Here is a 248,156-nt window from a genome sequence, read left to right on the forward strand (position 1 = left end):
GTCAATGGTCCACATCATAGCCCACACTCTCCCATGTACCATCCAGTGGGCCATGGGAGGACATACGATGTCTGGTAACTGTCCCTGCAGCATCACCCAGGACAACTTCAAGTCCCAAAAACGCCTCCACATCTCATCTCTTCCTCCCATTCTTCACACCCAGCAGCCACCATGGCCACTTTCTCCACACCAATGCCACATTTTCTTCGATTACTAATCACAATAGTTCATGAATAGAATATCACTATGTGTTAAGCGCTGTCTTATGTGCCCTAGCACACAGATATAAAGCTTCTTCCATCCCGGTGTCTATATTCCAAAGAGAGGAGAGCCATCAACACAGAAATAAACACAAATACACACATACACATATTCAGACATATAATTTTAAGATTCTGAAACATTTCTTGAAACAAACATGACTGGGATGGGTGGGAGGACTATTTTGGCCAGATGGTCAAAGGTTTCTCTGAGAAGTCCCATGAGAAGACCTGGGGGAGAGTTTCTGGAAGAGAGAGCAGCAGGTGCAAAGGTCCTGAGTCTGAACAGAGTTTGGCATGTTTGGGAGACTCAAATGGAAAGCCAGTGGTTATGCTGGATGAGGAGGAAAATGGGGAGAGATGAAGAGGCCCTTGGAGAGCTTAAGCAAGGAAATGGTGTAATTTGATTCATTTTCAAACATCATTGGGGGGAACACCTCGTAAAGGACTAAGAGGGAGAGCAGAGAGACATGTTAGGAGGCAATGGATCAGCACAGATGAAAGATGGTGGCCTTGGCTGGGTTTATCCATGCATGTGGAAAGGAATGGTCAGATTCTGTGTGTGTAATTGAGGCAGATGGGATTCGAAGGAAGGGGAAATCACAAATGAACACTAAGTCAAAGCAGCACCTCTGCCCTCTCTTATCCTTCCTATGATGGAAAAATTGGTGCAAGATCATGAAAATTCACTTTAGTAGCCAAATAAATGTCCCAAAACACAGAGTAAACCACGTTCAACCTCATGAATAATCAAATCATACTTGATCATTTATATAAGAAAACTGTCATTTTGGCCTATCAGGTTAGCAAAAAGTTTTAGATGACATCTATTGGTATTACCTGACCTATTTGAAGGCCACTCACATCTCAAGAGACTAATGTATGTGAATCCAGACGCTCTAGAGAGAGATCTGAAAATCTGTTTTCAAACTTTTCCACAACCAGTTCTACCTCTTGGACTACATCCTAAGGAAATGATCAAAAGTGGAGCTAGGTTTATATTCAGAGCATTCACTGAAATAATAATAAACTTTTAAACAGTATAAGCATCCACTAATAGAGAAATGGTTAAATATATTATGGTATAATGACTTATGCTACCATTACAATCATACCTTGGAATAATGCTATCAATGTAAAATGATCATGATGTAAATAACATTGAGTTCAAACAGTATAATAAAAACATTTTACATGCATAAACATGCTTATGTGTGCAAATAACAGGAAGCAGAAAGCTGAAAGACTGATGATTTTTTCAGAGAAGTCAGAAAAGAGAAAATTATTTTCAAAAGCTCAACAAAGAACATTTATTACTTTTATAATCAATAAAACTATACAAATTTTACAAACCCTAAGAAGTCCAGAGAACTTTCTGGGCTCCAGTGTGGCCCCTGTGGCAGGCCTGGAAATTCCCAAGGACCCCTGAGGATATGCTGTGGCCTGATTCCCACCGCCCTGAGCTCCGGGGTGCTGGCAGGGATCTCGCGGGAGTTCCTTATTCTCGCTCTTGGGGTGGGGTTTTCTGCTTTGCTGATACCGGCGCTGGCAAAACCATGCCTTGTTTTCATGCTCCTTTCGTGAGTTAAGAGGGTCCCTGTGAGAGGAGGAGTCAATGCACTAAAATGCTTTGTGCAATTTTCCAGTCACTTTCATTACCAAAGTCTCAACCAATGCTTAAGGCGCGCGCTCTCTCTCTGTCAAGTCTGTAATCTTACAGTATCTCATATTTCCTCTCTTCTAGTCTCTCACCTACTGATCTATTTAACACCTAAACTGTCACTTTTATTATATAAATTGTCCAACTGAAATTCTCATAACTATCTCCTCAATCAAACCTAAGTTCTTTAGACTGACAAGAAAGTAAACATTAATAGCAGTTAATTATTGACACGGTTCTAAATGTTTTACATGGAGTGAACTCATTAGTTCTCACAATAACCTAATGAGGTAGGTAAGCTTATTTACCCATTTGCCAGATGTGGAGAAGGAGGACGGACAATCTGAGTTGCCTCTACCAGCACTGGCCCGTACGGTGGGAATTTCAACCATGGACACAGGGGCAGAGGGGACTGCCTGAGCCTGGGCTAGAATTGAGGAGTGAAACCAAAGAAGGGTTGAGCCAGAGTAGCTGGAATCAGATGTTGTCCAAGTGGCTAGTTTGAGTGGTTGTTGGAAGGTAGCACATAATGCTAGAGAAATTATGGGGAATTTTAAACAGTGAGTTATGAGTTGAGGAGCTTAGAGTCAAAGAGAACAGGAGCAGATTGAGCACACAGTGCTTACTGATGTGAAAGCAGAACCAGACATTTAAGAAAAAAGGACAGGATCAATAGCCCTTCTTATTAGATGGTGCCAGGTCAAGTTGTCAGATTCAAAGCCTCAAAGAAAGGCAGAGAAGCAATGGTTCTCCGCCCTCCAAAAATATGTAAATGCTAACTCATCTTCAAGGTCCGCATCTCGCGTAAAATTTTCTCTGGGCAGTTTGACTAGATGTTGTCTAGTCATCTGAGCACCCAGATCATATGTGATCTGTAAATGATCTACTATATTTATGGTTTAATACTTGAACTTTTATTTATATATTTTTAGATATTCCTCCTAGTTCCAAAAAAGGATTTAAGGATACTTATTTCATATAACCATTCGTTATTCATGGACATGGACATGTCTTGTTATTCCTTGGTGACTGTGACTACTCGGAAGGACTTGGACTCTCCCCCAGCATGGAGGTGGCAGAGCCTTGCTCTCACCAGCCCAGTTTTGTTCAGGTACCCAGCCCTCCCTTCTCCTGACAGGAACCAGGTAGGTCCTGATGGATCTAAGCCAACTGCAGGGGGAAGGAGGCAGATGGGGGGATCTCCCTGGGCTCCAGAGGGGACCCCTGGCAGGACTCTGTGGGAGTTGCTGGAAACATCCACACTCTTGAGAAAGATGGATGCAGGGAGAAGACATTTTCTACCTCTGGACTCTGGCTAGTCTACAAGACATCCTGGAACCCCTAAAACCATTTAAAACTTTGAGGAAAACCAGCCTTTTGGTGAAGGTGATGCCAAGGATGGCAGAGCAGAGATGGAAGAAGACCGGGTCTCCGCTCTTCTGCTCTGGAATTCATCTTATGTGAAATAATAAATTTCCTTAAGACAATTGGACTCTGAGGTGTCTGTTTCTTACATGCAAAGTTGTTTTAACTGATGGCCTAATGTAGCCCTTGACACATGGTAGGTGCTCTGTTAATAATGGCTTATAAGTTAAATCAATAGTTCCATAAAGTATTTGCTATTATATTGGATTCAGATCATTCTGTGGTGAAATAGAAATTATCACATAACAGTGTTATGTGGAAACTATCTATTTTCAAGTATAATATTTTACCTATTTAACAAGAGAGTAATAACCACACCACAAAAGTTTTGTGGAAAGATATAGTACAGTGACATATCAGTATAGTTTTACCCTACAATTATGAACTTTAGTTACCATCAAAATTCAACATACATTAGCTATTCTTTTTGAAAACAACAATTACAACTGTGGATTATAGAAATAGGTTAATTTTAGTCATTAATTGCGACAATAGTACATTTCTACAGCACTTAAACTTCTTAAAACAATCTTACATATGCTAGTTCATTTTTTAATATATCATTGCCTTATGCCAGGAGCCATGCATTATAGAAACTGAGCACTCAATGTTTCATTTGTGAATGAATGAGAAAAGAGAATGAGAGTGTTGCTGTTGGGTTATTCTGTGATTTTAAATATCTCTGTATAATACCTCTGTTTTATCTATTTAAAATAGGCCATATATTTTCATGAATATCAGTGAAGACTGACCTTAGGTTTAGTGGATTTTAAAAAGAGCTGAGTCAATTTTTCCATTTTAGCTTCCTAACGTGATGGTAAAAAGATTCTCAGTTTAGAGACTGAGATAGCAATTGAAGAATTCACATTTCCTTTGGTTTTGGTAACCATCGTTCAAGCAAAGTGTGATAAACCCAGTTTAACCTGATTTAAGCATGCTAACATTGGTTGGCTCAGAAACCAGTCCTGTGTGCTGTGGAGAAATTAATGTCAGAGGTGTAACCAGATTTTGTCTAGATTCATGACTATGCCGCAGAAATGAATTTCAAGAGCATGTTGGGTTAGTTAGGCCAGTAATTTATCAAGCAGTGGTGAGAAGAGAAATGGAAGAAAATAACACACCATAGGTCCCAGGTAGGGAGAAAGAGGCTGAAGACTGATAAAAAGGGCTGATTTATAGAATACAATTTCCCATTATAGATTTTATTTTATTATTTATTTATTTATTTTTTGGTCTTCATTTTTTAAATATTACATTAAAAAAAATGAGGTCCCCATATACCCCCCACCCCCTTCACCCCACTCCTCCCCCCATAACAGCAATCTCCTCCATCATCATGAGACATTCATTGCACTTGTTGAATACATCTCTGAGCACCGCTGCACCTCATGGTCAATGGTCCACACCATAGCCCACACTTCCCACAGTCCACCCAGTGGGTCATGGGAGGACAAAAAATGTCTGGTAACTGTCCCTGCAGCACCACCCAGGACAACGCCAAGTCCCCAAAACGCCCCCCACATCTCATCTCTTCCTCCCATTATAGATTTTAAATACCCAGGTTTACTTGAGTATTGATCCAGGCAGGGATGAAGAAGGACAGAATAGAGGTCCAAAGGCAAGAGAGCAAGAGACCTTGGCGCTTGCTCTTTAAACAATTACTCCTCCCCTTTGCTAATGGCACAGGAGGAGTCACAGCTGTTTGCTGTTTGATTGATTACCCCACCCCACAATCCCCCAGGACGGCCCAATGATAAGGCCGCTGGAGATTATTCAGGGCTTCTCCTGCCTTCCCGAGGAAATCTCATTCCGGATGGCAGAATCTCATGAGGGTCTTCCAGCAGCCATCTTGGGGTATCGAATGACTTGTGGATTCTTGCCAGGTTCCAGATCCATCTATTGATGTCCTATCTAGCCTGCCTCGGAGAGATGGAGCAGTTGCAAGAAAAGGGACGTGGTCTCAATTTTCTGTAACAGAATGAGCTGTCTGCTGGCTGGGCCCCTCGCCAGCTGGAATCAATGCCTTACTTTCTTGGTCTTGGTCATGCTTGGACACATGAAAGGACCCACAAGGAGTTCTCCTGCTGAGACTGTTCTAAGAGTCAAGAGTAAGGAGAGGTCAAGGGCCTCAGCAATTTCATAGTCTCCCGTTACAGCTGAAAGCCCAAAACTGAGCATGGAAGGGCAGACTAGGAGAGCAAAGACTTTTCTCAGCTTTCCCAGATTTTGGCCTTGCCCGGAGGGTATAGGGTGACTCTATTTTTGAAATCACATGCAGGGAAATAAATAAGGATAAAATGGGACCCATTAAAGCACTTGATGACTCCCTTTCTTCCTTAGAACTGAAACATTTAACTTTTCAATGAGATGACATATGGAAACCACCTGGGTATCTAGAACATGTGCTTACTTAGCAAATGTTAATTATATTTTGAATGTGAAGTTGGAGATGCTGAAATTAGAGATGCTGAGTTGAAATAAAAATCTTACCATGATGGGCATCAACTCATGTTAAAATTTACTCAGCTGGTGGCACTAGAAACTTGACAAAGTGCCCATAAGAGTTGTCCAAATTGCCCCCAAATCATTTATCTCCCCATTCATAATCTCATGGGTTAAATAATTTAAAAATCATTGTATCATGTTTTCATTAGAATTCAGTCTTATTGTTTCTAAACATTTCCATTTTTTGTTATCTGATTTGTGAGTTTTAAAATTTCTAAGCACATGGTGCATTTTTCATTATCATTTTTTATGAGTATGGTACATTTATTACAATTGATGAACAAATATTGAAGCATTGCTACTAACCATGGTCAGTGGTTTACATTATGGATTACATTTTGCACCATACACTTCTATAGGTTTTGACAAAATGTTTGATGGCCTGTATCCATGCATTTTTCATTACCATTAGGTTATTACTGCCAAGCCTAATTGCACTGTGGTAAGACACTGTGCCCTGGATGAAAATTATTATTCTAAATGTGTTGAGACTTACCCAAGTTTTATAACTGCTCCCTAAATAGTTGAGAAGATGTCTATTCTCTAATCATTAGGTGCTAGTTTTATATTTGTCCCTTAAATCCAGCAGGTTAAGTGTATTGTCAAGTTTTCCAATTTTTGTGGGAAGTGTGTGTATGTGAGTGTGTGTGTGTCTGCTTAACCTACTATTACTGAGATACATCTTGAAATTTCTTAACACAATGATGGATTTGTCATATTTTCCCTTGCAGTTCATTTAATTTTTGCTTTATATATTTAATGCTATTTTAGGTGACTATGTTTCAAATTACTATCTCCCTCTGATGAAGTGAAACTTTTCTCATTATTTAGTAATTTCCTATATTTATTGATGTTTGAGTCTCAAAAACCATTTTATTTGATATTAATATAGAGATATCAGCTTCTTTGGGCTAGTATTTGCCTGGAGTATCTTTTCCTACCTTTTACTTTTGACATTTTGGTCATTTATGTGTCCTGTGCTTTATGCTAATTTCCTATAATAAGCATATAGCTAAATTAGGCTTCTTTTCAATAGCATAACAAAACTTGTGCCTTAATTCATACTGATCTATTTAGATGCTTTGCCTTTTTCTGTTATTAAATGTTTGGCTTTATTTATCTTAAATTATTTTGTGATATTTTAATACTTTTTTCTATCTTTTTCTCTTTTTTTCCCTTATTTTAGATTATGTTCACACCCTTTCCCCCTTACTCCATTATCTTTTATCTGCTATTGGGAACAGGTATACACTATTTTTATTCTTTTAGGAGTTCATGTCATTCTTGGTCCTGGAAAATTCCCAAGCTTTATCTCACTAAAGAAAAAAATAGAGATTATTAGAAACAAAGATTGAGCGCAGAGTGAAAAGTCATTCTGTCAAGTCATAAACTGGATCCAGCAGAACCCGAGAAGCCTCCCCTGGATGAGGCGTGGAGAGAAGTGGAGTAGGTCTTTTAAAGCCAAGAGACTGACCTGCCCTGTCCCATATTAATGACAGCAAAGTTGCTGAGGGTTGTTCGCTGGCTGGAGATGTTCAGCTTGTCATTAGATAAGTACTGACCCACTTGGAGAGGGTCTGCCATGTGCATGTAGTGCCCAGTCGAGAACTGTGGCATCAAGGGGTCTCTGTTTTGTGCATTTCTGGCCGCAGTCAGGATATGCCTCCTGAGCAGGTATGTGCTGGATCAGCAGGACGAGTGGCCAAGGCAGGATAGATTCATCTCTTTAATCTCTCCATTGAGACTGCAATTTGACCTAATTAGTTTAGACCTTCAAATTCCATCCTCCATGCCTTTTTATACCCTCTAATGGGGTCTAGTTCCTTGTCTCACTGAGCTTCCTTTGTGTAACATCTCCAAACCTTTCTTTACAATTTGCTAATTCTCTCTTCAGCTGTGTCCAAAGCACTATTACTGCATGCACTGAGCTTTTATTTCAAAAGCCATATTTTTCACTTCTGTTTGGTTCTTTTTCAAATCTTACTGGTAGTTTTGATACTCTACTTGCTCATTTTAAAATTTCTTCTTTCATTCCTTTAAATATTTTATACAGATTCATTTTATATTCTATAGCTCATCATTTCAATATCTGAAGTTCCCCAGAGTCTAAATACAGCATTCGTTGTTCCTACCAGTACTCAAACTCACAGTAGTTGGTATGGAAATTTTTTGTTCTGAGTTCATATTTGACCAAATTTATTCTCTGGGAATACTGAGGGCTGTGGGATGAGGTTCATTTCCTCCAGAGAGGATTTGCATTTGCTTCTGTTTGGTGCCAAGGGCACTACCAATTTGATACTATTTTAATTTTCTCACCTGGGGATTCTGTACACCATGATCCCAAAACTGTCATCATAGAAAAGCCCTAAAGAATTGACCAAAAAAGCCCTAGAACTGATGATTGTATTTCATAAGGTGTCAGGATACTAAGTATACATGCAAAAGGTTAACATATAAAACATGCAAGGAACAATTAGAAAATGAAATTAAATCACAGTACAATTTACAATAACATCAAAAACTGAGTAATGGACTTAGGGCTTAATTTAACAAAATATGTATAAGACTTGCACTGCAAATTACAAAAAAATAATTATGGGGAAATTAAGGAAACCTAAGTAAATGGAGAATGCACTATGCCCATGTCAGAAAACTCAATATTGTTAAGATATAAATTCTCACCAGTTTGATGGATAGATTCAATACAATAGCAATCAAAATCCTACTGGACTTGTTTGTATAAATTATCTAGTTGCTTCTAGGATCCATAAAGTAATCTAAGGGATAAGTCAAAGATAATTTTGAAAACAAGAACAAAGTTGGAGGATTTACATTATCTGATTTCAAGATTGACCATAAATCTACAATAATCTAAAGAGTATAGTTTTGACATAAGTACAGACAACTAGATCAATGGGACAGAATAGAGTCTAGAAATAGACATATATATAGTCAACTGAATGTTGATAGAAATGTTCAGGTAATTTAATAGGGAAAAAGGAATCTCCTCAACAAACAGTGCTGGAAAAACTGGAAAGTCATATGGGAAAAAGGCGAATCTTGATCTATACCTGACAACACATACAAAAAATAATTATAATAGAGCATAGATGTAAACATTAAAGTTAAAACTACTAAACTCTTAAAAGAAAGCAGAAGAAAATCTTCATGACCTTGGGTTTGAAAAGATTACTTAGAACACACAAAAATAACCATAAAAGCAGAAAATAAATTGGACTTCAACAAAATTTAATACTTTTGCTATTTGAAAGACACAATTAAGAAAATGAAAATGATGGCTGCAGACTAGAAGGAAATATTTGTAACATCTCTCTCTTGAAAAAGAGATACATTCACAAAATAAAGAAATTTTATACTCAAACATAAGAAAATAACCCAATTAAACATGGGCGGAACAATTTAAACAGATACTTTACCAAAACTTGGAAACAAATATCTAATAAGCATATGAAAATATGCTCATCATCATTAATCATCAAAAAAGTACAAAATGAAATCATGAGATACCATGTCACAGGCACTGGAATGGCTAAACTTCAAAAGACTGATAATAGTAAGTGTGGATCAGAACTTGAAGTAGCTAGAATACTCATATTGATGCTGACAATATAAGAGAATACACTTTGGGAAATAGCTTGCCATAAACTTAAACATATGATCACTCTGTGATACAATAATTTCACTCCTATGTATTTATCTAAGAGAGATGAAAATTTATGCCACAGAAAGTCTTGTATTTGAATGTTGACAGTTGCTTAATTCATAATAGCTCAAAACTAGAAATGGCCTGAATGTTCAATAAGTGAACGAATAAATTAATTTTAGTATATTGAACAATGAAATACTACTCAGCAATTGAAAGGGAAAAACTGCTGATGAACAAGGCAACATGGTCAAATCTCAGAACCATTATGCCATGCAAAAGAAGTCAGATGCAAATGTTTACTTCCTGTATAATAACAATTTTGTGAAATTCTAGAAATCCTATGGGGCTGGGTGGCAGAGGGTTTGACAGTGGCTGGGACTGTGGGGTTTGATGGCAATGGGGCACAAGATATCTCTTTGGGGGTGATGAATGTGTTTTTCAACCTGATTGGAGTGTCGTTTCCAAAGGTGTAGACAGTTGTCAAAACTTATGGCTTATACACGTAACAATGGGTGCATTTTATTGCATGTAAATCTTAATTCAAAAGTATTTAAAAATAAATATATTTATACTTTTTTACTAGAAGAAACACATAAAAATGAGAGAATACATGGAAAACACATCTGGGTAGGTGCAAGTTGGAGTAGCAAATAGAAACCCAAAAGTCATAAATAAATAAATACACAAATACACACATATAACAAGGCCCTGCATATACCTATGATGATAATTTGCCATGAAATAAAGAACATGATTAACCCAGTTCTTTGCATTTTAGATTACATGTTTATATATCCACACTGTTGAAGCCAATTTTAATGCATCCTATATTTGTTCTATGTGTATTTTGCTTGTTTTTCATTATTGTAAAAAATAATGAGTTTTAATTTTTTCCTTGACATGAGTCATTAAATAGCACTTTTTAATAACCAAAGAGATATTCTTCAATTTAAAGTTTATTGTTTATTTCCAATATCACTCAATGAGAATGTAAATTGGAGTTTGTTTCATAATGAATTTTATTAATTTTCCTGGTGTATTTGAAAGGATTGTGTTTGTTGTCAAGTCTGTTAATCAATCAGTAAATAAATAGTATTTGGACACCTATTATGCTCCAGGCACTATGCCCAAATCTATTGCTATTTTATTTCATTTTTAAATTGTAAAATATTTCACATATGCAGAAAAATACAGCAAATTACATAATTAATATATTCTAACACCACATCACATAATACCCAAATATTAACAGTTGATCTCATTTACCAACTTCTTTTCAGGAAGAGGGCACTATATCAAAAGAGGACAGTCTTCCCTCAATTATTGAAGAAAACTGCTTTATAAATCTTTTTCTGCCTCAACTCTTGTTTCCTTCCTGGTGTTTCGCCATTGTTTGGACTGCTCCAGTTCTTAAATTGTCAAATCACACATCCGAGTCTGTGAACACAACATCTTATCCTTCCAGCTTGCTTTTGTTGACGTGTTTTTCATCCTAATAGAGATTACCAATTTAACGACACATCCGTTTATGTTCTCTTAGTTCCTCATGCCTTCCCATGACCCCCTTTTCAAGCCAGGACTTACTGAGGAGCAATTCCACTACCCTTACAATGTCCTTATTTATCCAAAACCTCTGCTCTGCAGGAGCTCCAATATTTTCTTGGTCTTACATGTGGGCTGTTAAGACATTCACACCGTTGAGCAAATGGCGCCATCATGAACTCGTGGTCACCAATCGCCAACAGTGTCCTCAGTACTCTCTAAAAATATTACTGTATTTTCCTAGTAAAGCCTTTTCCACATTTTCCTCAATAACTAATTCAAATTTTCTCAGATGTAAACAACACACTTTCGGTCCCAGGCCTTCAAGCCTTCTAAGTCCTCACTCTTAGCAGATCTTATCACCTTATGCCCCACTGGCCCTACTGGAAAAGAGAGGTATCCTCAAATTCTCCCCACAACTACAGGCCCAACAGTGTCCCTGTACACCCATGCCTCCTTCACCAGCGAAGAATTGCTGATCTTGTTCAGGGTTAGTTCTTCTCCCTGTGTTCTGGAATCTTCCCCCTCATTAGGTGCCTCCCTTCATCTGCTATTTCCCTTTTCTTCTTTATTTTTGGACTTTCTCTTTCTATATGACCCATTGCATTAGCACTTAAATGGGCTCAAGTCTCTCCTTCCTTAAAAAAATATTGAGGCAGTGGACTTGGCCCAGTGGTTAGGGTGTCCATCTACCACATGGGAGGTCCACGGTTCAAACCCCTGGCCTCCTTGACCCTGTGTGCAGCTGGCCCATGCGCAGTGCTGATGCGTGCAAGGAGTGCCCTGCCATGCAGGGGTGTCCCTACGTAGGGGAGCCCCACGCGCAAGGAGTGCGCCCCATAAGGAGAGCTGCCCAGCGCGAAAGAAAGTGCAGCCTGCCCAGGAATGGTGCCGCACACACGGAGAGCTGACACAACAAGATGATGCAACAAAAAGAAACACAGATTTCCAGTGCCACTGACAACAACAGAAGTGGACAAAGAAGAAGACACAGCAAATAGAGAACAGACAACCAGGGTGGGGGGGAATGGGAGAGAAACAAATAAATAAATAAATCTTTTTTAAAAAATTGAAATTCCTTAAAAAAGAAAAACACCCTCCAAGGAACACTTCTTACTCTCTGTCAACACCACTTTTTTCCCACCTTTTCACAACTAAATTTAAATACATTATCTTTATTTTTCCCAACAGTTTCTTATTCCTCAACCCACTACTATCTGGCTTATGTTAATATCCCTAAACCCCTTTTATTTTTTAGCATCTGTTTGGTAAATCTTTTTCTATCTGTGTAAATTATGTTAGGTTTTTCTTTTGCAATCCACAAAAAGTTGGAAGTTATTTAATCCAATTACTGAGGGTCAATCTTATTGTAACTGGTTCATATTTTTAGGGTGACTCATTGGTTTGGATTTTTTCCATATCATCTTTTATGTGTTCTATTAACTGTGGTTTTGTGTTCCTTTTCCCCCCATTCTCTGAATTTGGCTTCCTTAATTTAGTTTTATATTTTTCTGTGTGTCTTCATCAATGATTTGAAAATTATACTTCATTTTTTCTATTCCTTTAGTGACTTCCCTTAAATTTCTAGCATACCTGTTTATATGTGTTTTCTACTGAAGCTTTCTAAACAAGAGAAGGGCTGTAGATCATCTTCACTCAGGAATTTTATCTCAAGATCATTATTTAAACTTCACTATAACCTTTAATGGTTTATTTGCTCATCACTTTTTCTTATATTCCACATAATTCTCTTTCTTTGAAAGGTTTATTTATTTTATTTGCCTGGAATGTATCACTGCCAGTCAGAAATGATCTGTGGGTGCAGAATTTTCTCAGCACTTACACATCTTAAAATGTCTATACTCAATCCTCTCAGATTGTCTTGATATGGTATTTAGGTTTAAAATAAATTTTTTTCTGAGAAACGGATGTGGCTCAACTGATAGAGCGTCCGTCTGCCATATGGAGGGGCCAGGGTTCAATACCCAGGGCCTCCTGACCATGTGGTGAACTGGTCCATGCACAGTGCTGCCACCCGCAAGGAGTGTCACGCCATGCAGGGGCGCCCCTGTGTAGGGGAACCCCATGTGCAAGGAGTGCACCCTGCAAGGAGAGCATCCCTGTGTGTAAAAAGCACAGCCCACCCAGGAGTGGTGCCACACACATGGAGAGCTGACACAGCAAGAGGATGCAACAAAAAGGAGACACAATTTCCCAGTGCTGCCTGACAATGTAAGTGGATGCAGAACTCACAGCAAATGAACACAGAGAGCAGACGATAGAGGGGGGAAGGGGAGAGAAATAAATAAAATAAATCTTTAAAATTAATAAATAATAAAATAATTTTTTCCTCATAAATTTTAACTATTTCCTTTCTTTGCCTCTTGGCATTCAGTGTTAGCTATAGTTTGATGCCAACTTTATTTTTGATCTCTTGTTCATGACCTGCTTATTCTTTCTGGAATCTTAAGATTTTTTCTTGATATTTTTAATTCTGAAATTTCACTATTACAAACTAAAAACAGATCTTTTAAAAGTCATTTCTGTTGTCTGACATTTGTGAAGAATTTTCAATCTGAAGATTTGTGTCAGTCTTCATAAATTACCCTTTATTATTTATTTGAATGATTCTTTTCTCCTTTCAATTCCCTCCTTCTGGAATTTCTATGAGACAGATGTTGAACTTATTAATCTACACTATGTATCTCTACTTTTATATTTTCCATTTATTTGTTTTGTGTTTCTCAGAGAAATTTCCAGATTGATTTTTCAAACGGAGTTCCACTCTTCAGAGGACTTACTGAGGTTTTCATTCCAACTTTAAATTTCCAAGATCTTGGGATATTTATTTATCATGGATGCATTATCTCCTGAATGTTTATGTTCAGAAAGAGCATGGTGAATTTTTCCACGCAATGTAAGAAAACTGTAATAACTTACGATGGTGTAGAGACAGTCATAGAAAGATATCCTTAATTAACACCATTCAAATGCTGAGCCATTTGAGAGGCATCAACTACTGTTCATATGGAAAGATGTGCAAGCAGTGTGACAAATCATCATCAGCATTTGTTGAGAGTTTTCTCTGTGCACAGCACTGTAATAAGAGCTCCTGTGGGAAAGGGAAGACACAAATCCTGACTTCAAATTGTTGTCATTTCTTGAGCTAAGATAGGCAAGATGAAATATTGCAAGGAAAGACCACAAGACTGTACAGTTGTCATGTGGATGTATGTTCTGTTCTCTCCTGGGAATTCAGCTTTATGCTTTGCAGCATTTCAGTCCCAGCTTCAACCAGGTGACTTGCATTATAAGGAACAGTTTGTTGTAGAAAATATAGGTGGCTTTCATTTGTTGTCAATTCTGTTGCATCAGTCTCTACTTTCATTTATAGTTACTTTACATCTCTGCACCTTGCCAACGTCTTGTCTTTGTGTCACCATCAAACAGGTCATGACAATAAAAACTGCCACTATGTCTCTGGAAAAAAAAATCTCCTGAAATCTTCCTGAGGGTATTAATAACACTAACTTTTAAAGCTTTTTATTTGTGTTACTAGTTACTTTTTAAATGCTAGCTCCTTTGCTTGCTATGTTTGATGCATTCATTACATTATATTGGTTTTCATAAAATGCCTGTAATATTCGCTGTCTGCATTTCTTTGGTTGAACAACCTCCCTTTGCCTTTGAATGCTTCTTTTGTTGGCCAGAGCCTGCCTCTGTCTGGCAATTGCGGTTGAGGGTTTGGGTTGCTGCTGGGAGGGACGAGGTCACGGCTTGTTTTCTGGGAGACGGGGGTGAACTAACAGTTCCCAACTACATCAGACATCACTGTGCCTCTCTTAGCCCAGCCCCTATACTCTAGGCATGACATCGTTTTCCTCACTTTTGTCATGAGCAGCCCAGTTGGTCTTGCTTCCAGTGTTGGTTGAGTCTGTGCTTGGAGTGCCCCTGGAATCTGCTCCCACTGCCATAGAAACTCTTTCCTGCGTATGTTCTGGGTAGTTTGCTCCTTGGGTGTTTGTTCCATTGATGTGATTCTGACCAATTTCTATCCCAAATCTTGTCTATCCTCAAAATTTCTGGTTCATTAGTAGTTTTTTCTTATCTTTTAACACTTTGTGAATTTATTAAAATAGCAAATAACTTCAGGGCCCTTAAACCACTAGGATAAAAGGGGTGGGGGAAATGGGGGCAGGTTAGGGGAGAGTGGGTGGAGCACACAAGCACTAGCTGAAGCCCATAGGAGAGATTGGAGGCCACGTCAGTTCTGGTTCCTTCTGACCTTGGTGGTATGGGGGTCCTGCAAAAGCTGGGGCCCTTGAACCCGGAGCAAAACACATCACCTGGCCCAGCAGCTGGAGAAGCTGAAGGGGGATCTAAGGAAAAGTGGAGCAGTTGCAGGACCAACCAGCTGCTGCTTCAAGCCAATGAGGTGAGTCAGCAGATCAGAAGCAGAGCTTGTGAGCTACAAAATGGCGGTGAAGTCCCTTCCACCCTGCACATTTCCCAGGAATCTTTCCTGTGGCTGCCCTAATGGCAAATATGCCAGAAAGGGAGTTCTGGGAAATGTAGTTCAGCCTAGCCATGCTGACACCATAGAGATCCGCAAATCGATCCAACATCTGCAAATTTCTTGGTAGCATTTTGAAGTATTCAACCCAGGGTGCCTTTATTTTTATAGGTAATACTGCTGTTTCTTCATATTTTCGCACACAGGCCCAAACAATTATTTTTGCCCCAGAGGATGCATGGCTTGTTTTTGTTTGTTTGTTTCTAAATGCTGGGCTTTCTGACACCCTATTAGTGAAGGGAAAATTGTCATAGTTTCCAAATGGTCCCATCCACATCTTCGCACTGCACTGCTTCTTCGTGGCAGGCACCAAGCCCAGTAGGACAGAGCTCATCTGGACATGTCTAAATACTTTTCCTTTCTTAGAACATACAAGAACCTATGGAATCACCCTGGGAAGCCCCACACTCACTGCAGATCAGCTGCACAGACCAAACCTAGAGTGACTGTGATTCATATACAAATGCAACAGGATGTCAGGGGATACTATCCGTTGTCTCCTAATTTCAGCTACAGTGAAAGCTGAGATCCACAGTTACAAAAATGGGAGAAATTACATCTCTCTCCCCTGCCAGGATCAGGCTGGAACAGCCCAAATTGGCAGGACAAAGAGAGAAGCAGTAGATGAGCAAACTAAGCTTCCACAATTGTGTAGGGCAAGAGTGCTTGAGACCCCATGGGCCAAGTGGGAAACCCGGAAATCATCAATTGATGGCGGTCCTGAAGACAGCCTGCCGAGGGACCTCACGGGAAGCAGCTGTGCTTGTGCTAAGGGCAGGGGTGGGGCAGGAGCAGGAGGACAGTTAGGATTTGCCAGCCAGGAAGCATGTGTCCTGTGCCAGGCAGGACTCAGGGTGGTGGTGGGAAGACCTGGATTGGAGCATTCGCCACTGAGAGAACAACAAAAAGCACCATTCCCTTCTGAAAGCACTTCACCCTCTGCCTCTTCCTGCCCAACTGCCCCAAACCTGGAAGAGCAAGAAACACAGAATCACTAGAGGAGAAAGAAGGGGAGGGGGAAGAAGCGGGAGAGGAGAGGAGGAGAAGGGAAAAGACAGGGGGAAGAAGCGGGAGAGGAGAGGAGGAGAAGGGAAAAGACAGGAGGAGGAGGGGGAAGAGGAGGAGGGAGAAAGGAGGAGGGGAAAAGAAGGTGGAGGAAGAGAAAGAGGAGGAGGGAAGCGGATTTGGCTCAACAGACAGAGTGTCCATCTACCACATGGGAGGTCCTAGGTTCAAACCCTGGGCCCCCTGACCTGTGTGGTGAGCTGGCCCATGTGCACTGCTGATACGTGCAGGGAGTGCCCTGCCACGCAGGGGTGTCCTCTGTGTAGGGGAGCCCCACGTGTGCGGAGTGCACCCCGTAAGGAGAACCGCCCAGCACAACAAAAGCACAGCCTGCCCAGGAATGGCGCTGCACACACGGAGAACTGATACAGCAAGATGACGCAACAAAAAGAGAGACAAATTCTTGGTGCCACTGACAAAAATACAAGTGGACACAGAAGAACACACAGCAAATGGACACAGAGAGCAAATGGGGGGAGGGGCAGGGATGGGGAGAGAAATAAATAAATAATAAATCTTAAAAAAAGAGGAGGAGGAGAAGGAATAGTGGGAGGAAGAGGAGGAGGGGGAGGAGGGGGAAGAGGAGGAAGAGGAGGAGAAAGGACAAGAAGGAAGAGGAAGGAGGAGGGGGAGTAAAGAAGAGGGGGAGGAGGACTAAAGGCGCCAAGGAATAGGGAAAGCGAAAAGACCCAGCTCGCCCTCCTTCTCCCCTGCACGCCCTGACGTTAGCAGCCAGGACCCAGAGTGAGTCAAATATATACAAAATATACACAAAAGTAGAGAGGTGAGCAAAGTGAATCCCCAAATACCAGCCACCCGCCTTCAGCAAGCATCAGCACTTTGCTGGTATTCTTTTGTCCTTCTTTTTCCTTTTCATTTTTTTCCGAATATTTTAAAGCAAATTTCAAATACTACATCATTTCACCAAAACGCACTTCACTGCCATCTCTAACCTTTTCTGAGGTGTCTCTTTATCATAATCAAAATGACTTTTGTTAGATTTAACAAAATATAAACTATTTAGAATGGACTTTTTTAATATCCTGCAGTGAGGCTGCTGTTGCTGTTGACAGTGAATGGAAAGGTGTAGAGTCTGCCTAAGAGACCAAGAAGTGGACGAAGGAAACTCAACCAAGTGGTCTGAAGATCGTGGTGGGAGAAAAATAAAGTTGTTTCCAGATTGTGCCAAGTTCAACATATCAATAAACTAGTTCTTCATGTTTGATCAAATGTAAACTACATGTATTCAGAATTGGTCTGGCCCAGACAAAAGGGGCCACAGACTTGCTATGTACAGTTTTGAATTTCAGAAATAGTATTACTTTCCCAATGCCTCCTTTTTCCACAATAATTTACGCAACCTAATGAAATATATTTATAGTGGGCAACTTGTCATAGATATTATTATTCAGTTATGTTGCCTAATCACTTTAAGCCTCAGTTTGTTTGTTTTTTCATCTGTAAAATGGGGATAAACATAGGATACACCAGATAGGGTTGTGTGAGATGAAATGAAAAATGTAAGTAAGAATATAGTATGGTTCCTGGAGCACAATAAGTGCTCAATTTATTCCCCCATTCATTCAACAAATATTTAATTGATTACTTCTGATGTCAGAAGCACTATGCTAGGAAACACAAGAGTGAACAGGAATAGGTGCAGCGGTCTTTGCCTTCAAGATGCTTCCATTCTAGTAAGACACACAAGAGACTAGACAGCACAGTTTACGCACTAATCACTTAATAATAATCGTGATAAGTTCCATGAAGGATATGCACATGGTGAGATGACAGAGGAACCTGAGCTAATCTGAAACTTCAGGAAGGCATTGTTGACGCTGTCCTTTCAGCCAAACTCTGAAGCTGGAGTAGAAAATAAAACAAGGTAAAGGCTCAGAGTGGAGAACAACCCAGGCAGACAAAAGAAGGGATAACAGATGCAAAGGTTTTTCAGAAGGAGCATTTGCCTGGGGCATTTGGGAAACTGACAAAGGGCCAATGAGGTTGGAAGTTTGAAAATGAGGGGAGTGTGGCAGAAGATGAGGCAAGGACATAGGCCAGATCATGCAGAGCCTCATGGGCAGGGAAAGGGATTTTCCATCTTCATCCTGATAGTAATGGGAAAGCATTGTGGGGGGAGATGGTCCTAAAAGGTCAATGGCATGAATTGACTTCCCTTGGAAAATAAGTAGCTGGCCACTGTGTAGAGAATGGATTGGAAGAGGTCAGGGGTAGAACTATAGTTAAGAGACAATTATAGTTCTGTCCAATCCCCCTCTACATCAAGAGGGGCTTAGCTTCCACATGGATGATGGATGCAATTCTCCTGCTTGCAGTTGTAGGCACTCTTGGTTCCCTGGTGTGGTTGTTGATCTTCTTCACCTCCCTGTTAGCTGGCCAGGGTAAGTTCAATAAACCAGAGGGTAGGAGTTGCAAGTTTGCTGAGGCTCAGGGCCAGGCTGTCACATGGACAATCCAGAGATTTAGGTCTCCTGATATACACCAACCCAAACACCAACCACAGGTCCGGTAAAAGTAACAGAAGAGGCATGTGTAGAAAGGTCACATCTGAGTCCAACTCCATCACACTCAGGAACACAAACTCCAAAGTAGGGCCAACTGACATGGCCCTGAACTCCAGAGTCATCTACTATGACCATAGAACCTGTGGGTCTCTGCAGCCCTCAGGAGAACCAGCACCTGGCTTTCAATCTACCTTGGCTGTCTCTGGTACCCTGCTGAGGTGTGCATAAGCATCATCCCTATGATGACCTCCCAACTCTTTTTTGGAGACTCACAGCCATATAAACTCACTTGTCCTTTCCATTTCCCCCTTTTATCCAAAGTCAAAAAGCAGTTTTTAACACCTGATATTACATGTAGGCTAAGATATTCTGCCAGTCTGAGTTGACCCTTTACTCAAGATCTTTTTTCAGTTACATCATCAGCTGGTGCTTGGTAGTAATCCCCCGGTGCCAGGGAGGCTCATCCCCAGGAGTCATGTCCCATGCTGGGGGGAAGTCAATGCATCTAACATGCTGAGTTTGGCTTAGAGAGTGGCCATATTTGAGCAACATGGAGGCTCTCAGGAGGTAACTCTGAGGCACTGGCAGCTCTAGGCCTAGTTCATATTTCAGGCACACAGGCTTATAATCAGAGCCATCAGTATCAAGGGCTCATCATTGGACCATTGGATTAGAGTGGACTTACTGGTGTTCTTCTGGGGAACTATTGTGATTAGTAAGGGAAGAAATTGTAGTAGTGATGTGGAGAGTGTGGCCACAGTGGCTGCTGATGGAAGGGAGAAAGAAGAAGAGATATGGTGCGGCTGGGGCGGCTTGCACCCCGATGCTGACGGGGGGGTTTGGAGGGGTCAGACTAGACCGCAGTGGCGTCTGATGCTATGGCAGACAGCATCAGAGGGGCTCTCAGGCGTGGAGGACGCACGGCGAGGGGAGGAAGAATGCCGCGGAGACCAGGTCTGTGCGCAAGTCCGGTTTATTGCGGAAGGGGACACAGCTTTATAGGGTTAGGGACTGCGTGGAGGGATTTGATAGGTGCGGGCGGGTACTGCTTCCTGATAGGTGATTGTAAGCGGTTGCTAGGCAGAGGGCTGGCTGAGAGGTTTGGAATAGGGGAGGGGAAAGGGGGAGTGAGAGCTGGCCGGATGTTGGGCTAGGCGGGAGATAGAAAGGGGGAGGGCAGCGCCGGCCAGCCGCTAGCAGCAAAGGCCTAGTCAGGCGTGGTCACCTTATCTAGGCCCAGTGGGCATAGGCGGTATCACTTCTTGCCGCACCGTTTGCTACTGTGGCAAGCCGGGCGCCCTTCCTCCCACAATATGGTGTGGGGGCATTTTCAGGATTTGGAGTTGTCCTGGGTGGTACTGCAGGGGCAGATGCTGGACATTGTGTGTCCTGCCGTGGCCCACTGGGTGGACTAGGGGAGAGTGTGGACTACAATGTAGACCACTGTCCATGTGGTGCAGCAGTGCTCCAGAATGTATTCACCAGGTGCAGTGGATGTGCCATGGTGATGGAAGAGGTTGTTGACGTGGAGGGGTGAGATGGGTGGGGTGGGGGGTATATGGGGATCTGATATTTTTTGAACATAACATTTAAAAGAAAATAAAGAAGAAAAAAAAGATAAAAAAAGAGGCAATTATAATCCCATGAATAATCCCCTTAAAACGACAATTGACGGAGAGTATAGAGAGAATCACATAGTGTCTACCACCTAAACTTGACTATACACATGTCTCTTCAAGCTCACAACAAGGAGCTGGGGCTCTGAGAGGTTAAGCAGGTAAGTGGGAAAACTGGAATTCAAGCCCAGGTGTCTCTGCCTCCAAGTTCAAGATCTTCCTCCACACCATTGGCTCTAGCCCCTAAGTAGTTGCAAGGTCATTAGCAAACACCTTCACCTCTCTGGATCTCGAATATGAAACAAGGGATGTGAGAAATGAATGCAGACAATATTCTCCTGAAAGTTCTAAGATTTAAACATTTCTTAATAAGTAATAAAAATCCCAACAAAGAAAGAGCATGCCTACTTAGTTAACAAATAAAACTTTTTGGAAGTTTTCCCACTTGGGTGAGTTCTTTAAAAATTAGTCCATTGTTCTCTTGCTGTCTCTCCGGGGTAGTTGATTAACTTTTATCTTCAGCCACATAGATGTGGTATCTGACTCATGACATTTACGACCACACAAGGTGTGCCGTTCTTACAAAAGAGAAATCAGGTTCAATTTTCAAAGCCATCAGGCAAAGACCATTTGTAGCTTCAAGTCCTCCTGGCATTTTGGGAGAGCATCTGTTGAGGTTCAGGAAACAAATTAACTATACAGAGTGGAACACGGTGGCAATTTTCTACAAAGAAAAATGTTCTGTTTCGGATGGGTTGTTCCTCCATCCGTGTTGTCTGTGTTCTTGGACATTAATTATGCTTTTGCTCATTAATGAGGCAAGGGCTTATCAAAGAGGGCAGTAGACACCTGGCCTCAGAGGCCAAGATGTAAGATCTATAACAGAAGATTAAGTAAGATCTATAAAGTTCCTAAAGGTACCTAGGGATTTACAGGGGATGGATCTTTTTTCCAGCTCATCTGGAAATCTGTTAAAGATAATGCAATTTGAAAAATATGAAGATATAAATATAGAAAAAGTCCAGTGTGCTTTTCCTCCTTCTGGACTGGTGAGTTGGTGGAAATTCTATGTGGTTGTTTGGCTCTAGATAAAATAGAATAAACCTGAGATTTAACCAATTTTATTTTGCTCTTTTTGAGCCAGGGTACTCTCACTCATAGAAAATGCACTTCCTATGTACACATCACAAGACCTCTGTGCCCAGGGTCATCACTACTGAAAAATTCTTCCACTCTTTTGTCACTGGAGAGAAGATATTCTTTTGGGTTTTCTATAATCTCCCCTTATTCTTTTTCTACAGCATAATTCAGTTTCATTGATACAATATTCTCTGGTAAAGGATTATAGACCAAATTTTATTTTTTAATCAAATCTGGTAATCATAAGAAACTAGAAAAGTGGGCCAGCCTATCAGTCATCATTCATTCACTTGATTCAATCCCTACTGAGTTCTTTACATGTCACATCCTCTTCTGAAGGCTAGAGATACAGTCAGGAATCAGCGTGCAAAAGTGCCTGCCTGCTTTGGCTCTGAATTCTAGGGAAGGCATGGAGACAATAATGAATGAACAAATGAGTACATAAATAGGTAAATAAATAAATGATGACTGGTAGGCTGAATGAATAAAGTGGCATGACTTTTTGCTGTGCTAAGTGCTAGATGGAAATAAGCAGGGACATGAGATAGAAAGTGACTGGAAATCATTTTCATAAGGGACAGTCAGGAAAGGGCTCTCCAGGGAGGTGACATTTGAGCAGAGATGTGAGTAGCTTGCAACCTGTGTCTCCATATTGCAGAATAAACCATGAATTACATGATTGCAGGTGTTGATGCCGAGGGGGACCGAGGCTCCCCCAGAGGCAGCATCCTCGGGGTGGGCTAGAAGTGTGTGTGTAGTGAGGGTGACACAGCAGCAGAGGGCGGATGCCTCCTCCATGGTTTCTTTTGACAGACTCTGTGTCTGCAAGACAAGCGAATATTTGACAAAGGACGGCAGGGTGGGTGGCGATGGCTGCTTAGAACTTTTCCTACTGATTCCGCGGCCACCTGGGCCATGCCATTTCATCCATCCATTCAGGTGGTAAAACGTGTGCAGGTCTACACAGACATGCAATGAAATTCACTTCGAATTCTGTAAATCATTGCCCAGACTCGGACAGTTACTTTGACGGCTACCTTCAGTTTTCGGCGTGGTCTTTTCTGTGAGAGCCCCAGTAGGACTTGCTGTCGTAGGAGAGAGTGAACCCCAAAGTCTATGGTTGCATAGATTCCTTCTCATCCTGCTTTTCTAGCAGATGTCTGCAAATTGGACTGCGTTGCAACAAGAGCTTTAACAAGTAAGGCCCTTAGGAACCCAGCTTTGAGCAGGTATTCAAATACGTGCAGGGGGGCCCCCCTTCCTGGAGGGCGCTCTCAGGGGGTGACTTAGTGGTGAACCGGGCGGTTCCCGCAGCCTGCCTGTCCCTCCTCAACAGCACAAGGGCTCCTTGGAACTGGAATTCGATTTTCCTCGGGTCTCTGGTGCCATCTGGAGGTTTGGTGCCTAATCCACATCCAGTAACTTAAATCTGCCCAGCGGCCTCAGAGATTGGCCAAAAAGGAGTGCGTGTACAATTCATCAATTAAGGCGCTAATCGTGCCTCCGTAAAGGCAAAGTGAAGAAGCAAGTGAGGAAACTATTTAGAAAATGTCGAGGATGGAGCATTCCGCATGTAAAATCAAAGGGCGTTGGGTATCCACGGTTTGAGGAGAGGGAAAGAAGGAGCACACGGGCGGGGGCCGCGCTGACAGGACGGTCGCCCACGGGCAGCGCTTCAGGGCACTTGCCCTGGGGAGGCTCGAGCGTGACCTGCAGAGGCCCAAGTGCCCTTGTGAGGAGGACGGCGGGGAACGCGCGGGGCGCGTCGATGGCGGCGCGGGCGTCCTGAGGAGAGTGCGTGGATTCACAGCCCAGCGCCCCCACAAGCCGTGGACCTCGAACAAGGCCCCCGGCTTCCGGCTCTTCCTGCTTCCCGTGCGGGGTTTAACAGTCTGGAGTCCACAGGCTCGATGTGAGACTCCAGGGGCCTAACGTGCACGAAGGGGCCCCCCCCGGGCAGGGGCGGCTCTCGGCAGCCACCACAGTTCCCGGGGGGCGCAGACCCCCAGGCCCCCGCCACACTTCCGGGGCCCGCTTCCGGCTGACTGGAGCATGCGCCCTGCCCGCGCTGGAAGGCCTGGCACGCAGCAGGCCAGGGCGCTTCTTCCTGTGGGGTCGTGAGTCACGCCTGCAGGCCCCACGTAGGCGGGGGAGCTCCGGCTCTGCTTCCAGGAGCAAACTGTGCTCGGACTGCGCCTCAAAATCACCCCAAAGCGACTCGAGGCGGCTCAGCCCGGGAGCCTCTGGGGCGCTGGATCCTGGGGTGAGGGAGATCTGAGCCCTCCCAAAGGGAATAATTTTCACGACTTCCGTCTAGTGGAGGACTTTAGGCAAGCGGAAGCCTAAGGCAGGTTTCTTGTGGAGAATCCCATCAGAGATGCGCGAATAAAAATGTCTAGACCCACCCGGGAGGGGGCCCAAATGTCCGATAATGGGGAGCATGGAAGAGAGGCCCTGGGCGCCCACGTGCCCCCGTTAAAGAGGTAGTGAGGTGGACTGGAGAGCACGCTGCACTGGACTTCCTTTTTTCTTAAGTTCACGTGGATACCAAGTTCACTGCTGATACGTGGAAATACTCTTGTTATATCAGTCATTGTTAGTCTTGTTTTATCAGTAATAACCCATGGTAAGTGCGTGCTGTTTTACAGTTTGCAAAGAATTTTCACACATCGAAACATCAGAGGGTTTTGTTTTTTATACATATTTATACAATGTATGGAAAGCACTTAGAACAGCACTTAGCTCATAGGCAGTGCTAAATAAATGGTTATTATACTGTCATTTTCATTATGGACGTCAAATGGTCTCTAGTCACATTTGGATCTAAAAGGAATTTCTTCATAATATTTGCAGCATTTAGAAGCAGTTCTAAAACATGTCCGGTATGAGAGATTTTTCTTCAATAAGAAATGTAAATTGGGAAAGTTTAGCTCTTGCTCATCAAGTTGTTTTCCTCCCAACTGAGTTTTGATAAACCCTGATATCACATTCTCAATATTCAGAAATTGTGATCTTTTGTCCTTAGATGATGAATGATGACTATTTTGCTGAAATACACTTCATAACAGGTCCAGCTGGAAATACTGACCAGCATAAACTACGTAAGGCAGACATGAAAGGCAAACATGTTCTTTCTGCAGTCTTTGCTTTCAGCCTTGATTAGTTGCATCCGTCTTTTCCATCCCTCAAAGACACTTTGGGCAGATCCCGTAGCTTCCTGGTCACTTTCGGGTAATGACGCAGTGTTTAAAGCCCCCTCTTGACTAGAGCATTTTAAAGTCCAGTCCCTCGCCACTCTCCTCTCTCCTCTCCCCTGCTCCCCAGAGCTAGCAGGTCTGCAGAGAGTGAGCCGGACAGTTTGCTCTCTCCTGCCTTTCTCTCCCTCTCCTTTTCATTGCCACTTTAGGGCGGGAGCAGACGGATTAGAGAAAAGAGGCAAAAGCGTCCTTTAGCAGGTGTCATCGCCACCCTCTCGCAGAACGCGCTGTGTGTAGGAGGTTGGCTATTTTGTGTTTTCTAAGGGACTCCAGGGGCAGCCTCCCCACACATGTTCTCTAGCGGGGAGAGTCTCTCCAGCTTAACCCCTCAGCAAGCTCCTTCCAGCTTAACCCCTCAGCAAGCTCCTTCCCCAGCTCCTGCCCCAAGAGGGGCACCCGTGTCCTCCCCTTCCTGGTCAGCCTACAGCAACTCCCGCCTGACCGACAGAACGTCTTTGGTGAAGCACTGTCAGGACGGCCGGAGCCTGGCCACCGTCCCTGGGCGCCCTTGAAGTGCAGGCAGTTTGCCCTCCTTTGCCACATCAGCTGTGGGCAGCATGGTCCTCGGCTGCAGCCCCCTCTACCCGCCCGGCCAGCCGCCTCCTCTGTGTCCCCTTGCTTGAGCAGGTGCAGAGGGCACGGATGAGCAGGTTCACGGCCCACACAGTGTCCCACCAGGGAAGGGGATGTCCACTGCCCTGCACTTCACAGACATCACTGCAAGTCTAGATCTCTGTGAGCACCTCTTAGCGCGTGTCTCATTTCGCCTGGAAGGAACCGTGTCCCCTCTCCTGGAGACAGAGCCTAAAGGGCTGTAGCCTCCACCACACCTCCAGGGGTCCCTTCCCTTTCTCTGTCTTGTTTTCATGTACTCACATAGCCACAGAGATGTAGTAGGCTGGTGGCATCCAGGCCAGTTCTCCCACCTCTTTTTTTCCCCTTATTTTTCAAGAAGTTTTAAATTACATAAATGTTACATAGAAAATCCAGGGGATTCCCATATACTCCACCTCTCCTCCTGTCACATTTTCCCCTAGTAATAGCATCTTTCATTAGTGGGGTACATTTGTTACAATTGATGAACATGTACTGAAGCACTGCTACTAAACATGGTCTATAGTTTACATTGTGGTTTACACTTTGCACTGCACAATTTTGTAGGTTTTGACAAAATATGTAATAGCCTGTATCCGTAGTTGCAATGTCATGTGGGACAATTCCAGTGTCCAAAAATGCCCCATGTTACACCTATTCTTCCCTCTCCCTCCCCTCAGAACCTTTGGTGGCTGCTGTTTTTATATCAAAGCTATAAGTTCTTCCATTACTAGAATAATAATGTCTACTTTAGTCCATAGTTGCATTCCCCCCTTACGTTTGTTTATTCCTCAATCTTGAGGATTTCGGGGTGGCGATGCCCACTCAAGTTGCAATTGAGAAAGGGCTTACATCCCATGGGGCAGATGGATGGAACTATCTTGCTTGCAGTTATAGATACTCTCTGTTTTGGGGGGATGGGTATTGTCCGTCATCCTCCTTTTGTTATTTATAGTTGTCCTGGGTGATTCCAATGTACTGGAGAGTAGGTGTTGGCTGCAAATCTGCTGAGATTCACGGCTCAACCGGCAAATGAACAGACCAAAGACTTAGGTCTCTGGGACATATATTTAACTGGCATGGTGCTAATTATAGGTTCAAAGAAAAAGGGCATAAGATCCATGTGTAGGATGAGTATAAATGAGTCTAACTCTGATACGTTGGGGGCATAGGTTATCATATATTCCAAGGTAAAGCTCACTGATGGGGTGCTGATTTCTTGCCTGTCCTGCCTATAGAGTCCAGATGTCTCTAGATCCTACAGGAGCCCTCTGGTTGACACACTGTCAGTGAGATCCTGCTGGGATGTGCATAAGTGTAACCTCTGGAATGACCTCCCTACTCATTTTGAAATCTCTTAGCTGTAAAAACTCAGTGTATTTACTATTTCCCCTTTTGGGCTAGGACTTTTTCCAAGTGTACCTTCTACCTCAGCTTCTGGACCTCAGCTTTTTCGGAAGGTGACACTACTGCACGTTTTGTGTTTTCAGTTCAGGGACATCATCCTAAAATTCTCAGAGGACAGAGAAGTTCCATGCACAGTTTGTCACACTGGTGTCATTGGTGACATAAAAACTTTGTTAAGCTCTTCCTTTGTTTCAAAAAGCCAAAGTGATTTAACAGAGGAAAGCAGAGTCTTGTCCTTGCTGCACATCTCTTGGTATACCTGCTAAAATTAAATATTCTCTGTAGTCATGGTTTTGCTTAAAATTTTCACCATTTTTGTGAACACAATGAAGGTCAGGTGCTTAGGTGCTATATTTCTGATCAACAATTACTCTGTGGAAAAAAACCTGTATGGATTGGCATTCAAGTGCGGGCTCTTGTATTTGAGTATCAGTAGCTATCTTTACCACATAGCTAGCTTTTTAAGTTTAAAACAGTTTTCAAAGTATACACTGCTTTGCTTATCAGAACAAAAAGTTACCAAGAATGTCTTTTCATATATGCACTGCATATATGGATATTCAAATATCTCACTCATATCAGTGATCTAATTGTAACACAAAACGCTGCAAAGTACATGTATATAATGTCAAAGCATAATTTTCAAAAAAAAAACAGTTAAAAACATGACTCTCATACAAATATGAAGGGAACATGTGTCAATGAGTATCGGACTGATTAATGAGGGAAGCAGCAGATGGGCAGCCTGATATAAAGAAAAATTAGAGGAATAAGGGTTATATAGTCTATTAGGAAAGGAAGACTGAGCTAAATGTCCTAAGTTAGAGACAAAACTAGTTCATGTTTTGCATCTCTATTTCACATGAACATACAAGTCAGCATGTAATTTCACAGAGTCTTGTCCTTAACCAAAAGAAGATGGTAAGTCAAACACAAGTTCATCCCTTGGAAACGTAAATGATCCTTGGGTGGGCCGTTAGACAATGCTGCAGTGTAGGACACTGAAGGAACATGCAGTCCCCCTTTTACTTAACTTCCACATTTTGGATAATTTTCTAAATAACACTATTTGTTTATATACATTGTATGCCATTGTTATTATGTGATGTTCAATAGTATAATCTGATTAAAATTGCAGTGATTCATTTGACACTTCTCCAGATAGAATATTTGTCATTGATTCTGTGGCTAGTGATGCTAGCTTCTAGGTGGCCTCTAGAGAGGGTAACTTTAAAAGGTGACTTGCTAATTCTTTTTTTAAATATAAACTCTTAATTTAAGAATAAATTTAGATTTACAGGAAAATTGCAAAGATAATATAGTTCCCAGACACTCAATTTCCCTTTATATTAACACCCAATTATTGATGCCCAATTTCTTCTATTATAACATCTTATGTTATTACAGTAACTTTGTCACAGTTAATGAGCCAATGTTGACATATTATTATTAACTAATGTCCATACTTTATTCAGATTTCCTTAGTTTTTGCCTAAAGTCCTTTTTCTGTTCCAGGATTTCACTTCATGTTGAGTTCTCATGTCTCTTTAGGTTCCTTCTGGATGTGACCTTTCTTGATGACTTTGACAGTTTTGAGGAGTACTGGTTGGGTATTTTGTAGAATGTTTCTCTATATGGAAATTTGTCTGGTGTGCTCCTCAAGATTAGACTGGAGTTAAGGATTTGGGGGAGGAAGACTGCAGAGTAAAGTGCCATTCTCGCCATGTCACATCGAGGGCATGTGCTGTCAACATGACTTGTCACTGTTGGTGTTTAACTTGATCACCTGAGATAGGGTTTGTCAAGGTTTTCATGAAAAAGTTACTCTTTTCCCCCTGTTGCACACTGTACTCTTTGGAGGGAAATTACCATGTACAGCCTACACTTGGGGGAAGGGGAATTATGTTCCACTTCTTTAAGGGCAAAGTATCTACATAAATTATGTGGAATTTTTCTGGATGGGAGATTTACCTCTTCTCCCCCATTTATCTATTTATTCACTCATTTATTTACATCCTTATGAACTCATGGATATTTATTTTATACTTCTAGTTTAATCTGGTTCTACTTTGCTCACTTTGTTATACAAATTGTTCCAGTTTTGGCCATTGGGAGCTCTTTAACATATGTCTCTTTGATATACTGCCATCAATGCAGGTGATTTTTGTTTTGTTTTTGTTTTTGTTTTTGTTTTTTGAGTACTTCCTGACTTTCTGACACTACAAAATGCTTCAGCCTCATCCTGTATATTTCTTGCCCTGGTTAAAGAACCAGCCATTTCTCCAGCCCTGTTTCCTCTTATTGCATAATGGTGTTAGACTCTAAGTTCTAGCTGCTAGATGTGCTCATTCTTACTGGAGTGTGGTTGCTTCTTGGTCCTCTCAGCTGACAGAGCACAGAGTACATATGTGTATACTACTCTGTGCAAATACACATGTCTAGATCTAGCTCTGTATTCACATCTTTATTTATTGTGTGTGCATCTTTCTCTATACATATGCAGATGTATCTGTTTCTACTTTAAGCTAAACATGAATTCATACTGATGTCTAACTTATCACCACACAGATCATCCTTCCTCTTCCCTTGTTTTATCTATAGCCTCCCACTCCATTAGTAAGAATACTGATTTCCACCATCCAGCATTCATGTACTGCCTCTTCATTTTTTTACCCCAAAATTATATGAATTTTATGCTGGAAAAAAATACTACACTTATTCTGGAAAAAAAAAATCATTTGACCGACCAAAGAAATACATTGCTTTACATTGAAAATTTCACAAACACTTGAAAGACTTCATGCCACCATTTGGGACATCCTCATAAAAGAGAATGTATGAAGTGAGAAAATTGGGAAATATAGTATTACAAAGGGTTTATTATTTACTTCTTGAGGAAATTTGTTCTTCATGAGGAGATAATTATCTCTCAGTCTTTTGCAAGAATCTCTTGCAGTCAGTCCCTCCCAATCTCTGATTTCTTTCACTATAAATTTAGTTTCATCACAGTAATTTAAGGATGCAAATGAATAGCAAAGCACAAAATACAAATGACATGGGAAATACTGGCTGACTGGGACACTGTTAGCTGATAGCTGAGACCAATTCATCAACACAATTCTTAGAGGACTCGTACAACTTTTAAAATATAACAATTAAGAATGCAACAGATTTAATAATTATAATTAATCTTCCACTTCAAATGTATAAAACATATCTGAGTAGAATTGTTTCATCACCTATTCTCTGAAACTGCCAAGTCCATGGACCACTTGATATACCATGAGCAATACAACTTTGAGAAATAAAAATTTACAAAGCTTGTGGCTTTAGAAAGTCAATGAAAAAAAAAAAGTCAATGGCATTACTTGATATAATTATATAGGTAGTGTGGGGGGTGCATATTTGTCCATGATATTCACTATCATGAAGCTATGATATTCACTAAATAAGATGTCAAGGTTTTGAGAACTGGATAGGGAAGTTAACTGAGGACTAGCACTCTCAAATTTCAATAGAGTTAAGAATCATCTCTTCTAGGAGTATGTCTGGGCTTTTCCCCTGGAAAGTCAGATTCAGAACATAGTAAGGCTCAGGGGTCTAAAACCTAAACAAATATCCCTGATGATTCAAATGCAAGTGATCTTTTAAACTCACAGTGAGAAATATGACCTTAGATCATTTGTAAGTCCTCCTTTAATCCTAAAAATCTGATTCCATGAATTTCAGTCATGGCTTAGCAGTAATTGGAAGTATTTTGCAAGATGCCAATGTCAAAGAATTTTCTGGCAGATCTTTCCTCACCAGACGAGACATTGAGGGCTCTGATCTTTAAAGCCCTTTTTCATTTTAAGAAATTCATTCCTTTTCTTGCAGCTTTAGAACATTCTTTATCGAGGACCACCGGTATGCCTGGGAAGAAAAGACTTGACACATGAGGACCCTGCACTCTTCCTAAGAACAACCTGTCATTCAGAGTGCCAGACTGAGAGGGACAAGAGAGCAGAACTGGAAGAGGGATTTGTGCTTCAGAATAACAATAGAACAAAGGATTCTCTTTCAGACATAGCCAGCTCCTAGTTCAAGGTTGAGGGAATGGGGGCAGTGGCAGATGACAAGCTGACTGCTGTTGCTTGGAAGCTGCTCCTGCAAAACTGTCCCCACCTTCTCACGAAGAGCCTGCGCTGAAGAGAGAGCTGTTCAATCCCACTTTAAGTGCCAGGAAATGGCCAGTGAAGAACTTTATGTTACAAACAATTATGGGGCTCTCTGATAAGAGTTACCCTCCAAAAAAAAGAAAGAGGCGGGAGAAAGAGAGAACTGGGAAATATAGTATTGTGAAGGGTTTACTGTTTACTTCTCAGAGAGCCTGAAATAGATCTAAGATGAGCTGTCCTCTGGAAAACATCCACAATGAGCAGAAAAGAATAAGCTATGTGACACTTTCCCACGCTGATGTCTTTAGAGTATTACACTTTAAAATTATATTTTTGGATTCAACATGCTTCTTGGATAATGCACATTGAAGCCGAATACAACTAATAAAACAAAGGATAAGCTGGACAAGAATAAACATTATTCTAAAATGGCATTACTTTTGTTTAGTTCTCTCTTTCAAATCAAGTTATCTTTCCACTTTACTTTTTAAAAAATATCTCCAATTAACTCATGCACATAATTTAAAATGTCAACTAGTACTCTAGAGCTCGAACACAAAAACCAAGGCTGCTGTCCCTTGGCCTTCTTTTCACCAATCCCCAGTATAGCTGACACCAAGCCCTGGGGCTGGAAGGGGCGGGACTCACTTTCCACAACCACAGGGGTGGGGTGGGGTGGGACTCCTGAGCTGGGCAGAGGGGCTGGAATCCCAGCAAGTGCCTGTTCCTGAGGAGATGGCTTGAGTCCAGGGTGGTAATGGTGATTGGTATAAGCCAGTCGGGGCCCACTCCCACTCAAACCTCATGGCTGCTACCCAGTGTGACAGTGGAGGAATAGATGTGGGCAGTCACCGAGTGTCCACTGTCCTCCTGGCAACACTTTTCCCAACCCTCTTTGACTTCTTCCCTGTGGTAGGTAAATAGTGGTCCCCAAAGATATCCAGGTCCTAACCATGGAACTGTGACTATTATCTTATACTATACGGCAAAAGGTACGTTGCAGATGGGATTGAATTAAGGGTCTTGCGATGTGACAACTGAAGTAAGATGCCACATCGCTGGCTTTGAAGAGGAAGGGACCACAAATTCAGGAATGCAAGGAATGCCGCTCTGGAAGCTGGAAAAAGCAAGGAAAAGGGTTTGCCCCTCGAGCCCCTGGAAGGAGTGTGGCCACATGACATCTTCATTTCTGCCCAGAGAACCTCATTTCGGACTTCTGATCTCCAGAACTGTAAGAGAATAAATGTGTGTGTGTGTGTTTATGACACCAAGTTTGTGGTTATTGTAGCAATCGTAGGGAACTAACGAGCACCCCCAATTTCCTGATCCTGTTTTGTTTTTTCCCCAAAGCATCTTGAAGTCTCTGCTCTGCTCCTAGCTCCCTGTCACCCCACTGTCTTCATTATGTAGGTTGCCCCCCACTTTCCTTAAATCATTCTCCCTACTCCTCTAGGCTCCAAGTCTAATCCGTTTTTCTATAATCTCTGATTCTATGCCATACAAAAATTCTAGGAACTGGTCAAAGAGAGAGAGACTCAGGAAGCTGGAGGAGGGTGAATGCAGGAAAGGAAAAGATTGGCTTTGCCAGCGAAGATTCTCCTTGTAGACTAAGGTGAGTCATGAAGGAGGAGGGAGACTGAGCATCCAAGCGTGGTTGGTTATATTCTGTCAAAAATAATTTACCAAGCAAAAATAAATAGAAAGACATATAGTCCAATAATGACAGGAAATGCAAAAGGAAGTAATATAATTGGCTGATGAACACATAAAGAATTATTTCACGTACTACTAATAAAACAAAGTGAAATTTAAATCACAATGTGATTCCATTTTCACCTAGCAAATTGTCCAAGATCAAAAAGGTTGCTAGCACTGAATTTCTGAGGGGTTGGGGGATGGGGCAAAAGGTTGGGAGTAAATGTTCACTTTCATAATAGAATGTTTACTAAGAGGTAAATTGATGCAGCCTTTCTAGAGAACAATTTGTGATTCAATGCCAAATTTCTTTAAAACATGCCTTCTCTTGAACCAACCATCTTACCTTTAGTAATTTACCCTTAGGGAATAATTACAATAATTATAAATGTTTGTAACATTTAACTTTAGCTATAAGAATGTCCTGTATATAGTTTTGGTTTTGGGTGTTTTTTTTTGTTTGTTTGTTTGTTTGTTTTTAAGAATTATTTGAGAATGACCTATAGGAGCTTGTTCACATGAAGGTCCTGGAGCAAGTCCGAAGAAAACAAAAACATAAAAGCAGACATCTAGTAAGATCCAATCTCCACATGCCTTTCCTGTGTGGCTCTGGCAAGTTAACATAAGAATCAGGAGACAACCCTGTCAGCACTTCTCATGGGTTTTCACTCAGTTTTACTTCGAGGGACTCACCAGTTAAAGCAGTAGAACTGAATCTCCTTACCAAAACTGAGGTCCTCTGAAAGTGGTGCCAGAGGAGTGATGAAACCCTACTTGACACGATAGAGTTTTTATAATAGCAAAAAGGAAGGAACAGAAGGAGGGAAGGAGGAAAAAGTTAAATTGTGACAATAATACATGGGTGAAATAATTTATGGCACATCCATACAGTGTATTATTCAAGCCTTTGCCAAATGATAACAGCATTTACCTGACTTTCTTTCTCATAGAACTTTTTATATTACTCTTAATATCTTAGTTCAACAACTTTAATCTTCTAGCCAGTAATCTAGCTACAGTTTTCAAAAATCCAAAACTTGCAAGCTTATATCATAGGAAAGGTTTAAAACCAACTGTCTTGGCCCTTTTTTTCCTGGGCCGGCCACATTTTCATCCCTTCCTTGCACCTCTTTTTCTTTTCTACCATCATCAGCATTGATGGTTTGCTTTCTTTTCAGGACCACATATCTCAAATAGCATGATTTTACCACTTCATGGGGCCTATTCCCCTCATCGATAAAGGAGATTAAAAGGCAGTCATCTTGAAAAGCAAATGTCAGAACTCTGCCAGGGACTCTCAGAGCTAGAGTCGGAAGACAGGTTTACAGGAGGTAGAAAGGAGTAGAGGGTTGTGAGCCAATGCCCACATGGGCAAAACCTATGATAAGGTGGAAGGTTTTAACTGTGCAGTGGTGAAGCAGCGGTGCTATTGGGTTCAGCGGTGCTGGTCTGGGACTGGGGTAGGGTGGGGAGTTGGGTTGAACTACCCATGGAGCTGAGGGGAGGGCCAGGGGAAGGAGCAGGTGAACTCTGGGGATTTGCAGGTCTGTGGTTAAAGCCTCAACATTGGGAATGTTCTTTTGGCAAATACGGCAGGGGAGGGTTATTGGTGTGGGGTGCTGGGTGTGGGGGGCATATACAACAGGGCACACCTTGGCAGACTTCTGTGGCATATGCAAGCGTTCATCTTGTCATAAAGTGTCCCATTATAATAAACAAGAAAATATTAAACTACCTTCCTGGGGAGTGCTGCTATGTTCTCAAATAGAGGGGCAAGGGTCTCTCGAGAACATAGGTAGTGCCTAATAAAAGAAAACAAGCCAATATGTCAAATCCTCAGTAGTATTGCAAGTAACTATGAATCTTATCCTTCAAAAACTGAAACTTAGTGGTTACCATAGGTTACCAAGGGGAGAGAGAGGGAAGAATAGAATAGATGGAAAATAGGCATTTTTAGGCTTTGGAATTGTTCTACATGATCTTGCAATAAGGGATACAGACCATTTGCAATTTCATCAAAATTTATGAAAGTGTAAGGTCCAAAATGTAAAATATAATATAAATCATTGACCATGGTTAGTAGCAGTGCTTCAATATTTGTACACCAATTGTAACAAATGTACCGTCCTTGTAAAATTTATTAATAGGGGAGAGTGGAAAAGGGGCAGGATGTTGGGTATATGGGAATCATCTCTATTCTACACATGGCTTTTCTGTAACCTAAAGCTTTTCTGAATATCAAGTGAAAAAAAAATAAAACACTGGGGAAATATTTGGAAGAAAATGTCACTGTACATACAAGACAACAGATCTTTCAGTAATGAAAGACATAATGTTAAAAATACTTTTTTCAAAAATTTTTTCAAGCTTTTTGTATTTTCTTTGTTATTTTTTAAACTATCACTATTATTTCATTTCTTATTAATTTTATTTGGTTATTTTGTTGGTTTCATATTTAAAGAAGTTTTGGATCATATAACCGTCACAACTGCAGCAGAGGAAGATCACTGGTGTGGGGTGTCAGTGATGGGGATACATGGGAGGAGGTTCATCTGAGGCATAACTCTAAGGCATATGAATGTGTTCAAGTGTTCACAGGGCATTGTCACGGTGGGTGGAGATTCACATAATAACTGAAAGAATATTGAATTCCCATCCTGGGGAGTTCTGCCACATTCTGTAATGCAACAGCAAGAATTCCCCAAATACAGGAGCACTGCCTAGTGAAGAATGGACCATTACAATGCTCCCTTGATATTGATAAACCTTTTCTTTTGAAATTGAAACTTAGCCTAATATTATAACTTGCCTAAGATAACTCCTGAGAGCCTCCTTGTTGCTCAAATGTAGTCTCTCTCTAAGCCAAACTCAACATATAAATGCATTACCTTCCCCCAGTATAGGTCATGACTTCCAGGGATAAGCCTCCCTGGCACCAAGGGATTATTACCAAGTGCCAACTAGCAATGTACCTGGAAAAAGACCTCGACCAAAAGGGAGAAAGTGTAAATACAAATGGGTTTTTATGGCTAGGAGATTTCAAAATGAGTTGGAAGGTCATTCCAGAGGTTACACTCATGCACTTCTCAGCAGGATCTCATTGACTGCCGCAGTAAATATTGCTTCAAATAGCAGAGTTCCTGAGGACTCTGGAGATATCCAGACACCACAGGCAGGGCAGACAGCTCAGGAGTTTGGCACCCTGCCAGTGGGCCCTACTTTGGAATTTATGCTCCCCAATGTAACAGAGTCGGACTCATTTGTGGTTTGCCTATACTTGGCTCTTCTGCCCCTTCTATTTGAACCTATAGTTAGTACAAGACTTGTTAGGTGTATGCCCAAGAGACTTAAATCTTTGGGCTGTCCATGGGCCAGTTGGGCCCTGAATCTCAATGGAGTTGCAAAACTTACTCTCCAGTTCTTTGGACTCACCCAGGACAACTAACAAGGAGATGATGATGGACAACCCCCATCCCAAGGAACAGAGAGAGTCTGCAACTGCAAGCAAGAGAGTTCCATTCATCTGTCCCATGGGACCCCAGCCCTCTCTCATTTAGAGGCAGAGTGGGCATCAACATCCCAGAATCCTCAGGATTAGGGAATAATGATGGCCTGCAGTATACTTATTTTTATTCTACTATAGATTTACTGTGATTCTAGCTATTGAAGAACTTTCATCATTGATGTGAAGGCAGTGGCCACTGGAGGTTCTGAGGGGAGGGAGAGGGAAAAACAGGTGTAATATGGGGGCATTTTTGGGACGTTGGAATTGCCCTGAATGACATTGCAATGATGGATACAGGCCATTATATATATTTTGTCATAACTCACAAAATTGTGCAGGCCAAAGTGTAAACTATAATGTAAATTATCATCCATGCTTAGTGGCAATGCTCCAATATGTGTTCACCAATTGTAACAAATGTACCATACTAATGAAGGATGTTGTTAATGTGGGAGAGTGTGGGAGAGGGAGGGAGTGGGGCATATGGGAATCCCCTATATATATATATTTTCATTTTAAAAATTTATTGAATTATATCACTCACCCATAAACATACATAAACAATAAGTGTATAGTAATAGTTGTGAACTTACAAAATAAACATACATGGCATCATACAGGTCTCTCATAACTCACCCTACCACCAATACCTTGCATTGTTGTTAAACATTTTAAACTAATCAATAAAGAGCACTGTAAAAATATTACTACTAACCAAAATATTTTCCCCCAACCCATCCTATTAATTTTATCTTTATATCATTTATATATGAACATACATAAACAATAAGTATATAGGAAAAGTTGTGGATTTACAAAGCAAACATGCATAACATTATACAAGGGTCCCATACATCAACCCTCCACCAACATCTTGTAGTGTCATGAGATACTTGTTACAGGTTGTGAAAGGATATTGTCAAAATCTTACTGCTAATTATAGTCCTTATCTTACATTTGGTATATTTTCCCCCCAACCCAATCTATTATTATTTTTTAAATATGTTTTTTATGTCAGAAGTTGTAAACTTATAAAATAATCATGCACATGTGCAGAATTCCCAAACAACATCCATCTATCAACACACCACAGTGTGGTGGAACATTTGTGACAGATAAAGTAATATCATTTGAATATTACCATGTCTATAGGATACATTTGGCACACATTCTCCATAGTGCCCCATTATCAACATATGGGGCATAGATGCAAGCATATTACATTATTACTGTTAACCACAACTCATAGGTCACTCCAGTTGTATTTTTCCCATGCTTCTCCACATTCCCACCACCCTGCAATAGTGATGTACATTTGTTCTAGCTCACAAAGGACACTTTTGCATCTGTACAATCAACCACAATTCTCATCCACCTCTTGGTTTACTGTGCTATTCAGTTCCTAGATTATTTGCTACCATTCTGTCAATTGGCATTTATATCCCTAGACTACCATTTTCAGCATAATCCCCATCCATAAACTTGCTGTTACTCACTATTTGTTACCATCCAATCTATACATTTCCACACTTTTACATTAAAGGTAATTAAAACTTCTACATGCATTAGGCATCAGTAGTCCATCTCAGTCCTCCTATCTCCTTTAAGAATCCACCACCTCCCACCAGGGCTTGAAGATATTTTCCTACAACTTCTTCTAAAAGCTTTATGGTTCTTGCTTTTATATTTAGGTTTTTGATCCATTTTGAGATAATTTTGGGATAAGGTGTGAGATAGGGGTCCTCTTTCCTTCTTTTGGCTATGGATATCAAGTTCTTTCAGCACCATTTATTGAATGGACTTTTCTGCCTGAGCTGTGTGGGTTTGACAGGCTAGTCAAAAACCACTTGACCATATATGTGAGGGTCTGTTTCTGAACCATCAGTTTGGTTCCATTGGTCTATGTGTCTGTCTTTATTCCAGTACTATGCTGTTTTTACCACTATTGCTAGTTAATATAATTTAAAGTCTGGAGATGAGAATTTGCTTTTCCTTTTTAAGATGTTTCTGGCTATTCAGGATCACTTACCCTTTCAAATAAATTTGATAATCGTGTTTTCAATTTTAAAAAATGCTGGTGGAATTTTTATTTGGATTGCATTGAATCTGTATACCAATTTGAGTATAACTGACATCTTTATGATGTTTAATTTTCCATTCCATGAGTATGGAATGTTCTTCCAGTTATTAAGGCCTTTTTTTTATTTCTTTTAACTTTGAATTGCAGTTTTCTGAATACAAGTGCTTTACATCATTGGTTAAGTTTATTCCTATTTGAGTTTTATCTGTCATATTTTATTTTCCCCCTCTCTTGACATTTTTGGTTACTTTTAATGATATAATATTCATTTCTAGACTCTCTACCAGGCCTTTCTCTTCAGTCTTTTCTTTTCAGGCTCTAGCACACCCTTTAACATTTCTTGAAAATCTGGTCTTTTGCTTAAAAATTTTCTCAGTTTGTTTATCTATGAATATTTTAACCTTGCCCTCATTTTTGAAAGACAATCTTGCCAGATATAAGATTCTTGGCTGGAAGTTTTTCTCTTGTAGTATCTTAAATATATCATACCACTATCTTCTTGCCTCCATGGTTTCTAGTGAGATATGAGCACTTAATCTTATTGGGTATCCTTTATATGTTATGCATTGCTTTTCTCTTGCTGTTCTCAGAATTCTCTCTTTGTCTTTGGCATTTGACATTCTGATGAGTATGTGCCTCAGAGTTGGTCTATTCAGACTTTTTTGGATGGGAATACATTGTGTTTCTTGGACATGGATATCTATGTCTTTCAATAGAGTTGGGAAATTTTCTACCATTATTTCTTAAAATATTCCTTCTGTCCCTTTTCCCTTCTCTTCTCCTTCTGGGACACCCATGACACATATGTTTGTATGTCTTTAAGTTCCTGAGACCTTGTTCAATTTTTTCCATTCTTTTCTTCATTTGTTCTCTTGTATGTTCACTTTCAGAGGTTATTTTTTCAAGCTCACCAATTCTTTCTTCTGCCTCCTCAAATCTGCTATTATATGATTCCAATGTTATTTTAATTTCATTTATTGTGACTTTCATTGCCATAAGATCTGCTGTTTTTCTACGTGTGTTTTCAAATTCTTCTTTGTGCTCATCCAATGTCTTCTTAATATCCTTAATCTCTTTAGCCATCTCCTTAAATTTCTTAAGGAGATTTGTTTGAACATCTATGATTAGATGTCTCAACTCCTTTATGTCACCTGGAGGCTTATCTTACTTCTTTAACTGGGCCATATCTTCCCAATTCTTGTTGTTGATTGTAATTTTTTGTTGGTATCTTGGCATCTGGCTTACTAGAGTATTTATTCTGGGTGCAGTTTTTCTCTTTAGGTTAGGGCTTCCTGCCCTTTCTCCCTTGCTGGTTGTGCACTAGGAGCCAAGGATGTAGTTATTGCTATAAGCTGTGGAGGCTCAAGCTCCCCTCATTGCCCCAGGAACTGATGAAGCTTTTCCCAACTTTCTCCTTTGCCAGGGGTAGTACAGAGTCACAGCTGTGTGGAATAATCCAAGTCATGCAGTTGCTCTGGTAGACTTTTGGTTATTCAGTCTGTGCCAGCCTAAGGTAACTGGTGCAGGCCTGCCAGCCTCCTCCCTGCCAGAGGTGGGACTGAAGCCTAGGCTAGGGCTGCAGGCTGATCTGGGTGAAAGAAACTGTTTCCTACCATCACTGTGATTTCCAGTCTTGACTTCCTTTCAGGTTGGGGGTGGAGTCAAAGTGGTGGCTGCCAGCTTCTTTCCATGATGGACAGATTCATACTCCAGATGTTCTTAGGGTTATTCCTTAGCCAGCCAAGTCTACTAATCAGTAGCCAAAATCAGCAGCCAACCATCTCCTCCTCCCCTATTTTTGGGAAATGAAGCTTCCAATTCCAGCCACAGAGTAGATCCTGGGGCTGCTTGTGCTGCCAAAGTAGGATGATCATGGGCCTCCACGGCTTGGCTGGTAATTTCCCAGAGAGGCTGGTGCAGGTCCCCGCAGCTTCCTCCCTGCTGGAGGTGGCACTAGGGCCTATACTAGAGCTGCAATCTGATCTGGATGGAAAGAAGCCAGTCCCCACCAGCACTGGGATTCTCAGTCTGCCCCGCTTCCCCTTGTGCCAGGTGCAGAGTGAAGATGGCAGCCACCAGTCTCTTTCTGGCTTGGACAGGCTCAGATTTTAGCTGTTCTCAGGATTATACTTTAGCTCACTGAATTTACTCCTCAGTAGCTGAAGCTGGTGCCCAACCATCTCTTCCTTCCCCGTTTTTGGGAAGAGGAGCTTTTAATTCCAGCCATGGAACAGCTCCCGAGGCAGCTTGTTCCTCCTGTGGAGGATGGGCACTGACCTCCAGGGCACAGAGCACTCTACTTACGAGTCTTCTCTGCAGATGGGCATTCTCCTTCCATTCCTTCAAGGATGTGACAAGATGCTCTTCTGGCTTCCTGGAGCCCCCAAACAGGTGCTTCAGCTAGCTCCAGGGAGCTCTGGGTGTTTACTAACTGCCCTGTAGCAGGAACTAACTCCAGCAGCTCCTTACTCTGCCGCCATCTTGCTGGTTCACTCCCCTATATTTTTTATGTAATGTTTATGTAATCTAAAGTGTTTTAAAAATTAAAAAATAGGTATTTTTAAAAAAAGCTCTGCTAGGTTCACCTCCTAGGTATGTGATGCAGCCTCCTTCATTAATTGTGCACACTTTAGGGTGGAATGTGCTCTTCTTGGTCCCATTTAATGTTTGATGGACCAAATATCACATTTTATTTGGTATTGTGACTGCAACTCCTGCCTTAATTTTGTTTATATCTGCCCTGTAGGGTTTGCCCATCTTTTCATTTTCAACCTTTCTCCATCACTTGAAGGCATGCTTCTTGTAAACATAAGTATTCTGTTTCACTTTGTGATCTAATATAAATATCTTTCTCTTTTAGACTAATTAAATCTAAAATCTGTTATTAATATGACAGATATTTTGGCTTAGTTCTGTTTTGTTATTTTAGGTTATGGTTTCCATTTTAATTCTGAAAACCTTTACTGTGACTGTGTGTGTGTGTGTGTGTGTGTGTGTGTGTGTGTGTGTGTGTGTGGTTTCCTGGTATTTATGAAAGTTTGTGCCTGAACACTAGTGGTTTTACCTATATAATCTTAACATTATTTAATACCATTATTTCTTGATTTCTTTAGGCAGTATCAGTATAAACAATGACAAATTAGCTAATTTCTTCTTATTGTCACCTCCTTTCATTCCTACAACTCTATTTTTTGTCTATAATATTATGTCTTTCCAGGTTTGCTTTTGAACTGTTAAATAGTTTAGTTAGTTGATTTGTATGGTTTAAATTAAATCCTTTGGCTCCCACCTATTACGGAAGAGGTGATGAGTATACTTATTTTATTTTCCTACCTTGAATTGAAATGAATTAACCACTCTTACCAATTTCTTTGCTTGCATCATCCCTGCATTGTCAGTACATATAGTGTTTATTTTATATTTTAATCCTTACTTCCACATTATTTTATTCTTAGTTTTACAATTAAATATGTTTCTTGCTCTCCACTAGCCCTTCTGCTATGGTATTCTCCGTCATTTCTTGTTTCACCAAAATTCATCCCTTGGTAGTTTGTTAAAAAGGTCTGAGTCTTTCCTTACTCAAACCATGTCTGTAGCCTTTCTTCTTGAAAAACATTCTGCTTGGAAATCAAATTCTTAGATTATCCCTTCCTTCATTGAACATCTGCAAGTGTTGCTACACTATCTTCTGCTTTAAATATTGCTATGGAGAAACCTGAGGTCAGTCTGAAATTTTTTTCACTTATTAAAAAAATCCATTTGATTTTTAGTTGGCTTCCTGGAAGAATCTTCCTTTATAAGTTCCAATAATTTAATTCAGGTATGGTTTCTTGTTACTGGTCCTTGATCATTTTTCCCTGGTCCGTGATGTGTCTTTATAATGCATAAATTCAATTCTTCCTTTATTTTAGGATGTTTTCTTGAACTACAACTTTAAATATCAATTCTGCTCTACTGATTAGGTTTCCCTAAACAAGAAAGGCTTTCCTATTTCCAATGATGTATTTGTTGGATTGTTTTTCCTTGTATTTTGTTATTTTTTCCACAGTTCTTTGATTTTCTCTTCTATTGTTCACAGTTTGCATTTCTATTGCCTATATCATTACTGTGTTTCCACAGTGCATATTTTTTTCTTGTGCTCCTTCCAATTTTATTCTCTTTTTTTTTTGTGATTTCTGCACCTCATGCTTCATCTCCTGTTTTCTTTCTTCCCTTCCCTGTGTTTCTGCATTTATACCGTTTGGTCTTTCATGAGCTCACTAAGGCATTAAAAACTGCCTGGCAAATTCTTTGGTCAAATTTTCATCTACTCTGAGTCAACATTGCTATGGTATGCACTCATTTCTTAGTAGTTTGCTTTTGTTTTCTTCACTATTTTTCTTACAAAATCTTTATATGGATGCTGTACCAATTTGTTGTTTCTTCAACATAAAATCATTTATTTTCTTAAGACCAGCTCTTTTATTTATTTATTAAAGGCTTACTATTTCTCTCACTTTTTTCTGCTACTTCAAAAAGTGATGGCGCCCTCTGCCTCCTCGATTCACTAAAAATGAAGACTATGAAATTCCCTTGATTTTGTGTGGATTATTTCCAGCAAGAAAGGGAAAAATGTTGATTTTAAAATATTTTTGGTTTGTCCAAAAGAGCATTTGCAATAGGGTAGGCATACTTTATTTCATCGTACTTTGTTTTATAATGCTTTTTGGACACTGTGTTTTTTACAAATTAAAGGTTTGTGGCAACCCTGCATCGAGCAAGTCTCTTGGTGCCATTTTTCCAACACCACGTGCTCACTTCATGTCTCTGTGTCACATTTGAATTATATATTGTTTTGTTAGACATAATGCTATTACACACTTAATAGACTGGGAAATTTTGGGAAAGCCAAAAATTCGTATTGCTAACTTTACTGCAGTATTTGCCTTATGCGGAGCCAAACCCACTTTATCTCCAAAGTATGTCTGAGTATTCTAGAGACCATTACTTTATAGGAAAACATGTTACTCAAAATAATTGGTCAAATAAGTTTGGGAAATATTGGATTGAACTACATGAAAAGCTTCTTTACTGTAAGACTGGCTCAGATGCTTTTGCATCTGATAATATTCAATGCAATGGAGGAATACAATATGGATTAGAGTGGACTTACTGGTATTCTACTATAGAAGTATTGTGACCCTAGCAATGGAAGAAATTGTATCATTGATGTGGAGGCAGTGGTCACAGGAGGTGCTGAGGGCAGGGAGAGGCAAGTAGAGATGTGATGTGGGAACATTTTTGGGATTTGGAGTTGTCCTGACTGATATTGCAGGGACAGGTGCAGGACATTATATATCCTGCCATAACCCACTGAATGGACTGGGGGAGAGTGTAAACTACAATGCAAACTGTAATTCATGCGGTGTTGCAGTGCTCCAAAATGTGTTCATCAAATGCAACGAATGTGCCACACTGATGAAAAAGGTTATTGATGTGGGAGGAGTGGGAGTGGGGGTGGGGAGTGGGGTTTTTGGGGACCTCATATTTTTTATTGTAACATGTTGTGTGATCTATGTATCTTTAAAAAAAAGACAGTAAAATAAGTAGCATGTAAATAAATAGAAATCAAGCAAGCTCTTAAAAATATTAAAAGCATTTGTCAATATTCTATACTTAAGTGTCATATTTCCCTCTGCCCTTCAGCTTTGTGTCGTTCCCCCCCTCCCCCCCCCCCCCCCCGCCAGTTCTAATAAACCATGGTATACCATTTGGGATGCCTGATCTAAAGTGTTTCTCTCAGATATCATTTGTCTTGTTTGCCTTTTGACATGGATGCTGGGGAGACTAGGTGAGGGAGGAGCCCCACAGTGTCTGAGAGGCACCTGACTCTATCCGGGCAAAGCTCCCTCTCAAGAGCATCTGTGAGGCTGCGAGGGACCCAGTCATGGGGCTGGGATCCAGGAGCAAGTCCCCTTTGAGGGAGCACAGCAGGACCCTGGGCAGGAGGAAATAGAGCCCTGGTAAGAAAGCCACGGCGCGGGAGGGCTGGATGGAGATGTGATGCTGCACATAGCTAGGCAGGGCTAGCTCATAGGAAAGGAAGCAGCAGCGCAGCTTCTGGAATCTGAGTCAAGGCCAAGAAGGACTGGGTTGATTTCATGAGCTAGCTAAGTGCCCTAGGCCCTCATATTTCTTCTCTCCAGGCACTGTTTCTGCAAGCGAGTAGTGGATCATGGCTATAAATAGAGGAAATTGGGCAATGGAGAGATGAAAGAAGAAAGAAGACCGTGTAATTCCAGAGGTCCCAGACTCCAGAGTCATACCAGCTTTTGATGTCATACATTTCCTCAATGGGGGTACAACTTTCATTTCACATTTGAATGAAAAAAATTCCAAGTAAAAGTCACAAGTGGCTTCTGGAGCCTGGATTTGTGCCTATCCTCAGGGGCAGTGAGGCTCTACTGTTTACTGTGACAGCCACTGGGAGCAGAGGCCCCCACCCTGTAGCCCCTCACCATCGCAGGAGTGAGAGTGCGAGCTGGACGCAGGGCTCACCAAGTTCCTGCCAGATGAACAAAAAGTATCTGCACAGCTCGCCACCAAAGACCTACATGGACCCCAGGGCCGGCAGAGTAGTGATGGAACCCTGCAGGAGCGGGCTGTTTTGGGAACCTACAAAGTAGGAGGTGTCTGGCCATCAATCTGGAGAGACTGCAACAAAATTAGTGCTTGCTCAAGGTGCTGCAGGCAACATTGCTTATTTGTTGTGCTTCCTCATCCTTAATTTCCTCTTTCCTGTGTGTGCTGATTTTGGCTAACAACACTATCCCCTTTCCTTTACGTCATTCTATCCTCCGTCATTTATTGTTTTTCTTACATTCCACCTCTCTTTGTTTAGCCCCCAATATTTCTGACTTTTTATTTCTAATACCTCTATTCTGATATTTATCTTTTATTCACTCTTTATATTATTGTCCTTTCTTTTCTCTTTCCCTCTCTCCTGACCGCACTGGCCTTTTAATTCATACTATATTCCTCCCCGTATTCAGTTTACTATCTCATTATAGGTACTCCACCTTTTTACTGTTATAACTCCACACAGCTTACATGAGTTCAATATCCATTCTGCTAGATTTCACATGGTTTTTCTGCTAACATTCACTATCAATACTATGATTATATTTCTCTTTTCTTACCCCTTTTGCTTTCTCTGGCCCTAATATTTTCCTTCAAGGGAACTTAATCAACAACCAGGAAATAGAATAAGAAGAACAAAGTGACAAAGAGAAGACTTAACATGCACACAAAACAACAACTAATTAAACTCCGAGACAAAGAAGCTATCAACTGCATAAACCCAACAAGATAAAATGATGACAAGACAGCAACAAAAAACTACAGACCATACCAATAATCGGGAAAACATGGCCCAATCCAATGAACAAACTAAAAACCAGGAAGAGGAGTGGAACATCTAACAACTAATTAAAGCTCTCAAAATGTGTATTATGGACCAATTTAATGAAGTGAAGGAAGAGATTAAGCATATGAAGAAAACACTTGGAGAGCATACAGAAGAAATTGTAATCATACCCAAAAAGATAATGGATATGACGGGGATCAACAGCACAATCCAAGAAATCAAAAACACACTTCAGCAAATAAAAGCAGGTTTGAAGAAGCAGAGGAAAGAATTAGTGATGTGGAAGACAGTACATCTGAAATCAAACAGATAGGAGAATTGATCAATAAAAAGACAGAAAAAATCCAGCAGGTACTTAGGGACCTGAGTGACAATGCAAAACACACACACATATGCATGATAGGCACCCCAGAAGGAGAAGAGAAGGGAAAGGGGACAGAAGAGGTGTTGGAGGAAATAATGGCTGAAAACTTCCTAAACCTATTGAGGGAGGTGCATGTACATGTCCAGGAAGCACAATGCACCCCAAATAGCATAAATCCCAACAGGCCTACCCCAAGACATATACTTGTCAAATTATCCAATGCACAAGACAAAGAGAAAATACTAAAAGCAGCAAGAGAGAAGAGAATCATCACATATAAAGGAGGCTCCATAAGATTAAGTGCTGATTTCTCATCTGAAACCATGGAGGCAAGAAGGCAGTGGTATGACATAGTCAAGGTACTAAAAGAAAATAATTTCCAACCAAGAATACTCTATCCAGCAAAGCTAGCATTCAATAATGAAGGAGAGTTCAAAATATTCACAGATAAACAGAAACTAAGAGAGTATGCCAACAAGAAACCTGCCCTTTGAGAAATACTAAGGGAGTTCTGCAGGAGGAAAGGAAAAAAAAAAACAAAAAACAGGAGAGACAGAGTTGGAGGAGAATGTAAGAACAATTAAAATTACAAAAAGAAAAAAAAAATCAAACAACACATGACAAACACAAATCCAAAGGCAATATGGCTAATATACATAATTCCTTGAAAGTAATAACACTGAACGTTAATGAATTAAACTCACCTGTTAAGAGACACAGATTGGAGGATTGGATATGGAAATATGACCCATCTATATGCTGTCTACAAGAAACACATCTTAGACCCAGATTCAAGGAGATTGAAAGTGAATGTCTGAAAAACAATCTTACAGGCAAACAATAACCAAAAAAGGCAGGAGTAGCTATATTAATATCAGACAAAAGAGACTTTAAATGCAAAACTATTGCAAGAGACAAAGATGGACACTACATTTTAATGAAAGGGATAATCTTTCAAGAAGAAAGAATAATTATAAACATTTATGCACCTAATAAGGGTGCCTCCAAATACATGAGGCAAACACTGGAGAAACTAAGTGAAGGAATAGATGCCTCTACAATTATAGAGGGGGACTTTAACAAACCATTTTCACCATTGAACAGAACATCTCAAAAGAGAATCAATAAAGAAACAAAGACTTTGAACAATATATTAGAGGGGTCTGGACCTAATAGGTATAAACAGAACATTACACTCAAATACAGCAGGATATACATTCTTCTAAAGGGCACATGGATCATTCTCCAAGATAGACCACCTGCTAGGCCACAGAAAAAGTCTCAATGAAGTCAGGAAGATTGAAATAATACAAAACAATGTCTCTGACCACAGTGGAATGAAGCTAGAAATCTGCAAGGTCCAGAGGCCCAGATTTGGCATCAAGATATGGAAATTAAACAACATATTCTTAGAAAAACAGTGGATCAAGGAGGAAATCTCAACAGAATTCAATAACTACCTTGAAGCTAATGAAAATGATAACAGACCATATCAAAACTTATGGGATGCAGCAAAAGCAGTACTGAGAGGGAAATTCATAGCCATAAATTGATACCCCAAAAAAGAAGAAAGACTAAAATTGAAGAACTATCTGCAGAATTGGAGGAATTAGTAAACAACAACAAACTAACTCCAAAGAAAGAAAGATCAAAATCAGAGCAGAACTAAATGAAATAGAAAATAAGAAAGCACTCGAAAAAATTAACAAAAACACACAGCTGGTTCTCTGAGAAGATCAATAAAATTGACAAACCCTTAGCTAGACTAACAAAGAAAAAGAGAGAGAAGATGCAAATACACAAAATTAGAAATGAGAAAGGGAATATCACCACTGACCTCACTGAAATAAAGACTATGATAAGAGGATACTTTGAAAAACTATATTCCAACAAGAAGGACACTTTAGAGGAAATGGACAAATTCCTAGAAACACATAAGCAGCCTGCATTGACAGAAGGAGAAATTGATCATCTCAACAAACCAATCACAAGTAAAGAGATAGAATGAGTCATTTAAAACCTCCCAACTAACAAGAACCCTGGGCTAGATGGCTTCACAGGTGAATTCTACCAAACATTCCGGAAAGAACTAATACTATCCTTGCTTAAATTCTTCCAAAATATTGAAATAGAAGGAACATTGCCTAACTCATTTCATGATGCCAACATTACCCTAATACTAAAGCCAAATAAAGACACCACAAGAAAGGAAAATTACAGACCAATCTCTCTAATGAACCCAGATGCGAAAATCCTCAACAAAATGCATACTAATCATATTCAACAACATAGTAAATGAATTATACACCACAACCAAGTGGATTTCATTCCTGGTATGCAAGCAAGTTTCAACATAAGAAAATCAATTAATGTAGTACACCACATAAACAGATTGAAGGAAAAAAATCACATGATCATATCTATAGATGCAGAAAAAGCATTTGACAAAATACAGCACCCTTTCTTGATAAAAACACTGCAAAAGATAGGAATAGAAGGAAATTTTCTGAACATGATAAAGGGTATATATGAAAAACCCACAGTTAACATCATTTACAATGATGAAATCCTAAAATCTTTCCCTCTAAGATCAGGACCAAGACAAGCATGCCCACTGTTGCCCCTTGTCTATTTAACATTGTGATAGAAGTACTTGCTCAAGCACTGAGGCAAGAACCAGACACAAAAGGGATCCAAATAGGAAAGGAAGAAGTCAAAATTTCACTATTTGCAGATGACATGATCCTATACACAGAAAGCCCTGAGAAGTCTACAACAAAGCTTCTAGAACTTATAAACGAGTTCAGTAAAGTCACAGGTTATAAGATCAATGTGCAAAAATCAGTAGCATTTCTGTACACCAATAATGAGCAATCTGAGGGGGAAATCGAGAAGCAAATACCATTTACTATAGTAAATTAAAAAGTCAAATACCTAGGAATAAATTTAACTAAAGATGTAAAAGACTTATACACAGAAAACTACACAGCACTGTTCAAGGAAATCAAAGACGACCTAAGTACATGGAAGAATATTCCCTGTTCATGGATAGGAAGACTAAATATTATTAAGATGTCTGTCCTACATAAACTGATCTACACATTCAAAGCAATCCCAATAAAAATCCACACAGCATTCTTTAATGAACTAGAGAAACTAACTATGAAATTTATTTGAAAAGGAAAGAGACACTGAATAGCCAAAGACACACTGAAAAAGAAAAATGAACTTGGAGAAATCACACTACCTGACTTCAAAACATACTACAGAGCTGCAGTAGTGAAAACAACATGGTATTAGCACAAGGATAGACGCAGTGACCAATGGAACCAAACTGAGAGTTCTGACACAGATTCTCATATATACACTCATCTGATATTCAACAAGGCCACCAAGCCTACTCAGCTGGGAAAAAATGGCCTCTTCAACAAATGGTTCCTAGAGAATTGGATATCCATATGCAAAAGAAGGAAAGAAGATTACCATCTCATACCTTATACAAAAATCAACTCAAGATGGATCAAGGACCTAAATGTAAGAGCCAAGACCATAAAGACCTTGGAAAACAATGTAGGAAAGCATCTACAGGACCTTGTAATAGGAAATGGCTCCTTGAACTTCGTACCCAAAGCATGAGCAGCAAAAGAACAAATAGATAAATGGGACTTCCTCAAATTTAAAGCCTTTAGCAACTCATAGGAATTTGTCAAGAAAGTGAAAAGAGAGCCTACCCAATGGGAGAAAATTTTGGTAACCATATGTCTGATAGGAGACTTATATCCTATATATATAAAGAACTCCTATATTTTGAAAATAAAAAGCAGAACAACCCATTCAAAAAATGGGGAAAAGATTTGAACAGATGCTTCTTCAAAGAAGAAATACAAATGGCTAAAAAGCACATGAAAAAATGTTCAAAATCACTAGCTTTTAGGGAAATGCATATCAAAACTACAATGAGATACCATCTTACTCCCATTAGACTGGCAGCTATTGAAAAAACAGAAGACTACAAGTGCTGGAGAGGATGTGAAGGAATGGAAACAGTCATCCACTGCTGGTGGAATGCAGAAGGATCAAACCATTCTGGAGGACAGTTTGGCAGTTTCTCAAAAAGTTAGCTATAGATTTGCCATATAACCAAGCAATTCCACTGCTGGGTATATACCAAGAAGAATTGAAAATAAGGACACAAACTGATATATGCACACCAATGTTCATAGCAGCATTATTCACTATTGCCAAATGTTGGAATCAACCCAATTTCCCATCAACAGATGAATGGATAAATGAAATGTAGTGTATACATACAATGAAATACTACTCAGCTATCAGAAGGAATAAAGTTCAAACACATGTGATAACATGGATGAATTTTGAGTATCTTATATTGAGTGAAACAAGCCAGACATTAAAAGACAAATACTACATGACCTCTCTGATAGGAAACAAGCAAACTAAGCTGTCTCAGGGAGCTAGAGACTGGAAGATAGGCTTAAAGAAAGGGGAGAAGAAGGTTGCGAGCTGACACCTACATGGGTGAAGTCTCTGCTAAGCTGGAGGTAAGTATTTGTACAGGGAAGGGTAAGATGGGGGCATAAGGATACACTTACGTAGCGCTTTCTAGGCTTGAGAGGGACTAGGGTTGGGAGAATGGGTCAGATGGCCAAGGAACTGGGAGGGAGGGATGGAGGGAACAGTTGAATATGGGAGATTGTCAGGTATATGGTTGAAACTATAATGTTGAGAAAACTCTTTAGAAAATATAATAAGAAAGGATTACATGTTTAAGGTGCTTAATGGGGGTACATCTGGTACAGGGGCAGGCTTCTAGGGAGTGTGTGAGTGCTCATTTTGTCATAGTGTGTTATATCATTGGGTGGAGACCCATGCAATGAGTATGAAGGTGTACTCACATCCTGGGGAGACATGATGCTCTCAAACAGAGGGAATTGTGTCTCTCAAGAGAATCGGGGGCTCCCAATCGGTTAGGACATGTCAAGCCCTCAGCATTTTTGCATGTATCTGTAAATCTGGTCCCTCAAGTAGTGAAGATTGATCGTCACTGTGGGGCCAGAGGGAAGGGGGAGAGAGGTATAGAATAGGTGGAGGCAGGGCAACTGGGGGCAATGGAAGTGCTCCACAAGATCAAATAATGATGGCTATAGGACACGTTAACTTACACCAAAATTGTATAAAAGTCTATAAGTTAAAATGTAAACCATAATGTAAAACAAGGAAACTAAAAATTTTAAAATGTGTACCGTCTAAAATATAGACCATAATGTAAACAGCAACAAAAAAAAGACACAAGTGGTTACAAAGGAGCTTTCTTTGTTCAAATTTGGAAAGAGAAATGGGTGGAAGAAAGCAGAGAACAGACCTGCAATAAGGAGAAAATTCACTCCTGAGAGTAGAGGTGCCAAGAAGAGTAGCACATGAATGGGGAGATGGGCTGCACAGCCTTGTTAACTTTTTCTATGATTCTGCTAAGTATTTATCCAGGAGTCCCCAAAAGAATTCCATCTGCCAACAAGCTAGCCCTTTTTCCCCAGGAGTAAAGTTGTAAATGTCATACAAGTCACCCATTTTTGATTGTGCATTGGCCTTGCACTCACCGTGAGGCTGTTGCTTTCTCCCAAGTAACTCTCTCTACTCTTCCCAGCTGCCATCTCAGGATCCTCCTTCCCCACTCTCCTTCTCTGAAGGACTTTTGTGGGAGGCAGGATTCTAAGATGGCGCCTAAGAGTCACTCCTCCTGGTGCTCACACCTTGTAGCGTTTCTCACCTTGAGTGTGGATAGAACTTGAGGATATGATAGGATTTCGCTCCCATGATTATGTTTTAGGCAAAGCTTTTGGATGGTAACCCCCGTGTGTATATTATGGTAGGACTACATTTTAGCACACAGGATGGACGGATTCTCCTGGGGACCTTGAAGAAACAGATGTGATGTGAACTTCCTGATTGCAGGTGGCCTCCAAGATTCAACCTCAAAAAATGAGTTATGCCAACCACCACATGAGCTTGAAAGAAGACCCCAAGCTCCAGGTACATCTGCAGCCCATCTGATGCTTGATTTCACTTCAGTGAGACCCTGAGCAGGGAATCCAGCTGAGCTGGGCCCAGGCTTCTGACATACAGAACATGTGAGACTTTTTTTTTAAGTGTTGTTTTAAGCCATTGTGTGTGTGGTTATTTTTTATACCACAATAGAAAACTAACATAACTTTGGTACCCAGCTTAGCAGCCCATCTCCTCAAGAACTGCCCATCCATCATCCTAGTCTCTCAATTCCTTGGACTGTCTCAATTTCTGTAACATCCCTTTTTCAAAAACCTTTATCCCACTTTAGCTATCACTATTAAGTCACCCCTAGGACCTTGTCATCTTCTACATTTAATCTGAGCACTTCTCTCCATTACTTCTGCAACTATCTGAGTCCACTCTTACGTTTTAATGCCCCAATCCATTTTCACACGGCTCCAGAGTGCTCTTTCTAAACACAGAACGCTTAAAATGCATCAGCGACCCTGGGGATAAAATCTAAGCTACTGGTAGTGATGACATTGCAGTCTAAGATTTTGCTTCTGTTTTTAATTCTCCTCAGTCCTACCTCATGGAACGATCAGTCACTTTCTCCTCTGCCCTCCATGCTCTTCCCTTCTCTCTTCCGCGGGTTAACTCCTACACCTCCTTCAACCTCAGCTCGGGAGGCTTTTCTTCCAGATGCCACCTCCATCCCTAGCTCTCCCATGCATTCCCGCAGCACATCGTACCTATGTAAGTATTTATCGCTTACCTGTCTACTTGTCTGCCCTACTAGACTGTGAATTCATGGGGGATAGGGACGGTGTCTTATTTATCAATATATCCTCACTTGCCAGCACATAACAAGCCCTCTCTTAAAAAAAAATTCATAGTTCATTATACAAGTTGAAAATCTCTTCCAAATGACTGCTAATGAAACCTGTACTAGTAGACTCTTATTACTTTGTTATGTTTCTTTTTCTCATGGAAGTCAGTGACCTCTATGCCGTTTCTCATTGACTTTTAGGTTGCTTGATGTCCATAGGAAGATGAAGCAGGACTGCAGAACTGAATTTAGCCACAAGATGGAGACTTTTTCCTACTCCTGGAAAAACATCCCTGTTCTTGGAGTTTATGTACATAAAATTTTGGAATGAAATACTTTCATTAATTTCTATTCAGTCTCCAGCCCTATCTATAAGATGATACACCTGAGTCCCAGATAGGCCACAGAATCTGTTTTCAAAGGGGTGGTGGTAGTTTGGAACTGTATGTACCCCAGAAAAACATTCCTGTGGATGTGAACTCATTGTGAGACCTTTTGATGAGGTTACTTCAGTTAAGGTGTAGTTCAGTATTGGTCTTAATCCTTTTCCTCCAGTCCTTACTAAGAGAGTAAAATTCAGACAAAGAGAGAGGAAGCCACAGGAAGCTAACAGCTGACCCTCAGCGGAACCTGGAAGAGAAGGGAGAGAGCAGGAAGCCACTACGTTGCACCGTCATGTGACAAGCCAAGGACGGAGGACTGCTGGCAGTCTTCAGGAAGATAGCATCACCCTGAGGACACCTGGATGTGGACTTTGTTTTAGCCTCAAAATCTTGAGCAACTAGATGCCCCCTGTTTAACTTGACTCATTTCTTGGTATTTGCTTGAGCAGCCTAGGAAGCTAGCACAGGAATCAAATCTAGAAGCCAGTTTCCTAATTCCCCATCTGGTTTTCTTCAGAAAGCATCACTTTTGCTTCCTCTAGTAAGATATGCATTTCTCTTGCATTCTGAGAATGACATTTCTTCATGCAGTGTGGTTTCTGTCTGTTTTGCTTTGCATCTCCTCCTATTGCTATACATCAGGCAGAGGATTTATTTAAAATAATCTCCTAGTGCCAGCTACATGGGTCTACACATTGCTGTCCTGAGGAGGGAGAAAACTCAATTCAAACCAACAAATATCCCCTGAATGCAGAGCTGGGTGTGTGGAGCGCTTGGATGAATCAGATATGGTCTCACTTCCGTCAATTCTTATGTAAGAGGAGGAGACAAAGAAGCAAATTGCTATAGAGAGATACGAAGGGTGCTTTCTATCAGCAGGGGACAGACTGGTATCAGGTCCAACTGGAGACCCGGTGATCCTTTGGGAAGAAGATGACGTTTGGAATAGACCTTGAAGGACAGATTGGAATATAGTAAATCAGAAACATAGTGGAAGGGCTAGGTAGCCAGAGAGAGAGCTTGAGAAAGTTACATAGTAGAACGGAAACAGGACCTGGGCAAGTGGGAATTCTGTTGTGGAGAAAACAGAGTCGCTGAGCCCAGAAGAACCCAGGAAGCCTGAACCCTGGCAGACGTCGGCAGCCATCTTGCTGCAACACGTGAAAATAGACTTTGGTGAGGGAAGTAGCATATGCTTTATGGCCTGGTACCTGTAAGCTCCTGCCCCAAATAAATACCCTTTATAAAAGCCAGCAGGCTTCTGGTATTTTGTATTAACACCCCTTTGGCTGACTCACACACAAAGAGAGAGAGATTTTGAGGCTTAATGTAGAAAGCTTTTCAAGTTTTATTGAAGGACAAATTATTTTCCACAATTCTGAGAAAATCAGAACTGGTATTTTATTATTATTTTACTATAGTAACAAATATATATAACTCAACGTTTCTGGTTTTAACCGCTTTCATGTATACAGTTCAGTGATTAATTACATTCACTTTTGGGTTACCATCACCACCATCCACTATCAAAACTTTTTTCATTATTCCAAGCAGAAACTCAGTACATATTCAGTAATATCTCTCCATTCCCAACACACACACACACACACACATACACACACGCACACACCTGGTACCCTGTAATTTACTTTTTTTTTTAAGATATATTTAATTTATTTCTTTCTCCCTACCCCCTTGCTATGCCTGCTTATTGTGTGATCTTTCTTTTTTTTTAGAATGTGAATGCAGGGCCTCCCATGTAGCTTGAGCCATGTCCACTCCCTACTTTGTTGTATCTTTCATTATGTTTTCCTCTCTGTGTCTCTTGTTGCACCAATCACTGCACCAGCCCATCGCACCAGCTCACTGTCTTGCTTGTCTTCTTTAGGAGGCATTGGAAGCTGAACCCAGGACCTCCATGTGATAGGCAGGAACTCAATTGCTTGAGCCACATCCACTTCCCTGTAATTTACTTTATAAGTGAGATCACACAATATTTATCTTTTTGCATCTGGCTTGTTTCACTCAACATAGTGTCCTCAAGGTTCATCCCTGTTGTCACATGTATCAGGATTGCATTCCTTTTTATAGCTGAATAACGTTCCATTTTATGTATATACCATATTTTGTTTATCCATTTAACTATTGATGGATGCTTGGGTTGTTTCCACTGTTTGACTATTGTAAATAACACTGCTCTAAACACACATATATACAAATATCTGTTCGAGTCCCTGTTTTCAACCTTTGGGGTTGAGAACTATATTTTAAGTATAATAGACTACCATGTATTTACCAAAGAGCCAAGCTTCCCCAAAACTAGAATATGAAAGCAAAACTTTTACCATTTCTGTGCATGTCGTTTTCTACTAATTCTGCAAAGTGGCTACTGATAAGAATGGCTTCCAAGGACCCCTCTTAACTCCAGGCCCCATCAGGGTCATCAGAGCAGGGAGTTGCCAATGTCAATATAAACAAGAGAAACAAATTCCTGGGTGGGGCAATAAAGGGGGGAGGGGGGATCACAGGTAGCTTCCAGTATTCCATGTTAAAGAAACTTCCAAAGAAGTTGTTTTCTCCTACTCTGGTAGATAAAAAGCACTCAGGGAGTCACCATGGCCCCAGGAAAGTCAGTCTTGAATTTCACGTTCACATGAGTCTCACTGAGCAGCTGAAAGGATTGGGGTAGATCCATGTAAGAGCCCTGGAGCCCAAAATCTGACCAACCCCTTGGAACGCTTGGAGTCTCCACTTATCACTTGTTTGCTCCTGAGATACCACAAAAAAGCAAAGTATAATCAGAGACTTTGCAAGAGCAAGTCCAGGTACAGACAGCTTGAGTGCCTTCTCATGAAGCAAGGTAAATCCATGTCCTATTTGTTGGCCACTTCCTCTTAGAAAGTTGTGTTCTTTTAAAAGTATTAGAGCTGAACTAAGAAAAAATTCTGGAGAACTCTTTTCAATTGTTTCAGAACATTTTTTTATATCATTGCTAATAGCAACAGGCTCTTGGGAAAATAGTAGTCTATGTAGATTCAGACCTAAGTATCTGGTGCTCTCAGGCTGATTGTGTTGGTGATAAGGTACAAGTTCAGACGTATTCTGGGTAGAGTGTTCAGATTATTATGAAGCAATGAGGATACCAGCAGGTGTCTGGGGAAGAAGCAGTTTTGTCAGGCAGTTTGGACTCCCTAATTAGAGCAGGGAGAACTGAAGAGTTTGAGTCAAAAGTAGGGCAAGATTTATTCAAGGTGTTTAGACTAGATTTGCAGGAATTCAAATGGAGGAGTTCCTTATGGAAAGAAAATGGCAGCTCCAGGCAGTTTCTTTAACAAGTTGGTTCAACACCTCTGAGATTTCCCGCTGGATGGGATAATGGTAAAGGTTTGCATATTGGGGCCAGGGTGCCGTAAAAAAGGGGGAAAGAGTCACTTTTCTTTCTGGTATTGAAGGTGACGTCTTTGGGATGGGATCCCCTAAAAGTTGTCATTATCATCTTCTCCAGGTATCGCTCCTACCCACCCACACACCCAGACCAGGACAAAGTCTGGGATTATTTGATTGTCACAGAAGTCCTTCCCCAGGTGGAGATTGTAAATGGGTAGGATACAGTTCTAGCGTCAGTTTTCAGAGGCAAATCTCCCCAAATCTCAGATGACAAGAGTTGTCTTTTAAGTGTGGCATTGCTCAAGTCACTTGCTATCACTGAGACTGAGTCTCGAAAGCAAAGTGGGGCTGTGCCCACCCTACATGCACACAGACAAACACACACACACACGCATGCCTACTCTGAGATTACGTAATTTCATCACCAGTATTTTGGAGTCTTTGTTATCTCCCTGCAGGCAATGAGACATGAGTCACCCACTGCAGACCCAGGAAATTAAGTCCCCAGATATTAAATTTAAAGATGAACCACTGTTCTAAGTGTAAGATAGGAAGAGTTGACTTTTCCTGCCTGTAGATTCCAAAACCTGGTGGAGACGAGGGTAATAAGGGGCACGGTAGATCAGAGAGAATAAGAACCAGAGATTCCAGGAGCACGCAGAGCAGTTTCTGGAGCATCACTAGAGCTCAGCTGTACTTCTCGTTGCCACCAATGGAAGATCAGAAATGAAGAGCAGCCACCACTGCCCATCGATTGTTCCGAGACAGTGACGTGCATCCATGCCTTGACCATTTGCTCAGGCCTCCATCCAGCCCATGCCATGGGGATATCCCCCACTCTGTAGTACAGGACACATTTCCCATGGGCCAAAAACACGGGAAGGGACCCATCTGTCTTACAGAGCAGTGGGTATTTGAGGAAAACCTTCTCATTTAATCAAAGTGGAATTTGGGGGAAAAAACCTTCTAGATGTCTTGCTAAGCATGTCCCCTGACACTGTGAATTTTTAAATCTGTAATAGGACAAGAAGGAACTATCATGCCCAACGCATAGGGTATTATGAGGTTCACGTTTCCTACGAGTGTCTGGATGTCTTACACTTGTGTTCATTTTCTGAACGCACATTTTCTCTGGGATCTAGGAATTGGTATGGACAGGAAAGTAGAGAAAGGGAGGGTAACAATCTCTCATGTCTTGTCTTCTTGCCTTGCCTTCCAACTTCAACTCATTTTCTCTCTCCCTCCCTTCTTCCATCTCTCCCTCCCTCCCTTCCTCTCTCTCTCTCTGTCATATGGTATGTGTTTATTTTTGTTATAAAATGCAGTCAGTTTTTCAGAATGGCTGCACCATGTTTGCATTCCCACATTGTATGAGAGTTCCAGTTGCTCTGTGTCTTCTCCAGGGCTTGCTACCATCTTTTTTTCTTTTCCTTTTCTTTTGCTATTCTAGTTAAATTTGTATTGTCGTCTCATGCTTTTAATTTGAATTTCCATAGTGATTAATGATGTTGTTCTTTTTTTTTTCATGTATTTATTTGGCATCTATTGATTTTCTTTAGTGAAGTATCTATTCACATCTTTTGCCCATTTTTTATTGGATTATTTGTTTTCTTATTATTGATCTGGAGAGGTCATCAGATATTCTTGATGTAAGTACTTTATCAGATATGTATTTTACAAATATTTTCTCCCAATCTGCAACTTACCTTTTCATTTTCTTATGCTGTCTTTCAAAAGACAGATGTTTTTAAGTCTTTTTGGAGTCTAATTTATCTTTTTTAAATTTTATTTTAATGTCATGTTTTTGGTGCTATATCTAAGAAATATTTGCATAACTGACCATCACAAAAATTTCCCCTATGTTTTCTTTTACCAGTTTTAAAGTTTTTGATTTTACATTTAGCTCTATAATCTATGCTGAGTAATTTTTTATATAGCGTGAAGTACAGTTCAGGATTCATCTTTTGTCATATGGGTAGCCAATTGTTCCTGCAACATATGTTGAAAGATATCCTTTCTCCATTGACTTGCCTTTGCACCTTTGTTAAAAATCAATTGACTCTATAGGTGACTACTTCTGTACTCTATTGAGTTGCATTGGCCTATGTGTCTATTCTTTCTCTAATACAAATTGTCTCAATTAGTGTAACTTCAGAGTAAAATTTTAGATCAGGTAGTATGAGTCCTCTAATATTATTTTTCATTTTCAAGGTTTTTTTTAGGTATTCTAATTCCTTTGCCTTACTATATTAATTAAAGGATCAGCTTGTCAATTTCTCCCCAGAAGCTCATGCTGGAATTTTTATTGATAGAGTATTGAATACAGGAACATGAGGGAGAATTGTCATTTGAACAATATTGACTCTTCAACCCATAAACACAGAGCATCCATTAATTTGAATCTTCCTTGATTTCTTTCATCAGTGTTTTGCAGTTTTTAGCCTAAGGTAAGGAAATAGATTTTCTATCACTTGCAATGAAGATTTCTATTAATATAGCATGATTTAATTATTTTAAACAGACGCCCAGCTACTTTAGTGTGGGAGGGATTTAGGCATACCTTCAGATTATTTCTGAGTAAGGGTTTTTCCAGCACAAGTTCCCAGAAAGGCAGGAAGGCTGGGCATCAAGAAAACTTGGAAAAGGTTCATTGAAGAGATTAGTCCCAGGGACCAGTTTGAGCAAGGAAGGCAGTGAGGAGTGCGACGGTCACAATGTGGCTAAGGAACAAGTGCCAAGAGATGGAGAGTAGGGGATAACCAGGATTGGCCCATCAGGGAGTGCAATCAGGGAGTGGGATGTTAGAATTTAAGATTGGTGTCATGGAAGGAACTGAGGCTCTGGGACATTGTGGAGTGGTTGTGGCATCAGTGGGTCCTATGCATGCCCAGTTAAAATGACAACAGAGGTGACAAGAACTGGATGTGAGCAGTGTCGATGTTCAGTGTCAGATCAGAGTTACAAGAATGAGTGTGAATTGGTAGCATGAGTATATGTGCCCAGGGGAGGGGAGCAGGGGGCTAAAGCATATAGGATCTAGAAGTATGAAATGTCAATGGGGAGACTCTGGCCCACTGGTTCAAGGGACTGGGATCCTGGAGTATTTAAAAAGCTGCCACCTTCCATGTTCTGTGTGGCCCCCTGCCACTTCAATCCCTGTAGTGGGTCCCCAGCTTCTCATGAAGCACCTCAGTGCCCAGGTGCTGAGCATGATATCCAAGGACACATTCAAACACTTCTTTGTGTCCACTGAGTCCTGATGGTAAAGTTCCTTTTCTGTTCACATTATCTTGGGGCTGTAGAGAGTGGGGGGACCCTTTCCATGCCTGGACTTTGCCCTGTGCAGAGTCAATGAAAGATATTGCTTTCATGTTCACATTGTCAAATACAAACCACAGGGACAAAGCAGTTAGTTCACTTGCTCTTTATTACAGCTTCTCCTTTGAGAACTGCCACCTGCAGAATAAAGGAGGGGCTTGAAGTCCCATTCTGAAGGGCCAGCACTCTGCTCCAAAATACCTAACCACTTAGTTTCTCATGTGAATAAATCCTCGACTGGCCCGTGCAACCAATACGCTTGGCCTTAACTGGGTTATTGGAAGAGACCCAGGCCAGGGATAGATGCCCTCCTGTGACACAGAAAAGAAAGAAGTTACAATGGAAGAGCCAATGGATTATTCACTGGGGAGTCAGAATTCAAATACAAATTTGCAAAATCTCTGTTCCAAAAGGAACTTGGTTTGTGTTGACTTCTGATGTTCATTTGAAATGGCTTTCTCATGATCATGCTCTCTGGTAGCTGATGGTAACCCTGGAGCAAGGCAGTGCTGTGACTGACAGCCTATTTCTTTCTGCTCTGAATAACAGACACCAAGGTGTGCCTTGAGAAGACACTTGGCTGGACTTCCACCTATTTATCTGCTTCAGGACCAGTGGACACTGTAATTACATTTTACTTCATTTCTTAGACAATTTGTGGGAAGATCATTAGTAGCAGAAAAGAATAAAGGTCAGATTATGTGAGCCTGAAACTAGGTGGTGTAGGCTGCCACTGGGATTTGAGACAGCTGGAGACATCGGCTTCGAGGACTTACAAATGTGTGAGACAAGGCCTAGTCTTCTCAGTGATTGCCATTTATTGGCGCCAGTGTTCTTTGGGATATTTTTGTTACAAAAATGAGACCATCACTCTTATCAACAAACGTTCTCTTGTGATCATTTTGTATTCTACATTAGGTACTGTATTAGTCAGCCAAAGGAGTGCTGATGCAAAATACTAGAAATTGGCTGGTTTTCATAAAGGGTATTTATTTGGAGTAGGAGCTTACAGATACCAGGCCATAAAGCATAAGTTACTTCCCTTATCAAAGTCTATTTTCAAATGTTGGAGCAACAGTTGGAGCTGCTGACGGCTGTGAGTGTTCAGGCTTCCTGGGCTCCTCTGGGCTCAGCTCCTCTTTTTTCTCCACAAGGTCAGCTGTAGACTCTGAGGCTCTCTAGGCTTTACCTCTCTCCACAAGGCCAGCTGTAAACTATCAGGCAAACGGCTCTGTCTCTCTCACTGGGGCTCCAGCTTAAGACTTCAGCATCAAACTCCAACATCAAAACTCCAACATTAGAAGCCCCCAACTCTGTCCTTTACCATGCCTTTTATCTGTGAGCCCCACCCACCAAGGGGTGGGGACTCAATGCCCTAATGACATCACCCAATCTAAGCCCTAATCATAACTTAATCATGCCCAGGTGCAGACCAGATTAGAAACATAATCCAATATCTGTTTTTAGAATTTATAACCATATCAAACTGCTACAGGCACTATGCCTTTGACCTGTAGCTTTAGCCCCGAATGGTTTATATGCAGCACAATCAAGAATTGCATCTGGCTCCCATCATGGACTGATTCAGTTTTGGTGATGCTCCAGGGAAGCTCTCCTCCACAGAGTGACTCGGAGATCCAGCTTATTTTCATTTTGTGGCTCTGCCATCTCATAGCCTCCATAGTCATTGCAAAAGGGCACAAGACCTGTGGATACAGCAGTTCTTAAATGTCATACACATGAAACATTTCACATGTCACTGCTTATTAGATCTATTCACAGGGTCCAACTGTAAAAGTTCTGGGAAGTGTAGTCTCCCAACGTGCTCAGGAAGAGGAAAACCAGTGTGGCTGAGCTCTGGTTGTCCCTTCCTTATTGTTTCATGACAGTTGTTATTATCAAGGTTATATTACATTATGTTATTGTAGTTGAGAAATATAAACAGCACACAGCAGGCATTCGTTTAACACTAACTGTTGTCATTGGTACTTATTATTCCATGTCATTAAAAGTAATGCAAACAGTAAAATCAAAAGTAACATCAAAAGGTGACATTTGGAAAGGCAATTTAAGGCCTTCTTTTTCTTTTGCTGAACTTAACACTGCTCTATTTTGTAAAAACTTTTTATTTTAGTATAGTTTTTGATTTGCAGAAAAATTGCAAAGATAGTATAGAAGAGTCCCACATATTCCACACCCATTTCCCCTATTATTAGCATATTTCCATGGCAAATTTGCAACATCTAATGAACCAATATTGATATAATATGATGAACCAAAGCCCATACTTTATTCCATAATTTTTGCCAAGTGTTCTTTGTCTTTCCCAGGATTCCACCCAGGACCCCGCATCACATTCAGTCATCATTGGCTCTTCAGGGTCCTCTTGGCTCTGATGGTGTCTCAGCCTTTCCTTGGTTTTGATGAACTTGACAGTTTCAAGGGGTTCTAATAAATTATCTTGTAGACTGCCCCTCAGCTGGGCTTTGTCTAATGTTTTTCTCATGATCAGACTAGGATTATGGGTTTTGGTGAGGAAGACCCCGAGGTAAAGTGCCATTTTCGCCACATCTTACCAAGGGTTCATGCCACCCATGAGACCGTGGATTTCACCTTAATCATCTGGCTGAGGCCGTGTTTGCCGGGTTCCTCGCTGAAAAGTTACTCCCCCACCCCTGCCCATGCATTGCTTTGGATGGAAGTCATGATGGGCAGCCCTACTTGAGGCAGGGAGTTATGTGCCATTTTGTTGAAGGTGAAGTAACTACATAAATTTTTTGGAATTCTGCATGACAGAGTTGTTTATTCTTCCCATTTTTTTTTTATTCCTTCACTTTTATCAGTATGGACGCATGGATATTTCTTTTATACTTTGGGTTATACTCCAATACTACTTCATTTTGCAATACAAACTGTTCCAGCTTTGGCTGAGAGCCCAATCAGTGGTTCCTGTATCCCTTTGACATACCCTTGTCGTTTTCATTTGCTAAAGTCTGCCAAAGCAATATACCAGCAATGCGCTGGCTTTTACAGTGGGGATTTATTAGGTTCAAGCGCCCAAATCAAGGCCTCTCCGGGAGATGCTTCTCCCCTGAGCTGCAGCTGTGGGCGCTTGGGCATATGGGTGTCTGCTCATCTCTCCCCTCCTTCCTCTCTGTGCTGCGTTGTTTTCAGCCTCTTGCTAAAGCGGCTCCTCTCGGCTTCTGTGTTCCTTTGATTTCAGCTTCTGGCTCCGAGGGCCTTCTCTCTCAGCTCCTGGGCCCTTCTCACTGAGCTTCTGTGTGTCTCTGCAGGTTTCTCCTGTTTAAAGAGCCTTGAGGAAGAAGGTTAAGCAGGTCCCTTAAATGGCTCAAATAAAAAGGCCCCATCTACAACAAGTTCACACCCACAGGAGTGGACGCGCTTAAGAGCATATTTTTCTGGGGTCCGCTAAAAACTCAAACTACCACACCCATCAACTTGACTCTTTTTTCCCAACACATCCTTACTCTCTGGAACTACAAGATGCTCTAGGCTCAACTGGTTTATTTCCTGCCCCCAGATACACAATCAGCCATTTTTTCCAAGGAGTCCAGGTTCCTTTTATTGAAGAATGCTATTAGAAACCAAGGTCTGGGTGCTAGATGTGCTTCCTGCTACTGGGGTTTGGTTGCTTTCTGACCCTCTCAGCCAACAGAGCAGAGACGTATATATGTTTATACTAACCTGTGTATATAGACACATACAAACCTATAAATATATGCATGTGTGTATAAGCTAAACATGAATTCATTCTGATGTTCCCAACTCTAGTGGATTTTCCCATTGTCACATGGATCATTCTAACCTTCTCCCCTTGCTTGTCTGTACCCTTCTGCTCCAACAGCGAGAAACCTGGCTCCTACCATCCATGGTTCAATTCCAGGATACATGTCCAGAGGTTTCAGATTTGTCAACCTAGACCCCAAGGGAACAACTTTAACTTCATCTTACAGAATCCACCCATTTCCAAATTTACTTGGGTAATTATGTCTTCCTCCATCCCCCTTCAGTAAGACTGTTCCAGATATTTGCAATACGGAGGGATTTTTTTTTTGGGGGTCACATTTTGTCTTTTATCCTGGGATCCCCTGTCCTTCTAAATGGTTTTTGGGTTTTCTCTTTGTGTTGTAAAGTTCTATGGATGTTGACAAATGCATACTGTCACACAACCATCATTGCAATATCACACAGAATAGTTCCATTGCCCTAAAAGCCTTCTGTGCTTCATGCGTTCAACCCCCGTCCCCTGCCCCCTCCCTGGCCTGCCTCCCCTACTCCAAACTCCCAAGCAACCACTGATCTTTTCATAGTCTCCATAGTTTTTCCTTTTCCAGAATGTCATATAGATCAGTGCACTGACTTTTACAATGTAAAAGATCAAATACAGTGTAGCCTCTTCTGATGGACTTCTTCGAGTTAGCGAAATAAATTAGTTTCATCCATGCCTTTAGTGGCTTGGTAACATATTCCTTTTATCTCTGCACTATTCCACTGTGTGGATGTAACAGCAGTTTGTTTATTCATTCACAAATTAAAGGAAATCTTGGTTGTATCCAGATTTGGCAATTATGGATAAAGCTGCTAAAATATCCTCATGCCAGTTTTTGTGTAAACATAAGTCTTCAAATCAGTTGGATAAATGCCTAGGAGAACAATTGCTGGATCATATGCTAAGGCTATGATAACTTTGTAAGAAACATTCAAACTCTCTTCCAAAGCAGCTGTACCATTTTTGCATTCCCAATAGCAATGAATGAGAGTTCCTGTTACTGCACATCTTCACCTCATTTCACTGAGGCCTTAAACATAGCCTCTGGAAGGACGGAAGACCTTATCCTTGCTCTTCTCTGCCCATCATTAAGGTCACAAATGGCAATGCCTCATCACGAATCCTCTGCATCTCTGGTGGTTTTCCTGTTTGCCAATCCAACAGGTAAAGCTGGAAAAGGGGCTGACCAGGAGGGTTGGGATTCTAAGACTGGATGACTGGAGCAAGACGAGTCACTTAGAGAAATTCGGGAGTCTGGGGGAGGAGCAACTTGGCCAGGGCAGGAGGGATAGAAAGATGATGGGCCCTGTTTTGGACATGCTGAGGTTGACGAGTCTGGAGAAGCCCAAAGAGGAAGCCATCTAGGAGCTGTAGATGGTGCCAGGGGAGCCCGCTGAGATAGGCAAACAGAGGAGCAGAGAGTACTGCGCTGCAGGTGGTGGGGAGAGGCAGCAGTGAAGAGGCCAAATCATTTAGAACGAAGGTCCACGCTGCATGAAGGGAGGAGACAGACGTGGAGACTCAAAGAGGTCAGATGGAGGAATTCCTCGAATGGAAGACTGAGAAGTAAAAGTACAGACTTCTTTGCAATGAGGGTGGGGAAAAGATCTAAAGTTTTCTCTGAAGAGGTGTAACAGAACAAAGCCACGTCAAGGCCACTGGTCAAGCAGAACCACGAGGCAGAAAAATAGATGTGGAGTTCTCAGAAGACCCTAATGCCAGGTGACCGGGATGGCGTCTGCTCTATCTTTGTGTCCCACGAGACTAGCTAAGGGCCTGGCACCCTGTGGATGTCAGGAGATACTGACGGATTACTGAATTACCAAAGGAACGAGACTGTACTTAACTGAAGAATGAAAGGACCTCACTTCATTTGGCTTTAATCCAGCAGTGTCTGTAGGTCTGAGGGCCCATTGAGACATCAGTTTCTCAGTGCCTAGCATCCCTGGATTGCTGTAAACCATACTTTGGATTCAAATTCCTTGGAGCTGTCTTCGCCACACCTAGATTCTTCATGTTCTTTCCCCTCAAGACTCTGGCCGTATCTTTGGCAACTCCCTCCCTGTGCCGTGCAGGTCAGGCTGGATAGGCTGCCAAGGCTGGGGCATGAGTGACCTGGGGAGGATGGCAGAGCCCACATGTCCCCAAAGGCAAGGGTTGCTGTATCAGAACAGACACTTATCTTTCAGGACTCAAATTAAGCGACCCTTCTTCCCTTTGATCTACCCTTCCACAGCACCAAGCATCCATCTAGCACCACAATTACCTCAGTGCCTTGTAATCCTTGCCTTGTCTGCCGTCCCACTAGCCCTGAGGTTGCTCGGGGGTGAGGACAGGGCATGTTCTTTGTTTCTTCCCTAAGAAAATGCTCAAGGTCAGGCACAAGCTAGATGGTCAGTAAATGTTCCATAAGCAAAGAAATGAATGAATGTGCCGATTAATTCCTTACCAGCTGGGCCACGGCATTCATCCCACGATAGGCCAAGCTTGAGAGTTCTACTTTGTCCTCAAAATTAGGTTGGGTTGGAAGAGACAAAACGGAAAGGCTATGGACAGTAGGGGAAAAAATAGGAACTTAAAACATTAGTGTGCAGAATGATTTCTGCAGGAAGCTAACAAAATACTGACGGGCTGAGCATAAGGGAAAAAGAAAACTCGCTTTCAGAATAAGCAAATCCTACATCTTAGCAAACAAACCCTTGTTCCCTTTCCTTTGCCGACTGCATCTATGTTGACTGCCGTCTACTTATGGCCACTGGGAGATAATTTGAAGTTCACCCCATAATTGTTTTCTTCCTGAGCTTCCCTTATGCAGAAAAATGATAATGCAGTTAGGATGCTTTCAAAAGTCCCAGGGGAAATTAGTTTGTTTACAGGGTCTTGTATCATAAGGTTAACCCAACAAAGAGAAACAGACAGCCCTCCTTCTCAGCCCAGCTTAGCCACGGGGGAGTGAGGGCACCACACTGGCAGTGTTTGCGGAATCGAAGTGAGCCCCAACGCGGGCATGCATCTTAACACGCGGTCGCCCAGACAAACCACGTTCTCGTGAGCGCCCCTCCCCAATGGTCCTCCCTGTGCTGCTTTCTCCATTATGACAGCCTGGCTCTCGGCACCAGGATTTTGTTCACTTTTGGGTGACTGGTTTGTGTGGCGCAGAGGGGCACCCCTTCTGCAATCCACCCTTCCTGCTTCCCACTGTGGGGTCTTCAGAAAAACAACAGCCCTCGTGAAAATTCTCTATTTGGCAACCACCAGTGTGCTTTTCTGGGATCTGAGTAATATTCCCGCACCCCAAGCTTTACATTGGAAGTGAACCAGCCACCGCGTGCACGTAGATGGCACCTGCGCGTGGGAAAGAGGCACGAGGAACTGAAACCAAATCAACTTTAATCACAGTGGCCTGGACCACCCGGCGGTGCACCACCATAGCACATTTCCAAGCCACAGTGTTTCATTGTCTGTCTTGGTTCTGTATCACATGTGCCACCTGGGTTACCACAGTTTCCAAATCAGTAGGTAGAAATTTAGCAAGACCCTACCCTCAGCAGTGGCAGTGTGCCTTCCTTTTTTTACCCACTTCACAAATGCCCTCCTTCCTGCAGTCGGGCTGGGGCCACCTACCCATTACAGTCTGCTTCCCGCTGAGCCTGGGAGCGAATCCCTGCTGTCTCTAGACTTCACCCAAGGCCGATGGCGGTAAATGCAGCCACCCTGAGTCTGATTCCGTACATGGAATCGGCTACTGTTCGGGCTTGTGTATTGGACTCATATGCTTCTTAGAAGAGAGGAAGGCCATTGTGGAGTTATATTTGCACTGGTAGCTGCAGTCAAGAGCACACGTGTTATGTCTATTGTGCAGTTGATAAACAGATTTGCAATATATCTTCTTTGCGAATTCTCTACATTAAGCAGGTCACTTCTCAAAAAATAACAATTTCAACCCATTCTAAACATGCTCTCATGCTGAAGTTAAAATAATATTAATAATAATCAGGACAGTGATGATAATGGCCAAAATAAGAGCTCTTATAAAATTATTCAACTCAAACCACTCTAGCCACCCTTTCCTGGTGGGGTTTAAATAATAATACATAATAACAGACAAAAAACACAACATAGTTGTCAGTCCTTAGGCACCCACTATGCTTCAGGCACATCTTATATAACTAATCCATACAAAAACCTTGTAAGATTGTTTCTATTTTTTCTGTAAGAAATTAGGCTGAGGAATAGCCAGCGGTATCTCCATTCCAGCTAGTAAACGAGAGACTGGTATTTCGTGATTAGACTTGTCAGTCCCAAAGTCTTTGTGTTTTCCACAGATTATTTTGGTTGTCGAGTTAGATTTTCAGAAGAAACAGAATAAGAGGTAAACTCAATTTTACCTTATCATGAGAACTAGAACAAATTCTTTTTTAAGGAAAAGTTTAATAGATAGTTTTTATTTTTAAAATTTCACTTTCAATTAACAATATAGTGCTGTATCACGTAGGTTACAAGGTGTAAATATGTATATATTTAACATCAGGTAATGTTAAGAGCTGTACAGAAAAATAAATGAGGGGTAGCGGGGAAGCAAATCTGGCCCAACAGATAGGGCGTCCACCTACCACATGGAAGGTCCAAGGTTCAAACCCAGGGCCTCCTGACCTGTGTGGTGAGCTGGCCCACGTGCAGTGCTGATGTGCACAAGGAGTGCCGTGCCACGCAGGGGTGTCCCCTGCGTAGGGGAGCCCCACGCGCAAGGAGTGCACCCCATAAGGAGAGCCGCCCAGGGCTAATAAAGTGCAGCCTGCCCAGGAGTGGGGTCACACACACAGAGCTGATGCAGCAAGATGACACAACAAAAAGAGACACAGATTCCCAGTGCCGCTGACAAGAATACAAGCAGACAAAGAAGAACACACAGTGAATGGTCACAGAGAGCAGACAACAGTGGGGGGGGGGGGAGGGAATAAATTAAAAATGAATAAAAAAAAAAATGAGGGGTAGCATTTGCTTTTGTAGACGGGGCAGGGGGGCCAAGGAGAGGCTCTAGTAAGGAAACCGTGGTACCTGAGGCTGCTGTGGTAATCCAGGAGAGGTGTGGCAGTGGCGCGGATAAGGATGCTAGTCGCAGAGGGGAATGGAGCAGGATCAGGCTCTGAAATGCTCTGAGAGTTGAGTTATTTTGGATGAAAGGTTACATCTTATTTATATCTTTGTTATTTAACTTTCTAATGTTGAAAAACTGATACGATCCAATGTTTTAAATGTCTTTAACAATCACAGTTAACGTCTGTGACACTTAACTATGTCGAGCCCTCTTCTGAGGTTTTATAGACGTTTGATTCTTTCATCCTCATAGAAAGTGGATACTGTTACTCTCCTGATTACAGAGCCAACGTGACTGTCTTAGTTTCCTGGGTTGCTATAACAATACTTGGCAGCTTAACACAACAGAACTTTCTTCTCTCACACTTCTGGAGCCCAAGTGCCAAAATCAGTATCTCTGGGCCAAAATCAAGGTAGAGATAGTCAATCCCCTGCCTCTTCTAGCCTGTGTGGTTGTCGACATCCTTGGTTTGTGGCCGCATCACTCCAATCTTCAAGACCACATGTCCAAATCTCTCAGTGCTCCGTCTAAACGTGACTCCTCCTCTGTGTGTAAGAGAAGTCCCCCCTGCCTCTCTTATAAGGATGCATGTGATAGCATTTACTATCCAAGATGATCTCCCTCTCAAGATCCTAAACTTAATCACATTTGCAAAGACCTACCCCCTTTTTGCCATGTAAGATAGCATTCACAGTTTCCATGGATCAGGAAGTGAACATCTTAAGGGAAATCTTTTTATTTTTTTGAGATGGTACCTCATACATGCTAAGCAGGTGCTTAACCACTAAGCGACACCTGCTCCCCAAGGGGGATCATTTTAGCACTCACTGCAGTGAATGAGAGTGTTCTCTGAGTTCTCTGCATTTAAACATTAGCATGATAATTTATCATGTGATTCCTTCGAGTAGATCTCATTTGGAGCAGAATCTACAGGTGAGACCTATTCTCTTTATTTATTTTTTATTAAAGTTTTTTTTTATTTCTCTCCCCTTCCCCCCCAACCCCCCATTGTCTGTTCTCTGTGTCCATTTGCTGTGTGTTCTTTTTTGTGCACTTCTGTTGTTGTCAGCAGCACGGGGATCTGTGTTTCTTTTTGTTGCATCATCTTGTTGTGTCAGCTCTCCGTGTGTGCAGTGCAATTCCTGGGCAGGCTGCACTTTCTCTCACTCTGGGTGGCTCTCCTTACGGGGTGCACTCCTTGCACGTGGGGCTCCCCTACACAGGGGACACCCCTGCATGGCATGGCACTCCTTGCGCGCATCAGCACTGCACATGGGTCAGCTCCACACGGGTCAAGGAGGCCCGGGGTTTGAACCGCGGACCTCCCATGTGGTAGGCGGACGCCCTAACCAGTGGGCCAAGTCGGCTTCCCATTCTCTTTAAATAATAAGTCTGAACAAAGGCTTCCTGGGTCCCAGGAAACCTGCCCAGAGTCTTCCTAAGCCTTGCAGTGCTTGCCTGGTGAAACGATTGTCATATATGATTGAATGCCCTAATTCCTAACAGCACAGGTGCTTGGCTAATGTCTGCTGAACAAATGAATGAAAGAATGAAGTGAGAGACCTGCACAAGAGCAGAGAGGGAAGGAGAAAGGAAAGGGTGTGAGCATGGGAGTCCACCCACGGGAAACGGAGAGCATTTTATGTGTTTGATTTTCGTGAAGGAGAGATGGGCAGAGCTCTAGAAAGCAGTGAGAGCCCCCTGCATCCTAACGGCTTCATGCAAGGCCCTGAGGAGGTGGTAAAAGAGAAGCATGAACAAGACACGGAGGTGACAATTCAGGACTCCCACCACAGGCAACGGGAGCTGCGTCTAACAAGAGGGCGCTGGAGGAGGTGGCGGCAGGGCCCCACGAACACCACTGTCACGGGCTAGACGTGAAGACAGGCCTGGAGGACATGGCCTCGTTCCCTGTTCTGCCCCTTCCCTCCCTGCAGCTGAAAGACACGTGGGATTAGACTGGAGGGAGAGGGGTGGCGAGGAGTGGTCCCGAGAGAGCAGGAGGGTGGCCCACAGAGCCACGGCAGGGACCCGGCGCAGAGGCCGCCCTGGACCACAGGGCGCCAGCTGCGGCACAGAAGGGAGCACGCGGGGGAAGAAAGCGGCTCTTCTTTTCAACTACTGGATTCCAAATTCCTCCTCGGAGAGCACCCAGCCTGGTCTCCCTCTCCTGTCTCATGATCAAATCAAAGATGATAAAAACGAGGGTCCATAGCCGCGAGGCCGGGCGGTACCTGCCGGCGTGCCCATGTCAGAGCACGTCCCCACCCTTCCTGAAGGCCCTCGAAGTCCCTCAGTAAAATGGCTTGGCCCTAAAAAAGAAAAAGAAAGGGGGGGGGGGGTTATTCTAAGCCACAAGGCCTATTAGGAAGGGACAGTGATAGACACACATTGCTGAGAGCCCGTTCAAGATGCAAGAGGGACCAGACCACTGCACGGTAGGTCAGCCGTGCTCCAATCGCAATCCCACTATCCCATTTGCACTTCCCGAGAAAGGAGTGGGGGAGAGAAGGAGGGAGAACAACTTGGCAGAAGCACACAGGCACCTCCTACTTGGGGAGATACAAGCCAGAGGCAAGAGAGGCCGGTGGGGCGCAGCAGCCAGGAGGGTTTACAATAGGGTGGAACCTGTGAGCCCCCAGGAGGGTTTACAGCAGGGTGGAACCCGCGAGCCCCCGGGAGCTGGGCATGAAGCCTTCTCAGAGGCACCGCTCTTTGGATCCAAGAGGAGGCTGAAGTCGCACAAGGTCAGCTGGACTGGGAGTTGAAGCAGAAGAGGTGTATTAGTCAGCCAAAGGGGTGCTGATGCAAAATACCAGAAATTGGTTGGTTTTTATAAAGGGTATTTATTTGGGGCAGGAGCTTACAGATACCAGGCCACAAAGCATAAGTTACTTCCCTCAGCAAAGTCTATTTGGAGCAAGATGGCTGCCGACGTCTGCCAGGGTTCAGGCTTCCTGGGTTCCTCTGGGCTCAGCTACTATTCTCGCCACAAGGTCAGATGTAGACTATCAGGTGAATGGCTCTGTGTCTTTCCCTGGGGCTCCAGCTTAAGACTTCAGCATCAAACTCCAACATCAAAACTCCAACATTAAGAACCTTCAACTCTGTCTTTTGCCATGCATTTAATCTGTGAGTCCCCACCCACCAAGGGGTGGAGACTCAATGCCCTAATCATAACTCAATCATGCCCAGATTACAGATCAGATTACAAACATAATCCAATACCTATTTTTGGAATTTATAACCATATCAAACTGCTACAAGAAGGCAAGGACAAAACGGGCTCCCAGATGCCCGGGACCCACAGGACAAACTAGAACCCACCTCCGGCTCTCACCATCTCCAACCCAAATGACGCACAGGCCCCGCAGGGGAAATCAGCACCTGTCGCTGGAGCTGCACCCACACCTGGCCGAGGACTCAGAGGTGCTGGAGAAAGTGGCGTGGCAGGAGGAGCTGGAGAAGCTGAGGGTGGGCGGGCCAGCAGCAGACCTCAGGGCCTCTACCCCACACTGACCTGCAGAGCCCGGACAACAAGGCGCCTTCTCCTCCACCGTCCACGTCTTACACCAATCTCTTCGTGACACAGCCCAAAGCCACCTCATGAGACATGAAAACCTGTATTTGGAACCCCTTCTCCCTCTAGGATCCACAGCATTCCCCTGTGGCTGCTCCGAGGGATTGATTCAAGGCCAAGTGTCACTACAAAATTCCAGGGCTTCTTGCTGACACTACAAGGCTCAACCCAACCAGGGGCCTCACCCAACGGGGAAACACTCAGTCCGCCCCTCCATCTTACAGGGGGTCTCTGGCAGCCCCAACACCCCACACTGGAAGCTGCCAGAGCTAAAGAGAGGTTGAAAACAAAAGGCCAGGCAGAACGTTGCTGAAAAAAAGGAAAAATCAGTAAGAAATTTTACTTTTTCCACCATTGCTTCAGTTCCAGCTGCCCCTTCTGCAGGCTGTTGGAGTTCTAAACAATTAATATAAACTTATAATATCATAAAACCCCAGTAAGGAAGAAAATCCTCACAGCATTCATGTGTACAATGTGATAAAAGATGAGAATAGAATTCCGGCATGAACACTGTTTCTGGACTTAGAGCAGGCCAAAACAGATGGCTTCTCACTCAAAAATTAACAAATGTGGGGGAGGGTTAGGAACTGACCTATGAATGCTCTAACCCCAAGGAGAGGAAAGAAAGTGGAAGGAAAAGAGGGAGGGAAGGAGGGAGGGAGGGAGGAGGGAGGGAAAGGTATTTGATTTTTCAAAAGTCTTCCTTCATGAAATTAAAGCAGTTTTGCACTTTAAAGAGGAAAATAAGGTATTTATAAAACAATAAATGAAAATGATGTGTCGAAAATAGGAGCTGAAAAGACCCACATTAGTAAAAATTGAAGGAAAAGATGAAGACAATTTTCCTGTGAAGAGAGGGTTTTAGAATATCATAAAGCAAGAACATGCTACGCTTTCCTGGTTCCTTTGTGGATCACCGTTTCATAGAGATGCTCTGTCTGGAATCCATGTCTTCTGAGCCCTTGGATGATCCCAGCAGCCCCATCTTCAGGACTTAGAGGAAATGGTGGGCGGAGGCCACCCCCCTCAGAGATAAGAGCTGCTGTGCCCAGAGATCAGGGTAATATAAACTTAATCTGAAAAGTCATTAAAGTAAAATCTCAGTCAACTACTAAACGGTTGCTTGACAAGGAATTCAACTGTTTTCCTTTCCTCCAGTGGTGGAGAAAATTCAAAATTTTCCTTTTCCTGGGGCAATTTATGTGTTTAGATAGTCATATATGAGAAAAAATTTCATTCCTTGGGAGAGCCCAGCAGCAGGACAGGGCAGGTATATGATTTGTATCCCAGTTGCAACCTCGGTGATTATTAGTTCCTTCTAGAAGATTCTGCCACGGTAGTGGCGATGTCTTTACTTACTGCAGGAGCCGACGGTGGCACCGGAGAACCCCACCCAGCCACAGCCTGGCTTAGGCATCTCCCTTCTTTCTAAATGAGCGTGCGTATCACATGACCCTAATGGAAAACTCAGAGTGCCTGGTCAGTTTCAAGCTCATTTGCTGTTGCTGATTTCTGGAGCAATTACGTATATTGAAAAATTGTTCTCATGTTTCAACAAATTCCGTTGTCATCCAGATAATTGGAAACAATCTATTCCTGATCATCTTCCCTGAATAACATTTTCCAGACCCAAAACATCTTTCTACATTTCAAACAAAAGATTTTAGAGGGGCTAGAGCAATATAAAAGGCATGCTAATATGTCTCAGGAATGGGAAAGGTTCTCTTGAAAAATCCGGGGCTAAAAACCTGATAACGAAGAAAAGGGGAGCTGGGCACTGCTGCTGGGGTCACACAGACACTTTCCAATATGCTCAGAGCAATATCCTTGGTAATGTTTTGGAATAGCACTCGCTTAGCAGGAAAAATCTTTTTTTTTTCTTTAACAGATGATCTAGGAACTGAAAGTTTTTGTTCTTATAAGCTAAGCTTTGTTCCTGTAAACCTAAGATGATTTCTGTTAGAACCTCCTGAGATTGACAATGAGATTTTATTATTTTTTAACTGGCAGGGATTCCTACATGATACAAATGGATCTTCTCTCCCTGTCTTTCACCACCTTCCGTGTCCCACCACCCAGATCCCCCAAGCAGTTGGTCCATGGAATAGCAGTTTTACCCTTGTGGGGTCCTTTCCAATGTTTGTTTGTTTTCGTGTACCAGTTGTAAGCCTTTTGGGAGCTTTTAGTCAGTTTGTCTATAGGCAACTTCTGGCTTAAATTAGAACAAACCAGCACAGCTAAACCTTCTGCCAGCGGAAATCAAATGCATGTCAAGTAATAATCGCCTCACATTCAGAGAGCACCACCCCAGCACTTCTTCGTCCTGCCTGGCACTTCAGAGCCCAGAGGAGCAGAGCGGGGGAGCAAACGGGGGAGCACGTCTAGTGGCACCTGCTGGGAAGGAATGAGCAGCCAGCACAGCCTCACCTCGAACTCGTCGCCAAAAAGGTTGCCAGGTGGACTGAAGACAGACTGAAAAAATCAAACCAAGGAAACCGTAGAGACCACAAACGAATTTGACCACATTATACTCTCATTTTACCAAAGATAATAAATAAAACACATCAAATCAATATAAAAATAAAGGAGAGAAACATTCATTTAACAACATATTGATTTTTTTAAAATATAATAATGTCATTTCCAGAAAACTAATTACAAAGAGATCATGCTAAAACCAGGATAGGAGAAGTGTTGGAGAAATGGGGCAGAGCTGAATGTTTTGTATTCTAGATGGACTATTCCACTCAATGACCTATTGATAAAGTGTGTTTACAAACAGCAAGGAATAACATGGAAATCATTTTAAATATGAAGTTAACGGGAGGGGTAAGAGAAATGCATGTATTCGATAAAATTGAAAATATGTAAATATAAAAAATGCATTTGGTAAAAAAATTAAATTGTTAATATCATTAAGTAAAAACCACCTAGGGTTTTCCCTATTTCTAACTTCTTACTCTTTCCACTTTTTATGACTATACATTACTTCCACAATAAAAATGTATAGAAATCTACATTTCTTTAAATTAGGTAAAAGGCAAACAAACTGGGGTACTTGATTTGTATCAAAAGTAGCAGTTATTTTCATTTAATTACCCCAATTCATTTATGGTTAAGATATTAAAAATGGAGTGCAATAAGGTAAGTATCTTCTGACGCTCCCATCATATCTTGCCTATAGTGTCAAATATGAAACATAAGCAATGGGTCTGCACTGTTTTAAAAATAAATCCCCAGAGTATCTCAAAATTTGCTACTAGTTCTCCCTAGCCATAAAAAGTATAACATCAAAAAAGAGGCAAAAATGTTCAAAATAGTTAACTGCATAAGAATAACCGAAAGCACTTCAATATTTTGAATAAGTATTTCGAAACAATGAGGAGGGGTTTTTTTTTTTAAAGTCGAATGAAAAAAAAATCTCAGAAATAGCCCTGCTATGTACACCGTTTTGTCCATTTTGTAATACGATGTGTGCGTAGTGTTCCCATAAAGGGCAACAGGCCAAATGACTTCAGGCAAACAGGAAGAAAAGTGATCTGGTTTCAGGTTCCCGAGTCCATCTCGTACGCCAGGCCAGCCCTGGCTTCCCGGTTTCTGCTTTGCTCCCATTTGCCTGATGACCCTCAACCCCAGGGCCCCGGGCTAGGACCTGCTCCTGCCTGCCTGCAGGGTGGGGCAGCCAGGAAGGGCTCTGGTTTTTTGCCAGTGAATGGATGGAGGGATGAATGAGAGGAGCCCGTCTCTTGAGTGCTACCCCCCGACACTGCCCCATCATCGAATGCCCACCTGTTCTTCTGCCCTGTTGAGCCCCTGCTGTGCATTACACAGGCTGTGCTGCAGAAGGTCTTTTTCAATCCCACTGTACGAACGTGCATGTACACGTTCTCCTTCCTGCAAACAACCCGGTTTCTTTTGTGAAATGGTGAACAGAGAGGTCTATATTGCGAAACTGTGGGGGAACCCTTGGGGATGAGGCCTGTGTCAGAGAATCGTCTTGAAAGGTTGTTGTGAAATGCTTTGTCAGCGGGACAGCTCGGGTGACGAGGGAATGGGGGTCCTGTCTGCGGGTAGGTGGGGGTCGGACTGGGGGGCAGTCCTGCCAACTTGACTCTTGCCCAAGCACTGGGATGGGCTAGATCCAAATCTGCAGGCTGCTTTATCTTCAGAGCATCTGAGTGCGAGAGTTCCTCTCCAGCCAGTTCTTACTTCCTCATCACCAAGCCCTCGAAGCCTCTTAATTTCCCTCATCCTCAGTCTCAGGGCGATCGTCCGTGTGGCTGCAGGTGGTAAACGGCAGACGCTGTGGCATGTGAATTCTGCTTCTCCCCGGTGTCCTGCTGAAGCCTTCGGGGGCGCCTCAGTCTTCCTGCTGCCGGCTTCCAAATGGTGCAGCGGAGAAGTCTATCGGGAGAGGCGGGCGCTCCAGCAGTTGGAGAAAGCTGGCAGTCCGGGCTAGGAGAGTGTTGAAGGGACTGGTCCACGGTGGGGCAGCTTTGACTTTTTGCATAAGTGAAACAACGTTGAGAAAAAAATAAATACAAATAAATGCAACGACCATGTGTCTCGCTGGCCTCTGCTGTGTGCACAGAGCCAGGGTCTTCCTCTGGCTAAGCCTCTTTCTGGAGAGAGAACAACAGGGAAAGCAAGCCCTGCCTCGCCTGCTCCCTAAGGGCTGTGCGCACCTCAGCGGTGATGGGAAGTGCCGTGCAAACCGCAGAGCCCCATCTGGGCTCAGAGCAGTGGCGGGTGGGATCGTCTGGCTGGCAAGAGGGATCCCCGGCCCCTGGCCGCCGCCCCCCACGGTTGGCTGTCCCGCAGCCTCCAGCCAATCGCTGCCACGCGGCCACCTACCATCACATATGCATGAGCGGCCCCCTGGCTGCCCCGGCTGCAGGAGCTGGAGGGAGCGCGGCCCTGTGGCTGCAGGAGCTGGAGGGAGCGCGGTCCTGTGGAAGAGCGGAGCAGCCGCTGCTGCAGCGGCCCCTGCCTGCGCCTCCCCAGCCCCCTGCCTGTCGCCCATGAAGCCCTCAAAGGCCCCTCAGAGCTATAGAACCATCCGGAGAAACGCCAGCCAGCGCTACCTCTACCAGGAGTCTCTGCTGCTCAGGTGAGCCTCCCCGCCCATCGGCAGGTGTGTGACGAAGGGAAGCCCGGGCCACCTGGGCTTGGCTTGGGTCTGACCAGGGGACAGAGAAAGGGCCCCGTCCTGCTCGGTTCTCTTCCAGAATGAACTCGGAAACTCATTTGCCCAAGGTTTTGGTACGGCTGGGGTGGCAGCCTGGGTAGTGCACAGAAAAAGAGCAACCACTGCACCTGCTGCTCCTCGACCAAGGAAGGGATTACACTCCAAAACCAGCCCCCGCCGACTGACCGCTGGGCACGCCCACGGCGGGCTTTCTCTGCTTCCTCTCTGAGCACTCAATCAGCAGCGTCAAGAGAGAGCATGAAATACATTCTTTAGGATAAATAAGGCGTCTGCTGGAAAATGCTCTAGGCTGATGAGAAGAGAATAAACGCTACCAGAATCTGTTAAATATTTGTAAAGGGATAATAAAACCTCGTTAATTTGGAGAGATGGGGGAAAATTCTCCTTTGAGTAATGAAAAGTAATCTGAATTAGAGAATAACAAAGGAAATATTTTCTCTTACTCTTGAGTTTATCATTGCCCTAATATCCAGAGCAAAGCACTCTTACTTTCTCCTGAAAAGTTGCCTAGGAATTAGCACATTAATTATTACTGGGAATAAGCATTGCTACATATTGGAAAACTATTCTAGCAAGTAAAGAGTTCCCTGAAATGTTTTCCTATGTATATTTGCTTAGCTAATTTCTTCTTTGTAGGTGGTATCAATAGAAACTGCTGCCTGGTTCTTCCTCAGCTACTGAAGTTTTCAGATGAATGAGGGAGTATGGGGAGGGGGTCTCTGGGTAAAAGAAGTTTGGTTTTTATTTATTTTACCTTCGGAGTTGGGGGACAAGGAGTAGTTGTGCCTCTAAAATTAGCTCATTTATTCAATGAGCCTGCAAAAGAAATTGTTTTGCCACTATCCAGGAATCGTAAATACGCACCCTCTTTTCTTCTTTATGACATCTCCTGATAATAGCTTTCATCCTGAGAAACCATTTCCTTACACTAGCCCTGTAACAACAAAAATCCAATAAGCGTGTTTCAATGGGCTACCGACACTGCAAGTTCTCTCCCCGACCCCCCGAATTTGCGCCCCTACCCCTCAAACACACACACTTCGTCCAGATGACCCCGGGGCCCTGGAGAAACCAGGGACTGATCTTGCCTGGGACAAGAAGCACCTCACGGAAGCGGAGGAATGGACTAATCAGATTTCCCCCTCCCTGTTCTGATCCATTCAGCACCTTGGACGACAGCTTTAATGCTGATGAAACAGGGGACAGTAATGATCCGGAACAAATCTTCCAAAATATACAGTTCCAGAAAGATCTCATGGCGAATATTCGGTGCAGACCCTGGCCCATGGGACAGAAGCTAAAGGCTCTGAGGTAAGAGACTCACCGGCTATAGTTGATAGTCTCCACTAGCCTTTCCCTCCCCATGTGGGACGGGTTGGCTGGTCACTCCTGACCTGACGTAGAGAAGTCTCAGAGATGCCGGGGGGAGCCAGCTGGGTGCCCAGACAGAGCCTCAAAGGCAGCCAGACTCTGCTGGTGTGTGTTGGTGTGCGTGTGCTTTGGCAGAGTTTTGGCTGTTCTATCTCAAACACTAGATTTTATTTACCATCGTCTCCAGAAGTGAATAGGCTAGTCAAATTCACAAGAGACATGGGTTTTTGCCAGAACGAAAAGAGGTGTTCATTTTCGCTGCTCAGGTATTACCTCCCATGGTGGGGAAAAAGTCCTATGGGGAGACAGATTTTATGATACCGAGAATCATACTAGACAGGCTGTCAAGTGAATAGTTAAGTGGAAAAGATTTGAAGGCAGGTTGCCTGAATTTAAATACTACCACATTCCTCCACCAGCCGGGTGAGACTGCCTACTTCTCTCCATCTCTACAAATACCAGGTCCTCTCTCTTAAAGTGATGGTGAGAAATAGCGCCTGGCTCCCGCAGCCCTGTTTCCAAAACTGTGGAGTGTTAAGCATTCAGAGGACATCGTGAGCTCAGAAGCCCCCGCTGCCCTCAGACCCACGGAAGCAGGCACTGGGGAGGCAGCCCATAGCTACACATTTCAAGCAAGCACCGGGTTTACTTGTTTGCATGCTAGAGTTTGAGATCCCCTGGAAAAGTTTGCTGAAGGGTGACATGAGAGACAGCATGTCCCTGGCTCTGTACCTGTTACACAGCAGTCACCCACTCCAGGTGAGTGCCGATGGATGGGGTTGGTGCCTGGAACTGCAGCGAGGGGAGCTCATGGGATTATTTCAAGGCCAAGGGCCATTGAGTTTCCATGACCTAGGGGTGGACTTTCTGCAAAGCAGACCCTGCACAGATCATCAGGGCACCCACTGAGTGGACAGCTCTAGAACCACTGTCATATCTCGCTCTTGGTTGCCTCCTTCTAGAGGCCAAGCAGTTCACCCTTTCTCATGCTGTCCACCACCTGTTCGGCTGGGCACTTCCCCTGGCCAGAACAGTCTTCCAGCCTGACCAGGGACACAGCCTGCCCCTCGGGTGACTTTGACAGAGAGCTAAATTCATCCATAATTTTCACTATCAGAAGTTTCCAATTAATTGTCCTTTATCTGCCTTCCATGTCCGTTATGCGCTCTCATCACTTCCATTGCTTTGAGTAAGGATGGCATAGCACCATTTTTCTGTTGAGAAAACTGATACTCAGAGATGTTAAGTGACTTATCCAAGGATGCACAGATTCAGAGTGCTGGAATTGAGCCTTAAACCTGAGCTTTCTGACTCCAAGTGTGCTATTCTTTGGAAACATAGGGACTTAACCAAAGGAATTGCTGGAGCAATTCAGCTGAGAAAGACGTGTATGTTCTATTAGAACCTTTAAAAACCATCAGGCAATGGCGAGTGGTTATCAGAACAGTGGAAGTTAAGCCCTTTTTAGCCCTGAGGGAGAAGCAGAACAAATGATGACTTCTCTGTCGAGGCACTTCAGTAAAAGAGAACAAGTCAGGCTGTGCGCCGTGTGCGGTGAGGTGACCGACACCACGCCGGGCCACAGGCCAGGCTCAGCCTCTCAGCACCTCCATTTGCCATCCCCTTGTCACACACATCTCCTCTCTGCCACCTTGAGAAGCTGCTGGAGCAACACCTCACTAATTGGACCTACTGAGGCTCATCCTGGTGCCTCGGAAAGCGCTGAGCCCTGACTGCTCTGGAATCAAGGAAGCGTTGCTGGGCACTGATAAATGAAGGAGCTGCAGCCCTGAGTCTGGAGCAAAAGTCTGCTGTCTGGGGGACACAGCATGCACTGGTTCTCCTGTAGGGAAGCAAGGGCCGGGACTGGCGGGATCAGCAGTGGTCCCTGACTACCCCCCAAGCTACCTCCACCCCCACTCACCTCCATGTCATAGCACTTACCACATCCCTGCTCCTACTGGTTGTTGTCTCTTTGAGATTCCTTCATCCCTATTGGGTAGTGAGCTCTTCCAGAGCAGAGACTTGGTTCTATGCACCTCTGTGTTTGACCCAAAATAGGTGCACAGAAAATGTATGCAGAAAAAAAGATATAAATCAATCAATAAAATGAGTTGTTATTTGACTTTGCCAGGCTCCTACCTCTTGGCCACATGCAGCCTGCAGCTCTACTAAAGATGGCCCACACGTGGTGGTCATGGACTGGCACGGACATTGTGACAGTTTGAAGCTTTTTGTGGGTCCCATAAAAGGTCATGTTCTTAAAGCTAATCCATTCTGGTGGGTTTGGGCCCCTCTGATTGGATTAGATTCAGTGGGGGACCTTTGATTGGATCACTTTAGGGACGCATGACCCAGGGTGGGTTTTGGTCCTCTTGCTGGAGTCCTTTATGAATGGAGGCCTGAAAGCAGAGACACACACAGAGAAAAAGCAGCAGAGACAGAGGAACTTTTAGGGACCAAGAGAGAGGTCTCAGAGGCCAGAGGCTGGAATCAGCAGAGCCCAAAGGCACAGAAAGAGGTCCCCGTGAGGCTGAGAAGAGGCCTCGAGGAGAGGGAGAGATGAGCCGTATGCCTGATTACTCATAGCTGAGCTCGTGGAGAAAGTGAGCCTGGAGCAGAAGGCGGGCGGCCGGAATGCCAGAGCTACCACTGTGTCTTGCCATGTGGCAGGAGTCCAGGATCACCAGCAGCCGACCTTCGGTGAGACAGCATCTCTGATAATGCCTTGATTTAGACATTTTCATGGCCTTGGAACTATACACTTTTAACCTAATACGTTCGTATGATAAAAGCCAACCCATTTCTGATATATGCTCCCAGCAGCTTTTACATAACCCTCACCCTTACCTGCCTTTCTGGTCAGACCAGAGTGAAGCAGTGTACCGGCTGGGCTATGGATGTGGGGCTGTGGATGTAGAGCTATTGCAATGGGGGCAGAGAGGTCCAAAACCCAGCTCTCAGGGCATGTTTTGGGGTGGCCACCCTTGTCTGAAGAGTGATCTGCTTTGGTCCTTGTTTCCCAAGGAAGGGCTCTAAATGAGTGAGTGTGGGTAGGAGGCTGCTTGGGAAGCACCGGCAAGAATTTCCTAACAAGCAAACTGGTCAAACTCACAGACTTGACTGGTTCAGAAGAACTAGGTTCTTCGACACTGAGTGTGATCAAGCAGAGGGCAGCCGACTGTTGGGTAGATACTATGGCTCTCCACACTGAGTGGGATGGAGTGAACAGGGCAGTCATCTCTCATGAGTCTTGGGAATCAGTCTGTCCTACGGGACTAACATTTGTTTTCCAATCCTGTTGTTCATTTAGGTGTGCATTTAAAATCATCTATCCCAACAAATTCAGGCCATTTTCAAGTATTCACCACTTAGGCAGAGATATCAGGTCAATGCAGCTGAGTGGTGGGTCACTGGGTCCCTAGCTTGTTTGGGCAGTTTAGACAGAACCTCCTTCTCACATTAATTGAAGCAGATTCTCTGAAGCTAGGCCTGACTTTTGCCTCCAAAGAACTGACTGCAGCGGGGAGGTTGTTAAGATAAGACCAGGAGGTGAGCCGCTAGCACTTCCTACCAGCAGTCCCAAAGCTGATGTTTCCAGAATCAGGGAAGGGCTTGTAGAAATTTAGATGTAACTCATTTTGGTATAGATTCATTATATGTTATTGATTCATCTCACTAAATGTTGAAGAAAATATTTTTAAGGGAGTTTCCTGGTTCCCAAAAGTCAGAAGATGAACTATCTGCAGAGCCGTCCCCTTCCGCAGCGTGTCGTCCTAGGCCACTTGGCTCCCTGCCCCAGCTGCATTTTCACCCATTTTGCCGGGATTGGAAGTACGATATATTTGCGTTCCCCATCCTTTATTTCTTCTGCCAGACGAGCAAAGGAGATCGTGCTGAAGTTTGAAGGGAGGCTGACCAGGACGCGGGGCTACCAGGCTGCAGGAGCAGAGGTAAAAAGCTCTCACAGGGCACCCACTCTCCTTCCTGCAACTCCCGGGGCAGGAACTTGTGCTTGCCATTGCACTCGTGCAGGTTGTGAGCAGCGGTCATTAAGAGCTGTAGAGCCACGGGGGTGGTAAGAGTCTGCATGTCCCAAAGCTTGGATTTTAGTCCCATGTACTGTCACTTACCAACTGTGTGCCCCTGGGCAAATGCAACAGAGCAGGGAAAGGATTTTTCTCCCTTCAGAGCATGAACTAGCATCTCTCCTGACTTAACCACCAAATGCATGTAGGTTCTATGCCCTGTATCCCTTGTCATGAGAAAGGAACAAGCATATTCCAGTGCTCACTTTTAATACAGTGAGAAGGTCTTTGTTATTTCTCTGCATTCTACATATTTTGCAATGGCTGAAATGGGCTATTTGAAAAAAGATTTCTCTATTGGGAACGTGTGAGTCATAGGAGAAGCGATTATTTTCCTTTATCTTCTAAACAAGTATCGACATTATAGCAACATGTTTATAAGCAGATAATTTCAACATGTCTAACTTCAAGTTACCGAACGGTGATCACCTCTGCTCCTGCAGCTTGGCCTGCACAAGTCCAAGGGCTTGCAGAGGCAGAAATACTGCCGCTGTCAGCAAGGGCCACAGCCAGCAGGTGCGTTCAGGTCACCTGGGGCCTTCTGCCATGAACTGCTTCCCTGCTCTGGGTAAATGACTTTGAAAGTGATGTGGTCCTGATGACTGTGTCCTAAGATTCCTTGGAACTCTACAATTCCATGTCCTTTGTCCTGAGATCCTCATGGCATGATTTGGCGAGAACTCTTCCTCTGTGTAGGAGCTAAAGCACCTGCCCATGATGGCATGTAGGCTGATGGCCTCCCGCCAGGCCCTCCTGCTTTGTCCCGTGTCCCCCTGGATTCCACTCTCCTGCACCCAGGAGCCAGGGGAATCTTCGAAACAGTAATAGTAGCCATGAACCATTTATGCCACCCCTTGATGTTTTGTTAAAGGCTTTCGTGACACTTAGAATTCAATCCAAACTCTTTCCCACAGCCCACCTGATCCAGCCACTGCCTAAGTATTGGATTTCATCTCACTTTTCTCACCTCCATCCTGTTCTGTAAAATATCCAGCTCAGGTCAACCTACAGACTCGTACTGACTGATATCTCCTCCTTGAAGTTCCTCTTCCAATTTATATATTTTGAAAGGATTGATTCCTTTTGATCAAGTCTCAGCTCACACATTACCCCCCCAGGTAGGCCATTCTTGGTCCCCATGTTTCCAAGAGCCAGATGGACCAGGTCCCAGCTGCATGTCCTCTCCTAGAAAGCAAGCTCCATGCCAGCTGGCATCTTGCATTTCTTGTCCACTGGTGGCATAGCCTTGGTGCTCAACACATCCAATGAATGAATACATTTTTCATAAACCATAACCTTTTTATTTTTAGACTTTGTTTTACATAAAATGTAATGCATGTTTTTAGAAGACATTTATTCATATAAGCCTTTCCAAAGAGGAAAGGATGACCTTATTTTTAGAAACCAAAATGAAATAACCCATGCCCACACTTAGTATCTATTTCTTTTAAGTTTGTTTCTTTTTGGTTTGCTTTGTTTTGTTTTTGCTCTTAAAATCTTGACTCATTTGAAGGTTTTGCCCTGGTGATTTGGTGGAAATCATCTGAGAAGCCTGGGTTTTTTCCCATGCCTTCTCCAGTCTTGGTCATTTAGGCAGCTCCTCTGGGCAAATCCAGCAGAATATGCATAGGGGTCAGCCAGCCCAGTGCTTTCCAAACTGAGTGCTGAGGCCCGGACTTCTCAAGCCCTGGAGGCCGTGAGGAAGATGCTTTCATCTCCTGCATATCACAGTTGCACTGCTTTGGTCTGCTGCATATGGGAACAGCCATACAATTTTAAATGTAAAGAGAACTCTGAATGACACTGATTGAATCCTACCTTCTCCTTGGACAGGTCAGGAAATCAAATCCCACAGAAATCAAATCTCTAGGGGTACATAGCAAGAATGACATGGAACTGGAGCTAGAACTCAGGTCTTCCACCCATTGCTTCTTACACTTAAGTACTTTGCAATGGGTCATTGATGCAAATACTTTCCAACTCCATTTGTCCCCAAAGGACACTTGAGCATCCCCACTCTGGACACTATAGACAATAAAAGATCAGGAGCTGTGGTCTTCCTCTCTCTTCAACAGGAGATAAACCAAGTGAACAAAATTTAGGTACCACAGGGCAAAATGATAAATATTACAAGAGAAATTAAAAAAAAAATTGCTGGAGGAGTTTACAGAAAGACTTTATTTCTGGCTACTGAGAACATGTGAAGTTTTCATGGGAGTGGCAAATTTGGATTGGATCTTTTTTTTTTTTTGAAGATTGCTTTTATTTATTCCTTTCCCCTTTCCTCCTGTTGTCTGCTCTCTGTGTCCATTCGTTGTGTGTTCTTCTGCATCCGCTTGCATTATCAGGCAGGACCGGGAAACTGCATCTCTTTTTTGTTGCATTATCTTGCTGCATCATCTCTCCGTGTGTGAGGCTTCACTGCTGGGAGGGCTGTGCTTTTTTCACGTGGGGCAGCTCTCCTTGTCGGGTGCATTCCTTGCATGTGGGGCACCCCTACGCAGAGGCACCCCTGCATGGCAGGGCACTCCTTGCATGCGGCAGCACTGCACATGGGCTAGTTCACCACATGGGTCAGGAGGCCCTGGGTTTGAGCCCTGGACCCTCCATATGGTAGGCAGATGCTCTATCAGTTGAGCCACGTCCGCTTCCCTGGGTTGACTCTTAAGTAAGGAGTGTATGTTGAACAATTTCAACTCCTGGCGAAATGCAAACATTTTCATTTACAAGCAGCTGTTCTGGCCTTAGCAGACAAATCCAGCATTCCATTAGCCTACATAACTGCCTCAGGCCATGAGCTGTCTAATAGCCCAGAAGGCTGTAATGGCATTTGCAACCCCTCTTTCCATATTAATATCATTTGTTCCCAACACAAACCTGGCTTGTTTGTGAGTCAAAATAAACAGCCCGCCAATTTAAGTGGAGAACAGGGTCTGTATCAAGACACAGTTTGCCTTATTTGCCTTTGAGAAGTGTCACATTTCCAAGATGCTAAAACGAAGACCATGCCATGGGTTGGTTTAACCACAGGAATTTATGGGCTCAGTCTCAGAGGCTAGAAGTCTCTAAATCTGAGTTTTGGGCTTTCAGCAATTGCATCTTACATGCCCAAGCCATATCTCCAGACCTCAACCCTGGTAGCTTCGGCCAGGAGAGAGGCTACAACTGACTCGCTATGCTGCCGGGTGTGGAGGCACAAGAAGGGATGGGGCCATGGTCTGGCAGGTGCTAGACCCCTCCCCTTAAACAGGGGTGTGAATTAGAAGCAGATGGGGAGTTTGCTAAGCAGGTTTCCTGGGCCCCACCCCCAAAGCCACCTTTGGTAATTCCTCAGGTAATTTCCAGTGCCTTTAGACCCCGCAGCTGGAGTGGAAGGAATGAGGCAAGCGGTGAGGCTGGAGAACGTGAGCCTTGACACTATACATCACCGCCAGTGCCCACCCCCCAGTCAGGAGCGCAGAGAAGATGGGCGAGGTCCTAGGGCTGCTTCCGGCCCTCCGAAGCCATAACTGGGGTCTTAGAGGGTGTATGGGGGCCCCCACCTCCTGCAGGATCCCTGGGACCACTCTTCCTTGCCGCTGTCAGAGCTGTGAAGTGGATTGACCGTGCTCCCTTCTTTCTAGCTCTGGCGGAAATTTGCTCGTCTTGCCTGTAACTTTGTGGTCATCTTCATCCCCTGGGAAATGAGGATAAAGAAAATTGAGAGTAAGTGCTGGAAAGGGGGTGCGGGATGCAGCATCAGCAGCCTACCCACAGTGAGCTCACGCGTGTGTGGTCAGGAGAGCACACGCGTGTGTTCGACATGGGGCAAAGCAGATGGAAGACGTGATGTCTGTCCCTCACCTCCCCCGGGGGAAGCGGCCCCAAATCTGCCTTCCCACACTCCGCTGCGACTCCGCTGCTCAGTTCATTCATTCAGCCCGACACAGTGCGAGCCTGGAAGAGCAGGGAGCAAGTGAAACTCTGCAGACCAGGGCGAGGGCAAGGCGCAGCTGCAAAGTGCAAAATAGAAAAAGCCTCGTGTTCATAATGAAGTTTAGAAAACATATCCTAAAAAATAAACACGTATAAATATCCTTTAAAATCACAGTCACATTTCAGGCTGCACATGCACATGTATACACACACACTATGAAGAAAAAACTTAATCATTAGTTACGAAGTAAAGAAAACTGAAAAATTGGACCATGGGATATAAAGTCTTGTGGAGAGACGTGGGAACGTTGATAGTTGGAAGAGGATGATTTTCCCAAAACCAGTTTACAAATGTAATGCAATTCCAATTAAAACCCCAATGTAACATCTTTTGTACTTGACAAAATGACCAGAAAACTCATATGGAAGAAAAACACCAAACAGACTAACTGAAATCTTTTTTTAATGCAAATGAGGTTACATAAGCAAAATATCAAAATACATTATAAAAGCTTCAACATTTGAAGCAGTTTAGCAATAGTGTAGGAACTGACTGACAAATCAAAGAGATAAGAAAAAAAAATGAAACAGATAATAGTATATATAGTTTTTTAGTATTTGATAATTATTTGGGCCAGGCTAAATTACTCTATAAATTGTGCTGAAACAACTGATTTAACCATATTAAAGAATAACTTTAGATTCATTGCTAAATACTTAAATAGAAAATAGAAAACCATGAAAGAATTGAAGAAAATATGGGTGATGTGATCTCAGACTGGAGAGAGGCTAATTTTTATTTTTTTAATTTTTTTATTTTTTTTGTTTTTATTTTATTTATTCATTTTTTAAAAAATATTACATTAAAAAAATATGAGGTCCCAATTCACCCCCACCGCCCCCACCCCACCACTCCCCCCACAGTAACACTCTCCCCCATCATCATGACACACCCACTGCATCTGGTGAGTACATCTCTGGGCATCGCTGCACCCCATGGCCTGTGGTCCACACCATGGCCCACACTCTCCCACGTTCCATCCAGCGGGCCATGGGAGGATCTACAATGTCCGGCAATTGTCCCTGCAGCACCACCCAGGACAACTCCAAGTCCCGATAATGGAGAGGCTAATTTTTAAATCGAAGGAGGGAATCAGTGAAGAAAGTACCACTATATTTAATTACACAAAAAAACGTTTTATATATATATATATATAAAGGAAGCTAAAAGATGACAAACTGAGAACAAATATTTTCAACACAAAGTGAATTTAAGCACTTTCGTACACAGCTCATCAGGATAAAAATTGGGACAGGGTTTCCAGAGGAGAGTTACTGAATGCTCTAAAAGTCTTCAGAATGTTTATATCCTTTGATACAGCCCTTCCATTTCTTAACAACCAGAAAAGACAACAACACAACAAAATTGATGACAAGGCTGCAGTGAGCACTGTTGGTCTCCCACCTAGCTCCCCTTTACCTGGCTGGTACACCTGCCCCTCTGCCCTGAGCTCCTTTCTCTAGAGACCTGCCCTGGCCAACCTTGCCTGAGATGGTAGGTCCTCACAGCCCTCCTCTCCGCCCCCCAGACACCCCTTAGATAGCTGAGAGCCAGGTGACCCCTGGCAGAGGGACTCTGTGGTACAATGTTCCAGAGTTCCCCTGGGATCGGGCGGAGCTGGTCTCCAGGTGAGAGCGGACTCTTCCTTAGTCCTTCTCCTGCGCTGCTACCCTCCTTCCCTCACCCCTTTTCCTCTATAAACCATGTGTAACTGAATCTCTTCCTCAAACTCTGTTTCTAGGAAACCTAACCTTAGACAGAAATGAATTGCAGGGTTATTTTATCCTAGTGAAAAGCTGGAAACTCCTGGATGTCAAGCAGTGGAGGACAGGTTAAATAAATTATGGGAAATCCATTCGATAGCACACTAAAATTCATATTATAGATTATTTGGGGCATGAGAAGACATTGCTAATATATTGATAACTGAAGATGAATATTGCAGAGTAATTCTAATTTTATGCAAAAAAATACATATAGAATTATAACGAAAGCTAAAAATTTACTAAGAGATAATTCTAGTAGTGATTTTAATTTAATGATATTGAACTAGCTGGTTTATTAATTTTTTTGGCTTTCTTTGCACTGTTAGTGTTTTCCTGTTTATTATGACAATTATTTTTTTTAAAGATTTATTTTATTTATTTCTCTCCCCTTTCCCCCCACACCCCAGTTGTCTGTTCTCTGTGTCCATTTGCTGTGTGTTCTTCTTGTCCGCTACTATTGTTGTCAGCGGCATGGGAATCTGTATTTCTTTTTGTTGTGTCATCTCGTTGTGTCAGCTCTCTGTGTGTGTGCGGCACCATTCCTGAGCAGGCTGCACTTGCTTTTGCACTGGGCGGCTCTCCTTACGGGGTGCATTCCTTGCGCTTGGGCTCCCCTACTCAGGGGACACCCCTGCGTGGCACGGCACTCCTTGCGCACATCAGCACTGCGCATGGGCCAGCTGCACACGGGTCAAGGAGGCCCGGGGTTTGAACCATGGACCTCCCATGTGGTAGGCAGACGCCCTAACCGCTGGGCCAAGTCCGCTTCCCTATGACAATTATTTTTAAAAATATGGCTCAAATCTCCTTGCTCTAGAAAGTCACCTGCATCCTTTTCTAACTTCTATGCTCTCTTCTTTTCTCATCTATATAGAAATTGGGGGTTTCTTATACAAGTTTTAATTTTGGAGTAATTTTGGAAACCTTATAAAGGAGCATGCCCACTCACCTTTCACACAGTTTCTCCTAATGTTAACATCAGAAATTTATTTTTTAGGTGAAGGGTACTTAAAAATCCTTGGAATATTCAAAACTATAAAAAATAGAAAATAAATATATCCAATTCTCAAAAGATGCTGATAATCTTAGCATACATGAAACATTGTAAATCTGATAAGAGCATTTTAGATGAATATGCTATTTAGAGAAATTATTATCCAGTCGTATTTTAGACAAACTAAGATTTTCTTCTTCATATTTAACTAGTATCCATTAATGGGCATCTTGAGCCATCTGAACTACTTTTTCTGTGACCACCCTGTTGGTACAATAATGGTGTATTCTTATCTATGTCCTGCCGATAGGAGATATTACGGTGTTGCGTTAAGGAGACCTTCTCGCACTGTGAGGACTTGATATCAATTGTTCTCGTTATCTTCCTTTAGGTCACTTTGGATCTGGCGTTGCTTCCTACTTCATATTCTTGAGATGGCTATTTGGAGTTAATATTGTGCTCACCATAATGACAGGTGCTTTTATTGTCATTCCCGAGGTAAGGACTGTTTGGGGAGGAGAAACAGTGCCATTCATTTAAAAGGGGGTACAAGAGCAGTGGCAGCCACCACTCTCCTTATGCTCGTGGGAAGGAAATTGCATGTGTGAAAACAGGGGTTAGGAAATTTTTTCCATAAAGGAACAAATAAAAAACATTTTAGGTCCTGTGAAACATATCTCCCCTGTTGCAGCTACCCCACTCTGCCACTGCTGCGCAAAAACGGCCATAAGCCATATTTAACAGATGAGCATGACCCTGTCCCAGTATAACTTTATTTATAGACCCTGAAGTTGCATATCATGTCATTTTTATGAGTTACAAATATTATTCTTTCCTTGATTATTTTCCCCAACCATTTAAAACATAAAAACCATTCTTCGTTCTTGGGTCCTGCAAAAAGAGGGATGGGATAGGTGTAGTCTACAAGCCATAGTTCGCTGACATTGTATTAAAATAAAACCTATTTCTCACCTAAACTTCATCCTCACAAAGTAAATGAGGCCATGCCCCCATGCCATCGTAGAAACCCAGTGACCACGATAATCCACTCAGAGAAGACAAGTCAGCCCAGACACACCCGGGCAGGCCTTGAGCAGGAAAGCCAGTGTGGACGGGTCCCCTCCTCGTGCCACTGCCGGCCTGGGCTGCCGGGACCCCCACCTGCCCTCTCTGCCATGCCGTGCACCCTGTCCCCCAGGACAGGACCACAGGAGGCGGATCACAGGCACCCGCCACTTCATCTCCCAGGCAGGACCATCCACAAAATATCGGAAGGAGATCAGGCAAGTGGGCTCAGACACAGTGTTCAACGAGCAATATCATTTTCGTAAGAGTAGCTGCTTCCATTCGCATTCTACAAACTAATCCAGCCTGGGACCACGGGAGCCCTTCTTCTGAGGAAGTGATGTCAGCACCACACCTGAAGAGCAGGATGGGAAGGATTAGAGGGCTGAGCATGCGGAAGTATCTGTGGCAGAGTGGGTGGGAAGGATTTCAGATAGGAACCGAAGAAAGAGGGGTCTGTAAGGAAAACACGGATAGTTCCCAATGACCACAGGATTGAGTTGGCGGAGAAATGAGGGGCCAGAGGGAGACAAGAGGGCAGGCAGGGAATAAGCCCAGGTAGGTGAGCTGGGCGCCCCTGGGAAGGGCCTCGTGAGCTGAAATGGTCGCCGTTACGGGTTTTACAAAAGGGACTGGCATGACCAGATCTTCCTTTAGGAAAATCATCTGGAGGGAGCATACACGGGAGGCGGCGCAAAACAGGAGACCAGAGCAATCAATAAACCAAGTAGATTATAATGGCGGCCTGACTGGGGAGGGGGAGTGGGGTGGAGAGAGGTGAACAGATGTGGGGGTACAATTTACAAGACCCAGAGACTGGCTGGATATGGGGAGAGGTAAAGGAAAGAAAGAGTCAAAGATAACACCCTGGATTCTGGCTTCAGCAACTACTGAGTGCCATTAGCCAAGGATGAGGATGTGGTTTCTTTGGCAGAGGGGACTAGAAGAAGATAATAGGTCTGATTTGGAAAGTGTTGCATTAGAGGTGCCTGTAGAACATCCTAGCTGAGGTGCCCGTAAGTAGTAGATTACGTATTCTGAAGCTCAAAAGGGGAATTGGCATTAGAATTGTTTGTTTGGTCCATTAGCACCTAAAGGCTGTGGATGCTGTCAGAGTGGATGAATCTGCAGAGAGATGTGCAGAGTGGAAAGGGAAGGCGCCTAAGGCAGAATGCTGAGAAGGGGTGACATTTAGGGAGAGCTCAAGAAAAAGACTTGGAAGGAGCATCCAGAGAGAGAAAGGCAAAACCAAGGTAGAAGAGCCCTAGGGAAACAAAGGTCAGTGAGGGCTAGAGAGGCAGCAGTCAACTGTGGCCAGCGCTGAAGAGTGCAGGAGCAAGGAAAGAACTGAAAAGGGGGTCTTGGATATAGAAACGGGAGGAAGTTGGTGATTATATAATGAACCCCACAGGTTAGAAGAGGGTCCCCGCATGTGAATCTTTGGATGTGGCTTTGATACCTTGCGTTCCACAGGAAACAGATATCACCCTCGTTTAACCCATCTCCCTAGAGAAGAGAACTGTGACTGGACCTCCTCTCTGAACCAGGAGAAACTGCTCATTCTGCCCAGGGTAAAAAATTACAGCCTAGTGACAATCCATCCCTAGAGTCTGTGTTTTACTCCCACAGGCCATTAGCAAGAAAAGAAATGGAAAATCAAATTATAAAGTTAGCATAGGGAGCACCCATGCAGATATGGAATGTCTTCCAAAAGTTCACGCTGACCACTGATGTTTCTCTCTATCAAGAAGAATCCAGCAGCAACCCACCCACTGGAGATCTCTCCCTGGGACATCTTCCCAGGCACGTGGAGACCAGCCGCCCCTTCTCTCCGGGTGCCCTCCCACGCGGAGGACCACAGGACATTCTTCTCCTTCTCACCAGCTGATTGCAGGCCAGCCCTTCGGAAGCACTGCCAGCAAGACCATCCCCAAGGAGCACGTCGCATCTGCCCAAGACTTGAACACCATCTGGTCCCTGGGGGTGAGGGAGGGCCACGCTCGGCCACGCTCTTCTCTTGAGGGAGGAGGCTAAGGGGCCGCACTTCTGGGATTTGGGAGTCATGCCTGACACCAAACCTTCTCTTTCCAGGGCTACCTGCAGTACTCAGTCCTCTTCTATGGCTACTACGGCAGAGAACGGAGGATCGGAAGAGCCGGCTACCGGCTGCCCTTGGCGTACTTCCTGGTGGGGATGGCAGTGTTTGCCTACAGCTTCATCATTCTCTTAAAAAAGTATGGCTGCACAACGTCTCAGAATAATGACCCGCATGCTCTAATTTAGTCTTGTCAATAACCCGGTGAAGTTAAGGCATAATCATACCCATTTTACAGATGAGGCATTTTAGGCTACAAGAGGTATATGTTCGTTTTAACCAACACCTATTGGACATTTCTTCATGCAAGTCAGGTTCTCTCTTGGGTCTCGAGAGAAAGGAATCATATTGGCTCACCAGTTAATGTACTTTTAGATAACATAGTAAATATTCTAATAAAGATCTGCGCAATATGATCTAGGTGAGCAGAGTTTGCAGAAAGCAAACCATCCCCCTTCAGACATGCGTTTACCCATGATCTAGCTACGACTTCTGAAAAGGTCAGGCTCACCTGTCTTGTGATGTAGTTTGCACAGCTCAACCACGGAGAGGGGGTGCAATGCAAAAGAAAACAGGCTGGTGGGGTTAGGAATTCTTCGCCACTGGGGGGCCACTGGGGGGCCTTCAGTAGCTCACTTCTCTCATCAGAAAATTGCCAGTTCCTTCCAGCTTTAGCCTTCTCTGCTTCTACGTAGGATCTAGATATATGCAGACTGACCCACAGGCTTGGACCTCAGGGGGAGGTTGGCCCCCAGCCCCTTGGCTCCCCCTTGGTATGGTCTGGTTTATGCTACCAGTTCATATCCGTCATCCTGCTGCTTGTGGCATCTTGATAAGTGCAGACAGACATGCTTAGGAAAATAAAAAACATTTAAGGAGATGCACAGCGACTTGGAGGATTTCTCTCCAGCTTCATTCCCCACTTGGGAACAAGCTCTTTGCTAGGTTTGCAATTTAAGTACTACATTGGCAAAGTGGAGCAAACTTGGGATCAAGAACTTTGGATGGCTAGGGAGCTGAAACCTTGTAAGAGGAGACTAGACTAGGGGCCAGGGGGCTTCCCCTGAGGAGGGGCTCAGACTCCTGCCTTAGTTAGCTCAAGGAATGCCCGTGCAAGCAGGGCCAGCCTGCTCTGTACCGAAGGGGAAGGTTCCCGTCCCTGAGCAGGAGCTCCAAAGAGACTGATTCAGCTGGAAGGAAAGAGCTGAATTCACAATCCCAGGCACACAAGGACAGAACAGGGCCGGCTCCCAGGGCGCACGCACCTCCTGTGACCTGCCAGTAGGTCTCCTTGTCAAAGGGGCTCAGTAATGGGTTTTGGCAGCTTTCCCCCTCTTTGAAGGAGTTGGCTGCGAAGAAGGTGGGGCTGGAATCCAACCTGTCCTCTGCTTGCCAAGCAGTGATCTGAGGGACCCCCTTTGGCAGATTCGCCCAGAGGCTCTGCACGGGCTAGCACCTGGCCCTGGGGCCCGGGCCTCTTCCTCAGGCTCCCTTCTAGATGACCTGTTCTGGGTCCTGTTTTTCAGAATGGCGAAGAACTCCCGCACGAGCCTGGCCAGCGCTTCCCATGAAAATTACACTTTCTGCTGGCGAGTGTTTTGTGCCTGGGATTACCTCATCGGGAACCCAGAGGCTGCGGAGAGCAAAGCAGCTGCCATCGTCAACGGCATCAGGGTGAGTGAGGAGCCTGCCCAGGCCTGGGGAGGGAGCCCACCCACTTTCTGTATTAAAACCAGCTCCATGGGTAACCTGAGGCTTACATCATTCCACGCATGTGGGATAAATTCCCAGGGAGAATTGCTGGTCAAAGAGTATATGTGTTTTCATTTGTAAGACATTCCTTATTAAGAAATTGGTTATTTTACTTACTGTTCTAATCTGGTGGTAAAAGGATTCTTAAGAATTTGCAAGTACCTTAGATTTTCAAAACGGAATGAGAGAGAACGTTGTATAATCATCCTGCTGTTCCTTTAGTGCAATATAATAAAACTCTAAAGTAAATTTTTAAAAAAGAGTATATGTATTTATATCTGAATAAGCATTTACATATGTATACATATACATACGTGTGTGTATATGTATGTACAGGACAGAAGTTGCTAAATTGTCCTCTGCTGAATTTTTACCAACCTACATTACCCCTAACATTGTCTGAGGGTACCTGTTCCCTCACAGCTTTGTCCGCACAATGTGTAGTACACCTTTGAATCTTATTACAGCTAAACTTCACCCTTGTGACGTGGAAACGGTCTTAGGGTATAAATGAAAGAGGGTGATAGTTTTCCAATAAATCCTTATTTAGAAAAACTTTGAATCTTTGCCCATCTGATAGACTAAAAATAATATCGTGGAATTTTTTTTAAGGAAGTACCAGGAATGGAACCTGGGACCTCATATATGATAAGTAGGTGCTCAACAACTGAGCTGCACCAGCTCCCCTTGGGATACTTCTAATTTGCATTTCTTGTTAAAGAGCCTTTAAAATTCTCCTTTCCGAGCACTTCCTGTTCGTTTTCTTTGTCCTTTTTTTCTAGTGGAATTTTTGTCTTTTTCCTTATTAACTTGTAGACTTCCTATACATATTCAGAAAAGTAGCTTTTTCTTGGTTCGATAAGTTGCCAATATTCCTAGTTTGTTGTTTATCTTTTGATTTGATTATGGTAGGTTTTGCTGGGTTGAATTTTTTCTATTTTTATATAATCCGGATTAACTAATCCACTCTGTTTTTTGCCATATTTAGAAAACCCTTCCTCCCCTTGCGATTATGATCAAATGCTTTAGCTCAGCTTTACCTCTCACTGGAAAAATAAAGGTCTGATTTGCCATCACACCATCTCCATTCACTCTTCCCAATCTCGTTTCTTTTTTTTTGCCTATTGATTATTAGCTAAGGCATTGATATCAATAGCATCTTACAGAATGATGTCAAAGACTGAAGATATGAATAAAATATTGAATAAATCATTTCTGATGATTTATGAGTAATGATCATGCTAAGCTTTAATGCTGTGTGTGTTTCCTTACAGGAGGCTATACTAGAAGAACAGGAAAAGAAGAAAAGCAAAAACCTGTATGTAGTAACACTCCCCATGCTGAATGCACTGATAAACTATGTTTCAATTTCGTACAAAAATGATCAGATTATCTCGATCTTATTTTCACACAATGTCAGGCAGTTCTGCTTTCTTCTTAATAGCCCACCTTCTAGGAAGGCTCTAGTTTTTCCAGAGCAATATTTCAGAGTAGTTCCTCCTTCCACGGGTTCTATGAAAAGGGTGAGAGGTCTGAATTTAACCAGTCTCCTGTCCGTTTCCTTAGATAATAAAGGAGCATCTTTTAGCACTAGTTTGCTAGATTAGACAAACACATAAGCTCTGTGGAGACCTATTTTATTTAAAAACAAAGCTCTGGAATCCCGAAACATTACTTATCCAATTCTTGTTTAGAAGCCGTCTTAGTTGAGGTTCGCCTCAAACCCTTGACACCCCTGGTGAGGGTGACGTCCTTCCACAAGAACTGATGACACCTGAGGACCACTCCCAGGTGTCCACAAATGACCCTGTCCTCACGGGGCAGACGAGTCTGCTCACTGGTTCTTTAGAGCACACAATTAGTTTCTATAATGTAGAAAGTGTCTTCAGAGGAATGTTCTAGAGAAGGTCATGGGGAGTTGGGAAACACACCCAACCATGGTGATACCAGGAAGAAGCTGGGTGTCTCTGTGGAAAGGGATGTCAGGTCCCGCTTCATCATGAGCCTCCATGGTCTGGGAAACCCTCTTGATGGCTCCATGTCTGCATTTCCTCACCTGTGAAATGAAAGGCTAGGACTCCTCCAATGCCTCTCAAGTGCAGTAGAGCCCACCCACACCAGAATCACCTGGAGTCACTGCTAAAGTGCCCAGATTCACTGAATTAGAATCTCTGTGCATGGGGAGCAACGATCCACCTTTTTAGCAAGACTCACAAAGTGATCTGTCTGTTCCTTCAAGTTTGAAAACTATAGCCATTCTAACACCACTCCATTCAAAGACTGCCAATTCAGTGATTCGTTGCTAACACAACGGACAACTAAGGAAAGGTCCTCATGCCCCTGTCATCCCCCCCAGGGCAGTGACCATCTGCCTGAGGATCGTTGCCAACATCCTGGTGCTTCTCTCGCTTGCCGGGAGCATCTATCTCATCTACTTTGTGGTGGACAGGTCCCAGAAGTTAGAACAGTCAAAGAAGGAGCTGTCCCTTTGGGAGAAGAACGAGGTACCCACCGCCTGTTACTGCATGCACCCCTCAGGGAGAAGGACAAAGTAGCTTCCCCTGTATCCATGGCGTCTCTTAAGTGGGTTAGCTAGAAATATCTCTAGGAAAAGCTTTTAGTCATCTTGTCCTAGAGCGCGGACTTTAAGGGCTTCACGCAAAAGTGGCAGCGCCAGGGGTTGACTGAATGATTTTACTCATCTCAATTGGGAAAGATTTTGATCCCAAAGCATCTCACCCCTTCCTACCATTCTTTGCCTTTGAACTTTGCTGACGGCGCTTTGCTTTTCTCACTTGCTATTTCTTCATAAACATCTTCCTAGAAACGGTCTTTACCTAAGACTTGTGGTTATTAATGGAGGCTTATATTCCATGGTATGTATCTAAGCCGACCGTTCTCCAAATGGCAAAGGCTTGGGTGGTTTCCATAGTTCTAGACTATAAAGAACGCTTCCAGAAGCAGCTGCACACAAATGGCCTGGTTTTTAAAAGATGTTTTAAATCCCATTTTGAATATTCCCATGGATATAAAATCACCAAGTGGAAGCTTCTGAATAATTTCAGAATTCTCAATATGTACCACAAGATTGATGTCCTGGAAGATTGGGCCAATTCACTTGGAAAGGTGTGAAAGGCAGAAATAGCACTTGTGTCCCTCTGTCTCCCGCCAGCTCTATGAAAATGATTATCATCCTTTGGGATTCGTAACATAAAGGGCCTAGGTGTTATGATGCTCATCAGTGGGTCCTTAATGTAGGATAATATTTCAAATCTGAGAGTACAATAGATACTCTAATCCCTTTCTATTTTATGCCTATTAAGTGGGTTATATAAATGTCTGTATGTTTATGGGTAGAATTTTTAAAAGATACACTTGGAATATATTTCTTATTTTAACTCAAAGTTCTTATCTTACCAGCTAAAACTCCTCCTTTGTTTGCCATAAGTACAGAGATTCAAAAGTCAGGCATAATTCTCTAGATAATTAATTTTCCCTATACATAAAGAATGTCAAATTACCTCTCAGTCTTCCCTTTTCTGTTCTTAATAGTTGCAGTTATTTCCATCTTCCATCCAAGGTCAGGGAAGTATAGATAGGATGAGATGGTAATTGGAAAATGTGGAAGAAATGCTAGTGAATCCTGAAGGACATGCCTGAGTGTCCTTAGATTAAGGAGAGTTCCCAAAAGGAAGGAACCCGTGAAAGTGGCTGTGGCCTTCGGAAAGAGGCTAATCGGCAGAGATTTGGGGAAATGCACATGTAGGAATGCACGGCCCTTGAATACCCTCTGACCTAATAGTAGGCGGAGACCAAGTGTGAGTGAGGCGGGGGGTGGGGTCCCCAGGGGCTTCTGGCACGTGCTCTCTCGGTAGGTGAGCGTGGTGGTGTCCCTCGTCACCATGCTGGCACCATCAGTCTTTGACCTCATCGCCGCCTTGGAGATGTACCACCCACGGACCACGCTGCGCTTCCAGCTGGGAAGGTACAGGAGCCTGTGGCTCGCCCATCTGCCTACCCGCGGTGGGGGTGGAAGTCTCTCAAGAGCCCGGGTTTGTGGCTTTTCCCCAAAGCTTACCACAGAACCTTACTGATAGAAGCAGCTCCAGAAAAATGGGATACAAAAGGAGAGAAAGGGGGGAAGGAGGAGGAAGGGGAGGTGGGGGAAGAGAGGGGGCAGGGAGGAGGAAGATAAGGGAGAGGAAATAAACTAAAAGGTAACAAAGAAAACAGACAGAAGAAGAGGAGGAGAGGAAGTGGAGAAAGGAGAAAAGGAAGACAGGGAAGGAAAAGAGGAGCAGGAGAAGAAGAGGAGAAAGAAGAGGGAGGAGAAAAAAGGGGTGAGCAAGAGAGAGCTACAAGGGAAGGGAGGAGGAAGAACAGGTGGGCAAAACAGATTCAGAGAACGGGACCAAGATGGTGGACAGTTAGTCCCGACTTCCTCATTGTTGTCTTCCCCATCAGGGTTGGACAGTGAGTCCTGACTTCCTCATTGTTGCATTCCGCATCAGGGTTGGACTCTGAGCAGTGAAAAGGACCCAAATTGTTTGTCCAGACATGAGGAGCAGTTAATGCTTTGCTAACAATGCCCGGAAGTATAAAGAGGCCCTTGTAGGTGTGCCTGAGAGGGTCTGGGGCCATGCCAGGATCGTAGACAATCAGGTGTCTATTGTCTGTTGTCTATTGTCATAGACAGCAGGTGATAAATGCAAAGGGGCAGGCAGTGTGTCTCCAGTGCTGCTTCCTCAGTGTCTTCCTACGTTACCTTGGAAAACCCCATTCCCCCTGGACTTTAGTCTCCTTGTCTGTAAATTAACTACTGGGTGTAGGTGAGCTAGTCTGAGTTGGAGCCCTGCTCTCCTGTTTCCTCCCCCTCCCAGTCCACGTCGGTTTCACCCTTTTTCTCTTGTAACACCAAATAGCCTTCGAGAGGACTAATTTCCACAGACCACACTGGGAAGAGTCACTGTCGTTTGAAGTGAGCAAACATCGTAGGTCAAGGGCCAGGTAGTTAATGAACGGGTATGCTGCGTTCCAACAAAATTTTATTTATGAAAACAGGCAAGGGCAAGATTTGGCGTGTAGGCCACCATTCGCCAACTCCTAAAATCCAACTGTCATTTCAAAGATAGAAAAACAAAAGGACCAGAAAGCACAAAGGGCTGGCGGAAGCCTCGCAGTGCAGGGCAGGGCTGGGCGGGGCTGCCGGTGCCCTCCTGCGAAGCCGGCGCTCTCGGGGAAGGGCCCGCCCGGCTCCTTCCTCGCTTGCGTGCACCGGGAGGATCGATTCCATGATTGCATTTGGTCCATCGGAAATCCTATTATACAGATCGGCCTCCTTAGTCATGGCCCAGACCAGAGAAACAGGGGCTTCAAGAGACTTGCTTCAGACGACTGAGGCTAATTCTGGTAATAAAAGCAAGACACATTATTTTAATTCTATTAACTCACTACTAGATCAGGTGATCTTTTTCCAAAACACAGCAAAAACCAGAGCAATGGGGCTCCCAAGACTAAATTCCTTCCAGCCTCCCCGCAGCCGACACTGACTGCGTCTACATGGGAGCCCTGCCCCGTGCTGGGTCCTGTCAATGCAGAGACTGAAAGGTCTTGGCATTCTGCGGGAAGGACTCCCTTCACGAGTCCACGGGGAGCTGCGGGGGACCTCCCCCTGATGACGGGCCGCCTCCCCGCACACGCGGGCTCAGCTCTGCTGAGGACAGGCCTGGAGGCCTGGGGCGTGCAGACACCTAGTTTCAATCTGGAGTCTTTCCCGTGTTCACAAACAACACTGGTTTCATGATTCTCAAAATGCTAATCATTGTCCCAGTGAGGTAGCTGGAAACCTCCCATCTTCCTTTCCCATCTCATTTCTCCAGAAAGGTTTCTGATAAGAGCCAAGGCTGCACCTGGGGAAACGCCACCCTGCGTTTCCAAAGCCTCCCAGCCCGGGGCAGCTGGCATCCAGTCTCTGCTCGCTGGCTCTGACGGAGGCGGCTGCCGGCAGGTTCTAGCCACTCACCTGCGCCCACACTGTAGAGGAGCCCACGGCCCCCGTCCACCAGGCCCTTCAGGCTTCCGTGTTCCAGACCCTGAAATTGCACCCTGCCTCTTTGTACTGCGTGGTTTTTGAGCAACTCACTTGGTCTTCCTCAGGTCTCTCTTTACGTGTAGGAATCAAAGGAGATAATGCATAGAAAGTCACTTTTAAAACCGGAAAGAATGACACAAAACACACGTAGCTTACCCTGTTTAGAGCCCCACTGCCCAAGCTCACACTCTTTCTGCCGCACCAGTGGTTCCAAAATGCTGATCCGTGGGTGGGCTGCAGGGCAATCACCACGGATGGCTAGAAAAGGTCTTCAGCCCCCACCCCAGCCCCCTGAGCAGGGTGGGTTCTGGACTTCCCTGTTGTTTTGAATGCCCTCAAGGCGGCTCTAAAGAACCCCAGGTCTGAGCATGCCCGTGGCAGTCACTGCCATCTAAAGTCCCAGAACCAGGGACTTTCAATGGGGGTCTCGTCTCTCAAGACGGCTTGTGGCTTCCAGGGTCCTTGTGCTGTATCTGGGAAACCTCTACAGCTTGATCATCGCGCTCCTGGACAAAGTCAACAGCATCAGCACTGCGGTGAGTGCCCCGGCCCGGTGTCTTGCTCTCCCTCCCAGCCACGCACGCTGTCCTTTTCACTGGTTACACTTGCACTCTGTATGTCATCCCCAAAACTTAGCACAACTGTGGCTTTCTTAAGATAAAAGATGAAAATAAAAAACAAGGTCCGGGTTCATGGTTAGTAGGTGACAGTGCTGGGACAAGAGCGGCCAGGTTTTTTGACTTTAGTCTCTTTCCCTCACCCCCACCCCACTCCTTGAATTCCATCAGGAAAGCTATCACCAGCTTTTTGCAAATGATCCCACGATTTGCTGCAGGCCATGGGACTCACCCAGAAAATCAGGAGAAAGACATGAACCCCAGGGGGTGCGGTTCAGATGGGCCTCACGGTTCCAGGCCAGCAGGGGACATCCACTCCCAGCCTAGGGTGGCTTTGGTGTCCATTTTAGTTCTGACACACCTGTAAGGATGTCCCAAAAGGTGGGGAAAGGAGAGGGAGAGAGGAAGGGGCTACTTATGGTTTTTGACCCAAGCCATACCATTCTAGCATCATGTTTCAAGGCTTAGAGGGCAGAGGAAGCCACAGGAAACAGCCGTTCTGAGTCAGGGCTTTGAGGTTGCACAGAACTGCATCCTCATCGGACACTTCCTAGGGGCATGACCTGGAGTTCTAGATTCAACTCTCTGAGCTTCATTCTTCTCACCTATCATGTGGGAGAAGATTCTTACCTGATCCATGTATGAGAATGAGGAGAAATTACATGTGTTAACCCAGAACAGTCTTTGACACTAGGGACCAATAAATGTCATCCATTACAACTCTGTGTTTCATTATTGGGGTCAAATCTAGTCAAGTGGCTATGGACCAAGCATGGATGGATGAATGAGTGAATGAGTATTATTCATGGGTAATGCGATGAGGCAATAACAGCCTTGGAGTCCTTGTGGTATTCTTATATGCAAATACGTAGTTAACCTTTTTTGCTTCCGTCCTTCTTCTTCCCTTCCCTTGCTACCTCTCTCCCTCCACAGGAAGCTGCTACCAAAAATAACACTAGTCGTGGGATAGAGTCTACCACCCTCTTTGCCACGAGGGCAGCTCCTGGAGAAGAGAAATTGTTCACGCCTTGGTCTGGAATGGGACTCAGGGAAAACAGCACTTGGGCTTTGGAAGAGGCTAGCATTCCAGCCTACACCACGCCTCTCATGGAGGCCAACAAAACCACTTCCTACACGCAGACTCCACAGGACCCGTGCTGGGAAACATATGTTGGGCAGGTGGTGCCCTCTAGACCTTACAAAGCCCTTTCACATCCACGTCATCACTTAACCCTAACGATTCTCTGATATACTATTGTCTCTATTTTGTAGAAAAAGAAAAGTTCAGTGAGACTTTATCAAAATTAGTAACAACAATCAGTATGAATAAGAGTTATCATGCAATATTAACTATGTGCCAGGCCCCATTTTAAGAGCTTAATCCTCATAACAATCCTATTATTATCATCCCAATAGGCACAGATGAGGAAACTGAGGCACAAGAGGTTAAGTAACATGCCCAAGGACCCAGAGAGTAAAGCGCAGAACAAAAACTCAAACCCAGGCATCTGCTCTGAAATCTGTGCTGTGAGCCAGTCTGCCTACACAGCACACAAAGAGAATCACATCCTCTGGATAATCATCCTGTAGAAATTAGTCACTGGCTTCAAACTGTCTCCTGGGACTCAGCCTCACAGAACTCAGATTCTTTCCTGGTTTTGTATAATGCCGACCTCATATCAAAGTTCAAAATCAAAGTAACAAATATTTACTGAGCACCTGTCGTGTGCCAGGGGCCCATCTCTCCACCCGTTGCACCGTATAAAGATGCACAGAGAAGTGCCAGTGAAGGGAGTCCAGCAGTCAAGCCTACTGGAATGAGTGGAGAGGACCCTGAAGGAAGTGGGGGGAAGGGAGAGGGGGCATGGGCAGCACCCAAGGACACCCTGTGTTTCAGGAGATGCTGAAGCTTTCTATCATCGATATGCTCTTCACAGTGGCGAGCATCCTGCTCATAGACTTCTTCCGAGGACTTTTCGTACGATACTTAAGTGACTACTGGTGTTGGGACATGGAAAGCAAGTTTGTAAGTAAAGTGCTGTGTCCACTTGGAAAGTTCGTATGACTGAATCCATCCTTTCCTGGGGTCTAGGAACATGGCTTAAGGCGATAAGTTGGGAGAAAATGCAGAGGGAAGAGGGAAAGGGTGTTGTCTTAGTTTCCCGGCTGCTGTGACAAACATCCCACAATGGACTGGTTTAATGGAAATTTACTGGCTAATGGTTTCAGAGGCTCGAAGGCTGGCTCCTCCCGGGGTGGGGAGTGGTCTGGCTGGCCAAAAACCCATGGGTTCCTTGGCTTTCCTGTTGCATGGAGATCTCCTCTCCTTTCTCTTCTGGGTTCCATTGACTTCTAGGTTCTTGCTCCTCTCCAGGGCTTTTTTCTTTAATGCCCCAGTACTATGAGCACCCTGATGCAGTTGCACACCTTAACTAAAAAGAGCATTTTCAAAAGGGCCTATTTACAATGAACTCACACCCTTGGGAGTGGATAAACATTAAGAACATGGCCCCTACCCACACTGGGGTACAGAATTCAACCTACCACAGGTGTACCCTTAAGTCTCCACCCAATCTTTTATAGTTACCATTGGTGAGAAAGCCACACATACCATGATAGAATCTCTTCTTAGAGAAAAGAAGTCTATGTACATGCATGTAATTGTATTATGAAATGAACTTCAGAATATTTTTATTCAGAAGTTAATTTTCTCTTGTAGCCCGAATATGGAGAATTCAAAATCGCTGAGAATGTGCTACATTTAATCTACAACCAAGGAATGATTTGGTAGGTGTCAAAGCTTCTTGACTTTGCTTACAACTCCCTCTGAACTATAATTGAACTCGGTTAGTCTGGGTGGGACAGAACCTTAAAGACAGTCATAAAAATTAAGAAATGTATAAATAGTGTCTGGTTGAAATATGTCACATGTATAGTAATTTTATTAATGGTTTTCTAGGCACTTTGCAGAAAGGAATGAAGAAGGAAGTATTCTATTAGTCATAGCCAAAACCATCTGAGGTGATAGAAGAAGCTGTGAAGGAGGTTGGGAGAGGCTGGGCGCAGTGGTCACTTCCACCCAGCAAGGGCTGCCCAGAGGGTCCATAGGTCCCACGTGAGGAACTCAGCCAGCCCTGCCCTCAGAGCCCCACTCACCTTCCCACAGGACATCAAATTTCTGCTTACACGCCAGGCGCATGAGTATAGCAGCCCCACATTGACGGACCAGGCCTGGTTGCGGTGGGGGGGTAGAAACTTGGAAGTCTCTTTAGCCAAGGTATCTCTCAGATCAAAGAAATCCTATCCCTGAGGAGCTGAAGGGAGCCATCCAATGCACACGTACGTGGGTGTCTGCGGGCAAGGTGGAGAACTGCTTACAGGATTCCTTCTGCCATCTTGGGTTTTATCTATTGGCTCACAAATAGTGCTTTATGATAAATAATGCAAACACATAACAAAAAGAACCTTGGATATTTATATACTCAGAAAATGCAACCTCTATTCATAATCATTCAGTAAAATGCATGCGGAATTAAGAGGTATAACTTAATATTCCCTTGTTCAAATTCAAATTCTGTGTGCTAATGGGTCACTGAACTTTGCAAAATATTTTCACGGATATTGCCTTAAAAATACATAACAACTATTTAATATTTGCTAAATAGGCACTTTTATACCTGTATTAACTGACTCGATCCTTATAAAACCCTATGAGGTACCTACTGTTATTTTCCTCATTTCCAAGATGAGGTAACTGTTGGAGAAAAATGGTACTTACTGGGACATGGAGACTGATATGACCACAGGCAGAGAAAGAATTTATTGAGAAGCTCTCCCAATGGAGGGGGTCTGAAGAACAAACTTCAGGCCCCCCACCAGCATGGTGGGGGTCTGGAGAGAGACTTCAGCCCACTCCTGGAAGGGGGGGACTTGAATTTATACAGACTTTCCTAGGCAGGGAAATGATAGTTGGTGCGAGGGGGTCAGGGGCCCGAGTGACGTGCAAGGGCAAATAGGGAGCCCTAGAGGTGAAAACTTTCCCTGGTAGTGACTTGGAGATAGTGGGTTAGGGAGTTATGGTTTCTTGGAATGCTGCAGGAGCAGATGTTTCTTTGATCTGTAGGGATTTTATCTCCCTCTGATATGCAGGTAAGGAAGGTTTCCATTTCCCTTTACTCCCATCTACGTGGTTTCTTTGTTTAACCTGTGGGGAAGTGCCGTGCCCTTGGACATGTGGGCTTATGGGGGATGGGGTCTGCCTTTCCCCAAAGCATATCAGGGGAAACTGAGCTACAGCTCATTAATTATTGCAAACCTCTAACAGTAACTAAGGCACAGAGAAGCTAAGTATCTAGCCTAACATCATACAGATAGTGACAATTCAGCTTGGTGTGAAAAACTGAAGCTTTCTTTTTAGTTAAAAGAGTTTTACTTATAAAGCATATCCTGTATCTATACTTAATTTCCTGCCACTAAAACCCAATTCCACAAATATATCAAATGCTCGACTAGTGAGTTAGAAAACCTGGGATTCGTACCATGTTTAACACTTAGTTGCAGGTGACTTGGAGGCAGTCCAGTTCATGCTGCTTGTCCCAGCTCTTTTACTCTCAAGAGTATCCCACTTGGGATGATGTAACGTCACCCTTGAGTTGCACCATGTTTTGAGCAAATCTCCTAACTTTCCCCATAGCCAACTTCCAGGCCAACAACTTCAGCTATTGTTTCAGTTTGCCTGATCTGCTATCACAATACCACACAATGGGCTGCTTAAACAATAAGGGTTTATTAGCTTAAGGTTTTGAGACTAGCAGACGTCCAAAATCAAGATATCAGCAGGGTTTGCTTTCTCCCGGAAATCTGTAGCACTCTGGTGCTGGCTGCCAGCAATCCCCCGGGTTCCTGGGCTGGCGTGCCTGCTGCTGTCACAGGGCAACGTCTTCTCCTTTCTGCTCTTCTGGTTTCTGTTGACTTCCTGGTCCTCTGTTTAAGGACTTCAGTTATCCGGGTTAAGCCCACACCTCAACTAAAAATAACATCTTCCAAAGGTCCTATTTACAATGCGTTCACGCCCACAGGGACACCAGAACAGGTGTTTGCTGAGCACGTAATTCAACCTACCACACATATTTACTCCTCCTTTCATGAGTGCAAAAGGTTAAATGAGCTAAAATGTGTGAAGCTGTTTAGCACAATGTCCAGCAAAAATAGGCACTCAGCAATTGTTGATCAAGTCTGAAAATCAGTAATTTATTAACACAGTCCTCACCATAGACAGGCAAAATTTGGGGCTTTAGCTATCCAATGTTCAGCTATCCAATGTTTACTCTTCAGCAGAGGAGATCTTCTCCTTTGCTAAGTGTGAAGAGAGACCCAGATGCTTAGTATTCCTTTGCAAAGAGGAGATCTTAGAATGGGATCTCTACCAATCTCTCGAAGTGACGTTCCGTCTTTCTAGAAGGTGGAGGGTTGGGGTGTCAGACCTTCAGGGGGCTTCTCCAGTTCTGTAAGTACAGGATGTAAATCCCAAGCTCTCAGCACCGTGTTCTGTGGGCCCGCTGGAGCACAGCACTGGAAATCACGCTGGAAGGGAGCCGAGGCTGACCTGCGCTCTCCCCGGGGCTCCAGGATGGGAGCTTTCTTCTCGCCCTGTCTTCCAGCAGTCAATGTCCTCAAGCTGATTGGGCTCATGTACCTGAGGAGCTGGGCCGTGCTCACCTGCAACGTGCCCCACCAGCAAGTGTTCCGCGCATCCAGGTGGGTGAGAGTGAGGTCTGCCTCACGCCCAGAGCGTTTAGACCAGGCACACGTGCCTTATCCAGGGGCGTCCTCCAGCAAGGGGGTCTCCCCAGCTCTGCCTGTCCAAATCCTCCTGCCTCTCCTCCACTTTCACTTCCTCCGTGAGGACGTTTCTAGTGTTACCCTCTGGGGATTTTTTTTTTAAGATTTATTTTATTTTTTAACTTATTTCTCCTCCCCTCCCCTCCCCCATTGTCTGCTTTCTGTGTCCATTTGCTGTGTGTTCTTACGTGTCTGCTTGCATTCTCGGTGGCACCGGGACTCTGTGTCTCTTTTTATTTTTTTTGTTGCATCATCTTGCTGTGTCAGCTCTCCGTGTATGCAGTGCCACTCCTGGGCAGGCTGCACTTTTTGCATGGGGTGGCTCTTCTTGCAGGGCGCACTCCTGGCATGTGGAACTCCCCTACGCGGGGGACACCCCTGTGTGGCATGGCACTCCTTGCGCACATCAGCACTGCGCATGGGCCAGCTCACCATACTTGTCAGGAGGTTCTGGATTTGAACCCTGGACCTCCCATGTGGTAGGCGGATGCTCTATCCGTTGAGCCACATCCACTCCCCCCCCCCGCAGGAATTAATCGTGTCTCCTCTGAACTTATGACCATGTTAAAAAATACTTTTTACTGAAGGTTAGAAATCGTTGACAACAGTGTAAAAGCCATACATGTCCAGCTTGAAAATTTTCACATCCTGAACACAAAATGCGTAACCAGCACCCAGGTCAAGAAAGAGAAGAAAAACCCCACCCCAGAAGCTCCCCTGTGCTCTCTTCCAGTCACTACCGACCTGTCACAGCAGAGACGAGGTTTTCACCTCGTAGGGACTCATGCAGAGTGTGTGCTCTTTTGTGTCTAGTTCCCTTCACTCAACATGGTATTTATGAAATCATCCCATTGGGGAAATATACCCCAATTCCTTTGTCCCTGCTGCAGTCGATGGGCATGTGGGTTGTTTCCAGCTGTTAGGTATAATGACTAATGCTGTGAGGGTCTTTGGCTGGCTATGTACCTGGAAGTACAATTGCTGGGACACAAGGAATATGTGTGTTCACCGTTAGTAGGCAGCACCAAAAAACTTTCCAATGTGGTGACACCAGTTTACACATCCCCCAGCATTATTTGAGAGTTCCAGTTGCTCCACATCCACACTTATTGTTTATGTTTTTCATTTTAGCCATTGTGAATTCATAACATATTTGAACACCTTGATTAGAGCTCAGCTATTTTATTTTCATATAATGGTTATTTATGTATGTCTTAATCAGTTGCTTTCAAACTTTTTGGCCATGACCCACATGACAATGTATTTATATTTTACACAGGGACATGGGTGTGTATATATATATATGTTTTATGTATGGGTGTGGGTTCCGTGAACTGAGATTCCTGGGTGATGGCCAGGAGTGTAGGGGTGGGTTCGAGGTGGGCAGGTGCTCAGGAAATACTAGCTGAACAGGCTGGGCCGGATGGTCCCTTCGAGCACTGATTCCTAGATTTCTTGACTGCATGTGACGTTATGATACCAACCCATCTCTAGATGACAAAGGGAGAGGGATTTTCTGTTTGAGGAAAGGTGGACTGCATTTTCTATGTAGATCCTTTGGACATTGCATCCTCAGCAGCTGACCATGGAGTGGACGTAACACCTGGCATTTGGTGTATTTGCAGATCCAACAACTTCTACTTGGCAATGCTCCTTTTTATGCTGTTCCTATGCATGCTGCCAACTGTATTTGCTATTGTCCGCTACAAGCCATCTCTGAATTGTGGGCCATTCAGGTAAGTGAGCGCGATCAGCTCTGCCTGGAGCTCCTGACAGTTCTAGTGGAAGGCTCTCTGCACTGAGTTGAATTGTCCTGCTGGCTTACAGAACAAGTAAAAAACAAAGCTCTCAAATCATGGGTTTTTTTTTCCCAATCCAAGCTAGGTGCTCTTTCCTTGGTAGCAGGCAGCCGTCAAGGATACTTATCTTTGGGCTCATCTTAAGAGGATACCACAGGGAGTGGCTGTGGCCCAAGCAGCTGAGCGCCTTCTTCCTACATGGGGGGCCCCAGATGAGGTTCCTGATGCCTCTTAAACACACACACAAAAACAAGCAGATAAACAAAAAAGCCGACTCAGGGGAGCTGATGTGGCTCAGTAGTTGAGTGCCTGCTTCCCACATATGAGGTCCCCAATTCGATCCCCAGCCCCAGTACCTAAAAAAAAAAAAAAAAAGATACAGTATTCTTAAAATTTAAAAAAAAAAGGAAACGTTCTTACTCCCATGCAGCCAAAAAATTCTACCGGGTAAATCTTTCCCTTCCAAAACTCAAAGTTTTTTATTAAAAGATAGCCGACCTCACTTTTTATTCTACATTATCTAGCAGTAGCCAGCAGAAAGGCTAGGTAGAGTTATTTCCACCTGGCCTTTACTCTAAGCCAGTTTTGATCAAGCATGTATGTAGCATTTAGGGTCTACCCTTATGTGCACTATTCACACACACACACACACACATACACACACACAACCAATGTAATCATTGATCCACCATCAAATTGAATGTATTCATTAGATGACTGCTTTGTATAAACTGTTTTGTATCCTTTACATTTGGGTCTTGGTTCTCGCTTTGTAACTGACTTTGAGGATAGTGCTCTGGGCCTCTAGCCATTGTTTTTTAAAGATTTATTTTATTTATTTCTCTCCCCTTTCCCCTCCCTCCACCCCCCATTTGCTCTCTGTGTCCACTCACTGTGTGTTCTTCTGTATCCACTTGCATTCTTGTCATGCGGCACTGGGAAACTGTGTCGCTTTTTTTTTGTTGCATCATCTTTCTGTGTCAGATCTCCGTGCGGAGCGTCTCCTTGGTGGGCGGCACTGTTTTCATGTGGGGTGCCTCTCCTTGTGGGGTGCACTCCTTGTGCGTGGGGCTCCCCTATGTGAGGACACCCTTGCGTGGCACGGCACTCCTTGCATGTGGCAGCACTGCGTGTGGGCCAGCTCACCACATGGGTCAGGAAGCCCTGGGGATCGAACCCTGGACCTCCTATATGGTAGGTAGATGCTCTATTGGTTGAGCCACAACCACGTCCCTCTAGCCATTTTTTGATGTCTTGCAGCATCCTTCTGCCAAAAGCAGTAAAATTTGGCATCACGTTTTTCTTTCCCACAGTGGACAAGAGAAAATTTATGACATAGTGTCAGAAACGATTGAGAACGACTTCCCGCTGTGGGTCGGCTCTGTGGTTGGGTACATCAGCAGTCCTGTGGTCATCCTACCAGCCGTGCTGCTGCTTTTGTGAGTACCCCAAAGACCCCCATGCCGGATTTGAGGACTGCGGCATGCTCGGCTCACAGAACCCCCCTGCTTTGCAACAGTTACAGAAAGTTCATTCATTCATTGAAAAATCCCCGATGTCCCCTGATGATCTAAACGGGGCCTCTGAGCCACACACCAGAGGCACAAGCCACAGGGTCACAGAGCTGTAGCCGCTAGGTCTCAGAGAGAGAGGGGGACATGAGGGCTCCTCCCCTATTCGGCATTTATTGATTCATCAACTGCTTTTGGTCAGTTATTGTGACTGCCATGGCAGAGCTGAACGTCATTATCCTCATTCTCTTCTTCTCCAGAAGTTTAAATTACATGGAAAAGGAATCTCAAACTTCAGCAGAATGACTTGGCTTGTTTTGACTTAAAGGACAAATAAAGCAGGTTCAGTACCCACAGCCCAACACATTGTGAAATACCTCTCCCCACCTTGGCCCCTTCCTCACTGTAATCACCAGGACAGCATTCCAGGTGCCAGGTGGTGGGGTTGCTATGAAAAGCAAGGATCAGGAAAGGAAAGCAGCCCCTTCCCCGTGCTTGCCAGCTTGTGAACACCTTGATACACTGTGTCCTTGGGGCGGATTCAGTGGGTAGCCCACAGGCGGCATGGGAACCTGCTGTTTTCAATGAACAGCTGGGCTGGGAACATGGCAAGAAAAGCTGAAAAGCCAGCTGAAGTATTTTATCCTGTCCTGTGTCCTAGCATGCTCATCTACTACCTTCAGAGTATCGCAAGGTCACTGAAGCTCAGCAACCAGCAACTCAAAATGCAGATCCAAAACGCAAGTATCATGTAATTTTTGTGATTGTGTGTGGCATCTGCATGCCTGAAATCCCAAACTGTTAGGATTCTTGGCTATCAGCCCCCTATGGTGCACCCCCCTACCGCCCCAGGACCTGCCATATTTATTCCTAAGAATACCCAGGAACAGTTCACATTTTCCTAGGAACAGCCTGCACATGATTTTCCCTGGTGGCCCCATCTCCAAAGGGCACTTCAGCCCTCCTCTGTGGCCACAGTGTGCCAGGGCGCCATGCTCTCCTGCGGGATGTGGTGAGTGGGGAGGAAAAGAGGAAGAGCTCCTTCTCAACCTGCGTCAGCTTGGACACCTGAGCCCATCAGCACTTTTTCTACTTAAAGACTCACCTCTTTCATAATCTCTGGATTGTGCGCAGCATTACCCTCTTTCCCACCTGGCTCCACACTCTATCCTGTCAGAGCAGGCAGAAGGAGGCAAACACACCCAAAAGCCTCCAATTCCTCTTCTGTACACCCCAGGGGCGTCTCCTAGGAGAAGGGGAGTGTAGCTCCCCGGGTATAACATTTAAGGAGGCACTGGCATGAAGAGTGGTGTTCAGCCACCCTGCCAGGACCCTGAGAGGACCTCCTTCAGTTCTGCCTCCTGAGCGCCGCTCCTCTTGCCCTCGACTTAGAACCCCAAGCACAAAATCCCTTCTGCCTTCAAAAAGAACAACTTACATGAATATCAATTCGTGCAAAGAAACACCAACCAGTTTTATCGATAGTCAAGTTGAGACTTCATGTGGAGTTGCAAAAGCTATTTTTGTGGAAGCGTATGTCTCCAGTATTGCTGATCCATATTTTCTTTTTTGCAACTCAGGCAAATAATTATTGGCCTTATATAAACATGGTCCATGGAAAAGCTGCTCCTGAAACTAAAACTAGCTAGGCAGAAACCTTCAGCTCTGAGGTGTCTGCATTTATTTACTCAAGTAACTGGCCTGAGCGCAGAGCACATGGTCCCCGGGTTGCAGCTGTGTGGTTAGGTAGGTCACGGCATGACTCCAGGGAGAGGAGCAATGACTGTCTTCCCCCCAAGAATAATACTTGTTACTGCTTCCTTCTAAATGCAAAGTGAACATATGATTATGATTTATATTGTAGGCAAGATCTGAAGATAAGAAAAAGGTTGCCCAACTGGTAGAAGGTAAGTATCAAAAACCACGCAGATGGGAGTGGATGCGGCTGAAGCAGTTGAGTGCCCACCTCGCACATGGGAGGTCCCGGCTTCCACTCCAAGTGCCTCCTGAAAAAGCAAAAACCAACACAAGCAAAACAGATGAGAAAACCAACTCAGGGGAGCCGATGTGGCGCAGTGGTTGAGTGCCAGTGTCCCACATACGAGGCCCCAGGTTCAATCAATCCCTGGCCCCGGACCTCAAAAACCAACCAACCAAACAAACAGAAAACATGCAGCAACCTGATATTTTGGTTGGGGGACATTTTTAAATCTAGCAGTTCAAGGCACACTACCAATATAAATCCCTGATCACCAATGGTCTTTATAATTTTCTAACCATAATAAAATCTAGGGAAATAAATATTGGTTTAAATCTACAATTTTGACATATACCAAGGCCTGTGAATAACTCGAAAATGTGTCCGAAACCAGGAAGAAGCTGTAAAGTAAGGCAGGAAAAAAAACAAAAATCTGGAGAAAATCCCTAAGTATGCCTGGGTCTAGCTCGCCTTGGTGTGCTTCCTTGCACACCTGGCCCACCTTTCCTTCCCACCCCGTCCCAGGAGTCACCTGGACCCACCTCCTCAGGCTCTGGTTCTCTGCCACGTCCCCGCAGGGCAAATGCAGATGGACAGACACAACCCCCCAAACTCAGGTTCCTGCTAAGAAACCTGTAGAAACAGGTCCTTCGAGCACGACTCTAGGAACCTCTTCCCCTGGCCTCCAGCTGCACTTGAACAAACTTTTCATATCTAGAGCTCATTGAGTGCAAAGGAAAGGAACCATCACCTCCCAGAAAGAAAGGCTGAGAAGCAGGCTCCTGGGGTGGTCCAAGGAGGAAAGGCAGACTGGCGCTGCTCGCACGCCTGCACGTGGCGGTGGACCCACTCAGAGGACCGTGGGAGCCAGAAGGCTCCTCGGGCACCGTCAAAAAGGAACAGACCATGGGGAGCAGGTGGATCAGTGCTTGAGCACCTGCTTCCCATGTACGAGGTCCTGGGTTCAATCCCCAGTACCTCCTTAAAAAATAAAGGCACAGTCATATTCTCCCTCAGAAAATGAATGAAAATGAAAATGGAACCCACAAAGACTGTATGGACCCACACTTTCAGCTGTTTTCATACCGAGCTAATTAGAAGGGATCTATTTCCCTCCAGAAAAGCACCCAAATCACGAGGGTCTGTGGGTCATACCTGTCCCATTCCAGCTTTTTAAAGAGACATCTATAAAGGACAATTACTCTGGAAGGAGACCACAACTCATGCTATAAAACATGACATTAATTGCCAAGTATTATTTACCAACTGAGCTTAATTACTTTCAGGTCAGGTTACCTTCAAAAACCAAAGTCTACATAGACTTTCTCAGGATATCAAGGACATTGTCCATTATTCTTCCTCTCAGTTCAAAGCCACATATTTTTTTCAGAATGCTGCATGAACTGTTTCCAAAAAAGCATAATTGCACATAAATTTTACTATACCCACTGTACAGATAAAGAACCAGTGCCCCAAAGCTCCAGTGCTTTGCCTCCTGGGGGCATCAGAGGGTGCCTCTTTGAAGCCTTGCGGTTCATTTCATTCTTCCTCCTAAACTCCCTTCCCACTCCAACCTTCTGTGATGAAATGATTTGAAGCACAGATCGCCCATTGCCCGTGGGTTGGGTATATTTGCAAGTGCACGCAATAGTTCATAGACCCAGCTGTTAGAAGTCAAAAAACTCTTCCCTCTGAACCAACTTGAATGTGTCCCACCCTGGGAGCCAGTCTTCTCACAAGTCCTCCCTCCACCTGCAGCTCGAATTCAGACCCAGGAAGACAGTGTGAAGAGGCTTCCAAAGGACAGCGACCCTGCCGGCCAGCTGGCCGTGGCCGAGTCCACCATGCCCCAAAACAATGGCAGTGTGGTCGGTTGCTGCTCACCCAGCAACAAGGGGGCGCGGATAGAGACGGTGGCCCAGTCCATGGGCTGGAGCCCCAGGCTCGGGCGCAGGAGCCCCAGCTCTCCACCTCTTGGCACCTCCAAATCCTGGCAGGAGCACAGTACAAACAGGTGAGGCTTACGTGCTCCACGGCTGGAAACCTGGTTTCTTGGAATGGGATGCCAATGTCGGCCAAGAGCCGGGGGGTACAGGCTAAAGAGTCTTCCCGAATTTGAAGGCCTCAACAGTTTCAGGAGGCCACGGCTTTTACATTCCAATTCTGCCAGGAAACTGTGGGTTCAAGAAACTGACTGGTGGGACTAAGAAATAGGGGTGCATGGAAAATAAGATGTGTCAAACAGGACAAATGCTTCCTTAGGCTCGCAAACCTGTATGCAAACCTCCCTGCCAACCTAGGATAAGTTCTACAGCCCAGGAAAAGAAAATGCCCCTTTTTAATTTTTATCTTTTGGGTTTCTTTTTTTTTTTTTTTTTTTTTTTTTACCTCCAGACTGACCATATCACCGGCAATAGTTTTTTAGACATTATTTTATCCGCCCCCCCCCACAGCTTTGCGTGCTGCCTGCTCTCTGTGTCCATTCGCTGTACGTACTTCTGTGTGTCTGTATTTATTTACTTATTTATTTTATTATTTCCACCCCACCCCTCCCTTGCGGCTTGCTTGCTGTATGCTCTCTGTGTCCATTCGCTGCGTGCTCTTCTGTGTTTTTACTTGTCTCCCTATTTGTTGCATCACCTTGCTGAGTCGGCACTCCACGGCATTTGCGGGCTGCCAGCTCTCCGCGGCATGCGGGCGAGCCTGCCTTCACAAGGAGGCCCCGGGACACCAACCCAGAGTCTCCCATATGGTAGACGGGAGCCCAACTGATTGAGCCACAGCCGCTTCCCACTGGCAATAGTTTTCATATTTTAGCTCCAACCTGGTCATGTCACTGATAGGGCACCTTACATGGTAGACAGGGGTCAATTGTTTCAGTCTTACTTGTGCCTAAGAAAGCAGGACACTCCTGCCTTCCTTTGTTAGGGAGGTAGGACACCTAGAAGGATGGAGATACTAGGTCTGCCCTGGCCCAAACAGAGGGAACCATATTTAGAACTGACTTTAACACACTGAAAGTGATATAAGTAAAATAAGACTGGGGGGGTGGGTGCTTTTGTTTTTGAGACCATGTCTAAGTGGACAAAGAACTAGCATTCTTGCTCTAGGAGGAGCTGGCTTCACGTCTGTGTGGGGCCTGATGAGGACGAAGACCTCAAGCTCTCCGGGGAGAGGGGGCTCTGGGGGTCCAACCGGGGCCACCATCCAGATTCAAGACGTTATGGGGAAGGACTTTCTCACGGGCATAACTCCAGCCAGCGGCTGGAGTTGGCCGAGAGGCTGGACAGCTGTTTAGCAGCCATGAGAAGGAGCAGGGGTCCTCCCGTGTCATCTACAAACTCAATCTCACCACATGCTCCTGGATGAAAAGCGCGCCCACCGACGAAACCTACCAGCCAACAGCCCCTGCCCAGCACCATCCCTGGATGTTCATGACGAGCATCATTCTAGTAAGGGCTCTGCGATTTTCAGAAGTAAAGAACCCCATTGAGCCCAGATCCCCAATGTGCCCGTGCACCCATTAACAGAACACCCGCCGGCACTGCAGAGCCAGGTTCGGGAACACACCGAGAGCACCCCTGTTTGAGCTCACGGCGCTGAAAGGTGGGGGGCTCTGAGACCACCGAGGCCACGGCTTCTTAATCACGTCTGTCTTGCAGGTTCCCACGAGGTGCATGTGCAAGCACAGGCGACCTTCACCGACACAGACCCCTCCCACCTGTCACCTTTAAGGCACACCTGGAAGACGTTTGCTCGGAACCGCTTTTCCGAAAAGACTTTCGGGGGATCAGCCCTCCTCTCCGTGGGCCTGGGGCCCCCGTCTGGGCAGCACACGGGCACAGGGCCCGCGCCCCCAGATGCCGCACGGCCAGCGAACGTGACTCTTACAAGAAAGGCCGCCCGACTTTCTGGCTGGGAGGACGTTTCGACTCAGGAGGCTCAGGTGACGTGGGGCAGTACTACCCTGGGGACGCGCAGCAGGTGTGGTCCCCACAGCTGAGTGAAGAAGAGGAGGAGATTCCGGGAAGAGTTCTCACCCGGAAGTCCCTCTACTCCTGCTCACTGAGAGACCTTCACCAGGAGCCTCCTTTTTATATTGGTGACAGGCCCGAAAGCCGGGCCCGCGCTCCCGGGGCCCCGCGAAGGATGCGCGACCCGTCCCAGAACGATGGCCTCGAAGAGCAACTCGAGAAGCCAACATATGTGCGCAAAAAGCCAGGCTCCCGAAAGTTCCAGTGCCCGCCGCGCCCGCTGAAGGCCAGGGCGCCGTCCACGCTCCAGCCATCCCCCGGGGCTACGGGCCAGATCAACGGCCAGAGGGCTGAGCCTGGGCCCGAGCCCCTGGTCTGTTCAAATGTCTAGTGCCCTCCTCTGGTGTCCCATCTCGGAGAGGAGGTCACCCTTGGGGGGGCTGGTGCTGGCCTCACATCCAGCCTATGTAGGTACTTCTTCCAAAAAGAAAGACAAGCGCGCCTGGTGTGTTCAACCCGAGGAGGCAGAGTCAGGCTCGGAGGTTGCTTGCCGCAGCCTTAACACCCACGGGGCCACGACCACCACCCAACAGGTCACTTCCCCGGGTGCCCTTGTGTCCAGGGCACAGCGGCTCCTCCAGCCCATCTGGGCGTCATTTCGAGAGCAGATCCCTTCTTTGCCTCCACCAGGGATGCCCACAAGTCTTGGCGGGCCAGGCACCGCGTCCAGATCGGGGGCCTCGCCTGAGCCGTCAGCATTTGTCCTCAGTCCTACGTGTGAACTGTATGCATTCTTAGGCTCCCTTTTAGCTCCCAGAACCCACAAGTCCATAAAAAGCACCTGGGAATTAGGTGGCTGCCCTAAAAGACTTCCCAGGGCTTTGTTCATGTGAATAATCAGTTTAGCAATGACAAAAGTACCTTACATTTATGCAGAGCTTACTGTACTCTGTTTACTGGCCTGTATCTCTGTATGAATTAGCCAGGATGCTCGCATTGGAAACCAAAAAACCCCTAAGGGAATTTATTGGCTCCTCTATGGGGAAGGATGGGAACCCAGCTGGCCTCAGGTTCAGTTGGGGCCAGAGTAACAAACATCTTCAGAAATCTCTGCTTTTTCACCTCGTGGGTCTAGCTTGAATTAGGTAGATAATGGTCCTTGGGCTTTATGTCTAGAGATAGTCATTTTAATCAGGAACAAACCATCGAGCGGTCCTGTTGAGTGACAGCCTGCCAAAGGGTAGAACATTTCTAAGCAAGGGATTGGCCTTGTGGGTTAATTAAGTAATATTATTAACATACGCTATTACTACATCTGCAAGGTGTGCTTTCTAGACAATCTAAAGACTACTGCCCATGAAAGCACATTCACTGCATCAGCACCATGAGATCTGAATCCTTAACTCAATGGATGGCACCACCATCCGCTGGTCATCAGAGCTTGACGTGCAGGCACGGGTCTGACTTCAATCAATGGCCAAAGTCTGTCTCCCAAGCATCTCTCAAATCCACTTCTGCTTCACCATCTCCACTGCCCTGCTTCTACTTTAGCTCAGGCCCTTGATTTTTCTTTCCATAATGGCATAGCAGTCTCCCAAGGAGTTTCCATGGCCCTTCCAGTCCAACTTACCCAGACACCAGGGGCATCCTTCTGTAACCCCGTTATTTCCGGCTTGCCATCTGCGATGGCTGTGCCTGCCTCAGGGCAGAACCCCCCTCTGGCCACGGCATTCTGAGTGGCTCCTTATGATGGCCACGCCTTCCCCTGCCTTTTGCTCAGCGTTCTCCACTACCACGTTCTCGAATGCACCCTGCGGTCCAGCCACCTGCAAAGGGCCCAGCCCCACCAAGCTGATATGCCCATCGCCCCAGAATGTGTTCCATCGGCCCACCTGCCATGGTTCCCGAGGAACGCGCCCCTACTCACGTTTCCACAGTAATTCCACTCTAATTAGAATTTTACTTTTCTGTTTCCTCCACCAAACTGTGAGTGCCCTTAGAGCAAGAACGGTGTTTTATTCATTTCTGCATTGCCAGTAACTGCCACGTAATAGATAACGTATTCATTTTTCTATTGCTGCATAAATGGGATGGCTTAGAACAACACAACTTTATCCTCTTGCAGTTTCCATGGGTCAGAAGTCTGGACACGGCTTAGCTGGTCCTCAGCTCAGGGTCCCGGTGAGCCGCAAGCCAGGTGTCGGCCAGGGCTGGCATGCCACCTGAGTTTCGGGGCTCTCTTCCAAGCGCGTGGTGGTGGCAGAATTCACTTCCTTGTGGTTCAGGTCGGAGGCCTCAGCCCCTGCAGCTGCCATACTAATGAATGAAGCACGAATAGCATGGAATACAATCGCATCCCAAGGTCTGCTGCTAATTCTAAACAGAAGGAAAAAGTCGGTACAAATAATACCAGATGCATGAACAGGGAGGTACAGATTTCCAAATTTCTTGCCACAACAGTTCCAGGAGTCTGCTCAAAATTAAATGTCCCACATTGCCCTGGGAATCACATCTCTGAAAAGCCTGGCTGGCCCTGCCCCCGGGCCCTGCTGGGAACACCTGTGGCTGCGTGGGGGTGTGGGGACACACCCCAGGGAGTAGGGGACAGTCAGTGTCTCACCTGGGCACACAGGATGGAACTAAGAGTCTCACCCGGGCATTTAGTACTCAGTGATGTCTTTAATTTAGAGAAAGTTTTAAAATACAGAATAGTCGAAAGAATAGTGTGTCAAGCACCTATATTCCCGCTGGGAGCTGAAATTTTAATTCCATCTAGCCATTTAGTTAGTAGTAGTAATAATTTTAAAAATTACAGATGTAATCGAAGTCTGTGTTTTGGTGACACTAAGTCTCATTCTCCTTACACTAACAAGAGTTTCGTATATTTCCATCCAGCTAGTTCTTTATAGTTATATGTGTGTGTAAATTATATGCATATCCATCTATAAACACTATGTCAGTTCATTTTACTTAAGTAAATGCTATCATACTATAGGATCATTGGACATATTTATATTTTGGGGGTTTGTTGGAGAAATATATATATCAAGCTAACAATACAACTGTGGCATAATATTTCATCTTATGAATAAACTACATGATACTTATCCATTTTCTTATTGATAGATATTGAAATTATTTCCACTTCTCTGCTACTAAAAATATTTCACGAAACATCTTTTATATGCCTTCCACTGCACACGTGCCACTATTTACTTAGAAGCAGGTACTAACATTCCTGAAAGAAATGGCTGGCCCATAGGGGATGAGCATATCATCATCAATTCTACTTGCTGCTCCTCTGTTAGTTTCACATGTCAGACCCATGCCCAATCCCCCTGCAGACACGAGAGGACCATTGTTCTTACAGTGTCACCAATACAGTACTCGATATCATCACATTATATAATCAGGTGAAAAAAATATATACCTCCTTATTTTAATTAGCTTGCACTTCTTTGATCACTAGCATATTTCCCTCTGTTGACCAGCCGTTTGCATTCTGTCTTATGTGAATCAGTCATCTAGTCTAGCCTTTGCTGATTTTTCTGTTAGCAGTAGCTGATTTTTCTGTTAGCAGTAGCTGATTTTTCTGTTAGCAGTAGCTGGCATCACCGTGAACAGTCTCCGTACAGGCTCCCAACAAAAGCACCACATGCAAATCAGACATTTCTGTCTGAACAGTAAGCGCCTAAACTACACTGCTCTGATGCCTTTGCATGATCGTGCTTCTACAATATTCCTTCGGTTTTTTAATAATGGTAAGAATAAGAAATGAGAAGGGAGGCAATCTCTGCCCTTTGGTCAAACTATTATTGAGGAGTTATTTAAAATCTCTCCTGTAAACACTTACATAACAAAATCTGCTCTGGTCACAGAGCTCAGGACAAGAGCACCCAGGAAATATAGCGAATTTCTCTTTTTTTTTTATTAATTCATTTTTTAAAAATATTACATTAAAAAAATATGAGGTCCCCATGCACCTCCCCCCCCCACCACTCCCCTACAGCAACACTCTCCCCCATCATCATGACACATCCATTGCATTTGGTGAATACATCTCTGAGCATCGCTGCACCTCATGGTCAATGGTCCACATCATAGCCCACACTTTCCCACGTTCCATCCAGTGGGCCATGGAAGGATCTACAATGTCCGGTAATTGTCCCTGCAGCACAACTCCAAGTCCTGAAAACACCTCCACATCTCATCTCTTCCTCCCATTCCTCGCACCCAGCAGCCACCTTGGCCACTTTTTCCACACCAATGCCACATTTTCTTCGATTACTAACCACAATAGTTCATGAATAGCATATCAGTAAGTCCACTCTAATCCTTACTCTATTCCTCCATCCTGTGGACCTTGGATTGGTTGTGTCCATTCCACATCTATGTCAAGAGGGGGCTTAGATTCCACATGGATGCTGGATGCAATCCTCCTGCATTCAGTTGTAGGCACTCTTGGCTCCCTGGTGTGGTGGTTGACATTCTTCAACTCCATGTTAGCTGAGTGGGGTAAGTCCAATAAACCAGAGTGTAGGAGCTGAAGTCTGTTGAGGCTCAGGGCCTGGCTATCATATGGTCAGTCCAGAGATTCAGATCCCCTAGATATATCTTAAACCCCAGCACCAACTACAATTCTGGTAAAGTAACAGGAAAGGCTTGTGAAAAGAGGTCACATCTGAGTCCAGCTCCATCACGCAGAAACACCAACTTCAAAGAAGGGCCAACTGACATGGCAGTGAACTCCATCTGTCATGACCATAGAACCTGTGGGTCTTTGTAGTCCTCAGCAGAACCAATACCTGGGGTTGTATCTACTTTATCTGTCTCTGAGACTCTGCTCAGGTGTGCATAAGGGCAACCCCTATGATAACCTCCAGACTCTTTTTTAGAGACTCATAGCCATAAAAACTCATTTGTCCTTTCCATTTACCCCTTGATTTAGGTCAAAAAGCATTTTTAACTCCTGTTATTATATGTAAACAGGGATATTCTGCTGGTCCGAGTTGAACCTTTTATTCAAGGTCATTTCTAGTTACATCATCAGCTGGTACTTGGTAGAGATCCCTCGGCGCCAGGGAGGCTCATCATGAGAGCCTGGCGACCATTAAGGATCCTTTCCTTGGTCACCCATGGTGGTCAGGATTTGCGAACGCCTGGCAGTAGAGAAAAGCTTTCTGCATCCCTGTAAACACTAACATCCCCTTATATGCTTATTTCTTATACGCTCATTCTCCACCCCCTCCATGTGTATATGCACATGTGTGTACACACATGTGTGTGCGTGAGTTTGGTCTTTCCTTCTTTTTAGGGTTTGTAGGTTGTTGTTTTGACTCTTTGCCCATTTCCTGGTAAACACTGCATCCCCTTATAGGAAGTGGGAGGCAGTAAAGCATTATGATTAAAAATGTGGTATAGCAGTTTGATATGGTTGTGAATTCCAAAAATAGATATTGGATTATGTTTGTAATCTGGTCTGTACCTGGGCGTGATTAAGTTATGATTAGGGCTTTGATTGGGCCACATCTTTAGGGCACTGGTGGGCATAGGGTGGGGACTCACAGATATAAGGCATGGCAAAGGACAGAGTTGGGGGGGTTGGTTGGAGTTTGATGCTGAGCCCCAGGAACTAAGTACAGAGAGGAAAGAGAAGCCAGCCCCAGTAAGAAAGGAAACTTGAACCCAGATAGAAGCAAGACCCTGGAAGGGAGGAACCCAGGAAGCCTGAACCCACGTAGACGTCGGCAGCCATCTTGCACCAACACGTGAAGATAGATTTTTGGTGTGGGAAGTTAACTCATGCTTTATAAGTTATCTGTAAGCTCCCACCCCAAATAAATACCCTTTATAAAAACCAACCAATTTCTGGTTATTTTGCATCAACAACTCTTTGGCTGACTAATACATGTGGGTTCTGGAAGAAGGAATTGAGTGTGTGGCACAGCTGCCCCTTACTGCGTATGTGGCCTTGGATACTTAACCTGTAAAACGGGGATAAAAGTCTCTACGTCTTCATGTAATGGTCTCATTGTTAAAGTTAAATGGCACAAAGCAGGTAAAGTGCTGTAGGCTAGCAAAATATAGTAAGTGCCGAGTTAAATTAGCTAGGGCAAGGCTGAATAACCAAATATGCAACACCTATAGACTAACATTGTCAGCACACCTGCCTTAGCAGGTATATATCTATGCATAGAATATGTATGCATGCAATTCTCCATATTTGAGCAGAAATCAACTACTCTGTTGGGGTGCTTTTAGAATTCCAGCACTGGACCCCTGGCCCCTCCCTGCAGAGGTCTGGAGGTGGCTTGAGTGAGAGGGCGAAGTTAAGCCGTTGAGTCTAAGGGTCCCCTATGCTATATGCACATATTTTTTCAACTAGAACTTCAGTGGGGTCTGCTCTGGACAACTGGGTGACCCCGCGGCTGGGGGACATCCAGGAGAGGCTCTGATCCTTGCAGTCTCCAGGGCTCAGCCACTCCTCCTTCCTCTTCAGCTCTGAACTGCAGCCTCAACAGATTGCAAACTAGATCGCCAGCCGCTCCCACCCCTGGGCACCAGCCAGGGCCCACCCCACCTTGTGTGGCCTCCAGAGGCTAGGCCGACCAGAGGCTGCGCAAGGGCTGCCCTCACCTCAGGCGCCTCCTGCTGCCAGTTTGCCATTGGTCTAGGGGATAAATAGTTTTCTTCTCCAAATAGGTCCTACAGCCAGGGCTTCCCACTTCCTGGGAGCAAAGACTACCGTCTCTTGTAACGCTAAATGTCAATGGGGTCGATCACATTCATTTGGACACTAAATTTCACATTTTTAAAGCCCACATTCCATGGCCCATTTTGCTAGGTTTAGAAGTCTCTTAAATGATCGATATCTAACAAGTCACTTTCTACAGCAAGGCTTGCTTCCACTCTGCTTGTTACATCCCCCAAATAAAATTTTAATAGGCCCCCAACTGAGAAGTTCTCAGAAATAGAGCTTCACAGAAGTATTGCTCCGATGAGTTTTTAAAATGAGATATTTATTATTTTTAAAGGTCCTATACATTAGTAATGAAAATAAATAGTACATATGATTTAAATCACAAGGAAACATCCCATGGTATTACTCTCCACTGTTACCCGTTTATTCTGTACCCCTCTAAAGCAAATATTCTAAGCACATATGTTTGTCTCTAGTTTGTGGCTTTCTTATCCACACTGTCACTCAATTTGCTCTTTTTCCCCCTTCCGTTTATGTATATCTATAATGGATCGCTTTCCCTATATGCGTGTGTATATGTATCTATAAAGCCTTTTGAGAGTAGACACGGACAAGAACTTAATATTTAATTAAGTTTTACATACATTTATTTCAGCTACTGAGAGGAAATTTCTCTGGTGAGATCAGTACCTATTTCCAGAGCTGCCAATGTGCTGGCTGTAACGAGCATTTCTTGTCTGCTCAGCTCCACCTCTTAGCAAACTTTCTTTCATCTGGGCCACTGTTGTTTCAAAGGATACATAATATCCCACTAAATGGATACTCTGTGTTTACCTAACTCCTAGTCACAGACAGGAGGCAAATGTACTCTCAGGTAAATTTGTTCCCTTTTCCCCCCAGTTAATATTCTGACTTTTAATGACCTTTTTGATGTGCTTAATTTCTTATATAAGTTATGCCTTTTAAAAAATGGCTTCTGGGAATATTGCTGTGCATTGTTCTCTTGCCCTTCACCATGGTGCTGGGAGACGTTCATTATGACTCCATTTCACTGTTGGACAGACAGCCTCAGAGAGGTTAAGGGACCCGCCCCAAGCCCCACAGCAAGCAGGGAGTGCACTGGGGTTCAGGACTTGGGCTCCCTAACCCCCCATCACAACCTGGCAGCCCAGCGCCTCCTCCAAAAGGGGGTTTCCTGTGTCACTTTGTTTACACCACTCTTCCAAACATCCCTTTCCAACTTTGAAACAAACAACGAGCGCATTCACACAAAGAAAGAAAACAAGGACAGCCGTCAGTCAGCGTTGCCCTTGGCAAGTATTTAACTGAGTGCGGCGCTGAAAGGGGAGGCAGCGGAGAACCGCTCGGGTCCCACCCAGGCGCACCCACTAAGACCCGCCAGGCATTCCAGCCACAGCCTGCCAGGGCCGAGCTCGGCTTCCCACGAGGCGCGCCCCGTGCAAGCTCAGCCTCGAGCAGCCGCGCAGGCCACAAAGGGGGTGGTGATTCTGCCGCTTCTTCTGCTCCCCACATACCCAGCCGCGGAGACCTCCACCCCCTCACCTCGGGCCCCCTTTCTCCCCGCGGCCGCGCGCCGCCGCCCCCCTCCCGGGCCCCGGCCCCCCACAGGTCCCGCAGCCTGCCGGCCCCTCCCGGGGCGGAGCCCCCCGGTAGCCCGTTTCTGGGGCGAGCGCCACCCGGCCCCGCCCGGCTGGGGCCAGCCCGCCCGCAGGGCCACGCCACCCTCCTGGAGCCGGACGCACGCGCGGCTCCCGCTCCGGGGCCCCTCCCAGCACCCCCGCGGGGGCGGGCGGTGACGCCACCCGCGGGCCGGCCCCGCCACCTCGGCCCCGCCAATCCCCGGCGGCCGGGGCCCGGGGCGGGGCGGCAGCGGCTTCCCTCGGCCCGCGGCCTGCGCGCAGCCGCCGGCGCGATGGACCCCGCGTGGGCCGCGCAGACCGGCGAGGCGGTGGCGCAGAAGGTCCTGCGGTACCGGCGGGACGCGGCGGGCTGGAGGGTCTGCCGCGAAAACGTGAGTGAGGGGCGGCGCGGGGTCCTTTGCAGCCCGGGGCCGCGGTCCTCCAAGCCCCCGGGCTCGTCCTCTCCCCACTGTCCTCGGCTCCGCCTCCCCCCGCAGCTGGGCTGCAGAGAGTATCCGATGGGGGTTCCTTCTCTGATGAACACTGCGCCTGGTGTGCGTAGGGACCCCCGGCGTTAAGTAGCTGAGCTTTTCCCTGGGGGTCTTGTCAAGATCACCTGGCTGGCGATTAGGACTGGAACCGGAAGCAGCAGGCTCCAAAGCCTCGGCTCCTTAGAGCTCGCCCCCGCTGGCGTTCCCAGAGGGGCGCATGGGAATACTTGTGCTTATATTTTATTTTTAATTAATAGCTTGGACTTTCTCGAGGAAACCAAATGCTTGGCACCTTTCAGGGCGGGTGAAGATCCCTTCTCCCCGCTCCACTGCGCAGGGCTGCGGAGGCCAGCCCGGGGCCGGTGGGCACGCGGTGCTGGGTGACTGTGGGGCTGCGGCTCGGGAGGCGTGGGCTCCTTTGGTCTGTAAAGCCCGGGTGGAGTCAGGCGATGTCCCAGGGCCCTGCCGGACCTAAAAATCCTCCGCTTCTGTGCCTCTTGACAGGACGGCGTGTCCGTGTCCTGGCGGCCGTCGGACGAGTTCCCGGGCAACCTGTAAGTGCTGCTGCTGGAAGGTGGCCAGGTGGCCAGCCGCGCCGCCCCCTCCGGCCGTCCTGAAGCGCTTGCTTCAAGGAAGAGCCCGGGCACCCAGGGCTCCAGTCCCTCCTCCAGAAAAGCATGGCCTCCTGTTCCGAGCTGAATCGTCTTCAGCAAACCGCGTTCTTGGGACAGCCTTCTGTCCCTTTGTGCAGCCCTGAGGGGTGGTGGCCAGGAAATGCCAGCCCTTTCTGGGCAAGGCTGCCCCAAGGAGGGATTCAGACCCCGCTCGGCCTTGTGCCTCCTCGCAGGAAAGCAGTCTGATTGACGCTGGGGGGTCGGCTTCCCTCTTGTGCTCCAGGTACAGGGGAGAAGGCGTCGTGTGGGGGACCCCGGAGGAGGTGTGGGACTGCGTGAAGCCGGTGGCTGGGGGCCTGCGGGAGAAGTGGGACGAGAACGTGGCCAGTTTCGAAATCGTCGAGAGCATCACCGACGTAAGTCTCTCCGAGCGTGTGGTCCCCAGCCTGGCCCCTGATCCGTTACCTGACCCGCCCCCGCGGAGAGGTCGGCACCCAGGCTGCCGGCACCCAGGCTGCACCCTGCTCGCGACAGGCCCACAGAGGCAGAGGGGCTCAACAGAGCTGAGAAAACGCGGCCGCAGCTGATAGTGGTGCACAGGGGGTGTCAAAGGCAGTTCCGGGGTTCCGCCCATCAGCTCTCGGTTGAAATTTTAGCCCTTTGAGGTAATGAACGCACAGAGCCCTGGCCCGGGGGTCGGGGTTCTCTGGAGCTGGGGGGCCCAGCCAAGTGTCGGTTTCCGGGTTAGGGTCTCTCCTTTGGTTAAATGTGTGCCATTTGGACCAGAGCTGCCCAGTAGGACTTTCTGCAGCGATGGATGAGTTCTGTAACTTCCCTGGCCAATATGGTAGTGACCTGCGCCCTGTGGTCACCGAGGAAATCAACTGTTCATTTTATTTCATTTGAATAAATTAACTTCCCTAGTGGCTACTGTTGTAGAATTTGAGAGAAGTTCAATTATTTGAGTATAGAGAGGCCAGGACTCAGGAATGATTTTGAGAAGGAAAAATGGTGTATTGATGGCCAGCTGGACTTGGGAGCTTTCAGTTTGAATCCCGAGCCCCGAACAAGATTTTCAAACGTCTTTTATACAGAGAGGAAAGGCCAAATGGTCCCTTTGTTTCAGTTCTCAATAGGCTTCAATTAGCATATATATCTTCCACATCTTAGGTAAGCTTTTAGCATGGACTCCAGATATTCTAGATAAGCTTTTAGCATATTTGGTTTTTGCATTTCCCCTAAATACTTAAAGTTTATAGCCCTTGCATTGTTAAACTGTTTCCTGGGACTGCAGCCGTTGCCATTGTCCCTAAGGGCAGGACTGCAGCCTCTTACGGTTCCACACTCAAGTCAAACAGCTTAGGTTATCTCTGAAGAGACAAAGAGCCTTCCACCCATAGCCCACATCACTACCATTCGAGACAGCCCAGCTCTGCATGGTCCTGCCTTGGAATCCTTCCAGCTGTAAGATCCTGTCTTATTTTGATTACAGAAGTTCAGAAAGGAAAAAAAAATCAGCGTAGCCAAGGCTAATAAGAAAGTTGTTTTGCAGAAACACTTCCAGCCGGTTCAGCTTGAACAGTGAGTTGATTTTTTATATCTGTGGACGTGGCACCCTGTGGGGTGTTTAGGCAGATGGCATGTGAAACTTCCAAGATTCATCTGGTCGTACCTGGGGTGCTTAGCCTTGACCTAGAAGTCACGTTTCATTCCCAGCTCCTGCCTGTGGTTCCGGAAGGGCGGCTTTTATCCCTGATGTACACAGGGTGGTTTTAAGTCTGTTGCCCTCAAAGTTGAATCCGTTTGTGAAGTTACTCTAGTTCAGTTCTCCTGTGATCTCTCTGATAACTTGGTGGGGAAAGTCTCAGCTAGGTGCGAACACACCGCTAACTCCTGCTTAGTGCCTGCTAATCTCCTCGAGAGCAAAACCAACAGCTGACCTCCAGCTCAGAATGAGAATTAGAATCTAACAAGTCCTTGTGGCTGTTTTGTAGTTCCCATCTACTGATGGCAAGCGATTCATTTTCTGCCCCCACTCTAGAAGTTAAATGGTTTCCCCATTTAAAATAAACTATTATTTTTTTGGAGACAACTACTAAGTGAATAATAGGTTAGGTGGTCCCAGAGATGGCAAAGAATTGTGAAGATAGTGTGCAAATAATTACACACAAATGATTGGCGTTTAGGAAACATGAGTTATAAAACCCTTAAAACATAATACTAATGAAATTAGCAGAATGACCATATATAGAATTCTCTGGAGTAGTGAAATAATGTTTGAAATATTTGTGATGATGAATGCACAGCATTGTGATTAAAATAAAAACCATGGATTATACATTTTAAAAAAACAGGTAAAAGAAGCTGCGTACTTTTAGCATGTTTGTACCTCGTTGTCTTGATACAACAGCCAATGGGACAGAGAGAACCTGAAAGGCCCCCAAAATTATAGATGATACCTGAGCTGCCGGAGCATTGCCTACAATGATACGAGCTGTCTTTCATGGAACTTTATACTATGCCACGTGCTCAGAGCGCTTAAACCAAGGCCAAGGGACAGAAATGGTTTGATCAAGGTAAAGAGACATGCCTGAGTTCACAGGCAGTAAGTGAGAGCCAGGCGCCCAGCCCCTGCACGTGGCACCTCTTCGAGGGGCCACAGGACCGCTTTCTACACCTCTGCCCTGCCTGTGCCCCAGCTCCAGTGCTGGGTCCCCTGGCCTGATTCCGCCTACGCCTCACAAATGACCCTCTTGCTGCTTTTTCCTGAGTTTGCCAGTACCAGGGGGGCTCGCCTCTGCTGAGTGGTCCAAGCTGTTCTCTGCCTGGAGCAGGCCAGCTCCCTGCCTGGAGCTGCTGAACCAGGTCACACTGGACCGTCAGTGCCTGACACCCAGTGGCAGCCCAGAGCACCCCCCATCCCCTGCCTGCCCCAGTTATCCTCTCCTGCAGGGCTCTTCCAACTGTCTGCTTGCATATCCCCAACAGATTTTTGAGGAATTGTGTCGTCCCCCACTCGTTGAGAGCTAACGTTGAGCTACCATCTAAATTTTAAGTTGCAAAAGGTATTATTTTTGACATGTAATAAATCTGGCAATTTAAAATAAAACAACATCGTTTTAGATATATCTAAATAGTATAAGCATGTATTAAAACGTGTAAAGAAGTCATACATTTTTCTTTTGGTTTCTTTTCTATTGTCACTTGTTTTTGTCTTTTTTTTTTTTACCATATGTATTTTTAAATGTATGAGCAAATTTTTCTTAAATAGTTGGAAGCCTTCTATCGATTTTTCCCCATGAACTCAAGCTTCCATTCCACTTAGTCCACTGAATTTTACACTGATAACCTTGTGTCAGTGAGGATTCTCCAGGGGCACAGAACCAGCAGGATACGGGAGAGATTTATTATAAGGAATTGGCTCGTGCACCGTGGCAGCTGGCAAGGGAGAATTCTGGCAAGCCAGAGACTAGAAATTGCAATTGAAGTCTGAGTCCAAGTTTCTTTGGCTGGGAAACTTGGAAGGAGTGGAGGGTGTGGTCTTGGAAAAATGCCTTCTGATCCCTGGCCCCCTCACATCTCCCTCTTAAGACCGCCGATTGATTAGACGAGGCCCACCCACATAAGCAAGGGTAATTCTTTTCATTAAACTGAACTAACGCTAATCCCATCTATGAAATACCTCCACACAACAATTAATCCAGGGTTTGACCAAACCACTGGACACCATAACCTGGCCAAAATGAAATAAAATCAACCATCACAGTCTCTGCATCTATCCTTGAGAGTCTTACTGATCACTGCTGTACCACTCTGCACCAATAATTTTTAAAAATTATTTTAAAAATTGTTTCTCTCCTGTCTCCATAGGCTTTTAAGTGTTAAAAATATCTGGAGTGAGTTATTATTGCAAGTTATTAAAGCAACATGATCATATTACACATTTTGATGAAGAACTATGAAGGATAAAATACTTGGCATCTCTCAGTGAGATGAATGGGAGCCCTTTTTTCTAATTAATCCATGGATCCATGAAAACACAACTCATTGCTAACAAAGATGCAGCCTCCAGTAGACATCAACCATAAAAAGAAGGGGAAGTATGGGCTACTGGCAAACTCAGGTTTACAGAAAGCCGAGAAGCAACTAACAAGTGGTAGTTCTTTGTTATCGCTGAAACAATGAAGACGTGGCCCTTCCTTCTAGGGGGTTATTTCTCAGCATGATTTTGACAAATATCAAATATTCTAATTCTAAGAAAGGTGGTGGTTGGATGGATGGGTGGATGGATGGATGGATGGATGGATGGGTGGATGGACGGATGGATGGGTGGGTGGTTGGATGGACGGATGGATGGGTGGGTGGATGGATGGACGGATGGGTGGGTGGGACACAAAACCATGCTGCCAGTTTGCTGCATTTATAACATGATGCCACTGCCTTTTTGTCTGTGCCAGTGTCCCCTCTGGCCTTGTCTCTAGACAATTGCCCTCAGAATGATGCATTTTTTGGCAGTAATCAGTGATAGAAGGCATATGGCTAGGTGTTTAAAAATCATCACTTTTGCCACCCCCTATGAGGTACCAGAATTCAGAAAAGGCAAAATTATCTTGTTTCTAATGCCACGCTTTAACTTTTCATAGAAATATGCTTGAGCAAAAAGGCATGAAATTCTGTCACCCTTATGGAACGGTTGATTCCGTGTTGAGACCAATATTCCTGATCATCGCTTGGGTACCCTGGGGGATTTTATGCCCGGGACAGTGCATGGGAGGAAGATTCCAGAAGGTGGGGTAGGCTGTCCTTTTTCCAGGGGGGAAGCGCAAGGGGGCGTGCAGCAGTGCTCAGGGTCCTTTCAGGAAGAAGTGGCCCGCGGTGTGGACTCGCCTGAACCTTGATTCGTACCCGCTTTGGAAAGTGCCAGGGGCCCTGGGGAAACCTGCTCACCTGCTGTGGAGACCCCGAGGCCAGAGGTTCCTCGGTGACACGGAGCGCCACAAACCTCCATACCCAAAGGGGCGGTGGAGAGGAGAGCTTCGCCAGTCCCCTTGTTCCCCAGACGCCTCCCCAGGCCTGGGCCGCCTTCGGGCCGGCTGCGCTTTGCTGGGACCTTGGGAGGGTGCGGCCCTGCAGGAGGAGGGGCTGGTGGGATAGAGCGCGGGGTGGCTGCGCGGTACCCGTCGGTCCCTGGGAGGGAGAGTGGAGGGTCTGAGGCCGGGCAAGGCTCCAGGGGTGCTCCACGGGACCAGGGAGAGACAGGAAGCCACTGGGGTGCACGTGCCGGAGGAGCTCACTCAGGCCAGCACGCGCGGGCCTTAGACGGGGGGCCCTCCCGGAACACGCGCCCAGAGCCGCCTCCGCGCAGGCCTGCCCCCCACGTGCCGTCCCTGCCGGGGGCTCCGCGGGCAGATTCGTTCACCTTGGTCGAGCCCCTGCCCCGTCACGTGGGTCAACAACGCTTGTCAGTCGGGGTTTTGTAGGACACCTGAGACCCTGGTGCAGCCAGGCTCGCGCTTTGGGTGCTCGGTAAATGACAGCTCTTCCGAGCTCGTGCGCACGCCTCCAAGTGGCCCTGTGTGGAGCCAGGCCCGGGCCGCAGCCCTCCATCTTACGAACGAGGGGTGTTTCGTGGCCTGCTGTTTGTGGCCCCGTCCACAAATGCCATCCCCGTTTTCCAGGCCCCGGAGGGGGGCGCGGGTGGATGAGCCCCGGGAGGGCTGGGGAGAGAGGTCCGGCCGTGGGCAAGCGGGGCCTGCCTTGCCGCTGCAGACGCTGAGCGTGAGCAGAACCACCACGCCCTCGGCCGCCATGAGGCTCATTTCTCCCAGAGATTTCGTGGACTTGGTGCTCGTCAAGGAACACGAGGACGGAAGCTTCAGCTCCAGCGGTGAGTGATGCCCGGCGGCGCCGCCAAGGGCTCCACGGGCTGCTGGGCTCCTCCTCCTCTCATCCCTTCAGCGGCCGCCTTCCAGAATATTCCGGAATATTCTTTGCTCTCTGGCTTGTGTGTGCGCCTGCGCGTGAGGGAGGGGATGGGGTGCCGTGGGGGGGCGAGGTCGAGCTTTAAGCGGCCCCTGGTCCCCGGATCTGCGAGCCCCGTGGGTGCTGGGCAAAGGGGGCCCGACCCTGTGGCCCTGACCCTCTGCCCTGCCCCCCAGCCACCCACGTGGAGCATGTGTCGTGTCCTCCGAAGCCAGGGTACGTGAGAGGATTTAACCATCCCTGCGGCTGCCTCTGTGAGCCTCTGCCCGGGTAAGAGCGCCGCGCCGGGCCTGGCGGGGACGCGTCCCGCGGCTGTGCCATCAAAACGGGCACCTGGATGCGATGCGCAGCGGGAACGACGCTCCCAGCTCCGAAGGCCTCGGCGTTGCAAGCGCTGTCGCGTGCGCGTCGACGATGCGATCCGCGCCGGTCCCTGGCGAATGGGAAGGAAGCGTGGGGGCAGGTCGTTCTTGTCGTTTTCGATCTGGAGAATCCTCCCTCTGGCCTGCTAAGGCGGGTGGGTCAGGTGTCACGGCCCCGTTTAACAGAGGAGGAAACCGAGGCTCGGGGAGCTTCAGAGCCAAAGGCTGGGAGGTTGGCAGGGCGATGGGGCCCCATGTCTCCTCTCCGTGTCCTGGCTGAGCGCGTTGCCGTCGCCAGTCCACGTTCCCGCATGGTCGAGGAATGGGATGGAGCGGCCCGGGCGCTGGGGGGCGGCCCTCGGGCCACGCCGTGCGGCGGCGGCGGAGCTGGGCTCCGGCAGGTTCTTACTGGGGCTTTTCTGTGTAGTTGACTCCCTGGTGTCTCCTGGGAGCCACCCAAGCCGACCCTGAAAACGATGACCGCTCAGGGCGTGTCCTGGGACACGTGTCCAGGGGAGCCTGCCCTCGCCACGCGATCCCAGCAGGCAGCCTTGGCACTGTGGGATTTTACTAGACTCCCAGGCCCAGCACCTTTCTGTAACCTGCTGAGCTGGCTTTTCAACCCTCTCTCGAAAGCTTACTTTAAGCATAAGTAAAATTCTTTTACTTTGAAAATACCCTGGCTGTGTTTCCCACTCCCCGCAGTCATCATCGTCATCGTCGTAGCAGCAGCAGCAGCCAACACTTAACATAGCTGTGCTGCATGTCAGGCACTCTTCCAGGGGCTCGACGTAAATTAACCCATTTTTATTCTTACAGCTGCCCTGCTATAATGCTGGTATCCCTGCTTTTTAAAGGAAACGGGAACCCAGAGAGGTTAAGTCATGTGCCCTATGTCACACAGCCAGAGAGCAATGAAGTGATACAGCCAGACTTGAAATGCAGGCGTCTGGCTCCAGCGTAGCCTAGAGGTTGATCTCTCAAAACAGATCAAGCGTCTGCCCTCTCTGAGCCTCCATTCTAGCGAGGGCAGCAGGAGACAGATAAAAGCCAAACACACCAGTAGTTCTGTCAGGTGTGGTTGTTACCTGATGTTGACCCATGCTTTGGAGAAACATGAAGCCAGGACAGGGAGGGTTGTGTCTAGAGGGGGTCAGTAAGGGCCTCACAGGCAAGGGGACACCTGAGCAACGCGCTGATGGAGGGACCCTGGGCCTGGCTGCAGGGGGCGTGTTCCTAGCAGAGGTGGAGCGGGGTGGGGGGTGGGGTGGGAGGGAGGGAGGCTGCTGGGGGGGCGGGAGGGAGGCTGCTGGGGGGGTGTGGAGGGGCAGGAGGGAGGGAGGCTGCTGGGGGGGCGTGGAGGGGGGAGGGAGGCTGTTGGGGGGGCGTGGAGGGGCGGGAGGGAGGGAGGCAGCTGGTGGGGCGTGGAGGGGCGGGAGGGAGGGAGGCTGCTGGGGGGGAGTGGAGGGGCAGGAGGGAGGGAGGCTGCTGGGGGGGAGTGGAGGGGCAGGAGGGAGGGAGGCTGCTGGGGGGGCGTGGAGGGGGGAGGGAGGCTGTTGGGGGGGCGTGGAGGGGCGGGAGGGAGGGAGGCTGCTGGGGGGGCGTGGAGGGGCGGGAGGGAGGGAGGCTGCTGGGGGGGAGTGGAGGGGCGGGAGGGAGGCTGCTGGGGGGGCGTGGAGGGGAGGGAGGGAGGGAGGCTGCTGGGGGGGCGGGAGGGAGGCTGCTGGGGGGGCGTGGAGGGGGGAGGGAGGCTGTTGGGGGGGCGTGGAGGGGCGGGAGGGAGGGAGGCTGCTGGGGGGGCGTGGAGGGGTGGGAGGGAGGGAGGCTGCTGGGGGGGAGTGGAGGGGCGGGAGGGAGGCTGCTGGGGGGGCGTGGAGGGGAGGGAGGGAGGCTGCTGGCGGGGAGCAGAGCGAGGAAGAGGGCAGGGCCTATGGTCCGAGAGCCCCGGGGGCCAGGCCAGGAGGCTCGAGCCCTCCCGCAGGCTTGGGCATTGTCCCTGAATAAAACCTTCTGGCAGCGGAGACGAGTCTCCGGTGTCAGGGGACAGGAGCTAAAGCAAGGGGACTCGCCCGGAGGCGGCGGGCATCTAGGCGCGCGGCCACAGTCCTCACCGCGGGCGGGGAGAGGTGACAGATCCCGGGCCGTCGTCGAGGCAGCGTGTTTGCCTCCTCGATCCAGCGCTCGCCTGTGCCCAGCAGGCGCGCCCCAGGTCTTCTCCATCCATCCTTACAACAAGCCGCAGGGGCAGCTGCCACCCGGCCTCCTGCGAGGGCCTGGGCGCCTGGCGACACCTCTCCGTCGACGCCCAGAGCGGCGGGCGAGCGCGGGGCGTCGCTGGCCGTGGCCGCCCGCCGCGTGACAGGGCCGTGTCCTTCCCAGGGAGCCCGACAAGGCGCGCCTGGTCACCTTCTTCCACACCGACCTCAGCGGCCTCCTCCCGCGGACCGTGGTGGACGCCTTCTTCCCCCGCAGCATGGCCGCCTTCTACGCCAACCTTCGGGCGGCGGTGAGGAGCGCCCGGCACTGACCGCCCGCCCGCTGCCCACGACCGCCGCATCGCGCCGGGGAGCCGGGAGGTGGCTCTTCGGAACGGGAGGCGGGAGAGTGGACGGCGAGCTTCTGAGAAGAGCAGCCCGCGGCCACCGCCCGGCCCCATCCAGGAGGGGGCCGCGCGGGGTCTTGCTTGCGCTCTGCCCTCCACCTGGCCGCTACCCAGACGCCTCCTGGGGCAGCGCAGGCCAGGCGCTGGCCATGCCCGACAGCAGCTCAGCGCGGCACCGGGCAGTGCTTCCCTGTCCGAAGCCTGTGTCTGCTGGTCACTCTCAGGAAAGTGTTCCCCTGTTGGTCGAAACGACCATCAGCCGAATCCCAAAAACACTGAAAACCATCCGCTGCCTTCCGAGCCCCTGGCGCCGCCCCCAGAGCCGTGCTGCGGGCCCCAAGACGTATTTTCCTGCTAGCACTGTGCAAGATTGTCCCCCCATCCCCGATGGGGTAAGCGTTAAAGAAAAATGGTTTCAATCGTCTTTTGTCAGAGCTTTTCCGTTCTAATGGGTTGCTCCTCTCGCTCTTTCTCTCCTCCTCGAGTTCACACTCACGTGCCCAGGAAATCGGGTTGGTCCAGCCTGTCCCCGGCCGAGTCTGTGGGCTCGGGGCTGTGCTCTCTGGAGGTGGTCCTGAACTGGGAAAGCTGCTTGTCGCTGCACATGGAAGTCTGGGGAGAAGAATGTCGTGCCCTAGGCGTGTGTCCTTCCTGGCCCTCGGTGATGGAGGCCAGGCGAGGCGTCTGCTGGCCTCAGGCCCCGATCAGCCACAGGCCTGTCCGAGCAGGCCCCGCTCTGCCAGCCCTCCCTGCCCGGCTGCGCTACCCCGGACGCCGTGCCCTCCCCTGGGCATCAGAACTGGGGAGCGCGGCCCACGGTCCGGAAGGGGCCCCAGCAGCCATGCCACCCCGTGTCCCTCTCCCCCGTCGGGGCCACGCAAACCAGATAGCGGTTCTCTGGCACCCCCACAGCCTCACCCCACGGCCAGCACCTCCTTGTAAGGAGGATCTCTTGCATGCCTGGCCAGTGTCCTCGCAGATTCTGTTGCCTGCGTAAGAAATTTCCAAAGAGTCCTCAGCCCTTGTTCCTCCAAATCCAGACATTTCCTTTGTGTCCTAGAAACTCATTTCCAACACCTGAGTCACGGGTGACTGTCTCCTGAATGTGCTGGGATCTGATCAAGTTCTTTAAAACACAAAAACTTGTGTCAAAGGCGGTAGAAAACCAACTTCTTTCTGTGCTCTAACAGCACAGATTCCACAGTCCTGCCATTAAGTTGGTCCCAGTGAGAAATCTTCACTGGACTCCTGAATTTGGTAAGATTTCGATCATTCATCTATTTGCTCATTCAGTAAAATCTCCTGGCCTCTCTCCTGGGTCCTGACCTGCAACGTGACTTGATCTCCTCAGTCCAGCAATTCTAGTGGCACCAGCCAGGGAGCACTTTCACAACGGCCCTCCAAGGACCACCCTGGAAGGCGGTACGCTTACCAAGGTGGCACCACCGCGTCCAGCCCTGTCCAGCTAGATGGAAGGCCAGCCTCTCAAGGACTCGGCTCGCCGGGTGCTGTGGATGGCCTCTGCCTGCCCTGTTCCCCCACGTGCCTGGTGCTGTCGTTTTCATGGGCCCCCTGGACTAGGGCAGAAAACATCCTGGTTTCAGCCCTACGAGTTAGAAATCGAGCTCTTGAACCCATTTCTTAACATCTCTGTGCTCTGATGTTTTGTCTTTTAAAAGAAAATACGGGGGCATGGATACTAATCCCAGTGTAGTCTGCTTCTTGAAAGTCAGTGCAAATGAGATGATGTATGAATCAATGAAACGCTGTGCACAGCGACGAGCTAGGGCTGTCTGAGCGAGGCCCAGGATGGAGAGTCCCCATGAATTGGCAGTTAACTTGCAGGGATTTTTGCAGTATTGGAGGATGCCTGGAAATATTTTCAACTGCATTGCTCCCTGTGACTGCCTCAGCTCTGAAGAAGTTGGCTGAAATAAAGCTAAATCTCAAGTGCATATTCCAGATCATAGAGCTCAAACGTGACCCTTCCGCCCTGGAGAGGGAAGCGGGGGCTGCAGCCATGCCCTGAGTGGCCTCTTTCAGCTGGGGAAGGAGGGAACTTTCTGAAACAGGTCAGAGACGGGGTACAGGGAGGGCTGGGGCCTCCCCCACCTGCACGACCTCAACCTCAAACGCTGCTGCACCCTCCCGATGATGAGCCTCCTGGCCTGGGCACCTTCATGTCCCAGGCCCATGCCCAGCTCTGGGCTCATTCATTTCCTCACCTTTCCCCCTTGAGGAAAAGCCACTTTTTCCTTCCCTGGGCTGGTCCCCCATCATTTGGCTGCTTGATGAGTTTCAAAGTAATTGGCCAATTGTAGGAAATGTCTCTGTGACTGTGTGCACAGAAGGCAAGATTCTAGAGGCGAGGAATGTGCCTGCCCTATCCCCACGGCCCCATTGCCCAGCCCTGGGCAGGTGCACAGGAGGACAGAGAGAAAACGGAGAAATGCCTTTTGTTGTCCAACCTTGTTCATCTTCGGAGTTTATTAAATCTAAAATGCTGACACGGATGTTCACAAGTGATCTTGTATGCATCCACTGGTTGACAAACTCAGATTGGGATGAGCGATTCAACTGAAAGAACATAAACTACTCCAAGGCCTTATTTCTCAGATTGAGTAGAACAATGACCCGATGCCCACTCTAAGGAAGTCACTAACGGGGTTTTCGTGAAGGTGGGGACCTGGCTGGGTTTCCCAGAGCCCACCAGCAGGAAACGGACCCCGGAGAAGCCACCAGACTCCATTAAACAGGGCCCAGTAGACACTGGCCTGGGAATAACCACTTCTCATGCATTGTCTGTGGCCTTTTTTCCTATAGTTGTTTTCACTGGAGCAGGGGCTGAGGAAGGTCTAATTCTCTGGCCGGGAGATACTGGTTACTGCTATAGGAAATCCCATTGCCTTGTCCTTGGCAATCTGACATGAAGAAATGACCAAACTGAATATTCCCTGGGTCCACAGCTGGAGATATTTTTCCCACAATGCTCTGCACTTGAGAGCGCCTTGGCCTGAGGGTCTCTGCTCTGTCCAGCAGGGAGTGCACACTCTCGGCTTCGGTGCTCTGGTCACTGCAACGGTGCAGTTCAGGGTGCTGGAGAGACTCCTGTGATTCCTAAAGACAGTGTCAACGCCAGGCTTGGCACATGCAGGGCGAATGCTGGCAACTTTTCCCTGACCCTCTCTGCTCCCGCGGGCACATTCCACTGGCACAGTCGTCCACACTCTGACCGCGCCTGTGCGCCTCTCCACCCACCTCCTCTACCACCTGGTCTCACCCTTGCCCAGGATCACTTCTCCGAGCCAATCAAAAGCCACTTTGCCAACGTTTTGTGTGGCAGATTGTATTTCCTAAAAACGGCCTGGGCCCTACGCCCCCTGCTCTTAAACCTGGGTGGGCTGTGCTGGCCCTGAGCAGGAGAGCGGAGGTTGGGTGGTAGAAGCATGCCGCTCCCTCGCTCTTGGGAGGCTCATCCTGGAACTCGGCCGCCATGTTGTGAGGAAGCCCCGGCCACATGGAGAGCTCACCTGTAAGTGTTCGGGCCGAAGGCCCCAGCTGAGTTCCCAGCCACCGTCACTGCCAGACGCACGTGTGATGTCAGATGGTTCCAGCCCCTGGCCTTTGAGTTGCTCCAGCTGACAAGTAGAGTGGAGATGACCCAGCCTCTCCCCACCCTGCCACACTGGAGATCCGTAAGAGAGAGAAACGTGCGGTGGTGGGGTGGGCTTTTACTCAGCCATGGTCCCTGGAACGTTTTGCGAAGCAAGACATGGATTTCATATCAGATTGTAACACATTTTATTTATGTCACTGTGATATTATCATTAAACTCTCTCTATACAAAGTCTACAGTTGGTGTCAGCCACCCCAGGGTGGCACTCCCCTTACTCTGGGGACAGCCCTCTTGCTGGGTGGTGCCCCTGAAGGCCCAGTCCTGGACACCAGTCGCCAGGAAGCACGTCTGGGCTTTCCCCCATCGGGGCGGAGGTAGAAGAGACCCTGAGAATCAGCAGTTGTGGGAGGCCACATGCTATTGGCTTTGGTGCTCTGCCTGGGGGTCTCCAGACGCTGTGGTCCCCTTGGACTGAAGGCTTTTCCTCCTGATGACAATAGTGACGGGGCCGTCAGGCAAGGCCTTGATGATGTTCCAGGCTTCAAACCGTGTGAGGCCCTGCATGGCAGTGCTGGCCAGTTGTAAGAGCTCGTCACCTGGCTGGACTGTCTGGCTCTGTTCTGAGACTGCCCCTGAGATGAGGGAGAAGCAGCTTATAATGGGTTCCAAGGTGAGAAGGGAACAAGGAGAGGTACTTCCTACTACTGGTCTCCGAGGAGCCGGGACAGCTGGGAAGGGGTGTGCCATTTCCTTGGGAACTAGATAGTGGTTCTAAAATGGGGCATCTCATAAAATAGTTTCTCGAGGGAAGCGGACTTGGTCCAATGGATAGGGCTTCCGCCTACCACATGGGAGGTCCGCGGTTCAAACCCCGGGCCTCCTTGACCCGTGTGGAGCTGGCCCATGCGCAGTGCTGATGTGCGCAAGGAGTGCCCTGCCACGCAGGGGTGTCCTCCCTGTAGGGGAGTCCCACGCGCAAGGAGTGCCCCCCGTAAGGAGAGCCGCCTAGCGCCAAAGAAAGTGCAGCCTGCCCAGGAATGGCGCCGCCCACACGGAGAGCTGACACAGCAAGATGACGCAACAAAAAGAAACACATTCCCAGTGCCGCTGACAACAGAAGCAGACAAAGAGCACACAGCAAATAGGCACAGAGAACAGACAACTGGGGCAGGGGGAGAAGGGGAGAGAAATAAATAAATAAATTTTTTAAAAAAAGGTTTCTTGAAAGTTGGGACACCAGGTGTCTGTGGTCCTTGAGAAAGATGTACCCCATGTTGTCCCAGGGGAGAGAGGCAGCTGTCAGGCAGCTGCAAGCCAGAGCCTGCCTGGGGAGACTTCCAGAGGTCATAGAGGACTCTGGGGGCGCCCAATCCTCCCCAAAGCCCCTGGGCCCCAGCCGCCCCCTTCACGTGCGAGCTCCCCTCTTCTCACTATGTCTTCAGGGAAGGGAGCGAGTGAGTTTTCATGCAAGATCTTCACAATGCTTTTGCTCTGAACAGCTGGCGACACCCCCTGGGCCACATAAAGGACCCCCTCTGTAAGGCCACATAAAGACATAATCTTAGGTGGCTCCCATGCTTTCCAAACTGCTCGTGGGAGCAGTGCTGTTGTACCGTTTACACTGAAAGAAAAATTTCCCATTCCTTTGACACAGTGATTGTCACCAATACTGAAGAGCAAGAAATAATAATTACCATAACAGCTATAGTTAAAATGTATTGTAGAATTTACAAAAATGATGTGGGGAGTGGGTTATATGGGAACCTCTTATGGTTTTTTGTTTTTTTTTTTAATGTAACATTCCTTGTGTTCTATTAATTTTTTAAAATTTTTAATTAAAAATTTAAAAAAAGTTTTTTTTTTAATGTATTGGGCAATTATTATGCAGCAGGCACCGTGCTAAATGCCCTGTGTTTGTGACAATAATGCATGGGGTGCATACTATTATCCGTTCCCTTTTCACAAGTGAGTCAACCTTAGTCTCCTTGGCCAGTTAACCCGCCCAGGGGTTCAGAGCTGCGGAGTGATGGGGCTTAGATCTGAACCCAGGCTTTCTGGCTCCCGAATCTACATTCCAAAGTGCCACATCCCCTGCCGGTGACAGGCTCCTCCCGGCTAGGCACATGGGACTGGGGTGGGAAAGTGACGGGGGTCATGCTGCCACCAGTGGCAGAACTCCCACTGGAGTCCAGGTCTCTTGACCCCAGACCCCGTGCCCATTCCAGGTCAACCTTCAAGAGCAAAAATATCTTCCCCAGAATTGATAAACGTGGATTCCAGAGAACTGCCAGGTGAGACAGTCTACCCTTTGGGTTTTAGCAGCCGCAGCGGAGCTTCCTCTAACCAAACCCATCGCCGACAGGGGATGGTGGAGAACAGGAAGCAGAGCCGGAATGACCCTTGGGACTCAGATTAAACCTGCACTTCCTTTCGTGGATGAGGCACCTCAGGCCCAGAGGGAAGGGTCACTTAGAAATTTAGAGGCAGAGCTGGGGCTGGACCACTTGACTCCCGTCCAGTGCTCCTCCCTCCACAACTCCTTGCTCTGTGAGTTGAGAAGCCGCAAAGAGTCAGGGGTTGTCCTATCTGGTAGCCACAGGTCATTCATGATTTTCTCGGGAAAATCCAGATGATCCCCACTTCAGGTTGGCTTCCATCCCCACCCGTGGCGCAAAAGAACATCACGGCATTTGCCAATGGCTCCTAGACTAGGGTGAGGCAGGCGAGGGTGAGTCAGGCAAGTGCAGGACCAAATCCTCCCTTCGTTTAAAATTTTGCTACTTTTGCTCATCATGGATTTTTGGCATTCATTTTGATTTTTTTAAAAATATTGCCTGAAATATTTTTAATCTTGGCGACTGAGTATTTTGATACCCCCTTAACTTTTGTGCCTTCAGGCCAGTGCCTCACTCACGTCACCCCAGCCCTGCCTCGCTGTACCAAAGTCAGGGCTTAACCGCTTCATGTCTCAAAATGAGAGGTTGTGGGGGTGTCTGAGCCCAGGAGGAAAAAGAGGAAAAGCAGAATGCAGCCCCAGGAAGGCCTGCGTGCCTCTTAAGAGGCCCGTGGGACACCTGCCCGCAAGTGGAGAGAATGCAAAGAGATGCACACCGCACCTTTGAAAATCCTGTTCACAGTGAGCGGCTTGTCTCCGTGGAGGGAGCCCCTTCCTCCTTCCAGGCTGAAGCCCAGCCCGGCAGGAGTCTTCTCCAGCGTCACCGTGCAGACCGTGGCCTCTGCTGCCGAGAGAAACACAGAGGCTGACGCTGCCCGCCGCCCTGGCGCGTGGACAGGTGCACCCAGACACGCCCTCGCACCGCAGACGAGGCAGGCCGCGCCTGCTTGGGGCCACACAGTGCTGAGCTGCCCCGCCAGGGCTGGCCCCTGGGGGGGGATCAGAGGCCCCAGGACCCAGGGGGCTTCAGGAGCGCAGGGAGAACTTACTGGATTCCACGGAAACGTCACTGGTGGTGGACGCGGAGGCTACAGAGTCGGTGGAGGAGCCCAGGTCGGGCGTGGCCGCCAGCCTCCTGGTGACAATCACCGCTTGCCTCGGGTCCCGAGCTTGGCGGAGGATGGCCAGGGCGTCGTTGTGCGTGGCGCCCTTGAGCGACTTGCCGTTAATGGAAAGAACCTCATTGCCCTTCTGGATAGTCCCTTCCTGGGCGGCCAACCCGTCCGGGAATACTCGGTGAACCTGGGCAAACCAGAGGAAGTCAGACCTAGAGCATATTTAAGGCCAAAGGAAATGAAGCCATGACCCGGGGGCCAGAGTTCCCTCTTTTGTCCAGAGCAGGTGTCACCATTAGTGATGGCGAGATGGACCCTCAGAATCCTTCCCAACACAGTGCCCGCGACTAAATCACTACAGTCCTATTAGCACTCCAGTTAACACCTTTGCCTTCCTGCCTGGATCTGCATTTTCCAGTTTACTGGAAGCACTGGTTCTGTGGCAATAGTTATTGTGTAGGAAAAGGTTTCTGAGGTCAAAGAAACTTGGGGAGCATTGGGTTAGACAAAAGCTCTGAAAATGTCCACAGTTAAAACATATTTATGTTAGAGCCTCTACAATGCACATTGGCATAGTAGATCTCCAAGAACAGGCGGAATAATACAGGATTCTCAAAGTGTTTGAGCCAGGAACCGTTTTTTCTTGGAGACATTCTCAGGTCCTACACAATGCACTTGAAGAAACGCCATCCTGGATAGTCTGGGCATTTCAACATCTTGTAGAGAAACCCTTGTGCTTTAGCCCCAGTCACCACTTTGCCTCCCTTTCTGCAAGACGTGTTGGAGGAAATCATCTCATGTCTGCTTCATTCAGCTTCTCCAGTAAGGTCAGCCTAATGCGCACATTTTAGAGGAAGAAGTGGTGGCATGCACGGGCAATCCCTAAAATGTGCTACGTGCTGCTTTGCTAACAGCGTGTGAGCAAGACTCTTTGTTTCCCTAAGTGGTTCTGGTGATGGAGAAACTACAAGGCCCAAATAAGCAGCACCTGCGCTCTCAATTGCAGTTCCCTCATCTATAAAAGTAGCATCAACACCACCTCCCCAGCCTGAGGTGTCGCGAGGATTCATTTGGACAATGCCTCAGCATGTACCCAGCACGGCACTTGGTCGTAGTTGGTGCTCAACGTCAGTTCCCTTTTAATGAATCCGGAAGTGGGTAGAAGTACTCAAATGCAGAAGGAAAAAGAGGAAGTTTCGTGCGTGTGCTCAGCCAGCGTCCACTGCTTCCTCCTGCTTGGAGAAGAGGCCGTGAGGTCTCGGGGGGGAACGGCCAGATGGGGTGCAGAGAGGGCTGCCTAATAGCAGAGCAAAACCCCGCGGGCAAGCTCCAGTTTCTTCTCAAGTAGGAAGTAACTGCACCAGCGGGGACCTCTTAATTATAGTCTACTGCAGGCTTGGTGACAGAAACAGACCCTCCTGGCCCGATGTGCTCATCTGTGGTCTCTAACTGGTAACGCGATCGAGGAAGCTGCTGCTCTCACGCCATCGGCCCTGCAGGGACCGCCTGGAATGCCCCCAGTTACCATTTCAAGAGGTGTGGCCTGTCCCCTGCACCCCGGGGCTGTGAACTGCAAGATATTGTCAGCCGGGCCAGGAAATTCAGACGCGCTCAGCTTTAGAGGAATGCACAGCTCGGTTCACGAAGACGGGATGGCCAGAAAGCCACCTGGGTCAGGCAGGCTTCTGAGCAAGCTGCGCACACCTCAGGAAAGGGCGCACAAGGAGCCAGCCCTGCTCCCCTCCCGAGTGGACTCGGGCCGGGCCTTGTGCCGAGGCCTCCGGCTGTGTGTCCTGGTTTGTGTGACTGCTGCTGCCTCTGGCCGGCGCGGACCCCGTCCTTCCCAACCGCCCGGGTGGGCAAAGCCAGGAGAGCAGCCCCCGGATGGGACCCGAGGCCCCGTTCTTTCCAGGTGTGCTGGGCCACGTTTGCAATCTGGGCTGTAGTCCCTAAAAATATGCACCCCTGAGGTCATCAGTCATTCTTCCCTCAGTGTTCACTGGCTGCTACTGGTCTCTATTTTCACAGGGATAGACAGGGGGCTGAATAAAAGGTCATTTGGATTTTTTAAACATCCGAGGCTCCGCCTTGGGAAATTCTGACTCGGTAGTGCTGGAGTGACACTGAGAGAGCTGTGACGATTCCTAAAGCTCCACACGTGATGCCGATTTCATTGGACTTGTCTTTTAAAGTTGCTTGGGGTGCGCAAAGAACCCCTTCGTTAAATTAAGGCTAATGAGGAGGGTCAAATGTGAGGTCATAGGAACGCGACTATTACCAGCAGATGGCAAGAGCCCCCGAAAGTACCCCGCCCTCAGGTCCGCCCCCCAGCCTGGGGTCCCGCAGTCCTCGGCGCCCCAGCCCGGGGCCCCCTTCCTGGAGCCACGCGCCGTCGCCGGGCCACTCACCGTGATCACCTTGTTTTCTAGATCCACCCCTCCTGCCAAGCTGAACCCCAGGCCGGCGCCCTCCTCCTTGTGCAGGATGGTGACGTGGATGCTGTCCAGTTGCTGCAGAGTGAAATATGCATGTATTAAGAAACACCTGAAATGCAACAGTGTGGCGATTTAAAAAGAGACTTTAGAGTCAGGCTGATTTGATGGCACAGCCCAGCTTGGCCAGCCTTCTCCTGGCTTTCCCACTTCAGACCACCGTGGCACAGGAGAAGGCTGTGGGACTTGGGGCCAGCAAAGCCCGGCTCAGCCCTGTCTGCAGAAGCTTCTGGCTCCTTCTGGCCCCTGCCCCTCCACAGGCGCGGCAGTCTTCTCGCCCTGGACCACACACCGGAGCCCCCCAGGCACAGGGAACTTCCTAGCTGGATGTGGGCTCTGGAGCCGCCGGCACCACCCCTGGGCACTGCCTAGAGCCGGGTCTCAGATGCAAGGGCCTAAGGGGTCAGGAAGGTAGCTGGAGTGAGCAGAGTGGGCAGGGAGGAGGCTTTCAGGTACGCTGGGAACTGCCGAGAGCACCTCAGCCCCAAAGGGGCAGGGGCTGCGTGGCAACACACTGCTGCCCAGTGCCACCAGGTGAGTCCTTTTGTGAAAAAGAAAAGCCCGAGATCCGGGTTTTGATTCAGATTCTACAGCCAACTTCTATGTTTCAAACTCATAATTAAAACAAAACAACAAAACACCATGAAAGGGCAATAAAATGGATCTGCTGCATGTGGCTTTCAGGCTACCCATTTATGACCTTGGCTCTAGGGAGTAAACTGCCTAAAAACTCACTTGCCAGGTGCATCAGCAAACCTGCCTTGCAGCTGGCTCTAAGGTCCTTTGTTGTTTTGTTTTGTTTTTTTAACTTTCTTTAAATTTTATTTTATTCATTTTTTTTAAAATATTACATTCAAAAAATATGAGGTCCCCATTCACCCCATCACTCCCCCCACAGTAACACTCTCCCCCATCATCATGACACATCCATTGCATCTGGTGAGTACATTTCTGGGCATCGCTGCGCCCCATGGCCTGTGGTCCACACCAGAGCCCACACTCTCCCATGTTCCATCCAGTGGGCCATGGGAGGACATAGAATGTCCGGCAATTGTCCCTGCAGCACCACCCAGGACATCTCCAAGTCCCAAAAATGCCTCCACATCTCATCTCTTCCTCCCATTCCCTGCACCCAGCAGGCACCATGGCCACTTTTTCCACATCAATGCCATTGGAGTCCCCAAGACTCAGAAAGACTGCCGTGACCAGCCCCGGCGCTAGCCCACAAGGCTCCCAGCAGTTACGCAAGCAGCACGTTAATTGCCCTGTAGGAGGCTCTTGCCAAATTTGAAAGTAAATATTCTCCCAGTTGGACCCTAGGCAGTTATTTACACAACACTCCATTATTTACCTTGAGCAGAGAAGGGCCCCAGGGAAGCTGGGCCCAGAGCAGGTGGGGGGGGGGTGAGAGCCCAGGGGAGGACTGGCTGCCCAGGGGCCGTGACTGGGGGGTCCTCCTCGTGTGGAAAAGGGGGGGGTCTCCTCTTCCTTTTCCTGGAGGGCTCAGGTGCGCCGGAAGGCCGCGCCCCAGCTCTCCCCAGCTGCTCCCCCACCCCCGCCTCGGAGAACATACGAGAAGTGCAACTTTCAGAATGACTTGACGGAAGCCGGGGCCCCTGAGAGCCCTGCGATCCTGCAGCTCCCAGCGGGCGTCAGAAAACCCTGGAAGCTCGGCGGAGCTCACCGGCGGCTCTGCCGGGCCGGGAGCCCCTGGGTCATGCAACTAGACTCTGCCACCAAGTGCACTGATTCCCGAGCCTCCCCTTTCTCCTTCATCTCAGGGCCGGAAAGATGCACCAAGACAATGTATTGAAAGCACTCCATCAACCTTAAAGGCCCTGAAATGGCAGGTCTTACCGGGCCAGGTGATAGGGCGTCCCTCCGCCAGGCAGGGGATAACGTGGCCCGAGGTCCGCTCCCGGGGCCGCCTTCTGAGCGCAAGGGACAGGGGGCTGCCCCTCCGGCCCAAATGACCTGACCGCGGGGCCCCCAATAAGGCCTGGGTCACTTAAATGCTTGCGAAGGAAACCTACCTTTAGCGTGGCTTCATCCAGAACCTTCACTTCCTCGATGAGCTTCTTTAGCTCCTCCGCGCTCAGCAGGGAGATGACCGACTGGCCGGACGGGGTGCCACAGTGGTCCAAGTCGTCCGCTTGCTTGGGCTCAGCCAGACCCTCTGTGTATTCTCTCAGCTCCGAGAGGCTTCCAGAGGGGGAGACGGCACACGGTTTGAACAGTATTCGTAAAAGTGAACTTTTATTGCCTATCGACTCTATTCCAGGCAAGGTGCTAGGCACTTAAGCGCATTCTATCATTTGATGCAGCCAATCTATGCATAGACGTTCGCTCTCTCCACAGGCTGAGACAGGAAAATACTTCTCTATGGCCACACAGCTGGGAAATGTCACGATCCGGCATTCGCAGTCCCAGCTCAGCCTATTCCATCTCCAAAATCCAGGTCAGAAACCTCAGCGCTCCTTTCTGGAGTGCACCAGACATTTTGGACAGGCGACGCGACTGCCTCAGCTAGACCACCAAGGCACCCAGCCTCACCTCTGCCGTCTTTCACAGAGCTGTCAGCCCCTGGCTGGCCAGCATTAGCCCCCAAACGTGCCCACTTAGCCCGGCCGCCTTGTCTGTCTTCTCAGCTCATCTCGGTATACGCAGCTCGTTTTTCTAGTTATGCTTGGGGTTTTGCTAGAATCGGCAGTTCCAGCAAGAGGGGCCCTTGCCTCCCTCTGAACGTCACTGTCTGCCGCTAGCAGGTGAAGGGGGCTCGCCCCTCATCCTAATGGTGTGCCTGCTGGTTTCCCCTGGAGGACAGGCTCTCAGCCTGGAGGAGCAAATGGCTGGGAACCCCGTGTGTGGCCGGGCTGCGGCCGACGGCCTCTTCCCACCATGCACGGGCTGCTCTGGCTCTTTAGACCCTGTCCTGGGCATGTCATCAAGGGGCCCCCGTGCTCCTTCCCAGCAGTGCCCAAACATTTCTCAGGAGCAGAAGACAATAAGGAAAACGCTACATGCAAGCTGCTCTGCTAGACAGGGGAAGAACAAGCCCCGGCCCTGAGCGGGAGCCCAGGCCACACTGAGGGGCCCCTCGGGCCCTTGAGGCAGGCCGAGGCCACCTCCTCATTTCACCCAGAGGTGACGGTGGGTGTGAAAGGAACCTGCCCATGGTCGGGAGCCTCCGGCTGAGTCTGGAGCCCAGACATCCTCAGCCCAGGAGGCGGAAGTGAGTCACCCACAGAGGCCAAGTGGGCACCTCTGGGAGAAGCCTGTGGCCCGGTCTGGTCAGCCTGTGTCACGGCGGGACATGTCAGTGGGAGCTGACCTCCCCCAGGACCAGTCTCCTCCCCACTTCCCACCCCTCCCAACACCTACTGTTGGGAACACTCCTCTGTGTGCAAGACAGGTGTGCATCACACAGACACATGTCCACACTCAGACACATACAGGAAGAGCAGGGATGCTTTTATCTGAGACATTTTAAAATGAGTTATAGGGAAACAGATTTGTCTCAACAGATAGAGTGTACACCTACCCATGGGAGGTCCAGGATTCAAACCCAGGGACTCCTGACCCGTGTGGAGCTGGCCCAGGTGCAGTGCTGATGCACGCAAGGAGTGCTGTGCCACGCAGGGGTGTCCCCCGCGTAGGGGAGCCCCACGTGCAAGGAGTGTGCCCCATAAGGAGAGCCGCCCAACGCCAAAGAAAGTGCAGCCTGCCCAGGAGTGGCATCACACACAAGGAGAGCTGACACAGCAAGATGACGCAACAAAAAGAGACACAGATTCCCGGTGCTGCTGACAAGAATACAAGCAGACACAGAAGAACACACAATGAATGGACACAGAGAACAGGCAACTGGGGGCGGGGGTGATAAATAAAATAAAATAAAACAAAATAAAATGAGTTATAAAACCAAGGAAGCTGAGGACCACAAGAAAGACAAGGAAGATGCAGAGAGGCACCAGGGGGAGACACTCACTTGAGCGAGAAGCCGGGGTCCGAGGCCTGGCTTTCAGTGGAACAGCCTGCTGCGGGGTCTTCGCCGGAGGACGGCGCCGGGGAGGTTGCCTCCGGGGAGATGCAAGGAGCCTGGCCCCCGGAGACCGAGGCCGGGAGGCACAGCAGGGAGCTCATGACAGCCAAGGAGACCCGGCTGCTGATGGCGTAGAGCTTACTGGTCCTCTCCTCGGGCAGCGTCGCCTCACTCAGCTGCGTCCTGCTCAGGGGAAAGCTTCGCGCCCGCTGGCTTGGCATCTTGACCACCGGGCCTTGCGAGTCCACCGTCTTCGCGGACAGCAGCCTCAGGAGGGGGTCTGCGTCCAGGGGGCAGGTTTTCTGCATGGGCTGCAGCCCCGGGGGAGGGGACTCAGGGGCACGCGGGCCGCCAGCCTCGGGGGCTGCGGGGGAGCCCGGGGACAGCAGCTCTTGCTCCGGTCGCTCAGCGGTGGCCGGGGCACCTCGCACAAGGGGGCCTGGCCCCCGTCCTGCCTCTTGCTTCCCGGGAGGCTTCGCTGGGCCGCCAAAGGAGGCCTGGAGGCTCAGGCCCTCGGCTCCTCTGCTGGGCCGTGAAGAAGAGCCGAAGGTCTCAAAGGAGCTGATTCTCTGCTTGATGGAGGAGGCAGCGGCCCGCGTGGGGAGCCCGGGGGGCTCCCTGGATGTGGGTGCGGGCTGGGTGGACGCCGCCCCATCGGGCAGCCTTTTTGGGTCCGGGGTGCGATTCCGCAAACCTTTCAAGCTTTGGCGGAACCAGGCCGGCTTGGGAGCCACGGGAGGCCCCTTCTTCCCGGCGCTGCTGTCTGCTGGCTTGCAGGCTTGGGGAGTGCCGCAGGCGGTGTCTGGCTTTGGCGCGGGCCCGTCGGGGTGACCCTCCTCACCCAGGCTGACCCTGGGCTGCAGCGGCAGGTGGCCGTGGTTCTCGCTCATGATGGGGCTAAATAAGTTTTTGATGCAGTCAGAAATCCTAACCCAAGGGTCGTCGGCTGCCGCGTCGAGGCTATAGTCCATCCGAGCCTGCCTCTTAAGCAGCGGGTGTTTGACAGGGGATGTGTGAGTCACTAGGAAGCAGAAACAAGGCAATAGCTGTGCGTTACACCTTCTGTGGTCCAAGCTGCAGCGCGAGAGGGGCTCGGAGAGGCGCCTGGCACGTGGGCAGGTTCCCAGGCACCTGCCTGATGTGCCAACAGGCAGGGCCACAGAACCAGGGCGGGCATGGACTTCATCGCACCCCAGCACCGTAAGGCGGAGAGGGCTCTCTGGGAACATCGGGTCCCGTCTCGGCATTCTACAGGTGTGGGATGCAGCGTCTCAGAAGGGCCAAGGGCTGGGTGGCAGCAGAGCTGAGGCCTCCTGCCTGCCCATGTTCGGGTCCTGTCCACTGCTTCCCAAATAGCTCACTGAAAACGTCAAAGCTAAAGCCATTCTCTTAGCTCTTAAGCACTTCTGCCAGAGGCCACCCATGAGCAGCCATGTTTTTAATGACCACCCACGTCAGTAAGGTCGACCACCACACCAGGGAGCTGAGAGTGCCTACAGCTTCCAGCAGGAGAACTGCATCCATTAGCCATGTGGGATCTAAGCTCCCTCTTGATATAGAGGTGGAGTGGACATCACCATCCCAGGGTCCACAGGATGAAGGAATAGAGTATGGATTAGAGTGGACTTCCTGATATTCTATGGAACTACTGTGACTAGTAATGGAAGAAACTGTAGCATCGATGTGGAGAAAGTGGCCATGATAGTTGCCAAGGGCAGGGAGAGGGAAGAAGAGATGAGATGTGGGGGCATTTTCAGGATTTGGAGTTGTCCTGAGTGATATTGCAGGGACAGATGCTGGACATTATATATCCTGCCATAACCCACTGAATGGACTTTGGGAGAGTGTAAACTACAATGCAAACTACTATCCATGTGGTGCAGCAGTGCTCCAAGATGTATTCACCAAATGCAATGAATGTGCCGTGATGAAAGAGGTCAGTGTGGAAAGAATGGGGTGGGATGGGTGTGGGGTATATGGGAACCTCTTATATTTTTTGAATGTAACATTTTAAAAAAAATAAAGACATCATAGAACGAAAAAAAAAAAAAAAGGCAGTGGGAGGCCTCCAGCAGGGGCACAGCTGCAGCTTACCCCCTCCTCGTCCTCTGCCTCTCCAGGTAGCAGTTCACACCTTCACTCAGCCACAGGCCCTGAGGTCATGTGAATTTGCACCTCTCCCTACATGCAGTTAATTAATCAGCTGGTGCAGCAAAGGGGTGTCTTGGGTACCTAGAGAGCCTATGAAAAGGTTCCAGGTAGAAAGCAGCTCAGTAGTTCTCAACCTTGGCTGCACATTGGAACCTGTGGAGCTTTACAAAAGCTGGGCACTGGGAGTTGGAGGAGCTCTGCAGGTTCCCATTCTCTACGTATCCTGCTCTGTGATGTGGCCACGACCTCAGGCATGTGCCCTGCCTAGCTCAGCCCTTCACCCCAGCGGGCAGCAGAGGGGGTCGCTCATGGACGCCAGCACGGACCCAGCATCCCGTCTGCGCGATGTGGGAGACACAGAGGGAGGCTGGCACCCAAGCCCGCCCGGCCAGGAAGGCCAGCCAACGTGCAACCACGCCACGGCCTCTGGGGCTGGCAAGAAAGAGCCTGCTGCCCGGGTTTTGTGTGTTGGGGTTATCCGTTACAGGAATGCAGCCCAGTTTAAGGGGGACGGGCCCCTCCTGTCCCACGCCTCAATGCCAGGCCTCAAGGGAGGCAAACTGCGCAGGGCATTAAGCCTTGATGGTATCCAAGGAGCTCTGTGTGATCCGAAAGGCCTGGCTGGTTCTGACCGAATCCAGGACCTGGACGAGTGCGCCCCGCCGCCCCCACCTGTTCCTGTGTGTACAAAATGCTCTGCTGCTGTGAGAACCAGGAGGCGCAGGTTCTGCAGGCAAGCCCTGTGCAAACGTGGGTGTGCAGCGCTTGCTGGTAGAAACCACGTCCCCTGGGCCTTGCTCAACTAGGATGACTAAGGAAGAGAGCATGGAGGAGGAGGGGCGAGCCGGCCGGAGCTTCCCATCCGTCTGTCAGCTAACCCTCCGGGAGCCGATGTATGCAGTATTTCTCAAACCGGCATTCCGTGGGTAGCCTGCTTATTGATTTCTCTGCTTTCCCCAGGCCCTCCTTGATGGGGGAGCTGGCCTCTCTCCTCCCCATCTCTCCCAGCACCCAGCAGGGACGCGTGCGGCCAGCCTGCAGCCCATGCTTGCAGCACAGACTCGGGTAGGGTTCTGGGTGCTACCCCACGCTTTGCTGGTGACAAAGGCTAAGTAAGTTGCCCGGAACCACCCGGGTCGTGAAAGGCAGAGCCACGCTTCCTGCCTGCTCCTCTTGACTCTTCCTAGCACACGACTAAGTATTCAGCTCATGCCTGAGCTCCTCCAAATGTGTCTTCCCACGTACTCTTTCTACCCACGGCGTGGAGGTGGGCGCACCAGGGAAACGCCACGCATACTTATCTGACAGCCTCTTGGAAATGCAGAACGCCCCATGCTGAAAAGTGGTGTTCTAGAGCCGGGATGGCTTGGGCGTGTCTGACCCTCTTCCTGCGGGTTTCACCCTCCAGTCCACTCTCGGGATTGGCCTGCATCCCCTCATTTACACTCGCCCCCCACTGCCACCTCTGCAGGCTCACGGATCCAACTGGGTTTCCCACCAGGGCACCCCGGGCAGCCCCCACTGACCTGCCCCACTGACCTGCCTGGCTGGTCGGCCCAAGCGCAGCCACCCTGCCCCTGCAGAGCAAGCGGTCCTCAGGCCAACTCACCTTCCTGGCCTCTGTCCCGAGGCCCTTCTCGGCAGGGTCCCGACGCGCCTGCCCTCCTCCCGGGCTCGTCCCCTGTGCAGGTGCAGGGGGCCGTCTGCGTGGCGGCTCCGCGGGCCGCACAGGGGGCAGCGGAGCACGGGCCTCTCGCCGCCGCGTCCTCCCGTGGCAGTGGCAGCCGTGGCGGCTGCTCTCGCGCTTCCTGTGGTGTAAACAGGAAGCGAGCCGTGTCAAAACGGCAGCCTGCCGCGGCGAGCGGGCCGCGCGCCCTTTGATGGGGCCCGGGGAGCGGATCCGAAGCGGCTTCAGGTGAGAGGCTCCTCAGGGACAGCGTGAAGAGGGCCCTTTCCTGGCCCACAGAGCCAGCCCCTCCTGGGGCTCCAGCATCCCTTTCCTCTCAACAAACTGGTACCTGGGACAGGAGCCCGTGCTCTCGGCAGACATGAGGATGCTGGGCTCACCTAGAGGGAAGAGAGCCTGGGGACGTGGAAGGGCGCTGGAGCCGCTTTCCTTCCCACTGACTCCTGGCTAACCACCCTCCCCGGGGGGCACCGGGCACTGTTGAAACGAGGGAGCAGAGGGCCCCATCTGGGCTTCTCCAGTTACGGTTACAACGCTCAGAGCAAAGTATTTGTCAACAGCGTCCTCCGACTTGGCCATTACTTAACTACTCAGTAAGACACTGCGACCAATGGCCGGTCCTTAGCCCCCAGGCCGCTGCCCTCCTCTGCAGCACCTGCAGGAGCAGATGCAATCTCTTCCAGAATTGGTTTCCCTCACTGGGCGTGGGAGCAGCTTCAGGCTCCTGGGAGGGAAATGCGCCAAGCACCAAATAATTCTATCATATGTGAACAGAGTTTGGATTATACTATAGATTGGATAAGATGCTGTCAGAACCCAGTTCTGCCCAGAGGTGGAGAAGGCTTCCCTAGAGAAGGGCTTTTTGTCTGGTTCTTGGAAAAAATAAAACAAGAATTTTCTAGGGGGAACGAGAGCATTCCAGAAAGATAGACACACACACAGAGGAAGGAGCATCATGATGCCTTCTCAGGAAAAAAGAGCGAGAAGGCGGGCACCGTGGAAATGGCCATCCAAGCTTTGCTCCTCTGCCCCCGTCCCATTCGTTGCCGCGCCAGATGGGACAGTGGCCTCCTGGGCAAGGCGGCAGGCTCCCAGCCTGGGAGTGGAGGAAGGAGAAGGAAACGGCACATGTCCACGGGCTGGAGTCTACTATCTACACTGACAATAAACATTCTTTGGGGAGGAAGCATCTACAAAAGTTTGACATGTATTTGCAAAACATTCTGAAGTGCTCCCTGCCTCAGCCCAAGTCCTCTTGTGTAGAGCTGAGCTTTAGGCGAGCTTTGTGGAAATGCTGAGAGAGTCATCAGCTCGAAGGAATATGGGGCTTCCTAAAACAGCCCTTTGGAAAAGCAAGGTTTGGCCATAGCATAAGAAGCTTAAAATAATAGGCTGATGGTGTCTTAGGGACTCATCATAAAGGAAAAATAACATAGCGGAAATTTAATTTCACCCAGCTAGGAACAACTGTTAAGGTGTCATCTGTCTACATCCAAGGATCCTCAGCATTTTACAGGCAGGCATTCTCATTACCAGCCACAGGAGTCAAAGCAACTTTGCATCTTGGAACAGACACAAAGGTTTTGTCTTTTAATCGATACATCTGACATCACCTCCTCATCATGGGAAGTTATTTTAAATTAGCTCCTGAAATAGATTTGGTGTTTCTCAAGGTTTTCTTTGGATGGTATTTCCTGGCACTGTGCTTGGTGGACAAGAGAGGAGAAGAGAGGAGAAAGAAGGAAAGGGGGACAGAGATGTGAACTTAGCACGGAGGGGGAGAATGTTATTTTAAACCTGGGTGATAGTTTGAGTGATTTTCTAGAAGGGAGAGAATTTCTCCTTCATTGAAGAAGATATCCTGAAGATTACTGCGGTTGTGGAAGTTAAGTCCCCTTGAACTACAGTACAGTAGATGGGAGAGATTTGGGGGTTGTCCATTAGCAGTTTGAGAAGGGTCTTGAGAGCCTGTAGAGAATGATAGTCAAAGATTAGGTAGGTAGGTAAATAGACAGACAGACAGATAGATAGATAGAAAATAGAGAAATGAGAGAGAAACGATAGATAAGGTAAATGATAGGTAGCTAGAGAAATGATAGTGAAATAGATAAATGATAGGTAAGTAGATAAAGGATAGAGAAATGATAGAGAAATGATAGATAAGGTAGACAGAAGATAAAGAAATGATAGATGATAGACAACGTAGATGATACATAGATGGATTGATTGATAAGTATAGAAGATACAGAGATTTTTGGGTAGATAGAACCAATGCATAGATAGATTTTTAAGGGGCCAAGGAACGAAACAGGCAGTGAGAAATCCCCAGCAGCAGCAATCCCCAAGGAACCTTAAGAGCGACGTCAAGTCCTCCATTTCCTCGTTCTGTCGGGCTATCACCCTCCCCTGCCCTGGGCTACACCCTACCATCTGTGCCCCCCACACCCAGTGAAAGCAGGCTTCACACGCTGGCCTTGAGCGGCTTGCGCTTTGGGAAGGGGTCTGGGCTGTAGAAGGGCCTGCTGGCCACATGGGCAAAGCAGACGGACAGAGGAGAGCTGCTGCCAAACGACCTCCAGGCTGGGACAGAGCCACGGGTGGGAGGATGGACTGTGGTGGGCCAGGACAGGGGGCCGGAGGTGAGGAGAGGCTGCCGGCGAGGACACCCTGTGGAAGCGCCTGGCCTTCCCGCAGCCTCCTCTTCCGGCCGCCTCCCGGGGGGATGCCCCCTCCCTACACGTGGCCCTGCCCTCACCCGGAACCGGGCAGACCCGCACGGGCACCCCACCCGTCTCCTGGACAAAAAGCCTGGCTCCTCAGCCCGCTCGCTCCTCACAGGCCTCAGGCCCAAGGCGATGAAACAGCTGCCTCCTGGAGGAGGGCAGGGGGAGCACGTCCGCCTCCCGCCTCCGGCCTGCCCTGCTGAGCCGGCCACATCCTGCCGGCCTGCCCTGCTGAGCCGGCCACATCCTGCCTGCTCTCGGCGCCGCTGCACTTCCCTTTTCGCACGCCGGCTTCCTGCCCGTCTCTTCACTTTCACCCCTTCCCACTCAAGGCCCCAGTCTCCAAACCCACGCCCTCTCCGCACTCCTGAGGTTTGCTGGCCCTTACTGCAGATTAGACAGGATACCCCAGCAGCTGCTGGGGTGAGAATATAAGGCAGTGTCGGGGGAAGTCATCAGTGAGAGACTGGGGGCAGCCCAGCCCCGGCTGAAACCTGCCTCGACGGCCCACCTGCCGCATGACCCCGGCCTCCTTTCCTTCTGTGTCGTTGGGCCCCTCAGCCCCAGGTGGCCCCCAGGATCAACCGAGACGATACCCACAAAGTGCCATATACTGTGCCCGGGAGTAGAGTGGCTCAGGGGCCAGCGGCTGCCTGGCCTCGCGCTCTGCCTCCCTTAAAGGCGGTGGGAGGGTGCTGGAGAGATGGAGAGCGAGGGTGCAGGAAGAGCCACTGCAAGGAGCACCTCGAGCCCGAGACTGTCAGCACCTCACAGAAGCGGGGTGCCCGTCGAGGCAGCCACGAAGCCTGGCCCTGAGGAGCAACAGGGAGACCGAGGCTGGGAGCAGGTTCAGCCCCCCAGGGCTCTGCCACTGAGGAATGGGAAGAAACGGGCGCAGGTGCCCCGCAGGTGCGTGAGTCCTCTCCCTCGGAGAAGGGGACAGCGAGCTCCGCGCCTTGGCGTGCTTCAGGCAGGACGGCTGAAATCTCTGCACAGAGCACCCAAAGATTCCAGTACAGAGGTGCCGGCCCCTCCCTCACAGAATGGCCCAAAGCAGCTCTGCAGGAGCCACGGAAAATGACCCTTAAATTCCCGTGGGTTAAGGACGGGAACCCAGAAGCCAAGGAGCAGGACGGGGCCTTCGAGGTTGGGTCCGCCAAGCCCGTGTCGGCCCTAAGCCTGGCTCGAGCCTCTGCTTTCTAGTAACGGAGAAGGGGCCTCTTCCTTCTGTCCCGGCTCACCCCGCGCCTGACACCCACAGACAGCCGTGCTCGCTCGGGAGAGCATCCACCCACCTGGCCACCTTACCTGGCCGCTGGTGGCCAAGGCGTGCCCAGGTGGGCATAAGCAGTCCTCTCTCTCCTGCAGACCCCTCTGGCGGTCGCTGTCACTTTTGAAGTATTTTCTGGGTGGAGGCTTGGGCTTGGAGGACGTGGGCTTTCGCACCAAAATCTCGAAGGATTTCTTCAGTCTCAGCGGGGGGTGGCCGTCCGGGCTCTCCTGGGGTGGCCTGGACGCTGCCGAGGACGGCACCCCTGGCTCCCGCCCAAGGGGCGGGCTGGGGCCGTGCGCGCTGACATCCGGCTCAGGGGGCTGCTGCTCGCTGCCGCAGCCGCTGCTGGGGCTCCCCCCGGGCGACCCCGACATGTAGCTGCTGTCGCTGCTGGAGCGGACCATGACCTTCTGCGCCCTGCGATGCGGGGGTGCCGAGTTCTTCTCCCGCTCCTTCTCCAAGGCGGGCCGCCCGTGCCAGCTGCTCTCCAGCCTTTTGACACCTGCGTCGGAAGCACAAGCTGAGCTCCGAGAGAGAAAGACACCGTGACCCTGCCTGGCACAGTCAAGACAGCGCACCGCCCGCCAGGCGGTCAGCTTGAACTTGGAGCCTGGCCATCTCAGGTTTGGTTGCTGCTGAGCTGTAGGATGCTATGGGCAAACCATTCGCCTTGCTGAGCCCCCGTGCGAGGGACACCGAGATGCACTGCCCAGGCACCCAGCTGGGAAGGGCTGGCTACCCAGCGGCAGGGAGCGCCATGGGCCGGCCGCCTCTGGCTGTCGATCCCTCCAGGGATGGCCTCAGCTCCAGACACCTGCCTCGCCCCAGGGGCCAGCCCATCCCAAGGACTGCAGGAGATGGGGCAGCTAAGGCCCACCCACTTCTGCCCAGCTCAGGGAGACTCAAAGTTGGGCAGAAGCTTAGCTCAACTCTTTCAGCTCCAGGGCTCCAGGCGTTGACTGGAGCTGCAGAGCCCGCATCTCAGGCAGACTCCTCCCCCTGGCCTCCTGCATCCTTCCCCAGATGCTGAGCCCAAGGACTGTCCCTAATAATCGTCCTGCACGCGAAGTTCCACCACAGAATCTGCCTCCTGAGGAGCCCAACCTGCAAGGCTCCATTTCCTCATCTGTAAAATAGGCAGAAGAGTTCTGGGGTCGCTGTGCTTGCTCTGAGGCTCAATATCAAAGACAGGGAATGTCTGTGAAGGCCTCTTGAACCTTGTTCCCAGAGGCGACCTTCCCAGGCACAGATGGAATGGGGTCTGAAAATCACCCCTTCTTAGCCATCGCCCCATCCAGCCCTTCACCTGGCTTCTGGGCCCACCCCCACCTGCCACATCCTTCCCAACTCTAATGCCTTCCTTGGGAGGCTCTTAGGCTAGCGGTAAGCTGTCAGGAGTGTCCCTTTTCTAGAATCACCCAGCAAGGGAGTGGGAGTGAATGAATCCCAGCCTCTTGCCCAAATTCCAGGTTGCCTAGTGGGACATCCAGGGACCCCCGTGGAGAGGAGCACCTGTCTGAGGAGATAACCAAAGCTAGCGAAACTCCTATCAAATGCCCTTCAGTGAGAATTTTCTGTTGCTTTTCCCTGGATATAAAATAATGCCTCTTCTTTAGAGAAACTCAGTAACAAGAAGGAAGGAATGAAGGAAAGATTCACCTGCAGTCCTAACCATCGGAGGCAACCTCTGTCAAGATTTTGATGATTTTCTTTGCATTTTTTTCCTAAGTGTAAGCATATTGGGTGAATGGAAATGGTACAGCATAGGTGACATAAAATCTGGAATCCTATGCCTCCCAAACAAAGCAAAAATGTGAGCCAAACTTGGCTGGTGGCTGCAGCTTTCCGCCCTCGTCTGTGTCCCATGCTCTGAGGGTTGTTCTTATACATCCCTGGGGTAGAGGCTGAGTTAAACCCAAAGCGTTCTAAGAAGGCAAAGATATTTCAAGTCCAAGTCCACCGTTTCCTTTACCTTCCAGACTCCACTGATGTCTCTCCTTTCCAAATTTGTTGTTCTCCACGGCCTGGGCCACGGCTTCTTGGAGTTTCTGTTCCGAGACCTAGGAGACATCACGTCACCTCCTCAAACAAGGGGCCTGGCATCCTGCATTGGGACCAGGACCGGCTCCCAGCCTGGGCCCCTGGATTCTAGTTTGTTCCCTTTCAGCCCACTCTGCAAATAGCTGGCAAATTCCACTTCCCGAAATACCCTGGGTAGCAGTGACACAAGTCCAAAACCTTTCAATAAAGGTATTTCCTAAATGGTCTCTCTCAACCCTCCAACGTCCTCCCTGCTACTTGCTGCAAAATTCTAGGTAAACTTTCTACTTCATGGTTTAGCTCTGAGGGCTCTTCTACTCTTGGCAATGCTGCCATGACATCGTCATCTCTATTCACCATCATCAAGGTCATAACCATGGCCATCACATCATCTGTTGTGCCGATGGGACAATAGTCACTTTAGAGAAGTAAGAGTATGAGCTTTGGAGTCAGACTTGTGTTCAAGGCCCAGTCCCTCCTTTTGCTAGTTGTGTACTCTTAGACAAGTTACTTAGCCTTCTAAGCCTACATTTCTTCTTTAAAAGAGAGATAAGGATAGAACCTACTTCCCAATGAAGATTGAGAGGTTTTAAAAGAGAAATCCTTTCAAAGGGTTGGGCACAATGCCTGGCACATGGCAAACACTACAGAGATGATCGTTACCATCAAAAACAATGCTCTAAGGTCAAGAAACTGTCCCCACTTCAGAGTTGAGGAACCCGAGGCTCCGAGAGCCTAGAAGAATTGTCCAGGGTCACCAAAGGTAACGAACAGAGCTGCACCTGAGCCAGGCAATCTGAAGCCAAGCCCTGGGCTCTCTCCTCTCTCCCCCGTTACCTGTGCCCATGGGGTCTCTCCTGCCTGGAGCACTGTTGCCAGCTCTTCTCTGCTGCTCCAACTCCTGCATGTCCTTTACGACGTGGCTCCTTTGTCTGAGAGCTGGGCCCCTGACTCCATCACACCCGTGGCCCTCACTTGCCATGGCCTGTCTTGGCACCTGCCTACCTCTCCCGCCAGCACGCCACGAGGTCAGGCGCCACTGCGTATATCCCAGCTCTGGACACCTGCTCCATGGCTCTTTTCACCAAGTGCCCAAGAGCACCAAAAGGCATGAAAAAATGGAGACTCCTTCACTTCTATTGGCCAGGGATTTCGGCTAATCATTTGTTTACCTTAAGTAAGAAATCTGCCCCTCCCTCGTGTGCTTATCCGCAGCCAGTGCTTGATAACGGAATGGGGCTGTAGTGAATTCCACTACTCAGGGTAGCTGTTGCTCTGCCACATTACTCCTTTCTTTGTCTCATTTTCACTAGAAACCTGGGAATTAGTTGGTTCCGAGCACAGGCTTTGGAATCTGATTCATGTGAGCTTGAATCCCAGCTGCTGCGCTGAATAACCCCCCACTGGGTAAGTTTCTTCTCCTTTCTAAGCCTCAGCTTCCCCATCTGTGAAGCAGGGGGAATAATGGTACTTCCTGCAGAAGTTGGCACTATAGCTAAATGCCACTATATATACGTCATGTCTTCAGCAAACATGCCTAGCACAGTCTGAGAACTACATAGTGGTGGTGATTCTCACGAAGTCCCCCAAAATGACCTGTGGCTCCACCTGCCAAGTCTCGCTCCAACCAGTATCTTCCGTACCAGTCACCAGCAGCCACGGGACATCTCCAGCTGGACACCCAGAGCACCTCGGTCTCATCACGTCCCACCCTGAGGCCTTCACATCCCTCCCAAGCCTGCTCCTCCTCGTCTTTTCTTTATCCTGTTACCACCAATCTGTCTTTCCCTCTAGAAATGCTCCAGGCACCCTGGGCTCCTTCCTCTCTGCTACCCCAGAGCGAGCCAGCCAGCCAATAAGCATTGTTGCCTCTTCCTCGCTAATCTCTTTGCATATCCAGGGTTTAGTTCAAGACTTCATCATCTCCTTCCTTCCTCTGCAATGCCATTAAAGGTGAACAACAAAGACATCTGAACATGTCACATATGGCTACAGGCCTGCCCTGGATCCTTGCTGCCCACAGAATAAACTTCAGACTCCAGAGCATCCTGTCTAAAGCTCTTCACAAGGTAACCCCAGGGCCTCGCCAATCTCGCCCAGTACCCTGCCTCCCAGCCACATAGAACTCGCCCTTCCACCGTGACCCCATCGCTTCAGAGGTATGGGCCTGGAGTGACTGTCCTCAAATTCTTTGCCTCATGGAAATAACCTGCTCACATTTCTTGCTTTATCATCCCTTCCCTTCTGTATCCCTCCTGAGATCCCATAGCACTTACCACTCTGCACTTCAGTTATTTCTATGTCCGGCTCTCCAACTAGACCATGAGCTTCTGGAGGGCAGGACTGTGCGCTACGAACCCACATAACTCTTACCTAAGTGCCTCGCTCCTGGCATGTCCACAGTGAGTTCTCAGGAGTGAAGGAATGACTCTCTTAAATCTACCAGCAGGAACCCAGGACCAGAATTTCCTGTCCTAGAACTTGTAACCCAACTGCAAGAGCTTCCTCGAGCTAAGGCCAGTCACCTCTGGGATCTACGAGTTTATCAATGAACCTTTGCAGCAGACACCTGTGGTCACAGACACTTGGAACAGGTTCTTAGAAGGTCAGGCCCCATCCCAGCCAGCAACGGCTCTGCTCTTATCCATTCCTTATTTCAATATGCCAACTGGAAGGGTGATCCCGGGGAAAAGTGGGCCAGCGGCGGGGTGTTACCTGCGGGTCTGGGTGTCGGCTAACGAGGATGGGGACGGGGCCGGGACTGCAGTGCCTCAGCACGGCGTAGACGTCATTGAGCGTCATGCAGCGCACAGGGGCGTCATTGACCTCCACCATCTCGTCGCCACACCTGCAAAAGCACCAGCAGGCGGCCGTCAGCGAGCGCGTCATCCTGCCACGTCCTTGGCACCCCTGCTGGCTGGGCTGTTGCTACAACCCAGAAAGCAGCCGCTGCAAATGCCCAGGACAAACCAAGGCAGGATGCCCTTCACTGCAGAGAGTGGGAGACAGTTCATTCCCAGAAGTGGGCCAGTATTAACAGAATTTCCTCTTTTACCTTTCCAGTCCCCCTTTCCCATTCAACTATGCCCATTCAGATCAGGTGCCTGATGTTGAAGAGGGAGAGAGAATCATGAAATAGCATCGTGCTCCTCAATTGTCACAGAATGTTTAACCCTTTGCTTCCTCTCTGTGCCTCTGTGTTCCCATATGTGGAATGGTCAGGAGCAAGGACTGGATAGGATTGCTAGAAGGTAGAGAAGAAATAACCGGGCAGGAGAGTTGAGGTTCTGCAGGCAAGAAGGGAGAGAAGACTCTGGAGTTCACTGTAGACATAAGGTGGGAAGGAGGTTACCAGCAAGCCAAACAGAAAAAACCGAGGTAGAGAAGACAGGGTCCCACTGATGCCTGGAGGATTTGTACAAACCAGCACCTTTGTTTCACAGATGAGTAAACTGAGGCACAGGGAATGACATGATGTCCCTGATAAGACCTAGCTCAGGAGTTGACAAACTTATGGTCTGTGTAGCAACTACTCAACCCTGCCACTGCAAAGTGAAAGTGGCATGGACAATAAGTCAACAAATCAGCACAGCTGCATTTCAGTACAGAAGCAGGGAGGGGGCTGGCGGGGGTACCTGAGGCACTCCAGCCTCCCTAGTTATTGGCAGGGCCAGGACTGGAACTCGGGTCTCCTGACCTGATTTTATGCTCCTGCCTCTGTGGTCAGCAGCTTCCTTCCTTGACATTTCTGCTGAATTGGTCCACCTGTATCCTTGCTAAAAAGTACCCATGTCTCCTGATTTCACCAGAGACCACTGTCATACAGCACCAAGCACCAAGGAATGCGGAAGCTTCTAAAACAATCCCAACCCAGTTGCAGGCTTAGGAAGGAGATGCTCGCTGTCTGAGTGTATTTCAACTAAACTAATCATCCTGACCATACAGTTGTAAGAGAACAGAGGCTCAGTAAGTCAGCTGTTACCATCCTGCAGATGACAGCAACAACAAATCCATCTCTAACTGAGAAGCTCCAACCAGGGACCACCCTCAGTGGAACTTGCCATTGCTTGTACTGCAATTATAGTGAAACCTAACATAGCAAGACTCTCCTGATATAGCAGAGCCCAAATCCAGGGAGAGAGGAAGAGAGAAAGGGAGAAAGAGAGGAAATAAATATATATATATATGTACTTCTATTTATTAGAGTGGTTGTAAATTTACAGAAACATACAGAAAGTGCAATGTTCCCATATATCCCCATTTCACCCACGCAGCTTTCCCTATTTTAACATTTTGCATCAGTGTGGTAACTTTGTTACAATCCATGAAACAACATTCTTATAATTATGCTATTAATTTTAGTGCACTGTTACATTGGGTTCACTCTTCATGTTCTATGGGTTTTGACGAGTGTATGTGTGTGGTAACTTAAATACAGCCTAAAATTTCCCTTTCGATCCCTATTTGAATATAAAATTCACTAGTGTTGATTACATACACCAAGTAGTTCCTCCATCCCCATTGTCCACGCCAAAACTTTTCCATCACCCCAAACAGAAACTCCATACATTTAAACATTAACTCCCTCTGCCTCCCCCACCCAGCCCCTGGTAACCTGCATTCTAGTTTCTGACTTTATGAATATGCATATTCTGCTAATTTCATATAAGTGAGACCATACTGTATTTATCCTTTGTGTCTGGCTTATTTCACTCAATATGATGCCTTGAGAGAAAATATATTTTACTGTAAATGAATGTAAGAGTGAGTATAAAATATCACAGCCAGTTATGCTAGGACAACAGGGTCTTACTGAATCCAGATCATGGTGAAATGGGCTCTACAGTAAAATTAGATTCATACTTGTCCTAGAAGTTATTTGTAAAGAAGTGTACCTGCAGTGCCCGAAAGTATTTTGTTTATGCTAAGATAAAATTGTTTATACTGATTTGCTTAGGAAGCTACTTTTCCCATAAAGAGTGCACAGGTAAACCTGATCAAAGCCCTTGTTTAGGCAACTATAAACTCTGTATTAGTTAAATCTGAATTAGTGTGTTGACTTCATGCTTTCCATTTCAGCGACAGTGCTTCTTAACTGTAATGTGCGTCCTATCTCCAGGGATCTTGGGACAAGGCAGAGTCTGGCTCAGCAGGTCTGGGGCCGGGCCTGAGATTCTGCATTTCCAACAAGCTCCTGTGGCTGCTGGCCCAGGGTCCACTTTGAGCCACCTGGCCCTGGGCCCCGGCCGCATCGTTTCCTCTCCAAAGCCATCTCCTGGTGTTCTCAGGTAAGTCTTTCTTCTGCTGTAAATGGGGGATCTGCTCCAAAACAGAAATAAGGACCTACCGGAGCCGCCCGTCCAGGTGCGCCACGGACCCTGGAGAGAGCGTGTGGATGAAGATGCCCGAGATGCACTGGAAGTAGGGGACGCTGCACAGGCCGATGCCCAGGCCAACGCCAGCCTCTGAAAGGCAAAACGGGGTGGGGGCGAGGACTTGGGGCTGAGCCTTTCCCGGTGCAGGCCAGGCTGGGTGCAGCCCCCTCCAAGGGCAGACAGGACAGCGTTCGGGCCCCCCGGTTTACGGAGGATCGCTGTGCCCAGGGCACTGCTCCAGGTTCAGCTGCATGCCTGAGGCGGACAAGGGCTCTGCTCTCGGGAGCATAAAGCTAAGGTGAAGACCAGGAGGAAAGAAGAAGGGGAGGGTGGAAAGAAGGAAGGAAGGGAAGGAGAGGGCACGGAGGGAGGAAAACATCAGAGCGATAACTATTATGCAGATAATTAACAAAGAATGTGCTAGAAAGTGAGGGGATGGCCATTGCAGGCTTCAGTGGGGGCAACATTTAGACTGAAAAAGGAAGTACAAGAAAGCCAGGGCCTTGGAGAGGGCGGCCGCCAGGCATTCCCAGAAGAGCCAGCGCTTAACGCGGAGACCCAAGGACAAGAGAAGGAAGGCCGTGGTGTCCCTGGGCCAGAGCGGAAGCCACGCCCTGTATACAGCAGGTCACGGTAGAGGGCGCAGGAGAGGGAAGAGGAGGGCCTGGGGCTTGCCAGCGCTGAAAGTTCTGGAAAACGAGGAGCAACCCGCAGCCAAGGAGAAGAAGAAAACTCTTCTCTACAGGTTTCTGCCGGCATTCGTGGTTTACAAAGCTCTCTCCCACCCAAATTCACCTTCTGAGCCTGGTCCAGGCCACGGGCCCACGAGGGAGGGCATGAGCAACTGTTAGGCGCCCTGTGTATAGAGGAGGAGTTTGGGCCGGGGACGTGGCCCACCAACAGAGGTGGGAGCTGTCACAGAGCTCAGGGCCCCCGATTCTAGAACAGTCCCCCTTAAACCCAGTGGACCCCCATGGCCCTGCACTGCAACGTTTGACAGGTAGATTCCTGGGCCTCCCCCCTAAAACTGTCAAATAAAATCTAAGAGGAGCATGTCAGCAGTTTCACTCTATAGGAAGAGAAGGCAGAAAGCCTCCTCGGGTGTGTTTCTGAGGCAAGACCCGGGCCCTGCCCGCCCCGCCACGGAGCCGGTGAGAGCCGTGGCTGCCCACGCTCCGTGCCCGCTTGGCAGATCACCCCGGGGGTCCTGAGCGTGCCCGCAGACCTGGAGGGCCCAGCACGGGCGCCGAGCGCCGGGACAGGCCTCGAGGGGCGCCGAGCGCAGGGGAGCTCGGGCACGCCTCGGCTCGCCCCGCTTCTAAACTCCGGGGCAGGACTGACTCTGCCATTGGATAAACCCCTGCTGATTAGGAATCCGGCCTCCCCCCGTTTTTCTTCTTATTGCTTTCTCTCCCAGGGCAGCAGGATACAGGATATGTGAGAGTTCCCGTCCAAAATTCAAAGGGGACCTGGTGCCTGAATGCACTGTAGACAAAAACGACGCTCGCCCTCTTCCAGAGCACCTGCTCCTCACAGGGCAGGGTCAAGTTTAATCTTTCCACTCAGGCTTTCGATTCTTCAATCAAGGTTGGGAACTTTACTGTTTCTAGACAACGGCTCATTTCTTTTATTGGCATATAATTGTACATAATGAAAAGATGAGTAATAATATGGAAGATATTAACAATTTCAAAAAATAGTAGAAGAGCCATCCCCCCTCCACCCCGACCGCTACAATCCCTGCCCGTCTTTCCAAACTTCCGCTCTCCCCTCGCGACAGCCCCTTCCCCACGGGAAACCTGAGGCCTTTCTTCCAGCATGAGCTGGATCGTGTCATCCCTCTGCTTAGACATCCTGAAAGGACTTCTAGTTGCAATTTGAAAACATCTCCCTGCCAAGTCCCAGAGGACCTGGCCCTGCCCAGCGCGCTGGGGCCACCTGCACCCCGCTCGCCCTGCCCCAGCCCCATTCCCTCCGCCCCTAGGGCGCCCCAAACACGTTCTCTCCTCGCCGCCCCTCTGTGGGCGCACACCCTCCGGGTCTCAGGCGCAGTTGCACAGGGAGCCCCTCCCCAGCCCTCTGGAGGTAGCCGTCACCCAGGGATGGTGAGAGCAAGGACACTGACCCCGGATGTCAGCGCTGCACAGGGCCTCGGAGACTTCTGTTTCCCTTGGAGTCCACCGAGGCCCAGGGCGGGGAAGGGCCCTGCCCAGGATGCTCTCCTGATGTGTTAGCTGCAGAGCCACAGTCCCGGTCCCCCGGGCGGTCTGTGTGTGTGTAGTTTGGTGCATGATGCATTTTTAGCTTGGTTTTGTTTTAACCACTGCACCAGAACACACTGGCAGGATTTGGGTGGTTTGGCCTGGTTTGTAGAAACGAAGGAACAGAACTTGCAGCCAAGCCTAGCCATGAAGTCTGCCAGCAGGCACTGCCCTGCCCCAGAACGGATTCCAAGCGAGGAGCAGCTCAGAACAGGTCCAGCCAGGGGGCGGGGGAGGACGGGGGCCCTTTCGGGGCCAGCAGGCCAGCACGCCTACCTTTCTTGAGCGACACCTCCACCATGACTCTGTAATTGGCCTTGTCTGCGCTGGCAGGAGCGGCTGGGCCATCCAAAGCGAAGGGGCCGCTGTCCTTGGTGGCGCAAGTGCTGGAGCTCAGGGAGCGGCACAGCGGGGGGGACAGGTGGCTGGACAGGGAGTGGGGGGCCGTCAGGCGCGTTCTCACGGTGAGGGTGAGGAGCCCCTTCTTGGCTTGCTGGAAGGAACAGGGACAGTGCTACAAAACTATCAGCAGCTCAGGGGAGATGAAGAAGACTGGCCTCCAGCAGGAAAATACTGTTTAAGGACATGCAGCCCTAGGTATGCATGTGAGCCATACATATCATATATGTGCCACACACGTCACATATATCATACACAATCATATGTACATATATATACACACACACATACCAGAGAGGGGGTTAGAGAGAGAAGAGAAAGATTCTTGACTTGAACTAACTCAATGGAGACTCAAAAATGTCATTGAGTAATGTCTTAAAAATGTAAGACAGGTTTGTCAAGAGCATATCAATATGAACACGTAAAGTTTTTTAAAATAGTTTTGTAGCTCTCAACTAGTTTGAACATCCCCCTGCAACCGTTGAGCTTATGGGATTATTTTCCTAGTAAGTTCTTTTTTTAATGCTGTGCCAAGATCAGGATCAGCTAAGTGCCCAATGTAAATTTGGAATTTGTGGGCTTGGATAAGGGAGGGTGGGAGCTTGGTCCATTTGTCTGAAGGCCCCAGCGTTTGGCCATATGTTGATAAGAAATAGTCACCTTGAATTTCTGCAGAGCCTCCTGATGTGTTAGTCCAGCCATTGATTCACCATTGAGTTCCAGAATTTCATCACCTGTTGAGAAAGGGAGAAATTGCAGTTGGGAAGAGTATTGCCCCATCAAGGGAAATTATCCTTACCTAGTACTCTGGTCTCCCCACCTAGGTTTTATGCAATGCACAAAGCACGCTGAAGGCCATTTTCTCATTCAGTCTTCAGCCTGGGGGCTAGGCAGGGCAGCAACCGTGGGCCTTCTCGGGCACCTCTGATCTTCCAGGATGAGATCCAGAATTCCTAGCCAGGCCTGATCTGCTGTCCACACACCTCTCTGCTTCTCCTCCTTCCCCTCCTGCCACCTTGACCCTCACACCATTTGCTCCAGTGGATAATTTCCTGATGCAACAAAACCTGCATTTTCCACAATGATCTTTGTTATTAAATACCTGCTCCATGCCATTTTCCCAACTAAAAGGTTCTTCTCTACCTTCTTCACCTACCTCTTCTTAATCTTTCAGTCTCTGCTGTCTTCATCTCCTTTGTACTCTCACAATACCCTGTACCTAACACTGTCGCAGCATTTGTCACCCTGGGTGGTAATCAGTGACCTGCCAAAGTCTCTCCCCACCAGGCTGGTGGCTCCCTGGGGACAGGAACTTTGTCTTATTAGATGTTAGACCCCAGGGCCAATTCTGTGTGCGGCCTAAAAGGTGCTCAACAAATATGGATGTAATGTTTCCAGAATGCAAGGGGTGCCCCATTTTACAAAAGAGGATATTGACCTCAGAGAGGTCCAAAGTCATGGTGAAAAGAATTAGGGCTCGGATCATTCGAGTCGAAGTCTTTTTTTCATAGCACTATAAGGATATTTTTTTCTGAATCCAGAAATCTATTTTTATGTGAATAAAAGATCACTTTCTCCCTTTCACTCAATGTATTTAATACACAATTATAGGAGCTCTTTCTTTGTGTTCAACGCTGTGCTGAACACTATTTTTACACTGCCTTCTGGGTTTGATTGTTATTGGTGCCACTGTAGATGATCTACCCTTTTCCTCTTATTGCTTTCAAGTTTTGTTTTTCTTTGCCCTTGATATTCTGCAGTTTCACTATGATGTGCTAGGGTGGAAGGAAGCTTTTTGTGCTTCCTGAAGCTGAAGTTTCATGACTTAAATCAATTCTAGAAAATCCTTAGCCCCCATCTCTTTGCAGCCTGCCTCTCCCCTACTCACCCTGTTGTTCCTTTCCTGAATTCCTGTAAGATGTATTTTGGATCTTCTCAAACGATTCTCCATATTTCTTTTATGTTAGTGCCTTTTTCATTTCTATTATTTGGTATGGCGTGCTAGATAATTTCCTGTTTACTAATTCTTCTCCCAGCTATCTAATATGATGTTGAACCCGTTGAGTATTTTTTTCATTTTATTCCAATGACCATGCTTCCTTTTAATTTCTAAAAGTTAATTTTTTCACATCGACTACTATTTTCATTATGTTCTGTTCTTTTCATACAGCTTATTTTCCCACTTCTATCTTTTTAAGAATCATTTTAAACATACTAATTCTATAGTTTTCTTTTAGGGTGTTCTGTTATCTTAAGCTTCTGAGGGCTAATACTTCTGTCATTTCTGCTGGCCCTCCTAATAGTGGTCATGTCCTGATGTAGAACGTAATTTTATTGTGAGCTCATTTTTCAGGGGGACTTTGTTCTTCTGTGGGTGTCCCATACACCCCAGGTTACTGCCAGTTTTTTCCTTTATTGCCACTAGGTATCCCAGGGGTTTACTGGTTCAGGACTAATTTTAACATTGATTTCTCAGCTTGGGGATTCCTGTATTCCACAGGGACTGGCAGTGTGGCCTCCACGTCTCTACATGACACAACTTTGGGTCTTCGTTTTCTTGTGGGAGATGTTTCTTCCCACCCCAGGGTCATGGGCAACTTCCGGCTTCCTTGTTGCTCCCCTTGGCCGGCTGGCCTTTGGTGAGGGGCACTTCTTTCAGGATTACGGCTTCATGAAGGGATCTCAGAGCCTCAGAAAGACCAAAGCCATGTCCCCTGTCCCTACACGGTCATTCAAATCTGGCCTCGACAGCCCATAAGCAGGCCAGCAGCTTTCTCGGCCACCGCATCATCAATTCAAGAGTTTCCTACAGCTGATTTAAGGGTGTTTCTTGCTTTTCCAGCACCATGGGCATTTCCATTGCCTTCTTTTGATTTCAGATGTACTATTTTATCCAACATGGGTGTGTACTGGAAATAGAGGGTGGAGGGGGTTGGGAAAGGGTTCACATCAGCTCTGTTAGGCTGCTGACACCAAGGTGTGAAAATGACAAGACCTAGTGCTTGTCCTTGACAGAGGCCAAGGCTGGGAGTGAAAACAGACCCATTAAAAACAATGTAATTAAATGTGTGCTGAAGAAGGGATACACAGAGGACACAGTTCAGATATGTCCATTCCGGATTACATAAAAGACGCTGACTTCTTACTTCAGGTTATTGTCATTAGAATATTCATCCCAACAGGGTCATAGAGCAAAGCTCTGGGCTCTTTGGAGTGCCCTTATCCTACGTAGGCCCTATTCGCTGCAAGGTGATTAATCTAGATTTTGCCAAATAAATCTTACGTAATCATTTTCTGGAAGTGGAATTTAAAAGAAAAAAACATTATTAGCCTTGATCTGCACACCAAACATTTGTGGCAACTGATGAATCCCCAATGAACTCCAGGCTAGATTCTAAAAACTTTACTTTCGAAATAAATTACAAAAGGTGATTTGGGGAAGTGAGTGATTGAGCTCCCATCTACCATATAGGAGTCGAGGGTTCAATGCCCAGGGCCTCCTGGTGGTGAGCTGGCCCATGCGGAGAGCTGGTGCAGCTAGATGATGCAACAAAAAGAGGCGCAGAGGAGAGACAGTAAGAGGCACAGCAGATCAGGGCGCTGAGGTGGCGCGTGAGAATGGTCGCCTCTCTCCCACTCTGGATGGCCCCAGGATAGGTTCCCGGAGCCACCTAATGAGAATCCAAGCAGACACAGAAGAACAGACAGCGAATGGACAGAGAGAGCAGACAGTGGATGGAGGGGGGAGAAATAAATAAATAAATCTTTAAAAAAAAAAGGGCGATTTGGTCAATATTTTGAGAGTAGAAGCAGGGATTTTATAGTAGTTATAGTATAGTTTTGGCTCATTGAGGCGCTCTGTTTTTGTAAATGAAATTAACTGAGGGGAATGAATACCTACCCCATCACCCAACAGTAATGCCAGGTTGGGCAGTCTTGTACTCAGGAAACAAAACAATACACAAGATTCGCTTTTCTTTCCACCTAGCCCCTCCCTCCCCCTTTGCTCAAATACAGAAGAGTACAAAAGACAATAAAAGAAACTGTGGCCCACTCTCTGGATTCTGATGCCACTTTCTTCCTTTCTCTCACTGGATCCTCTTCTCTGCCTGCCTCTTGATTTGGGCCATTCCCCAGAACCACGCCTCAGCCCTCCCAACCCTCTCTATCCCATCTCTCACATCCACTCAACAACTTCAGCTATTTTCAAAATGTTGACAACCCCCAAATCTATATTCAACCCTAACTGCCTTCTTTTTTATTTTATTTTTTATTAAATTTTATTTTATTTTTTAATTATCTTTTTTAAAAGTTAATAGATCACACAAAATTTTACATTAAAAAACATAAGAGGTTCCCGTATACCTCACTCCCACCCATCCCCATCATTTTTTATTGTAGTTTTTTGAAGACAAAAAGATGACAAAAAATGTTACATTAAAAAATATAAGAGGTTCCCATATACCCCACCCACCCCCCACCCCACTCCTCCCATATCAACAACTTCTTTCATCATTGTGGCACATTTATTGCATTTTGTCGATACATTTTGGAGCACTGCTGCACCACAGGGATAATAGTTTACATTGTAGTTTACACTCTCTCCCAGTCCATTCAGTGGGTTATGGCAGGATATATACTGTCCAACATCTATCCCAGCAATATCATTCAGGACAACTCCAAGTCCCGAAAATGCCCCCACATCACATCTCTTCTTCCCTCTCCCTGCCTTCAGCAACTACCGTGGCCACTTTCTTCACATCGGTGATACAGTTTCTTCCATCTCTAGACACAATAGTTCTACAGCAGAATACCAGTAAGTCCACTCTAATCATATTTAATTCCTGCGTACTGTGGACCCTAAACTGCTTTCTAGAGTTATGATCCAAATTTTCACTAGACTGCTGGACATCTCCACCTGGTGGCCACCCAGTTACCTCCACTCCACTCTACTGTTCCAGTCTGAACTCCTTTGCCTCCTCCCTTTGGCCTTTTCCCCTCTATATCATCTTTCCCCAGTTACACTGAAGCTAGAAGACTTCAAGTCTTCTCATTTGCTCCTCCAGTCAGGTCCAAGTTCCGACACTTTTCCCATCGGCCCCTTTCTCCTCCAGGGTTTCTGCCTCAGGACTGGCTCTTAAGAGCTGGCACCTGCCTCTTCTAATAGTCTCTCAACTAGTCTTTTGCTTCTGGTTTCGCATCAGCCCACTTCATCACACACTGGGCTCTTGAACCGCCTCAAGTCCTAGGCATAGCTACTCCCTCTCACATTCTAGAAACCTTCCACAGACTCCCCACTGCCTCACACAATCAAATCCGTATGTGTAATGCTGTGTACTATTGGGGTTAGTTAACTTTTTCTGCAAAGGGCCAGACAGCAAATATTTTAGACTTTGCAACTGTATGCTCTCTATTGCACTACAGTACTGCAGTTACAGCACAAAAACCGCTGTCAGTATCAACAATAGGCAAATGAATGAGCACGGCTGTGTTCCAATAAAGCATTTTTCTGGACCTTGAAATTTGAATTTTATTTCGTTTTCACATATCGCAAAATAGCATTCTTTGATTTTTTTTTTCCCCCAAACATTTAGAAAAGTACCAACCATTCTTAGTTCACGTACCACACAAAAACGCCACGGAACAGATTTGGCCCATGAGCCATAATTTGCTGACCACTGCCCTATGCAAGTTAGCTTCTTCAAGGTCGTTAGGCTCCTAGCTTGGCTGACAGAGAAGAGTGGGAGCACTAAATCCCTCCTCTTCAAAGGTCCAATGTGTAAACCAGCTCCAGAGCTACAGCTGCTGCCTGTCCCAGTGCCTCCTGAATTGAAACCAAGAGCTCCAAGGGCTGAGTCTGCTGCCCAGTTATCCACATGACTGATGGATGGAGTTGAAGGTGAGCGAAGGAAACCTTGACCCCAGGGCAGGAAGAGAGTAACAGGCACTCAAGAAGCAGCTCTGAAGCCCAGGCTCCTCGCTCCCAGGATGGCCAGGAGCTTCTGACCTGGTTTAAGGATGAAAGAGCCAAGAGGAGGTAGTTGAGCAGGGAAGGATGGCAGAGGGGGTGGGCACCAAGGGGCAGACCACGAGGAATCATGTTTTACTCCTGTCGTGATTCCCAGAGCTGGAACTCAAGAGGCTCTCAGAGAATGCTTGCCCAGCTCATCGCTTAGAGGCACCTGGCCTGGCTTTCCTGGGATTGTGCATTTGGGAGGGCAGATCCTAGAAAAGATCTTGAAATCAAAGAAGAGAGTGGTGGGAATGAGAGCGGGGGAAGGGGCAGAAGCAGATGTTTCCGTCTTCCGGCCCCAGGTCTCAGCTGTGGTGGCATCAGGGACTGAGTGGGCAGCACACAAAGCCACCGTGTCCATCAGGTTGGCACCTGCAGATCTCACAATCCATGCTGGCCATTTTCTGAAGACTCAAGACTCATTTTACATTCCTACCATCTTCTATGGCCCAGCAACTCTGCTTTTAATCTCTCAAACACCCTCTGGTACAGGAGGGGAAATTTACCTTCTTGTAGCCTTCCATCAGCTGCCGCTGCTCCTTCTGCAAAGATGGTTTTGACATAAATTCCAATAGGGCCATAAATGCTGTCCTTTCCCCCAACAATGCTGAAGCCCAGGCCCTGATAGAGAGAGGGGAGAAGGTCACATTTAGGGCATTTGATGCCCTTCCTTGGCCTCTTTCCTGAGTGCCTGCCTCCAGCTCTGACCAAGGGAATCGGGGAGGAGAGAAGGTAGCTTCAGTCCCATCAGGCTCCGGGCTTAACAAAGCAAGGTGAAAAGCAGAAATTCTAAGTGCAGACTTCTGAGTGTCCAGGGGCTTCTCATGGGCCTGGCGCTCTCCACGCAGGGCCGGTGATGTAGAGGCAGGGGTGCCGCAGGGAGCCCGAGGCCCTGGCGTTCCGCCCAGATGGCTTCTAGCTCCGGGTCCCCCCACCCCCCTTGTAAAATGACGATGCTACCACTAACTCGCAGGCTTGTGTTTGAAAATTAAACACACACCACCACCCAAAACATCTACAGCGAAAACAAAGAGCAGCAGCTCAGGATGGCAGAAGCAGCCCTTGTCACCTAAGGCCATTCCCTCCTCTTCTCAGAGGCGTCCCTTGAATCGTGGGCTCTCCCTCCAGCACCCATCTTTCCCACCTACCTGTTCTCCACCTACCTGTTCTCCCTCCTCTACCTGTTCTCCCCTCTCTACCTGTTCTCCCCCCTTTACCTGTTCTACCCCCCAACTTGTTCTCCTCCCCCTACCTCTTCTCCCCCTCCACCTGTTCTCCCCCTCTACTTGTTCTTCTCCCCCTACCTGTTCTTTTCCCTCTACCTATTCTCCCTCCTCTACCTGTTCTCCCCCCTCTACCTGTTCTACCCCCCTACTTGTTCTCTTCCCCCTACCCGTTCTCTTGCCTCTACCCGTTCTTCCCCCTCTACCTGTTCTTCCCCCCCCACCCGTTCTCCCCCCTCTACCTGTTCTCCCCCCCCCTACCTGTTCTTCTCCTTCTACCTGTCCCCTTCTCCATCTACCTGTCCTCTCCCTCTCCCCTAGGTCATTCTGGTAAGCTGACAAGCATGCCTTGGGGCTCAGAGAGGACAAGCTCAGGGTCTCAGCAGACCAGTGGCTGTGGGGGCGGTCAGGAGGCAGCAGAGAGAAGGCCAAACCCCCACAGAGTGAGCTCTCCTGCCCCCACAGAGTGAGTTCTCCAGCCCCCAAGGATGTGGTGCAGCCGCTCACTAGCCAGGGGACCTGGGGGTGGGCGCGTAACGTCCTGGGACCGCAGCTCCCTCGGCTATGATGGGGGCTAATGACAGGCCGCCGTGAGGATTCGAGGAGTCACCCCGTGAAGGCCTCAGCACGCCGCCTGGTTTGGGGAGCGGCTTGAGGGGTGGTCTGGGCGCTGACGCCCTCCTGCACCTGCTGAGCCTCCAGCTCTGCCTCCTTGGCCTCTGGCACTCAGCTCCAGCCCGGTACACTGGCCCAACCGCGCGCCGTCCTGGTGATGCCAGGGCTCGGGTGTGGAGGCTGACTCCGCTGGCAGAGGGAGGCCTGGCTGATTTCTGGACTCATTGCCCCTGCTCTGTACTCCAGGCTTCTCAGGCCAAATGTCCCAGCCCTTTCTATCACCAGGTCCCTTCTAGACCGGCTCAGGCTGCCCAGGGACACGTGTGCCCGTGAAGTCCACTTATCGACTGTGTATTTTATATGCACCAAGATCATCTAAAGCCCTTTTTGATTTCCTTGGCATGAGTTTTGGGTGTCCTTTTCCATTTTGCCTACTTTTGAGGCTTTAAAAAATTAAAAAGTCAAAGTTTTACAGTACTTCTACCTAAATCCAAGGAGAAAAGGGGATTGTCATTTGCTAAGCAGGAAGTGGGCCCTGGGAGGCAGGCATCCCCCGTGATTAGAGGAGCAGCAGTCCCAGCGCTCACTCCCGACAGAGGAACCGGGGCAGAGAGAGAGAGGGCCCTTCCCCTGGAAAGAACAAGCCACAGTCCACCCTCCCCTCATGCCACATGCCAAAATTGCGTTAGGTGGACTAAGGGGCCAGCCCTGTCGCCCCTAAAGCACCCGTTTGGAAAACCCTGCAGCATCTGCCTGTGCCTCTTTCAGAATTCTCTTCAGGTGCGTGAAACCTGCACACGGGATGGCACGCTTCGGAGGCAATGGGAAGAAACATTTGGGATGCCCACGCCACCACCACTACCACTCTTTTCCACCACTCCTTCCCCCCCACCCACTTGATATTTCTGAAATACGGGGCAGAAAGCAGGATGCCTCTTTATCATTATAGGAAAACCCACAGTGAATTCTCATCGTCAGCCTCCACCTGGCAGCAAAGGCAGGATAGAACATTCGATCATCCACCTGCAGCGGGCAGCATATGTTCTGAAAAACTATATGTGGCTCCAGGCTTGTATGGTGCTAACACCGGACTGGTGGACGTAAATGCAGGATCCAGAAATCTCTATAAAAGCTGTGGCTTTATTCGTTGCGTCCCGCTAATTCCCAGGAACTAGGCTGTGAGTGGGATATGGAACACGCTTGGAAGGGTGAAGGCGGCGTGATGGGTTGGACTGCGCCCCCCACCCGTGAACGTGAACTTGTCTGTAAATAGGATCTTTGGAGATGTTGCTGGGGAAGACGAGGCCAAAGGTCCTCATCCAATATGACTGGTCTCCTTACAGGGAGAGGAAATGTGGACATGGGGGCGCCGAGGGAAAGACGGTCGTGTGGTGGAGACGGAGAGGGGTCCCACTGCCTGACACTCACCATGGCCGGGGGACAGGCCGGGGACAGCTGTCCCCTTTAGGAAGGTGCATGGCCCTGCCAACACCTGGATTTCAGACGTCGGGTCCCCAGAACTATGAGGCCACAGTTGCTGCTGTTTCAGCCCACAAGTTGGTGGCCCTTTGTTCCAGCAGCCCTGGAAAACTAAGACCAGGGGGAAAGGGGCAAGATGATGACGTTGCCTAATTGGAAAAATGCTTGAAACTGAGCTGGTTCCAAGTTTTAAGAGACCCCTTCCGACACCCTGGTTGCCCTACTGTCATCGGCACAGCCCAGCACTCCCCGGCCTCTGTGGGTGCATCCTAGTGTCCCCGTTCTCAGCCAGGATGGCCCTTCTCTAGCCTCATCCTTCCTTTGACACAGCAGCTCCTCGGGAGCCGGCGATGCTCCGGGGCTCTCTGTCGGCCCTGGTTGCTCACCTTGGCCTGGCCCTTCATCAGCACGATGTTGGAGATGACCGAAGCCTGCAGGCCCCCGGAGGGCTGCACCAGCTGCGCTGTGCTCAGTGACCGCGTCGGTCTGGACAGGCCCTGAGGTGAGAAGCAGAGGGGGTGAGCTGCAGGGGAGGGCAGCTTACGGCTCACTGGGAAGTGGAAGGCCCAGATGGGAGAAGACCCCGAGGGCGCATGGCGTCACAACTGGACCCGGGTTAAGGGGGCTCGGCGGGGAGGCCTGTGGGAGGGGCTTCCTCGGGCGGCCCCAGGAGCCTGCTTTGCTGAGGGAGCATGATCTCCCTGCAGACCAGTAGTTCAAGGTTCACTTGGGCTTATCAAGGTCGTAGGTCCAGGGTGGCTGCCGTCCAGGACCACGAGTCCCCATGACCAAGGTCTCGAGCTGAGCCTGGGGCAATGCCAGGGGGGCTCTCTACAGGCTGTGTTCAATTCAGGGTACATTTCCTAAGAGTCCTTGGACCAGACACGGGACAGTGAGTGCAGGGGCAGGAATCCAAAGACTTAAAAACTCAGAGCCTAGATCACAGGGAGGCAGGTGGGCGAGTTCCTACTTGCATGGCAGAAGCAACGTGGGCCACAGAGTAGAGGCTCACACCATGCCCAGGAGGCTGCCCAGGGAGGGATTACGTAGAGCGGTGGGCAGAGCTGAGACTCTGGAGCCCCAGAAGTGACCTCTGTGCCTCAGTTTCCTCATCTGTAAAGCATGGCACTAAGAGCACCTCTGTAATACTGGTGTTTTGAAGGCTACATCTACAAAACGTCAAGATGGCTTATACATGGCAGGTGCCTTAAAAGCATTCCTTATCATTATGGACTCTAAGACTGTTCCCTGCTTTAAGTATTGCATGGTTTGGAAAGACCCACCTGTGCTAGGGCTTGCCCTTCTGCCTTCCTGCAAAGGCAGACAGCTTTCCTGTCCTTGTGTCGAGGTGGCTGGGCGGGCCCTCCTGGCTGAGATCTGATGTGCTGCACGGTGGAACCAGGAGCCCGGGCGGCCGACTCCGGGGCCCACGCCGTCTGCACGACTCCGAGGCAGGGAGGTGGGAGGGCACAGGGACACAGGGCATGGGCTTGGGTGCCACCTGCATTCCTATCTTGCTGCCCTGCCACCTGCTAACTACATGGCCTCGGGAAGGTCATTTGGTTTCTCTAAGCCTCGGTTTTCTCATCTGTGAAATGCAGATAATAACAGTATTGACCCATTCGGGTTGTTGTCATAACTACATAAATGAACCCACACAAAACACGTAGCCCAATGCCTGGCAGGTAGTCAATGTGGAATGAAGGCACGGTTGCTTTTATTAACTAGCTGATCTAGCCAGTGCTTCCTCCTTTTCTCTGTGCACCCTCCCTCCTACTCCTTCCGTATGTGAAAGCTGCAGATCTCAAAGGCACCCAGGAAGTACCCTGGATCCCATAGACTCAAGGTACTCCCAAGGTTGTCCGTCCTCTGTGGATCTCGCCCCCCAACCCCCATTCTATGAATAACCCTGGCTGCCTTCCAGGGAATGGCTGTTCTGAAGACATAAATGAAACCATTCATGGGCATCCAGTGCTCCCTAAATTTTGAGGGGTGAGTAAGGAGAGGCAGTAAATAGGCCTCCCACATGCTCCCCAGGGCAGACACTGCTAATCAGCTCTCGTTCCTGGTTGGACGTGGGCCCTCCGTGCTTTCCAACACAGCCTCCAGGCAGCCACTGCCAATGGAGCCATAGCTCATCCTTGCTGGTTTGGGGATCTCCTGTCCCCAGGGACCTGGACTCCTAATGCAAGAGGCAGCAAAGACAGGAGGCCAGCAGCCTCTCTCAGAAAGCCCATCTGCACCTAGCCCTTCACCAGTGCTGGCTGCAGATGTCACAGGGCTCCTGGGCTCTTCCCATATGGACCCAGACATGCAGAACACCAGAGAGTAGGAGAATTCTCAGGTCAGGGAGTTACCCGAGATCCCATCTCCCAGTTTACAAATGGAAAATACAGTGGCTCAAGGAAGGAAGGGAAGAGGGAAGTGAAATTTATGGAACACCCACTCTGTACCATGCAGGGACAATCGAATATTCCTTGACTGTGGAGCCTGCCCTTGGAGAGCTCATGGTCTGCTAGGGAGATAACAGGACAACAGCAAGACACGTTGGGTGAGCTCTGAAAGAGGAACAGATGCCTCAACGTGGACCTTCAGAAGAATGCTAGGTGCATGCAACTGGAGGGATTGGGACAGCTTCCAAGGAAGAGGGAGTGTTGGGAAGGTCCTTGGAGATAAGATCGGGTTTCTAGAGCTGGAGATACTACAGGTAGAGGGCCTTGCGTGATCACTGAGTGGGGAGTTCGGGCAGTACTGGCTGGAGCTTAGGACAAGAGGAGTAGGTAGTAAAGCAGGCCAGGGTGCTCCGTGCAAGGAACACTGTGCTTTGTAACTGCTTGCTCCCAGTCTGCAACCTATGCAGGGGTTCCCAGTCAGCAAGCCTCTGCACGGGTAAGTCTATGTAGTCTGCAAGCCTCTGCATGGGTTGCAGCCAGCAAGCCTCTGCACGGGCAAGTCTATGCAGTCAGCGAGCCTCTGCGTGGGTCGCAGTCTGCAAGCCTCTGCATGGGCCGCACGGGCTGTGGCACCCCACAGGACGTGGTTCAAACTCTGGCCGCTTAGGCTGTAAGGCATGTGAACTCAGGCAGCCGCCCCCCTGGCCGAGCCTCAGCTTCCTCGCGGTAAGATGGGGCTGACGTCACATGGCTTCTAAGCTTGCTTTAAGCATTGTAGGCAGTTCGTCTGCTGAGTCACTGTCTCGCAGGAGTTCAAAGCACAGGTTTTGGACTCGCAGAGGTCTGGCTCCAGGCCCCAGTTCTGTCTCTTGCAACGTGAACGCACGTACTTGTCTTCACTTTCCCAAGCACCGTTCTCTGTAGGTCAGCTCTTCACTGCCCAGAAGAGGTAGCAGTTACAAGTGCCTGCCACAAGGGGGCGCGCTACAAATGACCACTGCCAGGACGGGTCTCGGCCTAGAGGTGGCCCTGCCGGCCAGGGGTGGCCTTTCCGTGTGGCGTGTGGCTCCTTCCTCCTCTCCCCCTCCCGTGGTTCCCCTCCCTTATTCTTACCACGGCCTTTCCCACTGGGCAGTCTAGTTGTTGGGAGAGGGACTTCCTGTCACTGCAGAGAGAATAGGGCTGCCGGTCGGTGGCCGCTGCCGCGCTCTTGGTCATGGGAAAATCAGTGTCTGCTGTGCAGTAGGGATTCACACCTGAGCCGGGAGGGGGGAAAGGGAGAAAGCATTTGCACTCTCAAAACACAAAATCGCTTTGCTAGCCATTCAGCATTTTTTTAAAAAACCACGTTATCTAGGTGCTTACCTCATATCAAATCCCAAAATTAAATTACAGACATAATAAGTCTAGAGAACAAAAGAGGCAAACCCTTTACAAACTAGGAGAAATTGTAGCCATATGTTTACTATTTCTCTGGATCCGGAAGAAAACGTCAACATTTAAAAGGAAAAGAGCATTAAATTATTATATCCAGATTCAAACATTTTTGTGTAAAACTGAGCACTTCAATAGATGAGAAGAAAAGGAACAAAGTGGTGGAGAGCATTTTCAACACACTTGAGTCGACTCTTAATTTAATTAAGAGTTTTGGGGTTTTTTTTTTTTAGTTAATGCATGAGAAAACTGATCATCCCAAAAGAAAAGTAGGTAAATTCATGAAAGAAAGGAAAGAAAGAGAGGGAGGGAGTCAGGGGGAGGAAAGGAAAGACATGGTTCACAAACCAGGATGGAAAAGGACATCGGTCAAGATTTGGGGAGGGAGCAGAAGGCGTGTGCAACTGGGAGCTGTGGTCACTTGAATGACTTCCTGCTAAGGAGGAGAAGCAGGAGCTGAGGGGACGAGGCAGGAAGGGGCTTTCCTAGAGCCCAGTGAGAGAGGAAACCCGGGGGAGCCCTGCGGAGGGCCAGGGCCCCAGGTGGAGCCGCAGTGCCCAGGCAGGGGCGTGCAGGACCCCCGGGGCCCTCCCGCCCGCCCTCAGTCTCCTGGGATGCTTCCCACTGGCTCAGCTCAGCCAAGAACCAGAGGGCTGCGAGCTGGGCGGCACTGCCTCAAGGAGCCAGCACTCCCGAGCAAGCCGGGCCGTCGGCCCCAGACTTAGAGGGACCCTGCGCTGGCTTCATGCTCTGCTGTTGCCGTTTTGAAATTCATAGTCATTTTTTGAACAGGGGCTCCGCGTTGTCATCTTGTGCTGAGCCGAGCCCCGCAAACGAGTAGCCAGTCCTGGGTGTAAAGTAGAGCCGAAAGGAGCAGGGAATTGATGAGGGGGAGAGGGAATAGAGAAAAATCCATATAGCCAAAACGATTTTTAAGATTATACAGTATAATTCTATGACTGAAGACATTAGCATGCACATACATTACTGGAGAAGGGTCAGCTTGTACTGATGGGAAGCCTTAAAAAATACCAACTTTTGGACCCAAAATTCCATTTCTAGGAAATTATGCTAAAGGGAAAAAAAGGTGAAAATTTGTGAAAAAAAGCAACTAGCAGTCCAGAAGTAGGAGCTGGTTAATTCAATGATGATGCCTCCTCCAACAAAACAGCATACAGTTTTGAAAGGTCAAGAAAGTTCAAGATCGAAGACTACACAGATTATTAATGCTCCCAAATGTGGGCTCTCACCACTGCACCATCCCACTGCCTCCTACTGTACTCTAAGGCAGGGGTTCTTCACCTTTCTTGTTCCACGGAACCCTTTGCCAGTCAGGTGAAAACCACGGACCCCTTACTGAGTCCACACTATACTATGTATTATTTAATAAATCTATCACACCCACACCAACACGTCCCCAAGAGAATAATGTGTTTTTGAATTTCAATTCAAGCTCACGGACCTCTTGTTAGAAACCCCAGCTCTAAGGTAATCCCAACAAAATTTTATATACAAACTCAGCAGTGGTGATTATGTTAGTGAAAAACAGAATAACTTAAATCTCTAACAAGAGGGCACTGGTTAACTAGATTATGACACATTCAGACAATTAAAATGCATCCCCTAAAAATGGTGTTTATGAGATTTTCCAGTGCACATAAAGAAAAGTTTATGTGCATATATACACATATGTCTGTGTTTGTGTCTGTTTTCTCTAAGTAAAGGAGGGAAATCATTGAAAATGTTGAGAGTATTTCTACTATTGGGATTTGGTGTGGTTTTAATTTCTTCATGCTTTCCTGTACTCTTCAGTTTTCATGATTTTGTATTAACACTATTCTATTTGGAGCAACTAAACGTAGTGAGATCTTCCAACTCAACCTATGTCCTATTAAAAATGAGGTGGCAGGGGCCCAGGGGAAGGGAGGACCTCCCCATGATCAAGGAGCATCTCGGAAGATGAGCCAGGAGTAGAGCCCATGTGTCCTGTCCTCCATGCCCAGCACTTTCCAACATGGCACTTGGAATCCATTTAGAGGAGGAGTTGACTAAACCACAGGGAAGCTCTACATGCAAATGCAGAGGCCCCGCAGATGGCAGCGTGTGCGCTGTAATGAGGAGCACCCTCTGAGAGGCACACAGACCACAGGTGCTTAGTCCAATGGCCAGAAGAGATAACTGCCCCCAAAGCTCCCAAGACACATGTGGCCTGATGGTCAGAAACAGGTGACCTCCACTCCTGGGAGCCTCCCGGTGAGTCACTTACTGGTTGAATTGCTGCGTGTCCTTTGGTGGCAGGCTTTGGGGAGCAGGAAGTTATGACTTTGTGCTTCTGGTTTTCCAGGCTTTTCTCGAGAGGAAGTTGTGGAGGTCTCCTGCAAAGCAATTTCAACATCTTCTATTCAGGAAGTAAGAACAGAAAAACACACTCAGGAAGCTGGGATTTTGACATTGACCATGAAAGAATTTGTTGAATTGTCTGTCTTCCCCCCTAAATTATTATATCATTTATTCATTCATACCTTCATTCATTCATTCATCTTTCAACATTTTGGATGAATCACAGACTTTTAGCCAAGTCTTTTTTAACCTTTTAAAGCTAAAGCTTTAAACTTTCTAAAATGGAATCAACCAGAAGGCAAGATGTATGGAAAGTAACTTTGAAACACTTCTCATATAAATTCAAACTTTAAGGTTCCTTTTGTGGAGAAAAAGGGCTCTTTGTTGTTTACAAGTTTATTTCTGAGCTGCAAAAATTGTCTCCCCTTGGCCATGCTTTTGTACCTTCTCTATTTTTCTGTTCACTCTTAGCTGCCACAATCAGGCAGACAGAAGCCAGTCATTTAATTTTTAAATCTGAATGAATAAATATTGTGTAAATGGTGAATTCAAGCAATAAATTTTGAATCGTTTTGGTTGAGAAAAGTGGCTTTCACTGCAACATGGAGACTGACATGATTGCAGGCAGGAAATTTATTGAGAAGCTCTCTCAATGGAGGGGTTCTGAAGAACAAACTTCAGCCTGCCCCTGGAAAGGGGGGATTTGAATTTATACAGCACATTCCTAGGCAGGGAAATGATAGTCATTGGGAGGGGATCGAGGGTCCGAGTGAGATGCAGAGGCCAATAGGAAGCCCTAGAGGTGAGAATTGGGTGGCCAGAGGGTGGTGGGTTGGGGAGTTGGATTTTCTTGGAATGCTGGAGAAGCAGGTGGTTCTTTGACCTGGAGGGGTTGAAGGTCTTTAGCTCATTCTACTCCCATTTCCACATGGTTTCTTTGTTCAACCTTCGGGGAAGTACCATGCTTTCAGACACGTAGGCTTAGAGAGGGGGGCTTGTCTTTCTTCAGTGCATACTAACGGAAACTGAGTCAGAGCTTGTTAATTATTGCAAGCGTAGTGAGAGGGAACCTCTCACAGTTATGTCAACTGCTATGGCCAGGTTCTTTGCTAGGCATTGGAGATGCAGCAGTGAACAAACAGACAAGGTCACTGCTCTCAGAGAAATGGCATTGGTGAAGGAAAACCAACAATAAACAAGCAAACACAAAGGTGAGAGATAACTACAGAGACCAATAAGTGCTATGAAAAGAAGGACTAGGGAGGGGCATGAGTGGGTAACCTGGAAGGTATGTTTTAGAGAGGATGGTCAAGTAAGTTACAATGTTCTGGCACTGAATAGGCACTCACAAATATTCGTTAAAAGAACATTACGAAAATTGGGAAGCGGACTTGGCCCAGTGGGTAGGGCGTCCGCCCACCACATGGGAGGTCCGCGGTTCAAACCCCGGGCCTCCTTGACCCGTGTGGAGCTGGCCCATGCGCAGTGCTGATGTGCGCAAGGAGTGTCTTGCCACACAGGGGTGTCCCCCGCGTAGAGGAGCCCCACGTGCAAGGAGTGCACCCCACAAGGAGAGCCGCCCAGCACAAAAGAAAGTGCAGCCTGCCCAGGAATGGTGCCGCACACTCGGAGAGCTGACACAGCAAGATGATGCAACAAAAAAAAGACACAGACTCCCGGTGCCACTGATAAGGATAGAAGCGGTCACAGAAGAACACACAGTGAATGGACACAGAGAGCAGACAACTGGGGGGCGGGGGGGGGGGGGGGAAGAGAAATTAAAATAAAGAACATTACAAAAATAGATTTCCTAATAGTGAACCATTCATGCATTCTTGAGAGTAGCAGTATTTTATTAGCGTGCAGATTTTTCAAGTTAAATTTGCTTATGGTTCTTTTATTCTTTTTCTAAGTTGCCATATTAATCAAACTTTCCTTCCTCCTTTTTTACATTATTAATTTGGAAATTCTTCCATTGTATTGTGTCAATAGGAAGTATATCAACTATATTAAATAACACACTTCGATGTATTTCCCTACCGGGGTCAATAATGAAACAAAATACATGACTGTTCCTCACGTAAGGTGAGAGTCTAAGGTGACTTTATTTTCTCCCTTCTCCTCACCCTCTCATTTTTGTTTTTAAAAACTCCAGCATTTAGGGGTAGAGGCTCATAGTGATGATGATAATATTACTACTTTACTTCTCATTAAGTACCTTCTCTTCCCATAATTTGTTCTGTACATTGCTACTGTACTTCCTATTGTATTTCATTATTAACCACAACAACCTCGACTTCGTTCTTGAATTACATGGTTTTCCCTACTCACTGCCATAATCCCCAAGTCTGTGTTTTTCAGTGTGTATGTGTGTGTGTTTCCTTTCAGGAAAGTAGTGTGGATCGATGCTCTCTGAGTATTTGCAGCTTTGAGAAGGTCTTTCTCTGGTCCTCGCCCTTGAGCGACAGGTGGGCTGAGTAGAGACTCTGCGGGTATCAGTTATTTGCCCTGGAAACTGGAGATGGCTCGAATGCCTGCAGGGATTCAGCGTTCTGCGCGGAGTTGGCTGGAGGCACTGCCACCCTTTCCTAGCTGACAAAACTGCTTTTCTTAGGAGCCAGGCTCGGCGGTGCCTGATTAACTCCGGGGCCAACTGGTGGGGACTCCAGCACCTGCCGCATAGCCCAGAGCTGAGGTCGGGGCTAATTCTGACCCTCACCATCTATATACAACAGCCCACCCCTTCTCCAGCCCCTGCCACGATGAGCTGGGGGGGCACTGAGAGTTCTGCTGGCGTCTGTCCCGTGTGGCCAACGGCAGGTGAAGAGACCCTCCCTCAGTCCCGGGTCACCTGCGGTAGATCATGGAAAGGTTCCCACAGCTTCCACAGTGCGGTGGGCCCTTTTCTAGGGTTCCTGTTTTGACATGGATTTCTCCCAATTTGTATATTCCTTTCAGGTTTTGACAGAAATCTCTAAGAGAAGGGGGAGTTAATGTACTGCATAGACATCTGGAGCCAGAAGTACATTCACCCCTTTGGAAAAACACAAAACAAAACTGTATCAAGTTCTAACACAAGGGGATCCTGCAGGAAACTGCATACCCATTCCCTTCCGTTTCTTCCACAAGTTTAAAGTCCAACAACTCCGGAGTCTTCTGGGCACTCGTTTTCCCTTTCAGCAGCAGGTGGCGCTACATTAACTTAACACAGGTATCTGTAAGGGGCTCCTCCAAGGAATTTAAAAAGGGAGCGAGCGGGGCTAGTATACAGGTGGTTTCGTTCACTTGACTTCTAGAGACTCTGAACTTGTAGAGCTCGGCATAATGACTGGTTCTTTGAGTTAATTATTTCATCCACTACAATGTCCGAAAGCTTTTTCTTAGTTACAATGGTCTGCCGAGGTCATGTGCTGATTCTAATTTTAAGGCTTCCTTCTGGCATCCTTCCCACCTCTTTATGAACTCCCGTGAGACTACGACAGTAAAGAATAGAATGTGAGGTCAGGAGCTCTGTAGGGTTCGCTGAACACAGAGGAGCCAGTGTATCCAGTTGTCCATGCTCAAGCCTTATTTGCAAAGTTCCTTTGAAATGTGTATTCCCCTCTAAAATACCTAATAATATGAAAATAAGCAAATGAGGTAGACACAAAATAGGGCATACTAAGCAAACTTTTAAAATAAAGTTTATAACTAGTTTTTGTGACCTGGGGAAATACTTGTTTTATCATGGTAAGTGAAAAATAAAGCTGTTATGTTATTAATGGAGACTGGCTACAACCATGTAAAATATGCAAGGAAAAAGACTGAAAATAATTATACCAAAATGGTAACACTCTATTCATCCAACAATTGTTTATTAAGCAACAACTATGTGCTAGGCACTTTTCCAAGTACTGAGGAGGCAGCAGTAGACAAGGCACTTCCAGCACAAGAGTGTGTTTGGGTGACGGGACTGTGGTTCTTATTTTCCTTTTTATGACTTTCTGTATCTTCCAGATTTTCTACAGTGAGCATGTATTGCTTTTACAAACGATGAATTTTACGTTTATTTCAATTGCCACATAAGTAGACTTAAGACAAAGTATTTACTGTTAAAGTTCTTTCTTTCAATCCTCTTTATAAAGTCTCATGTTCAAAACATGATTTAAAAATCGAAGCTGTAGCTCAGGGCTGAGTGCACCCTCCACATGTAGAAGGTCCCAGGTTCAATCCCTGGTACCTCCTGAAAACAAAACAAAAAAGATCAGTTGAAGCCCAATGATGGGAGGAGAGTTGTGTGGAGTGGAGCCTTTTTTTTTTTTAATGCCAGGTTCAAAGGAGGACTTCAAGGCCGACTCTAGGCCTTATCCAAAGAAGTTGAACCAACCAGGTCAACCAGTTGGCTCCTCGGGCTCCCTCCATCGCAGGGGCTCAGCCCCTTCCTGCACAGGCATCCAGGGGAGGCAGCCTCACCGTCCACGCGCAGGTCAGAGGGGGCCTGCCGGGTGGGTGCCTCTCCCTCACTGCTCTCCTACCTCCCCACCTGGAGCTGTGCCAGACATACGGCAAGGTGGGGAAGTAGAGGGCGGGCTGGTCCCTTCTCCTTGCCATGGAGCCAGTGTCTGTTCCAGCTGTAGGCTCCAAGAAGTGGCCTCCAACCAGGCTACTGTCAAGCCTGTGGATAACAGTGTGACCTTGGCGTGCTTCACACTGACAAGACGGTGGTGTGAACTGGCTCACTGGATGGCTACTACAGGAAAGAACAGAAACGAACCAACGATGAGATCTAAATAGCAATTTTCTATCAGACATGTAAAAAACTATGTTTCCTAAACGCTCCTGAAATAAAGGCAATGCACAAGTTCTGTGGCACTTCTATTTCCCAGGCACTAGCGAGGGTGGTCCAGCATGCATCCATACATTTCAAAGTATTGTTCCTTCTTTTTGATCAGTAAACTCCTGAGCTTACTGGTTTCTTTGCAGAGGGTCCTAAGAGCAGCAGCATAAGTCTCTCATGGCCCTGGGCTTGCCACTCAATTGTCTGTGCTCAGTTTCCTCTTAGTGGAAGCTGATGGGGTAAACTAAACAACCTCCATAATCACTTTCAGCTCTACGCTTTTGACTGTAACGGTTGACTATACTTACAGGGCTCCAGGGCTGCTGCCCTCTCTGAAATGATCGCATGTCAGAAGATCATTTGCAAGGACAAAATACCTTGCCTTGGCTCCTAGGGGAGCCTGGTCATTCTCAGGCCAGTGTGTCCTGGGTGGAGCATTTCTCATCAAAAGAGTCTCTGTGGGTGCTCCACTAACATTTGCACAGTTAGCCTCGCTCCCAGGACACAGAACAGAGCTCTTCTGTTCCCCCCCCAGGGTGGGGCTGCTCTCTAAGCTGGGATTTGTCATTGAGGTTAGAGACTGGCAAAGTCATTTCCAGACACATTTCCATTTGTCCTCATCAGACACCTTGGCCCCTTACGGTAGTTCTGTGGGTGGTACCCCATCATTACCTGGGTGGTAGTCTCTACATTTACCAGTCCCACTGAGAGAGGAATGGGGGTAACTGTCCCGACAGCTCTTTAAGGGATTTTTTTCCATAGTGATGAGGATCAGCCATTTAGCTGCTAAGAATGAACAGCCAACCCCAAGAAATGGAAAATCCCTTGATCTGCTGCAAACCAGGGAGTGAACCCAGACTGGAGCGGCAGATTCTGTATCCTACCGGAAAGGGTTAGAGGGCTCCACTGTTCTCTTATGGGAGCTCATCTTGTGTGTAAACTTCTGACATTGCAGATAGAAACTTGAAGCTTCTGGAGTTCATGGACTGTACTCATCTTCAAAATAAGCCTTTCCCTTTTCTCTGAACTGAGGCACTGAAGCTGCTCCAATCTAAGGGGACCACAAAATATAATTCACCGTCTACCTGGTTGGGGCTTGTTTCCTGCGGTTAGGTTGATCGTGCAGATATAGGCTTTGAAGGTTAAAGCGTGAGGATGAGCATCTAGGCCCCACTGGAGTCGTGTGGCTGCTGAGGAGGGAGAGGAGGAAACCAGAAACCCAGGAGTCCCCCCTGACTCCTACTCATGCCCCATCAGCCCTTGAAATACTACCTTAACTATTTCCCATATTTCCAGAACGTGTCCATTCTCAATGTCTGTGTTCTAGCTCATGCATTTGTTTTAGCTTGGACTATTACAGTGTCTTAGAGAGTGTAGGAAGACTACTTCAAAAAAATATAGTTCCTCAACAAATAATGCTGGAACAACTGCCTATCCACCTGCAAAAGAATAAAGTCGGACCCCTCCCTCACAACATACCCAAAAATCAACTCAAAATCAATCACAGACCTACACTTAAGCGTTAAATCTATAAAACTCTTAGAAGAAAATGCATAGGAATAAATCTTCAAGACCTTCAGTTAGGGAAAGTCTTCTTAGATATGACACTGAAAGCCTAAACAGCAAAATGAAAAATAGAAAAATTGGACTTAATCAAAATGAAAAACTTTTGTGCTTCAAAAAACTCCATCAGTGGGAAGCAGATTTGGTTCAACTGCTAGAGCATGCACCTACCATATAGGAGGTCCAGGGTTCAAATCCAGGGCCACCTGACCCATGTGAAGCTGGCCCATGTGCAGTGCTGATGTGCGCAAGGAGTGCTGTGTCACACAGGGGTATCCCCTGCATAGGGGAGCCCCACATGCAAGGAATGCACCACATAAGGAGAGCTGCCTAGCATGAAAAAAGCGCAGCCTGCCCAGGAATGGTGCCGCATACATGGAGAGCTGATGCAGAAAGATGATGCAACAAAAAGAGGCACAGATTCCTAGTGCCACTGACAAGAATGCAAGCAGACACAGAAGAACACACAGCAAATGGACACAGAGAACAGACAACGGGGGGTGAGGGGAAGGGGAGAAAAATAAATAAAAAATAAATCTTTAAAAAAAACAACCAAAAAATACCATCAAGAAATGCAAAAACAATCCACAGAATGGGAGAAAATGTTAATGTCATATATGTTATAAGGGACTTATATCTAGAATATATAAAGAACACTAACAACTCAATAACAAAAGGACAAAAGATCTGAATAGACATTTCTCCAAAGACACACAAAAAGCCAATAAGCACATTAGTGCTCGATATCATTGGTCATCAAGCAAATGCAATCAACACCACTATGAGATAGCACTTCATGCCTGCTGGGATGGCTACGGTCACACCCACTGCTCATTCACTAGGAGGGTGAGGATGCAGAGGGATCTGAACCCTCATACACTGCTGCTGTGAATATAAATGGAGCAGCCACTTTGGAAAACATTTTGGCAGTTCCTCAAAAAGTTATAGAGTTATCGTATGATCCAGCAATTCAAGTTCTGGGTATATTCCCAAGAGAAATGAAAATATACATCCACACAGGTTCTCATACATGAATATTTATAGGAGCATAATTCATAGCCAAAAATATAGAAAAACCTAGGGCCTACCATCGTAGGAATGGATAAGTTAAATGTGGTTATCCATATAATGGAATATTACTCAGCAATAAAAAGAAAGTAATACAGAAACATGCTACAACATGGGCAATGCTTGAAAATGTTTTGCTAAGTGAAAGAAACCAGTCACAAGAAACCACATATTTTACAATACCATTTTTGTGAAATGTCTAAAATAGGCAAATCTACAGAGATAGAAGGTAGATTAATGGATGCTGAGAGCTGAAGTAGAGTGTGGGAATGTGGGCAGTGACTGCTAAAAAGTAGGAGGTTTCTTTTTGGAGTTATGAAAATGTTCTGACATTCTATTGTAGAGATTGTAGCACAACTCTGTAAATATATTAAAAACCATTGACTAGTACACGTTAAATGGGTGAATTTTATGATGTGTAAATTATATCTAAACAAAGCCATTGAAAAGAATATTTATTATTTATTCATTCTTTTATTCATTCTTTCAGTCCTAATCTCTCTGCCTTCAAATTTTTCTCCTTTAAATCCTTCTGCACCCTACTGCCAGCATGATTTGGGAAGAAAAAAAAGCAAATGTTACTTATGCAAATTCTTGATTAAATTTCTGATGGATCCACACTCCCTGGCATTTCATTTATGTCCTTTCTCATCTGCCGTCACCCAGTTTCTGCCACCTCATCTTCTAATGACCCAAGGCTCCCCTGCACCCAATTAGCCACACTTGCTACCATGGACCCATGTTTGTCCTGTCCTGTCTGCATAGTTACTTATCCCTGCTCCCCTTCACTCTTCAAGAATCTATTTGAGTGTCTCTACCTTGTAGTGATGTTTACAGGTAAAATAGATGCCCTCTGAGCAATCCATGGACTCTGTCATTCAGACCCACAAAGGACTTTAAAGGAAAAGGGCATTGAGATGGTTGTTGGTAGTTTTCTAAATACCTGATAAAGCCAGCCCTTCATTACTCTTCTACTTCCTCTCTCTGTGACCTCTCCTCTAAGTTTCATCTATGAAGATCCAACATAACTTTGTGAGAGCTCCACTTGAATTTCCCATAGCCACTTTAAACACAACGTGTCCAAAACCAGACACGAGCATTTTTTCCTCACCACCATCTAACCTGCACCTCCTCTTGTGGCTGATATCTCAGCTAACAGAAACACCACCCTCAGTCTCCCAAGCAAGAACCCTAGGACGCCAATCAGTCATCAAGTAGTGCCAGTCTCACCTCTGCTCCTTCTTCTTCACGTCATGATGACTCATTATCTTGACCATGCAACAGTCACCTGACTGATAGCCCTACCCTTGGTTTTGTTCCTGTTTAAAACCTACCCTTTATTTATCTGCTGGAGGGACATCTCTAAATCACACACTTGACAATCTGCCCTGCTTATATTCCTTAAATGATTCCCCATCACCTAAAACACGGGTAACCTGTATTTGCAGGCAGGACCTCCTAAGACCCGGCCCGATCTACCTCTCCAGACTTGCCCACCCCCTGCTTTTCTTTTACACTTGAGGTACGATCACGTGGCTCCACTCCCCCATCTTGCTTTTCTGTTTCCTTGGCCAGGAATGCTCTTTCCACCTTATTTACCTGATCAGCTCTTCTTCTCATTTCCTGTTCAGGTCAAGGCCATCTCTTTCAGGGAGCTTTCTTCATGTCCTCAGATTGGGCTAAATTGTCCTTACGTGGTCTCTTCTCTCATTATACATCTGCATTTAATCCTACCTTTATTCCAACCACATTACACTGAGATTATTGATTTAATGCCTGCTTCTCCTACTAAGCTCAAACTTCCTAGAGGGCAAAGAATATGACTTTTCATCTTTCAACCACCAGAGTGAATCGTAGGATCTGGTGCAGCAAGTGTGAGGTGAACTAGCCTGAGGCGAACGTGTGGGATAACTTATATGAAGGATCTTTAGCTTCTCAATAAAGTAGAACAAAATTATCTGCTCTGAGTAAGAGCAGCCAAAGAAGCTGGGGTTGAAGGAGAGACTATCAGAGAGTAAGTTACAAATGAAAGGACTTCGTAATCATAGAAGGGGCTAGTTTGAAGTGCAGAAGTCTAAAGATACTTGGGTTGCTGCAACCCACATTTTTTTCCCAGCAATTTTTGGCATATTAGACAAAGACATGAAGAGCTGATTCACTAAAGAAGACAAATTGTATCAACTCCCAAAATATGTACAATCCCACTAGTAATTAAAACATGTTTTAAAAATGTGGAGGAAAAAATTGGATGGGGTGTTAATAAGAGAGAAAAGCCTAGCAGTATGCAGTGTTGGTGAAGATGTAGAAAGCAGGAATTCCCTTGCACTGCTGGTGAGAAGGTAAATTTATTTAACAATTGCAGTGGGCAAATTGACAGCATGCATTCAAACATGTGATGTGCTTTCTCTTCGAGCAATTATAGTTCTAGAAGCTTATTCTAGGAAATAATTGGACAAAATACACGAAATGTATGTACAGAGATGTTCATCATGACGTAGTTTGTAACAGGAAAATACAGAGGGAGTAAAATTCCATCACAGGGAAATGACTGAAAATGTTAGAACAGGAAACTTCAGCTTGTGGAAGGATGGTGGACTGGTTACTTTGATCCTTCTGCTAAAACCAAGTACAAGTGTTGGGTGGGAGGTAAATGGAATAATGAAATAGCAACTGAGTGAAGAATACTTGGAGGTTAACCAATAAAGTAAGACCTGTACTATAGCTTTCCCAAGAGGTAAGTAGAGCCCAGAAGCTGACCGCTGCCTCGAGGTCATTTGTGAACCGTGCAAAGTTGACCATCATTGTTTGTGTCTGGTGGCACATAGGGAAAGAAGGAAAGCCCCAGTTCTTTCCTAAGACGGAGGGTTAATAGGGCACTCCTCTTGGATAACGAGAGGGCCGTAAGGATGATATCTTCATTTTAACTGTCAGGTGGAAATAAATCAACCCCACCCTCCAGGAACTGCGGGAAAATGTCATCCTGGAAATGGCTTAGAATAGAAAAAGGGAAGCTCTCCCCTGAGAATTAATAACTACCAGGTGGCCCTCAAAGGGGTTTGCAATCCTCATTCACACCACAGGAATGTTTTGAAAAACCCCTGGCCAAAATTTAGGTTAAAGTGGTTCCACGCTGGTGGTACCCCAAATATCTGGCAGAAGCAAATTAAAATTGAACTTGGCAGGACTAACTTTAACTTAGGTCACAAAAATTCCCACAGATAAAATGACAGGACATACGAGCTCTCAGAGGGAAAAAAAAAAAAAAAAAACTATATAAAACATACGTTGAAATGAGGTAACAGGACAGAGAATCAGAAGAAGCAGAATACACCAAAATCAACCTGCAGACTTCAAATAGTAGAATGAACAGGCATAGAACATAAAATAAATATATTTAACACTTGAAAAAATAAAAGAAAGGATTGAAGATTTGAGGAGAGACTGAAAATTTCTAAGCAGACTTGAGAAGAACCAAGAAATTACAAAATAAAAGTATTAAAGGTAAACAGTGCCCCAAACAGCAGGGCTCCTGAGGGCTAGAGATACCTAGACACTAGAGGCAGGGCAGTCAAACTCAGGAAGGCAGCACCCTGTCAGTGGGCCCTACTTTGGAATATGTGCTCCCCAATGTAACAGAGTTAGACTCATTTATAATTCCCCTACCCATGGCTCTTCTACTCTTTTATTTAAACCTATAATTAGCACTATACTCATTAAATATATGTCCCACAGACTTAAATCTTCTGGCTGTTCATGTGTCAGTTGAGCCCTGAATCTCAGAAGAGTTGCAATACCTACTCTCCAGTTCATTGGATTCACCCAGGACAGCTAACAAAGGATAATGATGGACAATGCCCATTCCAAAAGAAACAGAGAGTATCTACAACTGCAAGCAAGACAGTTCCATTTGCCCCATTGGATCTAATCCCTCTCTCAAATCAGAAACACAGTGGACACCTCCATCTCCAAATCCTCAAGATTGAGGAATAAACAAACATAAGGGGGAATGCAACTATGGACTTAAGTAGACATTATTATTCTAGCAATAATAATATACAGGGAAGTGGATTTGGCTCAATGGATAGAGCATCCACCTACCATGTGGGAGGTCTGTGGTTCAAATCCCGGGCCTCCTTGACCCGTGTGGAGCTGGCCCATGCACAGTGTTGATGCGGACAAGGAGTGCCATGCCACACAGGGGTGTCCCCTGTGTAAGGGAGCCCCATGTGCAAGGAGGGTACCCTGTAAGGAGAGCTGCCCAGTATGAAAGAAAGTTCAGCCTGGCCAGGAGTGGTGCCACACACACAGAAAGCTGATGCAACAAGATGACGCAACAAAAAGAGACACGGATTCCTGGTGCAACTGACAAGAATACAAGCAGACGCAGAAGAACACAGCGAATGGACACAGAGAGCAGACAATTGGGGGGGATGGGGAGCAGGGAGGGGAAGAGAAATAAAAAAATAAAATAAAATAAATAAAATATATAAGTAGAAGCACTTGTTACATTGATATAAGGCAGTGGCCACCAAAGGTTCTAAGGGGAGGGAGAGGGAAGAATAGGTATAACATGGGGCATTTTGGGGACATTGGAATTATCCTGCATGACATTGCAATGATGGGTACAGGCCATTATACATTTTGTCAAAATCTATAAAACTGTGCAGAGTAAAGTGTAAACCATAATGCACACTATAGACTACGGTTAGTAGCAATACTTCAATATGTGTTCATCATTGGTAACAAAAGTACCACACTAATGAAAGATGTCGTTAACAGGGGAAGTATAGGAGGGGGAAGAGGAGAGATATATGGGAGTCCCCTATATTTTTGATGTAACATTTCTGTAATCTAAAGCTTCTCTAAAAATTAAAATTACAACATTTAAATCCAATAAATGGATTGAATGGTGGATTAGATGGCACTGAAGAAAGAATGAGAGAATTAGAGTATCAATCCGAAAAAATAACCAAATAGGAGCAGAAAATGCTGATGGAAAAATATGGAAGATCACACTAGAAAGCCTAGCATCTATTCGGAGTTCCAAAAAGAAGGTATAGAAATAATGAGGAAGAGGCATACTTCATGTGTTAATGTCTGAGAATTTTTCTGTCCTAATGAAAGACTTCAATCCACAGATTCATGAAACCCAAAAAAATCCCAAATAAGATAAATACAAAGACATCCAAAACTAGGCAGTTCCTAGTGAATCTGCAGTACACCGAAACTCAGAGAAGATCGTGTAAAGCAGACAGAGGGAAGTCAGAGCACATTACAAGGTCAGCAGTTAATCTTCAAGGTCACTTCTCAAGAGCAATTGTATAAGCCCAACAGCAGTGAAGCAATTAATTCAATGTGGTGACAGAAAGTAATCATCGACATAGAATTGTAAGTCAACTAAAATACCTTTAAAGAATGGGTAAAATAAAGGCCTTTATAGACAGGAAAAAGAATCCTAAGAGTTTGCCACAAAAACACCCTCACGAAGTCAAATTACAAAGAATGTTTTTCAAGAGAAAGAGAACTGATCCCAGACTGAAGGTCCATGATACAAAGAATGGGGATCAAGGCAATAGTAGATAATTGGATAAATCTAAACAAAAATGGACTGCAGGAAATAATAATAATACCCTGCGGTTTTAAAAACAAAAATAGACCTATATTACCTAAAAATAGGTATAAACCTAGAAGGAGTAGTATTGGAGTAAAAGTGTTCAGTGGTTTTTGCCTTGTTCAAACTTATAAATTTTACACTTTGAAAGCCTGAATATTCATGTCAGATTTTCTGGAATGACCATAAAATAACAGAAATAGAGTTACAAATGCAGAGCTAATAGAGGAAGGGAAAGGGAATGGGAAAATAGAGTCTATAATAAGAAGACAAAGGAAAACAACAGTAAAAATAGAAACATTTAAAAGCTAATAATGGAAGTGGACTTGGCCCAATGGATAAAGCACCTGCCTATCACATGGGAGGTCCGCGGTTCAAACCCCGGACCTCCTTGACCCATGTGGAGCTGGCCCATGCGCAGTGCTGATGTGTGCAAGGAGTGCCGTGCCATGCAGGGGTGTTCCCTGCGTAGGGGAGCCCCACGCGTAAGGAGTGCACCCTGTAAGGAGAACCGCCCAGCGCAATAAAAGTGCAGCCCGCCCAGGAGTGGCACTGTACACACGGAGAGCTGATGCAGCAAGAAGACACAACAAAAACAGACACAGGTTCCCGGTGCCACTGACAAGAATAGAAATGGATACAGAAGAAACACAGCGAATGGACCAGAGAGCAGACAACTGGGATGGGGGTGGGAAGGGTGGAGGGGGAGAGAAATAAATAAAAAACAAATCTTTAAAAAAAAAGGTAATAACATTATACATACGTATGTGTGTGCATAAATTAAAAGAGCCTAAATGATACAGATAAAGGGCAAAGATGGCCAGGTTGGATTTATTTTTTTAATCCAACTATAAACTACTTAAAATATATCTAATATATAAGTATATAGAAAGATTAAAAAATAAAAATCACATATATGTATATATATACGTGAATACATAATGTTGAAAACAACAGTAGAAACTGTATGGATATGTACGTGTTTGTAAATACATAACCATATGCATTAGACAAATACTAATAAAAATAAAGCTGGTGTCATTTTATAAATAGACAAAGTAGATTTTAAGTACAAAGAATTTATAGAGATAAAGAAAGTCACTACAAGGAAGTGATAACAAGGACAAAATCACAATTCTAAACTTGTTTGTACCTTCTAACGTAACATAGCCTCGAAATGCTGAAAAAACTAAGAGGAAAGTCAAGTATGAGATTTTTAACCGACCCCCAAAGAAATATGGAGATCAAGCAGACAAAAATCAGTTAGGATATCGAATATTTTAAAAATGAAATTAACATTAGCAGACTACAATTTCTCTTCAAACACAAACAATTTACCCAAAATAACCATATAGAGCATCATCAAACAAGTCTCAACATTTCAAGGAACTGGACTGATACCTACCGTATTTTCTGACAACACTGCAGTTTATTAGAAAGCATTAAAAAAAATTTCTTGGGAGAGAGGAAACAGATTGCCAGGGATGGAGGATGGTGGGGTGAGCGTATAGGGGTGATTATAAAGGGGTAGCCCAGGGGGCCCTTGTGGAGATGGGGCAATTTTGTGCCTTGACTGAGGAGGTGGTTGCAAAGTTTACACAGGTGGTGGAGTGGTGCAGAGCTGCACATGCGTTGTATTAATGTCTAATTTCTGGTTCTAATACTGTACTAGAGTTATTTAAGATGTAACTATTGGGGGAAACTGGGTCAAGGGTACACAGGTTTGCTCTGTACTATCTTTGCAACTTCCTTTGAATCAATAATTATTTCAAAATAAAAAGCTAGAAAAGAAAGATAACTGAGGGGAGGGGAAAAACATGTTTGAAAATTTAAAAATACATTTCTAGGGAAGCAGATGTGGCTCAACTGGTAGAGCAACCACCTACCATATAGGAGGTCCAGGGTTCAATACCAGGCTCTCCTGGCCCGTGTTGTGAGCTGGCCCATGCACAGTGCTGCCACACACAAGGAGAGCTGTGCCATGCAAGGGTGCCCCAAAGTGGGGTGCCCCAAGCTCAAGGAGTGCACCCACAAGAAGAGCCACCCCGTGTGAAAAACGCAGCCTACCCAGGAGTGGCGCTGCACACACACAGAGCTGACGCAGCAAGATGATGCAACAAAAAGAGACACAGATTCCCGGTGCCGCCTAACAAGAATGCAGGCAGACACAGAAGAACCCACAGCGAATGGACACAGAGAGCAGACACTGGGGGCAGGGGGAGGACGGGGGTGGGGGGGGAGAGAAATAAATAAAAAATAAATCTATAAAAAAAAAAAAAGAAATTCATTTTTACGTAACTCATGGATCAAAGAAGAAACCATAATGGAAATTAAAAAGCATTTGGAACTAAAATGAAAATCTACAATAGCAAAGCTTACAGGATGCAGCTAAAGATAAAGCAACACTTATAGTAGGAGTTATCATCTTAAATGCTTATATTGAAAAAAGGAAGGTTGAAAATGAAGGAGCTAATCATCAAAAAAGAGAAAGAAGGAAATAACAAATATAAGAAGAAAATTAATGAAATAAAAATAAATACATAACAGAGGATGAAAACGTTATAAGTTGGCCTGTGTGTATTTTAAATATTGAAAATTTGAAAAGATTTATCAAGGAAGAAAGAAAACAAAAATGATGAGAGGGATAAAAGGAGAGATGTAATTATACGTAGTTGCAGTAAAGATTCAAAAGATGATAAGAGTGGGTTATAAACAACTTTATGGAATAAATTTGAACAATTTAATGAGATGAGAAAATTCTCAGAAAAATAAACCTTATCAAAAGTGACTCAAAAAAAAATTTTAACTGACTCAAGAAAAAAGCAGGAAACGAGCATAGGCCTATAAAACTTAAAGAAACATTAGTTTTTAATCTTCCCACAAGGGAAACACTGGTACCAGATGGTTTTAACAGCAAGTTCTATAAATCATTCAAGAAATAAATAATTCCAAACATAAACAAAGTAGTCCAGACTATAGATAATGAGGGAATATACCCCACATTTTATAAGGCTAGCAAATCTAGATACCTGGCAAGGAAAGGAAGTTGGTAACAGTAATACCAATGGACAAAGAAATGTTGATATCAGTATGAGGTTAGCATAACCTTGGAACAAGTACAAGGAAGGAAATGACAGGGCAATCCCACTCATGGACATAAAAATCGTAAATAAAGTCTTAGGTCAACTGGATCCAGGGATACAAAGAATTTTGTAAGATTGGAATGAAAAGTAAAATAATTCACCATTTTAACAGACTGAAGGAGAAAAATAACCTCAAACAATTACATAGTATATGATTCATTTTATAAGACTTTCTGGAAAAGGCAGACCTATAGAGGCACAGAGGGTGGGAAGGGGGTGAAACAACAACAAATAAAGGGAGTAAAAGGCAACTTTGAGGGTGAAAGCATTGTTGTGGATCCTGAGTGTGCTGGAGGCCACATGAATATCCACAGGCATGAAAAGTCATAGAACTCTACACCAAAAACCAAAATGTTACTTTTTATGGGCATTAATTTAAAATTTTTAAAAAGTGTTTAAAGGCAAGGACTTGGAAAGAAGAAACAAATCATGATTAATCATAGGTGATATGACTATGTAGAAAATAAAATCTGTAGATCAAATATCAGATTTATTAAGAGTTGGCAAGATGCTGAATATAATGCCTAAGTTCCTAAAAAAATTGCAGTTCCACTTCTGGGAAGATGGAATAGATGCGCTTTTTCTTAGTTCTCCTACAGAGTACAGCTAAAAACCTTCAACATTATATATAAAGCAAACAGAAGATTCTGAAAGCTGGAGAGAATTAGAGCTGAAGAATCTAGCAGCCCTGAATTGCCAAAGTGCACAGACAGAATACAAGCACCAACAAAAGCTTACTCTCTCTGCCCAAGAAAGGATAGCCAGCAAGACAAAAAGCTTTCAGACAATAACTGCTCTATTGTCCCTACTCCCCTTGGATCAGCATCCACACACGCTATTCTTAATTGAATGGAGGTGAACCAGTTCACTCCCCTAAATATGTCCACAGGTGGTGAGAAGATCTCAGGCCATCTCCCCAAGAGGTCCCTGCCTATGTTAAATTGCTCATCAGGCTTTGAATGCAGGGTCTTTATCTTCTATACCATTCACATGGCATTTAGCCTAGAGGGGTTATTTCTCCCCTAATATTGTAAGATTATGAAGCCTAGAAAGAGCCTGATGTGATCATTCTGTTGACCCTCATTAACACTAATCAGTTTTATACCTAAGAGTTACCTCTTAAAGACTTGAAAAAATGAGTTAATAAAAACCTGGTTTAATTTTTTTTTTAAACTATAGTCCCAACCCCTCCCATGACAGAAAAGGTCAAGTGGGGAGCCCAGACTTACATCCTTGCCAGGCACCCCAACCTTTTGGCCAGGGTTGACTGAGTAAAGAGCTGGGACCCCATCCCCACAAGCTGGTAAATAGACAACATGTGAAGCCAGAACTCCCATCTCTGTCCAGCAGTAATGAGAAGCTCCAATGTCAGGTTGGGTTTCCACAGAGGCTGAGTGGGAAACCTGGACTTCTCCTTTCACCTGACAGTAATGAGGCAGTGCTCCTGCCTCTCTCCCCTGCAGGGGTAAGGTCAAAGAAAGCCAGTCAAAACAGAATGTGTAAATAATATCCTATGAAAATGTCCAAGAATCCATTGGAAGTCACTCATCATACCAAGAACCTAGAAGAAAGTGAATGAAAAAGACAGTAATGCCAAAATCGAGATAATAGCAATATTAGTTTGACAAAGCATCTATCATAAAATGTTCCATTGAGAAATTATGAACATGTTTGAAATAAGTGAAAATACAGAAAGTCTCAGCAAATAAATAGCAGAATGGAAATCTCAGAATTGAAAAATAAAACAAATGAAATAAAAAGACAATGAATGGGGAACAACCAGCAAGATGGGGGCAGAGTAAGGAACTCCTAAAGTCAGCTCCTGCTACAGGACAGTTAGTAAACACCCAGAGTTCTCTGGAGCTAGCTGAAGCACCTGTCTGGGGGCTCCAGGAGACCAGAAGAGCATCCTGCCACATCCTTGAAGGAATGGAAGGAGGAGATGCCCATCTGCAGAGAAGACTCGTAAGTAGAGTACTCCAAGCCCTGGAGGCACAAGCTGCCTCAGGAACTATTCCATCTCTGGAATTGAAACCTCCACTTCCCAAAAACTGAAGAGGAGGGGACGGTTGGATGCTGGCTTTGGCTGCTGATGCACAGGTTTGGCGGGCTGGGATGTGCTACTGGGAGCAGCTAGGGTTTGAACCTGTCCAGGTTGGGGGGAGGGGTAGTTGTCCAGTAGCTGCCATCTTAACTCTGCATCTGGCACGAGGGGAGTGGGGTGGACTGAAAATCATAGTGCTGGTGGGGACTGGCTTCTTTCCATTCAGATCAGATTGCAGCTCTAGCCTGGGCCCCAGCCCCACCCCTGGGAGGGAGGAAGCTAGGGGGACCTGTGCCAGCCTCCCTGGGAAATGACCAGCCAAGCTGTGGAGGCCTGTGATTATCCTACTTTGGCAGCACAAGCTGCCCCAGGAGCTATTCTGTGGCTGGAATTGGAAGCTCCATTTCCCTAAAATGGGGGAGGAGGTGGTTAGCCACTGATTTCAGCTATTGATTAGTAGACTTGGCTGGCTAAAGTATAACCCTGAGAACAGCTAAAGTATAAACCTGTCCAGGTTGGAAAGAGGCCAGTAGCTGCCATTTTGACTCCATCCCCAGCATAAGGGGAAGCCAGGCTGACAGAAAATCAGTGACTATAGGGACTGGTTTCTTTCACCTGGATCTGTCTGCAGCCCTAGACTAGGCTTCAGCCCCACCTCTGGCATGGAGGAGGCTAGAGGGCCCTGCACCAGCCTATCCAGGCTACTGCAGGTACTTTTGGTAGCACAGACTGAATAATCAGAAGTCTACTAGGGCAACTGTGATCATCTTGAACCCACACTGCACAGTTGCTGCCCACACCTGCAGCTCCATCCCTGCCCCAAGCAGGGAAGAAAGGGCTGTGAAGTTTCATCAGTCTCTCTGGGCAACTACAGTGTAGGCCTGCATGACTTGGATTATTCCACAGAGCTGTGACTCTGTCCCTACCCCTGGCAAAGGAGAAAGTTCAGAGAAGTTTCATTGGTCCCTGGGGCAAGGGGGGCAGCTTGAGCCTCCACAGCTTATAGTACCATCTCTATCCTTGGCTCCTACTGCACAATCAGCAAGGGAGAAAGAGCAGGAAGCCCTAAACTAAAAAGAAAATCTGCACCCAGAATAAATACCCTAGCGAGCTAGATGCCAAGACGCCAACAAAAAATTACCAGCCATACAAAGAAGCAGGACATAAGGAGTTGAGACAACTAATCACAGATGTTCAAACAAATCTCCTTAATAAATTCAATGAGATGGCTAAAGAGATTAAGGATATTAAGAAGACATTGGATGAGCACAAAGAAGAATTTGAAAGCAAAAATAGAAAAATAGCAGATCTTATGGGAATGAATGGTGCAATAAATGAAATTTAAAACACATTGGAATCATATAATAGCAGATTTGAGGAGGCAGAAGAAAGGATTGGTGAGCTTGAAGAAATAGCCTCTGAAAGTGAACATACAAAAGAGCAGATTAAGAAAAGAATGGAAAAAAATGAACAAGGTATTAGGGAAGTAAATGGCAGCAAAAGACATGCAAACATACATGCCATGGGTGTCCCCGAAGGAGAAGAGAAGGGAAAAGGGGCAGAAGGAATGTTTGAAGAAATAATGGTAGAAAATTTCCCAACCCTATTGAAGGACATAGATACCCATGTCCAAGAAACACAACATACTCCCATCCAAAAAAATCCAAAGAGACCAAGTCTGAGACACATAACTAATCAGAATGTCAAATGCCAAAGAGAGAATTCTGAGAGCAGCAAGAGAAAAGCAATGCATAGTGTATAAAGAATACCCAATAAGATTAAGTGCTGATTTCTCACCAGAAACCATAGAGGCAAGAAGACAGTGGCACGATATGTTTAAGATACAAGAATCTTAAATTGGGCAAGATTTTCTCTCAAAAATGAGGACGAGTTTAGAATATTCACAGATAAACAGAAACTGAGAGAATTTCTAACCAAGAGACCAGAGTTTCAGGAAGTACTAAAGGGTATGCTAGAGTCTGAAAAGAAAAGACAGGAGAGAAAGTCCTGGAAGAGTGTCTAGAAATGAAAGTTTTATCAATAAAGGCAACTAAACATGTCAAAAGAGTGGTGAAAATGAAATATGGCAGATTAAACACAAATAGTCAGGAATAAACTTAACTAGTTATGTAAAGCTCTTATATTCAGAAAACTGCAACTCCATGCTATAAGAAATCAAAAAAGCCTGAAATTACTGGAAGAACATTTCATGCTTATGGATTGGAAGACTACACACCATTAAGATATCAATTCTACTCAAATTGATATACGAATTCAATGCAATCCTGATAAAAATCTACCAGCATTTTTTAAAAATTGAAAACATGATTATCAAATTTATTTGGAAGGGTAAGGAGTCCTGAATAGCCAGAAACATCTTAAAAAGGAAAAGCAAACTCTCACCTCCAGACTTTAAATCATATTACCTGGCTACAGTGGTAAAAACAGCATAGTACTGGCATAAAGACAGACACGTAGACCAATGAAACCTAACTGATGGTTCAGAAACAGATCCTCACATGTATGGTCAAGTGATTTTTTACTAGCCTGTCAAACCCACGCAATTTGGGCAGAAGAGTCCATTCAATAAATGGTGATGAAAGAGCTGGATATCTATAGCCAAAAGAAGGAAAGAGGACCTCTGTCTCACACCTTATCCAAAAATTAACTCAAAATGGATCAAAAACCTAAAATTAAAAGCAAGAACCATAAAGCTTCTAGAAGGAATTGTAGGAAACTATCTTCACAACCTGATGGTAGGTGGTGGATTCTTAAAGAAAATAAGAGGAGGACTGAGATGGACTACTGATGTTTAATGTATGCAGAAGTCTTAATTAGCTTTACTATAAAAGTGTGGAAATGTATACAGTGGATGGTAACACATAGTGAGTAACAGTTAGTTTATAAATGGAGATGTGGCTGAAAATGGTTGTCTAGGGCTGTAAATGCCAATTTTCAGAATGCTAGAGAATAGTCTACAAACTGAATAGTACAGTAAATGAAGAAGTGGATGAGAATTGTGGTTGATGGTACAGATGCGAGAGTGTCCTTTGTTAACTAGAGCAAATTTACATCACTATTGCAGGGTGTTGGGATCATGGAGAAGCATGGGAAAAATACAAATGGAATGACCTATGGACTGTGGTTAGTAACATTATAATATTCTTGCATCTATTCCAAAGTTATACTGCGTAGATAATGGGGCAGTAAGGAAAATGTGTGACAAATGTACACTATGGAAGTGGTAACAATCATATTATATTATCTTATCTGTAACAAATGTTCCACCACAGTATGTTGTGTTGATAGAGGGGTGTTGTTTGTGAATTCTGCACATGTGCATGATCGTCTTATAAGTTTACAACTTCTGTCATAAAAAATATATTTAAAAAATAATAATAGGGTGGGTTGGGGGAAAAATACACCTAAGGTAAGATAAGGACTACTATTAGTAGTAAGATTTTAACAATATTCTTTTGTAATTTGTAACAAACATCTCATGACAATGCAAGGTTTGGTGGAGGGTTGATGTATGGGACACTTGTATGATGTTATCCATGTTTGCTTTGTAAGTTCACAACTTTTACTATACATATATTGTTTATGTATGTTCATATATAATTGATATAAAGATAATAATAATAGGGTGGATTGGGGGAAAATACTTCAGTTAGTAGTAATATTTTGACAATGCTCTTTAATCAATAGTTAAAAATGTTTATCAACAATGTAAGGTATTGGTGGTAGGGTGAGGTACGAGAGTTCTGTATGATGTTACATATGTTTGTTTTGTAAGTTCACAACTGTTATTATACACTTATTTTTTATGTTTGTTTATGTATGAGTGATATACTTCAATAAATTTTTTAAAAGACAATGAATGGGCTCTATAGCAGAATGGAAGGAACAGAGGAAAGAATCAATGAACTGGAAGATAGAAAATTTAAAATCATGCAATCTTAAAAAGAGAAAGAAAATAGATTGGGAAAAGAAAATGAACAGAGCCTTGGTAACCTGTGAGAGTATCACCAAAAAATCTAACATTTTTTTCATCAGAGTACCAGAAGAAGGAGAGCAGAAAGAGGAGAAGGTTGAAAAAGTACTTAAAGAAATGATGCTGAATACTTCCAAAACCTGACAAGAGACATAAACCTACAGATTCAAGAAGCTGAACAAATCCCAAGCAGGATAAACCCAAAGGGATCCACACAGACACATCATAAATTTTATTAAACAAATCATAAATTTCATAAAAGACACATAACTAAACTTCTGAAAGTTAAAGACAAAGAAAAGATCTGAGAAATAACCAGAGATAAATGACACATTACCCAAAAAAAAAGAGCCACCAAATCAAATAAGAGCAGATTTCTTACCTGAAAGAGGCCAGAAGGAAATGGTACATTTTTCAAGTGCTGAAAGAAAATAACTGCCAACCCAGAAAGAAACCTTTATCTAACAGAAGTGAAGACATTCTGAAATGAATGAAAACTAAGAGAGTTTGTCATCAGTAGACTTACTCTAAAAGAATGGCTAAAAGAAGTTCTCTCAAAGCAAGGGAAATTATTTAAAAAAAGGAATCTCAGACATCAGGAAGGAAGAAAACTCAAGCAAAAATATGGGTAAATAAAATGGACTTTTCTTCTCCTCCTGTTTTTTCAAAATTATGTTTAATGACTGAAGCAAAAACACTATGATGTGGCTCTAAATGTTTGTAGAGGAAATATTTAAGACAATTACATTATAAATGAGGGAAGGGGGTTGAAGGGACCTAAAGAGAGGTAAGTTTTCTAAACTTCACTTAAACTGGTAAAATGACCACACTAGTAGTTACGTATATGTAATGTAATATCTGCAGTAATGGTTAAAATGTTATACAAAGAGGATGTACATAGAGAGAGAACAAATAGAGAAACAGAAAAAATAAAATCACAGACTTAAGCCATAGCATATCAATAATTAAGTTAAATGTAAATGGTTAAAGACATCAATTAAAAGACAGATATTGGCAGAGTGGATTAAAAAACATGACATCTATGTACTATCTACAAAAAAACTCACTTAAAAATAGTTATATAGGCAGATTGAAAGTAAATAGAAAATATATATGTTGCAAACATTATCTCTTAATAATCAGATAAAGTTGCCTTCAGAGCAATGAAAATTACCAGAGATAGAGAAGGTCATGAAGGGTCATCAAGAAGCTATGACAATCTTAAGTGTGTATGTGTCAAACAACAGAGCTACAAAATATATGACACAAAAACTGATGGAATTGAAAGAATAGACAAATCCACAGTTAAGTTTGAAGACTTCAACATCCCTCTCTCAGCAATTGATAGAACAACTAGAAAGAAAATCAATACAAAGAAAATATTTATAACACTGTCAAACAACAAGATCTAATCAACAATTACAGAACATTCCACCAGTAGCAGAATAAACATTCTTTTAAGTTCTCATGGGACATATACAGAAAGAGAGCATATTCTGGGCCATAAAGCAAATCTCAACAAATTTAAAAGAATTATAGTCATGCTAAGGGTGTTCTCTGACCACAGTGGAATCAAACTAGAAATCAATAATGGAAAAGTAACAGGAATATCTCCAAGCAAATGGAAACTAAACAATACATCTCTAAATAATTCATCATTCAAAGATGACGTCTCAAAGGAAATAAAACACATTAAACTGAATGAAAATTACGATACAACATATGAAAGTTTATGGGACATAGCTAAACCAGTGCTGAGAAGGAATTTATAGTATTAAAAGATGATTACCTATCTTCCAAGTATATCAGTTAAGTTCATTTTACAAATTCCCTACAGATGGTTCTTCAGTCCCTTTTATTTGAAACTATAATAAACAGTATACTCATTAAATATATGTCCCAAAGACTTAAATCTTTGGGTTGTTCATACGCCAGTTGAGCCTTGAATCTCAGCAGAATTGAAACCAACACCTACTCTCCAGTTCATCAAAATCACCCAGGACAACTAACAAAAGGATGATGATAGACAATGCCTATCTCCCAAAACAGTATCTACACTGCAATCAAGGCAGTTCCATCTGCCCCACAGGATCTAAGCCCATTCTCAATATGAAGCAGAGTGGGCATCACCATCCCCAAATCCTCAAGATTGGGGAATGAACACACTTAAGGGGAAAGTGCAATATGGACCAAAGTAGATTATTATTATTCTAGTAATGGACTTAAAATAAACTGTAGACCATGGTTAGTAGCAATGCTTCAAATATTCATTCATGAATTGCAATTAATGTATTACCCTACTGAGGATTAGTGTGTAAATGAAGGAAAGTGAGGGGGGGAGGAGAAGGAGGGCATATGAGAATCCTCTCTATTTTCTATGTAACTTTTATGTAATCTAAAACTTCTTTAAAAATAAGAAAAAAAAACTTTAAAAATAAAATATTAGAGAAGAGAATAAGTTGTAAATCACAATCTAGGCTTCCATCTCAAGACCCTAGAAAAAGATGAGCAAAATAAACCTAAAGTATGCAGAAGGAAAGAAATAACAAAGATAAGATTAAAAATCAGTAAAATTGAAACCACAAAAACAATAGAGAAAAATCAGTGAAACAAAGAGTAGTTCTTTGAAAACACCAATAAAATTGACAAACCTCTAGCAAGACCAACAAAGAATAAGAGAGAAGACACAAGTTATCAATATCAGAAATGAACCATAGGAGATCACTTTAAAACCTGAAGACAATAATAATACAAGCAGTTCTACACACATTAATTTGACAGCCTAGATGAAATGGACTAATTCCTCAAAAAGCATAAACAACTACAATTCACCTAATATGATACAGATCATTTGAATATACTTACAACTAGTAAGGAAATTTAATTCTTAATTTTAGAACTTCACCACAATAATCTCTAAAGCCAGATGGTTTTAGTGGAAAATTCTACAAAACATTTATGGAAGAATTAACACTGATTGTATAGCAATTTTTTCCAGAAAATAGAAAAGCAGTGAACACTTTCTAATTTATTGTATGAATCTAGTATTACCCTGATATCAAACCCAGACAGAGAGTACAAAGAAAACCACAGACTAGTATCCTTCATGAATATAACTGCAAAATCCTTAGCAAATATATTTTAATGATATATAAAAAGAATTACACACTATGACTATGTGGGGTTAGTTCAAGGATATAAGGCTGGTTCAAAACTCAAAAATCAATCAGTGTAATCCACCATATTAACAAAAAAATCATATGATCATATTTTTCCCTCCCCCCTTTCCTGCTGTTGTTGTTTTTTTTCCATCTGTGTCCATTCACTGTGTGATCTTCTGTGTCTATTTCTCTTTTTGTCTTCTCTTCTCATTTCTCCTCTAGGATTCACCAGAATTTGATCCTAGGAACCTCTGATGTGTAGAGAAGTTCCCTGCCACTTGCACCAACTCAGTTCCTGGTTTCCGTTGTGCCTAACCTTGACTCTCCCCTTTGCCTCTCTTTTTGTTGCATCATTATCTTGCTACATGACTTACTTGTGTGGGCACTGGCTTGCTGCATAGACACTTGTGTGGATACTCATTTCACCACACAGGTTTTCATATGAGCAGTTGGCTCACTGTGCAGGCACACAGCTTGCTGCATGGGCACTGCCTTGCTGTGCAGGCACACTTTTTTTTTTACCAGGAGGCCCCAGGAATTGAACCCAGTTTCTCCCATATAGTAAGCAGAAGCCCAATCACTTGAGCCACATCTGCTTCCCTCACATGATCACATTGATCAATGGAGAAAAGCCCTTGACAAAATTAAATAGCTATTCAATGGCAACAAAAGGAAATAAAATCAAATACTGTTCAGAAAGGAATAAATAAAACTGTCCCTATTTTTAGATGACATGATATCTACATAGAAACTCCTAAAGCGTCTTAAAAAAAAAACTGAAAACAAACAAACAAACAGAACTACTAGTGAAACTTTCACTATATTTCTCCTTAGGGGTAAATTTAGCAAATTGTGTACAGGACTTATGTGCTGCAAACTACAAAATATTGATGAAAGAAGATCTAACTAAATGAGAGACATACCATGTTCATGGATTGGAACTCAACATAATAAAGATGTCAATTCTTCTCAAATTGATATACAGGTTTAATTCAATTCCTATCAAACTCCCAGCAATAACTTTTGTAGATATAGAAAAAAATTATTCTAAAATTTATAGGGAAAGGCAAAGGAACTAGAATAGCTAAAAAAAAGTATTTTAAAAATGAAGAATAAAGTGGGGGAATTGGTCTACCCAACTTCAAGGCATATTATAGTGCAACAATAATTAAGACTGTGTGGAATTAGAAGACGGATATATAGATCAAGGCAACAGCATAGAGAAACTAGAAATAGACCCATAAAAATATGCCCAAGTGATTTATGAAGAAGGTGCAAAAGCAGTTTCATGAAGGAAAATGGTCTTTTTAACAAACAGTTCTGTTGCAATTGGACCTCTATAGGCAGAAACAAAACAAAACAAAAAACAATGGACCTCAACCTAAGTCTCACATCTTATACAAAAATTAACAAAATGGATTACTGATTTAAATGTAAAACATAAAACTTATTAAACTTCTAGAAAATTTTAGAAAAATTTTCAAATCTAAGGCTGAGCAAAGAGTTCTTAAACTTGACATACAAAAGCACATGATCCATAAAGGAAAAATTTGATAAAAAATACTTCACTTAAATTTTAAAACTTTTGCTCTGGAAAATGCCCTGTTAAGAGGATGAAAAGACATACTGCAGTCTGAGAAAAATTATCCATGTCTGTATCTGGATATGGATATATTCTGTTTCTGCATCAATGTTCTGATTGTGATATTATAATATTGTTTTGGGGAAACGGATGTGGCTCAGCAAATTGGGCTCCCATCGACCATTTAGGAGATCCAGGGTCCTCCTGGTGAGGGCAAGCTGGCCCACGTGGCAAGCTGGCTCACACGGAGTACTGGCCCACTCGGGAATGCTGCCCCGTGCAGGAATGGCCCTCTGCATGGGAATGCCACCCAGTGCAGGAAAGCTGCCCCGCATGGGAGTGCCAGCCGATGCAGAGAGCTGGCACAGCAAGATGATGCAACAAGAGACACAGGGGAGAGAAAATAAGAAGACACAGCAGAACAGGGAGTTGAGGTGGCGCAAGAGGGTTCCACTCCGGAAGGTTCCAGGATCGGCTTCCGGGGCCGCCTAAGGAGAATACAAGCAGACACAGAAGAACACACAGTGAATAGACACAGCGAGCAGACAATGGGGGAAATGGGGTGTAGCGGGGGGAGAAATAAATAAAAACAAATCTTAAAAAATAAATAAAATAAAAATAATATTGTTTTGCAAGATGTTGCCATTGAGGAAAACTGGGTAAAAGATACATTGGATCTCCCTATGTTATTTCTTACAGCTGCATGTGAATCTACAATAATCTCAAAATAAAGTTCAATTTAGAAAAACATTAAAACTTGCACTTTCATATGCCAGCAAATAGAAGTTAGAAAATAAAATTTGTATAAAGATAACATTTATAATCGCATCAAATGATAAAGATTGCCTAGGAATTATTGTAATGAAAAATATGCATGTACTTTCTGACGAAAATTAAACGCTAACTGAAAGGCATTAACTGCAGCCTGAATAATGAAGGGATATATCATGTTCATGAAAATGAAAGACAGTATTGTTTAGATCTATACATTTAATGCAAGTGCTTTTTAGAATATCACAAACTGATGTTAAATTTTTATCAAGAACCAAAGGGCCTCAAATAGTAGAAACTTGCATAAATAAGAACAAAGAGGGGAAAACTTCCCTACAAGAAAACAATGCTTATTTTAAAATACACCGATTAAGATAGTAGTGTATTGGCGTAAGGATAACAAATCAACCGGAGGAACAGAATAGAGAGCCCAAACAGCTTTATGTTCATATGAGAAACCTGATTTGTGACAGAGCTCGCACAGCGGCTCTTTGACCCGCGGACCTCCCATGTGGTAGACGGACGCCCTAACCACCGGGCCAAGTCTGCCGCCAAAAAAATTTTTAAACAGGACAAACCATTAAGGACACGATTAATAAATTCCACATTAAAGTTAAGAATTCTACTTACCAAAGGATACCACGAAAAGAGTAAAATGACAAGTTAAAAACTGGGAGAAGATATTGGGAACGCATATAAATGATGAATATATAAAGAATATATAAATATATGAAACATCTAGAATGTATAAAGAATATGTCATATCAGTAACTAAAAGACCAAGAACCCAAAAGGAAAATGGAAAAAGGCTTGAATGGGCATATTGCCTAAGAGGAAATTCAGAGGTTCTATAAATAAAGAAAACTATGTGCAGCCTTATTAGTAACCAGAGAAATGAAAATTACAATTAAAATGAAAAAAAGTTAATTAGCCCCCAGATTGGAAAAAGAATTGATGAACAAGGGGAGCAGACGTAGCTCAGTAGTTGAGCACCTGCTTCCCGCATATGATGTCTAGGGTTCAATCCCTGGTGCCTTCTAAAAACAAAAAAAACAACAACTGGCGACCAAGCAGAGCAACCAAGAAACTTAAACCAGCTGGTGGAAAACTGGAACAACACTTTAGAAAATAATTTGGCATTCTCTAGTACAGGTGCCGACGCCCATACCTATGATGCTGCAGCTCCACTCCTACCTGCATACCTACTGATGCTTGTGCAGGTGCACTGGCAGACAGGGACAAGGCTGCCACAGCCACACAGCCGCTAATTAAAGGGTGGGAGAAAAGAAGCCTTCCTAATGCCCACCAAGAGGAGAGTGAATACATAAATGGAATATATTTACACAATGGAATAACATAAAGCAGCGAAAATAAATCACAACAAAATGAAATAACATAACTGAATTTCTGGAATGCAATGTTGAATACTAGAAGTCTACCAAAGAGGAGTCAGGGTGCTATGGTATTTACATCGCATTCAAAAATAAGCAAAACTAAAGAATTCTGGTTCCAGAATAGGAAGAAATAGGCTCACTTTCGCCTACTGCTTACTGCTACATACAATCAAGCAGTCTGGAAATTATTCAACTGGCAACAATAAAGGATTCTGAAAGCCAGAGGAAGAGGTGAACTGGCTAGGAATCTCAGGACTTGAGGAACAATAATATTGTTTTCTTTTTATCTACTACGTACCCCAGACCGGGCACCAGAGAGCCCTGCAACCCAGAACTGCCAGCAGGCATAGACAAGAAAGCAAGCAACAGCAACCAAACCAAAGCCTGTTCTCCTTGGTCAAACGAGCAGGGAAGGGGGGACCCCAACAGAAACCTATCAGGGAGTGCAGCCCCTGCTCCACAAGTGGGCGGGCTGATCTGCGCCTCCACTCCACAGTGGGGGCAGTGACAGGTAGTCCAGTCCACCTGCAGCAGGAGTGGCAGTAAAGCCCCCAGCTGACCCCGCCCCCATTCTACACCTGGCCCCTGGCAGACAGCCCCGCCCACCTGCAGGGGGCAGCGCTGAGCCCTGATCGGCTGCCCTCCACCCAGTAGCAGAAGCAGACCCAGGTCCAGCAGCCTCTACCCTCCCCCGACCTGAGTGGCAGATGGTTACCCAGTGATCGCAGGCCGGTCACTCAGTGGGAGCAGGAAGAACCAGCAGAGATTGAGCGAGAGCACTAGCAGTGCCAGAAAAACCAAGCAGACCAGAATAGCATGCAACGGCTCTGACTCTGAAACTAAACGGCAATTTGAACGAAAGCCCACAAAAATAGGGCAGAACCTACCAGCTAGCCCTATACCGAGGGACCACCTGCTCAAATAGAAGATTTAATAGGAGCAAGACTTTCCTAACATAATAATCAAAATATCCAGGATACAATAAAAAAATCTCCCATAATACCAAGAATCAGACATCCACAACCTGAAAGCGAAAAGGCAACCCCGAGATGGGTCAGATATTGGGATCATCCGACAAGGATTTATCAAAAACAAAGACTAGATCATTCAGGTAGACAAAAAAAAAAAAAATATGGCAAAACTATGAAGAAAAGCAGGAGAAGGATACGCCTAAGATTAATGACAGGGGTCCCTGCTGCAGTCGGAATGGGATCGGGTCAGGTGGGGGATCTCCAGGGACCTCAGGGCTCATCACAAGCCTTGATCGTTAAACTGGACGGTTCCTGACCAGGTGCTCGGGCCATCTTTATTCTTTAAAGCGTGTTTATGCTTTACAGATTTATTTTTATATACTCAATATTTAATACAATTATGTTTAAGGAATCCTAAAAAAATAATTTTTACACATCCGCATGATAGAATATCACACAGTCTTCATCAGTCTTCTGGGCAGTCTTCTAAGCCGGTAGTGGAAGCTTAGTGGAGGCAGTAAATTCTTCCTATTATAGCAAGAACCCGGAATTTATTCTTCAGGGGAGCAGAGCAAAACTTGTGTTTCTGTGACAAATTGCAGTAGTAAAATCGGGAGGCAAAGCACATGCTCTAGGAATCCAGAGGGAGGAGACCGAGGTAGGGAGGGGTGGGCAGTGCTGGATGACGGAGCGTCGGGAAAAGCTCCCTGGAAGGTGTCCTGCTGACTCCCGGCTTTAGAGGCTGCCTAAGATCTGAGTTCATGAAGGCGAGTGTGAGGAAGGAATTCCAGCAGAGGGGCGAGTGAAGGCACGGTGGGGAGCGGTGGGTGGCCTGCGGGCGGCAGGGGACAGCCTTGGGCCGAGGGGTACAGCTAGAGAGGTGTGTGGTCTGCCATGCCTTCCCAGCTTCCCTCATTCTCCTGCCTCTTGCCACCAAACCACTCTGCACTAAGCAAAGGGTGTCCTGCCAGAACCAATGAGATTCACAAGCCCCGTTCTTAAAATCAGCTTCCAGGAAAGTAGCTCCCAAAGTCTCCTGGCAGTGGCAGCAGCCACTGGGAGTCCCGTGGAGTTTGGGGTACAGTCAGCAAATGGACATCAGCCATGCCCGTGGGCAGCCCCTCCTGCCTCCTGCACGCGGACCCCCCTTGCCTCGCTCCCCCACCCACGCGGGGATGTGCCTGTCTCCGTGGCCCCCGGCTTCCCCTCGTGGTGGCTGCCGTCGGCCTCCACAGCTGCTTTCCTGTGGCCGGAGAGGCAAGAGGCCAAAGGATCGGGTTTCCCCCTCGCCAAGGAAGCGCGGGCCTCAGAAGCCCGGGCCGGCCGGCTGCGGGAGGCGGCACAGGGACGCTGCACCCGGAGGGCCTTGGCCACTCTCTCCCCGCCCACAGCACGGGCCGGAGATACAGACGGTTGAGCTGACCTCATCACCCCCGAGTCACGCTATAGGAGTGGTGACTTCGCCTAACCAGTAATTTGTCAAGAAAAGCAGTATTTTCCACTGTGGAGGCCCTTTCCCAGGAAGATCAAAGCATTTCCCATCCTCTCGGGAGGGCAGCTCTGGAGGGAGGCGCTCCGCCCCCACTCTGGGGTCTGCTGCAGTGCCTCCAAGCTCGGGTGCCCAGAGGCCAGCCAGGGGGAGTGCCCGAAGCCACGTCCAGGGCAGAGCCACGCGTGGGCTCAAAAGCCAGGGCAAGCTTAGCCGTAGACTCTGCCTGATGCATGGCCTGGTCACACCCATTCTCATGACCGTTCTTTCCATAAATACTTATAGAGTCATCCTTCCATGCCAGGTGCCTATCGCATCCCTTTCCGCATCCTACAGTGTTGTCAAGAGTGCCAGCTCCTGAGTGAATACAGGGTCTCAGGCCCATTGGTTGCTCCTCTAATGTTTAGCTGGAGGGAAAACGAGGGACAAACGCCGGTGAGAGGCGTTAGCTTGCATCCCATCTCTATCCAGTGTCCATCCTGTGCAAGGAAACCACGCCCCCGGCACGTGCCGTCCAGGCTGGAGGAGTGCTGGACGGCTGTCTGCAACTAGAAACCAAACCAGAGAACACGTTTGGACGTGAGGCCTCCTGTGGCGATGGGCAGTGCTGAAGGGGTAGGAGCATGTGGACCGTGGCCAGGGGCCAAGAGCCAGAGAACGGCTCTCCCCGCAGCGCCACGTGCCAGGGCAGAACTCAGAGGGGCCCGAGGTTTATCTGAACTTGGCCGTCTGAGTTTTTACACGGGAATGTTTGTCAAGGTAGGAGGAGAGAACGTCTATTTTTCTTACATGTTTTAGCTTGATTTATACCTTTTAAGTATTTAGACATTTGGCACGTCGGCTTGAATTTGTGCTTTTGTTCCAGGTCAGGAGGAAGAAACACAGAAGTGAAGTGCAGGAAGGGAAAAAGAGTAACGTGAAGGGTAAACGGGGGAATGAGCGTAAATGGTGTTGGTGCTACAAAACATAATGGTATGTACACTTTGACAGGATTTAGGCTTCATTAATATGTATCAATAAAATTTCTCAAAAAACACAATGATAATATAGTCTCAGATTCTAAATATATATAGAACCAAAATGCATGACAGTAACATAAGAAAAAGTGTGCAGGGTCTTAGGATTATTTGGGGAGTGGTAAAAAAAATACTAATTTATGTGAGAGTCTTGTTACATCAAGAACATATGTGTAGGGATGCAGACAAGGCTCATCTGATAGAGCATCTGCCTACCCTATGGGGGATCCAGGGTTCGATACCCAGGGCCTCCTGACCCGTGTGCAGCTGGCCCACGCACAGTGCTGATGTGCACAAGGAGGGCCATGCCACTCAGGGGCACCCCCACATAGGGGTGCTGCACGTGCAAGGAATGTGCTCCACAAGGAGAGCCACCCCATGTGAAAAAAAAGCACAGCCTGCCCAGGAGTGGCGCTGCACACACACTGACACAGCAAGATGATGCAACAAAAAGAGATGCAGTTTCCCAGTGCCACCTGACAATACAAGCGGATGCAAAAGAACACACAGCAAAGGGACACAGAGCAGACAACAGGGGGGAAGGGGAGAGAAATAAATAAAAAATAAATCTTTAAAAAAAAAAAAAGAACACATGTGTAAACTTTTAATGATAAAAAGAACTGTTGGGTAGCCCATGTGGCTAAGTGGTTGAGCACCAGCTTCCCACATACGAGGCCCAGGGTCAATCTCCCAGCCTCAGTATCTCAAAAAAAAACATAAAGTAAAAATGTGGGAAACGGACTTGGCCCAGTGGTTAGGGCGTCCGTCTACCACATGGGAGGTCCAAGGTTCAAACCCCGGGCCTCCTTGACCCGAGTGGAGCTGGCCCATGCGCAGTGCTGATGCACACAAGGAGTGCCCTGCCACGCAGGGGTGTCCCCCGCATAGGGGAGCCCCCACGCGCAAGGAGTGCGCCCGTAAGGAGAGCCGCCCAGTGCGAAAGAAAGTGCAGCCTGCCCAGGAATGGCACCACCCACACTTCCCGTGCCGCTGACGACCACAGAAGCGACAACAGAAGCGGACAAAGAAACAAGACGCAACAAATAGACACAGAGAACAGATAACCGGGGGAGGGGGGGAATTAAATAAATAAATCTTAAAAAAAATTAAAAATTAAAAAAATTTAAAAAAATAAAGTAAAAATGTATAACTAACAAGGTAATAGAAGGGGAAATGGAATAGTAAAAAACACTTTCATTAGACGTTGCTAGGGGAAGAGAGGAAGGGAGGAGAATGTAAGGGAGGGTATAAACTTTTAAAAAGCATTAATTAAAAAGAAGGCAAGAAGAGCAAGAAACAGAATGTAAAACACTTGGAACAACTAGAAACCAAATAACAAAAGCATAGATATAGACCCAGATACATCTGTCTTTACATTAAACGTAAATGGTGTCAATATTCACAATTATCAGACACAGACTGTGAGAATGGAAGGAAAATAATCTAATTATATGCACCTTACCAGAGATATACCTTAAATGTATGAACACTTGTTGGAGAGAAAAGGAAGAAAACACTAGACCATGTAAACACTAGCCAAGAAACAGTAGATAAAGCTAAACTAGTGACAGATCATCTTTCAGCAAAACTCAATACTAGAGATAGAGATATTTCTGAAGTAGAAAAGAGTTAATCCTCTGGGAAAAACATAAACAATTCTAGATAGACTTGCACACAATAGTAGAACTTCAAAATATATAAAGCAGAATTTGACAGAACTAAAAGGCAAAATAGACAGATGTGCAGTCACATGGGGAGACCCTTGACACACTTCTCTCAGTAACTAACAGAGGAAAAGAATTAGTGAAGGTAGAAAAGATCTGGAAACTGTGTTCATCAAACTTGACCTAATAGACATTTCCAAAACACTGTGTTCAACAACAATATGTTCATTCTCCCTCAACAAATTTTCAGTGACTAAAATCATTCAGAGTATGTTTTCTAACAACAGAACAATGAATCTAGGAATCAAGAGAGAGTGGGAGAAGCAGAAAATCCCCACTTGCCTAAAACCTAAACAATACATTTCTAAATAACTCATGATTTAAAGGGAAGTTCATAATAATAAAAATTACATATATATCTATATAAAACAATGAAAATATGGCATATCAAAATTTGTGAATGATGCCACTAACCTTAGAGGGAAATTTATAGCCTTAAATGCCTTTCTTAGAAAAGAAGAAAAACTGAAAATAAATCATCCAAGCTTCCATATCGAAAAGCCAGAAAAAGAACAGAGAATGAAACTTAAAGAATATAGAAGAAAGGAAATAATAAGGATAAGAGAAGGAATTAATTCAATAGAAAACATAGGTGGAGAAAATCAACAAAATCAAAAGTGGATTCTCTGAAAAGATATAAAATTGACACATCCCTGAGATGATTGCATAGTAAAGAAAAGAAAGAAGACATAAAGTATTAATATCAGGTATGCAAAATGGGTACCACTACCATTCAAACCAATGCTTAAAAGGTATTGAATACACACACACACACCCCACACACAGGTGAGTAAAAGTAAAATGGGAAACCTGAATAAGATCAGTGGATTATACCAATGTCCATATGCTGGTTGTGATATTGTACTATAGTTTACAAAACATTACCACGGGGGAAAACTGGGTAAAGGATGTACAAGACTTCTCTGTATTATTCTTTACATTTCATGTAAATTTACAATTATCTCAATAAAAATGTAAGATTGTATGAAAAATTCCATGCTAAAGTATTTGAAAATTCATATGGGGAAGTGGGTTTGACTCAATGGATAGAGCATCCGCCTACCACATAGGAGGCCCAGGGTTCAAACCCAGGGCCTCCTGACCCACACGATGAGCCAGCCCACGTGCAGTGCTGATATGTGCAAGGAGTGCCCTGCCACACAGGGTCGTCCCCTGCATAGGGGAGCCCCATGTGCAAGGAGTACACCCCATAAGGAGAGCCACCCAGGGCGAAAAAAAGTGCAGCCTGCCCAGGAGTGGTGCCGCACACATGGAGAGTTGATGCAGCAAGATGATGCAATAAAAAGAGACACAGATTCCCAGTGCCACTGACAAGAATACAAGTGAACACAGAAGAACACATAGTGAATGGACACAGAAAGCAGACAATTTGGGGGGGTGGGGGCGGGGGGAGCAGGGAAGGGGAGAGAAATTAAATAAAATAAATAAATCTTTTTTAAAAAATTCATATGAAGTAAATTCGTAGAAAAATATGCAATTTATCAAAGCTGAGAGAAGAAGAAACTGAAAATTGGAATGTTCTAGCATCTATTAAATAAATGGACACGTAAAATCTTTCCACAAGGGAATCTCCAGATGCAAATGACTTCATAGATAAATTCTTCCCAACCATTTAAAAATGTATGGCACCAATATTCATCCAACTATTAGAGAGAATGGGAAAGAAGAAATATTGCCTAACTCATTTCATGAGGTCAACACACCCACAACATGGAAACCAAAGAAGGACATTACAGGAAAACAAAACGTCAAGTCACTCTTTCTCACAAATACAAACACAACAACCACAAACAAAATATTAGCAAATCAAATCCTAAGATAGATTAAAAGGACAGTATAGCATAACCAGGTTGGGTTTATTGCAGGAATGCAAGGAATTTTTAACATTCAAAAGATCAGTCAATGTAATCCCCCACTTTATTAAGAATAATATATAAAAATCCATATGACCATCTCAAGAAATACAGAAAAAATAATTTGATAAAATTCAATAATTCCTGGGGTTGGGGGAAGAGGGGTGGACACTCTTAAGAAACTGGGAATATGGGAAAATTTCCATAATCCAATAAAGGGCATTCATACTCAAAAAAAAAAAAATACTGCGACCATCGTACTTATTGACAAAGTATTACAATTTTATAACTTTCCATTTGAGGTCAGGAGTGAGGCAAATGTGCCAGCTGTCACCACTCTTCTATTTAACATTGTACTATAGGTCCCAGCCAAAGAAATAGAATTTGAAAGAAGAAAATAAAGCTATGATTATTCAAAAATGGCATGATCTCTCATCCTGAAAAACAAATCAAAAAAGTCTATAGTCAAACCAGTAGAATTAAAACGTTGCCACGTCTCTGGAATTACAAAAATCAACCACACATTTTATATAGCATCAACAGACTCTTTTAAAAGATACCATCTACAATAGCATGAAAAACATCATATACCCAGGAATAAATCTAACAAAATAATAAATGCCTCAATCAGAAAACTATATAATATTATGCACAGATGTCAAGGAGGACCTAAATAATTGAAGGAATGTGTCATGTAAAAGTAGATGAGAATATTCAATACTGTGAAGATTATCACTTTTCTTCAAGTTGACCTATGGATTCAATGCAATTCTAATAAAAAATCCCAACTGAATGGCCAAAGGTAGTTTGAAGAACAAAGCGTAGTACTCCCATTACCAGATAGAAAAAAACAAAAAACCTTTTTATAAAGCCACAGTAATGAAGACCATGTCCTATTAGTATAAGGCTAGAAAATAATAATAATAAAGGACCCAAATGGAGAAACCAGAAATAGCCCCACCCACGTGGCCAGTTGGCTCATGACAAAGGTGACACTGCTGAGTGGTGGGGAGAGAACAGGCTTGTAAAAGATGCAGCAAAAAGAAATAAAACAGGGAAGCGGACTTGGCCCAGTGGTTGGGGCGTCCGTCTACCACATGGGAGGTCCACGGTTCAAACCCCGGGCCTCCTTGACCCGTGTGGAGCTGGCCCATGTGCAGTGCTGATGCGCACAAGGAGTGCCGTGCCACGCCGGGCTGTCCCCCACATAGGGGAGCCCCACACACAAGGAGTGCGCCCCGTAAGGAGAGCCGCCCCGCGCGAAAGAAAGTGCGGCCTGCCCAGGAATGGCGCCGCACACACGTAGAGCTGATGCAACAAGATGATGCAACAAAAAGGAACACAGATTCCTGGTGCCTCTGATAAGGATAGAAGAACACACAGTGAATGGGCACAGAGAGCAGACAATTGGGGGAGGGGGGGAAGAGAAATAAATTAAAATAAATAAATAAATAAAACAAAACTGCTAGAAGAAACCTGGGGGGACTCTTAAGATCTTGGGGTAGGCAAGGATTTCTTCCAAAGTAGCCTCTGTAAACCGGGGGCCAGTGCTGCCGTGAGGGGGAACAAGGGTCCCCTCACCTCCTGGCCCTCCTCTGCTGCCCTCCCTCGGCCACCTCCCTCTGCCCCTTCCCCTCCCCACCCCTCCCTCCCTCCTCTCCTCTCCAGGGCAGCAGGGCTGCGCCCTTGGGCCCTCAGATTGCTTAGACTTCACTGTCGTTGAACTGACCGCTGTCCCCTGCAGGGAAGTCCCATAAATAAGGGCACAAGCCACATTGTTGTTGTACGCTCAGGGAAAAAGGAAAGGTAATCTCGGTGGCTCCTGCGGGATATCACTCCCCCACTGCTCAGCCTCTGCAAGGACCTTTCCTTCTGCCAGCTTGGGGGAGGGGACCAGGGACGGGATTATTTCTGGTTAGACCTGCCTAGGCAGGGCCTGCAAGTTCTCTGAGGGCAGGATAGTATCGAATCTGTGTCTTTGTCCCCAGAGGCTACAGCAGGTGTTTGACAGTGTCTGAAGAATCGGAAAGAGAGGAACGAAGGAGAAAAGTCAAGAGGAGGTGAGAGGAAGGAGAGGAGAGGCGCACACCTGGGCACGCTGCGGTTGCACCTGCCCGGGCTTCCTTCCCGCTGGCCTCGGCGACCTCGATGAAGGTCATTGTTGAAACCTTCTCTTTCCATCTGAAGAAAGGTGCATGGCCAGACCGCGGGCCTGGCCCGGCCAGGGGGGCTGGCAGCCCTCCCTTCCGAGTTCTAGGTGGGGTAAGGTGAGCCCCTCTTCACCCTCTGTGCAGGGAGCCCAATTCGGGCACTCTCGGGTTGGACTTATCCCCAGGGGACTGGCAGCTGCCCCTGCGGGCCGCAGCGCCGTGCCTTCCTGCAAGCCCAGGGCAGAGCCAGCGCGGCCGGCCCTGACCTGGCCCTGGGCCAGGCGGTACTTCGCCGGTCCTGGAGGGGCCGGGCACTAGGTGGCCAGTAGGCTTTTTTTTTTTTTAATTGGCTGTTTTTACAACGGCCTCTTTTTAAATTTTCATATTAGGCGTTCCTGGAGAAGAGGCTGACGTCCCGAGGGTTTGTTCCAGATGTTGTTTGGAGTCCAGTGTAGCCATGGCGCTGCCGGAGGCGGGGCAGGCCTCTGGGGTGCTGAGTCACCCCTGGGCCGTGCTCCCGTGAGGCAAGGCGGAAGCAGAGGGGGGCTCAGGGCAGGGGCCCGGGCGGCCCTCGGAAGAAAGAGGGGGGCTGCTCCAAAAGTGGTGTTCGGGGCAGCAGCGACCCTTGACCTTTCTGACCTGGCACCTTTAGGACGAGACCTGCTCGGACGTCTGAAACCCTCAAGTGCTGAGACCTTCTTGATGGGCTGATGATGACCACTTGCTCCTCTAAAAGGCAAAGAAGACTTATGCTTTCTGGACCAGACGCTCGCCCCTCTGCCATCCTAGTTCTTGCCGGGGCCTGCCTCAAAACTGACCTGCAAGTTGAGGCCGCCCCTCTCTTTCCCGCCTCCAGACACGTCCCCTGGCCCATTCCCACCACTCACCACTGCCCGGCTTCTTTACTTGGATGTCCGTTTTTCACCCTGCAGCCCATGGCCACCTCCTCCAGGAAGTCCTCCTCAGGGCTCCCGTGGTTTCCCTTACATGGGTGCTCCCGCGCCCGACCACACAGGCAGGAAGCATGGTCTGTTCTGTCCCTGCCTCTGTCACTGGCCCGTGAGTGTCACAGAAGTCACAGGTCCTGGGCCGGCACCTGACACACGGCCATGAGGGTACCTGGTAAAGGCCCCCGAATTCGTGACTTCCTTGGCTGCTCGGGACACACTGTGCTGTTTCAGGTGCCCTTTCTCCTGAAAATGTTTACAACTTTATCCTCACCATGCCCCATGAGGTGGACACTCTCACGAACATTCTCCACTTCACAGGTGAGAAACTGAGGCACAGAGAGGTAGAGACAATTGCCCGGATCACACAGCTAGGAAATGGAAAAGTTAAGACTCAAACCCAGGCCGTCAGACTAACGAGTCCTGTGCAATAGTCCCTCCCCCAGAATGAACCACGCTGCCAGGTCTGCCACCCTCCCAGGGACTGGGGACAAAGGGGACGATGAGATAAAAACTGTGAAAATGTTTTGTAAATCCAAGCCGGGTGCATGGGAAGCCACAGGGCCGAAGGAGGTGAGGTGTGTCTCCAGCCCCTTCCCTATTCCCTCACCTGTGCCCAGTCTTCCCCGTGTCATCCAGTCGTCCCCAGGTAGGCAGCTGCCGCTGAGCAGGTGCCAGGACTGAGCCCCCGACCCCTGGCCCGTGCACAGTGGCCCCCGGAAAGCACTCGTGCTCTCCCAGCTGCATCTCTTGGCTCATGCAGTCCTGCCCCAGACTTGCAGTTGAACTTGCCTCCTCTCGCATCCTTTCATGGTCTACCTCCACCCCTAGTCAAAGCCCCCTGGTGGGCCTTGGCCATAAGCCCCTGGCCCGACACCCTCAGTGCCCCTGCCACGCCCCTCCTGGGCCAGCTATTTGGTGCTCTGCCGGGTCCTTGTGCAGCCTCCTGGCTGCTCTCCCCGCATGGCTCTTTGCTGGGTGGCCAGAGTGCTCGTTCTAGAGCCCAAAGATGATCATGCCCCTCTCCTGCTCAAAAGCCTCCAGCGGTTTCCCACACTCAGAATACAAGCCCAAGTCCTCCCCGTCGTGCCTGCTCTGGAGCCCGGCTCCCGCCCACAGCTGGCCGTCTGCAGTCCCCACGTCCCTCCCCACCACGCCATCTCCCTCGTGCTCCTCAAGCACTCGCGTCCCCTGAGTCTTCTCACGCGCTGCCGCTGCGTGTGCCTGCGGTACTCTCCGCCTGATGGCACATGGCTCGCTGTGCCGCTTCCTCAGGTCCCTCTCCAAATGCCACTTCCTTCAGCAAGCCGTTGTGACCAGCTTTCCAAAGAGAACCCTACTGCCTCCCGTAGCAGCCTGATATAATGGATGAATTCCAGAAAGAAGTATTGGATTAGGCTTGTAATCTGATCTGTACCTGGGCAGGATTGAGTTATGATTAGGGCATTCAGATAAGAGGCATGGCGAAGGACAGAGTTGAGGGTTTCTGATGTTGGAGTTTTGATGTTGGAGTTTGATGCTGAAGACTTAAACTGGAGCCCTGGGAAGTAAGCTCACAGAGGAAAGAGAAGCCAGCCCCAGGAAGACAGGAACCTTGAACCCAGAGAAAAGCAAGCCCCAGGAACGTAGGAACCCAGGAAGCCTGAACCCTGGCAGACGTCGGCAGCCATCTTGCTCCAAAAAGATTGGATGAGGGAAGTAACTTATGCTTTATGGCCTGGTATCTGTAAGCTCCTACCCCAAATTAATACCCTTTATAAAAACCAACCGGTTTCTGGTATTTTGCACCAGGACCCCTTTGGCTGACTAATAAACCTCCCCAGAACCCTCTCTGCCCTTACCTGCTTAATGAGCTCTTCCTGCCTAGTATCATGTCTTCTATTAAGTTGCTACCATCTAGGCCCCCCCACTAGAAAAAAAGTTGCAAGAGGGCAGGGGCTGAATCTTCTTCATTCACTGCCTGGCACAGAGAGTGCTCCATAAACATCTATTGTAGGAAGGGCCACGTCCCATCGCCAGCAGCTGCTCCCTTCTGCCTTGGAGCCTCCTGCAGCTCTTCATTCACACCCCTCTTGGAGCATAGATTGGACTCTACTTTCAACAAGCTCTTTGAGGACAGGGATTGGATCCCCACAGTGCCTGCCAGGACAGATGCCAAGGCTCTTGACCCGGAAGCAATTGGATGATCCGTTCTAGAAGTCTGCTGGGGGCTTGAAAGGAGTTTTGCATTTCATTTACTCGTGCTTTAATTTGGAGAAATTGACCCTGTCGTTAATAAATGTGATTCTTGGTGGGCTGTGGACTTTGCAGACCATGCGAGGCCCGGGCAGGCTCCCTGGGCCCCGTGGGGCCGCCTCCTCCTTCTTCCCTGCTGGGGAAGCTAGGACCTGTCCACGGGGGTGACGTCACAGCTGACGGAGCCGCGAGGCCCGGCGGCACCCCGCAGGCAGCAGCTGGTGCCTGGAGGTGGTTGGCGCTCTTCCCTAGGCGGGAGAGCGTGTTATGATATGAGCAGGGTATATAGTGCTGTGTAAGTCAGTTATCACCTAATTGTTACAGGCTTCTTTATCTCCTCAAGGCAATGAAGGAAGAACAGAACAATTGTTCCAATTTTGCAAGTTGTGCAAAGGTCTTTGACTCCTGATGCCCTCTGCATTTTCGCACTGAGGGGGGGCAGTGTGTAACACCTACAAATTCTCTGCATAACAGTCTGTTATTTAGGAAAATCTGCTTTCTTACATTTTATTTAAATATCTCTATAGGGGATCAGATGTAGCTCAGTGGGTGACTCCTGCCTCCCATGTCCCAGGTCCTGGGTTCAATCCCCAGTACCTCCAAATAAATAAATAAATAAATAAATAAATAAATACCTTTATAAGTAAATTGAAGTAGCAATATGTATTTCCAAAAAGAGTTGAAAGAAACTTTTTATCTCAGAAGAGAAAAAAGATGAAAGAAAATTCTAAACGTTGATTCAATGGGCCCTATTGTCTGTCCCTTGAAGAGAATAAAATTGCTGTGACCCAAGTCTCCATCAACAGAGGAATGGATAAACAAAATGTGATCTATTCAATGGAATATAAATCAGCCATAAAAAAGAATGAAGTTCTGATACATGCTGCAGCATGGATGGGCCTGGAAGACATCACAGTGAGTGAGATTAGCCAGACACAAAAGGGCAAATACTGTATAATTGCACGTGTGCGAAATACCTAAAATGAGCAAGTTCATTGCGATAGAAGGTAGAAGGTTACCTGGGGCTGGGAGAAGGAGGAATGGGGAGTTATTGCTTAATGGGTGCTCAGTTTCTGTTTGTGGTGATGAAAACGTTTTGATGACAGAGTGTAGTGATGGTAGCACAATATCGTAAAGGCAATTAATGCCATTAAAGTGTACACTTAAAATTGGTTGAAATGGGAAATTGTGTTGTGTATATACACATATGTTACTATATAAAGATTTTTTAAAGGGTACCGGAATACTTTCCACTGTGAACAGCTACTGGAGAAATCCCTTGGGGTTGGCCCGTCACCAGATGAGCTGCACTGGCTCCAAGGTTCAGGGCTGCTTGAACTTGAGAAATTCCACCTTTGACAGAAGGCTAAGGGCATGGTATTTGATAGGGAACAATAGGAGACTAAAATCTTCTGACCAGCCGCTCTTTTTGGCACCCTGCAATTTCCATCTCATTACAAAAAAAATGAAATATGATCTAACAGACAAGAAAGCATTCTAAATTTTGGCAGATCCCCAACACTTCCCTTACCCCTTTCATTTCTGACTCCACTTGCCACCTTTGGTTTCTACTTGGAGCTGGCAAGGGGCACCTGGAAAATGTTCACCACTCAGCATTCAGGGAGCAGGCTTACTTATCCTGTACTCCATACTCTGTTTCCCATAAGACCTCCTCCCATGTCCAAGCATGATAAGTCTATTTCTAACAGGTTCTCTGTTGTGTTTGATCTGACCTATGACACGCCCAGTAGTTGAGAACTTCTCGGTATGTTGACTACTGCATCTGGATTTTCCATCAGGGATCTAGGCTCGGTTAACCTGAGGCTGACAGAATGTCTCACTGAATCTCTCAAGCGAGAGTGTCGACTGAGCCTAATTCACTACTGTCATAGTTTCAGTAGGTGTTGCCTCAACCTTTTCCCCTGTTTTGTTCAGTTAGAGCTCTGTAGCTTCCTGACTTTGGGATAAACGGGTTCAAAGATTCATTTCACACTGCACCAGCCCCCAGCCCCCTGGCTCTTCCAGCCCCCCCATCTTGAGCATACCTTCATAAAGAACATCCTCCTGCAGTTCCTGCCTCGATCGCTCCCAGCGGCTTGGAGTTCAGCAGCCTCGGCGGCTAGTGCCAGATCAGGTACGTCACTGGGTGCAGCCTCCGACGTGTCTGCCAGCTGCACGGAGGAGTGGAAAATTCCCTCCCTGCCCCGGCCCAGGGACATCTCGAAGGGATCAGGATACTTCTCATCCGGGCTGGAGCTGTCGTCGTTGGCCTTCGCGTTGCAGAGGATCAGGGACCGGGAGAGGGACCGGAGCTTTGTGGCCCTTCTGCCCTTCCCAGAACGGCCGTGCGGCTCCATCCTCAGAGAGGCGCTGAGGCTGCCCTTCCTCCTCTCCTGCTCTCGGGCTCTCGGTTGGCGGCTGGAGCCTGGACCGGGCTTAGCTGCCACTTCGCGGGTTCCTGGAGGAAAGAGGAAACAGCAGAAGCGGTGTGACATGCTGCTGACAAGTGGTGTCCTGGAACGGCGCCACGAGTGCCCCCGGGCCTCTGCAGAGAGGCGGAGGGGAGACCGTCCTGCAGTGTCCCCGGCCCCTCGACTTGGCCCGCTCCGTGGGGTTCAGTTAATCCAGGCGGTTTGCGCCCCTCCGGCCCCGAGCTCAGGCGGGCCTGGAGCTGGCGCGTATTCAGAGCTCCTCTGGTCCACGGTCCCATTCTCCAAACGGGCTCAGAGAGGACGTGCCAACTCAAGGCCACAAAGAGTGCCAGCAGCGGGGCCAGGGATGGGGGACAGGAGAGACTTTAGAAATCATCAGGACTTTGGGGCACCGGGGCAGAGGGTGCGTTTAGCCTTGGGAGCTGTTCCTCAAATAGAGCTTTACAGAGAACTCCAGCACACAGAGCAGGTCAAGGCAGCAGGAGGGAGGGGGGCAGGGGGACTGGGGCTCCTAAGCATGTCCAGAGAAACCCCAGGACTCATGGAGCTCAGGTGGAAGACCCCTGACATCTGAAGTCCTCAGTTTACCCACGAGGACCCTGAGACCCAGGAAGGTCCTGGGGAGCTGATGTGAGTGTGGGAGAAGGCGCCGCAAGGGCTCAGCCCTTAACAGGCACTTGGCAAACATGAGCGCCTCCCCGGGCCCCGCTCACACGCTGGCCAGCATCCGGGGTCTCCTGCTCTGTCCCCCACTCACCCCCCCGGATCAAGCTCTTCTGGCCCGATGGCTCAAAGCCTGGCTTTGCTCATCAGGTCAACCACGTCCCTCTCAGCCCGGCCTGCCAAGCCTACCCCAGCTCGGCTTCGCCGGGAGGCGCCTCCCGTGGATTCAATTTCCACGAGGCAGGTGGCAAAAGGGGCCCTTGATGCCGCATCCAAAGACGTTCTGACTCAGGGCCAAGCCACAGAACAAAACCTATTGCCAGAACAACAAATCGTGGGAAGCTCTTGGCCCATTGATACTGCTGTTTGTGCACACCCCGTACCGAAGAAGGAAAAACAGAGGCCCTTCCAATAGTTCCTTAGACAGAAAGCCTTGCACACATTTCTCCCCAAGAGAATTTCTTTTCACAGAAGACCGTGTTTCCACCACCCAAGCTGCACACAAATACATTGTTTTCAATAGTAGTTATTTAATTCAGTCAACTTCTTCGCCATTTACAGTAACCTGTAAGAATAATAAATTAAACCAGGCATCACTCTGATGCTTTAGTATGAATGAACTCCCTGCTGGCCATCGGCCACTCTTTTGCCAATCTCCCAAACCCCTGTACTCTGTGTCCTTCCATCTCAAACTCCAGCCTTACATGAACCCAACTCTTTTTTTTTTCTTTTTTTTAATTGATTTTGTAAAAATATTACATTTAAAAAAATATATGAGGTCCCATTCAACCCCACCACTCCCCCGCCAGCAACACTCACTCCCATCATCATGACACATCCATTGCATTTGGTAAGTACATCTCTGGGCATCTCTGCACCTCATGGTCAATGGTCCACATCATGGCCCATACTCTCCCCCATTCCATCCAGTGGGCTCTGGGAGGATTTACAATGTCCGGTGATTGCCCCTGAAGCACCATCCAGGGCAACTCCAAGTCCCAAAGGCGCCTCCACATCACATCTCTTCCTGCCATTCCCCATACCCATCAGCCACCATGTCCACTTTTCCCACTCCAATGCCACCTTTTCTCTGTGGACCTTGGATTGGTTGTGTCCGTTGCACCTCTATGTCAAGAGGAGGCTCAGATTCCACATGGATACTGGATGCAATCCTCCTGCTTTCAGTTGTAGGCACTCTAGGCTCCATGGTGTGGTGGTTGTCCTTCTTCAACTCCATCTTAGCTGAGTGAGGTGAGTCCAATAAATCAGATTGTAGGAGCTGGAGTCTGTTGAGGCTCAGGGCCTGGCTATCATATTGTCAGTCCAGAGATTCAAATCCCCTAAATATATCTTAAACCCCAACACCAACTACAATTCCAGTAAAGTAGCATGAAAGTCTTATGAAAAGAGATCCCATCTGTGTCCAGCTCCATCACGCAGAAACACCAGCTCCAAAGAAGGGCCATCTGACATGGCAGTGAACCCCATCTGCCATGACCATAGAACCCGTGGGTCTCTTTAGCCCTCCAAGGAACCAATACCTGGGGATTGTATCTACTTTATCTGTCTCTTAGACTCTGCTCAGTTGTGCATAAGGTCAATCCTTCTGACAGCCTCCAGACTCTTTTTTAAAGACTCGTAGGCTTATAAACTCATTTCTCCTTTCCTTTTCCCCCTTATATTAGGTCAAACAGCATTTTAAAGTCATGTTATTATATATGAACCCAACTCTCTACCAGCTTCTGTGCCTGATCGCAGGCTACCAAGCCCCACGGGAGACCCTCCCCGTCCTGCACACATCAGTGCCACGAAACATTCATGGCCACTGGCAGGCCCTCCAGCTCTGGCCAACAGTCCTACTGTGTTGCCGTGTCAGCTCGGGCACACATGCTCAACATGGGCGATTCTAAAACTGTCCTAAGAACTTTCCTAAAATCTAGACGGCCTTTCCCTTAAAATGTCACCTACATCAAGTATCATAAGCAATCCCCCCAGCTTGCCACCATCAGATCTACGAATTCCCTTGCCATCCAGACCTTCTATAGATACCGTTTGTAATGAAGCACGAATGCGCGTCCCCTCCCACCGAGGCCAGGATATCCACCCACCCGTTTTCTGCATCCCACCTCTCCCATCTTTCAGGTAATAGCAATAAAAATAATAGTTAATGTTCACTTCGTGGTGATGAACCACCAGGCACAGTTCTACGAGCTTTGCCATTTGGTCCTCATGAAATCTATTGTAGGCTCTGTAACTATCCTCATTGTACAGAAGAGATCATTGAGGCACAGAAAGGTTAAGTAACGTTCTCAAGATCACACAGCTAGGATTAAGTGAATGCAGGAATTAAACAAGGCAGTCTAATTCGGAGCCTGCAGCCTTTACTAGGACTCTGTACTGCCACTGATGATCACCTCTCTCTCCTTTAGCCTCAGTGGGTCATTGTCATTAGCATGTAAATGTATTCAAATCTTTTCTGGCATTTAAAAACCCATGTAGTGACTCCATACTCCCTTGTTACTTCTCTTTTATCTCCTTCAGATCTTTTTTTAAAACAAACATTTTATTTTCAAATACTTTCAAACTTACAGGACAGTTGCAAAAATAAGACAAACCCCATTCAGAGAACCCCAACATAGCACCTCCCCACCCCAGATTCCCAGATCCACCAATTTTAACAGTTTGACACATTTACTGTATCATTCTTTCTATTATCTATCTATCTATCTATCTATCTATCTATCTATCTATCTATCTGTCTGTCTGTCTGTCTGTCTGTCTGTCTGTCTGTCTGTCTATCTATCTATCTATCTATCTATCTCCTGAACATCTGAGAGCAGGTTGCACACGTCACACTCCACGAACACATAATACTTCCGTGCACATTTCCTACAAACAAGGATATTCACTCATGTAATCATCTTAAGTGCAGCTATCAAGTTCAAGAATTTTAACATTGATATAAGGCTTACATGCTATATTTCATTTTTTTGTATGTACCAGTATATCCTTTTGAGCATTTTCCCCTCAATTCTTAGGTCCCACCCAATATCATGTATTGCATTTAATTGTCATTATCTCTTTAGTTTCTCCTTTTTCGTAACTGTGGAAACATATATATGACATAAATCTTCCTATCCCAGCCCTTCCAAGCATACCGTTCAGTGGGATTAATCACATTCACAAGTTGCAGTACCCTCACCACCATCCCTTACCAGAACTCTCCCTTCACCCCAAACAGAAAACCTACACTCATTCTGCATTAACTCCTCCATTGTCCCTGCCCCCCACCCCACTTCTGGTAACATATATTTTCCTTTCATCTCTATGAGTTTGCAAATTCTCTGATATTTTCTTTGTGGTTACCATGGGGCTTAAATTTAATGTCCTAAACATATAAAAATCTCATTGCTTTGATAGCCACTCAACAACTTCAATAGCTTACGTAAAATATGTTCCTGTAACCCTCCATCCCCCCCCTTTCATGTAGTTCATACATTATGGGTCCTGAACCATTAATCTATCATTATATTTTAGGCACTTGCCTTTTAGATCCTGTAGGAAATAAAAGTGGAGTTACATTTAAAAAATAAACACTACTGGTATTTACATTCATCCATGTCATTATCTTTACTGGAGATCTTCAGTCAATTTTCGAATGTCCTTTTCTTTCAACCTGCAGAGCTCCTATACCATTTCTTGTAGGGCTGGTCTAGTGGTGACAAAGTCTTTCAGTTTCTGTTTATCTGGGAATGGCTTATTTCCTTCCTCATTTTTGAAACACTCTTTTGCCAGATACAGAATTCTTGGTTAGCAATTTTTTGCTTTCAGCCCTTTAAATATATCTTCCCACTGCCTTCTTGCCTTCATAGTTTCTGATGAGAAATCAGCACTTAATCTTAATTGAGTCTCCTTTGCTTCTCTCTTGCAGTTTCAGAATTCTCTCTTTACCTTTGGCATTTGACAGCTTGATGAGAACATGGCACAGTGTGGGTCTATTTAGTTTTATCTTCTTTGGAGCTGGTTAAGCATCTTGGAATAGGCTCTGTTCACTCTTTTTCATTCTGCTCCTCAGACTGGATGATTTCATTTTCTTATCTTCAAGGTCACTGATAATTCTAATCTGCTGTTGAACCCCTCTACTGAATTTTTAATATTTTTACTGTGATTGTCAGCTCTGTTTGGTTCCTTTTCACAATTTCTATCTTCCTATTGATATTCTCTTTGTGTTCATCTGTTGTTTTCCTGATTTCCTTTAGTTCTTTGTCCATGATATCCCTAACTCCTTGAGCATATTTAGTTCCAGTTTTTACGTCTTTGCCTGGAGTGTCCCAGATCTGATCCTCCTCACTGATGTTTTCTAATGCTTTAATGGTCTTCTTTGCTTGGTCATGGCTTCCTACTTCTTTTTATGTTTTGTAATCTTTTGTTAAAACCTGGACATTTTGATATTGTAGTGTGTTGTCACTGGAATTTAGAGTCTGAGGCATCTCTTCCTTAAGCTCATTTCCAGCTTATGTTATAATAGAGCTTTCTTTTAATGCCAGAAACTAACAAAGGAAAAAGAGCTGGTGGGAAGAGAGTCCCTTCCTCAGTCTTGGAACACTGACCTGTGTTTGAGTCCCTGCTTTCAATTCTTTTGAGTATTTGCCTAGAAATGGGATTGCCAGGTCATATGTTAATTCTACATTTAGCTTCCTGAGGAACTGCCAAACTGTCTTCCACAGAGGCTGCACCATTCTACATTCCCCCAACAATGGATGAGTGTTCCTTTTTCTCCACAACCTCTCTAACACTTGTGATTTTCCATTTTGTTAGCAGTAGCCATTCTAATGGATATGAAATGGAATCTCCTTATGAGTTTGATTTGCATTTCCCTAATGGCTAGTGATTTTGAGCATCTTTTCATGTACTTTTTAGCCATTTGTATATCTTCTTTGGAGAGATGTCTATTTTTTGCCCATTTTTAAATTGGATTTGCTTGTTTTTTGTTGTTGAGTTGAAGGATTTCATTATAAATTCTAGATATTAAACCTTTATCAGATATGAGGTTTCCTCATATTTTCTCCCATGGTTCACTTTCATGATAAAATCCTGTAAGGATTTTAATTTTAATGAGGTCCCATTGATCTATTTTCTCTTTTGTTGCTTGTGCTTCGGATGTAAAGACTAAGAAACCATTGACTAACACAGGGTCCTGAAGATGCTTCCCCAAGTTTTCTTCTAGGAGTTTTAAGGTTCTGGCTCTTATATGAGGACTTGGATTCACTTTGAGTTGATTTTTGCAGGTAGTATGAGGTAGAGGTTCACCTTCAGCTTTGGAAATGGAGATCCAGTTTTCCCAGCATCATTTGTTGAAGAGACTATTCTTTCCCACTGAAGTGGTATTTGCTCCTCTTATCAAATTATAGTTGACAGGAGCCAATGTAGCTTAGTGATCGAGCACTAACTTCCCACATAGAAGTTCCTGGGTTCAATCAATCCCTGGCCCCAGTACCTCTTCCCCTCCCCCTGCAAAGGAAACAAAACAAAACAAAGCAAAAAACAACAATCAGTTGGCCATAAATGTGAAGGTTGATTTCTGAGCTCTCGATTTGATTGCCTTGGCCTGTATGTCTGTCCTTATGCCAGCACCATGCTTTTGACTACAGTGGCTTTGTAATAAATTTTAAGATCGGGAAGTAGGAGTCCTCCAACTTTATTCTTCCTTTTCAAGATGGCTTTGACTATTTGGGGTCCCTGCCCCTCTATATAAATTTGATGGTTGGCTTTTCGTTTTCTGCAAAGACCATTGTTGGAATTTTGATTGGGATTTCATTGAATCTGTAAATGGCTTTGGGTGTAATTAACACCTTAACAATATTTAGTTTTAATATGAAATATGCATATGGAATGCACTTCCATTTATTTAGGTCTTTTTGGATTTCTTTTAGCAATAGTTTGTAGTTTTCTGTGTACAAGTCCTTTACATTCTTGGTTAGATTTATTCTCAGATGTTTGATTATTTTAGTTTCTCTTGTAAATTGAAATTTTTTTCTTAAATGTTTTCTTCCAATTATTCATGACTAGTGTATAGAAACACTACTGATTTTGGGGTGTTGATCATATACCCCACTGCTTTGCTTTGCTGAATTCATTTATTAGGTGTAGGAGATTTGTGGTGGATTTTTCAGGATTTTCTGACTATAGGATCATGTCATCTGCAAATAGGGAAAGTTTTATTTCTTCCTTTCCAATTTGGGTACCCCCTTCACATCTTCTTCACCAAATGTTCTACACTTTATTCTTTCTCTCCTCATGTTCACCTCCCGTCAAGCCTCAACCTGTATAGTCTGCTTCCTTCCCCCTAAAACCATTGAAACTATTTATCAATTCTGCATTATTTTGTGCACCAAAGTCACTAAACTAAAGTCCAGAGAGCATGATCTGCTTGGTTTCAGCCTGCTTCATTTTGAGAGGATTTGTTAGTAGCATATTGATGCTCAGATCCATTGCCTGCGGAATTCGTAGAGTTCAAGCTCTTAGAGCCATCCTTTTTCTCATTTCTCACCTTTACTTCCAGGTGTCACCCTTCAGCTGCTCTCCTTTCTGCCACCATCCCCCAACTCAGGATTTCCCTTTTATTCTGTCCACTCAATGTGGCAGCGCTGGTGTTCTCAACACCACTGTTACTATAAATATTAATATAGCCAAACCTCTTTTCCTTTTGATCACCCTCATCAGGACTCCCCATAATTCAAATGGGACTCATGGAGGATGTGTGTACACGTGTGTGTGTGTATGGACTGGGTGTGCGTGTGGATAGGTGTGTGTGCAGGTGTGCGTGCATGTGAGTGGGTGTACATATGCATGTGTGCAAGTGGGTGTGCATGTGGATGGGTGTGTGTGCATGTGTGCATGCATGTGAGTGGGTGTACATATGTGTGTACAAGGGGGTGTGCATATGGATGTGTGTGCACATGTGCATGTGTGTGAGTGGGTGTGCCTGTGGATGGGCGTGTGTGCACGTGTGCATGTGTGAGTGGGTGTGCCTGTGGATGGGTGTGTGCGCACATGTGCATGTGTGTGAGTGGGTGTGCCTGTGGATGGGTGTGTGCGCACGTGTGCATGTGTGAGTGGGCGTGCCTGTGCAAGGGTGTGTGTGCATGTTTGCATGTGTGAGTGGATGTGCCTGTGGATGGGTGTGTGCACGTGTGCATGTGTATGATTGGGTGTGTCTGTGAATGGGTATGTGTGCATGTGTGTGCATGTGAGTGGGTGTACATATGTGTGTGTGCAAGTGGGTGTGCATGTGGATGTGTGTGTGCACATGTGCATGTGAGTGAGTGTGCCTGTGGAAAGGTGTGTGCACACATGTGCATGCGTGTGAGTGGGTGTGCCTGTGGAAGGGTGTGCACATGGAAGGGTATCTGTGTATGCATATACGTGTGCATGCATGTGTTGGTTGTAGCCAGCATTGGTCCATTGGGCACTTGAAAATATGAGAGAAAATCACAGTTTTATGTTAAAATCTCTCTGCCTGTTTACTGGTACTAAACTGGGAGACTATGACTCTGGGGCTGCTGAGGGTCGCTGCATGGAGAGGCTGCCTAAGCGTGAACCCAACACAGAAGCTGTGGAACTCACGGAGGTGCAAAGAGAGCTGCAGATTCAGAAGAAAAGACAAAGGGAGGGGGAGAGAGGGACGGAATGAGGGCCAGCGCATCCAGATGAGGTTCTGTGAGCACCTGGATCCAGCCACGCCTGAAGCCACCTCTATCTTTTCAGTTATGGAAACCAATACATTCCTGGCTTTGCTTAAAAAAACTCCTCTTGGAGTCGTGGCTCTTCTCTCTGATGCTGCTGGCCCACAGTGACATCCAACAACCAAAAGGCTTTGAAACTCTTTTATCCCACCCTTAGCAGGAGAGGAGCGGTCACCCCACCCCCGCCCGCACCGGTCACGTCCCGAGACCCCCCTGCTGCCCCTCCCCCACGACAGCCTCCTGCCTTCCTGCTTCCTGAGCACTGCCAGGGTCAGGAGGATTCTTGGGATGCAAATCCAGTTCCCTTTCTCCCCCACATCCTCTCCCGACCCATGAGACCTGTCTTATCGATACCGTCTTATCAGTGGCGAGGTCGCTCGCTGGCATTTTCCAGGGGGAAAGCTTCTGGGGCCTTTCAGGGGCAGGTGCAAGGTGTGTGCTGAACTCAGCGGGAAGGCCGGAAGCGGGTGGGATTTGGGGGAGCAGAGGGACCAAATTCCTCAGTGGAACCGTGCTGCGCCCAGGCGGCCCTTTGCACGAGAGTCAGATGAGCCCCGCCGATTTTAAAAAATAAGCGTTTCCAGGGGGAACTGCCACTCCTGCATCTCAGGTCCCCCAAAGGGGTGCCAGGGGCCCTGGGATGGGAAGCTGGTGATGCACTGGGGACAAGGTGTTAACCCTGAGGTCAGGAGCCAAGCCAGATTTTCAAAACGCCGCCTGTTGTTATGGAAAATGTTCAAAAGAAAGGGAACAATTGCTCCAGGGCTGTAGTGGTGAAGCCAGAATTGGACTTCTGTGGAAGGCTGCTTCCCCCCCCCCCCCCAGGCTTGGCACAGGGAGAGAGAGAAGAGGGGGAGAATAATTGAAAACACAGCGTGGCGGTCACATGGCTCGGCTTAGCTCCGGTAATTGTGCTCAGGACATCGGAACCGGCGATTGCCCCTAATGGGGCCAAATGTCAGCAGAGCTGGGGGCCGGCCCGTGCCACTCCCCCACTCCAGCTGCCTGGGAAGGGCCAGGGCTGAATGCACTTTCTCTTTTTTCACCCCAGGCTCCACCAGCGTTTGCCAAACTCCTGCCAGATTCTCTCAGCCCTAAGGGAATCCCTGGCTCGGCGCCCCCAGACCTGCCCCGTGGGGGTTCCCGGGAAGCACAGCATGACCAAGCTAAGAGGATCAGCTGCTCTCACTTCCACACAGGAAAACCCAGGGGATCTGCTTTCCCCCACGAAACCGCTCTTATTCCAGGGCCGCTCGCCTCAGCCCCTGCAACACAGACTAATATGTGCTCTTTAGCTTTCTCCTCCCAGGATTTGACAGCTGGAAGCGGTCTCACCACTACACACGTGAGGAGACTGTGCCCCAAAGAGAGGAGACTTGACTCATCGCAGCTCCTCAGGGTATGTTATGACCACCAATGTCTATACCAAAAACACTGAGCCAAAAGAACCGTGCTCAACTGCAAAGCAATGGATAATTCCTTCCTTTCGAAGGAGTTTGTGAATCATCCAGATTGCGTGCTGGGAAGTAGCATCATGCTTCCTTCCTCTCTCCCTCCATCCTTCATCTCTTTCTAGTTCTCTTCCTTGTTCTTTTTTCCTTTTTCTCATTAGCAGCACTTTCGGGATTTCAACACCAGGCCTGGGGGAAGCGAGCCTACTGACGGAACGGCCACAGAGTTTCCATCTGGATAAAATACACTTAATTCACTGGAGAGCTTTGGGAGGGTAAATAACCGCATGGAAAAGGGGGGACTTGTTGCTGAAATGTGTTTTAAATTTCGGAATCCTCCGACAGCATCTTATATCAAAGGCAGTTTTCCAAGTCTGGTCACGCAGGCCCAGGGGGTAGTTTCTGTCTCTCACTGCAGAGTGACTCACAGATAAAGAGCGCCGGCCTAGGATTCTTGGGGCCTGTGGCCGGGCGACTCGCACCCGTGTCTACACGTTGTGCACAGGACTAGAGGGGGATGGGCCTCGGGGACCCCTGGGTAAGAGGAGCAGTTTGTGCTGAAGTTAGCTTCCCATCTGGCTTCTTCACGTCCACGTAGCTCCTCGGGGAAGAGACCGCACCTGATTAATTTTGCGTCTCCATGCCTTGCCAGGGCTTGGCACATTTCCATGTAGGTGACCGAATGGCCGGGGAAAGGTCCCGAAGATCCCTTGCAGCCAGCCTTTCCTGCCCCCAGAGAAGGTGAGAAGTGCCCAGGAAGGCCTTCCACCTGGAAGCCCCGGCCGCAGGACGGCAGGTAATACACTGCCACCGAGGCACCAGGCAGAGCGGGCTGCCCCTGAGGGCGGGAGACGAAGAGCACGTGGGAGCGGCCCCTCGCCTGGGCTGCTGCCCTTCGGCCTCCTGGAAGGGGACCCCGAGCCGGAAGCGCTTGGCCCAGGTGAGGCTGTCCGCAGCCGTCCTTGCGCAGGTGCAGGTGCGGGTCCTGAGCCAGACCCAGGCCCCTGGGGCCAACGATAAGTCGGGAGAGGGCTTCTCCCCTCAGGGTTTGTTACTGCCAAGATGGGAAAGGATGAACGTGTGAGAATCTCAAGAAGGAGCTAGATCAATTCAAGAAGGCTCTAGATCAATTCAAGAAGGGCGCATTGGCCCGCCTGTCATTGTTCTGGAGGGATTGGCCAAGACGCACGCCTCTTAAATCCCAGGGCCTAGAGGAGAGCTTTGCAGAGAGCCGACACTCAACAAATCTGTGTTGCACAATGAAATAATGAGCCAAGTGCCCAAAGCTACACGTACAGCTGTCTAGCGGGACAGCCCACTGACCAGCCAGAGCTCAACTCTAATGGTTAAGGGCTTAAATTCTGGAGTTGGCCTAAATTTGTGCCTGCCACTTAATATCTGTGTGACCTTTTGCCAAGTGTTTAACATCTCTGGGGCCTAGTCTCCTCGCCCGTTAAGTGGAGATAACAATACTAACCTCTAGGAAGACTAAAGAAAATAATTCCAAGAGATACTGAGTTTATTGCCTGGCACATAGGATAGACTGGGGAAAAACACATTTATTCAAAAAAAGGGGAACTAACCTAAATATATACCAATGGAGGATTTAATAACTGTATGATGGTATGTTCCTTCAGTGGAATACTAGGCAGCCAATAACAAGAAGAAAATAGATACGTGGATATGGAAAGACGCCCACAGTATATTGTAAAGTTACAAAACACCAAAAAGCAGTTGTGCAGAGTGGTCTTGTTTACAAAAGTTTAGTTTTACTAAACACCAAGTTAGTAATTGCTCTTTCTTCGGAAGTTGCAGCAAGGTCCTGGGATGGAATTCACCAGAAGCCTTTCCTTTCCTTTCCTGGGCTTGGTTTCTTTTCTCAACAAGCATGAACCGCAATTATAATCAGAAAAAAGTAAACATGTTCTATTTTAAGGGAAAAAATAGCAATTTATATCTGATTTTGGTCAACTAATATTCCTAATTAACTGCCTAATAATTTTCTCCGACTCCAAAGTATCCAGTTGAAATTTTAATTGCAATTGCTTTGGATTCATAAACTAATTTAGGGGGCGTTTCTCCCCACTAGGGACTTTTATATTTATTCCTAAGCATTTCTGCTTCTGTGTTGAATGGAATCATTTGGAAAAGATATTTTCAAACTCATTATTGCTCATATGCAAGTGCATTGACTTCTGCATATTTACTTCATAACCAGCAGCCTTACAAATCTCTCCTTAACTCTTGTGGCTGTTCAATAGATTCCCTTGAGCTGCCAGCCATGTGCTCTCTGAATGTCAATAAACACACCTCATTTTTAAGTACTTGCCCCACTTATTTCTCTTTTCTGACTTTACTGACTATGGTGTCTACAGCATTAGTAAACAATGGTGGCAATAGAGGTTCTCCAGGCCTTTTATCAGACATTGATGGAAATTCCATTAGTGTGCTCTATTAAGTGGCATGTTGATCACCGTTTGAGTTAAAATATTAACATGTTAAGGAAGTATTCTACTACTTATAATCTGTGAGGCATATTCACCAAGAAGGGGGGGCTATTTATTAATCTTTTTTACAGCAACTTAGCACGATCCTTTACCTTTCCTTTATTTATTTATTTTTTTTCAGTTAGGCCAGTAAAAAGCATTTATATGGGAAATGGGGGAAAAAGCAGAGCTTGCTGAGAAATGGAAGAGAAGGACGGAAATACAGACCAATTTGGTATGGCTTCCTCTAGGCAGAGAGGGTACACTCTGCCTTGTGTGGTTACCTGTCAAACCATTCATCGTGCCTCCCCTTGCCCTTCTGTGCCTTTCCTCTCAGTTGTCAAAGCGAATATATTAATGGATTTCTTAAAACTGAGCCACCTTTATTTTGTTGAGTTTTTCAAAGTCCTATTAGGTCACCGTCTGTAACTCTTTTCATAGGGACCTGGATTTTGTTTACTACTAATTCATTTAGAATTTTTTTTTATCTCTGTTCCCAAATAGAAATGGTCTGGCCCTGTTTTGTGCTGCCTCGGGCTGTGCTGACACTGTAAAAGGAATTAGAGCCCTAACATCTTTTCCTACTCTCTGAAAGAGTTTAATAGCTTAAAATACAGCTAGTCCATAAAGGCCTGAAATTATTTTCCCATAAAATCTGATCCTTTGGATCCGAGGTGGTCCTTTGGAAACTCTCCATTGCTTCCTTCATTATGGATCTTTTTTTTTTTTCTCCTACCTTTTCCTTTGTTATTTTGCTCACTTACGTTTTTTATAAAATTACCTTATCCAGATTTTCAAACGTATTAGCGTAGAATTGTCCATTGCAGACTCACAATTTTCAAAATTTTCTCTGAAGCTGTGTGCATACCCTCTGACTCTCAGAACCGGTGTCGTGTATTTCTTTTCATCACCCCTCCTTGTTGCTCCGATTTACCTGAAGGAGGGACATCTGTTCTATTGGTCCTTGCAAAGAACTCACTCCCAGACTTCAGCATGCCTTTAAAACATCCAATATGCTCTTTTGGCTTTGCTTTCAGATGTCTTTGTTTCTGCTTTGGCTTTATTACTTTTTCCCTTCCTGTTTTACTTCTATTAGTTTTGTTCTTTTTTTCTATCTCCTAGAGTTTAATATTTTATTCCTCTACCTCCATCCCTTGTATTTTAGAAATGACAGCATTAGTCCCCCTAGACATAGGTTCAAATCCCACTCCAATTATTTACTGTTTGACCTTGAAAATCTACTTAACCTCTCTGTGCCTCAGTTTTGTTATCTGTAAAATGGGGATAATTATAGTACTCTCCACCCAACAACAACAGTGTGACATTGAGTTGAAATGCTGGTTGTGAGTCTATTAGCACACTTTGTTGGGTGGTTATTGTGGCTGATATTTAAAGCTAGAAATTAAAATACTTAAATATTTAAAACTAGAAATTCTCTGACTATCCCTTTGGTCGCCACCCATGAACTTTTCTGTAGTTCTAATTCCTGTTATTTCACCAATGGTCTGCAATTGCAGATTTTACTTCCAATTTAAACTGAGTTCTTTAGAAGACTGTTTTTGTTATTGATTTCATGTGGTTTAATTTCCGAGATTTAGTCTTGTTGTTCTTGTAACTTTTTATCAGAAAATTTTCTTGTAACTTTTTATTAGAAAATTCTATTTAAATGCATCGTGGCCACAGGATATGACCTAGACACTTTTATTTGTTGGAATTTATTGAGGTTTACTTTGTAGCCAGTATGTGAAGTGACCTAATTGTGGTAAGTGTTCCATGGACATTTGAAAAAAATGACTATCGTTTTATTGTCCGTTTGGAATTTCAAATATATACATATATTTAAATGTGATAGACTGATAGCTAGATAGAAAGATATTCAACCTCGTAAATCATAGAATGCAAATCCTCAAACTCTATATTTGTCTAATGTACTCTGAAAAAGCTTAGAGTTAGTGCATTAATATCTGACACCATATCTGTAAGTTTATTTCCAACATTTTTTATTTTATGTCTTTCAATGCCTTCATCTAGTGCGTAAAGGATTCAGATTTGCAAGTCTTCGTTATGGGTTCTTTTCATTACTATAAAAAGTACATGACCCATTTAATACTTGCCTCAATTTTTATTTTGTCTGACAAAATTAATATTGCCACCCTACTTTCTTTTCATTTGCATTTGCCTAGTATTTTCCCATCCCTTTATTTTTAACATCATGTTCTTTTGTTTTAAATGTGTCTCTTAAAAGTAGGATGTAGTGGGGGCGGGGGGAGGGTTTAAGGGTATTTTCCCATTGTTTAAAATGAATCTGGGTATCTTCCTGATTGTACTGTGTGACCGCATTACGTATTTGAATGTGTACATTCACACTTGATGTGTCAGCTTGGCCAGGCTAGGAGCCAGGGCTTTGCTCCAGCCCTGGTCTACACGATACAGTGAAGGGATTTCATAGATGTGATTAATGTCAAGGTCCAGCTGACTTTAAGTAAAGGAGATTACCCTCGGGCATGTGGCTGGGCCTCTTCCAATCCAGGGAGGCCTTGAGAACAGAAGCAGATTTCCAGGAGAAGAATCCTGCCCTCGGACTTCAAAGTCGACTCCCGCTGAGTGTCCAGCCCGCTGGCCTGTCCCAGATTTGGGATCTGCCAGCCCCCGGACTGCATGAGCCAATTCCTTAAAATAAATCTATTTATACACACACCCCCTACATATATCCAGTTTTGTGTCTTCTCTCAAGAACCCTGGTGGATACACATCTTAGCTGGTACATCTTTCTTCTGACACATTTGGGCTTTCTTTTAATGGTTCCTTTCTTTTTATTGCTTTCCACTCAAGTTATTTGGTCTTTCTTTCCCTCCTCCGAGAGTCAAAGGTTATACATCCTGTTTTTATTTTACAAGTGGCTACATAAAGAATTATGAAAACCCTATTTGAGCCTTACATTTTCCCAGTTCATCAATGCCTAGAACGACCCTGTAGCCACTGCCTCTTCCCAGGGATGCACTTACGACTGAGCATTTGAATACACATTGTTAGGAGTTGAGTAAATGGCCAGCAGAGATTTCCAGAAACTTCTGGCACACACGCACGCACCCCCATCGCCTCGTACCCAATTCAAGCTGCGGAGAGGGGAGGTGCCCTCTCCCTGGTTATAAACTTGACCACCGTCTAACTCCAGGACACAGAAGGAGAAAAGAGACGAGGAAAGGGGCCCAGCAGTCCTCTCCTGCCCAGGGAGCCGGGACAGGCAATAGGGAGCCCCAGCGAAAGCAGCTCCCCCGGGAAGGCCGTGCGGCGGCCAGGTGCGGGCTCCTGGGACAAGGTCCCGTGTGGCTCGGCCTGAAATGGGACCAAGGTCACCTGAAGGGAGCAGGAGGAGCAGGTGCTTCCCTGCATCCTCAAGGAGGCAGCAAATCTGCTTGACTGACACATTCCTGGACAAGAGAAAGCTGACCTGGGAACACAACCAGAGTGGGACGTAGTGGTGGCACCCTCCCCAGTCGGGCAGAGTGGCCGGCAGGCAGAGAGCCGACTTCCCACCGTCCAGGGCGCCAGAGCCGGTCCCCGCCGTGCCCACCAGGAGAGGGGCAGCTGGAGCAGGTGGACCCTCCCCTGGTGGCCGCAGCCCCCTCTCTCCACCCTCCGTTCTCCACCCCCTCCCACACTCCGGGTCCCAAGGACGAGGTGCAAGGCCGACAGGTCCTCCTGGCGCAGGTCGAGGACGCAGCCCTGTCCCCACCCACGGCGGCGTGCCCCTCCACCTTGCTACCCATCACGGTGGTCCCAGGATTCCTGTCCAGGTGATGCCCATTTCTGCCCCGTCCCGACCCCAGCACCGCTTCCGTACAGGACATGAAGTGCCAGCACCCAAGACCCTCCCCATTCGAGCCACAGACCTGCCTCCTGGCAGCGGCTGCCCGGCCAGGGCGGCTGCCCAGAGCCCCCCACTCACCTGGAGCCCACCTGCCTCCCCGCGCACAGCTTCGCTCTCCAGCAGGGACCCAGCACCCCGTATCCCAGCGCGGCCCGTGGCCCGGCCTTGAATCGGAGCTGGCGAAGGACGAGAGCCGGACGCCCCTTTCTCCACCCGAGTCAGAGCCCGGGCCCCGATGGCCGGGATGCTGTGGGACGGATGCTGCTCCGCCACCTGCTCTGGACAGGTGACACGGGCACCGCCCGTAGGGGTGCGCTCCACCACTCCCCACCAGAGCCATCTGACTTCTCCACGGGAAGACGCCCAGTCTAAGGGCCGGGCTGCCGGCGCTGGCAAGCTCAGCCTCGCAACATGGTCCACCATCTGCTGGGCGGCAGGGAGCCCCGGGGCCGGCCCAGCCCGCCACGACAGCCCCGAGGCCACAGGCTCACCCGGGCGGCCCAGAGCAGTGGGGAGGGCTGGATGGCCAGAGCATCCCACGGCACGTGCCCCGTACGCCCGGCACAGCGCTGGGGTGTCACACAAACCTAGAAACGCATCACGTCACACCCGGTTTCCAGCTGGAGGAAGGCGCCACGCAGTCACCTGTCACTGACTGAGCCGAGAGAGATGACCGTGGGTCATAGCCAGTCACCGGCTTGGCAAGGTCAGTCTAGCCAGCACCTACCGGACTCCTAACCCAGGCTCTTCCCGTGGCTTCACGTGGCCTCTCTGAGCCAAAGAGGCCCTGAAATAACAAAACAGCTGCCAGGAGGTGCCTGTAACTCAGGGGTTCTCGGAGGCGGGTCCCCAGCTCAGGGGCGCCCGCAGCACCTGCTAGGAATGCACCCGCCAGGCTGTGCCCACCTACCGACTCGGCGGCTCTGGGCGCGGGGCCGGCACCCTGGGCTCTGACAAGTCCTGCAGGGGATTCAGATGCAGCCCAAGTGAGTGTGGGGCCCAGAGAGTGACCCAATGTGCAGAGGCTGCGGGGGCAACAGCCGCGTAAAGGGCCACACCTCCTTGTCCCATCGGGGCAGTGTCCTGTGTCGGGGACACCTTTCCCCGCCTGGTCCTCGGAGAGCCTGCTCTGAGAGTGACAGTTAATCCCTCTGTGCCCCCAAGCGCACCCCACACAGCCGTTCATCCCGAGTGCGGCTTCTGGGCGCCACGTGTGCGCGCCGGGCCGGGGCCCTGCTGCGACCCTGTCCCCAGGAACGGGATGTTTCCTGCCGCTCACCACCAAATGCTTCAGGGCTTCCCGGGGTTTTAATGAGGAAGTAGGTGCAACTCGTAGGAAGCCCTTGACATTCCAGCAGGGCCCCCGGCCCCCAGCCCGGCGCCTGTCTGCGGATAAGGCCGCCCTTGTTGGCGGGGCCGCAGGACAGTCCCCCATTGTCGGCCAAGTCTGGCGTGGGGGGATTTGCACGCGCAGGGTTGGGGTCTCAGGCGGGGCTGCCTCCTCTGCTCACACCCATAGCGGCTCTCACGAGTCCCCCGGGGGAGGGGGCAGGGCTTGGGCAGGGCCATGGGCCACCAAGACTTCTCACCCAGGCAGAAGGGTCGCAGGGCGATTTGGGACCCCTGGGCTGGGCCCCGCAGCCAGCGAGGGGCTGCAGGCTTCCTCCAGCACCAGGTGTGACCTCAGACCTCGCGCCTCGCTCCTCGGGGGATGACCCCTTTCTCGCTCTCTGCAGGTGAATGAACTCCAAGGGGCAGCTGAGACCCCACCCAGACCCCACTGACAGCTGGCACGCACCGCGAGGCGGAAACTGCCCCTCCCCTGTGCCCTGCGGAACACCCTCGGGGAAAAGAGCGAGGGACTCTTCCCACCCCCGGCCTCCAAAGGGCCCCCCGACACTCCCCCTGAGCCAGCTCACGACGCAGGCGGGAGAGGCGCGGACCCGTCACCTGCGCTCCACTGGCGTTGACCACGCTCCCACCGGGGCATCTTGGGCACGTCTCAGCTTTGGTTTGCAGAGCTGCCCAATGAAAGGAAAAACTCCCAGTGTAGAACGAATCGAGAGAACGCCACAAGCCAGGAGAGCCCTCTGCAAACAGCTCTGCAGGTGCCTGCCCTGGAGCCCACCAGGCACTCCTTTCCTCCTTATTTTAGCTTCTCCCTCGTAGGAAGGCAAGAAGGCAAACCGATCAAAATTCACCTTCCTTGCCACCGTCCCTAAGGGGTAGCATTCACACACATGCACAACACACACACACACATCCACTGCCAGTTATTTAGAGTGGCTACCACTTCCTGAGAACTGGACGCTGGTATCATTCCATCTTTCTGCCAACTTTGGGAATTAACTACTGTTTTTACACCCATTTTACAGCTGGGAGGCTAAAGCTCCAAGAACCAGCTTGCCTCTCGAGGGCACACAGCGGCTGAGTGGCAGAGCTGCAAGTGGAGCTGCGTCTGGGTGACCTCAAGGCCCCTGGGCAGATTGGCAGGAGGTGATGCCTGTGCGGTCCAGAAAAGGGGGGGATCCCCAGGAGAAAGGCTCCTCACCCTGCTGGCCCTTCGGCTGGTGGCAGTCAGACATCTCTGTTTAAGAAGCTCCCAGGTGATTCTGATTTCCGCTCAAGTTTGAAAGCCAATGACCTACATTCTAATGCCCAGCACAAGTTGGAAACCACAGCGTAAAGCAACAGCATCGTGTGCCCAGGACGCCTCTCCTGCATGTCCCCCTGGAAAGCCAGGGTCATCTCGACCATACCAAGGGTTCTATTTGTCTGTAAGATGGTATCTTAATTTATTTTGTCTCTGTTTTCATCTGATAATTTTACTCTTTATTTTCCTCATTCCAAAACAAATACATGTTTGTATGTATGAAAATCTTCAGAAGGCGAAAGGAAAAGCGCGTTCCTTGTAAAACAACGCAATAGATTTCTCTCTTATTCTGATCAAAGAGCAGCACAGTGAGGGCAGAGCGTGGAGCCAGAGCAGGTCTGAGGCTCGGCTTCTGCCCTGGCTGGCTCAGGGAATTTGGAAAGTCCCTTTACCATTCTGAGCCTCGGTTTTCCTCGTCCACAGAACGGGAACAATAAACCCTCTGGTTTCTGACGCGGCCGCTCAGAGGTCTAAGCAGGGAGCCAACGCGAGCAGAACACGGGGATTCTTCAAAGATCTTCAGAGCTGGTCAGACTGCGCTTTAGGTCACGAAACGGCATTGTACAATAATGCAGAATATAACTCACAGTTCCACTGGAACTGTAATGCTGCAGTGTAACGATGATAAATTGTCTACCTATTTAGCACTTTCAACTTACTAGCAGAGAAATTCCATTTAATCCAATGCCCTCACTTACAGATGAAGACGCTGCGATCCAGGGAAGTTACGGGCCAAATGCAGGGCCACGCTGCCCCCCGACCCCTGCCTGGGACCCTCACCCCTCCCTGCTGACCTACAACAACGTGCAGATTCAAACCAGAAGCCTCCTTTACATGAACGCGCCAGCTGACTTCCACACAGACCACGCGCTCTCCCTCTGGCCATCCCTACTTTCAACTTAGACAGGCTGGACGTGCATCCTTTAAATAATAGCCCTTCAGTAAATGGTTATAGCTGCCACATGCCACTACTGCTGGTCCCACAGCTATCGATGTCTCCCTTGCACCAACTCCCAAATTCACATCCCCCGACCTGGATTTTCCCCTGTGTTCTGAACCCTCTTTCCCTACCATCTGTTTAACATCTTCACCTGGATGTCTAACAGGTGGTTCAAAAGTAACACCACTGAACTGCGTTCTCATTTCCCCCAATGAAAGCTTTTCCTCTCCCAGATTTCCATAACGTGGTAATTGTCATCACCACCTTCCCAAAATTCCAGAATCTGGAAGTGAAGACATGGGCTGTGGAGCCAGAATTCCAGGGCTCACACCCCAGCTCTGTCCCTCACAATAATCACTGGCAGGTGCAGAGGCACCTCTCCCTGTGCTGGCTTTCTCATTTATAGAATGACCACTGCACTAAACGTGGCGAGACTTGTAACATGCTTAGGCATACTCCCTCAATGAATGTTAGCTTCTGTCCATCTTGAGTCTGACCTTCCACGTGGTATTCAGTTTATCACCAATTCCTGTTGACTCTGCCTTCAAAAGATTTCCCAATCCAGTCATGAAAATGCTCCAATATTAACTGAAGTGATGAATGCACAACTCTGTGATTATATTAAAGTCCACTGATTGTGCACTTTAGATGAATCAAATGGTTTATGAATATTTCAGAAAGTTGGTTTAAAAAAAAAAAGGTGTCCCCAATCTATCCACTGCTCTCCCTCTTCACTGCCCCATGCTAATTCAAGCCATCATTGTCTCTTGCCTGATTATTGCACTAACCTAACTGGGTTTCTAGCTCGCACTTGGGCCTCTGAAATCCATGATCCTCAAAATAACCAGAGAGACTTTTAAAAATATAAAGTGGATCTTGGCACTCAGAGTGGTTTGAAGCTGTATGTAACTCAGAAAAACACATTCTTCAATCTAATCCATCCCTGTGGGTGTGACCCCACTGAACAGAAGCTCTCTCGTTGAGGCTGCTTCAGCAACGTGTGACACACCTCATCCAGGATACGATTTGATCCTCTTACTGGTCCTTTAAAAACAGAATGAATACCAAGAGAGAAAGCCCTGGAAGCAAAACGCTGAAGGCAACGAAACCTGGAAGAGAAGGGATAGCCCAACAGTCACTGCCACGTGCCTTGCCCTGTGGCAGAGGAGCCCAGGATCGCTGGCGGCTGGACTTTGGGAGAAAGCATCACCTTGATGATGTCTTGACTTGGTCATTTTCTCGGTCTCAAAGCTATAAGCTCATAAACGCTCGTTGCTTAAGTCAACCCATTCCATGGTATTTGGGCAGTCGAGGAAACTAAAATAACACTCAGCTACATCAAGCCCTCCAAGAGTTTTGCAAGGCCTTTTCCAGTTAAAATGCCAACCCCTCACCAGGTCCCTGAAGGCCCTTTTCTCTGCCTCGATTTCCTAGATGGGGTCTTTCCTGACCTCCCAATCTAAAGCAACCCCAGGCACTCCTAGGACCACCCCCTCTTTTGTCTTCTCCCTAAAACCTGTCACCGCCTGAAGGTGTCCTGTCCACCTGTTGGGCCCTGGTGTAGCCTCGTCTCCCCTGAAACCTTGAGCGCTGCAGGGTCCCAAGCCCTGGAGCAAGACTGACTCAGTAAACATTTTCTGAGTGAATCAACGCACAAGGAAGGAATAAATAAGTGACTAATGCCCCAAAATGAGTTTCTGCTTTTGTTTGTATTTTAGCATTTAGGAAGAGTGCTTACAGACGTTTTCTTAAGTCTAACTGACATGATTCATCTCAGGCTTAAATGGAACTAGAAAAACACATTCACTCTCTCTCCTCGCTCCTCAAGGCCACAGATTAGGAAATAGTGAGAAGGGTCTCCCTAGAGGAAGAGCTTGTAGTTCCAAGAGCATCAACAACCCTTTGGATTGGACGAGCAGAGTCA

The 248,156-nt window shown here is 46.5% G+C and overlaps 3 protein-coding genes and 1 long non-coding RNA gene across 4 annotated transcripts; 3 read left to right on the top strand and 1 right to left on the bottom strand.

Moving 5' to 3' along the window:
* The first annotated feature begins 77,875 nt into the window (after window positions 1-77,875).
* On the top strand, window positions 77,876-118,279 carry TMC3 (transmembrane channel like 3). The gene is made up of 22 exons (XM_004447704.3): window positions 77,876-77,964; window positions 79,228-79,374; window positions 83,312-83,387; window positions 87,146-87,227; window positions 90,650-90,756; window positions 93,208-93,306; window positions 93,415-93,557; window positions 94,945-95,092; window positions 96,445-96,488; window positions 97,527-97,674; window positions 99,046-99,155; window positions 101,719-101,797; window positions 102,812-103,057; window positions 103,776-103,904; window positions 104,598-104,665; window positions 107,507-107,635; window positions 109,345-109,455; window positions 110,832-110,957; window positions 111,691-111,769; window positions 112,894-112,936; window positions 114,766-115,021; window positions 116,670-118,279. Exons 1-22 carry the CDS (start codon window positions 77,876-77,878, stop codon window positions 117,370-117,372), a joined length of 3,162 nt encoding a protein of 1,053 aa, XP_004447761.2. The 3' UTR covers window positions 117,373-118,279.
* Window positions 118,280-125,556: 7,277 nt separating this feature from the next.
* On the top strand, window positions 125,557-139,224 carry STARD5 (StAR related lipid transfer domain containing 5). Its single transcript, XM_058294752.1, has 6 exons — window positions 125,557-125,713; window positions 126,317-126,366; window positions 126,710-126,842; window positions 132,196-132,313; window positions 132,585-132,678; window positions 135,150-139,224. Exons 1-6 carry the CDS (start codon window positions 125,615-125,617, stop codon window positions 135,295-135,297), a joined length of 642 nt encoding a protein of 213 aa, XP_058150735.1. The 5' UTR covers window positions 125,557-125,614; the 3' UTR covers window positions 135,298-139,224.
* On the top strand, window positions 126,849-129,548 carry LOC139438735 (uncharacterized). The gene is made up of 2 exons (XR_011648497.1): window positions 126,849-128,007; window positions 128,781-129,548. It is a non-coding gene; the product is annotated as an uncharacterized lncRNA (long non-coding RNA).
* IL16 (interleukin 16) lies at window positions 139,150-242,967 on the bottom strand. The gene is made up of 19 exons (XM_004447702.5): window positions 242,718-242,967; window positions 226,037-226,449; window positions 182,365-182,473; window positions 179,778-179,920; window positions 176,658-176,768; window positions 173,461-173,575; window positions 167,602-167,675; window positions 166,819-167,035; window positions 164,254-164,371; window positions 161,622-161,754; window positions 158,839-158,926; window positions 156,902-157,368; window positions 152,793-152,991; window positions 148,979-150,053; window positions 147,024-147,192; window positions 144,907-145,008; window positions 142,433-142,685; window positions 142,105-142,227; window positions 139,150-139,620 (listed from the first exon to the last, which is right to left on the bottom strand). The coding sequence occupies exons 2-19, from the start codon at window positions 226,346-226,348 to the stop codon at window positions 139,406-139,408; spliced, it is 4,023 nt and encodes a 1,340-aa protein (XP_004447759.2). The 5' UTR covers window positions 226,349-226,449; window positions 242,718-242,967; the 3' UTR covers window positions 139,150-139,405.
* Window positions 242,968-248,156: the final 5,189 nt, after the last annotated feature.

The sequence above is a fragment of the Dasypus novemcinctus genome, chromosome 3 (genome assembly GCF_030445035.2).
Source record: "Dasypus novemcinctus isolate mDasNov1 chromosome 3, mDasNov1.1.hap2, whole genome shotgun sequence".
NCBI lineage: Eukaryota > Metazoa > Chordata > Mammalia > Cingulata > Dasypodidae > Dasypus > Dasypus novemcinctus.

What these genes read in the sequence shown, in the direction of transcription:
- STARD5 (XM_058294752.1), top strand. Translation starts at nt 125,615, where the DNA reads ATGGACCCCGCGTGGGCCGCGCAGACCGGCGAGGCGGTGGCGCAGAAG. An exon ending in TCGTCGAGAGCATCACCGAC is followed by an intron (nt 126,843 to 132,195) that starts GTAAGTCTCTCC and finishes TTGCCGCTGCAG; the next exon opens with ACGCTGAGCGTGAGCAGAAC. An exon ending in CGGAAGCTTCAGCTCCAGCG is followed by an intron (nt 132,314 to 132,584) that starts GTGAGTGATGCC and finishes CCTGCCCCCCAG; the next exon opens with CCACCCACGTGGAGCATGTG.
- IL16 (XM_004447702.5), bottom strand. Translation starts at nt 226,348, where the DNA reads ATGGAGCCGCACGGCCGTTCTGGGAAGGGCAGAAGGGCCACAAAGCTC. An exon ending in GCCGACACCCAGACCCGCAG is followed by an intron (nt 158,927 to 161,621) that starts GTAACACCCCGC and finishes GATGTCTCCTAG; the next exon opens with GTCTCGGAACAGAAACTCCA. An exon ending in GACCCCGGCTTCTCGCTCAA is followed by an intron (nt 147,193 to 148,978) that starts GTGAGTGTCTCC and finishes CCCCTCTGGAAG; the next exon opens with CCTCTCGGAGCTGAGAGAAT.
- TMC3 (XM_004447704.3), top strand. Translation starts at nt 77,876, where the DNA reads ATGAAGCCCTCAAAGGCCCCTCAGAGCTATAGAACCATCCGGAGAAAC. An exon ending in CCCTTTGGGAGAAGAACGAG is followed by an intron (nt 97,675 to 99,045) that starts GTACCCACCGCC and finishes CTCTCTCGGTAG; the next exon opens with GTGAGCGTGGTGGTGTCCCT. An exon ending in TCAACAGCATCAGCACTGCG is followed by an intron (nt 101,798 to 102,811) that starts GTGAGTGCCCCG and finishes CTCCCTCCACAG; the next exon opens with GAAGCTGCTACCAAAAATAA.